The following is a 288,358-nucleotide window of genomic DNA, read 5'->3' as shown; positions in this document are numbered from 1 at the left end:
ATCTTTTGTACCAGTAATGATCACTGATTGATAGATAGCTAGATAGATAGCTAGATAGATAGATAGATAGATAGATAGATAGATAGATAGATAGATAGATAGATAGATAGATAGATAGATAGAAAAGTGTATATATTATACTTTTTCAAACTTTTACTAAAAGTTTAATAAAGGTTGAAATAGTTAATGTAAACATTTTCACTTGGTACATATTAAAGGTGCATTAGAGGTGCAACCCCAGTGAGAAGCAAATGTGAATTTTGGTACTATATTTTCTGATAGTGGTACTCTAGGTACTCTGCCTTATACAAAATTATGGCAAAAGGTAAGTATCAGACGCTGGTCAACTATTTAATTGAACTATTTATTTTTTACAAGCTATCAATAAATTATTAAATCAAACTAAATGCTTTTTAATTGTCACATATATATTTTAGCACAGAGAAACTGATTCTTTGCATGTCCCAATCATGATACAGCAACGCTGGAGTTGTTAAGGGTCTCACTCACAGGCCCAAGAGTGGCAGCTTGGCTACTGGAGTTAGATCCCCTGACCTTCTTTAATCAGTATCCTAGAGCCGTTACCACGGAGTTACACACACACACACACACACACACAGAGATAGAGAGAGAGAGAGAGAGAGAGAGAGAGAGAGAGACACAGACAGACAGACAGAGCTCGTATCAGTCACCGAATACACGTCACGAAACACACGCCGGTGATGACGAAAGCAGTCGACGCCTCACTTTGCGAGAACATACCCCCCTTCTCCCCTCACGCCCTTCTCCACCCCGCATCTCTTAACCATCCACACGCGCGACTTTGGACCACCAGGATGTTTACGATGGTAATGATGCTGATGCTGCTTTATGCAAAGATCTGAGCTTCACAAGAGAGAACACTCGTGCCGAAAAACAGGCACTTCTTTACAAAAAAATACTTCTGCAAATATTTGAGAAAAAAAAAAGATTTCGGGATACACACTTTTTTTTTTTTTTTTTTTTTACTAAACGACCGTCAATCCTTTTTGCAACACTTTGAAACATTTGTTTCCCCCCACTTATGTCCCGCAAATCCTCCGAGCATGACTACACCCTCCGCAGCATGACCAACCTGATGGGCGAGAGGAGGAAGAAAGCGGGAGGAGGCGACGACGACGACGGCGGAGAACGGAGCCTGATCGCCGCTCCATCCAGCGCGAGCCTCGCGAGCCTGGACGCCTCCGCCTCCCCGCCCGCCTCCTCCTCCGACGCCGCGCGCGCTGCCTCCTGCTCCTCCTCCGACGCCGCGGACTTAGAGCGCGCCGCCCGCAAGAACTTCCAGCGCGACGGCGCGCCGGCCTTCGTGCGCGCGCTAGCGCTGCTCGCGGCGCTCGGTGGCTTCCTAACCGGATACGACGCCGGGGTCGTGTCCGGGGCCGTCCTGCTCCTCAAGCGCGAGCACAACGTTACGCCGCCGTGGCACGAGCTGCTCGTCTCAGGCACCGTGGCCGCCGCGGCTCTCTCCGCTCTCGCCGGCGCCCTTCTGAACGACGTGTTCGGCAGAAGAGCGTGTGTGCTGCTGGCCAGCTTCGCCTTCTTTGTCGGCGGGGTCGTGATGGGCTCCGCGCCGAACAAGGAGACTGTTTTGGTCGGTCGGCTCGTTGTCGGAATCGGGATCGGTAAGGAGCGACCGTGTATTAATTTACCAGTCAGAAACAAGTTACAGTGAATTCATAAAGCAGAAATAAAGTGCCAGGTTAATATATAGACATAAAATATTACACATAATTTGTACATATAAAACATTTTAATTTACACCACAAACGCAGAGCGCACGCTCGAAAACTTTACTCCGAAACGCTCGCGCACATTTATTATCAGGAGGTATATTTCATTAGTTTTGTAAATAACAGTTTACAAGAGTAGTGTAACTGTTGCATTCGTTTAGAAAAGCACATGTGCTTCATGCACAATATTTCAACATAATGGAAACAAGTAAACAATAAACACATCGCTTATTTTTCAGAAAAGTGATGCACAGATCTACTGTGTTCCCCAAAGTATTAAAGACCCACTACATTTACACCCGTTCCTAAATGGTTTGTATCCAGGACCCCCTTCAAAAGAAAATAAATAAATGAAAAAAAAAATGTCCATGGATCACTTTAGGACAGATTTATTTCACTTTAATGATTAAAATACTATAATTTTTTTTTGTTTATTTGGTTTCCAGAGGTATAGTATAAATGTATAGCTATGGTACTGTAGAAAGAAACTGTTGCTCTTTTTTAAAATAAATAAATGAATAGAAGAAATTATTGTGAAATTATTTACTTACCATATAGAAATAAATCTCTAAAATGAAATAAAATTAATCTTTGAATAAGTATTTATTTGTTGTGTGGTGACGCAGTATATGATGATTAGGTAATTAATACAAAACACACACTGTAGTTCGTTGAGTCGTACCTACAGATATAGAATGCTTAGAACAGAAAGAGTGTAAATCTAATTGAAGATGTACACACCCATACAATATACAAATATAAACCATATAGCCATAAAATTGAAATCACTTTCAGAATATTGCATAGGTCCCTCTTGTACTAAAACAGCTCTGATTTAGAAAAGTATGGATTACACAAAACCTCAGAAGGTGTGCTTTGGTAGTTGTAGGTAGGTGGTTTATTGTCAAAGTAACATCCACATGAATGCCAAAGACCCAAGGTTTCTCAGCAGAACATTTCCCAGATCCTCACACGATCTCTTCCAGCTTGCCTTCACATAGTGCATCCTTGTGCCATATCTTTTGCAGGTAGGTCACACAAATTTACCTGTGTATGGGACGTAAAAGAAATTGCGATTTGTTTATTCAGGCCACCTACTTCCATGGCTCAGTTCTGATCACATGTCCATTGTACAGTGCTTTTGGCAGTTAACAGGGGCACTAAAACTGGTCTGTAGCTACACAGCCTGATACACTGTGTTCTGAAACATCTCTAACAAATCTAGCATTAACTTTTTTAGCAATTTTTGCTGCAATAGCTCTTCTGTAGGATGGGACCAGGTGGGCCCCTGTCACTTTCCACACGAATCAATGAGCCTTGGAGGCCAGTGATGCAGCTAACGGCTCCTTAGTTGTCTTTTCTTACTACTTTTGACTAGTACGAACCAAAGCATGCACTGAATACCTCACAAGACCTGTGGTATTGGAGATGCTCTGACCAAATCACCTAGCCATCAGAATTTCGTCCTTGTCAAAGTCCTTGCTTGCCCATTTTTCACACTTTCCACACATCAACTTTGAGCACTCACTGTTCACCTGCTGTGTTGAATATCCCACTAATTGACAGCTGCCATAAGAAAATCAGGTTACCTCACCTGTCAGTAGTTTTAAAATGATGACTGATAGATGTAAATCCATAATATGACTTTTCATTACAATTCACATTGTGAAGGAAAGACAGATGTTAGCATAGCATTGGTATAAATGTTACATTTAAACATAATAATCTAAGCATCATGAAAATGGATATGTCTTATAGTTCAACCAGAGAAACTCTAATAAAAGCCAGTTTTTTATTCTGAAAGAAGAATTTCATTTGGAACAATGTCTAGACCTAACATACAACATTATTGAACAATTGCATTTGATAAAAACGCCAATATTCTGCTGTAACCTGTGTTGTCTTATTTAATTAGAATGTACTGCCCTCTATATTGACATAATATCAAAGCTACATTAAGGGATCAGAAACTATATATTAATTATCACATGCATATTATGTGCAACGTTTATATAAAACATCGCAGAGAAAGTCTCAAGTATACATTTATGATATGAGATTTCTTATCTTCTGCTAATTAGGATCAAGTTAGTCACATAGCCTGACAACCGTTGACAGTATATCCTGCAGTGAATTTTCCATTTTTTTTCCATTCCTATTTTTAAGTTCTCTATTCAAGCACAATTTATGTCAAGATTCAGTGTAAAAATACATGACTAGAAGTTTGAGAGTTATAACAGACTAGTTTAAGCTGTTTAAACACCTTTGAACCTCCTGCTTCAGAAAAAAAGAATGAATTAATATTTTCAATGGACAATAATGCATGCTTTTGCAATATAAACTAGCATGGCACTAATGAAGTATAATGACTGAGTGACCCACTGCGCACTGACACCTAATCATCACCTTGATATCTATGTCAAATTAGCCAGATATTTTTGTAATGTTTCTCATTAATTATTTTGCACACATATTCTGCCAGTCTGTCTTAATCAACATATTGACACTCATTAACAATTTGCTTAGTATTTTCTGTTACCAAAAGGTCAAATCTGTCTGTTCGTCAAGCAAATAAATGTCATACCTTCCCGTGGACACCGCTGGCTTCCAATTTGAGAGGTTTAGTCCAATTATTTGTGAGTTGCCCTTTGTGCCAGCACACCAGTGAAGCGGTTCATGGTGAACCAGAGCCGCTTTAGCCATGAGAATAGATGACCTTTAGCCATTGTCATCGTTCAGCATGAAAATTTAAACCAAATAACGAATGGCAAAATACGAAGAGTTTGGTGTCTAGAGTTCATTTCACACACAAGTCGAGTTCTTAAAGTACATGTAATGGTTCTTGCTCCACCATTAATTATGAAAGGATAGGTTAGCTGTAATGTCTGAAAATCTGTTGCCATCAAAAGACCTTTATAACCTCGGAAAGGTCTTTGCTCAACAGTAGACGGCAGCAATAGGAGTTCTCTTTGGCATCTAAGTGGAGAGGTTTTTCCCTCTGTTTATATGTATCTGCAGGGAAAGGCAAATGTGACCTCTACTATTATGTTAGAGCATCTATTTCGATTTTACAGCAATCTCAGTCTAATCTTTTTTAGCCATTAAACCAAAGACAGTTCATTTTGGGCCTGAACAAAACATCATTATTAAGACTAGGTTCTGATAGCAAAGCTTTCATTCACTGTCAGTATTAATGAAAGGCAGAGTCATTGCTATCCTTCCTACTAACTCCTCACAGTTTACTCTCCCATTCACACAAGTAAAACTGCAGGAGATTATAAATTTGCCCTGAAAGTGTAATCGCTGTTGTGAAAGATTTTGTGATGACAGCACGATATGATAATTACCAAAAGCACAAAAGATGTAAAAATCATTAAATACTCACACACATACACATATACACAAATCATCTGGTTCTTATCAGGTCTTTAAGTAAATACAATCTCGAGGAAGATGAACAACACAACATTTCACTGTGCCATGATTTTTATTTTGCAAAATTAAAGCCAAAATGCAAAAAACATGTGAAAACAAAACCCTCACTGCTTTCAAAGGAATTAAGATGCTAATAGCAGTCAGGTGCAGCTAATCAAATGCCCTTTATTAACTGCTCATCAGCAAGTGTAAATACCTCTTAACAAAGCCAAAGTTTTAGCAGTTTGACAGACTGGAGCATTCTGGTGTGTGCACAATGGCAAGGAGGAATGATATCTGGGAAGGGTTATAAGGCCATTTCCGAACGATTCAAAACTCATTGTTCTGCTTTAGTCACAAGTTGAAAGCATTCGAGGCAGTTAAATGTTTTCCAGGAAGGAGTGGATGTCCCAGCAAATGCACCTCAAGGCCAGACCATGCAATGCTTAGAGAAATAGCAAAAATGTATGTTTGTTTTTTATGCCCAGAGATCTTTTCTAGAGTCAAATCTGAGTTCAACTGTTCAACAGGTAAAGCTTGGCCGAAATTAGATTATGCAACAGGACAATGATCCCAAGCACACTATCAAAAAAAGAACATCTAAAAAATAACAGAATCAAGGTGCTGCAATGATTCAGTCAGTCAACTCAAATAAACATTAGGAGAGCTGTGCATAAACAAAGGCCTGGAACATTCACTGAACTGAAGCAACACTGTATAGAAGAGTAAGTTGAAATTCCTCTACAGTGACGTGAGAGACAGAACATTATTACTTCGAGTGATTGCTGATAAAGGTGGTTCTACAAGCTATTGAATCATAAGGTGTTCTTAATTTTTTACACAAATGGATTTTCCATTTAGCTTGTCTTATACAGTTGTGTGAAAAAGTGTTTGCCCCCTTCCTGATTTCTTTTCTTTTTCTTTTCTTTTTCAGATCATCAAACTAATTTAAATAATACTGTAGTAAAAGATGACACATGAACACAACATGCAGTTTTTAAATGAAGGTTTTTATTTTTTGAGGTAAAACACAATCCAAAACTACATGACCCTGTGTGAAAAAGTTTAGCCCCCTAAACCTAATAACTGGTTGGGCCACCCTTAGCAGCAACAACTGCAATCTAGCATTCGTGATAATTTAAGTCCGTTACAGCGCTGTGGAGGAATTTTAGTCCAATCATTTAGCCAGAATTTTTCTAATTCAGCCACATTGGAGGGTTTATAAGCATGAACCGCCTTTTTAAGGTCATGCGACAGCATCTCAATAGGATACAGGTCAGGATTTTGACTAGGCCACTCCAAAGTCTTTATTTTGTTTTTCCTCAGCCTTTCAGAAATGGACTTGCTGGTGTGTTTTGGATCATTGTCCTGTTGCAGAACCCAAGTTCGCTTTAGCTTGAGGTCACGAACAGATTGCCGGGATTCTCCTTCAGGATTTTTTTGTTGAACAGCAGAATTTATAGTTCCATTTATCACAGCAAGTCTTCCAGGTCCTGCAGCAGACCATCACACCACCACCATAATTTACTGTTTGGTATTTTCTGAAATGCAGTGTTACTTTTACGGCAGACGTAATGGGACACACACCTTCCAAAAAGGTTAACTTCTGTTTCATCAGTCCACAGAGTATTTTCCCAAAAGTCTTGGGGAACATCAAGATGTTTTCTGGCAAAACTGAGACGAGCCTTTATATTCTTTTTGCTTATCAGCGTTTTTATCTTGGAACTCAGCCATGCAGACCATTTTTGCCCAGTTTCTTTCTTATGGTGGAGTCATGAACACTAACCTTAAGTGAGGCAAGTGAGGCCTGCAGTTCTTTGGATGATGATGTGGGTTCTTTTGTGACCTCTTGGATGAGTCGTCGCTGTGCTCTTGGGGTAATTTTAGTCGGCCGGCCACTCCTGGAAAGGTTCTCCACTGTTCCATGTTTTTGCCATTTGTAAATAATGGCTCTCACTATGGTTAGCTGGAGTCCCAAAGCTTTAGAAATGGTTTTATAACCTTTTTCAGACTGATAGATCTCAATACTCAATATTTTCTTTCTTATTTGTTTCTGAATTTCTTTGGATCTCAGCATGATGTCTAGCTTTTGGGTCTACTTCACTTTGTCAGGCAGGTCCTAATTAAAAGATTTCTGGATTGCGAACAGGTGTGGCAGTAATCAGGCCTGGGTGTGGCTAGAGAAATTGAATCAGGTGTGATAAACCACAGTTTTAACAGGGGGCGAAACACTTTTCACACAGGGCCATGTAGTTTTGGATTGTGTTTTCCCTCAATATTAAAAACATTTAAAAACTGCATGATGTGTTCACTTGTGTTACAAATATTTAAACTAGTTTGATGATATGAAACATTAACATGTGACAAACATGCAAAAAAATAAGAAATCTGAATCACTTTTTCACACCACTGTATAATGTAGGTTAAATGTTTTTTTTTTTTTCAGATATAACAAATAAAGTTTGTGATGTCTGACCTTTTTCCACTATCGATGTGACAATTACAACATGTGAAAATAAGTGAGAAGCATTTAGAAAATAGTTAAATAGAAGCATTACCTGGGTAGATAAGTGTGCACATCCCTACTCTAATACTCAGTCTTTTTGTGTAAGAAACTATCAGCGTGGCATCTTGTGACATCTTGGCTTTTTCACTCTATGTTGCAAAAACATTCGAAATCCATTCGCTTGTAAAGGCTTCTCCTGTACACAGCCTGCTTTAGGTCACCCCACAGTGTTTTAGTTAGATTCTAGTCCAGGATCTGGGTTTAATTGCCCCTAGACCATTTAAAAAATACATTGACTTTTTTCTGGTTAAGACTTTTTTTTGATGATTTCAATGCATGCTTTTCGGTCATTGTCCTACTCAAAGGTAAAATGTATTTTTTATTTTAAGCTTACTAGCAGATATCTTAAACTAAAATCGACTAGGATTTGTAGCTGTTCATGATTCTGTCCCCTTGATAAAAGCTCCAGGGTGATTCATTTGAGCTTGGATTTTTTTTGAGGAGAAAGGGCTTTCATCTCAGCTACTCTACCCCACAGCTTAGACATGTGAGAAATATGAGAGATTGCTGTCACATACAGAGAGTAATCAGTCTTGTCAGATATACCTGCAGCTTCTCGTTGTTAAGGTTTCTTGGGAGCTACCTTGGTAGAATTTTTGTCTTTAGAAAATTTTGGGAATTTTGAGCACCATTGGATGTCATTGTGGTGCGTAATTTTCTCTATTGGAACATATTGGCCTTTACCATGTTCCATGGTGTATATTAAGGTTTGGACATTTTTTATACCCCTCTTTTGATTGAGAACTTTTAAGAAGTAAGATACCATGCATGCTTTGTTTCTTTTGAATGTGAGATTGTATGTGTATGTTAATTCTTAAGACAACCACAGCCCCAATAATAAATAGGTGGGTATACTTATACACCTATGTTATTGTAACTTTCACTTTTATTTCACACAGAGAGTATAAAAATATAGTGTATATATATATATATATATATATATATATATATATATATATACATACACACACACATACACACACACACACACACACACACACACTTTAAGAACACCTGTCCACCTTCACAGCCAGGCAGTTATCTAACCAGCCAATCATTTAGCAGCAGCAGAGAGCATGAAACCAGAGCAAGATCAAGAACTTCTGTTAATGTTCACAGCAAACTTTAGAATAATGAAAAAAGTGTAATCTTTCGGCGACTTTGAACGTGGTTGTTGGTACCAGATGGGCTGGTTGCAGTATTTAAAAAATTGCCGATCTCCTGGTCTTTAGAGTTTACACAGAACGGTGTGCTAAATCACCAATATAAAAACATAATGTATATCACAGCTGTAAAGAATGCGTCACTGTGTCAAAGTGGAGCCCATGCAGTTTAAAAGACACAGAGTATTGATTAACCTTATGTGAGCAGGGAGCAAAGCGGTTCCCATGGCAACAGGTGCGTCGTCAAGCAAGCAATGGGAGCGTCAGGAAGCAGTGAGCAGCAGCTATTAATAGACTTTACAGCAAGCGATGATGCTGTGACCCTTGTCATAAGAATCTGCAAGCACACGTTGTTTGTGTTCCACTTAAATATCATGTAGACATTTGTTCTGCCCTCGGATTATATCTTTATCCCAGGATATTGGAAGCAAAAGGGTGTGTGTTTTTGTTCATATGCAAGCTCTTTTCTCAAATGTCTTTTGCACAATATGACACCTCAGTGCTGTAATTGGCTCAGGATGAGCATGACTGGCTGGCCTGTCACATCAAAGCTATCTCAAGAGCCTTCTGATTGACTGGAGGGTTGTAACCATACATGAGTATCTACTTTATGGATTTATTCTCCATCGATGTGTTTTGATGTGTTTTCGAGGCATGCTAAGTAATCTGATGAAAAAAAAACCATTTGCCGTCAATACCGTAATCACAGTACAAAATCATTAGTTCATTGTTTGAGTACCGTGTCATAAAACCAAAGGGCTTAACTCATAATTGCCACTTAAGGGGCAGCATTAAAGCATTTCCTCTTCCAGTCATACATTACTTGTACTGGTATCACAAAAACTCCTTCCTTGGAGCGAAGAGGCACACTTTCAAGTGCATGACACAATTTTAACGTTCCAAAGATTTATAGGCAGTTACATGGCTGATCTTAATTGAATCTGATTTATAAAAGTTGTGCTCTGTGTCATAAATGTTGTCTTAACCAATTCTCACCTTTTTAAATAAAGGACATGTTTCAGAAGTAGCCCCATGTAATGAGAGACAAAATTACACTTTGGCATTGTGCTTAAAGGGCTGGCTTTCATTTTGGGATAAATCACATTAATATTCCACCCGTGTCCTCATATTTTTTTGGGGTTTGCTTTTAAATAAAGCCTTTTATCACCTAGAAATAGAAACCTGGGATTTGGTAGACAGTTTACACACTATTTACAGATTAGATTTCGTTTTATTTCTGTTTAGTGATTGTCACAATAACTAACTTTCTTTTGGCTTCTCCCATTAGGGGTCGCCACAGCGGATCATCCGCATGTTTGATTTGGCACATGTTTTTATTCTGGATGCCCTTCCTAATGCAACCAATTTATTCGGGCTTTGGACCGGCACTAAGGCTTGTGCAACCCTAATGGCTGGGGTCGGTTCCCTGACCGGGCATCGAACCCGGCTGCAGCAGTGAGAGCGCCGCATCCCAACCACTAGACCACCAGGGAACCTGTGATTGTCAATATACAAATGTGAAATAGGTTGTACACAGCGTTGTTCAATATTCAATTCAAAATGTGTATCTCCATGGGTAAACCACCACCGCTTCAATATGCCTTGGCATTGATTCTACAAGACTCTGTAACTGTACTTGAGGGATGGACAACATTCTTTCAAACAATATTACTTCGGTTGGCAAGCAATATCTAACCTATCAGCCTCCCTCTCTTTCTTTCTCTCTTTCTCTGACCCATTGTTCCCATAGCAGTGAACACCTAGTTATGATCACCTGTTATGTGTTAGTATTCCATTATTTGTTAATGCAAACCCTTTTTTACGACTTTTAGCTGTACCACGGTTAGACCAACTCCTTACATAAATGATTAATCAATTTGACCAGTGTGCTTCATTGTGGAACAGCCAGTGGTGTCCAAAAATAAGCACATATGTTTAACATGTAAGTGACTGGGTGACACACAGTGGGTGCTTAAACACTGGGTGATTAGAAAGTGGGTGGTTATACACAGGGTAATTATAGAGAGGGAAAAACAGGAAAGTGAAAATTGTCTGGTGATTAAAAGTAACTGGGTTATTACAGAGGAAAACTGATTGCTGATTAGGAAATATGTGTGGCTCATTCTTAGCTGTAAGGGTAAACAACACCCAGGATTTCATGGATTTTTTTTATTTCCACTTCTATTATCATTATCATTAGTTCTATATCAACTATTATCAAATAGTTTTTTTCTTTCGGCTGCTCCCGTTAAGGGGTCACCACAGCGGATCATCCGTCTCCATACCACCCTGTCCTCTACATCTGCCTCTTTTAAGCCAATTTCCTGCATGTCTTCTCTCACCACATCTATAAACCTCCTCCTTGGCCTTCCTCTTTTCCTCCTTCCTGGTGGTTCCATCCTCAGCATTCTTCTACCAATATACCTCGTGTCCCTCCTCTGCACATGTCCAAACCATCTCAATCTCCTCCCTCACCTTGTCTCCATAAACGTCCGACATGCGCTGTCCCTCTAAAAAACTAATTTCTAAACCTGTCCATCCTCGTCAGTCCAAACGAAAACCTTAACATTTTCAACTCTGCTACCTTCAGCTCCACCTCCTGTCTTTTAGTCAATGCCACTGTCTCTAAAACCATACAACATTGCAGGTCTCACCACAGTCCTATAAATTTTCCCTTTCACTCTCGCACATACCCTTCTATCACAAATAACTTCTGCCACTCTTTTCGCCCAACCCACCCTGCCTGCACTATTTTCTTCAATTCTCTTACACACTCTCCAGGCTTTTCTCAACCTGCTCCCTACTCTCTCCACAAATCACAAGACATACACAAAACATAATAGTCCATGGAAACTCCTATCCCATCAATCTGTCCATCACCACTGCAAACAGGAAGCGGCTCAGAGCTTTTGATGCAGTCTCACCTCCACCTTAAACTAGTCTGTCCTTCCTACTGCACACTTCACTGCTGTCACACTGTCCTCATACATGTCCTGCACCACCCTCGCATACTTCTCTGCCACACCTGACTTCCTCATACAATACCACAACTCCTCTCTTCACCCTGTCGTACGCTTTCTCTAAATCCCAAACGCACAATGCAACTCCTTCTGACCGTCTCTATACTTCTCCATCAACATTCTCAAAGCAAATATTGCATCTGTGGTGCTCTTCCTCGGCATGAAACCATACTGTTGCTCACAGATGGTTACCTCTATTCTCTGCCTGGCTTCCACTACTCTTTCCCATATCTTCATGGTGTGACTGATCAGCGTTATTTCCCTGTAGTTACTGCAGGTCTGCACATCTCCTTTAAAAATCGATACCAACACACTCCTTCTCCATTCCTCAGGCATCCTCTCACCTTCCAGAATATTGTTAAACAACCTTGTTAAAAACTCCACTGCCATTTCTCCTAAACATCTCCATGCTTCATCTGGTCCAACTGACTTTCCATCCACTAAATAGCTGTTCTCACTCTGACCCTATGCACTTCCTGCTATAGCCATAACTTGCAGAACATATTTCCCAGCTCAGTCTCTCTGTCTAGCCAATCTGTACACATCCTTTTTTCCTTTCTTAATGTCCACCTGTTGCCGCATCTCCATTTACTCCTGCCTTTGTTTTTCATCTCTCTTCCAATCCTAATTCTGTTTTGCCAATCTCTTTTTCTGTATGCTTTCCTGCATTCCTCATTCCACCACCATGTCTCATGTCTCTCTCGCCAACTACCTTCCTAGCTGTCTCCTTTATCACTTCTGCAGAAGTTGCCCAATCATCCAGCACTTCTCACCACCACCTACAGTTCCCCTGATGTATAGTCATCAATTACAGAATTCCAATAAATCCTAGAGATTGCTGATACAAAAAAATACATAACAAAATGATCAAAACAAGCCTTAAAGTGTTATTAATAATCTAATTTATTCTTTACATACTGTATTTAATGTGTATTCTTTAATTAATCAGTATTCTTGTACTACTATTATTTACTCTTATTTAATACTATTATTAAATTAGCAGCATACATTGTGGCTTTAAAAACTTAGCCATTAGGTTTTGCACAATCCAGTGCACTCTTAGTGCCGGTCCCAGGCCCAGATAAATGGGATAGTTTCGTTACTATCGGTCTAACTGGATCGGTCGAGGGACGGGTAACAACGACCGCCACAGGTATTTCTTAGCCAACAGGGTAGCGGTGGAAATTGGGTTTTTGTTGGACAAAGGAGGAGAAGAAGAGGTGGAAGACTTCTACAGAGACAGCAGGCTAAGGAAAAGTATAGAAGAGTGGAGGTTAAAGTTGGTACTTTTAATGTTGTAAAGGAAGAGAGTTCAGGAGACCAAGTGGAAAGGGAGTAAGAGCAGGAACATTGGAAGTTATCATGGTGTGGATGGAAAGAAAAATTCCGAAGGAAGAGTACAGTAAGAGTGTAGTGGAGGTGAAGAGAGTTTCTGATAGAGTGATAAAGGTGAAGCTGGAATTTGAAGGGGTAATGATAAATGTCATCAGTGCCTATGCTCCACAAGTGGGTTGTGAGATGGAGGAGAAGGAAAAATTCTGGAGCGAGTTAGATAAAGTGGTAGAAGGTGTATCTAGGAATGAAGAATTGGTGATTGGGGTGGATTTCAATGGGCTTGTTGGTGAAGGGAACAGAGGTGATGAGAAGGTGATGGGTAGGTATGGCCTTAAGGAGAGAAATGTGGAAGTGCAGATGGTGGTATATTTTTCCGAAAAGGAAAGAAATGGCAGTGGTGAACACTTATTTTAAGAAGAAGGAGGAGCATAGGGTGACGTATAAGAGTGGAGGAAGGTGCACACAGGTTTACTATGTTCTATGAAGGAAATGCAACCTGAAAGAGATTGGTGACTGTAAGGTGTTGGCAGGGAATAGTGTATCTAAACAGCATCCGATAATGGTCTGTAGAATGGAGGTGAAGAAAAGAGAAGGAGAGTGAGGACTGAAAGAAGAAGAAGATGGTGGAAACTGAAGAAGGAAGACTGTAGTGTGAGGTTCAGGGAAGAGGTCAGACAGGGGCTCGGAGGTGATTAAGAGATGCTGTATGATTGCGCAAATACTGCAGAAGTGATAATGGACACAGCTAGGAAGTTACTCGAGGAGACATTTGACAAAGAAACGTGGTGGTGGAATGAGGAAGTGCAGGAAAGCATATGGAGAAAGAGGTTGTTGAAACAGAATTGGGATAGGCAGAGAGATAAAAAAAAAAAAGAAAGTTTAAGTTCGAGACAACATTTTCCAGTAATTTTTTATATTTTTGCTCTTTCAGGTATCGGCTCCATGACTGTTCCTGTATATATTGCTGAGTCTTCACCACCACAAATGAGAGGACAGCTGGTCACCATCAACACACTCTTCATCACGGCTGGCCAGTTTGTGGCCAGCCTCATTGACGGAGCATTCAGCTATGTGCAACATGGAGGATGGAGGTTCACAATATTCATGATATTGTTATTCACTGGAATTCACTGTACAAAAGCAAAATCAGTATCTTGTTAGCGCTGCACTTTCACCAAGGCAATTGTGTTAAATATGTTGGATTTGGTAGAGCATGATTATGGTGGCTAATGGGGGGCATTTAAAGTTCACTACAAACTATTGTGCTTTTTAGGCTCTCTGACTCACAGTTTGTTGCTCTTTGTCACATACACACCCTCTGTTTATTACTGTCTCTCTCAGGTGATTTATTATAGTGATTCAATTGAATCTACAGTAATATGTGGGAGCGAATATGAGTTATGAATTGAAAGAGACTGAGATTAACCACATCTGCTCGTGCTTTGAGCCTGGCACTCGGCTGGCTTTCCTGATAACGAAAATGAAGCTGTCATGGTTTGTGGTGAATGGATGAGTCATGCAATAAGAGATCTTTCTACAGCATAGGTTTGGGTAATGTGCAATATAGCCACACTGAAGTCTTCTGCAAGAGTGGAAATGTTGCTACGGCATTCTTCAAGTTTTTTTTAGCATATATTTCAAAAACACAGAGGGGCAAAAATAGTATGTTGCATAATGAATAATATTCTGACAATTAAAGGTAAAGAGGCAAATGATTTGTCACATTTACGTAACATAGTGAAAATCTTTCTTCGCATACCCCAGTGATGTAAGGAAGCTGGAATCAGAGCACACGGTCAGCACCCGTGGAGCAAAGAGGGTTAAGGGCCTTGGTCAAGGGCCAGAGTTTCAGCTCGGCAATACTCTGGCTTAACCCAGTGACAGATCCAAGCAGCCTACAGGACTTTTCCAAAATACAATGCAATTAAATGAATCCAATGGTTCAGTAAAGTACAGATATTATTACTAGTGCTGCATTGATTATTATCTATCAGTCGAGTATTCTACCGATTATTTTGTCGATTATTCAAGTAATCAGATAAGAAGTGCATTTTCTTTTTGTATACTTAATATAAAATCTCAAGATAAAAGATGTTTATTTTTAGAATTTTATCTTAAGATTGTATCTTAAGATAAAATAAGACGGGTCTCTTAAAATGAACAAGTAATTTGTTTCCTTATTAGTAAAGTTTAAATTTTTATTGCTGAAATTGCATACTTGTAAAAACTAAACATATTTAGTGCATTTAATTCATGCCATATCACATCAAAATACAAATAAATAAATAAAAACATAAAAATACATTTTAAATAACATATTTAAAATAGTAACCGCACTATATGGTGTTTTAGTTTGAAATGATTCCAAACTTGGGAAACTTTAACGTTTTCTCTGGCCTGAATCCTCTCCTTTTTTCCCCCGTTCCTACGTTTTTTTTTCTGCAGCCTCTTTTGTGTTCACCTGTCCAGAGCACTCCAGAGTTGAGCGGGTGGTGCGTCAATAATAATGGTCCATGGGGAAACACAGTGCATCGTGTGTAGGCCCAAAACGAAGCATGCTTTTTTTACTTTAATTACTTGAGTTACTGAAGGAATCGTTTTAGCCCTAATTCTAACCAGAAAATTAGTAGGTTAGGTTCTGAAAGATTGTGAGTATCACTGCCTGATAGTCACTAGTAGTCAATGTCCCCTGATCACTGTCCTTAACCCTCAATTGCTTATAATGTGGGTTTTGGAAAATAGACCTGTGTTTGTTTCTGTTGGCCTCTGATCTATTACCAAAGGTTCTAGTCATGTGGTTACTGGCCAAACTGCATATGGCACTATTCAGAGAATTCGTAAATAATTACCATCAGTTTTTTTGTTTGTTTTGTTCTTGATGTTGCACCTTAAGCTGCCTTTAGGCAAAGTCAGTATATGTGTGGCAATGCAATTGCAAATGATTAATTTGAGATACATAGGTAATAAAAGAGCACTATAGAATGCCTGAATTATCTATTATAACACTATAATATGTGTGATATAATTAAATAATGATGTTATTTGGTAATGGTTCTCTTTCATGTTTATTTATGGCTGTTCCTCTCTGCTGGTACAGATACATGTTTGGTCTGTCGACCTTGCCTGCTCTTGTGCAGTTCCTGGGTTTCCTCTTTTTGCCCGAGAGTCCTCGCTGGCTTATCCAAAAGGGTCTTACCCAGAAGGCTCGGCGCGTTCTCAGCCAGATCCGAGGTAACCAGAACATTGATGAGGAGTATGAGAGCATCAAGAGCAGCATTGAGGAAGAGGAGAAAGACAGTGCAGGAGGTGAGTCATACATCTGAGCCATACAACAAACACCTTTATTTATTTATTTTATTCTTTCAATTTATTTTATTTTCAACCTGAACAATGAAGTGTTGGCGTTACACTCGTCCAGCTAATTTCAGTACATATGTGCATGTTACAGAGACGGCATTGGTCAATATTGTGACTGACCTGAGGCATAGTGGCAAAATGTTTTTTTTTTTTTGGTTTCTAACTTGATCTCATTGTAGCAATTTACACTTAATCATAAGACGCTTATCTCTGTCTTGAACATTGAGCGAGTATCTTGGGAACGGAAAATAATTGATTTGAAATATTCTGTTAGCTGGGGAGTTCCTTAAAGTTCCATTTTTGGTCACTGCTAAGTGCACATGCTAAGTCTAGAAAAAACTTCAGTAAATATCAGATTATACTTTTTTACAGCTTAATTAATAATAAACTATTTTCCTAATCCATCTGAATATTAAAATACTTTTAATTCTGTTCTGATTTTTTTCCCTCATTGTGAAGTATTCGTGTTCAATCTATTATTATTACTATGATTGTTGTTGTTGTGTTGTCATGTTGTTGCTGCTGTTGTTTTTGATGTTGCTGTTGATCAGCCCTTCGGCTGAAAACCTTACAATCCTCTGTGTGAACTCAGACCTTAGCAAGTCATCATCATCAGCTGATTTCAGAAAAGCCACTCATTCTGACAGATTGATCCTATTTCCTAAGCAGAAGTGTTCTGAGCTTTGAGTGAGTAAAGCCAGTGCAAGGTCACACAGCGGGTCAAGTTGAGCTGTGGAAATTGGATGTGCTCTGTGAGTCATTAGGCTTGACACCGAGCTCTACAGCAGCAGTGATCCTCTGAAGACCTTGGCTCCAGTACCTGAACTGCTTGATATATCACATTAAAGGTGGAAAAAAAAATGTACATCTAACTTTTATTTTTTTCTGTTTCTCTTGTACATCACTAAAACCTGCAGGGTGTGTATACAATTTATAGATCTATTTTTATATAACTCCTGATAACATCTGGTTACACCAGAACTTATTTAAGTTTCCACAGCAACGGGAATGAATACTTATGCAATCATTTCTGGAATTTTTAATGTTTGTTTATTTGTAAATAATTGATCATTTATTGAATCTCCAGTTGGGTAACATGGGCTATACTGTGGGCTGAACTATCTTCTTAATTTCTTATTAATATAAAATGAGTACCTAATGAAGGAATATAAATGTCCATGATTTTAAACTGGTTTTGAGTCAAAGAGAGATTTAAACCTTAAAATGGGGCCTGATTGAGTAAGGATCTTTTTATGTATTATAGGCACTAATATGAACAGTCAGTAAATTGCTTTCCAATTTGGTCTATAAACCATCATGGCTCATAGAATATGTGACAGCTGTCAAATCGAGCCAAAGACTTTTTTTAAAAGTAACTCTGAAAAATAAAAGATCATCTAGGGTAGTGAAAGCTAAAGGTCTCTCACTCAGACCATGTAATTGAGAGGACTGCTATAAGCCGGAAGGCTTAGGGCCATCACCCACAACCGCCCACCCACACGCACACACACACACACATACACACACACACACACACACACACACACACACGCACATACACGCAATGTTCTAGCCCTCACCTTTCAGACATGTAATGTCACTGGCCATTTCCTTTAAACAAGAGAGTGGAGAAGAAAACACCATTCTTCTGAACACAATCTGGACATTTCAAACCCATTTCTATAGCAATTAGATTTTTTCCAGTTTTGTTTCCTTTTTCAAATTCAGGTTATACTTGACTTCACTTTAATTACATACAATTTTATGCTGATGATGTATATGCTCAGAGAAGCTGCAGTATAACTGAAACTGTTTAATTCTCTGGGTTTCTGCACTGTATATGTGACAAACAAAAGTGTACTTGCTTTCCTTTAGCATTATTAAGCAAGTACTGGAGCCAAGCAATTTTCTACAGTGGGGTTCTCACACTGGGCAGCGCAGTGGCACAGCAGGAAGCACTGCTGCCTCACAGCTTCAAGGTCCTGGTTTGATCCTTTGAGCTTATGTTGCTGTCTGAAAGGAGTTTCGCATATTCCCCATGTCAGCATTTGTGTCATCTTGATTATCCATTTTTCTCCCACATCCCAAAAACATCTCGGCAACACGAAATTGCCCGTGTGGATGCATAATGCCTCATAATGTTCTCGGATTTTCCGGGGTAGGCTATAATACTTAAGAGACCCTGACCAGGATGAACAGCACACCTCCATTTATTTTTGTTCAAAGTCCGCCCTAAAACACATACAAGTAATATGTCTAGGTTTAATAGAGATCAGCAGATCACACCTAGAAAAACAATTTTGTATGACATGGGTGCTCTATACATTACATTATATGTACATTAATATAAATCAAACAGTCTCTACAGATAAGAGCTGGGTGCGATTGTCTAAGACACGACTTGGGGGTGGAAGCTGTTGCTGTTTTTTTAGTTGTTTTAATTGCTCTGAATTGTTTCTCAGAAGAGAGGATGCAAAAGATTTTGTGTAAGTGTGTTGGTTCTGGAGGGTTGGCAGGCTACAGCTAATTATTTAGTGTGGTGTATTTAAAATGTTTATTTGAAGTATTTTTTTCATATATTTATTGTCACAGAATGATATGTTGTACTTGAAATAATTTTTTTTAATCTTGGATATAAATATATGCAATTCCTTATAACATGTTAAAGCCAAAATGTACAGATATTCTTACAAAGATATAGACAAATATGTATACAAATAATCAGTAAAGCTAAGAAATAACAACTAAATAACTGCAGAAAGGCCACACTGCAGACAGGATTTGCAATTCACGTTGGCAAATCATATTTAATGGTCCGAGCACGCTGTAACTTATTCAAAAAATTATTAATTAATTTACAAAAATAAATTTGAACAGAATTTACCTTTTATATTAAAATCCCTGAAACCAAGATGCTCCTGTGTCGGTCACAGATTATGGAAAGTAAAACAAAATTCTGTCACAGGGCAGGTTGGATTATTTCACCACATAAAAAATATTTATTAAATATATATTTTTTATATTTTTATATTTAAATATTTATTAAATATTTTTAGTAATTTGGAAACATTATTTGGAAATATAGCTTCTTAATGTATCCTTGGAAAGTTTTAATCTATTTATTCCAATTTTCATGTTTTCATCTGCTCTATGTATAATTGCTGTAATAAAAGAACTGTAAGAGAAAATAATCTTTAATATCACTTTGGGTTGTTTTAGGGGAAGGTTGTGCGAAATGCATATTGGTTTTTGGCCCATTTCTCACTTTTTTAGTTTAGCCCTTATTTGGAAATGTATCACCAGACCATCAGTGACCAGTGTAGATTGTACATTTTAATGGAATCAAAAGTTCAATCCTTTGCACATTTAACAGCATTGACTTTCGGGATCTGTATATACACCAACATCAAACATTTCAGTCTCATTTTTAAAGACAGAATCTAAGGGCTTCGAAATGTCAGAACTTTAGTTGAGATGCATACAAAGGAGAAACATATTTCAGTTTAGGACAGCCTGTAGTGTTCAGAATCCTAAATACATTGCATTGGAAAAGGGCATGCTCTAAACACAGCAAGTGTAAATGTAAAATGTGCTAGAAAATGTCAACTTCTTTTCTCTATGAAATTGTATGAAAGTGTTTTCACATGCCGGTAGACATATGATTAATTTACACTAATATATTTATACATAAAGACAATTCAATAATACTAAACACAAAAATATATCAATTTGACAATCATTTTACAAATTCATAACGTTAGTGTTAATACCGACGTCATTAATGCCCCTTAATTCTTCATACTAAATGTGATAGCAATATAGTTGAATATAAGTTTCTTGCTGTTTTGCAGGCATACAATTAAACATGAAATTGCTGGTTCATAGTGCAATGAAACCAGCATGCAATCATTGTCAAATTCTTGTGAGAACATAAAAGTAAATAGAATTTATTTTGTTAGTGCTTTGCTTAGCTTGTTTAATCTCAACTGAATTGTTATTCATGACTACTACTTCTTTCAACTGCTCCCATTAGGGTCGGCACAGCTGAATTTCTCTCTCATACTACCCTGTCCTCTGCATCTGCCTCTTTTAAATTAACTACCTGCATGTCTTCCCTCACCACATCCATAAACCTCCTCCTTGGTCTTCCTCTTTTCCTCCTGCCTGCCTCCATCATTCTCCTACCAATATACCCCATGTCCCTCTTCTGCACATGTCCAAACCATCTCAATCTCGCCTCTCTCACCTTGTCTCCAAAACGTCCTACATACCCGCTGCCTCTAATAAAGTCATTTCTAATCTTGTCCATCCTCGTGACTCCCAATGAAAATCTCATCATCTTTAACTCTGCCACCTTCAGCTCCACCTCCTGTCTTTTTGTTACTGTCACTGTCTCTAAACCAATTGTTATTCATGACTAAACATCTTTAATTGTTCATTTGCAAAATGCTTTTATATGTTCTCAAATTAGGTTGGTAAAAAAAACGGATAGCAAACTCCCATCACGGCCCCATTCTCTACGCCTTCTTTTAGCTGATATCATTTAAAAGCGATTTCCCAGGGTCATAAACCATGTTCATCTGATCGGTGATTCATTTCATGGGCATTTTGATCTCTTTGTGGTTTAATGAAGCTGTCTATTTTTATACGATGATAAACACATATCTAATTCAGGTCCTTGTATTTATGTGCCAGCTACGGGTCAGGCAGCTTCTTTGAAGCTTGCACAATGAAGCATGAACACAGGAGAAATGGAGGGTGTATTAATGGATTTGCCCAGGGAATAAATAATTCACAGTTTTGGTTTTTTTGTGAAATTCTTTCAGAGCCTAATGAAAACAGCTGACTGTTCCATTAGATATAAGTATGTAGGAATCATAGCTTTATATTGTGTGTGTGTGTGTGTGTGTGTGTGTGTGTGTGTGTGTGTGTGTGTGTGTGTGTTACTGTTTCACCTGTTTGCATTATTGCTTCATAAGCGCTCATTGTTTCTCAGAGAGTTACACATTTTTTAACACCCTGAACACTTCTGTATTCTTTGCTCGACACTATTAGTCTTTCCTCTCACAAGATTTGCAAGTTGTCCTCAATGCACTCTGTAATTGAATATTATGATGCAAGGAGCATTGTTGTCTAATTCATTTCAGTTTATCCAATTTCAGAAAGATCAGTTTCTCTGTCTCTCTCTCTCTCTCTCTCTCTCTCTCTCTCTCTCTCTCTCTCTCTCTCTTTACTGTCACTCTCTACCATGTCCCTCATAGATAAAATAGAACGACACAATTTTTGGACTGGCATCTCATCAGTTTTCTCTTGTGGTTTTTTTTGTACGTCTGTAAGTATTTCTTTTTCCATGTTCTTTTTCCAATTGTCCTTTTTAGCAGATTATATGAAAGAACATTAAACAACCATAATAAACCCGATTCACCATTTCCCTCATGTGCACTCATTAGTGGGGAATTAAATCGTGATTCAGAGGATCTTTCACTACGTAGATCAAAGCTTAAAGCAGGCAGATAGGAGTCTTTTCAGGCAGAGCGAGTTAGGTGGAGCCATTTGACGTCCATTCAGCGCCTGCCATCATTAAGCTTTTTGATGGACAGAGCTGGCTTGTATTTCTGCATTTTTTACCAATGCTTTCTGGACATTCGGCTTGTAATTCTCCAATTCAGCTTGCTAGTCTCCAGCAGAGGTCTAGAGAAGGATGCCAGATCGGCTGCTCCTTTTGAAATCTAATCAAAATCCACCCAGAGCCTCTATTCTGTAGTAATCACTTGCAGTGGCGAATGAGCAAAACCCAAATGAGCAATAGGCTGGATTAAAGGTGGAACAAACTGCTCTGTGCCTGAGAACAACTACACAAGTCAGCGATTAAACAACTCTAAAGTCATCAGCTTTAATAACACACATAACCAAGCAAACAACATCTGGCAGGATGGTAATGTTATTATAGACATACTTTCTGATTTACCCTAACCATCTATTAAAGTGTTGAAGTTTTTACGCAGATAAAGTTTTGAGATAAAATTCATGACATTCTCTTTCAGTAATTCTGTCAGCCTGGTTTAGACTTGAAAACAAAAGAACAGCTGTTATAACAACCTTTCAATTAAATTTTGTGATAATTTCTGTCAATTCAGCCATCTGACTTTGTTGGTGGCCTGGGTGCAGTCAGTGTTCCAATTCATCCCAAAGGTGTCTAGTGGGCTTAAAAAAGGCTTTGTGCAGAACACTTGAGTTTTTTTCATTCCAACTGAAATAATCCATGTCTTAGCTTTATTTTTTTGCACAAGGACATTGTTTTGTTGGGACATGTTTGGGCTAGACTTCTTATTTCCAGAAAATTGTAATTATACAGTGAACAAAACATCTTAAACCACTGTGTGCTTACCATTTGTGTTAACAGTTTGGATGGGAATGAGCACTTATGTGTGTGACGTCAGGATTTCACAAAACCTTGGCCTAGGGTGTATTTAAATATAGTTGTAGATGTGACCAACAGTACATAGGTGTCAGGGAGCTACCTGCTCCTTCTCCTGTGCGGGCCACGCCCACTCGTAGTTCATCCCCTACATACTAGGCATATACACCTGAACCTCGTTTATCACGCAATCACCTATCCCATATAAACCCCTCACCTCCACTCACACCTTGTCAGTTATTGTTCATGGTTCTGCTGCCCGTCACACGCTTTCCCGTGGACTGTTCAACGCCGCGCTTCTTCCTAGCGCACCGTGGATCATACACCGACTACTTGTTTGTTGTGTTTCATGCACCGTGGACCGCGCTGCCACTGCGCCCCCCCGGATTATTCACCCTTTACGGCGAGTGTGTTTGGTTATTGCCCTGTGTCTCAAATAAACTGTCATTTGCTTTCACTTCGGCTTTGCCTCCAGATTCCTCGCATAACAATAGGGTAGTGCCCCTTTTTTAATAAGATGATAATACTATAAGCAAATATACAATGCAGTATTCAAAATCAATAGTGGGTGTGATGTAGACAAGGTAGATAGATAGATAGATAGATAGATAGATAGATAGATAGATAGATAGATAGATAGATAGATGGATGGATGGATGGATGGATGGATGGATGGATGGATGGATGGATGGATGGATGGATGGATAGATAGATTGTCCATAGTGAATAATTATGGTGCTGTAATATGTAGTTTAGATGTAATTAATGCTGTGAGATGCTAAAATATGGATACTTTTTATTGCTCAAAGTTCCTCATTCACCTCACAAAAACGATGAATCTTTTATTGCATGCCGTAAGCTGACCTGAGGCAAGATATAATGAATTATTTTGACTGACAGAACAGCGTACCTTAATGGCATGGATAATTAAAATTGTACATTTATAATCAAATCATCATTTAAAATATGCTAGAATTATTATATTGTTCTCTGTAACTGTCTAGTGAGTTGATTTTCTTCAGCTAAGTATATTCAGAAAGAAATATCTTTGACCTTGATGCTTTCTATAAGTTTTTTAAGATATTACCTCTATTAGCTAATCTGTAATAACAATATATATTAATCCAAAGATTATACTTAATAGCTATATTGTATATTAATGTTGACTAATTTTCTAGCCTATTCTTTTGTACGTTTTTTTTTCTGATAATTTACGCAAAACTACAGTTTTTTTCTGCCTGTTTCCAATGATGACAGTCACTGGAAACGACCTTCGGGGGGAAACACAATTTCCCTATCAGAAATTGAGGTTTGTTATAAAATAGCTTATTAAGCATTTACCCCTTAAATGACATAGTTCAGGGCACAAAGCAATCGGTAATTGAAAACAACCTTTTTCTGTGTTCTAGTTTTGTACGCACTACGGTCTTCGTTGTTGTCTCTGTCCATGTCATTTATTGTTTGCAGCCTGAAGCCTTTTTCCAGCATGTTGTGTAACACTATGCTTTGTTTGCATGGAGACCTTGTAATCCAGTTTTTATATTCTATAATGCACCTGATGCTTCTCTGAGAATCCAAATGCCGAGCCACCACCATGTCTTTCACTGCTTACAAATGCAGCTATACTGTAGCTCAAAGCAAGACACAAGAGCAGATGGCTGCATTTTCAGTCTTGAGCTTCACAGATCAGATGATCAGATGATGATAGGTAGAGACATCTCTGAGTGCATAAGAGAGAGAAGATGACAGAGTGTGCATCTGCGCGCGTGTCTTCAAAAATGAAATCATTTCATATTCTTATGCTAAATAATAGAGCAGGGCAGAAGAGTGAGAGCTTTGCTTTCACCCTGCAGGTTTGTAATAAGGAATGAATATCATGGTGAAGCAGCACAATCCAGGCTGCTGCATTTCCAGATGAACCTTTAAAACATTTTCAGCAAATAAAGGGTCCTGGAGTATAATTTAAAAAGCCTGGCTTGCCCTAGAGCATGCTAAATGACTGAAATACTTTTGGGAGGAAAACATATATATGAATACTGTATGTTCTGTCTCTTATGAAGCTGTACAACAATACAGAAACAAAACTGAATTGGTAAAAGATTAATAAAGAGTTCCTGAGGCCAGTATGTTTAAAGGAGGCAATTTCTTTTTATTTTTAAAGGCTTTTTGTTGCCTACAATGTGGATTGCAACTGAAATTAAACCAATAACAAGGCTTCCATGTTCCTTCTTTGGAAGAAAATGGGCAGGGCTGAACAATTCTGTTGGAAACCAGTGTCAGAATTTATTACACAGAAAGCGTAAATGAATAAACCAGAAGAATAGCATGACAATATTTTACATACATTCACAAGATTTGGCAAGATCAAGATCATACCAGCGATAGGGTTAAGGGCTTTGCTCAGGGGCCCAAGAGTGGCAGTTTGGTGTGGCTGGGATTTGAACTCACAACCTTTAGATCCAAAGCCTTAACTACTAAGGTACCACCTTATCGTCTAGCACCTAATGCGTCTAGGCAATTGTTATTATTATTATGACAGGTGCAGCATTTTCTACATGTGAACCTGTATTAAATTATTACTATTAGAAAATTTTACATTTTGATAGAAAAAATTATCACAATTCATGGAAATATATAAACATTCCTCAGTCAGGACAGAATTGCATTTTCAGATAAGGATGTACAGTAGGATACACAGCTTTTATATTTGGCTAAATAAAGGATCAGATTTAGTACGAAACATTGAAAATCACTTTGCTGCCGCCTACCATATTATATCAAAGTGGGGTTTTTGTGTGTGTGTGTGTGTGTGTGTGTGTGTGTGTGTGTGTGTGTGTGTATGTTTGTGTCCCCAGCATGGGTAGTGTTTAACTGTATATTATAACTTAATATAACAGTATAACAATGCATAATTAGCATGTATTTACTTATCCTGTTTCTGCTTATTCTAACTGTACATTACCTTATTCAGTCTCCCCATGCCTTCATCCTTTCTATCCTCTTCCTCTTTAGTTGGCTTTCAGCATGGCCCCTTTATCCTATTTCCTTCTTTTGGACGTTTGAAGTGTTTCGTTGCAGGGGCAAAGACTGCCATCAAGCGACAATATGCTTTTGCTTTTTTGCTTTGTTGCCAGCCCACTATCTCTGCTCTACAGTGTTTCTGTCTATTCTGGAATGTATGACTCCCCTCATGACTGATGAAAAGGCTAATAATACTATTCGACACTGTGACTGTAGTTTTTTTCTTTCTCAGCTTTTGAAGTATTTCTCACATTACACAGTACATTACCTCGTCTAGATCTCAACAGCACACTGAGCATAAGCACACATGCTATGTTATGCATAAGTTCAATCAGTGATGAAAGAGAACCATAAAAACCTCAGTATGTTCATGTAAATTTCCACTTATGTGTTTCCATTTTATAAGCCTCAACAGGTGAAAAGAGATCCAGAAACCATATACTGTGATTAATTATACCGCATGACAGCAAGATAAAAGTAGGACATTATTTTCGACTACCATTTTTTCTGACAGCCTATAAGGACCAATGCTGCCAGACAAGAGATAGGAGCAAGTAAAAAAACATGAGAAAAAGACATAGTGCGTACCTCTCCTGGGTCCATCTGTCTGGACAGTGTTCGCTTTAGGATCCTAGCAACCAGCGGCCCTTGGTGCCCTTTGCATAACTATCCAGCTGCTCCGGCACATCTGTGGAGACCAGACCAGAAAACACAGAGCCAAGCTCCAAAAGTGTGAGCCAGACTCAGTAATGTGCAAACTGGCATGGGAGATGGTCCAGCTGGAGCTTCATCATCATATGAGAAATAATAGTCTAATTAATGCCATATTTATTTGATTTCATCTCTGTTTGTGCCACTGCCATGACTCTATATCCTGGTGCAATGCTGTGTATAATTAATGGATGTACAGTGCGTAGTGGTGGCATTTGCAGTCAGTTAGAGATAAAAATGTTTATATACTTAGTCACTATTCGTCCACACTACATAAAAACGCTCCGATGTGTAGATGAAAGTACAAAAGTTTATATCTATTGTCCTTGCATCCCATCCAGGTTCCAGTATACAAGTTCGGCATTCACTGCAACACTTACCAAGATAAAGTAGTGAATGAATGATTCTTTCTTGCCCAATACACATTGTCTTAAACCTAATAAAATAGAAATCTTCCTCTTTTTTAAAGACTCTTGTCATTTTACCTGGTTTCCTAGGTGTGAAAAAATGGTGTCAGACGATCCTGCAATATAATAGGATAAATGGATTTTACATTTGGGTGAAGGAGGGAAGTCTTTATTAGTAGCAGTTTTAAGCAGCGCCACACATTCACTGTGTTTTAAAACGATTACCTTTTGCTTTGACCGCTCACAAACAATGGGTAAAAAAACAGTTAAGTAAGCAAGAACGAAAATACTTTATGATTAAGGCAGCAATAATATAAAGAAAGAAGGCTGATGCAAACAGATTAATGTTGCGAGCAATGGTGTAATAGTCACAAGGTGTTACAGTGGTGATGCATTAAAACTTAAAATCTAAAATATGTAACATCAAAAGAAATTATAGTCAAGAAAAAAAATCTGGTTTGCTTTACATGTCTTAGATAGCTTTCTTCCACCCAAGAGGCCAGCTATGTATGGTTGAAATGACAATTGAAGCTTTTTTAGTTGACTTGAACTGTTATCTAATGCAGAAAACTGGTGGGCAGGAATTAATATATATATGTATAAAAAATAGGGAGGAAATAAAGGAGTGAGCATTTAGATAAAAACAAAAAAAAATGTGCAGTCTAATAGTGATCATTTGTCATCATGTATATATCATGCTCCTCTGGTCTGCTCTGATTGGATTAAGATAAGAGACAACACACATGCTTGAGCAGCTGTTAGGAAGTGGAGATCGTCCGTCCGAGAGAATGAAGTTAGCGCTTCATTATAAGAGTCGTTTCACTGGTAGCCTGGTTCGCAGCACTCCATGAATCAGTGATTTGGACTGAAATTGTGTTAAGGTCTGTAGCACTTGTCTCAAGGGACCAGGTAGTGATCATTCACAATGTGACATATGAGCAGCTTTCTCTGAAAACACACTGCACTGATGGAACATCATAGATTAAACATTTCCCTCTGAAGTAACCCTTGGCTTCTTGTCATCCCTGCCTCATTTTATGGATTAAGGAGGTGTGGATGGATGGATGGATGGATGGAGGAATGGATGGAGGAATGGATGGAGGAATGGATGGATCAGTGATATATATATATATATATATATATATATATATATATATATATATATATATATATATATAAAAATACAATTAAATAATTTAATGCAGATAAATGCAAAAATGAAATTAAATTAGAATTTGGTTAGACCCCATTTGGGTAATAGAGATGTGTATGTAAGTGTGTGTGTGTGTGTGTGTGTGTGTGTGTGTGTGTGTGTGTGTGTGTGTCTAAATATATAATCTACCTAACTGTTCTACAGTACTTATTTTAGCATACTTTAACAAATGTCTCCATTTTTTTCATCCTTAATTTATTTACTCCCTCGCTTTGTGGAATTGTCAAGATTTTCTCCTTTTAAGAAAATTTTTTTAAACTGGACATAAAACCCTAAAGAATCCATAGCGCTAGAATTAGCTGCTAGCCACTTCCTTGTTAGTGGGCTAACGCTAGCACTAGGGATTCTTCAGCGTTTACATGCAAGCGCAAAAAACATTTACATTTACATTTGCGGCATTTAGCAGACGCCCTTATCCAGAGCGACGTACAAAAGTACTTCGAGTCTCTAGTAATAAATAAATCTACACTGGTATGCAAGATTACAAACTTAATATAAATATAACCCTTGAATTCTACAAGCTTGGAAGTGCTAATTTAAGTATTTCAGGAAGAGGTAGGTCTTCAGTCGTCGCTTGAAGAAAAACAAACCGTATTTACGGTACGGAGTGAGTAGCCACATGCGCTCAAAGTGCGAGGCAGAGACTAAACAAACTTGCAGTCCGCCGCTTAACATGTTCCTAAAGAGGAACACAGATGTTCAGATTTTGATTTATTTGCCCAGTGCAGATTTAGTTGATCTGTGCTGTAATGCTTTTAGATAGAGATACATTTCAGTGAAAAATTAGACAGTACTGGGATATTTCCCAGCCAACTACAAATTAAATGATGTCATGTCTTAACTTTATTCATACGATTACATTGTAGTCCATTACTTTTTTATTGTATTGTATATTATTTATTTATCATTAAAAAAATTACTTGTTAAAGTTTTTTGTTTTGCATGTATCACATCATCTGTAACAAGCAGCACCAAGAACAGGCAACTGCTTTTTAAAGCGATGTTCTTTAACATGTATGGCAATTTGAGCACAGTAAGTCTGGCCATGCAAGAACACATCAATTTAGATAGTGTAAAGCTATCCAAAGACAAATTCCTTATACGTGCAAAAATATTTGGCCATTAATGCCTGACTCGTATTCTGATCAATGGCCATTGCATTTAGCTGTGCGTACACACACATCATGCCAATTTTCTTGTCCATACAGGCTACACACAGGTCTTATACACAAATTGAGTCCCTGTTTGTGCATGCTTTGATGAATGCAACCCCTGGTTCTTGCCTTTTTAGTCAGTTAGCCCTTTTATTCATGACCGAGATTTGGTCCTTTCTCATTCAGCAAATTAGATGAGTCCATATGCATTCATATGCGTAAGGATTATTCCCAAAATGTCATACGAGGGTCATTTGATGCTCCCCAAATCTTTTGAGATAGTGGTTCATGAACTGGTGAATTTTGAAAGATGTGTCCTGTAATGTGTTAATGTAAACCTAATATAGCATTCCACAATAATAATCATTTCAGCAGTCAAACATGGTGATGAAAGTGTGGTAGTGTGGTGATGATTTGCTGCTGTATACTTTTGGGCAAAATGCCATAATTGATTTAACCATGAATTCTGTACGGGATCAGAAAATCCTGTAGGAGAATATCAGTCAAAACCTCAAACAAAAATGTGTTATTAAGCAAGACAGCATCTAGTTTTGAATGGCTTAAAAAAAAACAAAATTAAGCTTTAGGAGTGGCCTGGTCAATTGGTCTTTGACAAGTCTGCAAAGAAGTGTAGGGCAATTACAGTGATGGAAATTTCCTAGTTATCAGATGCATGGAGTTGCCATTGTAGCAGTTTAGAAAGGAAGCTATTTTTTTCCACATGGGTTATATACTGTAAAAGTGGCATAACCTTTTTTTTTCAATAAAGGAAACAATTATTTTTAAATTGTTTTGTTTTTCATTTCCTCATTTAATTCTTGTCTTATATTTTGTATGAGAATCTTAAACCATTTAGTGTTACAATTATGCAAAAATAGAGGAAATACTCTGTAAGCTGTTTGTTGCATTAGTTGTTGGCATGATCAGGCTGCCCATCTGGGCAAATCATACAACTAAATTAACTGGTAAACAAATCAGAAAATGTCATTGAACTGAGCAGATTTAAATGACTAATTTTATTTAGCATGGGATTGTGCATGAGCAACAAACACATGGCCATATCTAGTTATCTAATGCATAAAGTCCTTATTTTTTTTGTCTTGCTTTTAGGTGCTTTTATTGAAATTGGGCGGCATGTGGTACAACCATAAAGTTTCAAGTCTTGCTAAAATATATATTTTTTCAATTTTTAACTCATAACCATCTACTAAATACTCATCCCTCCACCCATTGATCTACTTGTATCTTTCACTTGCAGCATTTGAGCTGTTGTAGGTTTACAGAAGTAAAATGCGGTAAAAAGGAATGATTAAAGATTTGAAATCTCAGATAGATTGGTAAATGAAAATGTTCGAGCAGCTTCATCAGAACAACAGAAAGGCAAAGATTTGAGAAAACATTCAAAAGGATAATAGATTCATAGATTCACAGTCATTCAAATGTTCCTATCTGATAATTAAGTCTGCCTTCATTCTGAAGCTGCACAGAAGAATTTTTGCACTGCTGAACTGCTGAACTTTGAATTTGTTTTAGAAGTTGAATTCAAAGCAGCACAATATGCAGCTAAAGCATAATGAGCTCTACACAAATACAGAAGAGAACAAACAAAGATTTCATATTGCTGGTTTAGACTGTAACAATTGTTTTCTCCTGGTCACATGCAAAGTAGACAAATGTAAATAGGTAAACAAGTACTTGTGAGGTACTTTATGCAACGGTGTGTTGTTTGTTATATTTCATGCATTTCATTTCATAACTTGTGGTTGTCCGTCAGGGCCAACGAGGCCTTCTCTGCTGGCCTAAACACTATAAGAAGCACTGACCTACATTTACAACCTAAATTCCTTGAAATTGTATTAATTTATTCCCAACAGTTTATTCTCTTAATTTTGTAGCGTTTCTCTTGGCTGCACTGCTTCCAGTACGTGTATGTGGATATTAGATTTTTTGTTTAATCAGATTTAAGCCTCTATGTGCTGCCATGTCAATCAAATCTGCCCAGGGCCTTCAGATTCAGTAGTGCTGCCCGATGTACCTTAAACTATATTAGCAATGGGACTGTTTCTTTAACAAATCAAATTTCAAATTCGCCTCACAGGGACAGCTAGCTGGCCAAAATAACGTCAGAATTTTTCTGTCCTCTAATTGGTTGGTTAAAGGGAAACTGTTACAGCCAAGTTCGACTGGCAAAACACGTCTGTAGCGATCTGCACACATTAATACATTTGAATTTGAATTTTTACTCCCACAATGGCTGACGGAGGAAGAGAAATTGATTTGGTCTCAGACTTACTTAAAAATACATTTTCAAGAAAAGCTAAACATCATGAGAAGAGGTCGGCCAACCCCGAAGCAAGCTAGCTTGTCTCAGCCCAGGAAAGGGTTTGTTCGCCACTTCCAGACTTTCAGTGCCTCAAACGGTACCACTGGCTTACAGCCTCTGAGGAGCGGTGCAAATTATATGAGTATGCATTATGAGTATGTATCTCTGGTGAGTATGATGTATTTTATTTAAATTTTTTATGTTTTTGTCACGTTATTAGACAAATATTGATTCTGAACTGCTCCAGATGATGTAGGTGGCACAGTTGCGGTTGTAGTGTAGAAACTGGGTTTCTAACTTTAGTAAAATGGTATTCACCCTCTATATGTGAAATGGTTCTCTCTCTGTAATGCCATGTGTTGTTATATTGCGTTTTTGTATAGAATTGATGGTTTCTATAATTGCGACATGATAGTGGTGGTATTAAGAGTTGGATTAAGTCGGTTAATTCCCCACTGAAGGCCCAGGTAACAAATGCATGGCCTGTCACTGATATTCACTATATGGACAAAAGTTTGTGGACAAGATTGGTTGTGATTTTTGAACATCCTTTTCCACATTTAGTACCCATTTGTTGTTCCACACTTCTGGGAAGATACCCTAGAATTTGGAGTGTGCTTGTGGAGATTTGTGCTGATTCAGCCACAAGGCTTATGGTGCAGTCAATGTTCCAATTCATCCCAAAGGTGTTCAATAGGGTTGAGGTAAGAGCTCTATAGCTGCAACTCAAGATCCTACAATACAACCCATAAACCATAACTTCATAGAGCTCGCTTTTTGCAAAGGGTTATTGTCGTGCTGGAACAAGATTGGGTCTCCTAGTTCAAGTGACGGGAACATTTTATGCTTCTTCACCCAAAAGCAGCGTACATATGTTTGCTTCAAACGTTGTGGTAACACTCTTGGAAGAAAAAACATATTCCTGGAAAAGTCAGATGTTCCAATACTTTGTCCATATGGTGTATGGAGAGAATGTCATATAAAGGTAATTTTGCATGATGTGTCCCTTTCAGATGGCCCAGTGCTGTGGCGGATGCTGACCTATCCTCCAACTCGGCGTGCTCTCATTGTGGGCTGTGGACTCCACATGTTCCAGCAGCTTGCTGGCATCAACACAGTAATGTAGGCATAATCTCTCTCTACCATGCACCTTCTTTTCACTGCTAATCATATTTTTTTCCCCTTTTGTATAGTAATTAACACAAATAAAAACACTTACTGAGAAGCATAAAAACAATAAATATCCAATTAGTATAGTGATTGAGAGAGACTGTTTTTTGTTCATGAAGTATCCTGTGAAATGTAACAAATGGGGGATAAATAGAGAAATAGTGTGCAAGCAAGAGGAGGATAGAGTAGGATAGTGAGAAAATAGCAGTTTGATAGATAGTTTGTAAGTACTGGTAGGGGAAGGTAAACAAATCAAGAGAATGGATGGACCGTTTTTAAATAGATTTTTGGAGAAGATGGGATGGAGGGATAAACAGTAAGTGGGCTAATAAAAAGGTGATCGATGTAGAAATAAACAGTAGAGATGGCTAGGCCATCAGACATTGTAGAATATATTGATACTGGGCAGAACTGTAGAGATGCATAATATTTTATAGTGAATTTGGTTGATGGCATGATCTGGCAGGAGGAGGAGGAGAATAGATGATGAGATGGCAACCAGGCTGGGAAAGGAGATTAAATATTGAGACGGTGACCAAGCTGAAAGTGCTGATTAGATGATAGGGTGGTTACCACGCCGGAAGAGGAGATTGGATGATTGTGTGATCGCCAGGCTGGAACAGTAGTTTGGGTGATGGAATGGTGACCAGGCTGTAAACGGAGTTTGGAGGGTGGGATAATAATCAGCCTTGTTGAAAATGTTAAACAGAGGATTAGTAGTCTGGACAACAATGGAACTCAATGGTGGATAGTGAGTAAGATGATATAGAAACACCTGAGGACAAGTGAGACATGAGAGTAAAGGACTGGCCAAGTGGACTGCTTACACATTTTAAATGCGAAGAAAAGTTTGGATGTGATTTCAGGTTAGTTGTCCTAATTCTAGTTAAAAAATTAAATTGGCTTGCAAGGCAGACTTCTGTTATTTATGAACCTGGTTCTTTTCATTGTAAACATGGCCAAAAACTGCCTGCCTTTGAAGCCATTTGATTGGCATTGCAAATAACGGAGCACAGACTAGATTGTTGGCAAACACACAAAGGTATCTTGTTTACTTGTCTTTAACAGCTTTAAATTAAATGCTCAAAAATGGCATTCTGTATGCCCTTTTTTCACTTCACTAATTAGTCGCTTATTCCAAAAGCTCATTATTTGATTGTGTTTAAAGCTTGTTTTGCTATTCAAAACCATTCCACAGTAGTACATCACGTTGCTGGCCCCAACCAGTAAACATGAGTGGAGACTTCTATAACACTATAAGCCTTTTTAACGCTGTAGGCCAAAGACATGTGGTGTTGTGTCTCCTTGTCATAAACTCTCTTCATTCCTGTCATGTCTTCCACTCCACCTTCTGAGAATGAACTACTCAACGAAAGCTGTACACAATACTGGGATGTGTGCCGTTGCTAGGCAACCACTGATGTCACTAGCAAAGGCGAAATGAACGTGTGCGTGTGCGTGTGCATGCGTACATGTGGGTTTATTTTGCCTCTGCTCTTATTTTGGAAAGTGAGAGGGCTTTGCAGACAGGTCTGAAAAAGAATCCATGGTTTATATCTTAACATTCTGAGCATCAGATAGTTCTAGTGGAACAAACTTACACAGACACGCATCCCTACTATGTGTTACACCTGTAACTCATACGCATCATTACAACATAATAGCACTGAAAAAATACAGCATCAGAGTATTTACAGTTTTGATCCAAGGGTCTTTGACTGCCTTGCTCTCTAAATGAGGTTTCATGTCAAACTTGCACACACACAAACAGCTCGACACCTCGTCATCTGTCAGGCTCAGCTGTCCAATAGATCCCTCCATCAGTCTGTGTCATGAAGCACAAATCTCAAGGGCTTTTGTGCATGTCAGTTGGAGACATTTAAGAGATGAAGCTGATCTAGACATAGACTGTTTTTATCCTCTGTGTGGAAGCCATAAATGTTATCTAAAGACAAACTCATTTCCTTCAGCATGAGACGGCACTCTCTAATTCTGTATGTATCTGCTCATCTTCACATAATTTTCTCTCTTTCTTACTGTACTTCCTTTCTCGTCCCATATTCAAAGACCCACACACACATACAAAGGGTTTTGTGCGGGGGAACCCATCACACCTTTGTGCATAAGACATCACAAAGAACGTCATTTAATCATTTCTCTCTCTCTCTCTCTCTCTCTCTCTCACACACACACACCTACACACACACACACTTTCACAATCATTTTTCTCACATTCTATCTCATCTCCTTTTCTGTGTCTTTGCTTTCTTCTTTTTTCCTTTCTTCTTTCTTTCTTTTTTCTTTCTTTCTTTCTTTCTTTAGTTGCTCTCTCTCTCTCTCTCTCTCTCTCTCTCTCTCTCTCTCTCTCTCTCGCTCTCTCTTTGAGAACTGGCTGCTATTTATTTTTAAACCCTTGCCATTCAGCAGGCCCCAATTAACTAAAGTTAAAATGTGAGCATTATAAATGACCTATAGCCACAGTAATAAAAAGTGTTTCTCTGCTGGGTCCACAAACAGGCTCAGTGGGCTTCCTTTATCCCTCTTTAGCTCATAGGTGAACACAAAGTACCAGTATAATTAGACTATGGTAATGTTCTCTCTAATCAGACTCTGACAAGCACGCTGCCGTCCCATAATCTCCTGCTGAACCTTAAGCCCTATGCCATGATTGCTTATTTATTTTCTTCGTCTGTATCAGCAGCACACGCTTATTGCCACCTCAGGCCATCATCAGCATATTTGCTCTACAGCCCTGTATGCTGATTGTTTGTAGTGCCATTCTTTGTATTTATCACTGCTATGAGACCCTAGCTGTGACTTACATCATTTACTTTGCAAAGGTCTTATGCAACTGGAATGGTCATACTAAAGGCATGTTCACTGGGATGTTTTAATATGTGGATGATGGATTGGAAATAAGGAATAATAAATTACTAACACTGGCAGTGGTGGTCCGTCAGGGCCAGCAAGGCCTTCTTTGCTGGCCTAAATTCTAATATTTGTTTCATGAAATTGTATTAATTTATTCCCAACAGTTTTTTCTCTTCATTTCATAGTGTTTCTCTTGGCTGCACTGCTTCTAGTACGTGTATGTGGATGTTAGATTTTTTGTTCAATCATATTCCAGCCTTTATGTGCTGCCATGTCAATCAAATCTGCCCAGGGCCTTCAGATTCAGTAGTGCTGCCTGATGCAATAAGACTGTTTCTTTAACCAATCAGATTTCAAATTCGCCTCACAGGGCCAGCAAGCTGGCCACAATAACGTCAACATTTTTTCATCCTCTGATTGGTTGGTCAGAGCGAAACTGTTACAGCCAAGTTTAAATTTTTTACTCCCACAATGGCTGATGGAGGAAGAGAAATTGATTTGGTCTTGGACATACTTAAAAATACATTTTCAAGGCAGACTTTTCCAGAAAAGTAAGACATCATGAGGAGAGGTTGGCCAACCCCAAAGCTAGCTAGCTTGTCTCAGCCCAGGAAAGGGTTTGTTTACCATTTCCAGACCAGTGCCTACGAGCGGTACCACTTGCTTACAGTTTCTGAGGAGCGGTGCAAATGATACTGGTGGAAATGCCTGCATTTATTATGTTTTTGTCATGTTATTAGACAAATATTGATTCTGAACTGCTCCAGTTTGGAGTTGTCTTAACTGAGTTTCTTGCTTTAGTGAAAATAGTATTCACCATCAATACGTGAAATGCCTCTCTCTGTAATGCCATGCGATGTTATATTGCGTTTTTGTATTGATGGTTTCTATAATTGCATCGTGATAGTGGTGGTATAAAGAGATGGATTCAATCAGGTAAGTCCCCACTGAAGGCCCAGGTACCAAATTCAAGCCCCGCCACTGAACACTGGACATTATTTATACTCAGTAGTCACAACTGCCCTTCATAGAAAAAGGGATAGAGCCATAATAGACTGTCGAAGTTTGGAAATAAAAGGTTTAAGACAATGCAAGCTGCTGTTCCGGTGGATGCCTTTATCTTACAGTTCCCAGATGAAGTATTCTGTCATTTACCATATTTGGTGCTCTATAATTGGGGCAGTGTTGGCTCAGTGCATATGTTTTAAGCCTACTGAGCAGAGTGATACCTAGTGCTAATACCATTTGTGATCTGTAAGCAAGGAAATGCATTTATGATAACTGGACCTTTATAAATATGAATTGAATACCTTTGGCCTATATAAACATGGTGTCTACATTTTAAGCATATACAATATATAGCCATATCAATATCTGATCATCACACAGACATGTGCACTGTAAACATTCTGTTAGTAAAGTAGTGCCACATATTGCTATTGTAATAACCTCCACTCTTCTTTGAAGGCTTTCCACTGCATTTTGGAGGATGGCTACGAGAATTTGTGCTCATTCAGCTACAAAAGCATTAATGAAGTCAGACATTAATGCTGGCAATCGTGTTTTTAATAAATGGTGTTCGGAAGGGGTTAAGGACAAGGCTCTGTGGAGACCAATTAAGTTCCAGTGCAACCTTCGCAAACCATGCCTTCATTAAGCTCACTTTGTGCACAGGGGCACTGTTATGCTGGAATATGTTTGAGCACCTCCAGTGAAAAGAAATTGTGGTGCTACACAATATGAAAATATTTAATAAACAGTTGTGCAACAGTTTAGAAAAGGTCTTCATGGTGGCCAGTTGTCTCCGAATGATGTAACATGTCAAACACACACACACATATACATTTACATTTACAGCATTTAGCAGATGCCTTTATTCAGAGCGACTTACAATTACCACACTTTATATGAGGGTTAAGGGCCTTGCTTAAGGGCCCAATTGTTTCAGCTCGTGAAAACACAAAAACCCATGCACTTAATTAATCTTGTAATTAAAAAGTCCCAGATGTGTATGAGTCTGTCAGCACAGATGTAAAAAGACAAGTTAAAGTAATAGCAGCGCTGTACATGCTGTGATTAAGCTTAAATCTGAATATAAAACCTGGGTGTATGGCATTCATTAACCCCTTAAAGTCTACTGAACCTTCTGTGTGTCTAGACATGCTTTCCTTACTTGTGTAACTTAATGAAACATTTATAGTGAATACTAAGTTTAAATAGTGAATAAATACTGAAATAAATAGAGGACACCATAGTGTAGTGGACTGTACAGTTTTGCACACCTACTTAAATGTATCTATTTTTCTGTGTGCAAACGATCAAATTTGTTTCTGTTTATATGTATAATTTTTTATTTTCTGATAGAATAAATAGATTTTATTAAATGTTTGTCTCTTTAATTTTTTTAAACTTTCCTTTGTGTCTTTATGTATCTCACAACATAATATTTTTACTGAGAGGTGGAAAAAAGGTTTTGTCGGTTTGTCTTTGTGTTTAGACTGCAAATGCTCATGACAGATTGGCTCTTGGACATTAGTGAGACTGATTGAAAGCGATATGTGACTAACACCCTCTCAGTTCAGCTCAGGTCTTGACACCAGATTGTGTTGTTTTTTACTTTCTGAAGGTTATTCTCTTCAGTTTTGCTTCTAGACTATCATTAATAACTACATGGTATTGACAATGATTTCCTGTTGTACCTTATTGTTGTATCATGTATGTTAAACATGGAGTGCACTTACTTTAGTGCATTTAAAACCCATGATTTTATACTGACTTTGTGTGTGTGTGTGTGTGTGTGTGTGTGTGTGTGTGTGTGTGTGTGTGTGTGTGTGTGTGTGTGTGTGTGTGCGTGTGTACTGTCTGTGGACACAGCAAAATAGGTGCAGATTAGAGACTGGGGGTCTCTGTGGTGGTGTGTAGCATCTGTGTGTGGTGCTGTGCTCATTCCCTTTCATTACAGAAATGGGTCAGATCCCAAGGGGGCAGTCTCTCTCTCTCTCTCTCTCTCTCTCTCTCTATCTATCTATCTATCTATCTATCTATCTATCTATCTATCTCTTTTGTTCTCTCAAACCTTAATAGTGACTGGAGTTACATGTCCGCGCACACACACACACACAATATATATATATATATATATATATATATATATATATATATATATATATATATATATATATATATGGTTGTAAAGGATAATAATGAGTTGCTATTGTCCTTCCATGCAGCTTAAACCAATCTGACCATTTTCTCTCTTTTATCAACAAGGTGTTTCCATCCACAGAACTGCCTCAGTCAATAGTCAATTTTCGTTTATCCGTGGAAACACTAAAAACTGTTGTATCTGTACATGTATATGAAATGGCACTATGATGCATTTTAAGGAAAAGGCAAGCCAGCAGTTGAGAGTGTGATGCTCTGAATATTGCTCTGCTAGGAAACCGCTGGTCATGGCATTCATGAGGATGTTACTTTAACACACATCACCTACCTACACATTGTTCCTTCATGACAACAGTATTCCCTAATGTCAGAGGTCTCTTTTAGCAGGATAATACACCCTGCCACACTGCAATGTATTGTTCAGGATGAGCTGAGGAACATGACAAATGTTATGGTTGAATGGTCAATACAAATTCTGTTCTTTCTCACAGTGACATACAAAGAAGTGAATAAAATATGGCATTCTTTTCAGATATGGCCCTTATCATTCCTGTTTTATGTTGTACAGTAGATAAGTGCAATACTGAACAGGCATATACAGGAGAAATGTATTTTTCTTAGACCTGGAATGTCACCTACCGGCATGATGATCATATATACAGGCTCACACACACCAGCATCGTGACATTTTATGCCAACAGATCAACCTCCTCCTCAGCCATATTGATTCACGGGAATTTTAGCAATTGTTATGCTAAGCTCGAGCTCTCCCAGTCTCCAATCTGTGAGAGAAATCCTGTCATGCTCTCGCCTCATGCTCAGCCTGCTCATCTAAAGTGAGCCTTGCAGAAAAGCATTAGTAGGCACCAACAAGGATCTTTCCTTTTGCCTGCTAGTGTTCACCCACTGAACATTTTGTCTTGAACAATGGCCAGGCTCATGACACTAGAACCGAGATGCACATGCTGTGGGACCGCATCTCATTTCATTATTGCACACAAGTTAAATGTGTACATTCATATAAAAGGTTCCTCAACGGTTCTTTTAATAGCTATACATTTCACGTTAGAATGTATACAGGACTCAAAACCATGACCTTCCAATTAATAACCCAGAGCCTTAATCATCGAGCTAACACCTCCCCTCAATATTAGCATAGTATTTTGAACGCATTAATACAAACCTTAAATTTCATTTGCGGTCACAGTTTGGTCAAAGGTGGGGTTGAAAAAAAATATATCAGCACCTTTTATCGGCATATTATAATTTATCAATTAATTTAACGGTGCTGTGTATCAATTGGTTATAAATTACAACTGAGTAAATGTAAAATTTCTGCACCGGCTGAATTTTCACACTGAAACACACTGTGTAAAATTAATATACCTAGCCAAATCCAATTTAAAGGTGGACAGGTGATAATTGTTTTTTCACCTTGGCCAGTTCATCACATAATCTGTCTAGCCTGTCATATTCACACTTTTACACAAGAGTGAGTTCATAAGGATGTGTTTTTTTTTTTTTTTTAAGTAATACATTTTCTTTCTTTTATGTATGTTCATTTACAATACAATACTATGCATTTGTTTGGTGCACTAGTAGCATGAATTTCCAAAGTACCTTCGGGCTAGATATGATATGTACATTGAAACGTAAGAATTGTGCTAATTAAGTAGATTATTACAATTACAAATACAGTGCTCATCCGTTAAAGAGTTCCCCCTCCACACATTTACAACCATAAAACAAATGATATGTAAAGGGGTTCTGTCGACTTTCGGTTTTCAAACAGCCCCCTATATCCACTGTCAAGCTGAAGGCTCTGCCCTAATGTATTCTTCTGTTACTCTTTTCACTTCTTTCTCAACCAGGTCCTTTTAATCATGTTCCTGTGGGCCTCTGGCTGAGACAGTGCCAATTAGTGAGTGAGAGGTGTTATATTTTTTTTTATCCAAAGAGATTTTACAAGGGTCACACCAGGTTCTTGGCACTCACTGCCTTCTGACCCTCAGGAACGAAGCCCAAGCCTTTTAAGCCTGCAGTGCAATTTTCCTTTTTTTCTATTTTTTCATTCTCTTCTACATTAGTCTCTTAAGAGCTGGAGTACCAACAATCTTTAATAGGTCTGGAAGCTGCAGCAAAATTTAGCACTATAAATCAACTCGCTCATGAAAAGAATTGCTCTTTCCCCATTTGTGCCTCTTTCAGTTCTATTTTTTTGAGTTTGACAAAGTTGCCATGCTTGTTTCAAAAGCAGCCAAAAAGTCTAATAGTTAAAATATGCCAAAAAAAACAATACAATAGCTGACACTGCAGCATCCAATATGGCTACAACTGCCTTGTAGCATTAAATAATGTTATCCTGTACATTTTAGTATGTCAACAGGTCATCAGTAATCCACATCAAAATCTGAAAAGAATATTAGTATTTGTATCAACCCACAACCCTTTCAATACAATTCAGCAGTCCCTAACAATACAGAATCTTCTAGAAAGACATAGAGCAAACAATTCAGTTCAATTCATTTTTATTTGAATAGTGCTTTTAACAATGGACATTGTCTTAAAGCAACTTTACACAGATAATGCGTAAATAAAGAATAAACACGATTGTTTTTTTATGATTTGTACATTTGTCCCTAATGAGTGAGCCGGTGGCGACCATGGCAAAAGGGAGAGAGAGAAAGAGAGAGAGAGAGAGAGAGAGAGAGAGAGAGAGAGAGTGTGTGACAGGGACAGAAAGATATAGATTATTACTGATCTTTATTGTTGTAAAAAAGTTAAGGACGCTGGGCAGTTGGGGACTCCAGCAAAACTCGCTCTGGTAACACAGACATGAGGGATCTCTGGGATAAAAGATGACCCGCCACACCCCCGACAACAAACCTGAGTACACGTGTGAGAGTGAGGGGATGACAGCATACAAATATCCCAGTTCACAGAACAGTCTTACAGATCTGCTCTTTACCTAAAAAAACCTACCAATAAAAGGTTTGCCTAAATAAATGTTTTCAGCCTCGACATGAACGCGTAGAATGTGTCTGAGTCACAAACACTGATTAGAAGGCTGTTACATAACTGTAGGGCTTTATAAGAGAAATCTGCCCCCTGCTGTAGTCTTTATTATTTAAGGTACCAACAAATAGCCTGCACCTTTTGATCTGAGAAGGCGTGGGGGATCATAATGCTACAGAAGTTTACTGCGGCACGAGACCGTTAAGTGCTTTATACTTCTGCAGTAGTATTTATTAGTAGTAGTAGAATCAATGCAAAGTTTAATTGATTAAACTGATTAAAATGATGTGGTCATATTTTCTAGATCTGGTAAGGACTCTTGCTGCTGCATTCTGGACTAACTGAAGTTTATTTATGCACTTTTTTAAACAACCAGACAGTTAAGCATTACAGTAGTCTAATTTAATCTGATCTAACAAAAGCACTATCCTTGTAAGGTACAATTTTCTTTATAGCCACAAACTCAAGTTTGGCAGAGATAATTGTAATTAAAATTTTCATGTACAAATTCTTCTTCTTTTTTTGGCTTCTCCCATTGGGGTCGCCTCAGCGGATAATCCGTCTTCATACCCCTTTGTCCTCTACATCTGCCTCTTTCAAACCAACTACCTGCATGTCTTCCCTCACCACATCCATAAACCTCCTCCTTGGTCTTCCTCTTTTCCTCATTCCTGGCGGTTCCATCCTCAGCATTTTTCTACTGATATAACCAATGTCCTATAAACTTTCCCTTTCACTCTTGCAGATATCCTTCTATTTCAAATCACTCCAGCCACTCTTCTCCACCCACTCCACCCTGCCTGCACTTTTTTCTTCACTTCTCTAACACACTCTCTATTACTTTGCACTGTTGACCACAGGTACCTTAACTCCTCCACCTTCATCACCTTTTCTCCCTCATTCACACACATGTACTCTGTCTTACTCCTACTGACTTTCATTCCCCTTCTCTTTAGTGCGTACCTCCAACTCTCCAGGCTCATCTTCCCCCGCTCCCTACTCTCACCACAAATAGTACACAGACATAGAAAACTGTCAATATGCCACTGAAAAGCTTCACATGCATATCACTGCACAGCAATTTAATTGAGTCACGTAACCCTACTGGCAACATGAAGGGTTTAGTAGTGATTGTATTGTAAGTAATTTTGAGTATTTAAAGATTAATTAAATTACTTACAATTAATTTAATTAATTAAAATTAGTATTAAACACAAACTGTGTCCCAGTTTATAGTAAGTCTATAATCTAATCTAACAGTTAGACAGCAATATTGTAAAAGTTTATTTTGGTGTAACTGGGTGAGGATTTATTTTGCATGATGTGCTTTTTATTTTTAATAAACCATTTTTTCCCTCAATGTCACTTTATATATGTACATTCTTCCCTTACATAATTATTGTAGTCCTCTAATATTAAAGTAGACAAAAGGTACTTTTAAATCCATGGACAGATTGGTGTTAATTAGTGTCTGACAAAAGAATGAAAAAACCTTCTCTTTTATGGTTTTTTGAGACACCTGCATATTTCTGTTGTTTATGTGCAAGAAACTAGCTAAGAAGCAAAAACTTTAAAAATTGGACCATGAATTACTAAAAGAAAGTTCTGTAGACAGATGAGTCCAAATGTGACATTTTTGTCTCTAACAGAAGAACCTATGTAAGATGGGGAACCAGAGAGAAGATGTTAGCAGACTGCCTCACACCCACAGTCAAACATGGAGGTGGAAGCTTAATGGTTTGGGGTTGTTTTGCAGCAGGGATTGTTGGAAACTTATTTGGGGTGAAAGGAATACTGAACTAACATGGCTACAATTCCATACTTCAACACAATGCAATTTCTTCACCGTACAACAAGACACATTAGTCCATAAGTCCAATTGCTGTTATGCTGCTATTTAGAGAGCAAAGAGTCAGCCAGAGTGTTTACAACAATGGAATTGCCTGCCCAGTCACTGCACTGATCTGGATTGAACTGCTCTTAACTAGTCAGATATCCGACTAGTGACGAGCACCTTTGCTATTTTTGTACCAACATCTCTACATTTGTTTGGATGAAGTAAAATTCAACAGAAGGAGCATGCACATGTGTCTATAAAAGATAACTATATAACTATAAAAGACTAGGTATTTTCCAAACTTTTGACAGGCACTCTATATATTTATTTAATGGGAATGTTACAGAAACTATATACATTTCATCTTTTAAAGATACACTTTAAAAGATGAAATCTATCTGTAACTTTATAAGTCCTTACAGTTACATCGCATCGTTTATTCAAAATCCTTGTAGACAAAATGAAGTACTGCAATTAGTTTGTTATACAAAGAATTAAACATAATGTGAAATGCTCTCATTTGAAAAAATAGCCAAAGGCTATAAATTGACACAGCACAAAGTGTTTCTTTTCCTTTCGTTCCACGATAAACTGCCAGCACTAAAAGCTTCCTATCATACTTGTTTTCTATTTGTAGTTAATGCTAGATCAAGTTTCTATATTCAGTTAAATTGTTAGATTAGGCAGTCTTGTTCACGCGCCTCTCTTTTTCTCTCGCTTGAATTATTGTAACTGAAAACCCACAAAGCCCTCTGTATTCAAAGTATTTAAAGCTCTGAATACTATCCCATGTCAAGTCATATAATTGAATAGTTTTGTAATATTAGTAACTGCACACTTGTCCAGTTTCTATTTACCTTGCTGCCATGGAATTGATAATATCTTGAAAGGAACTAAGCCTGTGTTTTGCTGGCAGCTGGACTACCATATAAGTTGCTATTATAGAAAATGTATTCACATCTGAACAACCAAAATAATGAATGGAATAACCAGGATTTCATTTGTGTAAAATTATTTCGCTTTCCTTTAAAACAGGGGTCCAACATCAGAAGAATAACATTTCCTTTTTTTTTGAGTCACCAATTTTGAATATAGATCTTTCGTGGAACAACTGGACATGAAGCCTACATGTTTTTTCTAACTGCAACAGATGTGTATGGAGAAGAGAACCAGGAGTTAAATTTTTTCTTTGGCAGGTTTAGTAATCTGAAACAAATATTAATTTTACTTGAGAATGCTTTTGAGAACCAGAATTATCTTACACTTACAAGAAATCTTTAGAGGAAGCAAAAATATACATGCGTGTGTGTGTGTGTGTGTGTGTGTGTGTGTGTGTGTGTGTGTGTGTGTGTGTGTGCTGCTTGTAAAGACCATAATAGTCACCAAACCAAATAGTCTTTCTGTCTGTCCCTGATAAATGTTAATATGCTGTTAGTTTTGAAGGGCAATCATTTTAGTGTGTGCTCAATATGAAGTAAGTACTTTAAATAATGAACATAGGGTAAGTGTCTATGATTGGCTAGAAAAATAGGGGCACACAACTGAGGACAAACATGGATTATAGAAAAGGTTTTGTGTCTCATTTACGTCACAGACATTTATGACAGTTTATGACATTTATGACTTTGCTTAATGATTTAGTTATAATTTTGTTACCTGAACCATTGAACAACTGGATGGCTGCTCATTCATATAATTATCTAATTAACCATTTGTATGACAGCAGGCCAGTGCATAAAGAACGAAAAAGAAATGAAGAGAATGAAGAGAGCTTCAGATAATGTTTACTTCAAACATTTGACCATGGCATCATTGTTGGCAACAAATGGGATAGTTGAAGTATTTCAGAAATTATTGTTTTCCTGGGATTTTCACATACAACAGCTGAGTTCACACAGAATGGTGTTAAAAGCAAAAAAATAAAGAAACCGAATCCAAATTTGCGGCTCTGTAGGCAGAAACTTCTTTTGAGTTTAGAGAGCATAATGCACTGAAGCTTGATGCAGGTGAGATACAACAGTGGATGAGCACACTTGGGCATTAGGGTCAACCAAGAACAGAAATCTGCAGCTTTAGTTAACACAGACCCACCAAAACTGCACAGTCAAAGACATTGCATGAGTTTTTGACCAATATTCATCAGTCCAGTTTCTGCTGTTACATGCATGAATGAGCAGGCATAAAGATTGACTCAGGACTACAGATTGCTTCTGATCACCATCACTGTACCATCACCATTGTATATCTGCAATAAATTGGTATTCGGTGCAACCCAGATGAGGATGGGTTCCCTCTTGAGTCTGATTCCTCTCAAGGTTTCTTCCTTATGCTATATCGGGGAGTTTCTCTCTGCCACAGTCACCACCGGCTCGTTTATCAGGGACAAACTTACACTTATAAAGAAAAATCTTCATTTTTTATCACCACATCATCTGTGTAAAGCTGCTTTGAGACAATGTTCATTGGTAAAAGCGCAATACAAATAAAAATGAATTGAATTGAAAGATATTCATAATAAAGTAGCCTGTTTTGCTTGAAATCATTCTTTATATACACGTTATTGTTTTAAATTGCTTTTACGTGATACGAAGCCTATAGTGCATCTGCAAGGATTTATAATGTGATCGAGTCAAATGCTAGTCGTACAGGTGGTAGACTGGTCTATGTAGTTACAAAAAGACAATTTCAACCTAAGTGCATCAACAATCAGTAATAGGAGGACAATTTCAAGCCAAAGTGCATGAATAATTCAAATAAATAATTGAAAAACCAGGAGAGAATGCAAAATATCATCGAGGTTGCTATTACTGTCTGCATTGATTAAAGATTTCCTAGGTGGTCTAACTCATAAAAATCATATTTACTCCTGATATATGATAAGAAGACGATTTATCTGGAGATAGCTTATAGAACTAAGGATTTTATGCATTTGCTTGGAATGTATTCATAATGCATTGCAATAATGTTAAATAAAGTTTTTAAATGTTCCTCAGGAAATATTGTATTCTATATTTCTATTCCAAAGTGTATTTCTGACATTTTCATTATTGGCTGTTGATTGCTCTTTAGTCTCATTTGGTCTCATTTATATTTGAGTTTGTGATGAAGAAATAACTTTGGAGTGTGTTTAATGTTAAATAACTACATGAAATATTAATGCACATAAATGTATCTAATCACTTAATATGTCAAAATGGTAATTAAATACACTATATATTTCCAAAAGTTTTCAGACACAAAAGTATGCCATGTGTTCTTTGAGCATTGCATTCCAAATTTAGTCCCAACTTGCTCTTAGATCTGTTGTGTAGGACTTGATGTAGATATCCCTTGATGCATACTTGAGGCACCGATGAGACTCTGTGGGATGGTCTATTCAGTGGTGGCACCCTCTGCCACACTACTCCTCAGTCCTTTCTTCTCCTGAGGTTGCTCCTTCTGAAACTCAGTATACTGAGGCACCGCTAAGACTCTGTGGGATGGTCCACTGAGTGATGGCACCCTTTGGGTTGTCAAGTGGGCACCCTCCTTCCTGGGTGTTTCGCTGATAGGCCCACGACACCTCCAGAGGGTTCAGCAGTGAATCCCAGCGTCCCAGGTTCACTCCCTAGATGCCATCAACTCACTTGAAGACCCAGGCGGAGTCTTTTCTTTTCACCCACAGCCACTGGCTTCCCTTTTCCGCAGCTGCAGAGAAGCCTTTGACCGCCTGCTGGTGGGCCTTTCCTCGTACTCCCATCTACCTAATTAGCCTGGATGTTGTGGTGACTACGAACCCTCCACTCTTCTGAAAAGATGTTCCACTAGATTTTTGGAGTGTGTCTGTGGACTTCTGTGTTCATCAGCCACAGGGGTGTTAATACAGGCGGGTACTGATGTAGGTGAGGTGAGGAGGCCTGGGGTCAGCGTTCTAATTCACCCAAAAGGTGTTCAGTAGGGTTGAGATCAGGGTCCTGTGTCCCAATACTTTTGCCCATATAGTATATATACAGTTTTGTCATGACATTGAAAATTTTACTTTTAAAATGATTTTTTACACTACACTAAAAGTTGTCAGCAAACAATAGAAAGACACTTGTGACTTTTCTTGAATATGAATTGTGCAAATGTGTATAAAACATGGCAATAATTATTATAACCTACACACCTTCACATTTAGGTGCATCATGTTTTTACCAAAACTATATATATATATATATATATATATATATATATATATATATATATATATATATATATATATATATATATATATACACAGTACAGACAAAGGTTTGGACACACCTGCTCATTCAAAGAGCTTTCTTTATTTTCATGACTATGAAAATTGTAGATTCACACTGAAGGCATCAAAACTATGAATTAACACATGTGGAATTATATACTTAACAAAAAAGTGTGAAACAACTGGAAATCTGTCATATTGTAGGTTCTTCAAAGTAGCCACCTTTTGCTTGGATTACTGCTTTGCACACTCTTGGCATTCTCTTGATGCCTACTTTGAAGAACCTACAATATGACATATTTTCAGTTCACTTTGTTATGTATATAATTCCACATGTGTTAATTCATAGTTTTGATGCCTTCAGTGTGACTCTACAATTTTCATAGTCATGAAAATAAAGAAAACTCTTTGAATGAGAAGGTGTGTCCAAACCGTTGGTCTGTACTGTATATATATATATATATATATATATATATATATATATATATATATATATATATATATATATCAAAAGTCTCAATGACATAAGTACTAAATTTGACACTTTCCATAGACGACCTCTGACACCAAGCTTTTTACAGTATACATTAAATTGTTAGTATTTTGCTCAGTATTCCAATTTTCCATTCTTGCAGGTACTACAGTGCCACTATTTTGCAGATGTCAGGAGTGCGGGATGACAAGCTGGCAATCTGGCTGTCCTCACTTACCGCCCTTACTAACTTTGTGTTCACGCTGCTGGGTGTGTGGATGGTGGAAAGGGTGGGCAGACGAAAATTGACTCTTGGCAGCATTGTTGGTGAGTACACGCAGCATGCCTCTCACCTCTGTTTTCCCCCCACTGTATAAATGGATTAGAAACGATGCAGTAGTTAAAAATGTGGATCATTGCCAAGCAACTGTGGTACAAAGTCCTTGGTGACTAGCTAGGAGACAAGGAGTGATAAAAAAGAATGACTGCTCTCAGAAAAGAAAATGTTCTGCAAATCATCTTGTATGTGATTTATGTTCCATTCAAAGTTGCAATAAATGTATTGTGACTGTTATGATCGATCTAAGACCAAAGGACATTTTTCATGAGCATGTATTCGACCATGACCCATGTATTCACCAGAGTTTTGATACGTAGGTATTGTCAGGTCATAAACATAACGTTATAAATAAGGTCATTTACAGAAGCATCTCGAAAAAAATCTATAATACCTGACTCATAGATGACACCGGTCAATTGCTATATAAACTAAATTAAATGACATATTGTGGCATGAGAAGAATTTCTGCACCAGAGATTACTCTCTATCTTTTCTTCTCTCTGCACAGGGACTTGTCTGAGTCTGTGCCTCCTGGCTGTTGGGTTCCTGCTCGCTGCTCAGCACTCTCCCCCTGTTACAATTCACCATGCTGACCCTGGCCTGACCAACACCAGCTGCTCTACATACATGTGAGTATAGTACAGGGCCAGATACGAACTATGAGGATTATTTCAGCAGACCGAACCATGTACTGCCCATACATAGTTCAGCAAATCTACTTTTCACACAAGACCCAGTGGCTGTTCATAGCAGATCATTTGTTGCTGAGTATCTGATCTCATGCCTTTATGTACAGTAAGTTATTTGGCTATAAGCAGTTCATTGGACCAGAGACAAGCTACAGGCTGAGACATTCAGCCAGAAAATGTGCTGAAGGGTATCTTCTCTGGACTAAAGGGCAAATAAATACATTTTGTTGAAGAAAAATGTGTTGGGCAAAGTAGCTGAGACCCAAAATCGTTGTGTCCAAAAATGTAAGTGTGACGCACCATTACAAAACAAAATACAACTACTTCTGTCTATATAGTTGAAAATAGCCTGAGACTTGAGAAGCAATTTTAGCTACTTTTCTGTGAATAATTTCAACCATTTTTTGTAACATTAGCTTCACAAAATTTAGCCAAACCACAATTTTCTGTTTTTTTTTTTACTTTGCTTTGTTCTCATAGTTCTTCATTTGTGATTTTAGAATTTGCCCTGGCATTGAGGTTGGATGATAACCTTTGCTAAGCTTCTGTCTGTTTGTTGGACCATGATTTTAAACATCGTTCTGAAATAGTTTGCCATTAGTTTGTTGTTAATACAATTTCAAACCTCCCTTTTATGACACATACATTTCACTTTCTCGTGAAATATAAAGGCCCGCTGCTTACGGTTTGCAAATGACCAATAAGAAGTCAATTTATTGCCTCTCAAAATTCAAACTGACTGAAAACCAATGTCCTTATTGCATGGATTTCTGTTAATCTCTTTACAACATAACTGAATAATCTAATCAAGGGCTGATTAGCTGACAAGCAGCATCAGGTGTGCTGGTGCTACACAGAGATTGCTGGCTGAAATGGGCTGGTCTGGTGCCCAATCATGACTTAGGATTTATTTATGACTCCAAAAATAAATAAAAATAAATAAATAAAATAGAAAAAGGAAAAGAAATGTGTGCAGGCTAATGAACTTTTCAATTTTCCAATTACAAATTTGTCTTTTGCTAAATGAGCCATTGATTTTAACCCTCAGAGCTGAACATTACAGGATTGTGCCCTTGAGTTTGTGATTAGTGTAAAGTGTTTTATAAATGGACTTCCCTCTGTGCAGTAAAGATCAAACATGGCCAGTGTGCTTCCTTTGGTCTCTTAATGCTATTGTAATAAGGCTTCTGTAGCATGTGACCCTGCAACCTAAAACCATGTCATCTCAGAGATAGAGAGAGAGAGAGAGAGAGAGAGAGAGAGAGAGAGACTGCTTTCTGTCCCAATTTACTCTCATACCACCCAGCTGCTAAAACAACACTAGTTCATTATGCCGTAATGGAGGCTGAATGGCTGTGTTGTCATCACAAAAACAAGCCAATCTGTCCAAGCATTCTTTCTCACTGATGTTCAGTTTACTCTTTGCTCTGTATTCCTTATGTATATAGTATTCTAAATGCAGGATGCTGTTTTTTTCCCTCACAAAACTTCACACCTACAGCTTTCTTCCGAATATTAGAAGTTCACTGGCCATGTAAGATTTATTTATAATTCTTTTGTAGTGGCCCTCCCGAAAACACAGTACAAAAACTGTGGAATAAGATATTAAATCAAAACTATAACACTACCTAGAAATAATGTACAATAACAGCAAATAAATAGTCAAATTTAGTCAAGTTCCCTAAATCAGACTTGCTTGTCTTCAATTTTCCTCCAGGTCCTGTGAATGGTGCATGCTGGATCCAGGCTGTGGTTTTTGCTACCAGCAGAACAGCACTGCTGTGTTTGCTTCCTCCTGTGTGCCAGTCAATCAGGCATCCACAGAAAGAGCAGCATGGGGCAGGTGAGTCATAATCGGCATCTGAGTGTGCGATCGTGATTTCGTCGTTGCATGTTGAGATTTTCAAATAAAGCTAAGCAGCACAGTCCACTGACATTAAACAATGCTGGATGTCATAAATCCTCTTTCCCATTTTCCATTTTCTGTCAGTCAGAGTGTCACAGTATCATATGTTTATCTTGAAGTGTGAAAGTTGATAATGTTTACTCTTGTGCTGCAGGTGCTCCAACTTAACACAGTCACCATTTAACAGTTTGTGGGCTTATAATTTCTGCCCAACTTCCTATTCTTGGCTGGTTCTCGTGGGTCTTATTCTTTACTTGGCTTTCTTTGCTCCAGGTAAGACGTCTGGAGACATAATCAGTTTATTTGAACTGCTAATGGCCCATATTGGATCTATTTCTAAGGAATAATATACAAATTCTTATTGGTATTATTTACTTTAGAGTTTTTCCAACAATGTGTCACTGTTTTCATTTTGGTTGTTTTTGGGTTCCTTCTTGAAAAAAATAAAAATGAAAACATGTTTTTCAGGACTTGGCCCAATGCCATGGACAGTTAACTCAGAGATTTATCCACTGTGGGCGAGAAGCACAGGCAATGCCTGCTCAGCTGGAGTAAATTGGACCTTCAACGTGCTGGTTTCCCTGACCTTTCTACACGTAGCCCAATACCTCACCTACTATGGTACAATTATAATTTTATAAATCCAGATAAAATGTAGAGCCTAGAACACCTAAAGCCCACACAATAATTGGCATGAAAACAAGTACTTTTTTAACCATTAATGCAATGTTAAATATTAAATAATATTAACATCCTGCAAATCAAATTTTTCATCAGCTATTCTATGATGTCCCAAAGTTGTTTGCATTTTTAAGGCTTGTTTCTCAGCTTGTCATGAGATTTTTTTTCTGATATATTTCAGGTGCATTCTTTCTGTACTCGAGCCTTGCTTTGCTGGGCTGCTTCTTCGTTTACGGATGCCTCCCTGAGACCAAAGGCCGCCGACTGGAGGAGATTGAGTCGCTGTTTGAAAGCCGTCTATGCTCGTGTGGTGCATCAGACTCAGATGAGGGCCGGCAGGTGGAGTACATCCGGGTTAAAGGATCGAATTACCACCTGTCGGACAATGATGGTTCAGACGTGGAATAAACCTCAGGTGAAAGATAAAAGAACGCTCAGTAGATTCTCTCTCAGCTCTGCCCATGGCTTGTGAAGAGAGTAGAAAAGGAATCGCTTTTCAGCTTCACCCCACCATGACACCTGGCCCATCTGTAGCAGTCAGGCTGCATCGTACATTTTAAAGGAAAATGGAACTGGCATATCTAAACATACAAACAATAACAGTGATAAAGCTATTTTTGTGAGATGTCACTTTAAAGTATTTGAGTTGTGGTACACTACAGTTTGATACCGCAGTACTCAAAGATACTGACAGCATGCTGACAGAAGTTACACAGAAGTTGTGCTCGCTCAGTAAAATGAGTTGTTTGCTATACAGAACAATAGTCAGTTGACTATGGTAGTTTTAGGTTTTTGTTAAGATTCTAGGCTCTGGCATTGGCAACATGTTCTCACCACAATGTTCAGTTTATCTCTATAAATTCAGTTTGATTTATTTCAAAGTTAAATAGTGTGCATTTTGCAGCATACCATGTGTGGGTTATAACCTTGATTCAGCCCTTTTATCCCAAAATTGCATTTGGAGCTGAGAGTGTTGGAATTGATTTGCTCAGAATTAGAGTTCTATTTTACATGAACTCAAAACTATTCTGCATTCCTTCATAGTATGTAATGATCTCTTGATCCTGTTTTTCACTGTATCTGTACTCAGACCCATGTTTACCTTTATTATTTGACTCGATTTAATTTAGTCTTCCTTCACAGCCTTGTGTACAAACGGCTTTGCATCTCATAGCTCTTGTCCATGTAACAGAGTGAAATATGTTTTGATGAGTAGTGTAATATCCAATGTTATGTTTATATTGTACTGCTGTGAGTATACACCTTGGTAGTTTGGTACACATAGAAAAGTGCCGAGCAGACTTATTGTGGCTATACGTGTAACAAAGCAGTTGATGGTATTGTAAACGCAACAATATCAAGCAAACTAAAACAAGCTTGTTTTAATGCTATTACTGTTGAGTGTGTAATATGTGTTTGTTCACTGTTAGCACAAACAGATAACATAATTGTGTTTTTATGTCTAACACTGAGGTATGCCGAGTTTCCTAAAGGGAGAAGCGCACTGCAGACGGCAGTCAGGTTTTAAATCAGGTATGCTCATATTAGCTCTGATTACTGCAATTAAAGAGAGAATATTTCAGGAAAGTATATTAATGTCAGTTTATTGGGACAGAGTTTTATTGACCAGATGTTAGGGTGTGCCATATGTTTTAGAATGCATTTAAAACTTGAGAATGCTTCAAAGTCAATAAGTCAGTGTGTTACTTTGAGGAAAGAGATCTAATCTATCTATTAAGTTTGGATGTGTGTTTTCTATGTTAAAATATAAAATTAGTACTTTTATTACTATTATTATTATGTGTTTTTACGATCAACGAGAAACTAGTGACTATAAATATGTGTATAATGTTAATTTAATTATTGTTGCTCTAAATGTTTTGCTAGATTTATATTCTATTAAATATTCATGACATTTGAATATTTAAAACAATAAAAAGTTGTCCACTGTTTGAAGTAAGCTTTTAGTTTGCAGTATTGATTTCAAAAATACTCAACAACCCAAAATGTGATACTACTGTATCAACCCTCTGATAAAAAATGTTAACAGATACAAAACAGATCTGAATCATCTCACATTTCCTTGGATGCCTATTTTTCTGCTTCAGCATGAGCAGAAGGTCTGGATTTCATTACGATTTCCCTTTCCCTCGGATCCTGTCTTCACCTGTTTCAGCAGTAAATGCATCGTTGTGTTCGCCTGTGCAGCTGGAGTTCACAGTGGGGTTTTAATTCACACTCTACTCCTCATGACCTTCACACCTTTCACTTCTTGACACCATCTTCTCTGATAGCTGCTCCTTTAGCTCTACAAAAGGAAAATATCTGTTATAGTCTACACAGCTTCGATATATATATATATATATATATATATATATATATATATATATATATATATATATGTGCTAAAAATCATACACTTTTACTGCAATTAACATGCATTTTAAATAGCTGGTTCCCACTAACCATAATAAAAGTTTGAGAAATCTGTAATACATTTGATGTTGATTTCAGTTATATATACCTGGGGCATTTGAGTGAGAGCAGTGTGGCAATGGATGTTTTATCATAAATGCCTGACTCTTCGATTTGCCCAAACTTTCATGTGCTTTGATTGATTCTGGACCCTGGTTTGTATTTTTCCTTTGCGACGTCATCCAGGATGTCTTCCACTTCATCTTATGGACTTCTGAGTGAGCAAACTGATTACCGCCACAATTTTCACTACTGTGACGAGTCTGCCTTCTAGTGGCAGCTTTGTTTGTTCTACTGTGGTGAATGTGAGCTGTAGGCTTGGTGAATATACTCATCCTAGCTGGTTTCAGAAGGCAACACTGCACTGAAGCATCCTTAGAAGTCAAACTGGAAAAATGTGCAGTTTGTGCTGCCTTGTCTTGTGTCCTGGGAGATGCTTTTCGATGCGTTTTATTGCTCTTTGTATTAGTCTGCAGACAAGAGGGAACAAACTGATCCTCCTCGCAATTCTGCTCACGAATAGGCCATCTTAAGGTTTTTAAATCCCCATGGGCTTTACTCTCTCTCTCATTATGTTCATGCTTACGCATCACCTTCTGGTTGAAGGTCATAACTCTTGTCGGAGCACTTATCCCTGATGGAGTTGCTTGATGGCTTGATGTCAGAATGTCCTTAGAGTGGAGCATGTAAGAATCACCATCCTGCTTTTTTCCCTCTTTCTGTGACAATATCAAGACGAAATTGGCAATATTCAAGATAAAGGAACCAAAGCAATAAAAAATAGAACCAATAAAACACAACTGATTAATCCAAGCTGATTTTAAAGGTGCATATACATTGTACACAACCAATTGTAGGTCATATATATGTGCATACCATTATGACCACCTGCCTAATATTGTGCTGGTCCCCTTTTTGCTGCCAAAACAGCCCTGACCCATCAACATTTATACATTTGGAATTAATGATTAAAAAGCAAAGGTCAGGTTTCCAAAGTCCTTTGTCCACATAGTGTATATTGCATTAAATATCATAAAACAACTTACCACGTATCTGAGAGATGGAACCGAGTTTGTTACATCTTCTGAAGTGACAAAGCCCTCTCCCTGATAAAACATTCTTGGTGATTGACAGGAATGCTCTGAGACAGTTCTGTGTACCTTGCCTGTGACAAGAAACTTACTTTAGAGTCTGTTCAAAGTCAGTTAGCCAATATAATTCAAAGAAAGTATAGAACTTACAGGGTCTACAGTCAACACATCCAGACATGTGCTTTAAAACAAGAAGGTAAAGAGAGAATATCAAGCATCAGCCTTCAAAGAAACCTTTCAACAAAAAATACAGTGCAGTACATAATAAGCTAGAAGCCCATGCTACTGAACTGAAGTGGGTCCATGAACAAAGATGCTCTGTTTTAGTGTACATTTAGAAATTGCACTAGCAATAACAAAGGTCTAAGTTTGTAACTAAGAGAATTAAAATAAAAAGAATGCTCCTTACTTTGTGAGCATTTCATCTAGTACAATGCGATAATTGCCAAGTAAAAGTCCAATATTTGAACCTACGATCAATACACCAATTTGCAGTATCTCACAAAAGTAAGTACACCCCTCACATTTCAGCAACCATTTTAGTATATCTTCTCAACACACAATACTATAGGAATGAAACTTTGATATATTTGAGAGTAGTCAATGTGCAGCTTGTATTGCAGTATAGATTTACTGTCCTCTGAAAATAACTCAGCAGGCAGCCATTATTTTCTAAATAAGTGGCAACAAAAGTGAGTCATAAGTGATCATGTCAAAACTGTGCACATGTTGTGGCTGGGATCCTCTTCCACTCTTTCATAATGACATCACAGAATTGCTGGGATGTTTGACACGTAGCGCTTCTCCACCTTCCGCTCGAGGATACCCCGCAGGTGCTCAATAGGGGGTTTATGGAGACATACCTGGCCACTGCATCACCTTTACCTTTAGCAAGGCAGTTGTCTCATCTTCGCGCTGTGTTTGGGGTCGTTTTCATGCTGGAAAACTGCCGTTCAGCCCAGTTTCAGAATGGACGGGATCATGTTCTGCTTCAGAAGGTCAGAGTACATGTTGAAATCCATTTCCCTCAATGAACAGCAGCTCCCCGGTACCAGCAGCACTTATGCAGCCCCAGACTATCATGCTTTCACAATGGTTGACTGTAGGCAAGAGACAATTTTTTTTTGGTACTCCTCCCAGGGTGTTGCTAAATATGCTGGACACCATCTAACCCAAACATGTTAATTTTAGCACAGAACATGGTTCCAGTAATTCATGCTCTTGGACCTGGTACGACGGCCATGCAAACAGACTTGTTGCAGTGTGCATCGTATAGTCTAAGCACTGACAAGCAGACTTTCCGCTTCTGCAACCTCTGAAGCAATGCTGCAGCATTCATGCGTCTGTGTTTTGAAGCAGCTTCTGCATCTGACGTGCAGCACAAGGCCTCAACTTCTATGATGGACTCTAGCGAGGCCACTGTACTGTAACTCAGTTTCAGGGTGTTAGCAAACTTATTATAGCCTCGGCATCTTTGTGGAGAACAACAATATACATTTTCAAATCCTCAGAGAGTCTTTATGAGGTGCCATGTTATACATCCAGTGGTCAGTATGAGAGAATTGTAGTTTAAGCTCCACATTTTAACTGTTTTAATAAAAGATACACAAATTTATATGGTCCTGTCAATCAGACAAAAACATGAACATGATGAATAGGAGTGTGGCTTTTTATTAATACAAGACGTACACCTGTTATCACTTAGGGTGTACTCACTTTTGTTGCCCGCTATTTAGACAATAATGGCTGTATGTTGAGTTATTTTCAGAGGACAGTAAATCTGTACTGCTATACAAGCTGCACACTGACTACTCTCAAATACAACCAAGTTTAATTTCTATAGTATTGTCCGTTGCTAAAATGTGAGGGGTGTACTCACTTTTGTGAAATACTGTATGAAACTTGTGAAAAAGTGGTGTATTACCTGAGAGTAGAAATGAATACTGTGGTCTGTGTTGTATGATTCACTGAAATCACTTTTGAGGATAAATAACACGTCATTACAAATATAGCATAAAACATATTTTACGATTATTTTATGTAATAAATATTTGCTGAATCAGGCTACTAACTGAGATCTTGTAGGGGGATATGGTGATTCCTTCTGAAGATGGTGCTTTATTTTCCTATATTCAGAAATTTCTATAATACACAGAAAAGAGAAGTTAAATTTGCATATTTGATGTATATAAAAAGCTTCAGTCAATGATATTTTGATGAAACAGTGGCTACAAAAGCAGATGACAAGTAAGTATGAGTAGGAATGACCAAGGTGTCCCTTGAGTCATCTGGCAAGGCAGCAGAGCCTTATTATGGGCTCTTAGAAGAGCATAGCTGACAACGGCTCCTTGCTCCTTTCAGACAGCTTGTAATAATATAATGAGCCTTCAGTATGATGCACTGCAGAGTTCTGTGGACCACCTTGGCCACCATATACACCCTTAATATACATAAGTTCTGCAAAAGCACCAGTCACAGACATAAAATGTTCCTCACAATCTTTGAAAACCCTTGAAATCCAATCAAATCTGACTCCGAATAGAGCAGGGGTGGCCAACCCGCGGCTCGCGAGCCGCATGCGGCTCTTACGTTCATATCGATTTTTGTGTGTTTGATTTTTAATGTGCGTGTTCGCTTTGCTTAAGTTCAATACGGTATTTTTAAGACTTGAATGAGCTTGCCCCTACTGGGAAACTTTGCGGTATATCAGACCTTGGCATGAGGCCAATCATAAATTACAGGGATGCACCGAGAATTTTCGGAAATACCTAAATCACCGAAACAACACGGCAGAAACACAATTGTAATGACGCAATAAAAAAGCGCAGCAGCACACGTTTAGCTGGATAAGAGCAACATATCTGCGGTGTGCGATTTGCAAAACATGCAATGCTGAAATTTCAAAAGGGGGTGTATCTGCAAAGAGTTTCTCCAAGTCGGGTTTAATTTATCACCTGAAATCCAAACATCCCGATTTCCATTCTAAATATGAGAAGAACGCGGCGCAGAAAAGTAAAGTCAATCCGAGCATGCGCACTCCGTCTGTAGAGGACGTTTGTGAAAAGGCAGGAAAGTTTTCCAGTGATGGTGCCGAGGCAAAAGGTATAACACAAAAAATTATGGATTTCAATGCCATTTGAATTGAATTTTCATTTCGGTGCATCCCTAAAATATTATCGTTGGTGTGGCCCTCTGACACAACTCAGGTTTCTCATGTGGCCCCTTGTAAAAATTAATTGCCCACCCCTGCGGTATAATTATCTCACGCACATGCGCATTTGACGAAAATACCGTACTGAACTCAAGCGAAGTGAACACGCACATAAAAAAACACAAAGTCTGTGTTTTCTACCCTGGAACACGTGAAATCAAAGCATCGATCTGGTCTGACTGACACACGTGAAAGAATTGCTTCGAGTGGCAACAACGGAATGGCAGATTTTAAGGGGATTGTTCAAGGCAAGGAATGCCAAAAGTCCCACTAAGTAACATGCATAGTAAAAGAAAAACGCTATTGTAAATTATTATATATTTTTTGGTGGATTTGGTTAAACAGAGTTTGTGTGTGTGAGACAGTGCACACAATGTTCATTGTTGAAAATGACTGGCCTGTGGTCTTAGAACTGTAGGAGTCAATTTCTGTCATTATGTTGGTGTGTGACATTTACAATAAATCTGGCTGAACAGAGGTGTGTGTGTGTGTGTGTGTGTGTGTGTGTGTAAGATGAAGGGATGGGTGATGTTCATGTGTGCCCATGTGTATGATGTGGCTCTTTGCGGTAACACAGTCAAAAATGTGGCTCTCGGTCTCTGACTGGTTGGCCACCCCTGGCCTAGAGGATACTGATCGCCAAATGTCAGTGACTATTTAAGGAGGGAGACAGTCAGATAAGCAACCTAGAAGCCAATGCTAATTCAGGACAAAACGTTCTTGGGGTGAGGAACAATGTGTTATATTTTTGATAGATAAACCCTGATTGATCTTTTTCCAGAACTTTGTCCTGGACTTGTTTTGATAACATGATCTTCACTGTGTTATTTGGTTAAACATGTTCTCTAACAACTCGTGGAGCGTTCTGGGGGTAGGTTTATTTATCCTCATATAATGGAACCAAGATTGTAAAACACTGCTTTAAAATTAAATATTTGTTATATTCTTTGGTAAACATAGCATTTTCAATTATCTTTAAACTCCAAATGTACCATAAAAATAATACAAGTAATTAAAAAATAAAGAATAAATGAACTATGGAATAAACAAATAAAAATAAATGGTAAATAAATGAAAATATACAAAAATAAATTAGAATTCATGTAATTGTACACTGTTGCTAAAGACAGCCTTTGGTTAATAAACAGATTACTGTCAATTATCTTTAAAAATAAGTTTTTTTTAATTATTAGTGATAAAAAATAAACTATTTTCAGCTAATATATATATGGCATGGCCAAATAAAATATGCTTGACAAACTTGACTAATATTTCATGTACCTTTACCTCCATTAAGTCCAATAAAGTGTTGCATTTCCTCTTGGTCATTCGTCTCTAAATGATTAAGTGGAATTTCAGCAGAGTGTATGGAAGGCCCACTGCTTTCTCTGTCATTTTAAAACAAGTCACATACAGATTTATCCCTACAAGTTCACCTTTGAAATGTGTTCAATGTGTTCATGTGTTTGTTATTTGTCCAGATGCACAACCTCCTGATCCTATACAATAGGAACTACTTATTTTTAGTCTGAGGAGTTCATGTTTAAGGTTAATCTCACCTATGTAAGGTGCTTCCAAACTGGACTCCACCTGCAAAACTGATCTCGGAGGCCTCTGTTTGATAAGACACTGCCCAAGGATTATTCTCGCACAACCCCACTGGCTGGAAAACAAGCAATTTTTAAATGAGTGTTTAACATCTGTTCGGAGTATAAAATCTGTAGGTTACCTCTATGCTAAGAAGCAGAACCAGAACATTTCAAAAATGAAAACAGGTCACTGGTGTTGCTCGTGTAAAGCAGCATACAATAGCACTATAAATATATTTTTTATATTTTTTCCTGTGCTGAAATATGCAGCTGTGATCTGAATAGATTATACCTTCTGTGCAGTTTGTTCCCCAATGTTCCCCAAAAATAACATGCAAGTAGGTGGATTGACAAGAATGCATCTAAAATATGAAAATCTCTCATGGCCTTAGGCAGTTGGTTGAAGACTGAACTGAATGTGGGGTGTCACTTGGTGTTCAAAATGTGTATTTTCACCCTATTTTCAGATCACACATTTGAACAACAAAAATACAGCAGACATCAACAGCTAGGGGAAAGGGAACTAATTTGGCCATGCTCTCTGGGTGTGAGGGGTGGCAAACATGCTCTCTCTCACAGATGACAATCATGAGTGTTTACCTTCAGCATGAGCAGAAGTTTAAAAATATGTAGCTGGATGCAGAGTTATCATAGTTTTTAAAATACTACTAATTTTTCATTTTTATTTCATTTTTAATTTCAGATTTTTTATTTCAGTTTCATGTCGGTTAGTTTTGATTATGCATAAATTGTAATGATTTTTTGTCTTAAAAAATATTACTTTTAGTTTCTAACATCTTATATATAGTAAAAGCCTTTGTAAATGCATGGAATAAATGACCAAAAGATGAAATCTAATATCTTAAAAGCTAAAAATTTACAGTGTTGAATTGAGCTGTTCTGACTTAACTTACTGTAGCTCACAAATACTTTTAAGCATGCAGCATTAAACATGTACTCCTAATAGGTGATTACAACAAAATACTGCCTGGAACTGAAAAAATTACAGATTATTTTTACATCATATATATTTAAAAGCTTTCACAATTATCAAGCACAAATCTATTATGCTGAAAGACACCTTTGGTTCGCTGTAAGCTTAAGTAAACGTTCATATTCACTGGTTAATTCCTCTTTAATAAAGCACTACAACTTAATTTTATTGGAAACAGAAGCATACTCCGAAGTCCAAACTCGGCTCTGTCATTTTCTTATTATTACCTCGGCCATTAGTGTTAAAATTTGGAGGCATGAAAATTTTACAGTTATTGATTTTAAGTTATTAGTGTGTAAATAATTTAATAGGTATTGCTTAAAACACAATTTGACTCATTTTACTGCCGGTGAAGAGTTAATCAATATGACTTCAAATAAACAAATTTGGCTCAATTTCAAAACTTGTATAATACATACAATAATACATGTATTAATACATATACAAAACATACATTGTACGCACTTAAAACGACTAATTGAATAGGAATGACACTTTTTCCAAAAAAAAATAAAAGTAAATTCAAGTCCTTTAAAATAAAAATAACAGTTGAGTCCATCTGTGTGATTATCAATTCACAATGCATCTGTGAGTTCATATGCACGTGACTTCCATCAAATCTAACTACAGTAAAAAAAAAAAAAAAAGTACATCGTGGATCTTCACTAATATGTGCTACAGATACATATGTGCAGTAACAACACACTACTAGAACATTACTTCCAACTCGCTGCTGTACTATGGAGCTCTATTCCTTGTTACTCTGCCACATATTGGTCATTTATGATTCTGCAACATTAAAAGATTCACTCTGTTCATCCTTCTTCTTAAATCAGATCATATAACAAATGATATACAACCATGTAGCCTTCATTTTGGAATGGTGTTTGCTGCTTTTCACATCTATGCACACAATTGTAAACGCATGCATGCATTTATCTCATCCTGATTGTACTGATACCTACCAGTTTTCTTCCTTTCAAAAAGAACACAAAGATTATTGGAGTAATTGCCCCCTCTTGTGGAGAGTCTACTCTCTGTTAAATGTATATGAATACCTGAATGTTTTGTGTTGACACTGTTAGTTGTGCTTCTTTGTATGTACATTTAACTGGCAGCCTGTTATATCAAGATTTACCTGAAGATTTATTGTGCTGTATGATTCTGTTGTTGGATGAGGAGAGATGTGTATAGTGGGCCTTGGTTGGAGGTGGAAGGCTTCTGCTAAGGATGGTGAAGCTGAAGAAAAGGAACTGACACCGCCATCAATTTGACGCTGACATGCAGAAGCACTGTTGTCAGACAGGTTGCTTTCCACCAGTGGTGACAGCTTAGGCCAAATAATACATTATATTTCTTATAATCATTATACAAGATATACAGTATATACCATTCAGAAGAAGTGTCATACAAGGTCTCACCGTCTTGAACTTGAATTCGTCTAGAAGATGTTTTCTCTTATTCAAACCCAGTGTTTGGTCACTACAACACATACAAGTAGCAATACATACCAAATTTTATAGGTGCCTGATCATCACACCTAATAAATAATAATAATCCGTATGGTACATATTCAATGAATAAAAGATTAATCCAGTTATAATAACCTTCAATCTTCATAAAATGTATTGGCAAAATTTTAGAGCATGGCTTTGGGAATTTGTGCCACAATTAATAAGATCATGCAAAAAAAAAGGTGCATTCCACGTCATCCCAAAAGTGTTCAATGGGGTCGAGGTCCATGCTTTAAGCAAGACGCTAAAGTTTTTCCACTCTGATTTTTTACATGGTGGAACAGGTTTGGGTCTCTTAGACTCTTTCACTGAAGTGAAAGCATATAACGCATTCAACATTAACATAATTATGTGCTCCCAAGTTTGTGACAAGTTTGGGGAAGAACAACACATGTGTTTATTTAGCAGGTGTATACAAAAATAATATAGTGTACTTTGTAGAATCTGTACCTGCAGTGGGATTCGCTTTCTGTCAGGTTTAAGCATGAAGGAGAACACGGACTCATTGGCAGCTCTAAAGGCTTTCCACTCTCCGATTTCTGAACTCTTTTTGATTTAGGCAAATGTGTAAATCTGGGGTTAACTTCAAGAAAGAAAAAATGAGCGCACATCATTATTATTTTAAACAGTCAGCAAAATGGGGTGTAAAATGTTTCCTTTTTTATTAAGTGATGTTTGTAAAATGCAGTGTGTTTACCGGTGTGTTCTTTCTTTAATGCGATTTGGTTCACAATGAACATTGTGAGCAAATCCATGTTGCCAACATTGTCTTTCTTATGTGATGCTGATGGAGATACCAAGAGATTGTGTCTGTTCTGCATTCTTTTCTTTTCAAAAAACTCCTGGAATAAACATAAGCCATAAAGGCATTATAAAGTAGAATACAGGCAGATGTACAGACCTTCAGCATATTTTGATTCAGTCAGCAGAAGAAACCGTACAATCTAGTGTTAATATATACACAGGTAAATATTATACTTTGGTAAACAAATCTGAAGTTTGAATTAAATCTATATAAAGAGAAATGTTATGCTGTTGTATAACGTATTTATTAGTTACCCTCTGTTTTCTTGTGTCGCTGCCTTTCATAGTGTGGTTTCTGTAGGAAAGAACAGTAAATTACAGATTTATATCTCACTTATTTCTTCTTAAGACTTCAGTAACGAAAAGGGAAAAGTATATACACAAAATGAACTTTTAAAACATATGTACACATACCGCCAACCCCCTACCCAGTTCATGTTGAGAAACTCGTCAGCTAGCTATTATATATTATATATATTATATATCTTCTATTCATAAATTTATTCATAAAACGGTCACTTTTCGTTGTTTTTAATGTTTTGTAACTGGCAAATAACGAGTAAATTAGTAACTATAGTTATATGTTAATGTAACATACAAAGACCCAGGTTCACATGCTAACCAATTAGCCGAACATTATAAGCGCGAGCAAAGCGCACGAGCTCCAGACAGGAAGTGACCTATGAACCTTTATCATAATTTTAATGTCGCGGTTATTAAAGGTTAATACATGTAAATACATGTAATAATAAATGCTAATGTGCAATAAATTTTTACTGAATATGGTTGGATTAGCGAAAATGTAATTTATAAAAACAAATTCAAAAAATTTTTTTAAGCTTTCAACAAACTATAGACATATGTAATTAAGTTGCAAAATTATTTGTAATTGTGATGTACTGTAAAGTCACTGATTTGCAGCCTTATTTCGAGGCAATTATCCCAAAAAAATGTTTTATAATTAGCAATCTGGACCGGGTTATCATGTATACAGGAGGATTTTGATGTGTCGATTCTTAAGTGAAGATTGGTGAGTCGACTCGCACGAGTCGTTTTCTCGGCGAGGACTGCACACTCTTACAATGGAATTAAATGGATACGTTTCCATGGAAACCTCCAACCTCCTTCCTGCTACTGAGCTGGTGTTGTGTGTGAATAATAATGTTGAGGTGTTGAGGTGTGTATTTGACTCCCAGCTGTTTGAATGAGGCAAAAATGGCAGGGAGAACTGGGTGTATTTTGTGTTTACCTACGCAATATGTTTTTCATTAAGGAAACATGGGATCAGGTAAAAAATAAAATAAAACACACACACACACAACAAACAGAGGCAAATTCCTGTGGAATAGATAGATAGTGATCTTGTCGGAATTGTTACATCTTTAATGCAATATTCCAACACAGAAATCCAAAGAAAACAAGAAATATTTATTTAATAGGAACATTTTCAATGCAAAAAAAAACCTTCCACAGGTTCACTACATGAGTCTTGGCTTTCTCTGCTGGCCTAAATCAGAAATGTTTTGATATATTTTTGCCCATGAATGTGCATTAAATGATTCTAAATAGTCTATTCTCTTCATTCCATAGTTTTTCTCTCTGATGCTCTGCTTAAAGGTGCACACCCGAGAGTAAATTTAGGTTAGGGTTTCTGTCAAATCAGATTTGCAGTAAAATGAGACTTGTTAAATTGTGATAATTGGGTTTCTGTTAATTACTGTTTAGTAAAGGCATTCACTCTTACTATATGAGACACCTGTCTGTGCTGCAGCACTTTGTTATACTGTGTTTGTGTATCAGATTGATGGTTTCTTTAGTGATGGCGCATTAATGCTGCTATTAAAATGTGGTTTGATGCAGGTATATATACCACATTTTAATATACATTATATATATATATATATATATATATATATATATATATATATATATATATATATATATATATATCCTAATGATGTGAATGTATAATCATATAATCCTAATATCATCAAATATTATATTAGGATTTATTATATTATTTAGGATTATATTAGGATTAAATATAAAATAAAATATAAAATAAAAAAAATATAAAATATTATATTAGGATTAAATATAATCCTAATTATGGAAATATATATATTAGTGATGGGAATTCCGTCTCAGACAAAAGATCAGAGAGTTGGATCATTAGGATTATATTCCCATAATTAGGATTATATTTATAGGGATATATATCCTAATGATCCGACTCTCTGATCTTTTGTCTCAGACGGAATTCCCATCATCAGCATCTAAGAACACAATACGCGCACAGTCATGTCACCCAAGTGACCAATCGCATGTCTCGGGGGCGTGGCCAAGAAGAAACGCCGCATCGTTAACCGAAACGCCGGAAAGAAGCGAATAACGGCGCTGCAGGAACCCGGCTCCCGGTGCGGGGTGGACAGGGATTTATATAACCCAATGGATGCGGATTGCAGAGCGCTCCGGCGGTGAATCTACATCAGGGAGGTAATAATGACCAGCATATTACATGCAGCGTCGGAGGTGAAGTGGAATAAGAGCGCAGCGGCCAGACGAGCCGTGATCCTCGCCGCTGCGGCGTACGGGATAAAAGCCATTTCCCCGGTGATCTACAGACGGATCATCAGTAAGCGCACGGAGCCCGAAAGCACCGCGAACGGACTGGTGCCGACGCACAGATCCACATTAGAACCCGTTTCCGTTACCGATGACAATCACAGGTCTCCTGGCGTGGACGCGCGGTTCTTCAGACAGATCCTGGATCTCATCGGGATCGTCTTTCCGAAGCTTGCGACCCGAGAACTGGCCTTGCTCGGCTTACACTCGGCGGCCCTGGTCTCGCGGACCTTTCTGTCCATCTACGTGGCCGGTCTGGATGGCAAGATCGTGAAGAGCATCGTGGAGAAGCGGCCGCGCATCTTCGTCGCCAAGCTGATGAAGTGGCTGCTCGTGGCCGTGCCCGCCACGTTCGTGAACAGCGCGATCCGCTACCTGGAGGGGAAGCTGGCGCTGGCCGTGCGCACGCGCCTCGTAGCGCGCGCCTACGAGACCTACTTCGACGGGCAGACGTACTACCGCGTGGCAAACATGGACGCGCGGCTGGCGAACCCCGACCACTCGCTCACGGAGGACGTCGCGATGTTTGCGCAATCGGTCGCGCGCCTCTACTCCAACCTCACCAAGCCGGTCCTTGACGTGATCCTCACCTCGTACACGCTTATTCAGACCGCGAGGTCACGCGGCGCAGGGGCCGAGGGGCCCACGCTGCTAGCCGGCCTGGTGGTGTTCATCACCGCGAAAGTACTGCGCTGGTGCTCCCCGACGTTCGGCCAGCTGGTGGCTGAGGAGGCGCGCAGAAAGGGACATCTGCGCCACGCCCACTCGAGGATCATCGCTCACGCGGAGGAGATCGCCTTTTACGGAGGGCACAAGGTACCACTGTGAACCTGAGGACCCTTCTGTATTTGCTCTGCCCTGAGGATCTTTTTTGATATTATTGTTGATTTCATGTTCATTGCCTGTCTCATCCTGCTCAGCTTGCAGTAGATCTGGGTCTGAAGAAGGGATGCAAACAATCCATCACATGGCACCATCAATAAATATATTGACATGAAGGGCAATTTAGCACAACCTGACCTCATAGTGGCCTGTTCTTGGTAGGTGGATGGAAATTAAAGTAAGGCAGCACAAACTTAGGTAGAAAAACTGCACACAGGCTGGAACCCAAACTCAGAAGTGAACCAGGAAACCTTCAGGCTGTGAGAAGGCCATATTAAATGTGAACTAATTTAGACCCCGAGAAGAGATCACTAATTGTAAAACTTAATTCGAACCCAGTAAATAGTAGTTCCAGCACACTTTTAAGTGTTAATTTCACAATCCATGTATTAGTTCCAGAGTCACGAATGAATTCCTGCTTCACTGAGAAAATGTAAAATTCCACACTTTTCACCACAAACATTTTCTTTCCTGTCGGACAGGTGGAGATGCTGCAGCTGCAGAAGTGCTACAAGGCTCTGGCTGAGCAGATGAATCTGATCCTTTCCAAGCGTCTGTGGTACATCATGATCGAGCAGTTCCTCATGAAGTACGTTTGGAGTGGATGTGGTCTTGTCATGGTGGCAGTGCCCATCATCACTGCTACCGGCTATGCTGACAACGGTAACGCAAATTTCACTTACGCTTATTGTTTCAGTTATGTTCAGGCTTTCTATAGACACTCTGAAGCTTTACTGTAATAATAAAAAGCATTTGGTTGGGGAAATGCCTTTACTAGCATTTTTAATAAAAGGAATCCATTTAAAGAAGACACAAAGGGGTTATACAGTATGGTGAAATTCAGTGAGCAGAATGATAATATTGCTGGTGCTGGTAAACAAACATATGGATCCCTAGTCACCTTCTCCTGATTATAATTTCAGAATAACAGCAGCACTGTAATAGTGTGTACTTTTGTGAAAATTGCTTTGTGTTTTTAAACTTGCTGTTGCATCCATCCACCCTTATAGAACTTGCAGACGGCCAAACACAAGTGTTAGTGAGTGAGCGGACAGAAGCCTTCACAACTGCACGCAATCTTCTCGCTTCAGGGGCAGATGCCATTGAGAGGATCATGTCGTCCTATAAAGAGGTAAGACGAGTATGAGTTCCTGTCATTTTTTTCCTGATGCAGATACTGAAATTAGATGCACACTGAAATGAGACAGAGATGCACAATAGCCTTCCTTGAGTTTGATAGGCACGGTGGCCACAACTCTTTTTCTGGAACTGACAGTACCAAGGACCACGGTTGTGCCCTAATTCGCCCCCCACTATCTGTCCCAAATATACAGGATTCTAATTTTTGTGTCACAAATGGTAGTATGTTGAAATTAATATCCGAAATGTAACAAGCTGGGCTTCTATTTTTAGTAGATTTTTATAGACAATTTTTCAGGGAGTATTTCCCGTAATGTCTTGCATGAGGGAGAAGAGTTTTGTGGCAAACACAAGTGTAATGCAAAACATAGAATTGCTTAAAAGTTTATTAATTATTCACATTTGTGATCATTAACATTTGAACAGTTTACTTTTTTTATTTTTTTATAAAATGCCTGTTTGGTTAAATAATATATAAAATAATATTTGATCCTATTTAATAAAAAATCAAATAGATTAAATCCAATTAATGCAATACACTTTTTTAATTATATTGATTAAATTGGGTAATCAAATAAATTGGCACAAATTTAATTTAACCCCATTGGGGTAATACAGATGTGTATGTAAGTGTGTGTTGTGTTTTACATTAATATAAAATTTTCTAAGATTGTATCTACTTCACTGTTCTACTTATTTCAGCATACTTTTACAAATGTCTTTATTTCTTCCATCCTTCATTCATTCACTCCATCCATATGTGGAAATCCTCATAGCTAGATATAAAGCGCTAAAGAATCCATAGTGCTAGCATCTTTAGCATTTTCATGTATGCACAAAACAAATCGTATTCCTAGTGTGGAGTGAGTAATCACAGTGACACTGTGCTAACTCTAGTTTTTTTTTTATACCCCTGGCATTGGTGTGTGTTTTTATGTTGTTTAATAATAATAATAATTAGATAAATGCACTTAAAGTGGAGACTAAACAAACCTGCAGTCTTCCACTGTAGTCCGCCATGTGTACCGAACTGAAAACCCTGTATGTACCGTTACACCCTATTTATCAAAGATTAATTTTTTAAACATTATAAGATAAAGAAAAAAAGATGAATAAAAACTAAAATGCAACAAAAAGCTTGCTTACAGCGACACTGTATGTCCAGGAAATGGAGTTAATTACATGATGTGTAAATATGTCCAAGTGCTTTTATCCTCTTTTGCTAAACACTCAAAAGTATGTATGTTTTCATCATAATGCATAGCATAAGTAGGGGAATTTGGGATTTAGCACATGTCTCCTTAAATGAAACTGACATAAAATCTGAATCTACATCCAGATTCCACTGAATCTGTATAGTTAAATTGTTAAACTTATAAAACTATACAAATAACAAGTAATTGTACATAATTTAATTCACTGTTGCCTCCTGATATTAATATCAGTCACATAATCTTGACACACACAGCTAATAGTAGTGTTTGTTGAAAGTACAAATTTGGCTACAAAGTGCAAAGCGATACACAGGGTTGTTACTAGTAAGTTTAGCTCTGAGACTTTTAGAGCCATCTGGTGTCTGCAGAATCCATTGCTGTGAGAGTTATGCATTAAGACAGATACAGCATGTAAAAAGGGCTAAATGGCTAAATATAACTAACACTGCAGGTAGAGACACAGCAGCATAGCCTCACAAACTATCTGATATGTTTCTGCATTCATTTTGAGCTTTTCTGCCTTGGGTAGTCTGCATGTTTTGCTAGATCCCTTTCTTGAACCAGAATTCCAATTCCATTTCCTGGAAAGTTGCATGTACACAGTAAATAAGAAAAAAAACTTGATTTCAAAAGAATCAGAAACTCTGATTGACCCCACTTTTGAAGTTCTACAAGGAATCTATTCTAAGATAATATTATTGACAAATATCCAAACACTTGCAACTGAAGCTTCACACAGGACAGTGTCCTCACTGATGTGAGAAAAGGTTTCAGCATGTCTGGAAAGTGTACGCTAATTTGGAAAGCATGCTGTCGGTTCAAAGAAATCAAGCACAGATGGGTCAGTGATGCGTGCTTGCAGGCCACAGATGGAGCCTTAAACTAGGGTTAGGGTTAGACTCACTAACAGTCTCACTACAGACTGTTAGCATGGCATCCTTTGCATAGACATGTATTGTGTTCTCTGAGATGGCACAAGGTCAGTAAAGGAACTTTTAGAAATTTGTACTGATCAATGCATTAGACATTCAAGCATTATTACAATAAAGGATATGATATTGTAAGTCCTCGGTCACACTTTCTTCTGTTCACATATAGATTTGGCATCTGGATAATTTGCTTTAGCCGTGTGTTTTGGATGTAGAATACCAGTGGCATAGCTTAGCCTTTCTGACTGATTAAATCTACCATCTGTTGATTAGCAGCAGCCAATTCTACATCACAATTGTTCGGCAGATACATCCTGCTGTTTTAAATGCCAAAGCGGAGAGGCTTTCTGACTCAGACATTTTCCACCAAAGCATTTGATTAATCTCATGGGTAGTGCTTATCACTATAGCAGCAGCATCCAGGTTTGGCAGTTGATGTTGTTGCTGAAGATGGCAAAGCACTCCTCCTGTGTGGGTCTGAGAAAGGCAGTATATCTCTGCCTGCTTTTATATATATATATATATATATATATATATATATATATATATATATATATATATATATATATATATATATATATATATATATAAAATTGCAACTTAATCGCATATATTTATCTGTTCCCAATGTACCTAAAATTAATACTTTACAAGTTTTTAATACTCTAATCAACAAATATGGATGCTTTATGCAAATGTATGTTTATCATTAGTGAAACATTACTCAAGATAAAGCAAAAATATTCCTGTAAATGTTTTAAAGTAATTTTGGCGTTTTAAATTTTAAACAAAACTTTTGCTTATCTTTCCACACAGACAGTTTTAATTGCCAGATGTGTGCATCTTGGTGGATTTTGGTGCTTTGGTGCTCGTGGTGCATCAGTAAAAACAAAAGTTTGGTGATTTAAATAATTTTCGGTGGAGTTTAGTATTTAATTTTATATATCTGAGTAAAGAAAGGACGTTGTGAATAAATGTGTGTTGCGTTGAAGATTTAAATTTCGCCTCTTTTATACTTAATTTATATTTTTAATAAAAAATATGAACGGACAATACGTGCTGCGTTAATCGCGCGTTAATAAAATTAGTGTAATTAAAATGAATTTGTGTTAAGCCCTCTATATATATGTAGTATCTGAGTCAGCACTGCTGATCTTTCTGACGTCTTCTGAAAACTCCCCATGGTTTAGCAAGGGTTGGAAACAGTACCAGAAAAAAATACGGTTGGTGTTTCTGATTTAACACGTCACCAGTCTAAGTCTATTCTTAAGTTTTTAGGAAAACAAGTTGAATCAGCCTTAAGGATGCTTTGACCTACTGTAATACAAATGACTGGACCCTTCCTACGTTCTGCAGGTCACTGAGCTGGCTGGATACACAGCCCGTGTCCACAACATGTTCCGGGTGTTTGAGGAGGTGCAGAGGGGTGTGTATAAACGTGCATTGGTTTCTGCCAATGCAGCAGCTGGAGAGAAGGATGGCGGGAAGCCTGAGCTGCACATTGATGGTCCACTAGAGATCAAAGGTACAGCATTAACACAGGGGTATATGAGGCATGGAGCTACAAGCTTGGTTGGCTAAAACTAAACCTAATTCAAAACTATTTTCCAGTGTAGAAGGTGTTGGGATACAAAGTTAAGTAGCAAGGTGCATGAAGAAATATTTGTGCTCATTAGATCTTATGTAATTAAACTAATATAGCAACGACAGTAATACAGAGATAATTTTTCTAGGTGATGTAGAGGAGTAATAAAACACTGGTGTGTGTCACATCAGCAGGATAAAACCACAGAGCAGTTCAGACAAAAACTTTATGCAATTAGAGAATTAGCATCTCTTACGTTATACTGTATGGTAGACTGATAGACAGCACAATAAAAGAAACAAGCACCAATTTGCTATGATGAAAAAAGCACACATATTCTGGTTGTGTCCTGGTTTCTGAAACATTAGATTCTCTCGCCTATTTTACTACTAGTCATGGCCTACATATACAACAGGAACTATGACATGCCTCCACGATGACTAAAGTTATAAATGTTAATATCCTATTTCTTACAGCGATCTTTGGTGTACTTAGATGTATGGTTTATACAGTTCAGCAGTGTTTTATAGTAGGGTTTAATAATTAATTTCTCTAAAAGCATTCTGTTGTGACAAAGCCAGTGGTGGACAATGTACACAAAACATGTACTTGAGTAAAAGTTCAATAAAATTCAGTACTCCAGTAAAAGTAAAAGTGTTTAAGTACTTAAGTATTCAAATACTCTTACTGTATATATATTATGGCTGTAATGTGTTATTATCATTTTCTTCATTAACTCTTTGCTTAATCAACTCTGTTTATGTGAAAAGACTCTAATGGTACTCTTAGCACACAATGATATTAATGAGTCAAACAATCATTGATATAAGAAATGATCATAAGCCCACAACCCTTCTTTTCAACACCTTGAATGATGCCCTGGGGGAACCTCGCCATGACCTAACCTCCTCCCTCATTTATTAGTTTCTGCTTTAAAAAGCTTCTCTCTGTTTCAGCTATGATCACTGGATAAGTAAGACATTCTTAGAGCAGTCCACAAATTTGGATACATTTCTGAGAGCATTATGTATATATAAATATCACCCTAAATGATTTTTATTGCACAATTAAATAAACACGTCATTGTGCACAATTTATAGAACTCTCCGAACCAAGAACTATAAAACTCCTTGGCTAATTGTAGCCATAAGATACATACAACATCTATATCCTTATAATATATGTCTTTCAAATTAACCTTAAAATCAAACAAACCTGGAGATTCTCCTTACAAGGACCTGTTCAGTACAATCACAGAAAACCTTTATGACATCACCTCAATTAAAGGTAACCAAATCAATAAGTGCTGTTTAATCACAATCCAACTAGACTTGTTTGGTTGTAATTGTTTTGTTGCTACACAAATTATGATAAACTACATACTATAAATTATAATGTTATGTAAGCTAATGGAAATATATGTTGATTTATGCGTAAAAGCCCAGCAGGAAACAGCATAAAGCTAATATGATCTGTCAAGTGATATACAGGTTTTAGTTTATTTCATTAAATGCATAATATAATATAAATGCAAAAATAATATAAAGTTTTATATATATATATATATATATATATATATATATATATATATATATATATATATATATATATATAAAACTTTATATTATTTTGCATTTATATTATATTATGCATATATATATGCAATAATATAAAGTTATATATATATATAACTTTATATTATTTTTTCCTGAAGGTTTAGACCTTTTTTGTCATCGATAATTTTAATTTGGGTTCAGCTCTCTGACATCACCTAGCCCCCACCTATACTTTCTAACTGTATGAATGAGGTAACTTTACTGCTCATTTTATGATAAAATGCAACCTGAGGATTTTTTTCTTTTACGTGGGCCCCGTGCTGTCCCTGGCAAATTGCCAGGCTGGGCGGCTGCCCATGTCACCTAAATCACCTAAAAAAAGTTTAAAACAGAGCACGTGGTGGATTGCTGCATGTTTAACCAGTTAAGTTTTTGTCCACTCATAAATAAAAAGGACAACTGATTTCCCAAAAGGTAAAAAAGTATAAAAGACTACAAAAGTAAAATATTTGACTTTGAAATGTAGTGAAGTCAATGTAAAAGTCTCCCCAAACGGAAATACTTTAATAAAGTACAGATATGTGAAAAAACTACTTAAGTACAGTAACAAATTACATTTACTTTGTTTTTGTCCACCACTGGACAAAGATAACAGTTCAAGCAACAAATGTGAGCCCAGATGCAGTTTAGATTAGCATCCAGGGGCAATTCACTTTACAGCTTTGCACTTCATTGTTTTTTTTTAACGATAACCAAACTAAACAAAAAATATAAACAAAATATACCTGACGGCAAATGATTTTCCAAAATATTATATATTTTTCTGTTGTTCGGTTTAAAAATAAATGTTATTCTTTCCTATCAGGAAAAGTGATTGATGTGGATAAGGGGATAATCTGTGAGAATGTTCCCATCATCACTCCAAATGGGGATGTGGTTGTATCCAGCCTGCACTTCAAGGTAAGGTGTTCCTTGTTTTGCACAACACAACATTTTCAGATTGTGGTTTACTTTAAAGCTTGAGTCAAATTTTTAAGTCTAACTGTATGTTACTGTATGTATTGTTAACCGTTAAACAATGTTAATTAAATCAGTGAAAAATCCTGATGTCAAGACTAGGAACAAGTTTAAATTACATATATGAACATTCACTTTGTTGCAGGAGTGTGTTTAGTATGTTCCAGGAGTAAAAAGTAAAAAAGAAAAAGATGAATTAAATAATCCATGTGTATGTTGTGCAGGTGGAGGAGGGTATGCACCTGCTGATCACAGGACCGAATGGCTGTGGGAAAAGCTCTCTCTTCCGCATCCTTAGTGGTCTCTGGCCAGTGTACTGTGGCATGTTATGCAAACCTGCTCCCCAACACATGTTCTACATCCCACAAAGGTTATCTCTCTTTCTGTCACACACACACACACACACACACACACACACACACACACACACACACACACACTTAGAAATGCACAACTTGTCATTTACACATATTGTTCAGATACTTCCACAGACACAAAACACACCTGTCCATTCACAAAGTCATCAACACCCGCTTACTGCAATGCATAATATACCTACACACACACACACACACACACACACACACACACACAGAGTGACAGATACTCCACCATGCCACTGGCATAGTACATGCAGTGTAACGGGACCGTACGGTAACTGAAGCTAGAAGATGCTGCTGAAAACAGGAAACCTGAGCTCTTACCACTTAAATATTTAGCAGGCTCACACATAGCAGTCTAGAGTACAGTGATCAAAGAGGAAGTGAAGGAAGCATTTTTATTATCATTATTAGAATTATTATTTTAATATTCACAGTCTCATCATCCTTCTCCTCCCCATTTTATTCATATTATTATTATATATTTGTTTTTGTTGTTTTTTTTTTATTATTATTATTATTATCATTATTATTATTATTAGATATTGGATTTTATTAGAAATAGTACAAAACACACTCATAACACATAACAACGTCATCTTTACAGGCCTTACATGTCTATTGGGACACTGCGAGATCAGGTGACATACCCCGACTCTGTGGAGGACATGTATGAGAAGGGCTATAGAGACAAAGACCTGGAAGACATTCTGGATATTGTCAACCTCAAGCACATCGTCACCCGAGAAGGAGGTACAACTGAATAACTTTTACTCAACTTCACTTTAAAGGCCTCTCGGACTCACAAAAGGCCTTTTGTAATGACACGGGAAATTAATGAGGTCTCTCAGGGTCTGTGAATGGGATGCGGATATGTCAGTGTGTGTGTAAGAATGGCTGCTATATAATTAATTATTAGAGGTAATAATAGAGGTAATAAAACTTATAATAAAGCTTTTCACAATTTTGTCATTTTAAATGCCTAATGCAAATTTCCCAACAATTTGCTTGTAAGAAAGAAATTACTTTACAGGGATGAAGGTGATAGCAATAATGTCTGTGTTGAATTTCTGAATTTCTTGGTGAAGTAAAAAAAAAAAGCCTGTAGTTAATTATCTAAAAAAATACAAGCCTCATTGCTACACCACAAAATTAAAATAGCGAACATCATCCACAAAGTACTGCAAATGTGAACAACTAGAGATGGCAAAAGTACACATAACCTTCTCTCTGAGTAAAAAGCTGAACTCTGGTAAAAGCTGAATTACTGACTACACCTTTTCACTCAAGTTACAGTAAATTAAGAAATTTGGGCTCTAACATGTACTTAAGTAAAAAGTAGCCATTACTACTACCTAATTTTGTGTCAAGCTTGTAACTGGATGTCATTATAATATATTGATATAAAAGAATTTCAAATGTTGTTATCTAATGAATGTATCCAGGCTGAACAACCACCATATAGAATACAAGCTGAAAAAAGATGATGACGATGATCATGTGATCAAGTTTACATCACTGACTTTCTCTGTCTCATCCACGTTAACCCCATACTTGTTTGTCATGTTTCTTCTTGTCTGCCTCGCTCATTGTTAGCTTCATAGGCTAGCCTACGTTTGTGGTGTGTGAGAGAGAGGAAATGATACATCAGTGGAAGGTTGAAAAAAGCCACACAATGACAAGAAATAGGTTGATGGTCTGAAAACAATGAACAATGAAAAAAAAAATATCATGTTACCAAATAGATTCAAACTAAAGTAACGAGCCTGCGAAAATGTAATAAGTAGAAAGTACAGATATTTGTGTAAAAAATGTAGAGTGAAAGTAAAAATTTGTAAGAAAAATAAATGAAGTAAATCTAATTAAGTGAAATAATGAAGTATTTGTACTTGATAATACAAATTAATACAATTAATACAAATCCCATCTCTATGACATTGCAACTTATACTTTATACTGTATGGCTTTTTGAGTCTTAGAATGTTCTCAGAATAAAACTACAAGAGCAAATAGTTCTGCAATATATACAATTGTTCATGTATGCAGGCTGGGAAGCAGAGGTGGACTGGAAAGATGTACTGTCAGGAGGAGAGAAGCAGCGGATGGGAATGGCTCGGATGTTCTACCACAAGTAAGTAGCCGGTTATGTGGACAAGATCGTTATGTCACTACTGTGTCCATAAATTTGTTTAAATATCTGACCCTGTCGCTTCAGACCCAAATATGCCCTGCTGGATGAGTGCACAAGTGCTGTCAGTATTGATGTGGAGGGTAAAATATTCCAGGCTGCAAAGGATGCTGGGATCTCTTTGCTGTCGATTACTCACAGGCCGTCACTATGGTAAGGCGTAGGCGCATCACATTAAGTGAAAGTTCTTGAACAATGAATGATCTTGAAGAATAATCATGCATTCTTTCTATATTAAAGATCACATATACAACATAATGTAATGTACAGTGGATATAAAGTCTCCACGTCCTTATGAAACTGCAGGTTTTAAAAATATAAATACAGAACATATCACATCAAAATCAACAGAGACATGGTTTTAGAAATGGATAATCAAAGTCCTGGAATGACCCAACCAGAGCCCAGACCTCGATCTCATCGAAAAATCTATGATATGGCATAAAAAGGGCAATACACAGGAGATCGAGTTGGATAAAATTGCAACGTCTAGATGTGTAAAGATAAAAAGAGACTTATTCACAAAGACATGATGCTCCTAGAATCCCACAAGTAGAATCCCACAAAGTATTATTTGAGAGGGGTGTGTAGACTTATGCAGTTAGGTGTTCCCAGTTATAAATATACATTTTTGGGGGGATTTTTGTTTGTTGCAAGATCACATGTAGCTGACATTTTTGCAAAGATTTTACCTATGTCATATGTGACTAATGGTTCTAACCTGCAACCTGCATGCCAGGATTCACTTAATGTCTCTAAAAGATGCTATTGCTTGCCATGTTTCAGTGAAGTAAATCATATTCAGTGAGTGGAATAAGCTCCAAAGCTTTGACCTCGGATCATAAAAAAAACACAGTCAATTGGGATTGACTTCCAGCACATTTGATGTTAAAAAAAAATGGATCATTATTATTTTACACACTTTATACCAAAATATTAATGTTTGTACATAAACCAATTACATTTTGTAACACCCTAATATATATATATATATATATATATATATATATATATATATATATATATATATATATATATATATATATTTGGGTTGTTGTGTTGTGTTAAATTTTTTGTGTTGTGTTAAATGTTAAATTTTTTGTCACATGATACAGGAAGTACCATACACACCTGCTGCAGTTTGACGGTGAGGGAGGTTGGCGGTTCGAGGAGTTGGATACAGCCACTCGGGTCTCTCTCACTGAAGAGAAGCAGCGTCTGGAGGCTCAGCTTGCCGGCATTCCCAAGATGCAACAGAGACTAAATGAACTGTGTAAGATCCTAGGTGAGGACTCTGTGCTGAAGACGACTGAGCACAGTGCGGAGGAATGAGAGACAGACAGATCGAGTTACTGCACACATATCCCGCACGCCAGACAACAGCAACTTTGCCCACCAGGTCTTGACTGGTCAGCGCTTTGAGGCTGCCGTCAACATTATCGATTACAGAGTGAGTTGGGTTCTTGCCACTAACAATCCCACAATTCCTTGCACATTTATCCATTACTTGATATTAAAAATGAATGGGAGGGAAAAATTCAGTGCGCACGTATCCTTATACCATCCTCAAAACAACTGAGTTCCTGCAGTGTTAAGCCGTGAATTTTAAATGTTTGTCAGGCTTTTCTAAAAAAAATGCCATTTTCTAGTCCTATGGGGATTTTAACAGTGCCTCAGCTATGTTTTATCTTCGAGTTCAGAGATCATTTTAGCTGTGTTTTTTCATTATTGCAGTATAATTTGCTGCTACAAAAAAACAAACAAAAAAACGGGATTGATTGCAACATATTTGTGACTTTTATGGTTTTTATTAATGTAATTTCATACTGTGGTAATGACAGCCCATGTTTCTTTGAGGAAAAAATCTTTACCTGCTGTGATGCTGCGTATCGCTTTGTTTGTTTTAGGCTCACTAGAAAGTATTCGGTTCGAGCTTGTTTACGCGAACGCATCCTTAATTGTTACCAGGTGATTTGTCTAGTTTGTTTAGTAGCAGCTATTTCAGTGATTACTTGGTGCTATCATTTATATTCTGCTTGTGTAAGTGATTGGTTTTATTAGAAAGCATTGCTTTTAGCATTAGACTTTGAGCTTTTCTGGGCTCTGGTTTGAATAGTTAAAAAGAAATTGATCAAATATTCATTATTTTTTATCTTTACCTTATGGTTGTGGTATGACTTGAGAAAAAACTATAGGATGCCTCCCTATTGTATGGCACCATACACACACACACACACACACACACACACACACACACAAATGATATTCAGTGTGGAAATAGACAAAGACACTGATCAATCCTGAGTCATCTTAGCTCAAGATCAAACCAGAGAAGCTAGATCTGTGAGGCAACACTACCCAATGATGTACTGTGCTGCACAATCATGTTATTAGGTATGATCATAATACATAATACACATATGATTTACTACCCTGTAAGATATTTTCATTGTGTTGCTTTTTGGAATCTGGAGTCCAGCATGGAAGGGATACAAAGTAATTTTTCGCCAAGGTCATGGTGTGACACTGAACACTTTGGTTCAGACCAAAAGCACTTTGGCAATAACAGAAAATGGATCCTGCCAAATGATTGGTTTGATATATACATTGATGTAGTGTTGCAGGATTAACTAGAAGACAGAAAAGTGTCTTCATCTGGATAATATGATAAGTACTGTACTAGACTGCAGGACCTATCGACACCCCATTCATCTTTAACCCAGACAGAGCCTTAGATTTTAATAAGGTCACAGTTTATGTTTATGATTATGAATTGCTCAAACATGTCTATCTTCTGATGGACTGATATACTGTGAATTTTGTCTTTGTTGACTTAATGATGTCACTGACATGAGCAAATACAACTCTCAAGTTAGACATTATCACGTTGGACTGCATATACTGTAGTTTAGGGACATTTAGATTAGAAAATATTTTCTGCTTTGCATTAGAAACTCACAAATTTAGAAATTTTACGTGCCCTTTTATTTACTGAATAATTGTTTCTGGATGCCAGAAGCATTACCATACCATCAGATAGCATCTTCATTTCTGGTTTCAGTATCTGTATGAAGGCCAATCTATTCAGTAAATTGTGATATTTACATACCATTCATTTCAATTATGTAATTCTGGAATTGTAAATAGACAAAATTTTGATATGTTGGAAATTTATTTGATATCCTACAGTATCTTCAGACTCACTTATTTTTTTGCCCAAACAGGAGTATCAGAGACGTTTTTGAATACAGTCAGCATGCTTTTGCGAAGCCTTTTTCAGGCACTTTCTGCATTTTTATCCCGCAGAATATGTATATCTTCTTTATAATATAACCGGGAATGGATGGAGCCGTCATTACGCATGTCATGATACTCCTATATTTGGTCTACCAGAAATTTTTCACAATATGTGAATATGTTTAAGATTTGCCTGTTTAGTATATAAAGAATGAGCTGAAATGTTCAGTATCCAGTAATCAAGCAATTAAGCATCTACATGTGTACAGATGGTCTTAGTTATTAAAAGCCTGTACTTCATATTGAAACTGGTTGTTATTTTATTTTATTGTATTGTGTTTGTTTATTTATTTAATAATGCAATTATTTTACTGTACTAGTTTCGCATGTAGCTGCAGTGTGACTTATTATTCACCTGGAATAAAGTGTTAACTGAATCACTGCAACATAAGACAGAAATGGAAAGTGAGCCGGAAAACAATGAAATGTGTAGTGCACAGGGATTGTAAGAGCAGCAGCAAACTGTACTCAGGAGTTTTTATGCGCTATTCAGCGACATACTGAATGCATGATGTTTAATGTTGTATGAGTAAAGGATATTTAATGTAAAATCATTGTACAGGAAGAATTCTGCTTTCATCCTATCACAAGTATACAACCTTTATTCTTTTAATCTTCTGTTTTCACATTACAAAAGGTAATAGTCAGGCTCGTGGTTGCAAAAAAATGCACGTTATTTGTGGAAATATTTGTGGTAAAGTCATCTATGCTGAGAAATCTAAACAAACTTTCATGCACTCTTCTGGAAAGTCTGATCACAGCTGTGTGCATAAGGCAGGTTCATTAAAAAATCATTAAAGAAAGGCATATAATATTCTTAATGAAGCACTGATTGAACTATTCACACTGTTTTATAGGACTACAGGATTTGTTTCACATAAGGGAAAGACTTCAAACTGTTATGTCGAGGGTGGACCTCGTTTGCGCGTGCCTGTGCTCCTGATTTTGATTTTCAGAAGAGCGCTCCAGTCTCCGGCCACGCGCAACTCGCGTGCACAGACAGGAAAAGCCTTCGAGCGCCTATAAAAAAAAGACTGCAGCTGACGGGTGCAGTATTAAATGATGGCCAGCAGGTGACGGTGTTGTTCTCCCAAAGCACTTCAGTGAATTTGTGCCATTGTCTGTGTTTTTTTTTGTTTTGTTTTTTTCCTCTTCTTAGGATGCTGCTACTCATTAGTATTGCTTTGGATTATTATTATTATTATTATTATTATTATTAATAATAATATTATTTTATTATTACTGTCTATTATTATTATTATTTATATTATTATTATTTATTAAAAAATAGATCTAATAATTAAATATTTTCAGAAGTTCTTAAAAAAAAACAAATTAAAATTAAGTAATATTCCATATACACAAATCGACAGAATGTTCCTAAGGGTTTATTAGAAATAATCCTCATTAAATATGACCCTCTATTGTGCTTCTCCAAATGGTATACAATCAGAAATTGACACAAAAAAGCGGCCGAGTCTCAAATGCCTCTACGTTCCCTAAACACGCGACCTACACTGAGTATAAAACAACCTACACTGAGTATAAAACAAGGTGTTTTTGTGCCCTAAGAAGCGAACATTGTGTTCTTTCGAGCAAGACCGGAAGGTGGGATCTTATGACGTGAAGCCACGCCCACCAGGCCAAATGAGTCCGCCCGCTGGAGCGCAGTTTCAAGGTTCAGCTGGAGCTGAGTAGAGACGCGGCGTTGGGAATGCACTACAAATAAAGCTAAAAAGAAAAAAACATTTGGACTACATAAGGGGCGACCATGAATTATTATTTATTTGTTTTAGAAATATAAATTGAGCAGCCTCATGAGAAAGAGGAGCAGCATTGGGAGAATAAGAGGAGCGCCGCTGTAGGTACCTGCTTAAGCCGATCAGGACGCACAAGACCAATACATGTGCTCTGATTCTGCTCCTTTTGGATCATGACGAACGGACAGGATGAAAGTTCTGTACGAGTGGCTTTGAGGTAAGGCCTGTAGTCCCTGATTGTCCCCCTCAATGTCCCAATGATGCTGATTTAGGCACCGCCTCTTCTCCATGTACCTGTTATTTGGACACAAAGCATGGCGTGGAGGCTTGGACTCGGGCTGCATCCCCAATCTCATTTAATTCGGTTCTTTGTGCACTATTAAGGGAATAAATCATAATGTGTGCTGGATGTATTGCACTTATATATGTAGTATATAGGATCCATCCTAATTCTTTATTTTATTCCATTTATGCCTTTATTGTTATCCTTTGCATAGGTCTAATGTGCATTGTGTTCTCTAGTATAAACCTGTAGATCACACCCTGGTCTACTTGTCTGACCAAATGTCCTGGAGCACTGCATGTCCCTTTGTTTACATATTTACAATACAGAAAAGATCTTAATAAGGTTCATTTTATTACTTCAGTGTCAGTACTAGTATTTAATCTCACCATCTTCTGTACAAAGAAAATCACATCATTTGTTCTGTTCTGCAGGTATTGTGGTGTTTAGTAATCTCGCTGAAGCTGATTGACGGAAATATGTTTGTATTAAACTATATATGATGTGCTAAATATTTGTTTTGGTGTCAGTTTGGAGGTTGATCCTGGGTGTAAAAAGATAGTGGTTGTCTGGTGCTTTAATATAACAGTGGGACATCATTATAATGGTGGTTATCATTATAGTGGTGTTTATCAGGAGGAAAATCAATCAAATAAGAAATGACACAAGATGGTATTTACATGTGTGTGTGTGTATATATATATAATATATATTATATAGTGTGTGTGTGTGTGTGTGTGTGTGTGTGTGTGTGTGTGTGTCATTCACTTGTTAAATCAATAATAACACTGACTATACTGTTCAGGATTATAAAAAATATATATAAATTAGAGGCAAAAGTGAAATGATGCCAACCTGTCAATTACCTTTATTCAAATGACATTGTGTGTAAAGTCAACCAAAGAAGACATACAAAGCATGTTCCTGAAAAAAAAAATCTAATAATATTTTCAAAACAAATCCTGTATGAGATTAATCCTTAATATGGTTAATAAGTTGTGGAGGATGAAAAAAATGGTCACAATGCCACTTTTGAAAACACCTGTGATGTATAGGGAAAATGACATTCTTTAAAAGCAGCTTAGTATTGCAGGGAGTTAAACAGGAAGCAGGCAGGGTTGTATATTGTGTGCTTCTGTCAATGAAAAAGGTGCTGTTAAGGACAAAAGCTGCATAATGTGGCTCGGGTTACTTTATTCTAGCGCAGCAGTTCAGCTCCAGTTACCGGTCAGACTTTGACCCAGCATGCAGTTTGCTGACTGTTTTTTAGTTTGGGCCTAATGTCACCTAGTTCACTCTGTGTTGAGTAAACGCTTGTGGATTTGTATGGAAACATCCAATTTGCATAGCAAACACCAGGAAAAGAGGGAGTAAAAATGAAAAGAGAAAGGACAGAGGGCGTAGTCAGGTGCATACAGTTTAAAAAAAAAAAAAGAGCATGTCATTGACTTTGCTTGGGATTCTTGTACTCTTTTATTAATATAAAATGTAGCCTATAATCCGTGGTAGCACGTTTACATTTTTGATTTGCATGTGGTAGCTTTAGTGCTTTTTTTTTTTTAATAGATGGAAAAAATGCAAGACACAAATTGTATTTTGACATGGCACAGCGTTTGCTTTGATCAAACAGTAGGTGCAAATCATGTAATAGTTGAATCATCTATAGCCTGTGTGATCCCGAATTACGTTTTCAAGTGGGTAAGTGGCAGGCTACAGGTCATGTGAGGGGTAAATTGTAGCTCAGTGGTTAACATGTTGGTGTTCTGATCAGAATGTCATGAGTTCCAACCACTGCTGGTTACTTGAGCAAGGCCCTTAACCCTGAATGAGATAATTGTAAGTCTCTCTGAACAAGGTCGTCTGCTAAATTCTGTAAATCAGCGGTCCCCAACCTCTTTTGCCTCAGGGACCGATTTAATGTCGGACAATATTTTCACGGATAAATGCAACAAAATAAAATGATACGACCGCAAAAAACTGGTATTTCCTAAACATAATAATAAACGTGAATCCACTGTAATGATTTTTGTTCATTTTGCTCGCTTGGGGGTTTGAATTTAGCGGTAATGTATTTGTATGTGTTAGCGGCCGGAGCAGCCACTTTAAGAAGGTAGCAGATGTTGGTAAGACATGTTACCGAGGCATCTTGACATGCATCAAGAGTGAGTCATAGACAGATGTGGCGGAGAGAGAATCTGGTAGTTTTACAAAATAAAACATTGTTCAGAATCAGATTATAAATAAAACGGAAATAATGTAAGTTATGTATTCTTTCTGTGCGGCCCGGTACAAATTGACCCATGGACCAGTGTCGGTTCGCGGCCCGGGGGTCGGGGACCACTGCTGTAAATGACTTCTATGTCGAACCTAGTCCATATTGTCTTTTAACCAATACAATTTCGAGCACCACTTAAAGGTGCGGTAGTATTTTTTTCATTACATGTACAAATAACATTGAGCATATGTAAAACACCAACAGATTAAGCAAAAGTGTTCTTTTTCTGAGAAAACTAAAAATGAATTATTTAATTCTGGTCCTAAATGCTTTCATGTGTTTGGATGAATTTCCTGTCTGGCATTTTATACAGTCCAGGCCAGAGGTGCTCCTACTGGGGCAGTTGATACATGGGCAGGAATGGGCAAGTAGACCCATGGAGAAAACAACATTAAATTATTAACTCCATCTAACAGTTAGAAATGTCTTCTTGTAATATAAGTGCTAATTTTGCTGAATGCACCAATAACACAGCAAGCCATCATACTACCTGAAGGTTATCACTGAAAGCACAATATAATTTGATTTTAATGCGTGGAGCTCAATCTGTATGTCTTTGAGTTATTTGGGTGTTTGTCTGTTTACTTTTAGTAAATTAACATGAGTCATTTGAAGAAATATTTTCTGGAGTGCGTTCCTCGTAATTCAGTTTTGTTCATCTGATCAAAATCTATTATACATAGCTCATAATGTCATAGTCAACAAGTCCAGCCATAGAAAGCTCTCCAAACCTGTTCATTAGTGGTGCTGACTGATAAATCAACCTGCCAGGGAATTTGAACTGCTTTGTAACATGTGTTTTGGGCTTGTTCTGATAATTCATGCTTCATTCAAACACCTGTCTGTTCTAGCTGGAGCTAGGCCATGTGTTTACATTCATAATTCATTCATCTTGGATTAAATGACAGATGTTGAAATGTATAATTGTATTATGTCCCTAGTGCAGGAAATACATTTCGAAGCTCTCTTCCTGTCTTTGAGGATCAGGTAGTGTGGTCAGGGTTTTTCTCAAGCTTAGTGAAATACAAGACTCCATTTAAGTTGCACAAATGCACCTGTACAGCAGGATGAAAAGCTTTCTTTTTATAATACATGGTGGAAAGGTGGAGTCAGGAATAGGGTCAAGAATGTGCAGGTGGAGCAGGTTAACGGCTCACATCAGCATTTTCGACTTGATTTTAAATCCATTGCACCTGTGGCAAGAAATGAAAAATGAATGCATTCTGACTGAAAAAACAAAGTGTTTTTAATTGTTTTAAGAATTGATGAAAAATATTAATCTTCCTTTATTAGAGAGGTCAATTTATAGTGTCTGAAACTAATTACTGGCATTTTTTTTATTCTTGCTCAAGGCTGCAACAGTCTTCTCTTGCAGTTCTGGGGATTTGAACTCCCAGTTGTACAGAACTTTATCCGTTGAAATTTGTGCAAGAAGCCTGAATGCAGCATCTCCATATTTTCTTCTCATCACGACTGCATATCAACAGTTTCCTAACGTTTGCATGCTTTAGCAATCGGCAGTGAAACGGACCCACCGGTTACACAAGCTTCATTCAGTGATTGACACATAGTGAGTGCAAGCATCTCTGTAAGTGTGCTGTATTAAGGGCTCATCTGAAACACTCCACTGTGTCTTCCTTGGTCTCTGCTGCTGGTCCTTTGAGTGCCACTGTACTCCTGCAAGCTTAAACCAAGCCATTAATAATGAAAAGCCTTTGGGAAAACAATAGTGTTCTGTCCTGTTTAGCTCTCAGTCAATGGAATTGCATACAATGGTGTGTTTATTTCTCTTGCAGTGTTAGTCTTGTTTGGATAAATGCATTTACTTTAGTTTGAAAGGAAAATGAACCAAAAGTCAGAAAGGCAGCCTATTGAGCAAGCTGAACCCTGGTGGATTGCTAACCTTTATAACACTCATATTTATGAGCATATGTAAGAGTGGCTGAGGGTTGTGTGTTTTTTTTTATATCCAAGGTCCTAATAATATTTGGGCTCATTGGTAAACGTGTTACGTTTTTTTATCCCCCCCCCTTAGTCAGCCAGGCTAGCCCAAAACATCCACCTGCTGTGTTGTCTTGTATCTAATTGGGTGAACCTTCTTATCACTATTTATGAGCCAGAGCTGAAAGAGGGCCGTGTCTCTATGAGCCATCTGTCATCTGGACTTACAAGAAAGCGCTGACTCATTTCAGATGAGGTCATCGAGAAAATCCACTCCTTGTATTTTGAAAATGCTGAATATCTGTCAGCCTTTATCAAAGTTCTTGGCAATCGGACCAAAAAGCTTGACTTCCGCAACCTCTTCAGGTTTATCTTATCGTCTTTTCCGCTCTACCTAAATGCATGCCAGGGAGTTCTTTGGTCATGTTGTCAGTGTTTTGTGTTTATATGTGGTGTTGTGAAGTGTGCACAGTACACAGAAGTCTGAGCAAGTAGAAATAATCTGCATGTCCCTGGTATATGCTGTATGATTTAGAACAGGGGTGTCCAATCTTTTTTTGGCCAGACAGTCATTGAAAATAAAAAACATTCGATTTAAACAGGTAGCATTTGGCTTGATTGGGATGAAAACCTGCACCGACTCCAGCCCTTTGTTGAAAAGATTAGACACTCCCGATTTTCTGGCCTCTGTGGGTCAAGTCTAAGTTGGTAACTTGGAAATGTCTTTATAATTTCAGCAGATTACTGAAATATTAAAAGGGATAAAAAAATCTAATTATATAAAATCATATTGAAGTAATAGTAATAATCGCATGCATAAGGATGAAGAGATTAAGAAGAGAGGAAAATAAAAGTCTAAAGACTGAAATGAAACAGAAACAAAAGTAAGATCAAATAGGTTGGATATGTTTAAACGTAAAGATTTTTTTTCTGTTTAGTCAGTGCAATCTGTGATGCTGGACTGAAGCTAGATGTGGCTTTTGTTGTTAAATATTGTAAAGAAAATTATTGAAATACATAAATGCAATAGTAAATTCTTTGAGTCTTTAGTGTATAAATTGCATTTTGAGTAAAAACGTGTAAGGTCATAGATAAGGTTGCAAACTTGTAATGGTTTATATGATGTTTTTATGATCAATTGTTTAACATAACACAAGCCAAAATTGTGCCATATCTTCAACTTTGATCCTTCTAGAATGTGGATCTTTGATCCTCTGGGTGTTTTTTGTTTGACTATATAATTGCCATTTGGCCTCAACTGAGCTACATTAATGTGCGTCTCTTACTTTTACTTTTAAAACTTCCAATTTATTTTCTAAAATACTGGCTTTTTAAAAAATCTTTTTGAAACTAAAATCACATTTATTTTAGTTCAGCAAACAGCCCCCATTCAGCTCCCTGTAATTGCAGGCTGACAACAGGATTCCATTTTTCCTTATCTTTCGTTGTCAGCATTTCCCCTATGTACTGTCAGCCAATGTCAGATCACACTGAAATCATCAGCTACTTTCCATTAATATCTGCACTGCTCTGGGAGGGGAGCTGGCCAGCTGTTTTGTGTTCTACTGTTTGCTGGCTTTATACCCATTGACCAGAGCATGATGCAATCAGACAGCTCCTCATTTGCCCTCTGCCCTTTTTTTTTTCTGCAGTCGCTCATGTGTGCATCCTGACCTTTGACCGAGGAAGCTGTCAGGAGCTGATCAGTGATACATTCAGGGTGCTTTGAGACCACTAAACCTCACTTAGTAACTTAACTTGCATTCTTTTGAGTGAGCAAATGCAGCTTTCAGGGAGACTGACTTCTAAAGTTCTCATGTGCCAGTATAGGAGATAAAAAACCGAGAGCAATCACCCTGTCAGCATTTTAAAGTCATGTGAGTCAGAATTAAAAACTCTTTTTCACTCTAACACTGGGTAGTAGGTTTTACGCGTAGAAGGACGTGGCAGCTTGGTGGTTAAGTCATTGGACTTTAGATCCAAAGGTTGTGAGTTCAAATCCCAGCTACACCAAGCTACCGCCCCTGACCAAAGCCCTTAACCCCATAGCTGCTCAGATGCATGAATGCTTGCAAGTCATTTTAGATAAAATCGTATGTTAAATGCTATAAATGTAATATCTGGGCTGATTTCTAAAATGCTGGATTGCCATATATTTTTACATTTAATTTACATTTATGATCTGTTCCATGATCCGTTGCCTTGTTTTCTTATCTGTTTAATGATACGTTGACATTAAAGGCAGTTTGAAAGTATGGTGTCCTATAGAAAACATATGTTAGACTTTATCCATCTCAATTGGTAGACATATGATTTTATAGTATGAAGTGTTTTAATAGAGTAGAGCTGACTAGTGTGTGGACCCAGTATATGAGTACTTTCATCACTTATTGTCAGTATAGGATCAATTTATTATTCGGATTATTACAATGGAAACTAAGATCAGTGCAGACTTGGGCTGTTGCTATTGATTATTTTAGTAATCGAGTATTCTACAGATTATTCCAAAAATAAGTGGAGTAATCAATGAGAAGTACTTTTCTTTATTATGGAGCAATACAAAATATATAAGAGAAAATAAGACCCGTCTCTTAATATGAACAAGTGATTTTTTATCTTTTTAGAATAATTGACATTTTTATTGCTGAAATTCATACATGAATATCTGTGAAAACTACACCCATGTAGTGCTTTTAATTGCTACATTACATCAAAATGTTAATGCAAATATGTTCATTCAAAATCATAAATCAAAAATTTTTTAATTGCTCAAAAAAAAAAGTATTTTAAATATTTTAAATTAAAATGTTCCCAAACTTTGGAAACTTTGTTTTTTTTATTGGCTTGAATCCTATGGAAGCCCATTTTCACCACAAGTTTAATTTATATAGTATTTTCCTTTGAGAAGACATGTGAGGGGTGTATTCCCGTTTGTGAAAAACTGTACATGCCAATGTTGAATGTTCTTATGAAATCTAGGCTCAAGCATTCACACTACATTGTGTGAATATGTACCTTGTAAAGGGATTACGGAAAGTTTAGTGTAATATGTCCTCTGAGCATTTAGTGCTGAAAGAGGCTTGTTTGTACCTGTTCCTGGATGTCATCGTGCCAGACGTTACCTTTGTGTCTTAACAATAGTAGGCCTTGAACTAAAAACTGTCCAGAGTACTAACCACCGAACATGTCGACAGGAGCTTAACCTCAACTCAAAACACCAAACGTTTTGAGAGGGCTTTTGTCTGGGGCATGTGATGTCGCACAGGTAAGTAGGGCTTTTTATTTTGTAATCATAGCAGGAATGACAAATCGACCCTGACGTTCCGACAAGGGGAAAATCCTCAAATTAAGTTTTTTTTTTTCTTTTTGTTCACCAGAGCAGGTTAGACAAGACACCACTGTAGGTGCGTTTGCTAATGTTACACAGAATGAAATGTGACACTGTAGTTGAGCTGGAGGTGAAGGAAAGGAAAGCGAAGCGACACTATATGTTACAGGCCTGAGAACCATGATCATGTTTCCTTCACTTTTGGGAGCATCCAGAGATTATATATTCTTCCAGCTTCACCCTTTCATATGTTAAAAGAAATTCAAGGAATTCAGGATATTATAAAATGCTGTATGTTAATGTTAAAAATAAAAAGCTGTATGCCAATTCTTTTTTTTTTTTTTTTTTTTTTTTTTTTTGCCATTTAGTCCCCATTTACTGTTATAGTAATTTCCACTTTTCTGGGAAGATGTTCTATTAGATTGTGGAGTGTGTTTGTGGAGATTTGTGCTCCACACACAAGGGTGTTAAAAGTCATGGACTTGCATTCCAATTTATCCCAAAGGTGTTCAGTACGGTTGAGGTCAGAGCTCTATAGCAGACCACTCAAGATCTTCTACTCCAACCCATTTAAACCATATCCTCATGAAATTCGTTACTTACACAAAGTAAGAACGAAGCTAAGCGGCATTGTACATGTAAACAACGGGTAATATTTATTATTAAGGGTTACTACAGGTCATCAGAATTCTGCTTTTCTTATTGTTTTACGGTAATGAGTTAGCAGTAGGTATAAGTCAGCTATAAATCAAATGATAATGTGTTGAAATTCAGAATTAGTACTGTTTGTAAAAGAACCATCACTGAATGAGTTATTCCTTTATGAAAATCTTTAATGAAAAATCAAGATCTAGCTTCTATATGTGATAACAGGAACCTGTTTTATTAATTGTAGCAATAAATAGATAAAATGTATGACCAGCAAAAATCCCTTAAATAAAAAAATAACATTTATTAACATTGACAAATAAAACTCACTTGATCTAACAGGAAGACACCTTTTGATTTCCCTAAAACAGCAAACCCCTTTTTAGTTTTTTAGGGAATATGTGATATTCAGCTACAAAGCAATTGCAGCATCTGTTTATTAGAAATAATGCAAGATGATGTCAGCTGCAGAAGAGCTCTCATCTCTGGGACAGACAGTGAGTCAGCTGCTAACAAGAACAGGAAATCAAATCTCCCATAATGTTCCTGTGCTCTCTAAAGACCCATTTCAGATCAATAGCATCATTGTGATCGATTACCGTACCTGACTCAGAGGCCATGACACAGCTTCTCCTACTGCAGATTTGTCTCTACCTTACTTTTTACACATTGTTTTCCATATTGGCCTCTCTGACATGTGACTCCTAAAGCCCTGGTGCTAGATAAGCTTCCATTAGGTCTGAGATTAGCAAAGGTCAAGATAGCCAGCAGCAGTGGGAGGTATAGTTATTTTAATCTTTTCAGAGCTGAGGAGTGGATTTAAAGGAACAGTTTGAGCAAACTAAAATTTGTGAATATAGTTGATTGTTAAATCAGTTCATTTTTTATTATTATTTTAACCCATAACAGATAATAGATTAGCCAAATGATATGACATTGCAGGACAGATTCTTGGACTGAAATGACTTTCATAATTTGTTGTTATGGTGTAAGTTACTGTATTTTTATGACATACCCCAGGTTACTATAGTGTGAAGTTACCATTGTACTAAAAACCAAGAAGTTATGAAGTTGTATGGATAATGTTTGGATACTGCAGTGTATCTGTGTTGTAGCTTCAAGGCAATGATTTAAATGTGTATTTCAATATGTAAATGTGTGTTTATGGAAATTATTTTGCATGAGACATCCTGTGGTAGGGCAACATGCTGGGCACGTGTGGATTATACCGGCGGTCCGAAGCTAAAGACACAGTCGTATTTCAGACTCGCGTTCATTTCCACGCATACTGAGGTTAGCCATCATTGCTGTTATAAGGCGTGTAGCTTTGCCTTCAATATTCACCTCTTTCCCTCAATATTCAACTCTTTCCTTTAGTATTCACTAATTTTCCCTTAAATAGGTTTATCTAAACCAGCAGAATGCTGATAGTGTTTTTTCTGCTTCATGAAAAGCAAATGGTTATTGCTCATTCTGGGTGAAAGTTATCATAAAATGTTAGTTAAAAATTATATGATGACTGAAATACATGAGAAGGACTGTACGTTTTTTTTTTGCTGGAAAATTCCTCACTCAATCCAGCTTTGTCAGCTCAGGTTAAGTATAGAAAGACTCATGAAGGCAGGCCTTATTCTAGCCCTGGCAGTGTAAATTTGAAACCTGCGTGAGCCCCAGAGCTGCCCCATGACCACCATGTGGAGAGTCAGGCCAAGAAATTACTGTATTTTATTAGTAAAAATTATTTAAATTTTTTTTTATGCCACACATGAAGGCCAGGTTTCAGAGCCAGATCAGGGGATGGTATTAGGCTTTCAAAGACTGATAGGTTGACTGTTAAACACGACCCTGGATGAGATGCCACTCCATCCCTAGAAATTATAAACACACACACACACACACACACACACACACACACACACACACACACACCTCCAGGTAATTTAAAGTATCCAATCTACCTACTGTCATGTCTTTGGAAAGCGGGAGGAAACAGGGTCTCCAGTTTCTGTACAACCTCAGAAAACATTCAAACCTACACAAACATGCAGAGAATGTGAATGTTAATGTGAAACGCTGCACAAACAGAAACCCTAGATCAGGTTTGAAATGAAGGGACCCTTGAGCTGTGAGGTAGCAACAGCGCCAACATGCTGTCCTTACATGGTATGTATGTGAACATTTAAACATCACAGTCATATGTGCTTGTTGAACATTACATTTTAGACTTTGAAGACTTTTGTAGGAGCAAACGTGTGGACAGTCTTCTTAGAAGGCTTTACACTATAGTTCGGAGAGTGTTTGTGGGGATTTTTTTTGTCCATTGAGGAGTGTATTTGTGAGATTTTGCGTTAAAGTCTGATGAGGAGGTCTGGCGTTTAGTCTATTTTTCAGTTTATCCCAAAGGTTTTTAGTGAGTTTAAGGCCAGGGCTTCATCCTTAACAAACTATGTCTTCATCGAGATCGCTGTGTTAAGAGAAACCTTGTGAATAGAAATCATAATGATTTAGACATTTATGACAATCATGTGCATCATTGAGGCAGTAGTTTGAGAAATGTTGGCAGTGATGTTCAGGTATCCACTTACCATATATTGTCTTTTGATAATGCAAGGGTATTGATGCCTTAAACCCAAACAAAACAAACTTGTGGCTCTGAGAAAACGATGAGGCTGAGATATTTACTGTCCCTCAGAACACTATGGCATGATACAATAAAATGTGTCGCATTAAATAAAATAAAAAAATAATAATAATTGTTTTTGTACCCATGTGGAAGTCACAAGTTAATGCTGTATGCTCTATAAATGCAGGTGTGGCCTCAAAGTATTTAAGGAACCAGAGCTAAAAGATGAATGTCGAGTAAGTCTTGTGCATACTATACAATTTTAGACTGATAATCCAGCCACCAAGCCCATGTTTCTTTAGGGAGCGGTGTCAAATAAATACCACGCATGACTTCACTTACTCATCTTCATTACATCACAGTTTACTGTAGGTACAAGTAGTGCTATAAATAAACTCATTAAATTGTGCTAATCCAAGAAGGACATTTGAACTCGGTTATTGGGTGGAATGTAAATGCTCTAGGGTTCACTTATAAGTTCAATTAGTGTCAGTAGGCGATTTTCTTTCAGTAGGCGATATATTCCGTCTTCGCTCCTCCTATTCACGTCCTTGGAGAAGGATCCTCCGAACGAGTATGCTAAATAACTAGGATCTGATGTCATTGGCACACAATAAGAGCTCTGTGGCAATGAACCGTTACTACTGTAGGTTGTGCCCAACAGTGCCAGGACCTGAAACACTAACCTGCTATCCAGTTAGCGCCTAGCATCAAGCTATCATGACTGACATGTTACTGATACGGTGTTATAAATAATACAGCACTATTCGTAAATAAAATCTTTTCACACAGAGACTATAGTGCATGCTGGTGTTCTTGTTCACTGCTTATTGATTAATAAGTACTGTGAGTAGTAATGACAGGCTTGTGTTTATAGTACCGCTTTTGCACACAGTGAATGAAACAGATCTTCCATTTTCAAGCTGGAGTGAATAAGGTTGGGGGATGCCGGGAGGCATAGTTCGCCACAACCATGGACGCTTGGGGTGGTTTGGTTGGAAAAAGGATGAATAAAAATAAACAGGAAAAAATGAGTTAATGAAAGGCAGGGCAGAGTGCACACTTAACGGATTTGCCCAGTTTTCTTCTCTCTGTCAGAACAGTGTATGCTCTGTTCATATAAACTGTACACCTACATGATGATGTCCTTTTCACTGCTATGTAGCGAGTAAGTCATCCAAATGAACAGTGTATCCAAGTATCCAAATTAACAGTGGTGGCGGTTGTGGCGGCTATGTTGACTGGAGGTTAATTTGCATTAATAGTACATCAAGAGAAAATAAAAAAATAAAGAAATCAACTGGAAAAAGGAAATTTTATGCTTCAGGTGAATTTTTTTAGTATAGGGCGTGGTGTCGGCTCCAGAAAATAGAGTTTGATCCTGAGCTCAGATTACTATCCTGAGTCACCACCTTACCTCTGACCAGGACTTAAAATGTTATTGAAGACCTGTGAGTGAGTGAATGAATTAATAAATAAATGTTTACTCCTGTCACATTAGCAGTAAGATTGGGATCGGATGACAGCGTTAAAAAAAAAAATCTCAGTAATGTTAGAGCCTCTGGTCAGGGTGTAGTAAAAGGTGCAGTAATGTGCTTAGTAGGCTTTTGGCACTTAAACCACTGCAAGCCAGGCCTTGCCAGGGCATCTCCCAGCCCCATACCTTCTAACAGCTGCATACCTGCAGTCAAGCTGTCAGCACATTAAATATGCCTAATAAGATTAAATGAGAGACCAGCGTGTGATTACGGCCCTCATAATAACTGTGAAAAATCGTTTTATTTTTAAAGCTCTTATTCATATTCATATTTAAGCCTTCATGTATCCCTGTTGTCTCTGGGTTTCTACCTCTCTACTTTGCCCCTCTCTGTTAGTCTTTGTCTCAATTAGTCTTTATCTGTCTCTTATTCTCTCACTCTCACATGTGCACTTTCTTTTCTTTCTGTCTATCTCTCACACACACACTCTCTCTGTATCATTGCCTGTCAGTCTTTATCTCCCTCTGTCTTTTTTAGTCTGTCTCTGTTTGTTTTTTCATGTCTGTTTATCACTATTTTAACTCTGTTTTGTCTCTGTTTATTGGTGTTTCTTTCTTTTAGTCTCTGATACTTTGTCTAATTCTGGGTCTATCCCTGTTTCACTGTATCATGCGATATCCATCACTGCTTCTTTAGGATCCGTCCTCAGCTGGCAAAAGAGAAGATTGAAGGATGTCACATTTGCACATTTGTGACGCCTGGAGAGCCCCAGGTGATCCTGGGAAAGGACAAAGCCTTCACTTACGATTATGTGTTCGACATGGACTCCCAGCAGGATGCCATCTACAGCAACTGCACTGAGAAGCTCATTGAAGGCTGCTTTGAGGGCTATAATGCCACTATCTTCGCATACGGACAGGTAACGCATGCCAAACATTTAGTACCGGTAATCCTCACAATACTGCAGGTGAGATTAAAATACTTAGACGAAGGATCAGTTACATAAATGTTGCAGCTTTTTCATATGCTACGTTACCATTGAGATGACAATCTTAGATAATTTTTATTTCTCTTTTGCCTTGTCTGTTCCATGTCTAGCAGCGTTTTAGAATAAAAGGTGCGTCCAGCTGCTCTTGTTTTCAGTTCATTTCATATCAGCCACGGAGAAAAGCAAACAAGCCGTGAAACCTTTGTCAACAGTACAACATCAGACATGTTTCAACAGTGAGCCTGCGGTGTGTGTGTGTGTGTGTGTGTGTGTGTGTGTGTGTGTGTGTGTGTGTGTGTGTGTGTGTGTGTGTGTGTGTGTGTGTGTGTGTGTGTGTGTAAAGGCCTGATAAATTAACCAAATGGGCTGTTCCTTAGAAGTCGCATGTGTGTCAGATAGACTTTGCCACTTTCTCTTTCATATAGAGCTCTTTAAATCACAATTACAAAAGCACCCAGGACATCCACAATAAAGCAACCCTGATGCTATTCCATCTTTCCCCAAATCTCATCCTCTCTCATCACACTATTTCAAGGGCTGCTATGAGAAGCTGGAGGGACTCATGTGTGAATTTGGATGCACCATCACATTCCTCTCTTTGTGGCCATGACAACATCGACTCCCGAGCCCCTTTTGTCTGTTCGGTTATCCCAGCGCTTCACTCCTAGACAAAGAAAACACTCCTACTCATGGCTTTTTATATGTCAAACAAATGGTAGTGGACAATCAATCACTTTCTGACCTGGCAGAGGTGTCCAAGCTCACAGCAGGACAGAACATGGACAGAATCGTGTGTTTTTTTGGGTTTTGGGCAGCTCACACTTTAAGGGCACCCATTTAAACAGCCGAAAGCCAATTTGCATCATCTGAAAGATCAGCAGGAAATGTATTGTTGTAAGCTTGTATATTTGTTTGTGTTCTGAGATTGGGTTACTGTTTGCTCAAAAAAAAAAAAAAACATGCTAGTAGGTGAATTGACTATGCGTAATTGCCCCTAGATGTCAACGCGTGTATGAGGCACACAATTTGGGGTGGATTTCCCCCCTTTTTCTCCATAGGTCTGTTTCTTAAATAGAGTTCACGACATTCAGAATAAGTCACTTACAGGAGATTATATTAGATATTTTCATTATTATTTTATTTAGTTTATTTTGCTTATTTTATGCAACTGCAGTGATTTTAAAAAGTGTTGATTTTTAATATATAGTAGTTTACAATAAACTTTAAATAATAAATTGTAAACTTTTATGAGAACCTTTCAAAATTAGTAAAATAGATTAATAATTCAGCACAATAGCCACATCTACCATTCAGCCATTCCACTTGTTTTTGTGTGAGATACATCATTTTTTATGTAATCATCAGTCACTTTTTTTATGTTTATTTTTTTGTTCCTGGTCCAGACTGGCTCAGGGAAGACGTACACCATGGGCACAGGTTTCGATGTGAACAACACCGAAGATGAGCTTGGAATTATCCCACGTGCAGTAAAACACCTCTTCAGAGGCATTGAGGAAAGGAAGCAAGCTGCAATGGATCAGGGTTGCCCTGTGCCTGAATTCAAAATCAATGCCCAGTTCTTAGAAGTGAGCATGGTCCTTTTTTCATTATCCTTTTCTGGTTAAGTCATTAACAATTAACTTTTAAGTTCTTGGAAGTCCTTCGGCGACCAGTGATATCTTTGATTTTTTTTTATTGGTTATAAAATTCAGTAAATTGTTTAGTTATGTTTTTATTAGTTTCACTCAAAAAATAGGAAAAAAGTGGAAAAATCTAAAATATTTTACCACACTGTACGCAGAACATTACATTTACTTAATGTAGTTCTGAGAAGTATTTTTTTTTTTTTAACATTACTGTGGTGCTATGAAGCATTAGAAAGCTGGTCATAATATTATTTCAGTATTTGTTTAAAATAAACATGTCTGAGTAATGAGTATCCCCACTTCAAATCAAAATTAACTCCCAGATAACGGTAAGCAGCAGCTGCTGATCCAACACGTGGAGAACCGTGTTGACACTGAGTTATAGATTACACGGTTATCTTGTAGACACCGAGTCGTTCCTTTATTGCAGAGCAGACTGTTCTTCTGAGTTATCACCGTATGTCTGCATGTCTAAATACCTCCAAGTGAGCCTGGTATGAAAGCCCTGAGGTTAGATAAAAGCTGTTTGACAATTTATAAAAGCATTATAACCGTATTTTTCGGACTATAAGCCGCTACTTTTTTCCCCACGTTTTGAACCCCGCGGCTTAAACAACAAAGCGGCTTATTTATGAATTTTTCCTGGGTTTTTCCCGGTTTCACAAACTTCAAGCCAAAAAACTGAACCCCATAACATTAGACCAATGAAATTTACGAACGGAAACGAAAAAACTTATTTTTTTTAATTGCACAACGATGCCAAAAGATAAACTCCCGAGAGAAATAGTTGTGAAAGGAAGGAGGAAGACAGTGAACAATGACTTTCTTGGTAGGCTACTGTTTAGATACAAGCCGCTGTAACACGTTGAGTCTGGGTGAAGGGAGAGCTCGCTAACTCCATTTGCAACAGAAATCATATAAGCACAGACAGGTTTACAAAACTCGTGCTTTTTTATTATTCTTGGCAACAGCATTACGGGTTAGTCAAAGAAACTTAGGAATGAGCATCAGAAAATAATAAGGACATATTCCTTCTCTTGCACACACGCAGTAATAGCGGAAAAAATGCAGTGGCATGCTATTCCCAAAATACCGCTCTGCTCCTAAAGGAAGCGCAACATATTTCACCCGTTACACCATGTGTAACGTGTCTTTCGTTAAAGCCTGTGTAAAGTTCATTAGTGTCAGTGTAGACACTGTAGGCTTATAGACAGGTGCGGCTTATTTATGTTCAAAATAAAAATATTTGTAAAATTCAGTGGGTGCGGCTTATATATGGGTGCGCTTTGTAGTCCGGAAATTACAGTACACGTTTCTTTGTTTTTCTAGCTGTATAATGAAGAAGTTCTGGACTTGTTTGACACTACACGGGATGTGGAAACCAGGAAGCAGAAATCTAACATTAAGATCCACGAGGACGCCAATGGAGGGATCTACACTGTGGGAGTAACCACACGTACAGTCTCCTCTGAATCTGAGGTTAGTTTCACAGTGTGTGTATAGGACTGCAGAGCGTGTGTATTCTTGTTATATACTTCTACACTACCCCCTAGATTAAACCGCCCCCCCCCCCCACCCCTTATAAGAACAACAGATCTTGCACAGTCTCAGTGAAAATAAATCAACAAAAAAGTTTTATTTGTCCTATTTGATATAATTAGTGTCTTTTTCTCTCTTTTCTCTGAGCTCAGATGATGCAGTGTTTGAAGCTGGGCGCTCTTTCCCGCAGCACTGCCAGCACTCAGATGAACGTCCAGAGCTCACGCTCCCATGCCATCTTCACTATTCACCTGTGCCAAGTCCGTGTCTGTGCCTCCAGCAATGTAGGTGGCGCCGCTAACACACCAGCAACAGTCCTGCTATTTATATTGCCTGGGTTGCAGCTACATCCTACATTCATCCTCTTCTTCCTCAGACTCCTCTCTCTTCACCTCTTCTTCCTCAGACTTATTATTCACCCTTTTCTTTTTTAGACTCTTTACTATTCACTTTCTTCTCTCCCTTACTCATTATTTCTGCACCTCTGCCTCAGACTTCTCACTATTCTTGCTGTTCTTCCTTTGACTCTTCATTATTCACCCCATTCACCCTCAAGACTACTCATTATTCCATGTTTTCTCTGACTCTTTACTCCCCTTTTCTCCATCTGACTTCTCAATATTTACCTTCTTCTCACTCCACATTACTCCCCCTCTTTCCCCTCAGACTCCTCATTATTTATCCTCTTCTCCTTCAGATTCCTCAATATTCACTCTCTTCTTATTCAGACTATTCAATACTCCCCCTCTTCTCCCTCTCATTTCTTATTATTCATCGTCTACTCCTTCAGTCTCCTCATTATTCATCATCTTTTCCTTCATACTCCTCAATATTCACTTTCTTCTTCCTCAGTCACCTCATTATTCATCCTCTTCTCCTTCAGACTCCTGTATATTCACCCTCTTCTTATTAAGACTATTCATTACCCCCCCTCTTCTCCCGCTCATCCCTTATTATTCAATTCAATTTAATGAATTTTTTTTTGTATAGCGCTTTAAACAATGAACATTGTCTCAGCAGTTTTACACAGATAATGCAGTGATAAAGAATGAATAAGAATGTTCTTTATAAGTGTAAGTTTTCCCCTAATGAACAAGCTGAAGGCAACTGTGGCAAGGAAAAACTCCCTGAGATTATTCATACTCTTCTCCTTCAGACTCCCTATTATTCACCCTCTCTCCCTTTATTGCCTCATTACTCCTCCTCTTTTCCTTCAGACTCCTTATTTTTCACCCTCTTCTCTCTTTGACTCCTCATTACTCCTCCTCTTCTCTTTCACACTCCTGATTTTTTACTCTCCTCAGCTTCAGACTTCTCAGTACTCCCCCTCTTCTCCTTCAGACTTCATTATTCACCCACAATTCACCCTCAGACTACTCATTACACCCCTATTCCTCTCTCACTCCTCATTACTCCCACTCTTCTCCTCAACTTCTCATTACTTTCACTCTTCTCCCTCAACCCCTCACTACTCTCCCTTTTTTCCCTCATGTCTGATTACTCCGCTGTTCTTGCTCACTCCTCATTACTCCTCCTCTTCTCTCTGACATCAAATTTTTTTCACCATCTTTTTAAGACATCTAATTATTCACCATCTTCTTCCTCAGTCTCCTCATTATTCACACTCTTCTCATTCAGATGTCTGATTACTCCCTTGTTCTTCCTCAGTCTCCTCATTTTTCACCTTCTTCTTACTAGTCAGTATGCATTACTAGGTACTCTTTTGCAACATATTTGGATTGTGTTGTTCTTTTTGATTCAGTATTTTTTTTTATTGGATACCATTTTAATCTCATTTAATCTTTGTTTATTGGGTTCTTCTTTAGAACAGCGAGACAGACAACAGGCTGGCCAATGGCTCCTCAGAGATGAACGAGTTTGAAACCCTCACAGCCAAGTTTCACTTTGTAGACTTGGCTGGATCAGAACGACTGAAGAGAACAGGAGCAACCGGGGACAGAGCTAAAGAGGGCATCTCAATCAATTGTGGACTGGTATACTTCAGAGTGGCATGGCATTATTTGATAGGAAAGATTATTTAACTTGTTATGAAAAGTGATTGGATAATGAGCCATTATATCCATAACTTTTTAGCTTGCCTATAGGGGCGCTCATTCCTGATAAGAATCTCTTTTCAGGCGCTGAATATTTTATTCAGTCACTTTCTTGCTGTGGTCAATATCGCCATCTAGTGGTGTTTTGCACAAACGGCACCAGTTTACTTCTTAATTTTTTTATAATTATTTTGTTTTGGGTTTTGTATGTTGGTTTTTATGTTTTTGTTGTTGGTATGTCTTGTATAGCTCGCTTTGGGGAATGTAATTAGTGCCCTGGGAGACAAGTGTAAACGATCCACACATGTGCCGTATCGTGACTCGAAGCTCACCCGGCTCCTTCAGGACTCTTTGGGAGGGAACAGGTCTGCATCTCGAAATTGTTTTACCATGACATATGTGTTATAAATTAAGTGTAAATGCTTTTGTGAAGTGAAATTTCCCTCCTGCATATTGAAGAGTTTAATTGTATTTCATAGAGCTTAAATTTATGCCATTTAAATCTAAGATTAAATGTAAACCAAAGATTTTTCTTTGAAATGGAGTGGCTTTGACGCCCTCATCTATGAAATGTATTTATCCCAAATATTTGAAAAGAGAATGCTGTTTCATTCATTTTATTTATTTAAATTATGTTGCGTCATGGATTCTTTTTTTATGTTTTTTTATGTCTTTTTTTGATGATTTATTTATTTTTTTTATCCTTGACATTTTTTGGACAAAATTTTAAAAGCTGAATGAGTTGACTATAATCTTTCTTTATTTATCTCTCCATCTGTCTGTTTGTGTCTTCCACCTGCCCCTCCAGTCAGACAGTGATGATAGCCTGTATCAGCCCCTCAGACCGGGACTTCATGGAAACCCTGAACGCTCTGAAGTATGCTAACCGGGCACGTAACATCAAGAACAAGGTGGTGGTGAATCAGGACCGAGCCAGCCAACAGATCAGCGCCCTTAGAACCGAGATTGCACGGCTGCAGATGGAGCTCATGGAGTACAAGACGGTAAGAGGGAAGGGAGGAAAAACCCAGGACAATATAAATATAAGTAATATAAAGTAATATAAAGGGTTTGGGCTGTCACAGTGTAAATATGAATATAGCATATTTAATAGTGTCTTTAATACCCCATTTTATGTATAATTAAAGAAACCTGAATTCATTGGTGCAGTTAGTGAAGAAATATCTCTGTTGGTCTGCATGCTTGGACACAGGGTAAGCGCATGGTAGGTGAGGACGGCCTGGAAAGCGTTAACGACATGGTCCATGAGAACACCATGCTGCAGACGGAGAACAAGAACCTGCGTATCCGTGTCAAGGCCATGCAGGAGACCATCGATGCTCAGAGAGCTCGACTAACACAGCTGCTCACTGAACAGGCCAACCAGGTCCTTGCTAAAACAGGTATACTGAGACAAAACCATATTCCATATCACCTCACATCACACCTCATACAACCGCTGAATTTAAAGAAGGTCAAAATGTTTTTAAAACGCTTGAACATTTTATCATTTATTTTGAACAAGATTTATAAAGTTAATGAAATGTACACTTTTGGCTTTTGTATTGTCATTAGTTCTTTAAATAATGTAAGGAAATTAGGCATGATGAATCATGAAGTGTTTCCTTTTTTTTTTAACCACAGCAACCCTTATGGTCTGTGTACACTGAGTTCAATTATTATTGAACAATTATTATAATGTGAATTATGATGCCTTCATTCTTATTTTTAATTGAATATTAAAAGAGTTGTGTGGGGCAGGAACGGGTTGTTCTACAAGGAAAAGGGGTTGTGTGCAAAGGTTTTGGGTGCGAATCTCCTGTTGCTTTTAAAATACACAAAATAATCCGTATGAAACTCTCAGAGCGAAGCCAAAATGTTGGATGAAGCCACTGATGAATTTGAATCGATTTTTTTTTTAAGAGTCCAACAGAACCAATTAACTAGTCAAAAAAAGGGTCAAGAATCTATAAATGAGGTGTATTTTAAATATTTTACATAGTTTTTTCATTGTATATGAAAACACAAAACAAACACAGAACAAAAAAACAAATGAATGCAATGTGCACAGACCACTTTTTCTTTAAGTAGAAAAAAAAGAGCTTTATAAAGCACTGGGAACTTTTTTGACAACATCTTGAATAATTGTCTTTTTGACTTTTGTATAAGCCATAAGCTCTACTAGAAATTTTTTTCCCAGTTTATTTTTAGGTTAGGATTAACTTCTGGTGCCCCTGTGAATAAGCTGCTTATATAGAATATAGAATAACGCATTAGAATGAGTTTATGAGACTATATGCCTGAAAATCAAAGACCTTCTACTCAATCAGATCAAAGAACTCAACAGGGCTAAACTATTGGTTTGGATGGTAGACTATGGTTTTAACTATTGCTTTTTAATAATGTGTTCTTGAACCCATGTTCTATTATGCCTAATTCTTATGCCTAGTGCCTAACTGTTAGTTATTGCATCATGGTATGAATGGTGTTTATTAAAATTGAGATTAAGATTCCAGTAAGTTTTCTAATAACAGCATTCGGGTTTTCTTCTGTGGCTTTGCAGGTGAAGGAAATGAGGAAATAAGCAACATGATTCAGAATTACATTAAAGAAATTGAGGAACTCAGGTAAAGTACCTTGTATGCTTTAATCACTCTGTGTATTTTATCTCAAGCTTTGTGTGTGTGTGTGTGTGTGTGTGTGTGTGTGTGTGTGTGTGTGTGTGTGTGTGTGTCTAAATCTTAGTCTGTCAGTCTCTATGTCCATGTGTTTTATTTCCCTTTGTGTATTCAACTTAAACTGTTATGTGTTGAAGTGTTGACATTTTTATGGTCTCCAGGGCCAAGCTGTTAGAGAGCGAGGCAGTCAGCGAGAGCCTGCGTAAGAACCTATCCCGGGCTGAGACACGCTCCTCTCTGTACGGAGGAAGCACTCAGTTTCCACAAGGCCCAGAGAAGGAGGCATCTGACATCATTGAGATCGCCAAGAAAAATCTGGAGAAACTCAAAAAGAAAGAAAAGAGAAAAAAAAAGAGGTGAGCCTCCTCACACACCTGTGGGTTATCAGGATTTCAGTGTCTTTTCAGGATTTTCGGGAGAATTATTTATTGGCTGTGAGGCCTGCCTCTCCATGCTCCCCATGAGTTCTGTGCACACCTGCTGGAGCCTCTTTTATAATACCTTATTACAGTGAATGACAACTGTAATTATAACACCAGACAGTGATTATTCTTTCCATGGAATTCATTTGATAAGCCCTACTGCGCTGTTATGTGTATTCAAGGTTGTCATTGTGGTCTTTGCAATGTTTAGACAGAATAAATGTAGCTAATGTCCCGAATATCTCCTACACCACAAGACAAAACTAATATTTTGTTTTTATGTATTTATTTCACAGACATTATAGTGACCATATTGAATCCAAAATATTGTTGACGTGAGCAATTCGGGTCTTGTTCAGTTGCCCCTGGTTCACAGAAACAAGACACAAATATTCTTACGGCATATGACTGAGAACTCAATAATGCATACACCTCAGAAACAGTCTATCTAGCAAAGGCTTTTTTTATAATATAATTACTGTTGTTTTTCGGTTTACTCTCTCACCTCCACTCACTCTCTTCATCTGAAGACTACAGCAGATGGTAAAATGTTCCTGCGACGACCATGACAGCGACAGGTTTGAGCTCATTACTACACCACTAACCCTTTAACATCACTTTATATATAATTATAAATATGTATACTTTATATTGCACATGGAAGTGGATGGCATCGTGGGAGAAACAAGACACCCTTACACTCTACTTTACCCATAACCTCTTACCTCTTTGCTTTTCATCCATACTTTTACAACAAGTGCTCCTGATCTATTGCTAATTATCTCAATTTCAGAACAACGTTCAGTTATTTGTGTAACTTCCTGGGTTACACAGAAGCGTAAATTCCTGGGTTTTTACACTGTAATCACTGAATGAGCTTTGCTTTCCTAGATTCTGTGATTTTATGACAGAATTGCAGACCAACAGCAAATCAAACAAAAACCCCAACAAAAAAATGCTACTGACATTAAAAAATATTTTGTAAGTAATGTGTGTAATTAACAGTAAACAGTGTTGTTGCCTAATCAACTTACCAATAGAGCTACCAAAAGGAGCATCAATTTCAGTTGTTTGGGGGTAAAACGTACATTAATACCTCAGCACTCATTGTTAATTCTGGTCTGTAATACTCAAGACTAGTGCTGGAACTGATGAGTATCGAACAAGTAGGTGGTAGCATTTTAAGCTTAAATCATGGGTCCTAAAATGTTAAAAATAGAATGCTATGGCACTGTTCATGAGCTAACATGAGACTCTTCGTGCATCTGTTTTACTACGAGTCTGAAGGGCTCACAAGTTTCATCATGAGAGTCGGTGTCAAGCTCCGAAAATGTGACACGTGCGGAAACATGTTACAGTTGTCATAACGTGACGAGTACTGAATTTGACGAGTTTCGTAGCCGTTGAGTACCGAGGTATTACTGTATGTTTATTTAATTATTCATTAAGTTATTCAATTGTTGAATATGTTTCTTACAGTGTCATTAAAGAGGAGGGGCCTGACAATGACCAGGACAAAGAGCCATCAGACAGAACCAGTGAGGAGCCAGAGGCAGTGCGTTTGGTTTCCATTATTTGAAGAAAATAATGTGTTTTCTAATAATATAATAATAATGCAGTCTGGATGTAGACAAAACCACTTTGCTATTAATAACTTCTGTTCATCCATACTGTACATTGTATTTAGTTTGTGAAGCAGCATTATGGCAATACTTTACTTTTAAGCATCATATGCATTGCAAGGTAAGATGATTTGAGTCCGTTTGTAACTGATTATATAGGAAGGAAGCGATCATGAAGAGGGAGATGAGTGTGAGGGAGAGGAAGAGGAAGATGAGATGGAGGCAGACGAGACCTCGGATGAGTCAGACTCCGAGCTGGATGAGAAAGGTAAAGACAGTCAATTTCCTATACCTATAACTTTAAAAGCGAGTCTCACATGTTGTTATCAACATCATATGTTGTTGCAAATGTTGCTATCAAGCATGCTTCCTTAACAGTTGAATAAAAGTTGAATAGTTGAATCTTTGAAGTAAAAATCTTTTTTTTTTTTTATTCAACTTCTCATACTTTATAGTCAGATTATATTTTAAATATAATTTCACTCTGTTTTTTTTTTTTACGTTAATTTACTCCTTTTATTTTTTTTCTCTATTTTGTCTTTATTTTTATGTTTACAAGTTGAACAGCATTTCACTATGTCATGAGAAATAAAATTTTTATTTGAATACTGTATACTGTGTGTGTGTGTGTGTGTGTGTGTGTGTGTGTGTGTGTGTGTGTGTGTGTGTGTGTATATATATATATATATATATATATATATATATATATATATATATATATATATATAATCAGTTCACCTTCATTATGCACACAATAGTTAGAGAACATGTATTGATCATAGATGTGCCTGATTTGCTCACAGACAACTTCCAAGAAGATCTGGCGAACATTACTTGTGAGATTGCGATTAAACAGAAGCTGATTGATGAACTGGAGAACAGTCAGCGGCGTCTCCACACGCTGAAACAGCAGTACGAGCAGAAACTTATGATGCTGCAGAACAAGATCCGAGACACGCAACTGGAGAGAGATCGTGTGCTGCACAACATGGGTACGACACTTTGTCTTCCTTCCGATTTGATTCTCTTTACAATGAAATTACAAACTGGAGAACTGTGGAATGGCCTGACAATCTAGGCAACGTTATCATAGTTGCTATTTTTATTTTTAGACAGGCAGAGCTACAGAATGCTTTACAGGCACAGAGTTTTTTTATCTGTCTTCTCATTTGGGAACATGGGGCTTGTTATTACATGCCAGATACAAATACAAAGTCGGTCCTTTTCTTCTGCTAAATCAGATAATGTGCCATGGGGTAATTCAATTTCATCTTGCTGTGTGCAACTGTGCACAATAAAATCTCTTTATTGAAATCAGACTTGCATATTTATCCACATTTACATATTCACCCATAGTTACACATTCATCTATATTTATTGGAGTGCTTTTATAATTGACAACCTACACAATAAACCAATACAGAGTAAACAGAAAACAGTCACATTTTACTTAAAAATGATGCATCAGTTGGTAATTATTTCCAACCTACTAATTACCTGCTAATTACTATCTGTTCTACATTTTCTGTTTGCTGTTATTAATCCATAACTCCATTAGAATCTGTGAATATGCCATTGTTTAAGTGGTATTATTAAAGGTGGCATGTTTTTGCAGGCTCGGTGGAGTCGGGCACAGAAGAGAAGGCGAAGAAGATCAAGGCCGAGTACGAGAAAAAGTTGAGCTCCATGAACAAGGAGCTGCAAAAACTTCATTCGGCTCAAAAGGAGCATGCACGTCTGCTAAAGAACCAGTCCCAGTACGAGAAACAGCTCAAGAAGCTCCAACAGGAGGTCTCTGAGATGAAGAAGACCAAGGTATGCATCCATTTAACTGTACTGGATGCTCTTTCTTTCAAGTGTGGTCACTCACAGCTAGGTTTGTTATCTAGACATGTCTAGCATCAATCAACGTGTATGTCTAAACTATGCTGAATCACATTGTTTGACTCATTTTAGCAACATGTTAATAATATTTGATTAAGGTTGGGTTAATGAAGCAAATGAAGGAGCAGCAGGAAAGGAGCTTTGCTTCAGAAACCCGTCGCAACCGTGAGATCGCCACACTCAAGAAGGACCAGCGTAGACAGGAGGTATAGAGAGTCGGTTTTCACTTCATACAAATGCAGAGCTGTATGGATTTTTCATGCATACAGTCTGACATTTGTTTCACCTTCATTTCTGTTTTCTTGTACAGCACCTGGTACGGCAGCTGGAGGCTCAGAAAAGACAACAGGAACTCATCCTGCGCAGGAGAACAGAAGAGGTGAAGGAAACAATTAAAAGAAAAAAAAGTTTGGGGTTTTTTCAGGGTCAATTGATAATGAAATGATAATGTATTGGGATAAGCACATGCTCTAATCCTGGGAGTGGCTTTGTAACCAGAGCTACTTTCAAAGCTTTCCTGTAATAGAAAATTAATTAGCAGGTTATGACCAATCAAGTGCAAGATTTCAACACTATATGATGTTGAAAGGGGTTTACCCCACATTTTTATCTGTGTATTATTTTGCTGTGTGCTCTATAGGTGACTGCTCTGAGGAGGCAGGTTCGACCGACCTCAGGAAAGGTGAATCGGAAGATCAGCTTGCCTGAGCCTTTACAAGAGCCTCCTGCACGCCCCGGGTACACTCGCGCACATACTGCTGGGAGTAGTGCACCTAACGGAACCAGGTACTATCTGCCAGGGTGCAGGATGTATTGCTTTTAGCTTTAAATGTTTTTGTGTTTTGATTATAATTTAAGTCTCATTACAAAAGTGTTTATTCCAAATGTCCTTGGCCCAATTAATTTCTTTTAGCACATTTATTTTAAAATACCAAATAAATCTATTTATTATCGGTTTCTAAATTAAATGGTGTCTGTACCAATTTGCTTTAGTGGTTTGGGTACACTAGTCTGAAAATCACCTTTACATCGTGATGGAACTTTTCTACCTTGATAGAAGTGGTTTCTTTTAGAACGACTATGCGCCAATTCACAGAGCATAAGTGATTATTGAATGTAAAATCGTCTAAATCGTTCATCACTTGCTTGAAATTTAAAAGCAACCGAACACATACAGGAGATTTTTGAAGTGATCTGTTATCACCATCTTTCTCACCGTCATTAAAACACAGATTGAGGGAATAATATTGTATAGATAATTTACATGCAATTGCATTGCAGCCAAATAAAGTTCTAAAAATGTGTTAATTCTATTTCAGGGTTCACTTAAGTGGTTCTGGCACCATGTGGTGACCCAGCACCTTATTTAGACACATTTTGTTACTTAATAATTTATATATATATATATATATATATATATTCTTTTAAATGCTTTGGGCCACTCTTAATAGAAAGTACACGTGTGTACAGAGGAGAGTAAATAAGATAAAGGGGATTTTTTGGTTATGTTTACAGACCCAATGTTATTTCTGCTTTTTTTTTTTCTTCATTGTGTTTCTCTAAAGTTAAAATAACTGGCGCATACAGTTACATAATTTCAAATGTATATATTAGTGGGTATAAATTAGCTAATTCAGTATGAACTTCATAACAGGAAATATCAAATGCGGTCAGGGGGCGTGTTCTCAACCAGAACAGCACGGGCCAAATGGCAGGCACTGGAGAGGCGTGTCAGTGACCTCATCATGCAGAGAATGACCATCTCCAACATGGAGGCAGATATGAACCGTCTCCTCAAGGTAAGTGATGCAACAAAGTGGTCAGTTTTAGTGCTTTTGTCAAATACCCTATATGGACAGAAGTATAGGGACACCTGCCCAGGTCCAGCCATGTGTAGCTCTTCCCCAAACTGTTACCACAAAGTTGTCACACAAATGTATAGGACCGTCTGTTTCCCCAGTGCCCCTGTATACAAAGACAACTTCATGAAGATTGGAGTTGGATTAGAAGATCTTGAGTGGCCTGCTATGGCCTTAATCCTATTTAACACCTTTGGAATGAATTTAGATTGCTGACTGCACTCCAGACCTCTTCACCCTACATCAGCTACTAATGCCCTTCTGGCTGAATGAACACAAATTTCACCTTCCAACCTCCAGAATCTAGTGAAACATCTTTCCAGAAGATTAGAGAGTATTAAAACAGCAAATTGAGAGTAAATTGGGAATGGGATGTTCAAAAAGAATCTTCATTTAAATCCTATGATCAGGTCTTCACAAAACTTACCCATATAATGTAATACTCATATGACAAACGTAACTTCAGCTATTTTTGCTGTTTGTGTGTGTTCTAGCAACGGGAAGAACTGACCAAGCGCAGAGAGAAGCTGGTAAAGAAAAGGGACAAGACTGTAACAGAGGGCAGTGACACAGACAGGACCGTCCAGTCTCTCAACGAGGAGATGGAGTCTCTCTCAGCCAACATTGACTACATCAATGACAGCATTGCCGAATGCCAAGCCAACATCATGCAAATGGAAGAAGCTAAGGTACTCATGGCTATAATCGTGTTATAAATACGGCTATGTGCAATTAGCTGTCGTAGTGTCTAACATCTGTGTAATCGTGTTTATGGACTTTACAGATACAGAACAGCTTTGGACTAAATTAGACGGACTTTGCATCAACATTTTAGTCTAAGACTAGGCTACCAAAATATTCCTAAAGCTTCAATGCATGTATATGTCATATATATCTTAGGAGGAGGGTGACACAGTGGACGTCTCTGCAGTGATCAGCTCCTGCACTCTATCAGAGGCACGCTTCCTACTTGACCACTTTATCTCTTTGGCCATCAATAAGGTACAGAAGACATGTAAACATATTAATCCAAAAACACACAGTCATGTTTGTCAATTTGGATTTTGTGATGCTAATGTGCCCCCAAGACCTTTTAATTACTTTGAACTTGAACAATATTTGAAAGATTTAACATTAAGAAGCTTAAGACCGTATGTATGAATATGCTAGTAAATCAATATCAAGTAAATAAATAAAAAAGTCACTATGGTTTAGATACATTTTGTTTATAAGGATTTATAAGGTTGCCAACATTTTTCCTAACCGTTTTAAGCTCATCTGTCATAAGGGTGCCAATATTTGTGGAAATGTTAATGTTTTATGACCGAAATGTGTCCTAAAAGTGATATTGAATTCACACCGTGAAAAGATTTTGAACTGATGTTAGACAGTACTCTACACCAGCGGTCCCCAAAAGTTTTTGTGCCACGGACCGGTTTAATGTCAGACAATATTTTCACAGACCGGCCTTCAAGGTGTGGCGGATAAATACAACAAAATAAAATGATACGACCATAAAAAAAATATATATAATAATATTAACCACTGTGTTGTTTTTTTGTTAATTTTGCTCGCTTAGGGGTTTGAATTGAGCACTAATGTATTATGTGTTAGCGGCTGGAGCAGCCCCTTTAAGAAGGTTGCGAATGGAGGTAAGAGATATGACAGAGGCATCATGACATGAATCAAAGAGTGAGTCATAGACAGATGTGGCGGAGAGAGAATCCGGTCATTTTCCAAAATAAAACATTGTTCAGAATCAGATAATAAATAAAACGGAATTAATGTAAATTATGTATTCTTTCTGTGCGGCCCGGTACCGGCAGCTCGGGGGTTGGGGACCACTGCTCGACACCATCAGTAGCAGACACAAACTGAGGAAAATTTCTCCAGTGCAGTACCACATTTAGCATCTACTGGCATCGTGTATTTACACTGAATGGAATGAAAAATTTCAATTACATTTTTGAAAAACTTGTAAATTAGAAATTACTAAAGACCAAATGTCATGTTTACATATATGTACTGAATGTGGATTTTCCTCCTCTAGGGTCTGCAGGCAGCACAGAAAGAGTCTCAGATTAAAGTAATGGAGGGCCGGCTGAAGCAGACAGAGATTAACAGTGCCACACAGAACCAACTTCTCTTCCACATGCTGAAGGAGAAAGCCGAGCTCAACCCAGAGCTGGACGCTTTATTAGGGAACGCTCTGCAAGGTGCAGACACACACACACACACACACACTCATGCATGTACTTCACCTAGCATCCAGCATGGCTCTCATTTTCTATACTCCAGCCTCACCTTTTTGAGTTTGATCTTGATTTACTTTTTTTCTTTTTGTCACCCAAACCCTAACAGAGCTAGGTAATGCAGCAACTGGTAAGTCCCCAAAACTGTATGTGAGCACAAGAATCTCGGTCAGAATCTGTAATAGTAGTAATGTGCATGGGGTCTAGCTTTTTTTCAAAATCCTCCTATTCTGACTTTTTAACAGTCCCATGTTTAAACCAGCTAAACCCACTAAAGAACTAGTGCATTTCTCGCCTTTAGGATGCTAACAGTTGGGATTCAGTGGGTGTTTGAGTGCTATAGTTTTCTGCCTTGTGTTTGCAACTGAGCTCTTTTCAGTAGTTAGAATGCTTGACCTCAGAGACACACTACAGTTTGTAGTGTAATTGACATTTTAATGACTTACTAACATCTTTCTGGTAACTGGATTCTCTTGAATGACCGCCTGTATCCACACCCTTCTGTTGTGTTGAGCCCCTATGTTGTGAACTGACACTGATTTTGAATTCGGATTGACTGTTCACAATGGCTCGGTGTTATGTTTATACATAAACACAACACCTTTTGCACGTTTCCTTTCTTTTCAACTTAACAAGCAGCTAACCTCATTCAAGTTAGAAATTCAGCTAATTCCAACCCCCCCAAACCATAAATAACGCTAGTGGTGGAATTTATTTTTGAAAATATACACACTTTTTTTCGTTATACCAAATGTAGCCGACCAGTCAAGATATGTTACCATGTTTGCTGCTTTTACTTTTACACTGGGGTAAAATAAAAGGTAAAAAGTTACTTCAATCATATGTTCATTTGAGGTAAGTGTAAAAAGAGTTCACTGTGAATTTGAGTCTTTAATAGTGTATGCCACAGCTATCCATGGACAGTTGTCTCATAGAATATAACCAACCTGGTCCTCAAAAACCCATCTTTCTTCCAGTTCATGTATTTAGTCATTACTCCTTGGTCATTAGTGAGACCGAGCTATTGGCTGGTAATTAGATATTTTCAAAACGCACTAGTTAATGCTATGTTCGACAATGTGTGCACACACCTGAATGTAATTGTGTCAAGGCCTGTATATTCTGTGCTCATTTAGAGAATGGCGAGGAGAGCAGCAGTGATGAATCGGACCGGAGTCCAGCTACTGAGGGGAGGTAACTCGCCATAATTACAAACCAACACAATATATCATTTAATATCTATAAACAAATGCTCTAAATGATATATTGGTTCCAAACACACTACCATTCAACCATAATAACCATTTTATCATCTGCTTATTCACTGAAAAACCGTCATTATCTGCACACTTTAATAATAATAATAACAATAACAATAGCTGGGATTAGCTTCCAGTCGATCTGCTCACTGTACCTTATGTCTTACTGGGGATTTGATTTGTCTGTTCCAGTTCTTTGGCCTCAGACTTGATGAAGTTGTGTGCAGAGCCCAAACCCAGAAGTAAGGTATGTCATCATAAGGTACACCAAACATATATTTAATATTGGAAAAGACGTTTACAAGAGAAGTTCACACGTATGTCTTACATTTTGTGTATACTCAAGAAATAGCAATGATTTTATGTAAAACCTTAATATTAGAAGGTTTCTAAATCAGAGAAATATTACTTAAACACTGGGTTTCACCAAACCGCTTTGTAGTGTTTTCTCAGTTGTCAGAAGACAAATCGCATTTATTTAATAGTACAATACATCATTACCTATTAGGGGTGGAACAGTACTCAAGATTATGAGTTCGGTACCTCCCTAAGTTTTTAAACTTAAAAGTACAGTCCGGAGGAAGAAATGCAAAAGGTAAAATTGCTTGTCGTTTTTTTATTAACGTAGTTTAATATTAACAATTGATGTTAAACATCAACAGTTTTTATTTTTAAAAAACAAATTCAATTTTTATTTAATTCAATTTAATAAATTAATAAATAAATTAGGTATTAATTCATTTCTGAATAAATAAACTGAATGAATGAATAAATAACTATAATATATATATATATATATATATATATATATATATATATATATATATATATATATATATATATATATATATATATATATATATATATACACACATATATCATATATAATATATAGTTTATTTTAGTATTATACCCCTAGCATTGTTTATGTTTTCCAGTTTAATAAAACACAAACTAAAAAAAGGGCAGTAAATTGTTTTAACATATTTAGGACAGTAAGTAGACATGTTGCATGGATGCTCAGTGCAAATCGTGTTTCCCGTATGGGTCACATGGTGACATCAAAAAACAATTTGCAGTCCACCACTTAATCTGAAAGAACTCAGGTTTGAACTATACCACCCATAAAGCAGGAATTGCATTTGGTACACATGTGAACTGTACCTAAGGTCCTGTACAGTTCTGTATGAATACGTGTATTGTTACACCCCCATTCCCTGTAAGAATTTTTTATTTTATTACAATAAAAGAACATTTCAGGAAGCTGGAAAGATACTACTATTTAATTATGATAGAACACATCGTGCCTGAAAATATATTACATGTTTATATTGTAATAGTATTGTATGAATTACATTAAATATGTTCTGTACTAAGTTTTGACTGTTCCTCAGGCTCGAAGAAGAACCACCACACAGATGGAGCTGCTGTATGCCAACAGCACTGACCCTGATGCCCCTCTGGATGATTTCTCAGCTCCTCTTCTATCTATTTCCGAAAGTTCAGAGGGAATTATAAGCTTACTGTCTTCTTCAGTGGACAAAGACCTGCCGACAAATTTCCCACCCAGAACAAGTGTTTCGTACGTCTTGGTGTTGTATGAAGTCTTGAGTAAAGCAAGTAAACTCTGTTCAGGCCTAGTATTAAAGCTTCTGCTATGCTGGTGTGTTAACATAAACACTATTTACACCACACAGATCTGGCATCAGATCTCCAACAGCGACGGAGAAGAGATCAGTGGAACGCTCACCTCTGACACGCAGGACGAATCAGGAAAGGAGTCAGACGTCCACAGACAAGCCCAAGAGTCAAGACACAAAACAGTGAGTTTGAGGAGTTCAAGAAAAACAACAGATAGCAAAACATTTTTACATACTAATTAAGCATTTCATCCTTAATTAAGTCATTAATAATTTTTATAAGTGCATGTTCTGTAATGACTTAATTAAGGATGTTTGATGCTTAATTTAAAATAATTTAAAGGTACATCATACATCATTTGTGCCTACTCAGTGTGTGCTTAACAACCTTCTTGTATACGTTACTACAATATGATCCTTAATCTGACATTGAAGTCATCAGTGTTGGCATGTATGTTTCTGTTCTCTTACAGATTTAATGATCCTGTTATCTTCGAGGGTCAGAGGTATCTGTTCTTGACCCGCTTCCGGCACATTTCAGTTTTGCCAGCTTTCCACATTGTCTCTGTATTAATCTTGTAGCTGATTATTTTGGTCTGTAAGCTGCGTGCTGCCTTTAAGAATGACCTTTTTCTGCTGATTGCAGCTAATTGTCTCATTTGTCACTTAATGTGATATAACCATAATTTATTTTGTTATTCATTATTGGCTGTGTGTGTGTATATATGCGTATCCTTTTTTTTTTTTTTTAGAGGAGTGATCAATACTGTGCCGTGTCCTAAGGGCAGTCAAGCAGCCAAGATTCAGTGTGTGTATGCAGCAGAGGGACACACAAAAGCCGTGATGTGTGTGGATTCCACTGATGATCTTTTATTTACCGGATCAAAAGGTAAACGTTCTACTTCGAGTTTTGGAAAAAATAAACCACACACTGGTAATTTCCCCATTTTTATTTTATGTGGGTGCACAATAGAGGGTTTGCTCAAAGAAAAAAACAATTAGTTAGTCAAGAAATGGGTTCCCTGGTGGTCTAGTGGTTAGGATGCGGCGCTCTCACCGCTGCGGCCCGCGTTCAAACGCCGGTCAGGGAACCAACCCCCGCCACTCTTAGTGCCGGTCCCAAGCCTGGATAAATGGGGAGGGTTGCGTTAGGAAGGGCATCCAGCGTAAAAACGTGCCAAATCAAACATGAGAATGATCCGCTGTGGAGACCCCTAATGGTAGAAGCGAAAGAAAGTTTTAGTCAAGAAATGACAATGTGCACTGGCCTGATGGTGGAGCTATAGCACAGAATTGAGCATTTTAGCTTATATTTCCTGAACCATGAGCTATACAGACTGTTTATTTTGTTCATTAAAAACTCCTTGATTTAAGCCACACAGGAATGCCATTTGTTTAATTTGTTGCACAATTTGGCACCAAGATGTAGATTAAATTGCAGAAATGACGACCCTAAATAAGGAAAAAAAGGAGTTGGTCATTTCAAAAATAAAAGCAAATATATAATTTTATGTTTACTCGAAGATAGGAAAATGCATTCTCATTATGCAGTTGTGTGAGTCTGACAGTTGTAAATAGTGCTTTTGTTATGAATAATTTGTATTTTCTCACATTTTGAGCTCATCCATTTGTTTTAAATCACTTGTTTTTAAAAAGTAGATTTTATTACACATTTTGATTATAAAATGTCATAAGGTACAGATTGGGTTTTGTCTCTATAATGTAACAGTTTGCAAGTGTAGATCAGTGTACATACATATATATATATATATATATATATATATATATATATATATATATATATATATATATATATATATATATATAATTAATATTGCAAATTGGGGATTAGCTACAAATTAGTGCTTGAACCCAAATGATCATCACATGTGTGTTTGGTGGCAGACCGGACATGTAAGGTGTGGAACCTGGTGACTGGACAGGAGATCATGTCTCTTGGTGATCACCCGAGCAGTGTGCTGTCTGTTCGATACTGCTCCAGCCTCGTCTTCACTGTCTCAACCACCTATATTAAAGTGTGGGACATCAGGGATTCAGCCAAGTGCATCCGTACACTCACGTGAGTTACACTTCGCTCTTTTAATACTTGATTGGTTCAATGTTAAATGAGCATCTAACTTTAGCAAGACTCTTTTTAATATTTTTTTATTTAATGCTTCTATATTGTTAAAAAAAAAAAAGATGGCTTAAATGTACTTTGTCTCAGGTCCTCTGGTCAGGTGTCTCATGGTGATAGCTGTGCTAATCTGGGCAGTCGAGCTGCTACTATTCCTCCTGGTGAGAATCAGATCAACCAGATTGCCCTGAATCCTACTGGAACATTCCTATATGCTGCAGCAGGCAACTCCGTCAGGATGTGGGATCTGAGAAGGTATAGATAACTAGTTCTTTATTCCTATAGTTTATCAGATATTGCCTTGTCAACTGGATCTAATAACCTGTATTAGCTTCTATGGTCTAATTCAGAACAAAAAGAACAGAGTGTATAGAGACTGGTGTATAAGAGAGTGTATAAGTACCAGGCTAGCCTCGGTCATATAAATCATTTTGGCAAAAGTTTTCACTTTGATTTTAGTACTATTATCTGACACAACTTTTTTTTTTTTTTCTCAAGTGACATTTCAGTCCCTATGTGGTTTATTAAAGTAGTTATTTTCCCAGTGATTATTTTGTTTTGGTGTGGCACTTAAAGCATCATAAAAATGGTTTATTTCTTTTCTGAATTTTATATTATAGTTCATGAGAGGAATTTGAAAATAAATTATGCCTGTCAGCCAGTCTGTGTTTGTAGCATAAAATATTTCTATTTCTCTATCAGTCATATGGCATATGCTAAATTAATTCCAAATCGTTTCTTATAAGTCTATCTATCGATCGATCGATCGACCTACCTACTTACCTACCTTGCATTGCATTACATTAGCAATAGATTAAACCTATCTTCAACACAATTCAGATGTTTTTAGAGTCAGAGAAATGCTTCACCACATTTAACCTAATATTCACTCCCCCCTGCGTCTCTATTCTTTGTGCAATTACCATTACAATAATATCGATATTTCCCTGTACACAGAGAAATGGAAAACTCGCTTATAATGGAGGCTGAAGGGCAGCTGCTGCATTCCATCAATAAACATTTGTGTGAAATGTATTTGATGGAAGCTTTCATGATTCTTTTTTTTTTTTCTTCATTCCAGGGTCAAGCTTTAAAACTCTTTAAAGTGTTCTTTTCAGAAATGGGGACTGTTTACATTTCAGTTGAAATTGCCTCTACCTAATGGTGTGTGGATACAAAAAAAGGTGCCTCTGAGAGATTAAAAGCAAATAAAACTACAAAGATAAAAACTATATTACAACATCATTGTAAGGTTATTTTTTTTTCTTATGACTTTTAAGCCTGAAGGTTCAGGTATAACATTGTTTTGAATTTATGTATGTTCATTTTTTGACATAACGTAACAGAATTATTACACCTTTATAAAGAAAATTCAATGTCAGAGCTTCACAACATGGTAGTGGTAGGCAATTGTGACTGTAATGGACAAGGGAGAGAAAGTTTACCATCCTTCCCCCAAATAAAATATTCAGAGATACTCCCAGCTACAAATGGCTGTGGTATTGTCAGATATCTCAGAATATCCTCACAATAGTCAACACTTTTTCTTGAACACTTCTTACGCCACCTCTTGTGTCGACAGTTTTTATTTTAATATTACAGATGCACTAGACTAGAGTAACAGCTGAAACTTAAGATACTACCCTAGCTATCTATAAATGAACAGATAGAAATCAAGAAGGTGGATTAGTGTTCATTCGTTATCTTGGTCATTCGATGTCTGAGTATTGGGAGGTTTCTAGAATATTCATTCACGCTGTTTCCTTTCATCACTTCTTAGAGATGCTAACTTTAGAATATGAGGGTGTTTTGGGTTTGGCATACCAATCAGTCCATATCAAACTGTATTTACTCCAAAACTCTACAGCACAACCTTTTCCATCTTTTTCTCTGTCCTCCTACAGGTTTGTTTCTACTGGGAAATTGACAGGTCATCTGGGGCCAGTAATGTGTCTAGCTGTGGATCAGCTGGGAAACGGTCAAGATGTGGTCATTACAGGCTCCAAAGACCACAGCCTAAAGGTACACACACACACACACACACACACACACACACACACACACACGCACAAGCTCTGAATATATTATACTTAAGTACATATTTTATACTTCGTGTGCCAGTCCTTCTTGGGTGTCTAGTGTGTAGGCTATACTTAATCATTACCTTTCAAACTCTGCGCACTCACAGCACCACATGTGCCACTGCAGCAAATTCAAAGCCTACCATACCTCAAAATGCAACTTTACAATATTAATCAAGCTCTCAAGGTTCCACAAAATTACAGAGTGGTTTTCTAGTATGTACTTCTGAACCACTTTATTATCAGCTATGCCCAATTACGGCTTCCTAGCAGTGTGTGAACGTGAAGTGTGTGTGCGTGTGTGTGACTGCCTGCCTATGTGTTTGTGTGCACTTTTTGTGTTTTCAGATGTTTGACATCTTGGAAGGAGTTCAAGGAAGCATCCCATCTACTCATAACTTTGAACCCACTCATCAGGATGGCCTGGAAGCTGTAAGCATTCTGGGAAACTCAGTGTACAGTGCAGCCAGAGACCATTGCATCAGGAGATGGGACCTGTCTAGCAAGCAGCTCAAACAGGTATGAAAGGGAAAGAAAGAAGATACAGTTAAGGCCATGTACTGCCCTGCCAGACTAGACATGACATGAGAGATGTTTATATTAACTTGCCTGTTCTAAAGCTTAATCTTATATTGGAAATCTGAAATAGGCAATTCTGTCTAATATCTATCTATCTATCTATCTATCTATCTATCTCTCTCTCTCTCTCTCTCTCTCTCTCTCTCTCTCTCTCTCTCTCTCTCTCTCTCTCTCTCTCTCTAACATACATACATACATACATACATACATACATACATGTCTCAACATATTATTCGGAAGTATATCAATTTAGGGCTGTAACGATTCCTTGAGTAATTAGAATAAAAAAAGAAATCATGGAGCACTGCGTTTCCCACGGACCAATTATTACACACACCACCCGCTAAACTCTGGAGCGGTCTGGACAGGGAACACAAAAGATGCTGCACAATGAAAAATTAAGGAACATAAAAATACAGCGAGGGGCGAGAAGAAGATTCATATGGAAGTCCGTTTCCACCGCATATAATTAAAAAGTTTTGCCTAATTCTGTTTGTTTTTTTTGTTTTTTTCCTCGCATTTTCGGTTTTTTTTCTTTTTTTTTTTGCCAATCCGACAGCACCACCCCCTCTGTAGTGCCAGAAAGCTTTACACATTGAAAATGAAATGGGCTACAATTAATAGGTTCGCATGGTATTCAATCCTATGGTTCTTTCCTAATTTGTGACAAGAATAAACAAAGTTTTTCTCTGCAAGTGAAGTGCTCGCTGGCAGAGAAAATCTGTTACCTATTAACTTGTAATGAGATGTACGAACTGACTTTAATAGGGAATTTAAAAGTGCATGGTTTGCTTTGAAAAAATGTCAATGTGTGTGTGTGTGTGTGTGTGTGTGTGTGTGTGTGTGTGTGTGTGTGTGTGTGTGTGTGTGTGTGTGTGTGTGTGTGTGTGTGTGTGTCTGTGTGTGTTTTGCCCTGAGCAGCAGGTTGACAGGGCACACTCTGATTGGGTGAGTGCACTGGCAGTTGTGCCGGATTCCAGGATTTTACTGAGTGTGTGCAGAGGAGGTCTCCTGAAGCTGTGGCACTCGGATACACTCAGACCCCTGGGGGAACTAAGAGGACATGACTGTGCGATCAACAGCATCTCTACTAACAGCACTCATCTTTTCACAGCCTCAGAGTGAGTCCTCTACTTACTCACACACATACAAACTTGTTCTGTATAGTATGTAACATACATGTGTCCACTGAAATCTGACCATGACCAATAAATGTGTACATAAACATACAAATGTTAGGTTAAAGCTCCAATTTAAGATCTGTCTAGATAATCTAAACATTAGATTAAATTATTTGGATTTAAAGCAATTACTGGCTTTGATGAAAATACTCATTACCATGTTCATCTTCATGTTGTCTAATAAAATGGGCCAATGACATATTGTACCTTTATTAATCTGAATGCTATTACCTTATTCCCCTTAAAGCATATTAAATTATCTTTTAAAATCTGCTATAAATCTAAAGAACAATGCTAATGGCTTTGATTCAGACTTGTTAGTGATTCCACAGATGAAACAAAATACCAAACGAGGTTTTTTACCAATTAAATAGATAAATATCAGTGACAAGAATTTGATTCTGATTTGTCCATAGTTGAATTTGTAATGAAATTACAGAATCCCATGTATAAATTGCTCCAGTGCAAAGTTCCAGCAGATAATGCTGTGATTTTGTATAGCTTTTCAGCATCTTTTTTTCTTTGCATGACTGTGGTTGCTTGGAAATGGTGTTAAAGGGCAGTACTGTAGGAACTAAGCTCGTTTAAAGGATCGATCGATCTATCCATCTATCTATCCATCTATCTATCCATCCATCCATCCATCTAATGAGCAATGAAAGACCAATGAAATTTCCGAACGGAAAGGAAAAACGCACCTCACCTGTGTTCTGAGCTGCACGGCATCGGGAGAAAAAACTTTTTTTTTAAACGCACGACGATGCCAAAAGATAAACTCCCGAGAGAAATAGTTGTGAAAGGAAGGAGGAAGACAGTGAACAATGACTTTCTTGGTCGGCTACTGTTTAGATACAAGCCGTTGTAGCATGTTGAGTCTGGGTGAAGGGAGAGCTCGCTAACTCCAATTGCAACAGAAATCATATAAGCACAGACAGGTTTCCAAAACTTGTGCTTTTTTATTTTTTCTTGGCAACAGCGTTACGGGTTAGTACATAATCCTCGTCTTGAACACACGCAGTAATACCGGAAAAATGCTGTGCCAGGCTATTCCCAAAATACCGCTATGCTCCTAAAGGAAGCGTAACATATTTCACCCGTTACACCGTGTGTAATGTGTCTTTCGTTAAAGCCTGTGTAAAGTACATTGATGTAGGATGTAAGACTGCGGCTTATAGACAGGTGCGGCTTAATAATGTTAAAAATAAAAATATTTGTATATAAATATAAAGGTGCGGCTTTTATATGGGTGCGCTTTATAGTCCGGAAATTACGGTAATCAGCTTCGACACTAAATTCAATGCTGTAATTCAAGCTGATCACACAACATGCCCTGTATGTACATAGTGTAGCGCTACATCATTCTCTGTGTAAATGTATAAAATAATAGACAACAATAATGCATTTTTATATATATTTTTTCATCATTTATATTATAATATTTTATAAATGCAGTGTACTAAAACAGCAGATACACTAAATTTTATTTCTGATTTTGTGTTCCTGCAGAGATCGGACAGTGAGAATCTGGCAAATTAAAGGCTCTCTGGATGATGGGCTTTACTGACTCAAACACATGATGTGACTATAAACTGAGTGTATTATTTGCACAGCAAAAGAAACCTGGCACTCTTTGCTGGCTGTTTTGTTTCCTGGAAGTTTGGTAGCGTCCTCACTTGGTCGAGTGAGTGTTTGTTTGTGTGTGTCTATGCTGGCTGTGTATTTTCCTCAGCATACAGCATCCCATGTGTGCATCTTTAACTGGCAGAAAACAAAGCTTAACAGTGTACATCTAAAAGTGCCCTGTGCCTGAGCACTGCTACCAATCCTCATATGAATTTAGGTCACATGCACATCGCTAGCTTGTGCAAAACCCGAAGCTGGGCTTTGGTGCTGTATGCTGAAAATATGTGAACGTTTTCATGTTGACTGAATGGGACCAACATGCTCTTAAATGAAACCTTTTTTGAAAACCTCGATGTCAGTGCTGTTTAATGGTAAGTAAACGTTGTTGCCTTTCATCTCAGCATTGGGAGTTTGAGCAGCATAAACACAAAAACAGCAACTTTACGCTCAACTGTATTACTACTGGTACAAATACTTGTGCACCCAGATGTTTTAGTGGAACACACTGTCATATCTACTGTATTTGTGATGTATGTTAGTGTGTTTGATTCATAAAGTGCTGATCTTTAAATGTACATTTGTGCAGATAGGGTTTTTATGTACTGTATGTGGGATCACTGACTGTAAATTAATCACTGTCTTAACCAAGGCTGTTCTGTCTAAAATCCCAGGTCAATACAAATCATGTCTGAAAAAAAATCATTTGGTGTCTGTCTTTTCTATTATATAATTGCAGTACAACTTAAAATGGGATCAAGTCATGTTAGAGACATCGAAAGGCATCATAATATACTGTAATGTAATGTTTTTTTTCATTTATTAAACCTAGAAAAGATAGAAGTGAGGCAGACTTGTTTTATGCACAATCGTAACGGCATTAAAAATGAGTTTTAAGTAATGTGCTTGTTCGAATATTTTCACGCTGCATTGATCTCTCATTTTAAAAACCATCACATGCTATTTTTTTCTTCTTCCGCTTATAAAGAGTTTTTTTTTACATTTTCCTTACTTTTACTGCCATATTTTGATTACAATATTTGTATCTTTAATAAATGCTTTAATAGCCTTTTTTTCTATAGCTATATATTTATTAAATAAATATTATTTGCCTGTTTTATTTTATTACTTGGCTTTTATTTTGGTTTCATTTAAACTCTCAAGTCCTTTAGCTGCAATGTATGTATATGATTACTATTATGATTATTCTTAATAACTAATACTCTCTATAGTAATGAACAATGCCACAGATGTCGCCATCGGCATGCTGACTGCAGGAATGTCCACCAGAGCTGTTGCCCGTGAAATGAATGTTAATTTCTCTACCATAAGCCGTCTACAAAGGCGTTTTAGAGAATTTGGCAGTACGCCCAACTGGCCTCACAACCGCAGACCACATGTAACCACACCAGCCCAGGACCTCCACATCCAGCATCTTCATCTCCAAGATTGTCTGACATTTACATTTACATTTGGTGCATTTAGCAAACGCCCTTATCCAGAGCGACGTACAAAAGTGCTGCTTTGAGTCTCTCGCGATGAATAAATCTACACTGGTACACAAGATTACAAACTTAAATTCTGCAAAGCAAACTTGGTAAGTGCTTATTTAAGTGTTTCAGGAAGAGGTAGGTCTTCAATCAGCGCTTGAAGATACTCAGGGCTCCGCTGTACAGACATCTAGGGGAAGTTCGGTTCCAGAACAGAGTCTGAGACCAGCCATCCAGACAGCTGCAGTAACAATCGGTTTGACACAAACAAAGAATTTCTGCTCAAACTGTCAGAAAGCATCTCAGGGAAGCTCATCTGCATGCTCGTCATCCCCATGTTTCTCGTGTTCCAGTTCCTGCCAATATCCAGCAACTTAGCACATCCATTGAAGAAGAGTGGACCAACATTCCACAGGCCACAATCAACCTGATCAACTCTATGTGAAGGAGATGTGTTGCACTGTGTGAGGCAAATGGTGGTCACACCAAATACTGACTGGTTTTTGGACCCCCCTAATACAGTAAAACTGCACATTTTAGAGTGGCCTTTTATTGCAGCCAGCCTGAGGCACATCTGTGCAATAATCATACTGTCTGATCAGGATCTTGATATGCCACACCTGTGAGGCGGATGGATTATCTTGGCAAAGGAGAAGTGCACACACAGATTTAAATTTATTCGTGAACAATATTTGAGAGAAATAGGCCTTTTGTGTAAATAGAAAACGTCTTAGATCTTTGAGTTCAGCTCATGAAAAAATTGGGGCATTTTGTTCAGTGTAAAAGTAGTAGGAGCATAAGAACATCGTAACTGCACTGCAGTATGTCATCAGTAGGGGGCAGTATATAAATGCAATTCACGTAAGGCTGTCTCTTAACTGCTTTCCTACAGATTTGAGTGGGTTTTCCACACATACTTGTCAAAGATAAGGGCCTGTAAGAACAAATTCCGTAGATGGGAACGTTTACAATCTCTGATAAGTTTGTTGTTAAGAAAAGCAAGTTTTGAAGTAAAAAAAATAAAGAAATAGAGCTGTTATGAGGGTGACGAGGGAAAGTTGAACGACTTTTCGAACGAGATTCGGATATAAGAAATTCAGATTTTTTTTCTACTCTCTGAGAAATAAATGTTTTATAGATTTTATTTTAATGTTTAGATGAGTTGCAGTATGGCAACAGTGTGGTGAAGTGGGCTAATTGAATCTGTTTGTATAAATTCTTACACCTCATCTTCATACCATCCTTAAACCCAAATAAATTCCTTTCTTGTTTATTGTAAGGTTTATGCAAACAAGACCTGTTTTATACCTGGATTTTTTCAATATGAAAAGTATTTGCTGGTTTGACCACAAAGGCGCTGCATTATTGTCATGCACAAGGATTGTATTATCATATGAAAGTAATATTTTCCAGGTTGGCTGATGCTTCTTGGACTCGCCTTCTGAACGTCCTCCAAACCTTGCTTGCATTATGACTGTTGCTGGATATTTAATTAATAGTTGAGTCTAACCCCTTTAAATAACTTGACCTCGTTTTTAATAGCACTTGTGTTTGGATATGATTAGGAAATACAGAACCTTTTCAGCTCTGCGGGGGAACAGCGATTCCGAGTGAAGAGTGAAGAGCCCCCCTGTGCCTGTCTTTCTCTCTCTTTGTCTCTCAATGGTGAAGAGTGGATTGCTTAATCAGGCATAGCTTTTAAATCAGTCAGAATGTCTCACCAGGAAGAACAAAGAGCTTTGATTGGTTAGCTCGACTCTCATTAAGAGTGAGATTGCTGAAACTTTGCTCATCGCCAATAGATTAGCTAGTGTGGCTTTCAGGGAGCATGTGCTATACGTACTGCGTACACGTGTGCCGTCAAACTGGTTTTACGCTCATAACACACACACGTATCAACTGTGAACTGAAAGCGAAGGTGGAATTGATTAAATAGAACATTTGGCAACAGGTATTCAGTCAAAGCACCACCTGCATTCTGGATCAGGAACATTCCTAGCTGTATCATCTTACTGTCTAAGTGGATCATAGAGAATAATGCAATTTGTCATTATTTCTGACAGCTCAGCTGTGACCGTTTGGCTTCCTCGAAAAGGTTCTGTGCTCAGGGTTCTTCCTGAAGGAGGAAATCTCTCTGACATGGAAATCTGTTATACCTCTCTATGTAGACCCTTTTAATGGTCCTTTAAGAGGGGACGTACCATGTATTCCAATCACGCTAAGAATCAGGGACACAAGTAGTACTTGACTGATTCTATATTCACCCTTGGCAGGCAGCACCGCAATAAGAAACATGGCAGTGCCCACCTAAGCAATCCCATTCTGGCACTCCATACACAATGACTCACCTAAAAATATGAGGCCTTAAGGTAACAGAGGACCTTTGGTGGAAAAGAAGGTTTAACCAATATTAAGGTGACAACTCAGCTACCAGGAAGGTCATGATACTAATAGTTCTGGGATGAACCAAATCAAGAACAAGCAACATGCTCGCTCTGGAAACATCTGGGCTTCTTTAAATGTGAGAGGTATGTTTTATCCAAAACAATAGTAGCACAAAAGAAGAAGCTGGCAAGAGGCAGTGAACAAGTATCAGAGTTGAGAATGAATGAAATTGTTTAAAAAGAAGGTGGTAAAATAAGATGGTGTTTGGACGTCATGGTGATACCATCGTGTGGCAAGCAGCCTGCCACCAAAGGGGATTATGGTTAGCTGAGGTTAGCAAAAATACAACATTGTACAGTAGATGTTGGAGCCTAGAGGCTGGGGATAGGGAAATTACACTTGCTCTTCTACAATACTATTTAAAGTTGTCTTCCACAGGTCCTGACATGTACCTTAGATGCAGTAAAGATACAATAGTTAAAAAAACATGATCGAGTACAAAAGTCACCTATTTTGGTACCTGAAGGTTAAATAAAGGCTCATATTTTATCAGGAAGACCAATCAAATCTGTTCAAATCTGTTGTCATGCTAGTAAATCCACTGTTTATTTGTGGTTCATGATTGCTGTTGATTTGTGTTGCTGTTATTAGTGTTAACGATAATGACTACTGTTATTACTGTTATACAACAGAGCTTGTTATTGTCAGGACTTGTCTTGTAAATATAACTTCTAAATATACTCGTTATTATAATAAGCATTGTTTGAATATATTATTATTTTGTTAGTAAAGTCGATGCTGTCGTGGTGCATACAAGCACAAACGTCTGAAATCCTGTTGGATTTGTAAAGCTTCTTGTCCTTCTTTTTTCAGTTTTTTTTCTGCTAGTTTGTAAGTAGTTTGTTATAGCTCAATTGATTGAATATATGACCATTATCTGCAGGTATTTCACAGGATTATCAATAGCTGATTGAAACTGAAGGTATGTCCATTTGGCCTTCTGGTTACTGTCTTTGTTGAAGTTGCACATGGTTTCTTTTCATTCCTGGAAGTTTCCTTTGGATTCTCCGGTTTCCTCCAAGAAACATTTACGTTTTACATTTGCGGCATTTAGCAGACGCCCTTATCCAGAGCGACGTACAAAAGTGCTTTGAGTCGCAATGAATAAATCTACACTGGTACACTAGATTACAAACTTAATATAAATATAACTCTTGAATTCTACAAAGCAAACTTGGAAAGTGCTTATTTAAGTGTTTCAGGAAGAGGTAGGTCTTCAATCGTCGCTTGAAGATACTCAGGGACTCTGCTGTACGGACATCTAGGGGAAGTTCATTCCACCACCTCGGTGCCAGAACAGAGAAGAGCCTTAAAGTATACACCAACACTCTAAAATCAACTGAGTTAAGTAGATATACAAAGTTAGAATCCTACTTTACCAGAAGAGAGTAGATTAGAGAGTACATTAGCTACTCTTATTTGCATGATTAAATTTATGAGTAAGCGTGCGAAATTCTTGCATGCATGACTTGTATGTTCAATGCCCATCCAGGTTGCACAATCTATGCAATTTATCCTGCACAGGGTCGCAGATGGAGCATAGGGCCGACCCATGGCTCAGGGTGCAAGATACACCCTTCATCCACTACGCACAAAACTGTGGTACCAGGAGGAAACCCCCAAAACGCTGGGTGAAACAGGATTCGAAACCTCATCCATGGAGAGGCAAACAAACCACCTTACCAAATCATCATCATCATCATCATAATCATCATCACTGTTCTTATTCTTTCCTTAGAAAAGTGTTAATGATGATGATGAGGAGGAAGAGGAGGAGGAGTCTGTTCCTCCCTCCCACGGTGTTTGCTCTGTTTGGCGCGCGCACGGCTCTCTCAGCTCTCCAGGCACTTTTCTGAGCAGGAATTTTCCCGGCGTGGCACCGTGATTCCTCTATTCAACACACACACACACACACACACACACACCGCTGCTGCCTCTGCTAGGGTGTGTGTGTGACATCACCTCTTGGAACGAACCGACACACACACACACACACACGCGCACGCACCCGGCAGTGTCGCAGCTCTTCGTCTCTTCACGGAAAGGGGTTGGACAGTGGTATAAGCGCGCGCGGGCGCGCGCGTGTGTGTATATGTGTGTGTCAGTGTGTGTTTTCCTGCCACGATGAGCAGCAGCAGCTTCGTGAACATGGCGACTATAGGAGACTTCGACCCGCTCAACACCGCCGTCCCCGCCACCAAAGTTGAAATCACAGTCTCGTGCAGGTGAGTGCGCTTCTCTCTGCGGATCCTCAGTTCAGCGTGTTCCTCTAAAACCCGAGCCTCCAGTTATATCACTGAAACTTCTCACACTTTCACACTCGTGCCCGAGCAACAGTGTTTTTCTCCAACCTTCTAAAGCAAAGGGGTTTCACTTCCCAGGTGTGGAACTTCAGCTCAACTTTACCTGCTGCTCTTTATTTGTTTTAAACCAGACAGAGCACGTGATCTTTGATTTGTAAACAGCATTTCATGTCGAGCCCAATTAAAAGTCAGCGTTTTGCTATTGTGGTGTGGAGAAACTATTTACAGGAATAGAGAAAGCTGGAGGAAGAAACATGACAGTATTGATGTTACAGGACCTTCTGTCACAAGAAGCTTTTCAGGTTGTAGATATGAGTGGAAAATGATGGGGATCAGAGAGGAATCTCCAGGGAATCTCTGAATCATGGAGTCTGTGGATTATTTTTTATTTTTGTTATAAAATAAAAACAAATTGTTACAAGCTAAATATCATTATTAACACAGTTATTCCATCGATTACATTGTCATTTATTTACATAAAGACGATGAAAATAGTTCTGAATTTATTTATGGACTAAAACAAGGTTTTTATTTTCCCTTTTTTTTTTCCTGGTTGAACCATTTGCATAGAGTGTAAAAATACCAGAAACCCAAAGTAGATTAATAATCATTCGTCACATTTTTTCAATCCTTTATTGATTATTGATACTGATGAGTTTCAGTGAGGGCATGCAATAATTTCAAATCTCGATTTTTTACATAAAATATAAGCCATTTTGGAGCCACATATATATGGAAGGATAGTTTTACATTGTCTATATATCTCCCTATTTGTCATGACTAGAAGTGTTATATTAGTTATTGTTATGGAGGTGACAGCGTTATTAATATTTCATTTCATTTTCATTATTGTAAGTCTTTCAGCTGATTAATGTAATGTGAGGTCATAGAAAGTGGTTTTGGTGTGTGTGATATTACCAGGGAATTTCCATGAGTTGGAAAAGAAGTAATGTCCAGAAGGGTGCCAGTCACTTGTAATGAATGTGGTTTATTGTCCAGTAGACACATCCCCCCCTCATGAGTTCCTTTTCCACGTGATGGCCCAATGTCTTTCCAATGATTAACTCAAACTTTCAACGTATATGCTAAGAAAGGGCATTTGTATGTGTAGGAATTAGTTTTAGGCCATCTTTGGGTATTTACTTTGCCCATAGTGTTGTGGTCCAGTGGATCATGTAAAGCACAAGACTGGGGGACAGTGACAAACACAATAACATCTTCAAAATGAAGTGGGTGGCAAGGCAGATGGATGCTCGGTGAATTGTTCTGCTCCACGTCCCCTTGGGCGAATTTGCCGGACTCTGTTTTCTCCGCACGGCTGCATGTCTGACAAGGAGTGCCTGCTCCGGTGCCATGGTTACCATCAGGTACATGCCTTTACTGTACATGAGGGGTACTCTGTCACCATGGTTATTATTTAACACCATGGAGATTGGGAGGAGGAACGGAAAATAACCAGGGAGAGAGATTTCGTTTCTGCATCGTTTTTTTTTTTACATTCACACAATGTCATAGTTCCAAAGTCTGGACTCGTTTTGGAATAAGGAGATGGTCATTAGTTATTAAGAAGTACACAAATATTTTTTTCTTTTTGTTTTGTCATCATAAAACTGTCACCAATTACACCGACAATGCTGTCGAAGTGGCCGAAAGGGTGTTTCATTTTCTCTGACAGCTCTGACAGTAGAACCCCAGCTCTAAAGAAAATCACATAATTATATTTGTGCTTTTTTTTTAATGCGTTATTGTTTCTATAGTAACAGTGCCACATAGGGCCAATGTTTCTCGGCTAATAATAAACTGATTAAGGAATAAGATGATGAAGTTTTGCTGTTTAACTTTTATTTTGTATTTAGTTCCCTATGTGAGGGTCAGTGTGCTGCTGTGGGAAAGTCTTCAAGAAACTGTCAGCTTTCTGATATCTCCCTTACTTGACAAGCTGTATTTATTCTTCTTATTATCTTAATAAAAAGGCAGGTGAAGGAAAGTCTGTTTAGAGCTGCTATGAGTTGCAACATTAATAAATTTATGTCACGGATTTTCCACAGCATTAAATATAAAACTAATCAAACAACATCTCTTTCATGAATACATTAAAATTAAAATCATTGGAATATTGATGCAGCATATGGTGAAATGTGCTGTATTAGAAAAGAATTAACTTTGGAGTCATAACAGAAATCACCACGCCACCATCAGATCAACATTATCATAGCTGATTATCTTTCAAGGTTTCATCAAGTTTTACTGGTTGGCATTTGAAATCTGCAAGTATTTTAGTGTAAAATTTAAAGCATTTTTAGCAAATGCATGTTGTGCACATATCCATTGTTTTTTTTAATATTTTATTGGTCCCACAAGGAAATCTTTATTCCTTTACATATTCGCAGGGTCAGCCATGTTACAGCACCCCTGGAGCAGAGAAGATTAAGAGTCTTGCTCAAGGGCTCCAAGAGTGGCAGCTCTATTTCTTCACCCTTTTCCTTCTTAGTGTACTTATGTATTTTGTTAAAAAGAAAAAGCATCATTGAGTCACAAGTGTATTTTGTCTGCACTATTAATACATTGTAATACGTATATGTGTAGAAAAGAATTTCCCAGAACACCCCACCCTGTCCTCACCAGGTTTATTTTAGGCCTTACACATGTTCCTTTGCCCCCGGATTCTAGAGTTCAATTTTCAGCATGAGCAGTTTCTTGTTCATGTACTTATCATAAGCACTCTTGCTAGAGGGGGTACACGACAACTCAGAATAGAGAAATGTCCTGAAGTGGTCCGGAGTGGCTTTGCACTGGGTCAAATTAGGTCTGACTGCAAGGAAATAGCTTGTTTGTCCGGGTCTTCTGAAAGGCTTTTATTAAAAATGAAATGAGATACGGTGCCAAAATGTAATCATTTAACATTATGTCTGTAAATAAGGTAATTTTAAATGAAAGTTTTGTGCAAAGGGCACATGAGTGAATTTCCTCACACTGTGCAGAGCACTCTATACAAATCAATTCAGCAGGACTGTCCAAGCTCAGGGTGGAAGAAATCCATAAATGTCAGAAATAGCAGATTTTTTTTTCTTTCCTTTTGTATGTGGATCAAAACTTATTTTGAAGCTTTGGAAGCTCCACTGTCTGACGAGGTTAAGAGTGTCCTTTGGACATGTGATTGATTGGAAATGCTGTCTGTTGGCCTTAATCAATTTTGCGCTCAAACACAGATTCCCGCACTTTTGCTCTTTTCCCTATAGTTCTTACACCCGATACCCGTACAGAAAGTGTAATAAAGCATTGATGCTTATTAAAAGAGGAGCAACGTCAGTGTTTTTTAGCACCTGTTTAGTAAAATATCAAGTGCCCTTCTTTTAATGAGAGAGATTTTGTGATATTTGAGAACTTCAAAAAAGAAGATAAAGCAATTTATGAGAGTAAATATTAAAGTAGTAATTATTAAATATTTTTAAATAAATAAAAATAATGAGTATTCAAAATATCTCATACTATTTCACTTATCAGGCAGATATATGAAAATAAAAGCATTCTAATTGCACAAATATACCCTTACAAAACACATTTAGTGTGAACAAACATGAAATGTTCATAAGGTGCAGACTAAAAAGCATTGGGTTTACCTAGCATGCTAAAGCTAATTTATACATTTAAATGGTATGCAATTTTTTATACACTATGTTGTGTTTATTTAAACATGTGATAGTTGTACTAGTTATATAGATATTATATAACAGTGAACATTGTCATAAAGCTGCTTTACAGAAATTGAATTGAACATTCTTACGACTAAACAGCATCAGTTATTTCATTAATATATGCAGAATAATGCAGACTAAATATAAATGGTGTTAATTTGCATGCAGATGTAGCTAAGATGTTACAGTTTTAAACTATCATTAATGTAAAGCCATCTTAATAGTATGATTTATGTCTGTACTTTGACTAACAGCTGGAACCAAATTCCTTGTGTTTGTCAACACATTTGGCCAATAAACCTGATTCTGATTCTGATTAAGAACCTGTTTTTTTTTCTTTTCTTTAATTTTTCTTTATTTTTTATTAAAGAGGGAAAACAGACTGAATACAAACATTTTTGTAATTCTGTAATGTTGTGTAAGATTTACCAATTAAACAGGAAGGCCACAATGTCAGACTTTTTACAATGTTACCAAAAAGATGAGGAGGGCAGTAGGACCTAATATAGTATTAATATTTTGATAACTGTGGTTGAGGCCAGCATAATTTTTCATTCAGAATTCAAGTCCTGTTCAGAGAACTGTCTAGCAGTTATACCTTTTAGTAATCAGGCTTTTTAACTTTAGAAGGAATCACATGACCAGTGTCCTCTAAGGAAACTCTACAATTGCAAAATCACATCCTATGTGATTATGTTTTTGGCTTAGATGCAAAGTTTTACTTTATTGTAGACGCCAACAAGAAGGTTTTTTTTTCCTGTTTTTCGCTTTATTTTTTATAATCAATTATTTATGTAAAAAAAAAAAAAACAGAAAAGCGTGTTAGAATGATTTTATTATGTCTGGCTTTATGCTTCTAAGAATTTAAGTTTTAAAAGCTTCAAAAGTGCCTGTTCTCTCACTCAGGAAAGGGCGTGGAATGCGAATGTGTGGGTGTAAATGTTGGACATCAGCCCAGGCAAAAGGGAAGTCTGTGTGTTTACACTTGTTTAGAGGGTGAACCCTTTCTCAACTGCTTCAGTTCTGGCTTGATGGCTTTGTTTAATTCTGTCCCACATAAAAAAGTGCTATGTCCCTGGTAGAAGTGAAAAAACTACTAATCATGAAAGCACTAAACATCGTTCTGCAGTTTTTATATGTATCTGTACAGTAGTTGTGGGCTGTCAGGACCAGCAAGGCCTTCTCTGGAATCACGTACCTATGAATATGTATTAAATGGTTTCCAACATACTATTCTCTAATTTATAACTAACTTTCATAACTATAAGTAGTGTCTGTTAACGTTTAGAGTTTCTATCCAATCAGATTTCAGCCATCACATCATATCACATGTTGCCAGGGTTAAAGGAATCTGCCATACTTTTGCTTGAAGCTGTTGCTTTATCCAATCAGATTTTGAGTTGACGACCCTGAGGCCATCTAGCAGGCATACAGTAATGTCGGCATGTTTGCTTGTCTCAGCCATGCTTATCCAGAGATTATACAGCTCTTCAAGCCTGACTCAGGTGTTTTAGTGTTTGGGGTCTCTTGGCTCTATGACTGAGTGAGATACCGGAGCGGGAAGGAGGTCGGAGCACCAGCTGGGTCCATAATCTCCAGAGAAATCGCTGCCTCATTCTTAGGATCTGCAGGTTGCCTAAAATGTAGAAATTAGGCTCGAAATATCTGCACATCAGGCAGTGCATGACTGAATCACTGTGGCTCCCGGCAGCTCCCTGTTAACACTTTTTTTTTTCTACAGCTGGAAATCAGCATGGTGCTCTGAGCATACAGGTGCTCCGGTGTATTCATAAATGTGTGTGTAATTTGCATGCTGTCTGATAGAGAAGGGGAGCTTAATTTCTCATGATAGATCTATTTTAGCCTTGCGTCTAAAAGCTGTGTGCTGCTCGCTGTTCGAAAAGACGACAGCTTAGCAGGCATGCTGTGGTGTGAGCACTTCAGAGTTTTTCTGGAATGTTCCTCCCACCTGTTGCTTGAGCAGGAAAAGGGGAAGACAGGGTTGGCTTACAGGCTTGAAGTGATGTCAGGCCTGGAACAGAAACAAAAGTGCAGAAGGAAACTTGTTTTTCCAAAATTTCAAGTTTAAGTTCAACAATTAGGATCTTCAGAGTTTTGATATTCTGCAGTAATTCAGCAACGTAAAGCCACATTAGCTGCCAAACTGAGCCTCCCTTTATGCATTGTAATATTAACTGCTGGTGATGGACAAGATGTAAACATCCATTCATTCATCTCCACTAAGTGCTTCATCCTGGTCAAGGTGGTTTAGCAGACTATTGCCTTTTACAGGAGCACTTACTCTGAACATGAGACGAGAATACACCCTGTTTGGGATGCAAGACTGTTTCTAAGGTTGAAGTGAACTCATGGCATTTCAAAAAGTACTAATATTTCTAAAAATAAAATACTGATGTAACAAAAAAGTGCAAGTATTTTGTCAAATTATTTTGAAAAGTTTGTTATCTACCACAATTTTCTCTTGTCAATTTCATAGTACAAATTCAGAGACAATATAATTGTGTTTTTGTTTCGTCCAAAAAACAAAGTAAACAGCAAATAAGTTAAATGAAATCATAAGGTATAAATATTTAAGATAATTCTGTACAGGTAACGGTAAACAGTATAATGCATAACAGCATGCCAATTACTTGACAGTTACAATAACTACATGCTAGTTAAGTTAAATGAAATATAAAAAAATTGTGGAACAGTAAGTTAGTTTGATAAATTAGATTCTTTGTCTGAACTTTAAATTGAGATTATAATCTCACTGATCATGTTTAATACTAGTAATACCATATTACTATAAGCCGCTACTTTTTTCCCACGTTTTGAACCCTGCGGCTCAAACAACGAAGCGGCTAATTTATGGATTTTCCTGGGTTTTTCCCGGTTTCACAAACTTCAAGCCAAAAAACTGAGCGACATAACATTAGACCAATGAAATTTCCGAATGTTCTGAGCTGCACGACATCGGGAGAAAAAACTTCCACCGGTAAATAGTTGTGAAATGAAGGAGGAAGACAGTGAACAATGACTTACATGGTAGGCTACTGTTTAGATACAAGCCGTTATAACGCGTTAAGTCTGGGTCAAGGGAGAGCTCGCTAACTCCAGTTGCAACAGAAATCATATAAGCACAGACAGGTTTCCAAAACTTGTGCTTTTTTATTTTTTTCTTGGCAACAGCGTTACGGGTTAGTCAAAGAAACTTAGAAATGAGCATCAGAAAATAATAAGGACATAATCCTCAGTCTTGCACACATGCAGTAATACCGGATAAATGCGGCGGGAGGCTATTCCCAAAATGCCGCTCTGCTCTTAAAGTAGCCACAACATATTTCAGACACTGTCTTTCGTTAAAGCCGGTGTAAAGTTCATTAGTTCAGTGTTTATTTATGTTCAAAATAAAAATCTTTGTCAAATTCAGTGGGTGCGGCTTATATATGGGTGCGCTTATCAGTCAGGAAATTACGGTAGCTATATTGTGTTCTAGGTTATGGATACTAAGATCAATATTATATATACTTTATAAAGTTGGTCAATGTATTGGACCATATGACAGTGAAAGTCAGGAATTAGGCACCATTAGACGGGTAGTCTCTGCAGCTTGCTCACTTTAGCCTACCTGAAGCCTACCTAAGTCTGAAACATACATATTCACATTTTGAAAAGAGTGGGAAAATCATTTCAGATTGCCACATTTTCCAGCCAGTCAAACTGTATTATTTTAACAAACACCAGACTTAAACTAGGCTTAGATTTTGCTTCCTGTCTGGACTGCACAACTTTGTCATTAATATCTGATAGCACAAACAGTAATAGAAATGACATAATTTAAATCTATTGTTTTTCAAGGTTTTTCTTTTACTTAAATGACACCCTGAAAAGAAATACTGATATTTGTTTGTCCACCATTAAATACCAAGGGGAACTGTGGGTTCATTAGGTTCTTGCCATGTAGGAGCCAGGAGACATTTTCTTTTATAGGAATGTCGTCATTTAAAGTAGTACGAATTTTCCATAAGTTTATGTTGGCTGTACAGCAGAAGGATGGTTTGAATGAAGAACGTTATTCAGGGTCAGACTGCTGGAAAGGTTCAGGTGTCGGCAGGATTAATGACTAAACATGTCTTGCAAATGTCAGCAGACTGAACTGCCTTTTTCATATATTATTTGTCACGGTGTATTGGAAAGTCACTTCAACTAAATTACTTTAAACAAAAGCATGTAATCAATTATGTTGTATAAACTGAGTGAATGTCAGGCTTCTCTCAAAAAGGACATCATTTCGTGTTTGTGTGTTTATCCATGATGTCTCATCCTTATCCACCCAGATCAGGATAGAGTTAACAACAAAAATAATTATAGCATGTACATGATTCATTTTCTAAGAAGCACAGTAACATACTGCTGAACATACATCTTCTGATTGACTCGATCTGATTGACTCAAGCACACAGTCCTAGCTGTAAATTCCAGTTGCTACGTGACTCACGGTGGTGGCAGTGAACCTCTTTTGGCCATCATGCGAGGTTTATACTATGCCACTTAGTGCCAGTGAGAAAAGCGATACATGATCAGAGCTCAGATGAAAGGCAGAGACAGAGCAGGACACAGCAGGGGTCTATAGCCTCTACTCAATCTAATGATCTTGGCAATACTGCTCTTTCAAAGTGAACTGGTTATCATTATGTTAAACTGAACATTTAAGGGTAGATTAGATTTACTGATTTTCAGATTCGTCGTGTCAGAGAAATAGAACCAGCGCTACAGTAGAATTCAGATGTTTAGAGGAGCAAGGCTGCATTGAAATAGGCCTGGTGTGATATTTTTGGCAGTGTAATGCGTCACGATGAGAGAAAGCCTTCGTATTGACCTTTAGGCCCATAAAGATCACATAATGGTGGGTATTGAGGAAAATGACAAGTGGGTCTGAATGTATTGAGCAATGACATGCTGCCTGCTGGGCCCCTGCTTAATGGCTCCATGAGGAAGACAAAAGCAACAAAGAGAGCAGAACATTGCAAGCCAAAAAACTGACAAAACTGAATCAATGTACAGTTGCCTCCTGGGATGAAGCCAAAATGCCAGGCATGGGTTTGAAAAAAGTGCACGTTGCAGATTATAAATGGAGATTAGCATCTCGTACAACAACCTTTTGGAATACCACTTTACTGCATTGCAGCTCAAACACATAGAGCTTTTTTGTGGTTTGTTAAAAAAAAAACTGTATATTTAATGTTATTGTAGCTGGTGAGCACAAATAACAGTTGGTCAATAGATTTGCGAATGAAAAGGTCTGGCAAGTGCTTATTTGGAAATGATGTGAATTATTGTTTTTCTTTGAACTCTTGACGTCACATCAGTCACCAGCTGGTAATTAGGCTTTTTGAGAGATGGGGCTTGCTGAACTGTGGCTTTCCAATCACACAGAGAGCTTACCACATGCCAGGTTAATTTTTATTTGATGACGTTGTATAGATGTAAAGTAAAGGTTTGCTTTTTAGTTTTATTTGAGTTCTATTTTAATGATGAAAACAGTGATTTGATAGATATAGATATGAGCTTAGATCTCAAGAGAGCCTATGGCATGACTAATAGAGTCATTGGTGGGTTGAAAGCCCAGAATTCAGAATCAGCCTTGTCCAAAGAGCTCCAAATTTGGAATATTTGACATTATCCCTATGACTAAGGGAAAAGATGTCCAACAACTAAAAAGGGTATAAGATGACCCAAGCCCCACACATACACACACTTACACACATGGGGAGAGAAAGAGATATAGAGAGAAAGAGAGAGAGAGAGAGAGAGAGAGAGAGAGAGAGAGAGAGAGAGAGTTAGTTTAAGTCTTCTTAACAAAGAAAACGGCTTATTACTGTAGTAACATTTAATATTTGCATTCAACTTTTACATTCAAAATTCACATTCAACATATTTGCACACAATTAATTAAATACATATTTAATTGTTTTGATGACATTTTGGCTTCGTTATTAAACTTGAAGACTTAAATAGCAACATAAATAAAAACTTAAATAGCAACATTAATTTGAAAATAAATGTGAAAATAAATGTACACGCTCTTTGAAATTTGCTTATCAGGTCTTAAAATTAGGTAAATATCACGCCAGATGCACGTCAACACTTGACATATTACAAAGTGTGTGAAAAATAGTAAGTAGCAGCCAGGTGCTGCTAATTAAATGCCTTTATTAATTAATAATCAGTAAGTGTGACCACTTCTATAAATGCCCATGTTTTATTAGTCTGCTGGTTTGGAGCATTCAGGAGTGTGTTAACAGGATGCCAAGGTGGAAAGATCTTAGAGAATCAATTGTTGCTGCATGTCAGTATTTTTTAAATAATTCAAATAATAAGATTATTCACAAATGGAAAACATTCAAGACAGTTGACAATCTTTGATGGAGTGGACGTCCAAGCAAATTCTTAGAGAAAAAAAATGCTCAGATAAATTGTAAACAGAGTTACATCTCAAACTCTATATGACTTAAAACATTTGTGGCAATACTCTTAAGAAGACTGAACAAGCATGGTGCATAAGGAAGAGTTGCCAGGAGAAAGCCTTGTCTATCTGAAAAGAGCATAGGAGCATGTCTTGAAAAGTTGCAACAAACCATATATAAAGAGAAATATTTTATACTGTAACTGGTAACTGCTTTCCCAAAACAAGTATTTGTTTTTTTGAAAGAGAGAAAGAGAGACTATGTGCTGGTATGTCCAAACATTTGACAATTGAAAGTATATATTTATATCTACAGTGAGGAAAATAAGTATTTGAACACCCTGCTATTTTGCAAGTTCTTCCACTTAGAAATCATGGAGGGGTCTGAAATTGTCATCGTAGGTGCATGTCCACTGTGAGAGACATAATCTAAAAAAAAATCCAGAAATCACAATATATGATTTTTAAACTATTTATTTGTATGATACAGCTGCAAATAAGTATTTGAACACCTGTCCATCAGCTAAAAATCTGACCCTCAAAGACCTGTTAGTCTGCCTTTAAAATGTTCACCTCCACTACATTTATTATCCTAAATTAGATGCACCTGTTTGAGGTCGTTAGCTGCATAAAGACACCTGTACACCCCATACAATCAGTTAGAATCCAACTACTAACATGGCCAAGACCAAAGAGCTGTCCAAAGACACTAGAGACAAAATTGTACACCTCCACAAGGCTGGAAAGGGCTACGGGGAAATTGCCAAGCAGCTTGGTGAAAAAAGGTCCACTGTTGGAGCAATGATTAGAAAATGGAAGAAGCTAAACATGACTGTCAATCTCCCTCGGACTGGGGCTCCATGCAAGATCTCACCTCGTGGGGTCTCAATGATCCTAAGGAAGGTGAGAAATCAGCCCAGAACTACACGGGAGAAGCTGGTTAATGACCTGAAAAGAGCTGGGACCACCATTTCCAAGGTTACTGTTGGTAATGCACTAAGACGTCATGGTTTGAAATCATGCATGGCACGGAAGGGTCCCCTGCTTAAACCAGCACATGTCCAGGCACGTCTTAAGTTTGCCAATGACCATTTGGATGATCCAGAGGAGTCATGGGAGAAAGTCATGTGGTCAGATGAGACCAAAATAGAACTTTTGGGTCATAGTTCCACTAAACGTGTTTGGAGGAAGAAGAATGATGAGTACCATCCCAAGAACACCATCCCTACTGTGAAGCATGGGGGTGGTAGCATCATGCTTTGGGGGTGTTTTTCTGCACATGGGACAGGGCGACTGCACTGTATTAAGGAGAGGATGACTGGGGCCATGTATTGCGAGATTTTGGCGAACAACCTCCTTCCCTCAGTTAGAGCATTGAAGATGGGTCGATGCTGGGTCTTCCAACATGACAATGTCCTGAAGCACACAGCCAGGATAACCAAGGAGTGGCTCTGTAAGAAACATATCAAGGTTCTGGCGTGGCCTAGCCAGTCTCCAGACCTAAACCCAATAGAGAATCTTTGGAGGGAGCTCAAACTCCGTGTTTCTCAGCAACAGGCCAGAAACCTGACTGATCTAGAGAAGATCTGTGTGGAGGAGTGGGCCAAAATCCCTCCTGCAGTGTGTGCAGACCTGGTGAAAAACTACAGGAAACGTTTGACCTCTGTAATTGCAAAAAAAGGCTACTGTACCAAATATTAACATTGACTTTCTCAGGTGTTCAAATACTTATTTGCAGCTGTAACATACAAATAAATAGTTAAAAAATCATACATTGTGATTTCTGGATTTTTTTTTAGATTATGTCTCTCACAGTGGACATGCACCTGCGATGACAATTTCAGACCACTCCATGATTTCTAAGTGGGAGAACTTGCAAAATAGCAGGGTGTTCAAATACTTATTTTCCTCACTGTATATAGCTACAGCGTTGGCCTACAATAAATGGCTCTAGGGCTTCAGGCTCTGATTGTGGGATTTTTTTTGATGTAGATTAGTGTCACTCGAAGTGTGTTACACCAAGGCTAATGGGTATTGACTTAGCATGCATAATTATAAATGGGGATTATGCAAATGTTATTAAAATATCTGTAAAGCAGTAAATGCTGTCATTTGTTGATATCTTGTCTGTTATTTAAGAGTCAGTTTGGATATTAATAAGGATAATAACCATATGAGGTAGCATTTAAATATTTTCAGGTTAATCTAAAGATATCTGACACTTTGGTTTGTGTAGTCTCGATCTTCTTTTCAGTGACAAATCAGCGAATCAGATTCCTGTTCGGATTTTTGAATAGAGATCACAGTTCAGTAAATGGAAAGCTTTATGTTTTGTAGTTTGGCACCAGGTTATGCCTGTGTGAACTGCATTGAATGTAGTGTGGTGAAAAGGCAGACAACTTACTCAGTGGGTTAGAGTAAATCAAATCTTTTATTGTAATTCTGCAGAATGACCCATCTCAAACTGAAAGAGGCTTGCAACATAGAGAAAGGGACTTCCTTTTCTGTGCTACTGCATTTATACCTGTGCCTTTTGACTACATGACTACAATCTGTACGCGTTTTTTTCCTCCCCATACAAGGTAACAATTCATTTCATTCATACTATAATTTCTGCCGAGCCAATTATTTGCATGGGGAGCCATTGAAAAACATGAAAACGAGATGTTGACCCCTTTTTTTTTCTAATCAACAGGCACACACACCTTGTTTAACCTCGTCTGTTACACATCCTGTTCTGATAGCTCATTAACAGACCAGATGTCTTTAACATCATTCCTTGAAATTTCCATTAAAGTAGTTGCCTAAAGCCTCAACACATTCATTCAAAGCGAAATATGGTCATTTGACCTGCATATACACTAGCAGCACATACACAAACCCTGTTTTTTTGCACTTTACAGATATTCAACAGCTACAAACTTGATAAACAGCTTCTCAAAATGCACATGAAAGAACTACATTCCTCGCGGCCACTCTTTGTAATAGAAAGCTAGACAAAGCGACTTTGCCAGGGTCATGCCAGCGTGATACCTCTCTCTTAGTGATTGCCTCAGCTATTGATTTCCTCCTGTTCTTCACTGTTCTTCATTCTCACCCCAGAGACAGGGTCCCACTCATATTAGCACCCACTCCTCTCTTTGCACAATGTCTGCCATACGGTTCCTGTTGTTTTTTAAGCTGGGAAAATGCCATTTGGAAGTGGGTGGAATTCAGCTGTCTCCATGAATAGAATATGGTGAATGCCAATAGCAATTTGTCCTAACATTTATAACCAGAGAATAAAAATACTTCGTTGCTGTACTTAAGTAGATTTTTTTTTGTGGTATCAGTACTTACTTCACTATTTATTTTTTTGGACAACTTTTTACTTTCACTCATTAATTTTTTTACACAAATATCTGTACTTTCTACTTTTACTTTAGTGTAGTCGGTGAAATGTGAATATATTTTCTTCTCATTGCAGGCCGGTTTCAGCTCATCAATCTATTTCTTTTAATTGTGTGTTTTTTTAAATCTACCACTGGTGTATAATTTCCTATCGCACACCACAGACGTAGGCTAGTTTACAAAGCTAAAGATAAGCAATGCAGAAGGCAACAAGACGTATGATGCTAACATGGATGAGACGGAGGGAGTCAGCGATGTAAACTTGACTGAAAACAGAGACATTCCTGATCACCTGATCATCATCTTTTCTCTGCTTGTGTTCTATATAGTGGTTATTCAGCCTGGTCACATTTATTAGGTAACAAAATGTAAAATTCGTTTTGTATTAATATGAGGGCTGTCAAAAATGTACGTGTTAATAATGTGTTAACACAAATTAAATAAATGTAAAAGAGACTAAATTAAAACATTAAACACAACACACATTTATTCACAACGTTCTTTTTTTATTCAGATATAAAGAGTAAATAAATAAAAAATAATAATTGTTTTAATCAGTAAACATGTGTTTTACTGATGAACCAAGTCTCAAATCAGCACCAAAATCCGCCATGATACGACAATTATCCTTGGTAATGCTTTTCTCGAAACGAACTAAAATTACTTTTACTTCTTTTATGATCATACAGATAAAATCAATACATTATTTGATTCTGTATACACAACACAACATAACAACAACAAAACAGTGTACTTCTGTGAAATACAAAACAGACAGGGTGCGCTCTCTGCCGTCTCTGTTTTCTCTCTTCACAGACACATAAATAAAGCAGTAACCTGAATCTAAGTGCCTCAGAGACATAATAAATAAATCTAAAGAAAGGTTAAAATGTCTACTTTTACATAAACCACATCGTAAACAAAACTTCTCTGATTATGTAATCCGTATGAAAGTTAAAAAAGGTACCAGTTTCTCAGGTATCACCTCATTAGCCGTCCGTGTGGAAACAGCAAAAGTTCTGATTGTTGTCCGGATGATTTACGTAATTTAAAACACCATAATTACTTTAACCCATTTACAAGAATATTTTGTCTTAATGCTCTATGTTGAGTTTGGTTTCATGAATAATAAACATACATTAGCATAAAACATCCATATTTCTCCATGGCCATGTTGATGAGAGTATTAAAAACTTGAAAAGTATTAATTCAAGGTAAATTCAGAACAGATAAAAAATGTGTGATTAAGTTGCGATTAATCGTGTTAACTCGTTACAATCATGTGATTAATCATTATTAATTGCGATTAAATATTTGAATTGATTGACAGCTCTAATTAATATACTAATATGACATGAGATCCAGTTACCAGCATGACATTTAAACAGGTAGTTGTAAAGGCTACTTTTTATTGTGTGTCTGAGCAAATACTTCTTTACTTAAAATTTAGTAAAAAAAAGTATAGTCAGTATTTTTTACCAAAATCTTTTAAAACATATGTAGAGTATCTGTACTTCTACTTAAGTGAAGGATGTGTGTACTTTTTCCACCTCTGTTTATAATTAAGTTAAGATATGCTGATGTAGATATTTTTCTACTTCCACTTTTATTAAATCTTTTTCTTTCATTTGCCTGAATTTTTTAGCTGGACCATTGGTGGTGATGGCTTCTTTCACAAATGACAAAAAAATCTTTTCCATGGAATTTGTTTTACACAGGGGGCTAGTGTGAGTCCACCCTTAAATGGTGTTACTCAGTGATTTTATTTACATCAGAAATCGAAATTTGTTGGCTCTCACTAGAAAGAAGAAAAGAAGACAAGAAAATGTCCTGTCCATTATATCTAATCATTGTTTCTGGCAAAAAGAAAGTCTGATCATTTTAGTTGTCCCTTGTCTACTTTTTCTTTTGGAAAAGATTCTGAGCTTGTTTATGCCTAATTGTTTTTTTCATGCATTGAGAATCCACTTGATAGTTCTGGGAGAGCTTTTTTGGTTATCAGAAATGACAAGATGACTGTATTTACACATGTATAATGCACCTTATACCTCCCAAAGTGGAGGATTGAATTTAAATTTTTCTGTTTTGGGCACTTTTACAATTTACAGTTTAACCTATCATTATATAAACCTGAAGCACTCTGGTGCATCACAAACTGCTGCTCCACATGTATTTATGTGTACATAAACAACACTTCCAGCACTCAAAAAATGTTGAATGATTTATGAGTCTCTAATAAAATGTTTTGGTATGAGTCATATCTCCACATTTGAATGTACATAGTATGAAAAAATCATGAAAATAAATAAAGTACATTTTAGTGAAAATGTAATTGTCATATAAATTCTGACTTTAATTACTTATAAGACATCCAGATATTTTATAACAGCCATTACCCTGATAATGAATACTGTCTGAATAGGATTTAGTTGCAGGTCTTGGTGTGTAAACCGTAAACAGCTGGAATAAAGGATTTAAAACTGAATGTCAGAGAGAGGAATCTGTATCTGTCAGTGTCCATCACTGTCAGCACAGCGACATGCTAACTGACAGGCTGCTTGGGAGGCAAACGACTTTGTCCACATCTGTTTATCATCACCTCATGACTCCTGCTAGAGGAGCCCTGATGTCTTTCCATGCTTCCTAATTCCTGTTATCCCAAAATAAAAGGCTAAAGATTTTTTGAAGGCTGTAGATAACAGATGTGTGGACTAATGAGGCAGAGGGTTCACAAAAGGATTTATGTGATTTTGGTAAACATCCCTTAATGAAATGAGCATCTTGGGAAACATGTTGCTCCTTATTTGAAAATAAGTATTAGTGAACCAAATCGAATCTCTTCTGGAGAATGGATCAGACATATTTATTATGGCTATAAACTTGTTATTTCCCAATTTTAAAGATTCTTGTACAGTCCATTTTGCCAGTTGGCCCATAGTGATTGCTAGGTAAATAACACTGCTAGCTACAAGCTGAAATCTATCCTGCAGCAAGTTACTAAGGGATGTTTTGACAGCAGATTTTGTTTCATTATTTCTGAAATCCATTTCCTACACTCAAGATATTTGGTAAAGATGAGATTTAAAGAAAATCACTCATTTTATCCCTTGGTGCTTCTTACTTAAAGGACTGTTTAGCAGGTTTTTTTATTTTTTATAATTTATAATAATAATTTTATTATTTTAATAATAATTTTATCCTGCCTCTATGGTGAACTGCATTTGCAATAAAAACATTGACAAGAAAACCCTTCTTTCCAACCAAACCAGCTTTTCTTGTAAAATATAAAAATTCTAAGAAAATGTCTTATAGAAAAAGTCTGATAAAACTGTGTGTCCATGTTTGTTTGTTTCTCCTATGATATGGGGCAGCTGGAAAACCAAACAAAAATAAAGATAAACTGAAAAGTCTCCAGTAGAGGTTACTTTCACGTTGTATGGTTTATCTAGATGAACTTTGTTCTGCAAATCCACAGACCTTGTTATGAACCAGTAGGAAATAAGAAGAGTGGAATGCAGGCCTGTGAATGGAGAAGCTGTTCAATATATGTTATTTCTACACCCCATCATAAATCACATGCCTTCAGACATGCTTGTAATCACCTGGTGAATTAGATTTATATAACTGGGAATTTTGTCTGTACCATATGATCAATCTACATGTTATCAAAAACATGGACCTGAGTGAATTATGTGTATGCCAAAAGCTTAAATTAAGTTTTTAATTTTGTTATCATTAGACCTAGGGAAGATTGTGCTGGGAGTAGGCAGATTTTGATCAGTTAAACTGCTAGCAATATATGCTAAGAATTTTGTGGCGATTATTTTTCATTCTGCTATTTTTTTGTAATTTTTTTTGGTAATTAAATTTTTTGTAAGTTATAGGTACTCTTGCTCATAAGTTTTATTAGGGAAAAGAGGCAGAAGAAGAGCAAAGAAGCCTAAATTAAAAAAAATAAGAAATAGACAGGTCAACAATTTGGCAATTCGTTGATATACAGGGCTGCAGTGGTATGATCAGTCAAGTCACAGTGAAACTGAGAAGGTAGCTGATGAATTCATTTCCAGCCAGGTCACATAGCAGAGCACTTCATTCTTCCAGTGTGGCACGGCTGTGTAAAAACACAGGGGTCTCCTGCCCTCAGCCTGCATTCCTCCCCATGGCTTTCCCACTGCTCTGTCTAAAACACTCTACCAGCTGCACAGACAAAAGCTTCTCAAAGAGCCAAGCCAAGCATCGGGGCAGTGTGCGTTCATGTGCGGGTGCCAGCTTGTGTATGATTCGAGTGTTTGAGCTCATCCCACCAAGATCCAATTCATTTCTTCGAGTCACATATTTCTATAAATTATTCATACTCTATTTAGAAATTCCAGGCCCACTGTAAGACACTGTCTTATTTAATCGAACACTGATGTAAAATAGCACATGACAAATTACACAATAGGATGAATTAACTGTGAAGTGCAAGAAAATGCATTAATCCATAGTGCACTTCTAAAATATAATAGTTAGAAATGGCTTGTGTGTTTTCGAATTGTAAAATAGTACTGCTATTGAAAAGCCAGTTTAAGGCTAAAAATAGGCACCTTGCCAAATCATGGTCAAGAGGTGGATGAAGTTAATTTTATTTGATTCCTGACTGTGTCTTGCTTATAAAAATGTGAATTGAGGATAAATGATTTTCGGTTATAGAAGGAAAATCAGGCATCCATGGCTGACAAGATGAAGTGTGAAGTGCTTTTTTTTTCTTTTTTGTTCCTATCCATCTATCAGCTCTTTTCTAAGTCGTTGACAGCCCTGACGAGCAATTGGGCTATTCGTTTCAAATCCATTCAAGTTATGCCTTCCTCCCCTGAATATTGAATGCCTTGGATCTGCCAATCTGCCACATTTGAGATAAAGAATGACATTGGATGCTTCTGGAATTTCTCATTCACATGACCGGTGCTAGTGTTAGTGCAGGCATTAGCACACTTGCTTCATTGTACTGGTTTGATTGAGCTTTTAAAAGTGCGATTTCGCAGGTTTTGTTTTGTTCCTCGTGCACATTACACGGCCTGTTTTTATTCTGTAGATTTAAAGATAGCAGCAAATGGAAAGTTTCCCATGTGGCATGGAGGCGTTAAGACAATCTGGTATTGTTTGTCATATTTTGGTTTAATTGATCTCAAACAGCTGCAGTAAAAATATAGAGATAAATACATGTCAGCCAGCAGATGCACACAGTGATTACAATCCATTTTTCCTGACCTCCTAATAGTAAAAAAAAAGAAAAATCAGTATAAATTGAAAAATGTTATTTCAGCTGCTTTCCTTCTTTTTTTCTAAATGAAATGTCATTTTTTTTCAGAGGGAGAAATCGATATAACTTTGTAAGCGTACAGTTTTCTAATGTAGGCTGCACATCAATGAGTTCGATTTAAATGCTGAGACTGGACAGGTTTGTATCTTATGCAAAATAATATGTTTGTAAATATGTGCATAATGCATACATACAGTGGTAACACTGCAGGATATGTGCAGAACGGGGTGTGTGTGTGTCTGTTTGTGTGTGTGTGTGTTTGTGTGTGTGTGTGTGTGTGTGTGTGTGTGTAATCGTTTGTTTGCAATATTTAGAAGAGTACAATATGACAAAAATGATAGTGGTTATTATACTGAGTGATTGGAATGGGTTTGGAGAGTTATTAATGGGGAATCCAATTTTTCGAGTGAATAGCCTAATAAATCTCTCTACTGGTTCATCAGGACACTCACAAAACACTCAACAGGAACATGTCAGGATAACCAGCATGCTCAAGGCAGAAATTGCCTTGTTTTCTTTACTTGGCAGGAGAGGCCAAGCAACTAGTCAATGCTTCATTTAAACAAAAAAATGCAAACCGTTTTCCTTTGGTTGTTTATTCAGAAAATGTTTCATTCAAATTTTTTTTTTTTTTTACATGGTAGCTGCTTGTTCGGGCCTGATGCTAGAATAAAATGTTAAAATTACATCCATTATACCATTAATTTGATCATTAAGATCTCTTGACACATAGCGCGTGTCTCCCAGCCCCACCACTCCCCTAAAAATAAAAAAAACATTTTCATAGCCAGGTAGCATTTAAAGCAGTCACAGCACACAACTCTGTGAGTGTATTATATAAAATTGCATCAATGCAAAGAATTGAGAAAAAAAACCTAAAAGAATTGAACATACTAACCTACACAAGCTGAATGCCAAAGGCAGAGGTGGTTATAGAATATGGACATTGCTTTAAGGTGAGAAAAAAGTATTGCCAGTGTTAACAATTGAAGAATGTCTGTGGTCAATAAAACTGTAAAAATAATTTACAGTTGGTGTAGCAGATAGTCATGTTATCTCATAGCTCCAGGGTTCATGGTTCAGTCCTGAGCTCCAGCTAGTGTTTGTGAGAGAGAAAATAAGAGAGAGTGAGAGTTAGTGAGTGATTTTAAACAGTGGTTTTTGGTGTCCTACAGTGGCTAAAATTGGTTATACAAGAATTAAAGGAATGCTGCTTTAAAAATACATTAGGCAATGTTGTATTATGCTAGATTAATTTAATTGTGGCCTGATTCATGTTGGGTTTTCCAGCATAGTGATATTTTGGGCCTTCTTTTGATTGTATTCTTTCTATTAATTTGTTTAACAAGTTGGGATCCCTTTTAAAGAAAATGGCCTGTCAGCCTTTGGTTATTGTGACCAAAATCATCGCAAAAATTACATTGTGTATAATAGTGTGGCAGGGTTCTGACCCGAACATAATGGTGTGTGTGTGTGTGTGTGGTGTGATGTCTCTGTTCAGCTCACATTTTCTTGTCAAGAAAAATTAGGGCAGGGCACAGAAGCACTGAGAATGTTCCAACCATCTTGCTGTTGACTGTGAGATTGTGTGTGTGTGTGTGTGTGTGTGTGTGTGTGTGTGTGTGTGTGTGTGCAAGCATGCTTATTTGTGTAAAAGCACATTGATGTCTACATGCATGACGCATTCCTGTGCATTCACTGGCTAGTAAATTTCACATGCACCATGTTGCAAAATATTTTTTTTTAAAGTATTGTAGTTTTTGGTGCTTCTTGTTTTAAAACACTTATGTATTGGATCAGTATCAGTGCCTGTCTTCTGGCGCCTCCCACCCTGACAGGCTCTTGTATTCTAGATGGTAGAAGGGAGAGTGTTTTTGAGAGGGAGTTTGAGGTGGCCTCAGAATCTAGTTCAGTGAGTTGTTGTATTCTCTGTGGAGGCATTATGTGGGTCATGTGGCAAGGAGAGAGATAGAAAGAATCAAGTGATAGAAAGGAAGAGAAAGGGTTGTTGTCATATCAAACAGGGCAGAGGGAGACACAGGAAACATTGAGCTTCATCCACACTATTTATTTTTGCATTTGTGTTGCTGAATATAATTTTTTTCAACTTATAATATAGAATGCTTTTATGTCTGAAAGTGTTCAAACTGTTGGCAAATTGTTGGTTTTATTTGTAATAAGTCTTATGGACATATATATATATATATTTTTTTTTACCACAAAATATAAATTTTAAAAAATGTTTAAAAAATGTGAGTTGTGTTCTCTACGCTGGTAAAATGCAATCTATGCAATTAATACAACTCAGATTCGGGCTGAAGAAAATGCTGCGTAAACCTACTTTTCCTCCTGATTCAGACCTGATCATCTACAAAATCAGATAAGCTTCAAATTTAACACCAAAATAGATTTCCTGCTCCTTGAGCTAATGCTCATTAGCTGGAGAATGCCTTTAGACACAGAGATGTAATCCTACTGGCATGTATTCTGCTTCATTAAAAAGAAAACAGATGTGTCAGAAGTGTTTTGGGAAAAAACTAATCTTTTAACCCCTAAACAAACAAGTTTGTATATGATAATTATGGCAAACAGCTGTAATTAGTACTTATATTTAAGGAACCATAAGTCTTTCATTATATTGATTAAAAAAAGAAAACAGAGAGAATTTCGCATATAATGCATTTTTGAATCAAAATCTTAATTTTGATTTCCATTATAAAACCATAACTACATCAAACCAGATCATATTAAACAGCAAAATGACAGGTGTGATTATGCAGTGTTGTCTTTCCTTCTTTTAACCAAGTGAATATACATTTTGTTGGGTTTCCTTCTGGCTGTTATAATAAACTTCACTCTTCTGGGAAGATTTTCCATTAGAATTTGGAGTGTGCCTGTGGAGATTTGTGCTCATTCAGCCACAAGGGGTGTTAATAAAATCATGTACTGATGTATGGTGACAGTGACAGGCATGGGGGCAGTCAGCATTCCAGTTCATCTGAAAGGTGTGCAATATGGATGAGGTCAGAGCTCTTTGGCAGGCCACTCAAGATCTTCCATTATAACCCATGTAAACCCTATCTTCATGGAGCTCACTTTGTGCAGTGGGGCACAAAGGGTCTCCTAGTTCCTCTTAGTTCCTCTTAGAATTCTAATCAATCCAAAAACATCTTGTACAATTTGGTGTGTCCAACTTTGAGGTAGTTACAGTTTGGGAAGAGCCACATATGGCTAGAAAAGTAAATATGTCCCAATACCTCTGTCCATATAGTGTATGTCAAAAAAATTGCAAAGAAAACTGTTCTCTCTGCTTCTGTGTGGCAACATTTAACAATGTTAAACCACATATTCTAATCTACTACATAACCCACATATGCAGATGCTGGATGCTGTGATGTATAAACAAACAGAAAAGCATGACATAGTTTCTAGGAAAAGTAATATCGGAATAGAACAATGGATTTTTTTTTTTTTTATAGTATAGGGACAAATTATTGCAAACTGTTAATATACTCTAAAGTTTACAATCTCCAAAAAATCTCTCTAAAGTCTCCAAATTTCCTGCAAGTACATCTTTAAATGTGAAATCTGTTGTTATGTTTTAATTGAGTTCAATGCATTGTGTGAAATCATAGAGTCCATCAATCCTTAATAGAAAAGCAGCTAGTTTTTTCCCTTCTCCCTCCATTTCCTTGTCACAGAGACTCACCAGGGGCCATCACAAGCTCTGCGGGTCGCCAAGATAATGCTGTCAAAAGTAGGCAGCCATGAGCCACCTTTGCCAGCAAACCAGAGTGGGAGATTTGCATGCTTAATTAAAGTCATATGTGGGTAGATATGGGGCTAATTGGACTAAAGATGAAAGGAGAGAGACAAAAGAGAGGTAGATGGGGGAAGATAGAGAGATATAGAGAGATTCCTCCAGACATACTGCTGAACGATAGTCTGTCCATGGCATGTGTTTCAGCTCTGGTTCATCATCCTCTATTGAGCTGCTTATCTCTTAGAGAAGAAAAAGAGCAAGTGTCAGTCAGAGAGCAAACACGCTTCATTGGCTGACCGTTACCATGGCAATGGTTGCCGGCCCACCGGGCCGAGATCCCATCGGGAGCAACAAGGAGAGACACCAGCCAAGCTGATGGATCTCCACGTCTCTGTCTCAGTTTTTTTAGTGCTATGTTTTAGCACCACACATAACAACACATTTTTAGTGTCAAAGTCTTACTTACAAAGTGGATCAATAAAGAAAAGCAAAATAGGACATTGCCTATAACAAAATCTTCTGAACGAAAAACCGAAAGAATGCAGATTTTTCACTTGTGAATGCTTTTAATTGGTGAACTAAATGTAATTCCAGGATTGGGATGGCTACTACTCTTTTATTTAAGCAATACTCTATGTTTTGCACTGAATCAATATTCTATATTTATATAGAATATTGATGTAGTGGGCACTACATCATCCAACACTGGGGATATCCAACACTGTAGTGGGCCCTACAGTGTTGGATATCACAAATACAGTGGTACCTCGACATACGAGTGCCCTAACATACGAGTTTTTTGAGATACGAGCGGTCACTCGGTCGATTTTTTGCTTTGATACGCGAGCAAAAACTTGAGATACGAGCTCAAGACGCCGCTGCTAGATGGCGAATCGAAGCCAGAAAGCGATGATTGTGACGAAAATTAAGATAAGCAAAGAAGAAAAAGTAAAAATTTTAAAGTTTAGGGATACGTAGTGTGCAGGAGTGATAGTAAAAAAACGAGTTGGGTAGAAAAGCTGAGACAGCATGCTTGGTTGACTCATCACCAAGTTGTAATACCTGTCTGAGTTGCACTCACCTGACGTTTGCAATGCGCAATTGGTGATCACCTTTGATTCCAAATACCCAATTTACCATTGTTCTAAATGATAGACCATTGTTTATCCAGACTTTGTGTCAAACTATCTGGTAGTGGGAGCTGGTATTTAATTGGTTAAGACTTTGGGTTACTGATCAGAAGGTTGGGTTTCAAGCCCCAGTATTGCCAAGCTGGCACTATTGTCTTCTTAGCCCTCTGTGCTCCTGGGTTGCTCTATCATGGCTGCCCCTGTGCTCTGACTCCGGCTTCCTAGCATTGCAGGGATATGCAAAGAAAGAATTTCAATGTGCTGTAATGTAGATGTAACAAGCTCCGTTACCTTTTACCCATTGTAAAGTAATAAATAAGAGTTTTATATATGAATTTTTCTTTCATTTTGTATATATTTCTCAAAAATACTCATTATCACTGCTTAATTGTGCTTAGATTCTTGATAGAGAATTCTTAACTGAATTCTTAATAGAAATTAATGCATTTCAAATATGGAGCTATTTAAATTTTTAGCATCATGAGTTAAGATGGAAGAAGAAATACAAGCATAAGCAAGATCAAGTAATGCTCTCTAAAGGAAAGCACTGGCTTGTCAATTGGAAATACTGTACCTTTAATAAAGTAAAATACCTATACATAAAGACTTGTCTGAGCTCAAAGCATTAACATTATACTGAGTGCAAGATTTCTATATCTTATAATATATACCATATACATATATAAAATGTATACAGTATCTTATTACTCACAAAAGTATTCAGTATATTTCAGCAACCATATTATTATATGTTTTGAAGGCACACTACTATAGAAATGAAAATTGGATATATTTTGGACTAATCAATGTACAGCTTGTATAGCAGTATAGATTTAAAAATAACTAAACATACTAATATCTAACTACTAAAGATATTTCAGCATGCAGCCCATATTGTCTAAATAACTGGCAACAAAAGTTAGTACACCCAGAGGGAAGCACCATTGTTATCCAGCACTGCCTTAATCCTCCTGGGCATGGAATTCACCAGAGCTGCACAGGTTGTTGCTGGCATCCTCTTTCACTCCTCCACAATGGTGGATGAAGTACACAAAGCAGGCATTTGAGTAAAAGTAGAGATACTAGAAAATATACTAGAAATGTGCTCCCTTTAAACTTTCACTTGAGTAAAAATACAAAAGTATTTGCCTTCAAATGTACCTAAGTGTCCAAGTAGCAGGATTTATTATGACTATAATGACTTATTAGCTGCTTTGAAACATTTCTCGAATCATCCTAAATATTTGCAACCTAGTTAAGTGCATTCTCAAAACAGTTTGTACAAATAGCCCAAACATTGGATTTCTTGCAAAAGCCTGTACTTTTCTTAAAATCCTTAGTTCATCTCTCAAAAGTATGAATTTGTGTCAATGAACAAGTCATTCCCATCAGAATAAAAAGTCCTTTTGTCATTGTACACAAACAAAATCACCATGTTCTGACAACATGACTAAACATGTTGGCGCACAGTTTCATGATTTCTGGATATAAACTATGGTTTGGATCACATTGACTGAAAATGCACAAAATTTGAATTCCTTCTGTACGTGATGACGTGATGATTATCTCAGATTCCACCAAGCAATTGATTTTATTGGAGCTCACTGTGCCCTGGGAAGAGCGCATGGAAGAGGCCAACGAGAGGAAGCAGGCTAAGTACCAAGAGTTAGTTGAAGAATGTAGAAGGGAGGGCTGGAAAACTAGTTGTGAGCCATTTAAGGTGGGCTGTAGAGGTTTTGCAGGGCGTTCACTCTGCAAAGTGCTCACTCAACTAGGAATTACTGGGGAGGCAAAGAGGAAGGCAATTAGAACTGCAACTGAAGCCACAGAGAAAGCCACTAGATGGCTTTGGATTAAGAGGGCATTACCGTGGGCAATTCCTACTGGGACACAGGCCGGAGTCTGATCAACCCCGGCTGGGTTGTCTGATGTTGAAAGACCCGAAACATCCAATGACCCCAGGATACATCACTGATGATGTGTCCCAGTGCATCTGCATGATGTATTTTGTATTATCAAGAGACCGTACAGGATTCACACTTTTATTGTAATACAAGTGTTTGTTTCTTAGTTGTTTTATCCATTTTTAGAATGTATAATTCTGTTTTTTGCTCTGTCTGTATACACTCTTCAATTTAAGGTTCACAAGATTCACTTTTGACCTGTTTTAGAGAACTAGTTAATTATTGGTTGATCTGATGCCGTTCACTCGCCTTTATTAGTGACATTCAAGATTCATCTGCACAATTCATTGATTCAACACATTTACAAAAAAAAAGGTTGAATAGAAATTTAAGATCACAGATGATGACGACTGGTTTAACCATTTTGCATTTAATGACTTCTACAATGAACTGATGCTGAGATCTTTTGGGGTTAAGACTATTCAGGTGAAACCAGTATAATATATTTTGATCAACTTCTTCTTTTTCTTCTTTCGGCTGCTCCCATTAGGGGTCGCCACAGCGGATCATCCGTCTCCATACCACCCTGTCCTCTACATCTGCCTCTTTCACACCAACTACCTGCATGTCTTCCCTCACCACATCCATTAACCTCCTCCTTGGCCTTCTTTTTTTCCTACTACCTGGTGGCTCCATTCCCAGCATTCTTCTACCAATATAATTCATGTCCCTCCTTTGCACATGTCCAAACCATCTCAATCTCGCCTCCCTCACCTTGTCACCAAAACATCCTACATGCGCTGTCCCTCTAATAAACTCATTTCTAATCTTGTCCATCCTCGTCACTCCCAACGAAAACCTTAACATCTTCAGCTCTGCTACCTCCAGCTCCATCTCCTGTCTTTTACTCAATGCCACTGTTTCTAATCCATACAACATCGCAGGTCTCACCACAGTCCTATAAACTTTCCCTTTCATTCTTGCAGATACCCTACTATCACAAATCACTCCTGTCACTCTTCCCCACCCACTCCACCCTGCCTGCACTCTTTTCTTTACTTCTCTAACACACTCTCCATTATTTTGCACTGTTGACCCCAGGTACCTGAACTCCTCCACCTTTTCCAGCTCCTCTCTCTGCAACCGCATCACTCCACTGCCCTCCCTCTCATTCACACATATGTACTCTGTCTTTCTCCTTCTGACTCTCATTCCCCTTCTCTCCAGCGCATATCTCCACCTCTCCAGGCTCTTCTCAACCTGCTCCCTACTCTCACCACAAATCACAATATCATCCGCAAACATCATAGTCCAGGGAGACTCCTGTCTGACCTCGTCCGTCAACCTGTCCATCACCACTGCAAACAGGAAAGGGCTCAGGGCTGATCCTTGATGCAGTCCAACCTTCACCCTGAACGAGTCTGTCGTACCTACTGCACACTTCACTGCCGTCACACTGTCCTCATACATGTCCTGCACCACCCTCACATACTTCTCTGACACACCTGACTTCCTCATACAATACCACAACTCCTCTCTTGGCACTCTGTCGTACGCTTTCTCTAAATCCACAAATACACAATGCAATTCCTTCTGTCCTTCTCTATACTTCTCCATCAACATCCTCAAAGCAAATAAGGCATCTGTGGTGCTCTTCCTCGGCATGAAACCATACTGTTGCTCACAGATGGTCACCTCTTCTCTCAGCCTGGCTTCCACTACTCTTTCCCATAACTTCATGGTGTGACTGATCAACTTAATTCCCCTGTAGTTACTGCAAGACTGCACATCTCCTTTATGCTTAAAGATCGGTACCAGCACACTTCTTCTCCATTCCTCAGGCATCTTCTCACCTTCCAAAATCCTGTTAAACAATCTGGTCAAAAACTCCACTGCCATCTCTCCTAAACATCTCCACGCTTCTACCGGTATGTCATCTGGTCCAACCGACTTTCCACTCTTCATCCTCTTAATCGCTGCTCTCACTTCCTCCTTACTAATCCTATCTACATCCTGCTTCACCAACTCCACATCATCCAACCTTCTCTCTCTCTGATTTTCCTCATTCATCAGCTGCTCAAAATACTCCCTCCACCTTCTCAACACACTCTCCTCACTAGTCAACACATTTCCTCTCCATCCTTTACTGCTCTAACTTGCAGTACATCCTTCCCAGCTCGGTCCCTCTGCCTGGCCAATCGGTATAAATCCTTTTCTCCTTCCTTAGTGTCCAACCTCTCATACAGCTCCTCATATGCCTTTTCCTTGGCTTTCGCCACATCCTCTTAACCTGCTGCCGCATCCCTTGTACTCCTGCCTACTTTTCTCATCACTCTGTCTATCCCACTTCTGTTTTGCCAACCTCTTTCTCCTTATGCTCTCCTGCACTTCCTCATTCCACCACCACATCTCCTTGTCTTGCTTTCTATTTCCAGATGTCACACCAAGTACTTTTCTAGCTGCCTCCTCATCACTCCTGCAGTAGTTGCCCAATCATCCAACACCTCTTCAACACCACCAAGCCTCTGTCTGACCTCTTCCCTGAACCTCACACTACACTCTTCCTCCTTCAGTTTCCACCATCTTATTCTTCTTTCAGTCCTCACTCTCCTCCTCCTCTTCTTCGCCTCCAAAACCATCCTACAGACCACCATCCGATGCTGTCTAGCTACACTGTCCCCTGCCAACACCTTACAGTCTCCAATCTCCTTCAGGTGCATCTCCTGCATAGCACATAGTCCACCTGTGTGCACCTTCCTCCACTCTTATACGTCACCCTATGATCCTCCTTCTTCTTAAAATAAGTGTTCACCACTGCCATTTCCATCCTTTTAGCAAAATCTACCACCATCTGCCCTTCCACATTCCTCTCCTTAAAACCATACCTACCCATCACCTCCTCATCACCTCTGTTCCCTTTACCTACATGCCCATTAAAGTCTGCCCCAATCACCAATCGTTCTTTCCTAGGTACACCATCTACCACTTCATCTAATTCACTCCAGAATTTTTCCTTCTCCTCCATCTCACAGCCAACTTGTGGAGCATAGGCACTGATGACATTTATCATCATCACTCTTACTGTACTCTTCCTTCAGAATCACTCCTACACCATTTCTCTTTGCATCCACATCATGATAAAACAGTTTAAATCCACCTCCAATGTTCCTGGCCTTACTTCCTTTCCACTTGGTCTCCTGAACACACAGCATATCTACCTTTCTCCTCTCCATCATATCAGCTATGTCTCTCCCTTTACCCCTCATAGTACCAACATTTAAAGTATCAACCCGAACCTCCATTCTCCTACACTGCTACTTTCCCTGCCGTCTCTGTAGACGTCTTCCTCCTCTCCTTCTCCTCCTTCGGCCAACAGTAGCCCAATTTCCACCGGTACCCTGTCGGCTAACGATACCTGTGGCGGTCGTTGTTAACCCGGGCCTCGACCGATCTGGTATGAAATTCTCATTTGTGATCCGCATATTTGATTTGGCACATGTTTTTACGCTGGATGCCCTTCCTAACGCAACCCTCCCCATTTACCCGGGCTTGGGACCGGCACTAAGAGTGCACTGGCTTGTGCATCCATAATGGCTGGGTTAATATATTTTGATCAACATGAATCAATATTTTACTTTGAAATGTAGTGAACTTAAAGTAAAGGTCTCCCCAAACAGAAATACTTGAGCATTTACATCATTTACATTCACGAACATTTATCATAATTTCCGGACTATTAAGCGCACCCAAATATAAGATGCACCCACTGAATTTTACAAAGATTTAAAATTTGAACATAAATACGCCACACCTGTCTATAAGCCGCAGATGTCTACATTGAAACTAATTAACTTTACACAGGCTTTAACAAAAGACAGTGTCTGTTACACGGCTTGTATCTAAACAGTAGCCTACCAAGAAAGTCATTGTTCACTGTCTTCCTCCTTCCTTTACAACAATTTCTCTCGGGAGTTTATCTTTTGGCATCATCGTGCGTTTAAAAATCACTATCGGTGGAAGCTTTTCTTCCGATGTCGTGCAGCTCAAAACACAGGTGAAGTGCTTTTTTTGATGCCCGGTTGTTTTCAGCATGACGAATGATTCGCCTTTCCTGTTGACAGAGTGGGACTGAGTGAGAGGCAGGTAAAACGTCAAAGGAACCTCATCCATATTTATGACTTGGTGCGGGCTGATTCACTGGGAGTGCACCCGATTTGATATTAAGAATTTAATTGGTTCACCTTAACCCATTCGACAATTTCATTGGTCTAATGGTATGGGGCTCAGTTTTTTGGCTTGAAGCTTGTGAAACCGGGAAAAACCCAGGAAAAATCCATTAATTAACCGCTTCGTTGTTTAAACCGAGGGGTTCAAATAGTGGGGCAAAAGTAGCAGCTTATAGTCCGGAAAATACGGTACATTTACTTCGTTACTGTTCACCAGTGGTCTTCCATAATGACATCACGGAGCAGGATGTTAGACACATGGCGCTGGTATACCTTCCGCTTGAGGATGATCCACAGGTGCTCAATAGGGTTCAGGTCTGGAGACATAGTACTTGGCCACTCCATCACCATCATTGGAAAACTGCTGTATAGCCTAGTTTTTGAAGGGAGGGCGTCATGTTCTGATTTAGAATGTTAAAGTACATGTTGGAATCCATGTTTCCCTCAATTAACTGCAGCTCCCCAGTACCAGCAGCACTCTCGCAGCCCCAGACCATCATGCTACAACCACCATGCTTGACTGTAGGTAAAACACAATTTTCTTGGTACTCTTCACCAGGGCATCAGAACACATGCTGGACACCATCTGAACCAAACAAGTTTATCTTAGTCTCAGACCACAGGACATGGTTCTAGTAAGTCATGCTCTTGGACAGGTTGTCTTCAGCAAACTGTTTGCGGGCTTTCTTGTAAGCCAGCTTAAGAAGAGACTTCCTTCTGGGACAGTGTGAGGCATATGGTCTGAGTACTGACAAGCGGACATTCCACTTCTGCAACTTCTAAGGCAATGCTGGCAGCACTCATGCTCATGTTTTTTAAAGCCAGCTTCTGCATAGGAAGCACAGCATGAGGACTTGACTTCTTTGATCGACCCTTGCGGGGCCTGTTCCGAGTGGAACCCGTATGCATATGACCTTGGCCACTGTTATCGATCTTCTTATGTAGCCTAGGCCATCTTTGTGGAGGGCAACAATTCTAATTCTCCAATCCTCAGATAGTTCTTTGCCATGAGGTGGTCAATATGAGAGAATTGTACCCAAAGCACCAAATTAAAAAATGCTGTAATACAAAGTACACAAATTTGTTTTGTTGAGCTGTTATCATTTAGGGTGTACTCCCTTTTTTTTTGGCAGCACTTTTGAAAATAATGGCTGTATGTTGAGTTATTTTCAGAGGCACAGTAAATTTGTACTGCTATATAAGCGGCACATTCACTACTCTAAAATAGTTTAATTTCTATAATATTGTCCCTGGCTGAAATGTGTACTCACTTTTGCGAGATACATTCTGTCTATATATATATATATATATATATATATATATATATATATATATATATATATATATATATATATATACATATAACACATTTTTTAGAGCAGTTATGTGGAAGGACATTGAGCACACGACTGACGAGATTCTTTGTTAAAGAGTTTTTCTGTGTTTAGCATACACTGCCTTTTGCAAATCATTTTTAATTTCCCAATTACACACACGCCTACACCACTGACTGTACCACTTTAAATAACAAGGTGTCTCAGCAGTAGCCTTCTCGTTTGTTCTGCTACTCGTCTGTCTTCTGTCTCTGGGTTTTCATGCTGCGGCCCAACAGGAGCCTGATGGCTGCTGGGTGTCTGGGCTTTAATTAAACAAACTGCTCTTCCTTTGCCATAAGGGCTCCTGAAGCTGTCTTACTCTCCCTGTTTCTCTCTTCTGATTTGTCCCCTTTATCCTGTACCTGTCTCTATCTTCTGTAACTATATCTCACCTTCAGAAGCCAGACAAGTGTTAAAAAAAAAAAGAAAAAAGATGCTTCCAGGGGTGGAGCATCCAAATCTGAGAATAGTGGGGTTTTTTTTCTGTTTTTTTTTTTTTTAATATATACTAGATATTCCCTTCTGTCTTTCTTTTCAGTTGCTGTCTCTTATAATATACATCTCTATCATGTTCTCAAGGAGTAGCTTGTTCAGACAAATTATAAGTAGATTATTCAAATTGAAACAATATTTGCAGTCATAAGCCTTAGCAAAAATGTTACTTTAAAGAGTGCACTCATCTCCCAGCATTCACCAGGAATGACAAATTAGGGGTGATGGTGAGACAGGAAAAATGGAGAATGGGTGAATTATCTTTGTACAGTTCCAGAAGAGTGTCTTGCAGTAAAAGACCACTTGTCCTGCTCATTCATTTAGGGAAAGAGAGCAACAGAGATGGTCTGTTAGGTTTGTTTACCAAGGGTGTGTGTTTGTGTGTGTGTGGGTAGGAGAGTGGTTGGGTGGATGAGTGGATGTATCCAGCAGATGGTATGTTATAGTCTTATACAAGAAAGTTGGAAAGTGTACTGTATATATCTCTCTTGAGTGTGTTTCAGTCATTAAAGGACAATAATTATTTCTGTTTGTGTGTGTGTGTGTGTGTGTGTGTGTGTGTGTGTGTGTGTGTGTGTGTGTGTGTGTGTGTGTTTAAGAAAGAGATGAAGGGTGAGAAAGTCACAAGTGAGATTGATAGTAAGTGTGAATTGTCTGGAGTATCTACTGCTTTGTTCATATGCTACTAGGAGAGGATTTTTCAGGTGCAGCGTCCCACAGCCACTTTCAGTTTTAGATTTGAAACCTTTTTTAAACCTGTGCCAAATGACACATTGGGCCAAACGATGCTGTGTTGTGAGAAAAAAACTACTCGACATGGAGATTAAAAAACACAATGGAGGACAGAAGAGCAGTCTGTTTCTTTTTATCTGCTTTTGTCACTCGTGTAGTGCTCAGGTTTAAGTTTGCTACCGTGTCACTCTCAGGGGTTAAGTACGCTGTATGAGGTGTCACAGCAGCACAAAGAGTTCCTTCTTCTCACTGCTCATACACACAGTGTGCTTTTCCACAGTCTCACACTCGGGATGCTGTAATGATTCCAAAGGCGAGGTTCGCTCCCACACCTACTGCCACAGGCATCGTTCTGCTTATGGATTAAAGTCACCACAGGATATTTCTGTCATGATGATTTTCAGAGAGATTTAATGATCTCCTCAGTTTAATATTCACCTCAACCCTCATTTTTAAAGCAGTTTTAAATAACAACATTTGACCAAAGTAAAAAAAAAAAAAAAAAAAAAAGATCTGTAAAATATCATATAAACATAGATAAGTATTTAATTTTATCAAACAGGTATACAGAAACAATTGACCACCAAAACCAAAGCATTGATAAAAAATAAAATACATGACACAACCACATCCTGGAAAAATATTAATCTAACATTTTAATTTAAAAACTGTGGCACACATGATTTCCCATGAGAGACTGTTCTATACCCTCGGCATAGTTACTACTAAGTTACAGTCATTACTAAGTGAGTCACTACTAAGTTGCAGTCATTATTAAGGCACAGTGTGCTTCAGTGGCACTGTATAATGGCTGACTCTGACCCCAGCTTCCTCACATCACTGGGATATGTGAAGAAAGTATTTCACAGTGTTGTAATGTACATGTGACAAGTAAAAGCCCCCCTTTACCTTCACTACTAAGTCTTTGTGCTATCACAATCACAACTAGTCAAGTTTTTTTCTATAGCGCTTTTCACAACAGACATTGTCTCAAAGCAGCTTTACAGAAATCAAAAGTCAAGGTAAATGGTGTGCATTTATCCCTGATGAGCAAGCTGTGGCGACTACATCATAGTCATTTTTAAATGTCATGATCGTAGAACATGGAACATGGAACAGTTACTGGTCTAAAGGTCTCAGATACACGCAAGCACTCTGTAAATATATAAGGGTGCAAGATTACGTGCAAACACGATAAAGCCGAAGTAATAAAGACTCCATTCTTAGTGGCAGGGAACAATCTCATAGTTGCGTTGCTGTAATCTAACTACAGAAGCTTGGATGATGCCAAAATTTTGCTGCTCATTTTTGAAGTCACAGTTAAATACGATCTTTACCTGTTGTCTAAGCTCCTACTCTCAGTTGAAATGTAAAATAGTGCTGAATTTTTCGTTCCCTGATTTTTTTTTTCTGACACAAAAAAAAAAGTGGTTTGGTGAGACATCTTGACAGTACTGTAATAATAATAGTCAGTGAGCACTGTCAGGGGTGTCAAATCAGAATTTGAAGGAAATTTGTATGCATGCATCATGTGCCAGCTCAGATTTGTCAAACATTATCACGCCCCAACTTTTCACATGAAATTCATCGTTCTACACTGTGATCAGCAGCCATTCTGGAGAAAGAGAGTGAGAAAGAGCACAAGCAAGTAAGAGCCATGTATAAGCCAGAATAGGACAAAAAGTATTCAGGCATGATGGGCTGTTATATTTTTTCTTGATGGACTGGTTAGATATTTATTAGATTTTCTATTTTGTTGGGAGGCTTTTGAATGATCGTTGTTCGTTTTATGCTGTTGTGGAATTTGTATCATTACGCCGCTGTGAAGTTAATTTAGCTTTAGAGATAATGATAGGATGAGTTAAGGAATGAAGTGCTTTGTGTTTGGTATGCTTTTGTGGATTTTTGTCCTTCAAAATTTGTTACACGTTTCAGACATGAATTTGGTGGTGGTTTTACTCTCTTTAAATAAGGTGAGGATTGATGGCCTAGCATGATAATGAAAACTTTTGTAAAAAAGTATGGTGTGAAGTCAGAGCTTGTAGTTTCTCTAGTTAACATTACTAGAGGACTAGATATTGACTACAATTTATTTAGTTTATAAGCTGCAGAATGAGCACAATTAGACTGTGGTATGTTGGGTCATCACAATAAGTGTTAACCAGCTGACAGAAGAATTAGTTTTTTTTAACCCACTTCTCACAAAGATCACTAATTACAACTGTTATGTATAAATAGCACTTTTTAAATGCTCGGTTTATTTAGCTGATTATCCCAAATATCTCCCAAATACTAGCCTGTCAGTAAACCTTTGGTGTTTTTACATTTACAATATAGTCAGAACATCATTGTTTGGAGCACATCCATGAATTCCCCTTGAATGCACTATACTTAACATTGGCAGCTCTCGTGGCTTTTTAAAATTAAGATAAATCAAAAGTGCTGCTGGAAATAATTCTTGGAACATCATTGTGGTTCCAAGATACCAAGGTACCATTGTGGTACCTTGATGAAATTTATGCAAATGTCCTTATTTGGAAAACATTATGAATGTTTTATTTTATTAATATTAACATATTAGATGCTTTGTTATATTAATATTGCTGTCTAGTGTTCAGTCTACTGTAATTTGAGATATTGTTTTAATACTTACACATTTCTGTATATGCAACTCTCTGTGTCTCTCACGCTCTTTCACTTCTCTTTTTTCTCTTATAAAAGAAATATACCATGCCCTAATGCTCGATTCACTTCTGTCTTTCTAGTTCACTGAAACTCATAAGACAGCGTAAGGAAAGGGGTCGTGCATTATTAGTTCTTTTTTTCTTTTTTACTTTGTAATACTCAGTGAAGTGTTTGAGATTCAGATTAGCACATCAGGTGGAAGTCCTCTAGCCTCCAGGCTCCTGTAGCCATTAGAAACAGTAATGTAGCCCAGACAGCTGATGACATTATATGTTGTATTATGATAGTAAAGACATGATATGGGGATTTCACTTACAGACAGCATGTCTTTTATATGTGGTACCATCAATGTACTGCAATGTACTGCCTTAATCAAGTCTCAGTATCTGCATTGGATATTAGTGGGTACTGTCCTGACTATTGGTTACCCACAATAGTTTTTGGTCAGTCACCCCTGCACAAAATCTTTTTTGAATATCCGGTCACTATCAACAAAAAAAAGTGTTAGCCCTATTGTCTGGGAGATTGAGATTTTGAATCACAACAATGTCAAAGTCATCATTTTTTTTAAAGATAATGAGGACATTTAACATATTTGGACCTGTGCTAGCCATGCATCTAGTATATACTACAAAAAATTAATTTAGGCAATTGGAGTTATTATATTATTATATATTATATTTAATATTATAATATTATTTTATATTATATCGAAGCTATTATAAGATTACAAGAAGCTAAATACAACATAATTAAACATGTTATTACTCATACAAGGCTTATATAAATAAATGCTTTAAATCAAATTCTAGAACAAATGCTTTAAAAACATTTAATAATATTGTTTGGTCTTGTAATTTTTGTAATCTTGTATTCAATAATAGAAAATACTAGATCAATTGGACAACATTTTAGGACATTTCCATTAAGTTTTTCCATGGGTAAATGGTTGTGCAGAAATTTGCTGTTAAACAATAAACTTAGATATTAGAAATGTTATCCTTTATATTATTTACTGTACTGCCCAGAATAATGTTCTTACAGCTTTTAAAATTTTGTCTAGTGCTGCTAAACTCCAAAATGACTGATTCCACTATTAAAAGTCTGTTGTGTAATGCATTTTATGTATATTGCAAATCAAGTTTAATTAAACACATACACATCTGCAGCTTCGACCCAACTGACTCTATCTCATATGTTGAAATGACGTCCCTGGTGATTTGTAAGCATTGCAAATCACAGGTTTAGCTCGGGTACTTTTAAAATATGCAGGGTTTAATCCATTGGAACTGAGCTCTGTTGAATTTTCCGCTTTTTAATGATAGTGGTGAGCCTTAACATTTACATATGGACCGAAACTAATGGTCAAGTTTCAAATAATCAACTAAACTTTTGTGGATTTTAAGTTGCAGGCTAATAAACTGAGCATTGCACTGTATCTCAGAATGAGGCAAATGATAAGCTGCAGATGTTGATGGAATGATGAGAAAAAAAAAGAATAAATGTAGTATATAATTAATAAAATGCTTATAAATAATGTAAAATAGCTTATGTAGTGCAAAATATTGGTTTTCTGTGGTGATTTTTAATTTTTATGCACACTTGGCAATGATTTGTTTCCTTTCATCCCTGTTTTGTACCTTTTCCAGCCCTGTATTGCTGAGCCAATATTTTAATTGCCAGTGTATTTTGCTTGTCATTTTGTTCAGTTGCATTTAGCTTGTGAAACAAAACCAAACTAAATAGCGAAGCAAATCAAAAGTATCAATTTCATTCTGATTCAGACTTGGTAAATAGATAATTAGGTGTGAAAGCACCTTAATACATCTTTAGCAGCATTAGAAATTACAGCCTGCAAGTCTATTTCTCCTGTCAGGCAGAAGGCACTGTGATAATCCAAAGCTGAATAATCCACCTGCGACTTTTACACAATCCAACTGGCTGAGGTCTACCAGAGATAAAAATATTAAAAAATGCCACTTTATATATCTCCAAAAATGTATTTGTAAACAAAATGATGAGGCAGGCAATGTGACTGTGACCCATTAATTAATGTTCATAGGGAACGAATGGGAATGATGCAAATACTGTGTAAATATTGAATTTTTTTTTCGTCCCATCAGCAGTACAAGTCTGACAGGGTACAATTGATGCATGGCGCATTGCAGCTCGGGCCTGTTTCTACTTTAGTGACGATTGCTAGAAATCAAGTGAAAATGGCTTTTAAATTTAGTGTGTCTCCGACATCATCTCTGTTGGTGGTGTATGGAGTAAATGTAGGTCCTTATGGTTTTCCTCATAAAATATCAAATAACAAAATGGTCTGTAAAGTGTTTCTGCTGCGTGCATTCGACATCATTAAGCTCATTTGGTGTTTCCAGTATGCTGAGTAAATGTAGATGTTCGTAATGGATGTCCTCACCTGGCTGAGGCCCAAATCAGGACCAAACGGAGAACTCTGTCTCCTCATTTAGTCACCTCCTCTGCTCCCGCAGTGCCAGAAGCCTGTTAGCACGAATGCCTCATGTACTAACCCACAGGGTGGGAAGACATCACACACTCACACATACTCACACATACACACACATTACAGTATCCCAGACTAGGGTTGTGTTTAAGAGGGAACTTGACGTCTTTTTGTGTTTCGGACAAAACAGATGTATTTGCAACACTATAAGTATTTTCAATGGCAAGTATTGGAAATGTGAAACTCTGTGTCAAATGTACTTTGTTTTCATATTTTATGTGTGTGTGTATGTGTGTGCACATGTTAACAATGCTAACAATAGTTTTTATTTGTGTCTGTGTGTCTTTGAGCGTGTGTGTGGGTGACTGTGGGTATATCTGTGCGTGGGTGTGTGTGTGTGTGTGGGAGTGTGCGCAGGTTTGGAATGTTGTCAGTATGGTTTTAAGTGTCTTTGCGTGCGTGCGTGCGTGTGTGTCACAGTTCACCCCTGATACTGTCATGTCATGTTTTACGGCTGCTCCCTCCTGTCCTAATCACAGGTAATTAGATTGTGAAGGCCAAGAGATGAGTATAGTTGATGCTTATAAACTCTTGCCTTTATCTGGCATAACGTTGTCTTGTTACACCCATACCCCCTAAATGTGGATTGTGATGCTCAAAAAGCACATACCGTACGAATGACCAGGTGTCTGCGATCTTTTGGCAATTTAGTGTATTAATTATAAGTTAAATATTGTGTAATTAAAAAGGTGTCCTTTTCTCTTTCTACAGAAATCTGCTCGACATGGACACTTTCTCCAAATCAGATCCAAGTAAGATTATATTCTATTATGCTCTTTCTGTATCTTCTTGTCCTTCTTCTTCTTTTAAAAACTTTGTTCACTTCTTTAGTTTTGTGCTGGAGATATGAGACAAATGAACTGTATAGTTAATAAAGCCTATTTCAGCCTGAAACCTCTTTTTTTATTCCTCAAAGTGTCTACTTCAGACCTAATTCAGTCCTTTCATCATGTTTTTAATTTGCTGAGGGTTAACACTGTTACTCAATGATTCAACCTTCTGATCACAGCTTACTGAGCCACCAATATGTGGCAGCCATCTTGGGCACTGAAGAGTTTTTTTGTAAACCCCATGCTTCCAATGTTTGATGGTGTAATTATACAGGACAGGTGCAAGTTATGTGGATGATGTTGCAGTTTGAAAATGATTGAAAGCACTACACACTTCTGTGTTGATTAGTCTTGCAGGTGGAAACACTGGCTCCTGCATAACTCTTTTGAAGTATAAAGTTTGCAGACATTGTTCCCAGTTCAGTTCAGTTACCAGTTCAGTTGGTTCACTTAATAGAACATATTTAATATGTTTCAGCTTTACGTCTTCATCAGTATTCCTTTTTTATTTTATTAGATTTATAAGAATGAATAATGTGTGCAGACTTCACTTGCCAATAGAATAATGCTGTAATTTTTATTGTAGTTTGTAGTGTAGGTGTTTATGGTCATTTTAATTTAAAAATCAAGATTCCTGTAGCTTAATGTTGTTTGTTGTTACAAGAAAGATATTTGGGTGGGATAGATTTTCTCGTTAGCTTTAATAAAGTAATGCCTCAAGTGCAAAACCAGACGCCAGTTTACCTTGTGAAAATAACATTACAATGGGTAAGTAGGGAATTGCGTACATTTTTATTAAATTACACTCTGTTTTTATTGGTGCTTTATTTCAGCACATTTTTTATGTTTTTCTGCTCTGCACTACTCACCTGGCTCAGATGTTGCTGGAGATGCATGCACACAGAAACTCTCTTACGCAGACAGATCCAGCAACCAGCCATTATCTCATGTTATCCAAGGCAGCAACCCCCCATATAAAGTAAGGATTCCATCATAAACAAAATTCTTACACACTTCCTTAGTGCGTCACTGAACTTTTTTGTTCGTGCAGTGATTGTGTGAAGTGTGCTTTGAGCTCCAGTGACTAATCTTGATGTGCATGTGGTGAGGGCTGCAGATATAGAAACAAGGTGGGCGGCCAACTTATGGCAACATTTGCCTTGAACAGGAATATAACGAATCATGCAAGCCTGGCATTAAATATCAGATGAGGGCTATACTGGAATAGGCATAAAGAGGTATTTTTCTTAAATACATTAAATTGTTTATTCTGCCACTTCAGGCAATCGGAATTATTTTAATCCAATTTCAGATTCCAAAAAAACTGTTTATATTCAGTGTAAACATTGCAATCCAATTTGAACATTTATTTGTATTACATTATATTATCATATTATGTACATTGCCAGGCCAAAATAAAGTCCCCACCTACTTGAACTAACCAAACAGATAAGAGGCTTCCATTGAATAATTACAGCAGTTTCAGCTGACAACAGGTTATTTAACCCTACTTGATGCAGTGAGTGGCTTCTAATTTTCCTTGATCAAATTATTGACCTGCATCAAGCAAAGAACACAAGTAATGGGAAACTACAACAATTGGGCTGAGACTGTCCAACATATTATTAAAACCTGGAAAGATAGTGGTGAAGCTTCATCCTTCAGAAAGTAATGTGGGTGGAAAAATATTGAATGATCTTGTGGTGAAATCAAATAGTAAAAACACAGTAGTAGTATAGTAGGCTTTCATTATTATTGAAAATAAGAGCATTTCCACATGAAATTGAGACTATTTGAAAAAAATAAAGAGAGAAAAAAAAGATTTCAGTTTGTTCAGGAGCATGAAGACTAGACTCTGAAGCAATAAAAACAAAACGTCATGTGGTCTGATGAGTCCAGATTTATCCTGTTCCGGAGTGATGGGCAAATCAGGGTAAAAAGTGAGGCTGAAGTGTTTGTATCCTGGACAGCCTTGGGGAACTCCAATCACTGCTTGGTTCCAACATACATACAGAAAAATCTGCATAAGATCTAAAATCTGCTAAGCCTGTAGTCAAAACAGTGACGAGATGGACCAGTGAGGCAAAGCAGGAACTATACGACTCTGAAAAGCAGGTTTTCAGCTAACGAGCCTGCACCTGTGTGGAAAGGCCTGCAAGATATCACAAAATACAGGAGACCACCCCTCCCCATTAAAGCAAATAAAGTCCTGGCTGATGACCTCAACACCTACTGCAGGTTTAAGAACAATATCTTCATACCTTTCATCCAACCCAGCCCACTGACTGACCCCATCACACCCCTGGGAACTCCTCTAACAACTCCTCCCAGCACAAGTTACGCTCATGATATGTGAAGAGGATGTGTCTCTTTCAGACCAACTGGCTCAGATCACAGATCACTGGAACTGTGTGAGGTCCACTCCTGCTTTAAACTCATCCGGGTCCCCAAGAAAACCTCCATCACTAGACTGATTGACTACAGGCCTGTCGCTCTGACATCTGTCGTCATGAAGACCTTTGAGCAGCTGGTATTGGCCCACCTAAAGAATGTAACAGAACAGCTGCTGGATCCACTACAGTTTGCCTACCGAGCAAACAGATCGCTAAATGACGCAGTCAACACGGGGCTACACTACATTCTGCAACACCTTGACTGCCCAGGGACATATGCCTGGATTCTGTTTGTCGACTTCAGTTTAGCTTTTAATACAATAATCCAGGAAATTCTCTACTCCAACTCCTAAAGTTTACTATACCCCCTGCCACCTGTCAGTGGATCACCAGCTTCCTGACAGGAAGGAAAGAACAGGTGAAACTTTTCCCATGGTCCCGAGCCGTCCGATTTTGGATGCTGGTCAGCATGCTGCTAGCTGAGAGCCAGTCTCGCACTTCTCACACCCATCTGCCTCCCTCTCGCAGCCACGTAAACAGAGGTTAAAAGCTTCAAGAAAGCACGAATGATATTGTAGGGGTCGACCTTACAAAGTAAAGGTGGGGTCGGAGCCTGATCTCAGGTCAACCTGTCTGTCAAGACAGACATGGTGTCATAGGAGCTTCTGTAGTTGGTCACGCCCAAAGCGATTCCTGAGCGACACCGAGCGAAGTTAGAAAAAGAACAGCTTTTATCTGCCTTTCTTTCAGTCAAGTTTTGAGTAATTTAACTGCCATTTAACTTATTTTGAATGTCAGGTTACAAATATGATCAAAAGTTAGTCAAAAGATGTTGAAGCTGATTGCTGGCTTTTGCTGTTTGTCCATGTTTAAAGCCAAAAGTAATTTTAGAGAAAATCTTACCTTTAAACTGCTCTAGTTCTTAATAACTAGAAAACTATGGGCACCAAAACCGAAAATACATATACAGTGAGGAAAATAAGTATTTGAACACCCTGCTATTTTGCAAGTTCTCCCACTTAGAAATCATGGAGGGGTCTGAAATTGTCATCGTAGGTGCATGTCCACTGTGAGAGACATAATCTAAAAAAAAAAAAAAATCCAGAAATCACAATATATGATTTTTAAACTATTTATTTGTATGATAGCGCTGCAAATAAGTATTTGAACACCTGTCTATCAACTAGAATTCTGACCCTCAAAGACCTGTTAGTCTGCCTTTAAAATGTCCACCTCCACTACATTTATTATCCTAAATTAGATGCACCTGTTTGAGGTCGTTAGCTGCATAAAGACACCTGTCCACCCCATACAATCAGTAAGAATCCAACTACTAACATGGCCAAGACCAAAGAGCTGTCCAAAGACACTAAAGACAAAATTGTACACCTCCACAAGGCTGGAAAGGGCTACGGAGAAATTGCCAAGCAGCTTGGTGAAAAAGCGTCCACTGTTGGAGCAATCATTAGAAAATGGAAGAAGCTAAACATGACTGTCAATCTCCTCGGACTGGGGCTCCATGCAAGATCTCACCGTGGGGTCTCAATGATCCTAAGGAAGGTGAGAAATCAGCCCAGAACTACACGGGAGGAGCTGGTCAATGACCTGAAAAGAGCTGGGACCACCGCTTCCAAGGTTACTGTTGGTAATACACTAAGACGCCATGGTTTGAAATCATGCATGGCATGGAAGGTTCCCCTGCTTAAACCAGCACATGTCCAGGCACGCCTTAAGTTTGCCAATGACCATTTGGATGATCCAGAGGAGTCATGGGAGAAAGTCATGTGGTCAGATGAGACCAAAATAGAACTTTTGGGTCATAATTCCACTAAACGTGTTTGGAGGAAGAAGAATGATGAGTACCATCCCAAGAACACCATCCCTACTGTGAAGCATGGGGTGGTAGCATCATGCTTTGGGGTGTTTTTCTGCACATGGGACAGGGCGACTGCACTGTATTAAGGAGAGGATGACCGGGCCATGTATTGCGAGATTTTGGGGAACAACCTCCTTCTCTCAGTTAGAGCATTGAAGATGGGTCGAGGCTGGGTCTTCCAACATGACAATGACCCGAAGCACACAGCCAGGATAACCAAGGAGTGGCTCTGTAAGAAGCATATCAAGGTTCTGGCGTGGCCTAGCCAGTCTCCAGACCTAAACCCAATAGAAAATCTTTGGAGGGAGCTCAAACTCCGTGTTTCTCAGCGACAGGCCAGAAACCTGACTGATCTAGAGATCTGTGTGGAGGAGTGGGCCAAAATTCCTCCTGCAGTGTGTGCAAACCTGGTGAAAAACTACAGGAAACGTTTGACCTCTAAAATTGCAAACAAAGGCTGCTGTACCAAATATTAACATTGACTTTCTCAGGTGTTTAAATACTTATTTGCAGCTATATCATACAAATAAATAGTTAAAAAATCATACATTGTGATTTCTGGATTTTTTTTTTAGATTATGTCACTCAGAGTGGACATGCACCTACGATGACAATTTCAGACCCCTCGATGATTTCTAAGTGGGAGAACTTGCAAAATAGCAGGGTGTTCAAATACTTATTTTTCTCACTGTATATAGTTATATAGTACACAAAATGCCAAAACTCCATCCATGTTAGCTTGCTCAGTGGTTGCTAGTTTGTTCCTTTAAATTGTTTGCAACATTTCCAAAATTTATGTGTAGACATTTTTGTGTCAATAATATACTTATATACTTTTTTCTTGAGTTGTGCAAGTCAGCCACAGAGGCTCAGATCATATGATTACATTAATCAGACTAGGAAAAGGACAAAGAGCACAGATGTGAATCGTAGGAGAAGCAAGAACAAAACAAAAGACTATCATCCTTCAAGGAGAGCATGGATATTTAAAAAGATGTTTCATAAGCCTATTAACCATAAGCACGAGTTTTATGGATGTACATTCATCAGAGTGGGCATTTGTGCTGAGCTTCAGCCTTGTTAATGCTGACTGCTGGTACTTCAATCTCTCAGTATTAACAAAACTATCCATGGCCGGCCATGGGGTCACAGATGAGACGGCTGGATGTTAAAAACACCAATGCTTTCATTCCAGCATGCCCAAGTTTGGTTTTTCACAATTTGAGTTTTTTTTTTTTTTAGCTTCAATTCCATGTATAAAACCACTCAGTCCTTCCTGCTGATTGTCCCTTTATGCTTTTCTTTTCATTCAAACACACACACACGCACACGCACACAAACACACACACACACACACACACACACACACACACATATGCACAATGTTCCCCTTATAAACTGGACAAAGCTCCTCAGGTAAAGGGAAATATTAGCACTCTCAAACACTTCAGACGCAACGAGTGGAAAGCTATATATTGTTCATAGCTAACGGTTGATCTCTGTTGTTTTTTTTTATTTATTTTTTTATTTTATTTATCCTATTCCCTCATTATACTTCCATTACATCAAGCTGAATTAGACAAAATTTTGACATTTCAGTGTCATTCATGTTTGACTCCTTATTTAGTTATTGTTTATTGTTTATTGTTTATTCAATGGATTAGTGTTTATAGTAAATTCACATATTAAGCGAGCTAATGTTTTAATAAAAAATGCTTATTTACAATATGAATATTCAATTAATCTAAGATAAATACATATATCTTTTCTATCTGAAAGATCTCAAAGCTTTCTTTCTTTCTTTCTTTCTTTCTTTCTTTCTTTCTTTCTTTCTTTCTTTCTTTCGTGCTTGTTTTCTTGATTTTGTTCTGTCTGTCTGTCTGTCTTTGTCTTACTTTCAGTTGCCATCTGGAATAAAACTCTGCTTTACATTTCACCACTTTCAGTTATTTGGAAGCACATTTATTTATTTCAGGGAATTCAAATGCAGTTGATAGTAATTATTTTAATTGGCATCTGGTAAAACAATGTACGGCTGCAGGATACCAGTTGCAGCTCATGACTTGCTTTAATTCCATAGTGTACAGTATTAATATGTAAAGAAAGGAATGAATGTAAAGGAAGGAATGCACAATCTTCGGCATGTAGCTTTTTAATAGTTATTCTCTGTCTGTTTCCTTTTTTTTAAAACATTAATTCTGTTTCTCCTGCAGTCTGTGTGCTGTACACCCAAGGGATCGGCAACAAGGAGTGGAGAGAGGTCAGTTTTATATCATGGGCACCACATGGATGCATGTAAATGGTTGAATATTTTGCTAAATAAAAGTCTAAATACTCTTTTAATATTCTTTTTTTAAATAAAAGAAGCATTAGCTTTTCTACAGAACTGTTAATGCCAGTAAATGAAAAAACCTCAATCAGTTACTCAAAGGAGATGAGCTTTAATATTAAGCTGAGTATGGCCCAAATGACTCAGATCATCTGCTATTTTACAGTCTTCTGTGCCAGTACAGCCAGTGTCATGATATATTACATGGGGAATAAAATGATTAAGCTGGAATATTATAGGTCCTTGTAATGGATAACATGCACTGGAAGTCGCACAGCCTTGGGCAAAACAGACATTTCAGTGTAGCCAAATTCTGCTGTTTAACACTGGCAATACATGATGTTGTATTTTTCTACCTTAACTGATTCATACAAATTTGTTAAGCAATAATTACCTATTACCTAATTAGGAATGAAAGCAGGTCAGCAAATAAGAAAGCTACAATTTTGTCTAATAGAATGGAAGAATTATAATTTAGCAATACAGGAATGTCTGTGTATTTCTATAGTTACTTGTATTTACACCAATAATTTTTTTTACTTTGAATATTTTTTACTTTAAAAAACATTGCTTCTATAAAAAAGAAATTAACGAAAGATGTGTTTGGTGTGAAATAATGACAATAGGATTAAAGTGTAGAATGAATTAAAGGTGCATTTTAAATGATGCATTGTGGCTTATTTATCAAGTCACATGACTACATAAAATGAGGAAGGCCACACCTTTCCAGGGGCCTGAAAGGGAGGAGTACAGAATGCCTGGAGCACAACGGGTCGTGGGGCAACTGAGGGCACCTTGGGAACATACCCCGGCCTGGGAAAGAGAAAGTCACTGGCCATGCCTGGGGTAAACTCCAAGAGAGAAGGGGCCATGGAGAGGGCCTGAAGGTCCCCCTGTCTCCAGGGAGCGATGGCCAGCAGAAAAAATCTTAACTGTCAGTAATTTTAAGAGCACCTCAGGCAAGGGTTAGAAGGGCTTCGGCCAGGTGCCACGCCGGCACTCTAGGTTGCACCTGAGTCCTCAGCCTCCGGGTACCATCATGGAAACGTGTTACCAACGGGTTCCTGCCCAGCGACTTCTCAGCAAGTGGACCACATAAAGCTGCAATAGTGGACACATAACTTTAAGGGTGGAAGAACTGTTTATAAAGAAATTCCAGCACTGAACCGACTGGGCAGTTAACTGTATCCGATTGGTGGCGTTTGCACCACATATTAAACAGGTGCCATTTCGCGGCATAGGACCTCCTCATAGAGAAAGCTCTGGATTGGAGAATGGTCTCTGCTGCGAGGGTAAAAAAAGGTGCCCCCTGCATGAGAGAGAATATGCCTCCTGGGAGGAATCTTTCAGGGAGGGTGCTTGAGAACGGCTACCAGGTCCACAAACCATAGCCTGCCTAGCTACCAAGGGACCAACCAAAGCCTCGGCCCTTGCCTTAAAAGAGTGTCCGCTCCCTGGTTCAGGCGCCCCTATGATGTGTACTGCCATCACCGAGAGTAGCTTTCCTTGGGCACACAGGAGGATCTGACGTGCCAGCTTGTATAGGAGGCTAGATCGCAGACCCTCCCTGATGGTTGATGTAGGAGACCACAGATGTGTTGTCCCTAAGGATCAACACATGATGGCCTCTCAGGTCTGAGAGAAAATGCCCCAGAGGCATAAGCATGGCCAGTATCTCTAGCCAATTGATGTGTCACAGAAGATAGGGCTCTGACCTTGGTTACTCATTAACACCGCCCCCACCCAGTAAGGGACGCATATGTCGTTGACGTTACGTGACAACAAGGAGCCCCCAACACAGGGAACCCAGGTTCTCACCACAGGGTCAGAGGACCGTAAGGCTCGCAGCATGACCTCAATTGTGTGGAGTGGATTGCTCTTTTGGGAGAATCCTCTGTCCCTGAGCCACCACTGGAGCATAATGGTTGCATCCCACACTATGCCTAGATAGGTGGTTCTCTGTACGGGAGAAAGTACACTTTTCTTGGCGTTCAGACTTAACCCTAATTCCTTTATGTGGCGAGAACGACATCTCGATGCCGGACCGCTGAAATCTCTAATTGAGCTAATATCAACAAGTCATCGATATAGTTCAGTATACAGATGCCCCGAAATCTTTGTGAAGGGTGAACCTCCTCAGACCTTATTTGGGACACAAACTGTTTCAAGGTAAGCATCCTGAACGTGTGCCTCATTAGTGACAGATTCAGCTGACACCGATCCAGAATAGGACACAATCCTTTTTGGAAATTACAAAGTACCGCCTGTAGAACTCGGACTTTGTCTAGCGGAGGGAGCACCTCAAAGGCCTCCTTTCTTAAGAGAGTGTTCACTTCTTGTTCCATAACCAGAGCCTGCTCGGTTCCCACCAAAGTGGGACATACCCCGTTGAACCCAGTGTGCGGGACTTGAACTGAATCGTGTAGTCTTTCTCTACAGTGTGCAGGACCCATTGAGACACGTCTGGCAGGCATTTCCAGGCTAACAGGTTCTCTTAATGGAATCAGTCTCTTGAGACTGACCTCTGGTGTGCCTAGAGTTGCTGGGGCAGTCCTGAAACACCATATGTGGCAGGGTTAAGAGGCAACCTCCTGAGTGTGCCGAGGAGGAATGGGCACCGTATAGAGAGGTCGTACAGCGAAATTCCCAGAGTCCTGAAGATCAGGATTGCTTGGCCGCCCAGGATCCCTGACTGGGGGAAAGTGAGTGGTGAGTGGCTGTCTCTGGGCCTCATGCTGCCCACTTGTGCTGGGCCTGTGCCAGCCGAGCAGCCCCATGAGAGGGACATGGGAGGAAAAGCTACCTTTTTGCCTCCTGAAACCTGTCGACGACCGTTGCCAAAAAGGCAAATCGGCACCACGACGGCGTCCCACAGAATGGCTCTGTCTCTGTCAGAAAGATCTGACAGGGTGAGACACAGGTTCCTTTCAGTGGCCACCAGGACTTTTTTTTATTTTTACCGCTTACCAGTAGTTACCTGTCCTCTTATAGCAGACACACACAGTGCACTTCCTGAAAAAACAGAGGCTAGTGCCGTCTCCACCGCACGTGCTTTTTATAGCTTCGTGGTCACCCCTTTTCGTTGGATGGATTACACATGTGGTTAACACAGAGGCCTTCCCAAAACGTTGTTGATGCAGCTCAACTTCCTGAAGGGGAACTGTGTCATCAGCATACATTCAAATACTAACAGATGGACAGACTAGTGGCAAGTATATAATTTATATACAGACTAAACAGGATAGGGCCCAGAATTGATCCTCGAGGAACTCCAATATGAAAATTTTGTTACATTGATTGACCAAGATGCACACTTTGCCTCCTATTCGCTAAGTAAGAAGTCACCCATTTAATAGCTTCAACAGAAAAAAAGTTAAAAAGAGTGAGCTTTAATAGGAGTACTTCATGGTTAACAAGATGACAACAATTTGCAGGGTCAGTTGAATGATTAAATCGAAATCCAAATTGCATTGAACGCAAAGGGGTTTGACCGTTATTCAAGTAAGTAATCAGCTGTTTTGTTACCCATTTCTCAGCCACTTTAGGTAATAAAATACCTACTCAGCAATTGTAGGTAATATACTAATCAGTCTACATCCAGCCTACATCCACACTATAGCGTCTTCCAATAAATACATTGTGCATCTAATCCATATGCATGCTTCTGAGGCTCTACATAAACTTTGAATATTTATATCTTTAAATTCAGATATTTCATATATTCCAAAAGTTGGTTTATTATGATTAATTGGACTACACACAATATTTTTAGATGAAAGACTTTGACAGTTTCTCAACTGAATTTCTAAAAATAACATAAAAAATGTTTGCTAACCTTTCCTGATCCTGAATTAAAATTCCATTCATTTTTTTATTTTATTTCACTTCGACTACTGTTAAATATTTCTTCCAGTCAGTTTATTAAGATTTTTCCAAATAATCTTCCCATTACCTCTTGCATCATCAATTATTTTGATAAAAATAAGCTTTAGCCTTTCTTATATCTCATTACTTTATTTGTTAAGGACATAAAAATGTGCCTATTGTTACTATGTCCTGATTTAAGTGCCCTTTTCAATGCAAAGTCTCGCTCCTTTATTTGTTGCCAAAGGGCATCCTTGAGCCAGGGTAATGTCATCTTTTGTCTAGATTTATTTTTAACCTTCCTCGTAAAAGAAAATATTTAATTAATAGTTGTTAGAAACATATAATTACAAATCCTAATATTCTCACAATGCAGAAGACTTGACCAGTTAATCTGCTGAAGGGCAAAATTATTCATTACATTTTTTTTGAGTCCTCTCAAAATTATGATCAGATATTCCCATCGAAAGATTTTATGTTCTTTGTCTGCTCGCATTCTTTAAGGGTTTTATAAAAAAATGTAATAAAAAATATTATCGGCTGATGGTGGTCTATACAGACAATTGATATTAAGGGAGGTAATTACACTGATGTAATTACCATTACTATACTACACATCAAAACAGAAAATATGGGTTGAGCTTAGACAAGACCAGCAGAGCTGTATGCAGGTTGAAAGTTACAGTATTAAGTATTAAGAAAAATTACATATTGGAAACAGAGAATAAAGGAAATTCTAAATTCCAGGCAAAACATTAAGCACTGGTCTCATCAAAAAAAATGGCTAAAACCATTTATAGTGATAGACCAGTATAAACAGTAATTTTATGTGATTTAAAAAAATAACAATTATAACAGCCCATATATTGGGATTTTATTGGGTATGATATACTGTATATTCTTTTCCAGTTCTTGTACTTACTTTATTTATTTTTTGATTGAATGTACCACTTCTTAGAAACTAAACATTTTGATCATCAATATTCTGCTTAGTTCAGTGCTTCTCAAAGGCATTTTTGCACATTGTTCCAGCATACATACAAGTGTGTCTCTTTATATTATGTTTAATTTTGAACATCTGCTGCTGTAACCTGCTGTACCTTTGAAAATTTTCACCTGGAATACGCTGACCTGTTATGTTTAATTTCAAACAAATCTTGGTGGATTGTGCTTACATCGATCGCTGACTATGTCGCTCTGTTTTTATCTTTCAGTTTGGGAGGACGGAAATCATAGATAACACACTAAACCCAGACTTTGTGCGCAAGTTCATTCTGGACTATTTCTTTGAAGAGAGACAGAATCTTCGTTTTGATCTGTGAGTACCATTTGTGTGTGTGTGCGTTTGTGTGTGTTCACGCACCAATGTTTTTGTATTTATGAGCCTGTTTTGGGAACTAGCAGTTCATACATTGGCATTTATGGAATAACTGGAAAACAGAACTTCACCTTGCTGCAGTACATACAGTAATCCCCGTTTATCCCAGTGGTTACGTTCCAAAACCGCCCGCGATAAACGGAAGCCACCCCAAAAATGCGATTTTATGTGTACAGTACTCTACTGTGTTAACATTTTACTTCATTTTATAATTATTAATAATTTTTTTATTAATAAATTTCATTATTTAAACATAAAACTCCATTAAAACAATTATAAGTTTTTTGGTCTATCGCACTATCCGCGATAAACCTGGGTCACGAGATTCGAACTGCGGTAAAACAGGGGATTACTGTATATGCAGAGGTAGCCAAAGTCTACACATCCTTCACTTAAGTAGAAGCAAAGATAATCATGTTTTAAAATACTCAGGTAGAAGTTGAAGTACTGACTATATTTTTTTACTCAAGTTAAAGTAAAGAAGTTTGGGCTCTGACATGTACTTAAGTAAAAAGTAGCCTTTACTACTACCTGTTTTAGCGTGACGCTGGTAACTGGATGTCACTTCATATTAATATTAGGGCTGTCAATCGATTAAAAATATTTTTTTCCGATTGCCAGAGGGTTAATTGTGTGCATCATGGCGGATTATGGGGATTTTAGACTTCGCACATCAGTAAACAAATGTTTACTGATTATAAAAACATTTCGGTGGAGTTTTTTTTTTTCCATATATATACAGTATGTATAGCTGATTAAAGAAAGGACGTCATAAACAAACTTGTGCCCGCGCTGAAGATTTTAATTTAGCCTCCTTTATATGTATTCATATTTTTTAATAAAAATGGTCAAATAAAATGGGCGCATTAATACAATTAATGCCATTTAAATGAATTTAACTAAAGTAACGGGCCTGTTTTGAAAATGTAAGAAGTAGAAAGTACAGATATTTGTGTAAAAATGTGAAAGTAAAATGTTGTCTAAAAAATAAATAGTGAAGAAAATTGTCACACACTGTATTTATAATCACACTCTTGGTGTCACCCAAATGAGGATGGTTCCTCAGAGTTTCTTCCTCATACCATCCTAAGTCAGTTTTTCCTTGCCACAATCACAGGCACAGGCACAGGCTTGCTCAAAAAACAAAAACACAAAAGTAAACTTACACAGTACATTGTACTTTCTCCATCTGACTGGAAAATGTGAATCATTGCATGTTTATTGTATACAGTAATTTCACCTGAAAGGTGTTGACTGTAATTCTTAGTCTCCCCTTCCTTGTGACACAACAGAAATGGTGATTCATGATGCCTGTACTTTAATAGCCAGGATTTTGTACAGTAAATGTCAGAGAAACATCAGCTCCAAGGAATTGCACTCAGATATTAGAAACACTTTTCTAAATGGCAGCAGTATTTCCTTTTTCCGAATACATTTAGAATGGGACCCCACACCTGTTGCACTTAATCAGTCGTACTGCACAACAGATCCAAAGCAACAGTGATTCACCTGCTAAAGCAAACTTTTAAAGTAGTACAGGGTGTTAAATGTTCACTTGTGATGTAATTTGTCAAAGATTCAGCGGTTTGGTCCGCACGGATGCAGAAGTAACTGAGTCACAAGAGCACTGGACTATAAATAGCCAAGAGGAAAAGAAATTATATGGCCTAGTCAGACTTGGAGTGTAAATGGGGAGCTGTTAGTTTGGGTATGTGAGAGTGTGTGTGGGTGGGTGTCTTTCCCTGGAGGCTCGGGCGAGCATGTGGGTGCACAGCACACTCCAATCTGCTGTGATTAGTGCACTGGTTATATGATCCGACAGATTTTCACTTTCTCTGTCTCTCTTTCTCCCTCTCTCTCTATGTATGTGCCTTTATGTCTCTCAAGTCATGTATTACATCTACATGCTTGTATCACTAGACATAAATCTGTGTGTGCATGTGTGTGTTCACACTTGTGAACATGTGTGTATAGTTACAAGTTACTGTACAAAAAAGGTGCAGCTTGATTGATAATGCCATAATATAATCTACATAGCTGAAAAGGTATAACTATATTACTCTATGCACTTGAATGAGAGCACTGACTCTGAATTAATTAACCTATTGAGTGCATTTTTCCACTGCTGCGTCAGGCATTTTATTCTCACTACACATAACCTGGATGGAATTGAATCTGTTTCAGTAGCCATCGACAGGAACTTTTGACCTTTTGTCCCTTTGATTTTGAGGTTAACAGAATGTTTGCAGTTTAGCTGTTGTTTTGATTAATTGACAGCATGTCTGTAGCTCTATTTGGCCCTAGATTTCTAGATGGTAGTTTTGCCTGCTGCATCACTTAATCAGCCTTTTCCATTGTGTTTTCCAAAGCTTTTGTTTCAAATTAACGGTGTAGATTTCCATTTAAATGTTTTAAGGATATATATATTTGGGGTGACACCAAATAGTCGAAGATTTGTTTTACAAAAGACAATACATCCATATTGCCTTTCATTTGAATGTCAAATAGATAAAAATGCATTGTCAGTTTCTACCACTTGACAGGCAGTTTTGGTTGCTTTAGCAGTAAGTTGTTACTGTGTGCAATGTGTGGGAAAAAGCCCACTTGTTGCCTGGCAAGATTTTACTTTTCTGATTCGTCTATATACAGTTGTGTTCAAAATTATTCAACCCCCAATGCTGTAAATGGTTTTAGGGAATTTAGTGTACATTTGTAATTGTATTCAGAATGAAATCCTACAAGGACTTCTTAAAGAACCATATGCAACTAAAATGACATCAATTAGTTTTGTAATACAGTAGTAAATGTTTCTTTTGTGAATTCTTCATTGACATAATTATTCAACCCCTTAAAGACTACCACTCTGAAGAACAGAGGTTCAATGAAGTGTTTTCAATCAGGTATTGAAAACACCTGTGGATATCAGGGAGCAGCAATAAAGCCTAATAAGCACCAATTAGGCAGCTTTAAAATGACTGTGATACTCAGCTCCTTCTAGACATTTACTGGTGTGGTTACAAACATGGTGAGGTCAAGAGAATGGTCCAGGAAGACAAGAGAACAGGTGATTACTCTTCACAGGAAGGGCAATGGCTATAAGAAGATTGCAAAGATGTTAAACATACCAAGAGACACCATAGGAAGCATCATTCGCAAATTCAAGGCAAAGGGCACTGTTGAAACGCTACCTGGTCGTGGCAGAAAGAAGATGCTGACTTCGACTGCTGTGCGCTACCTGAAGCGTAGAGTGGAGAAAAGTCCCCGTGTGACTGCTGAGGAACTGAGAAAAGATTTGTCAGATGTGGGTACTGAAGTTTCTGCTCAGACAATACGGCGCACCCTGCGTAATGAAGGCCTCCATGCCAGAACTCCCAGGCGCACCCCCTTGCTGTCCCCAAAGAATAAGAAGAGTCGACTGCAGTATGCCAAAAGTCATGTGGACAAACCACAGAAGTTTTGGGATAGTGTTCTGTGGACTGATGAAACAAAATTAGAACTGTTTGGGCCCATGGATCAACGCTATGTTTGGAGGAGGAAGAACAAGGCCTATGAAGAAAAGAACACCTTGCCTACTGTGAAGCATGGCGGGGGGTCAATCATGCTTTGGGGCTGTTTTGCTTCTGCAGGTACTGGGAAGCTTCAGCGTGTGCAAGGTACCATGAATTCTCTTCAGTACCAGGAGATATTGGATGACAATGTGATGCAGTCCGTCACAAACCTGAGGCTTGGAAGGCGTTGGACCTTTCAACAGGACAATGATCCCAAGCATACCTCCAAGTCCACTAGAGCATGGTTGCAGATTAAAGGCTGGAACATTTTGAAGTGGCCATCGCAGTCACCAGACTTAAATCCGATTGAGAACCTCTGGTGGGACTTAAAGAAAGCAGTTGCAGTGCGCAAGCCTAAGAATGTGACTGAACTGGAGGCTTTTGCCCATGATGAATGGGCGAAGATACCCGTAGATCGCTGCAAGACACTTGTGTCAAGCTATGCTTCACGTTTAAAAGCTGTTATAACTGTAAAAGGATGTTGTACTAAGTACTAAGATTGAATGTCACTTGGGGGTTGAATAAAACTGATAATGATGTGAGCTCAGAAAAGACATTTGTGGTTATTTCATTATAAATGTTATGTTATATTTGTCTGACCTACACGTGCCTCTTTGATTTAATTGTAAGCAGGATGACTGAATGATCATAATCAATGTCAAACCGACCAAAACAATCAATTTCAGGGGGGGTTGAATAATTTTGAACACAATTGTAAATCCTTATTTGGGTACACCCCTTAGACTTTTTTTTTTTTAAGTTTATCTATGAAATTCTTAACAAGTGAGACATATATTTTTGTGTTTTTTTGTATATCCTCTTTTGAAAGACACCTCTATACTTCTCCTTATTGATAAACAGTGTGTATCACATACATGAGTCACACAAGTGACCATGTTGACCAAAAATATAATATTGTGTAGTGCAAAGTGGATTTTCCAGTAGAAACCACTGTAAATAGTTGAAGTGATTTCTTTGGCCATGTGGATGAGATGTGCATTGAGTCATAACAGCTTAGCAACAAAGAGAAATAGAATTCAGAAGAAAACTGAACTAATCATGAAGTGCAGCCAGTGATCAGTTGAGTCAAGAGCAACAGTGAGGCTTTATTTAATCAAAAGCCGTGACTGAAGTTTAACTCAAGTTATAAGGCCAGAGAGACGGATGTGGATGGTGCTTTTCATATAAACAATTTGAGTCTACTATGGAAAATTAGTAAGATGATAAATGTTCGAATATTTAAAAAAAAAATAGACGTATAGTCGGAGATTCTTTGTAGTCGGTTTTCTTTCAGGATAATAAAAAAGTTTAAGACCCTGGATCCTGATTAGGCTGATGAAGAATGGAGAATGCATAGTCAGTTAGTCTGTAGTCTTTGACCAAAAGAGTAGATGATAGATAGATAGATGGATAGATAGATAGATGGATGGATGGATGGATGGATGGATGGATGGATGGATGGATAGATAGATAGATAGATAGATAGATAGATAGATAGATAGATAGATAGATAGATAGATAGATAGATAGATAGATAGATAGATCGTTTCTAGGTTAAGTATGTAACCCTAGTTCCCTGAGGAAACAAGAGCTGGGTTGAATGCCTGCAAAACGACAGGTCGGTACCTTAGGCACATACCCCGTATTATAGGATAGCACTGGCCATGCCAGGGGCAAACTCTAGGAGGGACGGTGCCACGGAAAGAGCCTGTAGGTCGGCCTGGTATGCCTGCAACACACCCATCATGTGCACGCGTCACGCGTCACTAACTCCAGGAGCTTCTCGAACAGCACAGGCTGTGAGGAGTTCGTTGGCTCGCCAGCATCCCAAAATTCCTCCTCAGAGGAAGAAATCCGGAGCTCTGTATCACACGCGCCGGAAGACGGGACCGCCGAAGCGACTGCTTTCCCTTGGGAACGGGAGCTCAGCCCAACAGGAGAGGCTGAAGAGGACTCATCCATCTTCATGCCTTCTGCTAGGTCGGCCTGCGAGCCCCGCGACCTTCGGCGCTGATTCGCCTCAGCGAGAGTGGGGTCTGAGCAGCGAGGGAGATCACTCTCTTTGAAGAGTGATCTTCGGGAGTGGAGAATGCGGATAGCTGTAGCGGCTACAGCACTTACAATTGTCTCTCTGGAGAGCCGATTGAGCATGCTCTACTCCCAAGCAAACAACACAAAGCTCGTGTTTCCCCCCGTAATGAAACAGGGGCAGGGAGGGACACAAATGCGAAAGTTTGTTTGCTTCTTAGCCATTGCTGCACAGACTCACAAAGCGCGAAGCGCTCACAAAGCACAAAGCGCTTACCCGAACAACAGAAGCTGATGTCGCTCCCATCGCACTCCCATTTTGTAGCTTCCTGGATTGCACGACGTCGCCCGCCAATGACGTCACAACTGCCTTTCGGCCGGATTTTACACATGATTCAGAGCGTGAACAACGCAAGGCGTTCCCAAAGCTTTTTCGACGCAGCTCGAGTTCCTGAAAGGGAAATACAGTTCTACAAACTCTAAATGGTCTATCTGGTTGAGGTGCACACAAAAGAGAAACACATTTTAGTTTTAACAAAAGTTTGTCGTTTTTGTGAACCAATTTAATGAAAAAAAAAAGTAAAAAGTGACGTTTCTGCTTTTTATTTACTTTTTCTATTAACAGCTCTCTATATGTAAGAGTATCACTGTCTAAACCTTCAAGGCATAAGATCTTGTCATAATGCTCATTCAACAGGACAGTACAGGCCATTTATAGTTATTTTTTTAATAGTCTGTAAATAAACAAAACCAATTCAACAAAAAACCCTTTGCTACATTTAATAAAGTGATATGAACCTGATATTATTGAATTAGTTTTAAACCATTTACAGTTAATCGTAATTTTCTTCATCTAGTCTGATGTATTTCCAAACTAACAAAATACAGTAATCTCCTCAGTAGCACTGAATGTGTTACTTGACTAGTCTATGCAGCCTCTAATGGCTGGTTGGGTAAAGTGTGCCGTTTTTATCTGTGTCTGTGCAAATGAGTGCCATACTGTGAGCATTCAATAATGTAATATTTATAAATCAGAATGTGTGTGCAGGGAAGGAACATAAGAAATGTGTTTGCTCACCCTGGCCTCTAAACTACTACTTTTTTTTTTTTTTTTTGCCTCATTACCACAAAGCACTCAGAAATGTATTCAAGCAGCTGGTGATCTGCACTGACATTTAGCCTCACTACTGGATGTGTTATACAGTCCACAACTAGTCTTAAGACATGTGTGTTCTTTAAATGTATAAGTTAGAATGTAAAAGAAATATCAAGATGTATTTATAGTTTGCACATATTGTCAGTCGAGGCAATAATTACCAAAAATCTTAAACACTTCTATTTCCATTTAAATCATTTTAACCATCTAACACAACAATAGATCTGACAATAGAAAAATATACTTTATTTCTTCACTGAAAGGGTCAAAGTACTATCCAAGACCCTAATTTTAGTCAATTCCCATTTTACTAGAAATCCGATCCACGACTACATGACAGGTTCTAAAAATTTCCTGGTAAAATGTTTCCTAAAAAAAGCGAATATGTGAAAAAGGGAAACTATATTACACATAGCAGACATGAACAATTAAATGGTTTATTTGCAAATAATTTCTAATTACTTGAATGGTAACAATTCACTGATCCAATTACGTTATACAATATTGTGTTATGGCATGTTGGTTCAGATACGAAGACAAACTGTAATATTCGTATTAACTTGAGTAGGATAGTGACAGCAGGAAATGTCATTGTATCACAGCACCAGCGTAATGGGTTTGCTCCTCAGCAGGGCTTTGAATTGACTTGATCAAATAAAGTTGGAATGGACAAAAACTAATCATGTGAATGGAACTAAATTCAGTCACGTAGAACCGATATACGTATTTGAATTAAGTTCATTAAATGAGGCCAAATGACACAGGATGTGCAGAGATAGACCTCAGAAAAGACTAGTGCCACCTTTTTACTGTTACATTGTATGCAAGTGCTCTTTTGGATTTACATCGTTGGTGCAAGGTAAAATTGGCATATTGTGTGCTTATATCACCAACTACAGATTGAAACAAGTGACAAACAATACCGGATAATATCTTTTATACCACAGGCTGCAAGCCAAGGCACAGGTTTAATTTAATGCTCTAATAGGTTGTTGTTTCTATAGTAACAGGGACTTTTATAGCTGAAGTTCTATGTACTGTAACTGAGGCCTAATAATAAGTGGATCAGAATATGTGTTGCTTTTTAATGAAGGAAAATGAGCGGCAGTTGTGCGGGCGGAAATGCCTTGTTGGTGAAAGAGGTCAGAGAAGTATAACCTGTCTGCTTTTTGCTGGCAGAAAGGCTCCAGTAGCACAAATAACCTCTCTTTTCTGGATAGCTGAAGATTGGGGAAAAAAGACCAGATTATGTGTTTCCAGTCGTCATCTTTCCGGTTTCAGTGATCTTTTGCCCTCAGAATCCTCAGATTCCTGTGGAGTAGGAATAGAAGTAAATGTGTTGAACCTGTTTCATTTAAGTAGCTGTACACTTTATCCGTTTCTATCACTTTAGAAAACCCCTTTACGTCTCTCTCAGCAACAAGGTATTTCCACCTGTAGAACTACCAGGTAGTTGATGCATGGGTTTATGCATATCTCTTGAGACTATTGTGTTGGCAAATCACATGAGATCAGCAGATTCGAAGATTATCAAAACAGCTTGTTTGCTATTAGCAAACACGCCACGGTCTAAATCTCTAGAATCACATTTTCCACCAGGCTGGTATTTGTTGTGAACCTTTGTGCTTTGACCTCTATCTGCATGATTTTATGCATTGCATATCTGCTATATGGTTGGATAACTGCATGAACGATAGTGGTAGGGATTTTGTTGTTCCTGGTGAGTGTGTACTTGCATTTGATATCTATATCTTCTGAAGAAACATGATCTATGTAATGAATGGACTAGTCTTAAAAACGGGATGCTTTTTTGTCTACCTATAGACCTGCACGATGCCAAACATACACACACACACACACACACACACACACACACACACCTCTGTGGCTAAGGATCTCTATTACAAATTGGATAGCAGTGAGTTTAAATCCAAGTACTGTCAACCTGCCACTGTGCCACTTCCAACCTTACCCTTATGAAAAAAAAAAATTAATAAATGTAAATGTAGATCACAGACAGGGCACAAAGTTAACCATCTACTATTACTACTGTAGTGGCACTCCTACTTTAAAAACACTGTGTTATTATGATAATTAGGGCAGTGCAAAAAAATCTAACATGTCATTTTGTGGTATGAGATGATGTACTTTATTTCCACATAACTATGTGTGTAACACACTTGTGCACACTCGGGAATGCAAGCAAACAAAAAAATAAATAAAGAGGCAAAAATGCCTGAAAAACAAATGAAAATCACTGTGTATAAGAGTCTGTGCAGATGAAAGCGAACAGCAGGCTTTTATCTCAAAATGTGATGTGGAGCATCTAAATAATGACAATAAGCTTCTATTTCATAGTTTACAAACCTAGCATATCATCTAAACCCAATTTTTTACAGCCTTTAATCTTGCTGTATTGTATTTTCTTGCGTGCATGATCATTGCAAAACCAGATTTTATTTATTTTTTTTACTTGTAAGATTAGTTTTTAATTTGTATCCACATTAAATCAGTCTGAAAACAGAATGCCTTTTCCATGTTCTCAAGTGTGAAATTACTTGCCATAGTTTTCCAACTAAATCATGATTTTCGGCGAGGTCAGCCGAGTGTGTCTTAAGATGATGAGGCGTGACATAAAGAGATTGTCTCTTCAGATCTTAATTGTGTATGAATCATCATCTGGTTAATGATCTGCCCAAAAAAGACAAAGTGTTCAACCTCTGTCTTTTTTCCTTTTTTTACACTTTCTTTTGTCTATATAAACACTAAAGATTAATTATCTAATATCAGTGGTTCAGACTTCATTATTCAAGCTGAAATGCATAAATTTAAGGATTTTAGAGAGAGAAATACTTCTGTATTTTCATTATCATTATATGATATGAAAGATTTAGTGGTGACTAAAATTATTTTTCTTCTCCACTCTGCAGGTACGATGTGGACTCAAAGAGCACCAATCTTTCCAAACATGTGAGTATACCATTGAATATCAGAGCTAAATTTGAATCTTCATTGATCTGTATATAAGGTGGGATAAATAAACTACACACATTCACGTTCTTGGAGCATTGGGGACATTTGACCTTTCCAGCCAAAAAGTGGTTCCCCATGAACAATCTGAAGATCTTTCAGTTTCTGTGGACGGTTATACTCAAGAACAATAAAGATTGATTTGGACTGTAATTAATCTAAACAGTCTACTACAATGTCTTAGAATTACAGTTGCCATGAGCAGTTTTTGCATTCAAGTGTCAGTGAACAACTAATAACCACAACAATGATGGAACTATGAAGAATGGATATTGGGTTTGACCCAGATCAGTATGGGTTCCGTTTTGAGTGTGGTTCCTCTAAAGGGTTCCTCCTCTTAACATCTCAGGGACTTTTTCCTTGTCTACTGTGTCGCCACTGGCTCGCTCATGAAGGATAAACTTATAAGGGCTAAACTTATATAGACTGATTCATAAATGTAAAGTTATTTAAAGTAATTTTTATAATTTATTTTATTGTAAATTATCTATTTTATTCTGTAGAAAAATTACTTTGGGACAATGTCCATTCTTAATAGCGCTGTACAACCGTAACACAACACAACACAACACAACACAACATAACATAACATAACATGAATTTAATAGAATTGAATTGAAAACTGGTACTTATATTACACATTGGGTAATGGCTTTATTTTGCCCACTCTACTCCACTCCACTCCACTCTAATCCAATCCAATCCAATCCAATCCAATACATTCATGTTATCCATCTTTATTTTTTTTTATTTTTTTTACAACTATGGAGTAATGCACAGGATTATTACCCAACCAGAAGACCCAGGCTTTAAGATGTCTTAAGATGTTGCTTCAGAATCTTTTGAGAATCTCCTTGATTCCATCGGTTTTTAACTGCACCCATCTCTTTATCAGCAAACCCTAAACAACTGCCCCATGATAATGCTATTTCTATGCATCAGAGGTGGAATGATGTTCTTTGAATTAAATATATTCTTTTGTACATAGCACTAATCATTATGGCCAGTTCAATGTTTGTTTTATCCAGCAAATTGCTCATTTATCCCCTGCTCCAGTTGTCACTAAAAATGTATTTGTTCTTGATGTGAAAAAAAAAACAAAAAACAATAACATGATTTATTTTGTGGCATGCAAATAGCATCAAGAGTTGCTCTTAATCATAAGTGCTTTCCATCAGATTTAATACTGCTGCATATTCACCAACAAAAGCAATAAGTGACCTTGTGTTACAAATATCTGCTATGGATGTGGATGATTTAGTTTCTCCACAGGAGGTTTTGACTGAATCTGTGCTTACTAAACAATGATACAGCCAGGGCTGTATCATCTGTATGTCATCATCTTATAGTTTCCAAAGCATGACACAACAAAGAAAACACAGACCCACAGGCCATAGGATGCTCTCAAAATACCAGACAAACCCGGGTCATGACTGCAAAAGATCACCATGTAAAACAATGTCAGTAACATGAGAAATCGTGTTGTTTAAATGAAGCCATTCTTGCAAGGAATTAGGATTATATCTACCACAATACCAGAAACAGATAAATAGATATTTGTAAGTATGCACAACAGAGGTGGCAGAAGTACACAAATCCTTTACTTAAGTAGAAGTACAGATACTCATGTTTTAAAATACTCGGGTAAATGTTGAAATTCTGACTATACTTTTTTACTCAAGTTAAAGTAAAGAAGTTTGGGCTCTGACATTAACTTAAGTAAAAAGTATTCATTACTACTACCTGTTTTAGTACCCCCCTGGTAATTAGATGTCACGTCATATTAATATAACGTTGTCAATCGACTAAAAAATTTAATCGTGATTAATCGTACAATCGGCACGAGTTCTCAATTAATCGCAACTTATTCGCACATTTTTATCTGTTCTAATGTTCCTTAAATTAATACTTTCTGATTTTTATATACTCTAATCAACATGGACATGGACAAACATTGATGCTTTATGCAAATGTATGTTTATTATTCGTGAAACCAAACTCAACATAGAGCATGAAGACAAAATATTCTTGTAAACGTCTGTCTGTTTGCAGCACAGAATTTTGTTGTTATTTAAGTGTGTACAAATAAAAATATACCCTTTACAGATTCGAATGATGTGTTGTTCTTATCTGTACAATCAAATAAGACAGTAATTTAAGTTTGTTTCAATGTATGGGGTGAATTGTCGATTGTGTGCATCACGGCAGATTTTGGTGCTGATTTGAGACTTGGCGCATCATTAAAATAAATGTTTACTGATTTAAAATAATTTTTCGGTGTTTATTTATTTATTTATTTTATATCTGAGTAAATAAAAAGGACGGTGTGAATAATCGTCTTGCAGGTTTTACTTTCGCCTCTTTTATATTTATTTATTTGTATTATTTTATTATAAAGGGTCAAACAAAAATGTGCTCTGCATAATCGCACGTTTAATAAATCAGTGCCTTTAAAATTAATTAGCATTTTGACAGCCTTAATTAATATATTAATACAAAACGAATTAAAAATTGAATGTATCCAGGCTGAACATCCACTATATAGAGCACAAGCAAAGAAATGATGATGATGATTATGATGGTCAGGTGATTAGGAATGTCTCTGTTCTCAGTCATGTTACCCCTATACTTCTTGTTACCTTCTGCCATGCTCATTGTTTGCTTCATAAACTAGCCTACATCTGTGGTAAATGAGAGCCATGAAACGATAAACCAGTGGTAGATTGAAAAAGCTATGCAAAGACAGGAAATCGGTTGATGGCTGAAAACAGCACGCAGTCAGGAAGAAGGAATATTGACATTTCAGCAAATAAATTAAAGCTAAAGTAACGAGCCTCGTTTAAAAATGTAAGAAGTAGAAAGTACAGATATTTGTGTAAAAATGTAATGAGTGAAAGTAAAAAGTTGTCCAAAAAATAAATAGAGAAGTAAAGTACTGATACAAAATCAACTTAAATACAGTACAAAGTATTTGTACTTCGTTACCTCCCACCTCTGATGCACATACTTTCAGACACCTGAAGGGACGACAGGATAACAAAAGTCTGTACACTGCTAACAATTCTTGGAATGGTCTCAAATTGTATTATTCCAGTGAGGCAAAAACTGCAAAGTTGGCTTAAAATGCTCTTGTTATAGTTAACTCGATTTAGGAACATGTGAATTAAATGATATCAGTGTATAATGCAAGCACACATGTCCTACGGGAGTTCGGATGGGAGCTAATAAATGTCTTTGTCAGTATAACCTAGTCAGTGGTAATCAAGGCATGTTCATTTTTAAGCCAATCTCAAATGCCACACTATACTCTGGCCTTTCACAATGTACAGTAAGTAAGACGATGCAACTAACAGCAGGTCATGGCTGCTAATCTTGTGTTAAGATGGTGATCTGAAATCCATGTGGATTTTCTTAACATTTAGCGCAGAATTGAATCTATTATTTTAAGAAAAGTAATGCTCAAATATTTGTTATAAAGTTATAGCAAATTTAGTTTAATATTGGCAATTCACGGCTGGGGCCATGCAGCAGATAAAGTGGCTAAACTGACCAACTGCTAGCTACTTGAAGGCAACACACAGGATTTGCCTGATGAGACAGTATCTGTTCCCTGAGTAAGACAAAAACAGAAAAGAAAGCTCACACAATGCATAATGCTCACACTCAGAAATCCGACTCTAAATGGTGTCAGACAAAGCTGGTAGTCTTCCAAACTGTCTGGAAGAAAAGTGTGCTCAACAGTTATTGCTGCTAAATCTAATACAAAAAGAACAATTCCTTTTAGTACGGTAGCAAAGCTAACTTTAAATAAAACAGCAATAGAAGCACAGACAATAACAGTATTATTTTAAAGTACAATACAGTTTATAAAATTCAGAATATTAATGTATCTTCAGACAATCTGATACTTAAGCTTACAGAGTCCACAGATATGAACATTAACAATCACTGGCACAAATAGTATCTTTAAATTCAATTAAACATATTGAATTAACCTCAAAATCGTCAACATTTTTACATCATCTTTATGCAAATGTATGCATAATTAAGTGGTGTTTGTAAATGGATGTGGGCACTGATTTAATGAATGTTCACCTGTGTGTAATTGATGATGCACTATTTTTACTCTTTGTTTTCAGCGAGTATGAGAATGCCAACCAGACAAAAGCACTGGCAGAGAAAAGCATTCTGCAGTGTGCATGAGTGTAGAGGGTTTTTTGTTTTGGTTTAAAGAACATATTTCAGTTTTAAAAAGGCCATGCTTAAAAGACAAGTCGGAAATAACCCCAAATAAATCAAATCGCACTCCAGCACCTGCCTCCTGAGTCCTTATTTTTCCCAGCCTTACTGAAGGTGTTACAATGATACGTATACATGGTTTTTTTTTTAAGAAGAAGAAGAAAATACAAGCAGAGGCTACCAGGCCTTTTTTTTTATGATGAACTCCCTCTATTTGATGTACCTAAATCTGTCATCAGTTGTGTTTATCAATCCATTGTTTAAAAAAACTGGCCTGGAATGTTTGCTTGCTCCGTATTTTCCCCTTCATTTTCAAAACTCTACAAAAGATCAGCAGTTAAGTCATGATTTGGATCTTATAACAGCTTTAAATCAGTACTGGTTAATGTACTAAATAATCCATTAATTGGCATCTGATCAGGTTTGTGTTTTTTTGCTAATACCTCTTAATCTCAATATATCATTTGGTATACACATTCTTATAAATAGACTGGAACCTTTTCTTGGACATAAGAGCCAAAGGCAGAAATTAACTACACAATAGAGTATGTTTTGAACAGTAGTATTGTACAATGATTTGAACAGTTAATATAATAAATTATTCTGGTAAGAGATCTTAATGTAAAGGTGCTGCAACTATGTTTTGATTTACTGTTGAGTCACTTAAATGTATACAGAAAGATATTGTTTCCTTCATCCTAATGGAGCTGCCTTTGCACACATGGAAACTGTCATGCTGAAATAGGTTTGGGTCTTCTAATTCAAGTGAAAGAAAAATGTCATTCATCCAAAAACATCCTAAATCAAACACTTAAGGTATTCTTTCACACGGTTTTCACAATTCTTTTTTGCCTTTTCCATCACAAAGTTGGAGGCACAGGCAAAAAAAAAAAAGGATTGTGAAAACCGTGTGAAAGAATACCTTAAGTGTTTGGTTTCAGCACTTAAAAGGCAAGGGCACAAATTACTAAGAATCCGCCTCTTAGCGTCTTGATAGCAAATTAAATAAAAGATGATTCAGTATGGGTGCTCATGGCAGACACTCTTTCACGCAATATATTATAATAGATTAATTCCAGTTTCGTACTATAATACATCATTTCCTAGAGAAATGATTCTGTTAAACATATTGTAATTCATCCACTTTAGAGAAAGTTTAGCATATTACAATTCATCCACTTTACAAGAGGAACTGTCACCCCATCCACCCCATCTATACAACTGAGTACATGTTGTGTCAGCCTGACTTAATTCCTGTCTTCTCTTGCACTGATCTAAATCATTATCCATTTCTCAAGCTCTGATTCTGAAACATCGCTCCTGTGCATCTGTGCTGGTAGTGTTTACCCCAGGAGGGACACACACACAGATAGCACTGAGGAGTAATTGAAAACATTCACAGACACTCTACTTGCTCGCTCAAGTCCCATGACTGCAAACAGCTTTCCCCAAATGATCCCACAAATCAGATATACGCTTTTCCTATTGCTTCTCCTACTTTGTCATCCTCTGCAATAAACACACACACACACACACACACACAAGCACGCAAAAAAATCAATAGCATAATCGCAAGTCCAACTAGTAGAGATAAACCCCCTACATCCAGTCACTAACCTCCCAGGGATTTCACTCCATGCTGAACTCATTACCGGGATGTGTTAAAATGTGAGTTACTGTGCTCCCGGAAGCAGGTGAAAATTAAAGGAAGAAGGCTATAGGGATAGAGGAACAAAGTATGTATTTATTCCTCTGTTTACAAGAGAGATGCCTCCATTCCTTTTTTTCTTATTGGATCTGTCGGACGGAGACTAGACCAGTAATTGGTAGTGCTCATGGGAATGGAGGAGTGTCAGCATTAACAGAGTTTTATAAATAGCTGTAAACAGCTCAGCAACGGGAGTGAAGTCTATCCTCTTCAACAAGCTCTATCCTTTCAGATGTACACAATGCCTGTAGCACTTCTTCTGAGGAAAACTTCATTAATGCATTGCTCTTATCATAGAATAGTTCAAGCTGCTCACTCATCTGTGTAAAAGTGTTATTTCACTTCTATTTACTGCATATGTTTTGACATAATAAGTCGTGCATGTGCAGCCTGCATGGCAAAACTGTGCATCAAAAAGTCTGTTTCGATAAACAGTACATTACATTTGGAAAAGTAATATGTTCTAGGTCTCTACTATTCTCAATAACCCCCTTTTTTATACTTTCCACATGTACTTTACAGCAAAGTGAAATTCTTTGTTTGCATATCCCAGTGATGTTAGGAAACTGGGGTCAGAGCGGATGGTCATCCATATTATGCCACCTCTTGAGCACAGAGAGTTAAGTGCCTTGCTCAAGGAGCCAAGAATGTCAACTTGGGGATACTGTGGCTTGAATTTCCAACCTTCTGATCAAAGCCAGAAGCTTAACCATTGATTTCACACAATGTAAAATTAAATACAAAAGTTCTCATTTGACTCAAACTCCTACAGAATACTCATTCAGATATGTTTGTTACAAATTTACCATCTAACAATGGAAAGCATAATACCAAGTAATATCACACTGACAAAAATTCAAAAATGTAACTTATTTTTTGTGTGTTGGTATTCAAGCATGAAAGGTTTAAGCTCAGTGGTTAAGGCTGTGGGTTACTGATCAGGAGCTCAGGGATTCAAGCCCTGGTGTTGTCAAGCTGTCATTCTTGGGCCCTTGAGCAAGGCCCTTAACCCTCACCTTCCCCAGCTTCTCTATCGCATTGTATGCAAAGAAACAATTTCACTTGTCTCTATAGTGCATATGAAAAGTAGAAAGCACCTTTTTTTCTTTCTTTAATGCATCACACAGATTACCAAGTTTTTATCTCACATGTAACTAATAAAAACAAAGCAAAGTGGAATTGCTAAATTCTTCAAAAAGGTTAGGGTTAGGGTTAGGGATATGTCGCCTAGGATATTTTTTAAATATTGGTTTAAAAATAAACCAGTATAATTTCTGAGCCATTAAAGGGCAGTGTAGCATGAAAGTGGGGTTGAAGCTGCTTTTATTCTCAGCAGTTTGTTTGCCGTATTAGAAAAGCTCCTAGCTCATAGCTCAGCATCCTGAATATGATGAAATGTGCTTTTTATCGCTCATGGGAGAAGGAATTTCTTAGATTTTTTTCCCTTCTGTTTACTTGTAAGATGGCGCAATTAAGAACACAGTGTATGGTATGAACAGACACAGAAACATTTCCAGCTGTTTGATTTCATTCAGGTTACATTGTTAGTTACAAGTTAGTACATTGGATTGTTAGCTTACTATTTTATTTGTATTTTTTATTACAAGATGTAACTTTGAGACACACAAAATATACAGGATACAATTGCTTACTTAGTAAATAATGAAAAAATTATCTTGCATTAAGCCAAATACATGTGGAAAGTGTAAAGGCACATGTGTCTGGTACAAGGTGTATAATGTGAGAAGCAATGTGAGGTGTAAGGGACACATTCAGTGCCATTATTTTTTTTATAACAGCTATTACATCCCTATGTGACATCAAAGAAAATTCGCCAAATAAGGCACATAACATGTTCAAGACACATGCAAATGGCACCTATAATGTTTATCCATCTCACGTGTCCTCCTGTGACCCGCTCACTTGAGATGGATTTTCACCTAGTCATTACTAGGTGTTTTAGTGTTTTAGGCATTCGTCTCTGGAGTCTGCTACTGTTCTTTCTTTAGACCAGGCTTAAAAACCTGACATAAGGTTGGAAAAACAGGATGAGTCGGTCTAAAATAAAATGTGCTACATAGACAAAAATGGCAGTGTTTTGTGGAAAACGGCTGCAATGAAGCCATACTCTCCATGACCTTTTTCTATCTGTGCATCTCAACATTGTCATGATGTTTAATATCTGTCCATCCTTAGAGACCAAATTTGTAGGAATTCTAGATCTTGAAGAATGTATACCAAATCAGGAGAAGAAATAAAACTAAATTTACAGGACCCCCTAACCCTTTGGCTAATCTGAAAAACAAAGAGGGAGTGCTTAGACGTTTAAGTTTAGAGTTTAGTTTAGAGCTTTATTTATCCCCATGGGGCAATTGATGTAAGCTGTCATGGTGCTTCACACAATCAGCACACACATACAAATGTTAATACCTAAAAAAAATAAAATAAATAAAAAAAATACCTTAAAAAAAAAAAAAAAAAAAAATATATATATATATATATATATATATATATATATATATATATATATATATATATAAATAAAATAAAATAAAATAAAAATAATTCATCTAATTCAACTGGATTTGTTACATAGCCGAATTTACATTTCAGATCCACGACAAAATCAAATCAAATAATACTGCTAATTATTTATATGTTTATTTAATTATACAATCAAATACTATAGTGGTTAGGTTAGTTATGAGTCAGAGATTTTTTTTTGTAATATCTATGATTTGGTGTGGGACTATGAGATCTAGCCCGCAATTATATATTTTATTGAATGAGACGTCTGGAAATCCCAGCAGTGCTTCAAAATCTGACAACTTCATTTTTTCAACAAACTATTTGTAAACAAATTTCATGTCTAAATACATTACTACTGGCTGTGCTACAGTGGCACACTTCATTAAATGTTAGTTAAACTTTCATCACTTGATTCCATTTCCATTAGCTCATGCAGAAACAAAATCGTTGCCCCGTTTCCTCATAACCCTTTCAGCTCGCTTAGCCAACAGCCGCATATTGCCTTTGCCACTCGCACAGTTGCAGTCAGCCGCAGCTCATTACGGGCATGCTGGGAAAGCTGTGCGCCTGTCCTGTTGATCTCCACCTATGGTTTGCATCAAAGCTTCAGCTGTTAGAGGAGAGGTGAGGGCTGAATGTGTCCCCTTGCATTTCAGATCGGATCAAGGGAAGTAAAGAAAGCTACAGCACCCTTAATGAACAGCGAGGCCAAAGGTTTCATGACATGCTGCTGTGTACCTCTCTCATCCAGCGCTCTTTTGAACTTCACTGTGCAGTTAATACACTGCAGCATCTTCCATGTTTATAGTGTTTTTAGAACACGTAACATGTTTTCTTTTTTTTCCTTTCTGTCTTTTTTTCTTACTTTCCTTCTGTCTGTCTTTCCGTCTCTTCCATTCTTTCACTCTGCAGGATTTCCTGGGACAGGCGTACTGTACTCTGGGGGAAATAGTGGGCTCCCTGGGGAGTCGACTAGAGAAGCCTCTTGGGTAAGAACCAGCATGCCATGTTATCCTCTCCTAACACATCCACCTGTGAGTATTTGACCGCACCAACTACTTCTAAATTAGCTGAGGTCTCTTTGTGTGACAATGGATAGTTAGGGAATGCGTTGTTCCTTTGTCAGTGGTGGCAAGTTTTGAATTTTATTCAAGGGAAAGGATGAACTCAGAGAATAATCCTACTTGTACTAGAGGAATTTGTAGATCACAGTGTTAATCAATCGACCATTTCGTATACAGTATGTCAATCTTAGATTCCCTTCATGACCTGGTAGATCCAACAGGAAATAGCTAACAATTGTGTCATTAGGTGTGTTATGTGCTAACAGTCTACAATGTCTGTGCAGGAGGATTTGTTTATTGCTGGAATTGCTTTCAGCAGCTTATTATCACATATTGGATTTATTTTCATTCATTCCGTGTCAGTAAGTGCTTCATTGTAGTCAGGGTTGCTGTTAGTCTGGAGCAGGGAACAATTGATACAAAGCAGAAGTACCTCCTGAATAGGCAAAATCCCATCACAGGGCACCAAGCACACACGCATTTACACATTCATTTACACCTAGTAGTCCACCATGGTCACCTACCAATTATTGTGTGTGTGTGAGAGAGAGGTAGAGACCAGTGAATCAGACGAAATGCTAACACCAGGAGAATTGGAAACTCTGCTGTGAAATACTGCATTTTTATTAAAAATTGTTTAAAAAAAAAAGGGACTTGTTACATGGTCCTGTCTATTTTTGCAGTATTTTAAGGATATAAGGAAGGTAATAGAGAAAGAGTACAAACTGTATTTGTTTTTATTTTAGAATTCGATGTAGCATAACATTAATTAGCTGCATTAATGATGTCAGCAGAAGATGTTCTCGAAAGTGTAAGTGTTTGTATGTTTGTGTGCACCAGAGCATGGATACAGAAGGCCAGAGTTCAAACTCACTAATGAGCTTTTGTCTCGCTGTTAATGCTCTTATTCGGTTTCCCTTTTTGTTAATTTATTATTCTTGTTACCTTATGATTCTTATGCAATTCAAAATATTTGTTTCTATCGAACTTGTTAAAATGATATTCTCAATATATATGCATTTGTATACCAGTAAAATTGCTTAATGAAGTAATGAAAATGAACTTGAATTAGGATTTCTGAGTACTGTGGGAGCTCAGTGGCTAAAGTTTTCTGTTTAATGAGTTCTGTTCTGTTCTGACAAATAAATTTACATTAAATTATAAAAACCACATGGCAGACTGTGCAGTTTGCATGTTGGGGTGATGTTTTAAGGCCAGGCACAAAGCAAAAAAGCCAAAGAGTACAAATAATGACATCATGCACATTCACATTGTTTATATCGGGCATCATCAAATGGCGGGCCACGGTCCGGGTCCGGACCGAGTGACGAGTCTGCCCGGACCCGTTAAAATCTTTGATATTAATAAAAATATAAATCATTTGTTCATGCGCAGCTAATCTAGTAATTATGACAGAAGCGTCATCAATAGCCAAGCCAATCAAATCGATTGTTTACCTTTCAGCAACAGCGAGTGTGAGAGAGAGATAGAGAGGAGATGAGAGAAAATGGCTTGCTCAAAAATGAGAAAAGTAGATGCTGAAAACCGAACTTTTAAAGATGAATGGACGGACAAATACATGTTTATTCTGCCTGCAGCCAGTTCTAAACCTTTGTGTCTCATATGCTGTGAAAATGTGGCGTTAAATAAAAGTGGCAACGTTAAGCGTCACTATGAAACCAAACTCGGGTCGTTTGAGGAAATGTACCCGCAGAAGTCCGCAGTGAGGGCAAGTAAAATTATCGAATTGAAAGCACAGTATGACAGGTCTACTCGTGTCATCACGCATGCATTTACAGGGCAGCAACGTGCAAATGAGTGTTCGTTAACTTTGCTGCTCAAAGTTCTGAACTTCTCTTTTATTCAGTAAATTCTGCCCTGTTCTATTTTACTTGAAATGTAGGCATTCGCCTAAGTTTCCTGTGTTATTTTATTTAAAATGTAGTTCATGTTTTAAAAAGGTGGCAGCTCAAATGTCTTTTGTTTATTTTTTTTCTTAAAGATTAAAAGCACTTTTATTTTATTCAAAAGATTCTGAATGTTTTACATTACTTGAAATAGGCCCTAAGTTCAGGCTGCTCAAAGCTGTGTTTGCACTTTTTATTTATTTTATTCAGAATAATTTCAGTGTCTGTTACTTGACATGTAGTAAAGACAACTACAGTATTGTTTTCCATTCAAGTGCCATACAAGTTCAGACGTTTCGGTATGTTAAAATTAGGGATGCACCGAATATTCGGCCACTGAAAATTTTCGGCCGAAAATGGCCCAAAAGTGCATTTTCGGTTGTCGGCCGAAACACTTTGATCACAGAAAAAACATGGCCGAAACAGTTTGTTGTGATGACGCAAACAGAAACTGCTGCCTGCACGTGCCTGTCTAAAACAACATGTCTGCGGTGTGGACGTATTTCAGTATATCTTGGAAAGACCCACGAATAGCGATTTGCAAACATGTAATCCAGAAATTTCATCTGTGAAAACTTTCTCCACGTTGGGTTTAATTTGAAATCCAAACATCCCGATCGGTATGCTGAATATGAGAGGAACGCAAACGCACAGAAAAGCAAAACTCCTCCGAGCATGCGCACTCCGTCTGTGGCGGACGGTTTTGAAAAGGCAAGAAGTTTCCCAGTGATAGTGTTGTATTGTATCTTTAAGCAGTTGCACTTGATCGGAATGCACTTTGTTTTTATGAAAGAACATATTTAATTTAACAACATTTCAGCAGGCCAGAGGGCCTGTACATAATTATTCAATGTACACATGAGTGCATTTAAGTTAAACATTTAAGACTAAATTTTAATTTATTTTATCCTGTGCATTGTTGCAATGTGCTATAAATAAATATTTTCATAATGTGTAATTGATTAAATCTTTGAAACTTTAATAATAATTTATGCAATTGAAATGCCTTGATTTTAGTAAGTTTAGTACACAGTCATAGCCATAAATGCAATGGTAATAATAATTGCCATAATTTCTTTCGGTGTTTTGGTTTTTCCGGTTTTCGGCCTTGCTTTTCTCTTTTTTCGGTTTTCGGTTTCGGCCAAGAATTTTTATTTCGGTGCATCCCTAGTTAAAAGCATAATACTTTGAAAACACTTGAAATTTAGCAATAAATTATATAGAAATGTATGTGCGTTATTAATTTTATTAACATGAGGGTACACTATTTTAAGTGACAACATAAGATCCGGACCTTTGCTGGGAGAAAATTTTAGTAACTGGACCTCTTTGAATTTTAATTGAATACCCCTGGTTTATATTTAAAATGTGATGATGTGGAAGATTGTGGGACAATAGTTTGATAGTTTGATATAAATTTTGTATTATTACTGGAATTATAGTGATGAAGGACAGTAATTTCCTGTAAGCAAACTTCAGAAACTGACACATGAGACTGACACATGAGACTCTTTCTATAGCTAAATTTATCCTACCAGAAAACTTGAAGCAGCACATTTTAAAAGTATATATTTAATATAAACATTCACTATACATGTATCTGATTATGGGCTGTTATAATAGACACCATAATGTATGAGATTGTGCATAAAAATAAATTCTTGTTCTTCTGACCTGATCAGATGTGAGAATTCATATGCGCTGTGATATGAATTAAATTTATGTTGTTTGACATTAGACTGAACAGCTTCCTTTTAGAGCATCGAGCAAAATAATGTTTAATATCAACAATGAAAAAATAAACAACCCAGCTTGTAAATAGATAGATCATTAGATTTTCAGCTTCTCTTCTTGTTGTTCATTTTACATTAATTGGTTAGCAAACACATGCGTCATCAAATCTGTTATGAGGGACAAAGAACAGCTGCTGTGTCATGAATGAAATGAATACTGGAATCCCTCTTAGCTAGTAGTGCTTACTGTACTTACTTTTTTGTATTAAGTATTCAACTAATACAAATAATACAAAAAAAATAATAAATATATATATATATATATATATATATATATATATATATATATATATATATATATATAAATAAATGCACATATTACAAACTTGAATTTAATGTCGGTCTCAGGTTCACATATTTATCAGTTCTCTAAATAGATTTCTTTTGTTGATAAGTGACACTCACGTTCCTGCAGGTTTATGTATATTGATTTACTGGATCCAGCAATGAAAGCAAAACTAAAACAAAAAATGCCATGCTAATATTTACTTAATTATAGTAAGCAAAGTACAGGATATTCAGGCATGAAAGGTATGCAGAATGAGTTCTGAAAATATAGATTATTAAAGTACTGAACTCTATTATATATTTTAGGGCTGCGGCTATCAATTATTTTAGTAATCAAGTATTCTACCGATTATTCCATCGATTAATTGAGTAATCGGATAAGAAATACTTTTTCTTTATAAAAGAGCAATGCTAAATATGCAAGAGAAAATAAGACAAGTCTTTTAAAATGAACAAGTTATTTGTTTCCTTTTTAGAAAAATTTTTATTTATATTGCTGAAATTACATACAAGAATATTCGTGCAAAAATAACCCCAATTAGTGCATTTAATTTCCGTTCCACATCGAAATGTAAATACAAATATATAAATAAAAAATACAATAAAAAATTATAATAAAAATATGAAAATCTATTTTTAAATTACTTTAAAAATGGTAAAGAAAACTTTGGAAACTTTTCTTTGGCCGGAATTTTCTCCTCGCTGTTTTCTCACCGTTCCTCCATTTTTCATTCTTCAGCGTCTTGTGTTTACCTGTCCAGAGCGTTTCAGCAATTAGTGGGTCAGTAATTATGGTCCGTGGGGAAACACAGTGCTCAATGAGTAGTTAAATGAACTAAACGATGTATTGAGGTAAATAATTTGTTAAATAATTGCAATTTTGTATTTGAATTACTCAAGTTACTCGGGGAATCGTTTCAGCCTTAATATATTAACTGTATTAGATTTAGCATTTTATAGCCATCATACAAATTAGTCTACAGTATGATTTTCTTCAGTGAACAGGTGTGATCATTTCAGATAACAAAAGAGAATATTATAGGAAATGTTGGAAGGTGTGTCCCTGTCACATTGGCAATGTTTTGCATAAAAGAAACTGAATAGAGTACAAGCTTGATTATTCAGAAAATTTAGGTGTTGCTTATCAAAATGCAGAAGGTAAGAAGCACAAGAACTTCCAAGAAGTTAGACCATTCACATAACTGTTAACTGGAGTGAATTCAGACATCATTTTAGTTGCTTTGTGTTCAACTTTTTTATCAAATAAATAAAGGTTTTCTGATATTATTTGCAAAGTTATTCCAGAATGGATGCTGTACAAAAAATATGCTCTTGCACTAACAGAGTTTTCAGGAATTTAAGGGTTCAGCACTAAGCCCGCATCAGCCAAGTAAAGTGGTCGGGATGGGCCGTGATGATTCAATAGATCGACATGATATGCTGCGGCTAGCCCATTAAAAAGGCTTTTAACTTTATAGTCAATACGAAACCTGATAGGAAGCCAATGTTAATTGAATAAGACTGGTGTAATATGCTCTTTCTTTTCCTGGTAAGAATGTTTGCTGCTGTGCTCTGAGCAGTGTGAAGTTAGCTTAAAGGAACAGCAGGGCTGTTGGCCTTAAAAACTATGTAGATATGTAACTCTAAAGGTTTGAATGTAGGCTCATGCAGGGTCAGGATACCTGTAATTCATAATAAGCATGAAAGGGACATTTTCCCTTTTTTATTCATTTTAGCCACGTGTATTTTCATACAATATAGTTTTGTTAGTCTCATGCAAATGTAATTTTTAAACAATTAAGCCATTAATTTTAAATGATATATTCCCTCATTTACTTATCATTATGACATTTATCAAACACCAAATACAATTTAAATGGTCTTGAATATATACTGAAAATGTTTATTCTCTATTTGTAAAAACTCAAATATATGTTTGTTTTTTCATAGTGATTTTTGGTCATTTGTCCCATTCGTTTGACATTTTACCTTATACAACCTTGCAGCTTGTTGTTTCCATAAATTATGATCAAAGTCCATAGTAGGGTTCATGACACATGCAGGCAAAACAAACAGAGATCATCCATGATCAAAACCAAAACACAAGCTAACACTAAAATCAAAATGAGCTCAAAACAACTAAGGAGCTAGAAACACACCTCTGACTTTAAGAGAAAAATCCACAAAAACACACAGAGCAAATGGTGACAAAAGTACACACATCCTTCACTTAAGTATAGACACTCATGTTTTAAAAGACTCGGGTAAAAGTTGAAGTACGGACTATACTTTTTACTTAAGTTAAAATAAAGAAGTTTGGGCTCTACTACCTGTTTTAGTGTCATGTTGGAAACTGTTTTTTATTACTGAAACCAACCAACTCAACATAGAGCATAAAAAACAAAATATACTTGTAAATGTATTAAAATAATTGTTGTGTTTTAAAGTATGTAAATCATGACACTGATAAGTAAATCAGACGGAACATTTGCCAGGTTTCCACACGGACGGTTAAATGAGGTGAAACCAGAGAAACTGTACCTCTTCTAACTTTCATACGGATAAAATCATCAGAGAATATTTATTTTGTTGAATTGGTTTGATCCAAGCTTTCTATTCATATATTTATTATGTCTGTGAGGTAAGTATTTACTGAGATTCAGGTTGTTGTATTTGTGTGTCTGTGAAAAGAGGAGACAGAGATGGCAGAAAGCGCACCCTTTATTTTACAAAAGCACAGCGTTTTGTTGTTAATTTGAGTGTATATAAATAAAAGTAGACCCTTTACAGATTCGAATAATGTTGGTCTTATCTGTACAATCAAAAAAGACAGGGTAATTTAAGTTATGATAAGTTATAGCATATGAGGAGGTTAATTGTTGGATGTGCGCATCATGGCGGATTTTTGGTGCATCAATAAACAAATATTTACTGATGGAAAAAAAAATTTCGGCAGAGATTTTATATATATATACCCGATTCCAAAAAAGTTGGGACACTGTACAAATTGTGAATAAAAACAGAATGCAATGATGTTTCAAATTTTAATATTTGATTCAGACTACAACATCGATGACACATCAAATGTTTAATTCATTTAATAAGTTGATTTTTAAATTTCATGGCATCAACACATCTCAAAAAAGTTGGGACAAGGCCATGTTTACTACTGTGTGGCATACGCTCTTCTTTTAATAACAGTCTGCAAACATCTCGGGGACTGAGGAGACAAGTTGCTCAAGTTTAGGAATAGGAATGTTGTCCCATTTTTGTCTAATACAGGCTTCAAGTTGTTCAACTGTCTTAGGTCTTCCTTGTCGCATCTTCCTCTTTGTGATGCGCCAAATGTTTTAATGGTTGAAAGATCTGGACTGCAGGCTGGCCATTTTAGTACCCAGATCCTTCATCTACTCAGCCATAATGTAATCGATGCAGTATGTAGTCTGGCATTGTCATGTTGGAAACTGCAAGTTCTTCCCTGAAAGAGACAACGTCTGGATGATAGCATATGTTGTTCTAGAACTTGGATATACCTTTCAGCATTGATGGTGCCTTTCCAGATGTGTAAGCTGCCCATGTCACACTCACTCATGCAACCCTATACCATCAGAGATGCAGGCTTCTAAACTGAGCTCTAATAACAATTTGGGTTGTCCTTATCCTCTTTAGTCTGGATGACATGGCGTCCCAGTTTTCCAAAAAGAACTTCAAATTTTGATTCGTCTGACCACAGAACAGTTTTCCACTTTGCCACAGTCCATTTTAAATGAGCCTTGGCTCTGCGCTTCTGGCTCATGTTTAGATATGGCTTCTTTTTTGACCTTTAGAGTTTTAGCCGGCAACGGCGAATGGCACGGTGGATTGTGCTCACCAACAATGTTTTCTGGAAGTATTCCTGAGCCCATGTTGTGATTTCCATTACAGTAGCATTCCTGTATGTGATGCAGTGCCGTCTAAGGGCCCAAAGATCACGGGCATCCAGTATGGTTTTTCTGCCTTGACCCTTATGCACAGAGATTTCAGATTCTCTAAATCTTTGGATGATATTATGCACTGTAGATGATGATAACTTCAAACTCTTTGCAATCTTTCTCTGAGAAACTCCTTTTTGATATTGCTCCACTATTTTTTGCCTCAGCATTGGGGAAATTCGTGATCTTTTGCCCAGCTTGACTTCTGAGAGACACTGCCACTCTGAGAGGCTCTTTTTTATACCCAATCATGTTGCCAATTTAAATAATAAGTTGCAAATTGGTCCTCCATCTGTTCTTTATATGTACATTTAACTTTTCCAGGCTCTTATTGCTACCTGTCCCAACTCTAATATTTGGCATGACAGTTAAAAATGTCTCGCTTTCAACATTTGATATGTTATCTATATTCTATTGTGAATAAAATATAAGTTTATGAGATTTGTAAATTATTGCATTCCATTTTTATTCAAATTTGTACAGTGTCCCAACATTTTTAGAATCGGGTTTGTACAAAAGAATTTCAAATGTTGTTACCTAATGAATGTGTCCAGGTTAAACAGCCACCATATATAACACAAGCAGAGAAAAGCTCATGATAATCAGGTGATAAGGAATGTCTCTGTTCTCAGTCATGTTTACATCACTGACTCCCTCTGTCTCATCCATGTTAACCCCATACTTCTTGTTACCTTCTGTCTTGCTCATTGTTAGCTTTGTAAACTAGTTTACGTCTGTGATGTGTAAGAGCCAGGTAATGATACACCAGTGTTTTGATTGAAAAAGCGGCACAATGACAGGAGACAGGTCGATGGGATGAAAATGTTGCACAATAAGAAGAAAGAATATTGACATTTCACTAAATAGAGTAAAACTAAAGTAATGAGTCTGGTTTGAAAATGTAAGAAGTAGAACGTACAGTTATTTGTGTAAAAATTTAATGAGTGAAAGAAAAAAGTTGGCGGAAAGATAAATAGTGCAGTAAAGTATTGATACCAGAAGAATCTCCGTAAGTACAATAACAAAGTATTTTTCTAATTTTAGTAAAGGGGGAGAAACGATAAATAAAAAGATAACGTATATATGTACATGCACTGTCACTAGACATAAACAAAACCATATGATGTGAACTCAAATGCAATATGAGAACAGCACTTTCTGTGTGATTTGCAAATACAAATCCATGACAAATACATTACCTTTTAGAGATGCAAAGCACATATTTACATGTCAATTTAATTTTATCTAATGTTGGTCTCAGATTCACCTTTCTCAGTTTTCTAAATAGATTTATGTTATTGTTACACAAAGTGATAATCATTGTTGCAAGTTTATGTGTGTTTATCTAGATCCAGTACTGGAAGCAAAACTAAGACACAAAATACCTTTTCTGATAATTACTTACTTATTTATAGTTGAAGGAATTTCCGGCATTAAAAGCGTGAAACCAGGAAAAAAAAGCAGAAACCGTGCTTGTATGTTTACTTGCAGAATTACTTTTAATCGTTATTTTAAAGCCGTCATACAAATCTTGTTGATACATTTTTTTAATAACACTGTCTAATGCACTAACAAATATTACACTGTGAACATGTGAACATGCTCACAGAGAGTAACCATTAGGTAAAATATTCTCCATGAAAACAAGAATTACTGCATATAGAACTGTAACTAAACATAGAATATATTCGATATAACTTGGCCGGCTCATGAGCAGAAAATGCTTTTATCTAGTAAATTAAATGAGCGTTTCTGACACCCGTGCCACAACCTCCGCATAGGGGTTTTTCCTTTTTTCCCAACCTGCACATCGAGGTGTCCAGGTCATGGGTTAAGCCTTATTCTGCTTGGCCTTTCACCCCCAGTTCTACTGTGTATTCCCAAATTATGGAGTGGAAAGAACATGGCTATAAGGCGAAGCCACAGGTTGAAGAGACACTTGCCACCTATCTCTCTCCCGGAATCGCCTCCTCCCTTCAGACACCTACATTACCCATGAAGCCCCTGCACAATACATCAGCGCTCATGGGTAAAGCCTGTGCTTCGGCAGGTCAAGGCGCTGCGTCAGTAGCTCGCAGCGGCCTCTCCGGATCCAAAAATGGTGCTTTCACCATATTTAGCACGACCCTTCACAATACATGGACACCAGAGTTGGCTGTGTTCATGTGTATGACCACCAGACACTGCTACGGTACAGGCATCATGCAACCAACAATCTGCATGATGATCTTATCAACAACATTCGCGACCTCGGCTTGCTGCGACCTCGGCCACAAAGACCAGGCCCCCAGACCTCGGTGTTACCTGATGGCGGTGGCCGGGAGAGGGGACGTCGAAAGCGCTGTTTGAGGAAGCGAAGCGCGGCAAGCGGGCGGGTGTCCGTGCTAGGCTAAATGCTAACCCTAGCCGGCCGGCTCTCCCATCCATTTTTCTTTAAAAAAAAAAGTCTGCTCCCTGGACAATAAACTGAATTATATCCGACTCCAGCGAACCACACGGCGAGAGTTAAGAGACTGTTGCGTCTTTGTTTTCACGGAGACGTGGCTCAGCGACAGAGTTCCGGAAGCCGCCATCCAGCTAGACGGGCTAACCTTGTTTCGAGCCGACAGAAACGCAGCTCTGTGCGGTAAGACTCGCCGTGGTGGCGTGTGTGTTTATATCAACACGGAATGGTGTAAGTGCTTGTTTCATGCTACTGCTTATCGCTAGTGGAGTTTGTGACTGTTAGATGCAGACCATTTTATTTACCACAGGAATTCACCACTGTTTACATTGTCGGAGTGTACATTCCACCCAGCGCTAATGCTAAGGAGGCACTGTGTGAACTCTACGGCGCTATTAGCGACCTGCAGAATGCTCACCCCGACGGATTGTTTATTATCGCCGGAGATTTCAACTCCATCAGCATGTGGACTTTGCGAGGAGAGGAGCGAACACGCTGGATCTTGTTTACACAAACATCCCCGGCGCGTATCGTGCGGAGCCCAGCCCCATCTCGGATACTCAGACCACTGCTCTGTTATGTTAATTCCAGCATACAGACCGCTCATCAGACGCTCTAAACCAGTTCTGAAACAGGTGAAAACCTGGCCAGAAGGAGCCACTTCTGCTCTTCAGGACTGTTTTGAGTGCACTGGCTGGGACATGTTAAGAGAGGCTGCAACCAACGGTGATTACATCAACTTGGAGGAGTACACATCATCAGTGATCAGCTACATCAGCAAGTGCTTTGATGATGTGACCATCTCCAAGACCATCACTACATGCTCCAACCAGAAACCGTGGATGACTGCAAATGTGCATGCGTGCTGAAACAGAGACTCTGCCTTCAGATCAGGGGACAAGGTGGCTTTAAAAACAGCAAGGGCCAAACTGTCTCGTGCAATCAGAGAGACGAAGCGCGCACACGCAAAGAAAATCCAAAACCACTTCCAGGACAGCGAAGACACCCGGCACATGTGGCAGGGCATCCAGGCGATCACGAATTACAAGACCACATCACCTGCTTGTGACCGTGACCCCTCCCTCCCAGATGCGCTGAACGACTTCCAAACAGTGTTTAACGGACGATGCTATCTCCACAACCCTCCATCTGGCCCTCACCCACCTGGATAACAAGGACTCATATGTATGAATGCTGTTCATTGACTTCAGCTCAGCATTCAACACAATCATTCCTCAGCACCTGATCGAGAAGTTGAACCTTCTGGGCCTGAACACCTCCCTCTGTAACTGGATCCTGGACTGCCTGACTGGGAGACCTCAGTCAGTCAGGATCGGGAACAGCATCTTCAGCACCACCACACTGAGCACTGGGGCCCCCCAGGGCTGTGTGCTCAGCCCACTGCTGTTCACTTTGCTGACTCACGACTGTGTAGCAATGCACAGCTCGAACCACATCATCAAGTTTGCTGATGACACGACCGTGGTGGGTCTAATCAGCAAGAACGATGAGTCAGCATATAAAGAGGAGGTACAACGGTTAACTGCCTGGTGTGGAGCAAACAACCTGTCTCTGAACGTGGACAAAACGAAAGAGATGGTTGTGGACTTCAGGAGAGCACAGAGCGACCAATCTCCACTGATTATTGATGGATCCTCAGTGGAGATCGTCAAGAGCACCAAATTCCTTGGTGTTCATCTAGCAGACAACCTCACCTGGTCACTCAACACCAGCTCCATCACAAAGAAAGCCCAGCAGCGTCTCTACTTCCTGAGAAGGCTGAGGAAAAACCCACCTCCCTCCCCTTATCCTGACCATGTTCTACAGAGGGACCATTGAGAGCATCTTAAGCAGCTGCATCACTGCCTGGTTTGGGAACTGCACCATCTCGAACCGCAAGACCCTACAGAGGATAGTGAGGACAGCTGAGAAGATCATCTGAGTCTCTCTCCCCTCTATCATGGACATTTACACCACACGCTGCATCCGCAAAGCACACAGCAATGTGGACGACCACACACACCCGTCACACACACTTTTTACCCTCCTGCCATCAGGAAAACGGTTCCGAAGCATTCGGGCCGCCACAACAAGACTGTGCAACAGTTTCTTTCCACAAGCCATCAGGCTTCTCAATACACAGAAATGAAACGGAACTCTCACACACACACTCACTCACACACACACTCACTCAAATGTGTGTTACCGAACTGTAATTTTTTCCTGGACTTAACACTTAACACACACTCATCACTCATCTCAATCCATTCCACCACCATTCATTTATTTATTATTTATTATTCTCGACCACACTCTTAACTGCTGTTTTTTTGCACATTTATCATTTATCACTGTATTATACTGTTTACATGCTGTTTTTTGCACCTTTGACTGCTGCTGTATTTTTGCACTACATTGTTCTGTTTATAATACCTTCTGGGGTATAGTTTTTAGTTTGTATAGTTTTTACAGTCTTCTCGTACAGTACTGTATAATCAAGTATACAGTAGGTTTACTGGTCGGCGCTATATTGGGTTTTGTGTCTTGTCTTGTGTCGTCTGTCTGCACTGTCTGTCTGCACTGTTTGCACTAGGTTGCACTCGATGCACTTTATGTAGCTTGTGTTGTAGCTCTGTGTTGTTTTGTTTGTTGTTGTTTAGTGTACCAGGGTTCCGGAGGAACATTGTCTCGTTTTTACTGTGTACTGTGTACCACTGTGTATAGTAGAAATGACAATAAAAGCCTCTTGACTTGACTTGACTTGAGTTGGTTGTGGGAGGTGCCTCCGGCAGCCATTTTGATGAGCTTCGCCGTATGGCGGATCTGGCTCTCAGAGCCACTAAAGAGACCACTAGGACCATTAGCTGGTCTATGGCTGCCCTGGTGTCTACAGAAATGCACCTGTGGCTCACTCTGTCAGAGATGTCTGATAGAGACAGGGCAGTACTGCTGGACACCCTGCTAACCCCTTCTGGCCTCTTTGGCGACTCCATAAGCTCGGTGGTTTCAGAAGAATAAGAAACAGGTGGCAGCATTCCAGCAGTACCTCACATGGGGCTGCTCGGCGGGCACAGCCCTGAACCCTCCACCTCCCACCAGGAGGTGCAGAAACGAAGTGTCGCAACTCGCTCTCCCCTGTGAGGGGTTCTGCATGGCACTCGGCATCGAAGCCTCGTGAGGTGACAGATCTGACGACTGTCATCTTCAACAGGAAGGCTTTGACAAAAAGGTCCTTACACGGGACTTTCTGGGGATCCGGTCGTGAAGGGGCGCACTGCACCGCTCTATCCGGTGGCCACCCTGTCCCGGCCCTCTCAGAGACTTGGTCCGTTAACCCTGCCACCCTCGGTGCCTCAGGGCATGGCCAGCTCCAGCGAGCTCTCTTCTTGTTCTCCACCCAGCATTGTTGTGGTCCAGGAGATCTTGCCACCCCTAGAGCCGTCTCAGGGTGCTGCCCCGGCTCTAGGCACACTGGAGGTTGGTCTCGAGAGACTGATACCCCTAAGGCACTTTCTGGCAGCTTGAAAAGCTCTTCTAGATGTGTCTCAGTGTCTCCTGCACACTGTAGAGCGAGGCTACTCGATTCAGTTCAGGTCTCCTCCGCCCCGTTTTCACGGGGTTCTTCACACCCTGGTGGGAAGTCAGCAGGCTCTGGTCATGGAACAGGAAGCAAACACTCTACTGAGGAAGGAGGCCATCGAGGTGGTCCCTCCATCAGAACGAGAGTCCGGGTTCTACAGCCAGTACTTCATAGGACGGAGGGTTGCTTCATATCTTAGATCTTATATCCCTATCCAAACAGATCCCGGATGAGCTCCCTTTACAAAATGTGTGGATGCGGCTCTGGTTCCCCTGAGACCCAGGGCATCCCCATTCTCAACTACATCGACGATTGGTTGATCCTTGCTCAATCAAAGCAGTTGGCAGTCCGGCATCGAGATGTCGTTCTCGCCCACATGAAGGCTTTGGGGTTTTGTGCATTTTCCATTTCTCCACCTATCTCTGTTTCATATGGGATTCGACTACTTTGTGCACACAGCTTCCCCCTGCCCACATTGTGGCCATCCTTACGGCCGTCAGGAAGGTCATAGAAGGGCAGTCTCTCACTGTCAAGCAGTTTCAGAAACTGCTAGGGCTTATGGCAGCTGCGTCCAGTGTGAATGCACATGGCACATTAACTGCCTAGAGATGCTGGGCGTGCTTTTAGCACTGAAGCATTTCCTCTCAGACCTTAGAGGTCACCACGTGTTGGTTCGTACAAACAATACTGTGGTGGTCTCCTATATCAAAAGGAGGTCTGCGTTTGCACGCACCGGATTTCCCTTTAGGCCCAGGGATAACTCCTCTCTTTGAGAGCAGTTTACATCCCGGGCCAGTTGAACAAGGCAGAAGACACCCTGTCGAGGCCAGCTGGATCCAGTTCACTGCCCGGTTGGTCCAGTGCTGGATTTCCTCCAGAGACAGTTCACCAAGTGGTTGGCTCTTTTACCAATAAATGACGTTGATTTTAACGTGTTTTCTCCATGGCATCCGGAGGCTGAGGCCTCTGGTATGACCTAAAGTGCCTGGGTGGGACCTGGCCATCGTTTTGGGGCTCTGTCTGAGCCCCTCTTCAAACCTTTAGCCGAGGCATCTTGAAGGCACCTTTCAATCAAGACTGTGTTCTTGTTGGCCATCTGCTCTATCAAGAGAGTCGGGGACCTGCAGGCCCTTTCCGTGGCCCCCTTCTTCCTGGAGTTTACGGCGGGTATTTCTAGTGCCTTTCTGTATTTCCGTACGAGTTACATACCCAAGGTGCCCTCGGTCGTCCCACGACCTGTATGATTACAGGCATTCTTTCCTCCTCCGTTCCAGGCCCCAGACCAGGAGAAACTAAACCGGCTCTGTCTGGTGCATGCACAGGACACGTACGTCCACAGGACGGGTCCTTGGAGAAGAGCGTTTTGATGCAGCGTTTCCTTCCCTCAGGGAACTAGGGTTACATACATACCTAGAGGCATTTTTTTTTTTCTTGTTAACAATCTGTAGATGTTCAGGTACATGAACAAAATAGAGCTTAACTCAATTAAAAGTGAGTAAAAAAATCTATTTGACTGAAAAACAGAATTTACATTTTATACATAGTTTAGCATTTAAGATAGTATTAAGACAAATATCAACTATGAACAATCCAATAATTAAGCTTCACTTTCAAGAAAGACACTGACATTGAGCATGACTCTGTAGTCAAATTTCAGCGTTTTTATCTCAATAGCAGAGCATCTGCAGAAACACCTTAAAGAAAGCTGGTAAGGAATGTGTTTACTGGGCATGTGTGAGAGGTGTTCAAGAGAGAGAAAGTGACGGTGGCGATAATGTTGGTGTGGTAACGAATTTGCTGCAAGGTTAGCGTAAATTATTTTACCCAGTTTTAATTTGTTTATTTATTTTTGTGAATATCACCTAGTAGCACAGTTATGCTATCTTAATTTGACATTGGTGTAAATTTGATTGAATGCCTTCAAACAAACAAACAAACAAACAAAACACAACACAAAGCTTTTTAATTAGCTGATTGGCTTAAACTGGGCAAGAGACAAATAGTTAAAAAAAAAAACCCTCAAGGCATGTAAGGTTTTTATAGGGTTTTTTTTAATTCTACCTATCTATTATCTATCTATCTATCTATCTATCTATCTATCTATCTATCTATCTATCTATCTATCTATCTATCTATCTATCTTTCTTTCTTTCTTTCTTTCTTTCTTTCTTTCTTTCTTTCTTTCTTAGAGATAACAACTTTGCCATTTCCAACCAAGAGGTTGTGACTGATCACTGCTACTGGCCTAGCTTCACAAAATCAATAAGCACTTTGTACTGATCCACACACCTCAGAATGTAGTATATGCCGAGGCTATTTGCTAGGTGATCCATCGCCTGCCCTGATGCACTCTATTGTAGCTGACTGTGGTAGAATCGGAATAAAGAAAGCACTTCTATAGCTGAGCCTCTTAAAGGCCATTTTGAACTTTTCATTCCCTATATTTAGCAGAAGTTGGCAGAGTTAAAAAGCTGTAAACCGTTTTGTATATATGAAAAGTTTCCAAAATTCCAAATTCTAAATGATTGTGCTTTTCTTCCTTCCTGTGTAATATTTTTAAGTTTACTTGTTTCATCAAACAATTTATGCTTATTCAAAAATTATTAATTAAAAAAATAGATTGTCACATGTATACGCTTCTATAGCTTATGCAAGTAGTATGTGCAAATATGAATCTTTAGAATGTTGCAGTAGTTATGGGGAATGTTTCTGAGAATGGCAAAACAGTGCCAAAGTGATGCACCTGCACCTCCACCCTGATGGGGGGCACCTTTAACAACCCTAATGACTGTTAATTACAGATAATTATACAGTTTAATCAGCACACCAGCCTGCATACGGGAGTCTCTGCATAGGGAGGGAAAAACAACGAGAAGTCTCTCACCATGTCTCCATGGTGCTATTTTAAGCCCTGTCAGTGGATGGCAGGAGAGAGAGAAAGAGAGACAGAGGAATATAATTGTGTGTGTGTGTGTGTGTGTGTGTGTGTGTGTGTGTGTGTGTGTGTGTGTGTGTGTGTGTGTGTGTGGTATAATTCCTGAGCATTTGCATGTATGTGTTTGAAAGCTTTTAGGAAAAATCGGAGCATAGCTGTTTTTGTAGTGGTAAATTATGGTAAATTTTCTTTGTGTGCAGAACACACCATTGTGTGTATATTTAGTTTGTCATTTCTCTGTAGGTAAAATGTATTTATAAAATATTTTTACATTTGCTTTGATTCAGCTGATTTTGGGGAAAAAAAGAGAAAAAAGTACAAAAAAAAAGTTTTGAAAAAAGTAAAGCCTAATAAAGTCTTCCAGGCTGCTCACTGTTCAATATGCGCTTCCTGTGTGTAAACCTCAGAAGGGTTTATTTTATCACACCCATGCAACATGACTCTACTTTTAAAAGCAGGGAGTTAAGCACTTCGTCTAGAATGCACGGGCTCTAATTTATTCTTTAGAGGTCTTATCTGCATTTTCTGTTTCGTGAATCCACTCTTGCTGGTTAAGAGGTTGCACAGGTTCACTACTCTGTGTGACTGAATGGCAGCTCTGCTGTGGCACAATAAATCTCAGTGAGGAAAAAACCTTGCAAGCTTAATTAGTTAGGCATACACTGCAATGAGCTGTCTGGTAAAGGTAAAGGTCACCTATTGACCAGCAGTGAAGAAGGAAGAAGGACTTGAGCACATAGATCGCTTTTAATGATAATTGCTATTTCATTCAAATCTGTACTGATAGGTGGGTGGTGGAAGTGGTGGAGATATAATTTGTACGTGAGACGATGGGAAAAACAGCTGTTCTGCCGCAGTGTAGCCGACACTTAATTAACTTGTTCTGTCAGGATGCTGATTGTAAATTCGAGTGTCTTGATTAGGACTTTCAGGATGGTAGTTTCACAGTGTAGAGAGGAATTCGAGGGGATGTGTGAATGTGTCTAGGTGTGTGCGTTTCCACTCAACGAGTATCACTGTGTGAGCGGATAGTGATGTAATAAGGGTGATGGCGTTTTTTTGAAGACCTTAATTCTTGCATATAAGTGAGTTCAAAGGTTTTATGACGGTCTTAGCTTCACTAAGAAACTCAATTATAGCTTGTGCATAATAAAAATCTACAAATGAATAGCGAATAGATTGTGAACGCAGATTGCTTATTTATTTCAAAAGGATTCCTTCGAGAAGGCATCTTTTTTTACTCCTGAAGCCAATAATAATAATAAAAACACCTGAAAAAAGGTCTATTTCATCCGAAAACCTTTCACTAGTATCTGCCCTATTAAATATTTTTTTTAAAACTTGAAATAAGATTGTAGAAATGGCTGACCATAAAACAATTTTATTACATATAATCATAATGTGTGCATGTACGTACGTACAGTATAATAGAAAGGACTGTCAACGATAATTCCTCTCATTTTTTCACAGCTATGATTTACACTCTTGGTGTGTAACTGGCAATATAGTATTAAAATAAGTTATTACAATTTGTTCAAACATATGGTCCTCCAAAAGCAATCTTTGCTTTGAGTGCTACCTTTTTTTCGGGGACTGAGTTATCTCAGTGAAATATGGATGAACCCATGTCCAGGAGGCACCGGTGCAGAAATATATTCATGCAGAAATACATTCATTATCTCTGCTGGGGTCCTTTGCCCAGTTTAATGGTTGGGGTTGTCATGGAGACCTGAGCTTTTCCCTCTCACTGTCTTCCTCTTGTTTTCCAGGTCAGGTTATGAACGGTTGAACGCTCTGCAGATCTTCTTGATGAATCAGGTGTAACAGTGTAGTCTGCCACCTGTTGGCTTGCTTTTCACTGCCATGAAACACACTGACACTGAGCACGACTCTGTTTTATTGTAGTCAAACTTCAGCGATTTTATCTCGATAGCTGAGCATCTGCAGAAACATCAAGCTAAAAAAGGAATGTGTTCGCTGGGCATGTGCGAGAGGTGTTCAAGAAAGAGTGGGAGAGTTGTCGCTGTGAGGAAATATGCTAGTGTTTCATGCTTTTTTTTCTTTGCTATCTGCAATATTGTGCACTGCGGTTTAAAGGAATAAGAGAGATTCCAGTAAATTGGCTTGATTTTAATTAAATATGTCGTAACTCATTCGAAATTCTTTTCTCAACAAACCCCTGAAATCTGACCAAAAATAGCACGCTGTGACATCTGTGATTCATCGTCTGGACATGAGATTTTGCACGATTACACAGTTTATTCTAACGTATGTACTTTTTTGTAGGTGATGAAATGCATACTGAAGTAATTAGGATGTACCATTGCGAGTTCTGTTACAGACTGTAGCTTCTATATGAAAGATCTTAGTAGAGCGTAAAGAGGTCAAAGCAGATCGGAATTGCCAGATGATAATTTAAATATTTATGCACTCAGTCATGATTAGTGATGCACATCTAGCATAAAATGTAATGAAGAAAGAAATGCTTAAATCTGCTACATTTCCTAAAGACGTCATAAAAAGTCATAATAAATGGTATCATGAGTCCACTTGATTGGTTATCATGAAAATTGCACACAGATTAGTGATAATGCTGAAATTTGTAAACTGTAAAGGGTTTTCAAAAATGAATATTTTTTTACAAAATGAAATAACATTTGCATTAATGTAAACATTTTTTCTTCAAGGAACAGCATCATTAAATAAAACAATAAATAAAACCATATATATTTTCACACAAAAAAAGATATTTGAAATATTTTATCGAAACAACCAGCATACAGCAAACACCATTTAAATTATTGACCTGTTTTTCTGTTAAAGTTTAAGATACAGTATATGTTTACATACTTGAATTCAGGCAATACTGCAATCGTTATTATTGAATATGTTTAACTTTTTAATGGCATCTTGCCTTTTGTTCTTAAAGGCTAGAAATGGCCCTGTTTACATAGGATGTAACAGACAACGAGGGAGGGAAAGAGAGTGAGAGAGAGAGATGAGATCACAGACAGACAAGATAGATAGACAGACAAGATAGACAGATAGATAGACAGATAGATAGACAGATAGATAGATAGATAGATAGATAGATAGATAGATAGATAGATAGATAGATAGATAGATAGACAGACAGACAGAAGGACAGACAGACAGAAGGACAGACAGACAGACAGACAGACAGACAGACAGACAGACAGACAGACAGACAGACAGATGTGTAGATAGATAGATCCCAGGCAGAGCAGACGGCGTGTATGGGGAATTGTGTGGGGAAAGCGGAGGTTGCCAGGTGAATTCACGCTAATCCAGAAGTTTGTGCGTGACACGCGTTGGTGTCGAGGAGAGATGTGCGTTACTGCGAGTGGGTGTGTGTCCCGGCTTAAGTACGAGTGAGAGAAAGCGGTGGGGAAAATGTGAATAAAAAATAAAAGAAAGCTCTGTCTGTAGAACCATCGCCTGTTGTCTAGAACCAGTGAGATCTGTTAAAGATTTGTACAGTTCTTGTACAGTTCCTCTTTATGCTCAGTGTTGGTAATCCTAAAGCTCAAATATCGCCATATAATAGAGGTAGCGTTTATTTTTATTTTTTTCGCTACCAGTTCAGTGTTGGTCTGCTCTTCATTTTTACCTGGTCTCTGCGCCGCTTAAAAAATGCCATAATTGAAAATATAAATGATACATGTATATTACATGTATTCAGGGTCCATATATTTACATTTTGCATGCTGTATCACTTATTGTAGCATACTAAAAGTAAAATGTTTCAAATATGTATTCAATTACATAAATATCATGGTAATTTGCATATTACATTCCTTTTGAAGTCATATCCTTGCATAACATTTTATTTCCATGACACTTATTATTATTGTTGCTAAATCACATTTTGGAGGGTGGAGTATTGCAGTTGATGTCAAAGCCATAAAAAATAAAGTTCAAATGCATTCATTTTTCACTTTAGCAACTTCTAGCCATTATGGTTATACTGCACTACAAAGTCAAAGGCATCTGAAAAACTATAATACTCCTGTATTTAATTTTCTTCAATAAAGATAATAATTTTAATAATTATAATAACAATATCATGTCAAAACAAAAATGACATTAAAAGCCTGTTGTCTGATGAGCCTTACTCCCTATTAAGTCAGTGTACTCAAATCTGCTGTAGGAGCCTAAAGCTTCACTGGAGTTCTGTAGCCGCATTAAAGCTACCCGGTTAACCACAAACAGTTTGCATGACTTGAGTTGCTCGGAAATATTGTATTTCATCAAAAGTGAGAAATAATATACACAATTCCATAATTCATATAGAAAAATTTTAACATACCTGTAAATCTGGGAAAAATCCAGGATTTGATTTCATCATCATCCAGTGAATATCAGGCTCAGGATACACCCTAAGCGGGATTGTTGTTGCATTGATAGATTGTGGCATTGCATCCACAAATACACATCCGGATATGTGTTCATTATTTTCCTCTTAATGGCTGTTTGTGTCAGTACAGCATCCTGGCACTGACTGCAGACTGGTCAAATGGCAGATTTGGAGTTCAATGCAAGCTTTCGTATAGACAGTGACTGATTTTCCATTGAAAAAAAGTATCTCCAACATTTTATAAAATAGTCAACAGATCAGCATCAAAGCATCTTGTGCTGCTGCATACTAATTTAAGTCAGTAAACCTAAAAAAGTGAACGTGAACTTGACAGAATGACATTCAAGATGTTTATTATTCTGAAAATGCCTATTATTTTATCAGCGTTCTACTGAACTAGCTTTATTATAAAGTGTTAATAGAAAGCTTAACTTTTTTTTTTTTTTTTTTTGGAAACTGCTTGCTCATGGTACTTGTTTAGCTTGAAAGTGTGAACAGTCTCAATAGAAATTATCTTTATTTTACTGGGACTTCATCCCAGTCGTGCCTCTGTCACCGTTTCTTCACTTGAGAATAATAACTAGCAAGCAGCATAAGTAACTAGAGTTTAATAAAGTTTATATTTGTGTCTGCACAGGCTGCTCAGATATGGAGCCCTAAGGAGTAAAGCTCAAGGGAACTGCTCTGGATCTTAGCCTAGTGTTTGCTTTCTCAGGAATAATATGCAAAAATACACATTTCAGTCACAGCAGGGGGTTTGTAAGGGCTATTTAATGCCTCAGCTAATGAAAAAATCCCAGGTTTCATTAAAATCTGTAAGTGTTGTGTTACGGACTGAGACTGACTGGCATGTGGGTATGTATAGGAAGGTATATTTGAGTTTTTCTCGACTGATTTCACACATCTTTCCAAACATATGTCTTTCTTTTAAAACAATTACCGCATCCAATTCAACAAATGCATATCTTGACCAAACAATTTATTTGTACATACTATATTCTGGTGGTTTGCGTGTATGTATATGCATATGTAAAAAGTGTGTGAACATCAGACTAAAATGTTCTTTTTAAAAATGCCACCCCACATTTGCTGTTGTAATCACCTCCACTCTTCTGGGAAGGTACTGATATAGTGAGTAGGCCTGGGGTGCAGTCAGCATTCTAATTAATTTAGAAATTATACAATACGGTTGTAGTCAGTTCTCTATAACAGGCCAATTAAGATCTTCTACACCATGTTAAACATACCTTCATGGAGCTCACTTTGTCCACAGGGGCATTGTCATTATGTAACAGGTTTGGGGCTTCTAGTTCAAATGAAGAGAAAAATGTAATGCCACCACATCCAAAGACATTCTATACAATTGCGTATCAAAATTATTTGTAATAGTTTGGTGAAAAACCCAGGGATGAAAAAGTGTTCTTTTTTGTATTTCCCCTCACATTTTTTTTTTTATAGATTTCTTATCGTTGTGTACAATTGGGAAAGTTGCATTTCATGTGTTGTGTGTATTAGTAACTCAGCAGATATGATTTATGGTTAATTGAGAACATACCATGTGAAACTGTGAATTTAGCAAATACTTTCGTTTGGAAAGTGGTACATCTGATTTATGTTAAACTGATCAATTATAAAATGTATATTATGAAAACAATGTTAAATTTTGTCTGGTGTTTTTAGAACTTTTGGAACATGAAATTTGTTCTTTATATAAAATTGACAAAAACGTACATTTTATTTATTACAATTACACAGTGTTTAGATGCGATAATTGTTTTGAGAGCATTGACCTGACTTTGTTAAACTGATCGAAAAAGATGAATACTGAAGCAAAGGCAGAGTATAGAAGCAAAAGAAAAAGTTTTATACACATAGCAGGATCCAAACTACACTACTGGCATATGTTTTAATTTCTGTAACTATTTGGAATAGAATAGTTAAGACATCCCTATAGTATTAGAATTGAAATCTTTTCAGTAGTACATGCGCAAATGAAATACAAAAAAATCTAAAGATCCGATCTGGGAGATAAAAAACACAACTGAAATCATTTATAAAACTGGAACTAGAACAAAGAACTGAACTCGAGATGTGAGAAAACACCAGCATCAGGGTCTCCATTAAATAATTGCAGTCTATTGAGGAGAGTTTAAAGGGTCACAGCAGCTATTTGTAGAATTGCTCCCAACTGAATTACTTTGATTGGCCTTTTTGAACAATCTTCTCAACAGATTGACAATCAGCTCTCAAGATGTTTGTGGTGAATTTAATCTGACTTGAATGATAGCAACAGTAGCACATTTCGATAAATATGCTGTAAGCCAGGTTCAAGTATGAATTAATTTAACATTAAATTGAGTCATTTATATTTAGTGAATTATCAGGTAGGCTGTGTGGAGCAGTGCACGTCCTCCCCATGTCCTCTTAGGATGATTATGGATTCTCTGGTTTCAAAAGTGCAAAAAACAACAACATAGGAATAGGATGATGGCTATGCTGAATTGAACAAGTTATCAAGTGTGACTTGCAAAAGAATAGGAGTAAATTTTGTATGTGTGGTGCTCTACAATAGACTATAGTTAAATCGACAGCACCCAGTGTTTCCAGCATAGACACTAGATCCACCATGACCCTCACCATGATAAAGCAGATGAGGATAAAGATGATGCATAAACAAATTTTGCTTGTGTGTATTTCTATTCTTTCTAAAGAAGACTTTGTTCTGAATTCTGAAAATTTGGGGAAAAAAATCTTTGTAAAATCATTAATTTAAAATCCTCAATTTAGAATTTCTGAGGGAATCTAAACCTATTTAATGATTGTATTTGTTAAAAGGTTAAAAAATACCTTAACTTGTATACACACACACACACACACACACACACACACACACACACACACACACAGACAGACAGACAGACAGATAGATAGTATATACATAACTTGTAACACACACACACACACACGTATATATATATATATATATATATATATATATATATATATATATATATATATATATATATATATATATATATTTATTTATATATGTATATATGTATATTATATATCTTTTATTATTATTATTATTATTTTATTTTATTTTTTGGTGGGGGGCTGTAATGGTACACAGATTCGTACCAAAATTTTTCAGTACAAGGCTTTCGGTTCGGTTCACATGTGTACCGAATGCAATCCAAACGTGCAGACCGCAAGTGTCAGGGAACCACCTGCCACGCCCCCCTCCGCCGCTATCTCTATCGCTCCCGGCTTTGATTCCAAACACCTGGTCCTCGTTATCTACTCACCTATTTAAACGCCTGTTCCAGAGTCACCGGTCATTGGTTCTTGAACATCATGCTACCAATCTCGGTGATCCTCGACCGCCAGCATTCCCTGTTGGTTCATGCTTCATGCTTGGTTTCTCTCCGCTCTGCTCCGTGGATTACCTCTGTTCCGTGGATCATCTCCGTTCCATGGATTACCCCTCCGTGACAGATCCTACCCGCATTACGAACCACACTCACATGACAGTCCGTAACGCTCCATAACCTGTGTTTGTGTGCGTGTTAACTCAATAAACGATGATTGAGTTACTTCCGCATCCGACTCATGGTCAAGAAGAACCAACCTTAACAAGAAAAGAAGAGATCGCTAAACCACGGTGGATCGGCAACCCGTTTGGACGTCTACCGCTCCTCGCGGATCATGCTTGCCGGCTCCATGCACCTCAGAGAGCTCAATGGAATTCCTGGCTCGCTTCTCCGGCGAAATGGCTGAGTGGGGCAGATTCCTATGGAGCATCGGCATGTATGTGGCTATGCATTCATCCCAATTCCCCTCTGAACATGCCAAAATCGCGTTCTGCATCTCTCTCCTGTCTGGGGATGCTCTTTCTTTGGCCTGAAGAGTGTGGAGCATGAACGAGGGCAACTTTGGTTCATTTTCCAGTTTCACCCAGAAAAATCACTGGAATGTACGGGAGGGTAACAGCGGACCTCCACTACAACCCCCGTCAGCTCTGGGAAGGCTCCACTCCAGTGTTCCACCGTTCCGCTCCAGTGTCCCGCCAAACGAAACAAGTTTCTCTGAGCGCGTCTCTCAGCTCCAGTGCACCTCTGAGCGTGTCTCTCAGCTCCAGTGCACCTCCGAGCACGTCTCTCAGCTCCAGTGCACCTCCGAGCATGTCTCTCAGCTCCAGTGCACCTCTGTGCACGTCGCTCCGCTTCAGTGCACCTCCAAGGGTGCCGCTCCGCTCCGTCTGGCCTCTGTCTGTGCCGCTCCGCTCCGTCTGGCCACCAAGAGTGTACCTGAGTGTACCGCAGCCAGACCGCGACAAGAACAGAACATCGTCGCCAAACCCCTCCGGAAGTGCCGTCACGCCTCCAAGCTCCTCTGAAGGGGACGTCACGCCTTCAAGTCCCTCTGAAGGCGACATAACGCCTCCAAGTTCCCCTGAAGGCGACGTCACGCCTCCAAGTTCCCCAGAAGGCGACATTAAGCCTCCAAGTTCCCCAGAAGGCGCCGTCACGCCTCCAAGTTCCCCAGAAGGTGATGTCACGCCTCCAAGCTCCTCAGAAGGCAACGTCTTGCCCCCAGGCTTCTCAGAAGGTGGCGTCTCGCCTCCAAGCCCCTTTGAAGACGACGTCTCCCCTCCAAGTCCCTCAGAAGGCGACGTCTCGCCTCCAAGCCCCTCTGAAGACGATGTCTCACCTCCAAGTCCCTCTGAAGGGGACGTCTCGCCTCCAAGCCCCTCTGAAGACGATGTCTCACCTCCAAGTCCCTCTGAAGGGGACGTCTCACCTCTGAGCCCCTCTAAAAAAGACGTTTTACCTCCAAGTCCCTCTGAAGGGGACGTCTCACCTCTGAGCCCCTCTAAAAAAGACGTTTTACCTCCAAGTCCCTCTGAAGGTGATGTCTCACCTCCAAGTCCCTCTGAAGGCGACATCTCGCCTCCCAGCCTTTCCAGAAGCCCCATCGCTCTCCCAGGTCTCTTCGAATGCGAGTCCGCGCTCCAAGACCCTTCCGGAAGCCCCGTCACAGCCCAAGGTCCCTCTGAAGGCGATGTGGCACTTCCATGCTCCTCTAAAAGTGATGTCGCCGTCCCAAGTTCCTCTAAGGACGACTCTACAGTCCCACAGTCATTGGTTCTTGAACGTCACGCTACCGATCTCGGTGATCCTCGACCGCTGATTCATGCTTGGTTATTATTATTATTATTATAAAACTTGAAAACATACACAGAAATGCCATGGGTACAAAAGAGAAGCTAGAGTTATTTGCAGTGTCACTGTGGCTGCACTGAAATACGATTTGTAGTTTGTTGTTTTGTGCACACGCAAGACAGTCTAGCGATAGGGATTATTTAGCATTTGCTTCAAGAATTTCTCTTAAAAGGAGAAAATCCTGACAATTCCACATATGGAGGGAGTGAATGCATAAAGGATGAAAGGAATTAAGACATTTGTTAGTATGCTGAAATAATATCTTTAGAAAAGCAAATATTAAATGTAAAACACAAACACACACATCTGTATTACCCAAATGGGGTCTAACAAATTAGATTACCTATTCTATACTGTATGTATTATGATGTCTGAGTATTGAAAGGTTTCTCTTGCCACCAACAGGGGCATTTCTGGGAAGAAGTGTGGCACCATTATTGTGAAGGCTGAGGAACTAAACAACTGCAGAGTAAGTCATCCTTAGTGTTGTTTTATTGTGGATCACAAGATTTTCCTTTGCATTATCTCTGGAAAATGGCATCTTAATGGACAAAGGTGGATATATTAGAGATGTATTAGAATGTGAGAGGTTCATGCCCCAGTACTGCCTTGGCCCTAAGCAAAGCAAAAACAGGCTGACAAAACATCCAGCTAGACTTTTATGGGCCAAAAATCTCATCTCCGCCAAAAACATACACACGTAGATAAAATATTGTTATACATTTACTATATGTAATTTACCATTAACAGATGACAACCAGACTGTAAAGAAGGTGTTTGCACATGCTAGTTGGTGTCCACACGTGTGTGCTTGTCAAAAGGATTTCTCATTTGTCTCCTTTGTTTTGCCACCTGGCATCAGTTAAGCAAATCGAAAAGACTGTGCCAAACCATTTTGTAGTCACACAAAATCATCTGCTCTGAAGAATCTGGTTGCCAAATGCTTAATTATTGGGTACTAGTGCTTCAATGGTTGTATCTTTGTCTCGCAGGAATCTGTAATGATGCAGTTTTGTGGCAACAAGCTGGACAAGAAGGATTTCTTTGGCAAGTCTGACCCTTTCCTTGTATTTTACCGCAGCAACGAGGACGGAACGTGAGTAGGATACACCACTTAAATGATATAGTTGTTTAGGTTCCTTTCAACATTGGAATTAAAATAACATGTTTAGTGTATAAGGGAATAAACATATAAACATAAGGATACTGTTGCAAGGCAACTGGGATTTATGAATGCAGAGTTTAAGCTAATTGATAAATTAGTGTAATATTGTAGCTAGCCATATAGCTTTTTATGTCTCATATTGACAGTGTAAACGCGATAGGGATATTAAAAGTATTAATAATATTCTTATGAATATGGATTTATTCCATAAAGCAATCTAGCTCTAAGTGAAATTCTTTTGTCATTGTATAAACTTAGTTGTTTTGAATGGCCCTACAGACTCCCTATATAACAAATATACCACATAAGGATTAAATCTGCAAACAGCAAATGTAAAACGAATTAATAAACTATTTCATTTATTCTTATTTATTATTTACTTTGTCTGGTATAGTAAGGTAGCCAATCCACCAACCTAGTCTTAGTCTAGCTTTAGTCTAGCTTGGTCTAATCAGCTACTAGCTGTTAAAATCCAGAAAGTGTTGGTCAATCATGTAGCTCATATTTACAAATTGGTTAGCTGTTTTTGCTTTCTTGTAACTTGCTGGAACTAATGAAAATGTATACTTGCTCTACTGTTCTGTTATTTTCTTTAAAATAATGATCTCCGGTTAGTTTCTTTTACAAAAAGGGACTGTTTTGTGAGGTAAAGAAACGCATCATTACCAGATTGTCTGCATCCAAAATGAAAAATACAAACTAATACATAAAGAAATGAATATCTCATTATAGCGAGGATATCTGTTAAAAGACATATAAAAAAAATTGTCTGTCTATCAAGAGTTCATTTTTTTCTCAGTTTTACTGTCACTAATTGGAAATGAGGAACATTTTGTCCCTAATTGCACAACTCTTGTATTTTAATTAGTGCACTGGCAGGTCATTGTCACTGTGCCCTATTAATGCACTCTGAGCTGTGAAAAATCCATATCAGTTGATTGCTAGTACAAAGCAAACTGATTTCTAATGAGGTGACTGAATTTATGACTAATGATTACGGCCTTTTCTAAGTCTAAGAGCAGCAGAATATTGACCTGAGCTGCTGTTTTTTGCTGTAGCCATGTATTCAGATGATAAGAGGTTTATTTTGATGTGTGTGGGTTAGTTGGATAAAAAAAGAGTTTTGTTTGCAGCGGAACAGCAGACAAATCTACAGAAGCAGCATGTAAAATCTATAAGTAAATCCTTCATTACACTCCTGGACAGTTGTGTGGAAGAGAGGAAGGTCTTAGAAGAAAACCTGTTTCTGCAGGACAAACTGCTCATAAAGCTATGCCAAGTAACATAGTCTATAAAAAAAATAAAATAAGACTGGCAATACATGCTTTATACAATCACTGCCAACTTTATTAGGAACACCATACTAATGCTGGGTAAGACCCAACTTTGCTGTCAGAGCAGCCTTAGCTACAGCATAGATTCTACCTGTGTTGGAAACTCCTTTTAGACTGTGGTCTATGTTGATGTGAATGTGGATAAACTCCAGGTTTGTCAGCTGCAAATTCATACTGCAGTGATGATCCTGAGTTCGGTTTATGTCAATGTGTTTCCTGTATGCTTGATTGCTCTTCTTTTTCAGTTTCATTTTGACAGATATTGCTTTTCTTCGGTCGGGCTTAAGCCAGTTTGAAATATTGTTATTTTTCTAGCCAGAAATTCACATACCTTATTTCAACAAGCCTGTCTGCTTATTGTCTTATTTTAGTTTAATGAAATAGGTAGCTAATTCTAAGCCCTTCTTAGTTACTACGGCAACTAACCCGAAGTAACTGTATCACTACATGCTGCTTTGCTATTGGTACCATCCTTTATATGTTACTAAGGCAATGGAGTAATGATAAATTTGTTGCTAAAACATGCAATACTGTTGGTTTCTGCATTTTAGTAATATGTTCCTTCAGCCAGCTACTGAATACACCTGGTGTTTTTAAAATTTTATATTAAAAAAAAGGACAGAAAAGAGAAACTATATCGAGGAATATATTAGAGGAATATATACAGAGGAAGAGGAATATATTAGAATAAAAAATGATATAATAAGAATTTAGTTAATGTCAACATCAATGGTATCCTTTTTATATTTTTATTCTTGCACACTGGACATGGTGATTATTTTTTAGGTTAAGCACAATTTACACTTTGAGAAGAGACTTGCGTTGTTCACCTTTGCCTTCATTCTGGTACTTTAAAATAAACTGTCAAGCTTTTAGGCCTGTGTACATGTTAAGTGCCAAGGCTATGTATATGATTGTGGAAATTCAACAATACTTTATGCATGTGTGTGTGTGACTAAGGTGTCTCTGCTTGTTATAGATTCACCATTTGCCATAAGACAGAGGTGGTAAAGAACACCCTGAACCCTGTATGGCAAGCCTTCAAGATTCCAGTCAGAGCCTTGTGCAATGGAGACTATGACAGGTAGGCCCTCAGAAGCCATGTCTTTCATTTTTATGGTAAACGTAATAACTTACTTAGTCGTCAAAAAATAGGCAGATACAATATTAGAAACCTTCTGAACCTCATTCTCCATTCGAATAAAAAATTAGCCTGAAAATGTTGCATCTGTTTCTCACTCTATCTTATGTTACTTTATGTTGTGTGGCAAGCAAATTGCTTAAAATTATTACAGAATCATATGACATTCATTCATTTTTCACCTCCAATATCAAATTCAGATTCTTGTCTAATATGGATATTGGAAGCAACTGTCTAATAATTCAGATCAGAGGCGCAATGAAATAACATTTTAAAATATTTGAATTTATTTCACCAAGTCCTACAGCTTCATGTATTCTATCTCTGATAAAAGTTTTGACTAGCAGCTAAAATATGATTTTTTTAATTTATTTTATATTTTTTTGCAAACCTGTACACTATTCTGACATCTGTAATGGAAATGCATAAGTGTATAGTGTTTTTCATGATGGATTCTATTATATTAAATATGAAGTGTTTAATAAAACATTCTCACACCCATCACTTTAAGTGTACACCAGTAGTAGTCAAAGTGCTAAGCCCTCTCACTCACCCTTTATAAGAACTAAAGCTTTGGCTGATTGACTGAATAGAGCACTGATTATTGCCACCTGCTTCTGCTTTATCTGTGATTGAAAGTGTTTGAATTTCGGGAACTGCAGGTGTATGTTTATGGAGATAAGACCCTGCAGTACGTCCGTGTACAGAAGTGCTGAGCATCTTGCTACTGTGTTAGCTCTGGTGACAGCATATTGTTAGAATGCAGCCAACATACTGTTTATTTTCTTGTTGTGCCACTACTAACAGTGGCATTGCTGATAGCTGAAACTGATTATGGAACAAAGTTTGCCACCCAAGAAATGAAAACTGAAATCAGTAAATAGAAATTGAGCCTCTCAGCCCTGAACAATGGGTGCAAAACCTTTTCTCAAACTCCTACTGCCTGGCACTGGTTCATGTCTCCTACAGTTTTACAGATAATTCAGGTAAAATGAAGGTTAAGCCATACAAAGGAAATCCAACCCTACTTAGTACACAAGATCCCAAGCTTTTTAAATGGCTCTGTGCAGCACTTAAAACCACACCGCTCTCTGCAGGTTCCAAGGAAACCAATTCACTGCTCATGCTGTAATGTAACACTAATGACTAGCTTTTGTGGCATAGTAGTCTATGATTCATATCTCTTTCTCTGTATCTCTCGCTTACTTGCCCCGTTTGCCCATGCGATGAATAGTAAAATGCAAAATTGCTGTCAGAGATGCTGGCCACAGTCGATGGAAAACTGTTCACTTGCTATTGAAAGAATGATACTTCATCTTCAGATACTTCAGCTACTGAATGAGGTGAAATTTAAAAAAATGGCTGGTGTGAAACAAGATTACAGTACAGTTGTCAAGCTGACATTCTACTATCTCTCTCTCTCTCTCTCTCTCTCTCTCTCTCTCTCTCTCTCTCTCTCTCTCTCTATCTCTGTCTAGAACAATCAAGATTGAGGTGTATGACTGGGACAGAGATGGCAGGTAAAGTGTTGTAGCTATTCAATAAAACACAAACAGCAACTACTCAAAAGTAGCTTCAAATGCTTTAAAAAATATTCTCTTCATTAGATTTGGGATTTAGGGATATGCAGCAAGAGTATACAGCCTAATGGGTCAATTAATATATCATATACACTACACTGGCAAAAGTATTGGGACACCTGACCTTTCCTGATATATGTGGTTCTTCTCCAAACTGTTACCACAAAGCTGGAGGCACTCAGTTGTACAGGATGTCTTTAGATGCGCTCTAATAAAATTTTGCATTCACTCGAACTTCGAAACCCAAACCTGTTCCAGCATGGCAATGCTCCTGTGCACAAAGTGAGCTCCTTGAAGATCTGGTTTACATGCTTCGGACAGGAAGATGGCCTGCTATAGAGCTCTGATATCATCCCTACTGAACACCTTTGGGATAAACCTCAGCTGCACCCCAGGCCTCCTCACCTACATCAGTACCTGCCTTTCGTAATACCCATGTGACTGATGAACACAAGTGTCCATAGGCACACTCCAATATCTAGTGGAACATCTTCCCAGAAATGTGGGGGGAATTTTAAGAGCAAATTGAGACTAAAAGTGGAATGCAATACTCAAAAATCACATACCATACTTATGACCAGGTGACCCAATACTTTTGGCAATATAGTGTATATCAGTCATCCATAAGGGTTGCACAAGCTAGTGTACTATTAATGCTGGTCCCAAGCCAGGTTAAATGGGGATGGTTAGGTTGGAAGGGCATCCAACATAAAACATGTGCCAAATCAAATATGCGGATCACGAGCCAGAATTTCATACCGGATCGGTCGAGGTCCAGGTTACCAATGACTGCCACAGGTATTGTTAGCCAACAGGGTACAGGTGGAAATTGGCTACTGGTGGCCGAAGGAGGAGAAGGAGAGGAGGAAGATGTACTATGACTGGTAAAGGGAGAGAGGTGAAAGGTAGACATGTTGTGTGTTCAGGAGACCAAGTGGAAAGGGAGTAAGGGAAGGAACATTGGAGGTGGGTTTAAACTGTTCTATCATGGTGTGGATGGAGAGAGAAATGGTGTAGGGGTGATCCTGAAGGAAGAGTACAGTAAGAGTGTAATGGAGGTGAAGAGTGTTTCTGGTAGATTGATGAATGTGAAGCTGGAGGTTGAAGGGGTGATGATAAATGCCATCAGTGCTTTTGCTCCACAAATGGGCTATGAGATGGAGAAGAAAGAAAAATTCCGAAGTGAGTTAGATGAAGTGGTGGAGAGTGAATCTAGGAAAAAAAGACAAGTGATTGAGGCAGACTTTAATGGGCATGTTGGTGAAGGGACCAGAGGTGATGAGTAGCTGATGGGTAGGCATGGCCTTAAGGAAAGGAATTTGAAAGGGCAGATGGTGGTGGATTTTGCTAAAAGTATGGAAAGGGCAGTGGTAAATTCATATTTTTTAGAAAAAGGAGAAGCATAGGGTGACATATAAGAGTGGAGGAAGGTGCACACAGGTGGACTATGTTCTATGTAGGAGATGCAACCTGAAGGAGATTGGAGACTAAGGTGTTGGCAGGGGATAGTGCAGATAGACAGCATCGGATGGTGGTCTGTAGGATGGTTTTAATGATTGTGAAGAGTGGAAAGTCGGTTGGACCAGATGACATACCAGTAGAAGCATGGAGATGTTTATGAGAGATGGCGGTGGAGTTTTTAACCAGATTGTTTAAAAAGATTTTGGAAGGTAAGAGGATGCCTTAAAAATAAAGGAGACGTGCAGACCTGCAATAACTACAGGGGAATAAAGTTATGGTATTGTATGAGAAAGTAAGGTGTGGCAGAGAAATGTGTGAGGGTGGTGCAGGACATGTTTGAGGACAGTGTGACAGCAGTGAAGTGTGCAGTAGGAACGACAGACTGGTTCAAGGTGGAGGTTGGACTGCATCAAGGATCAGCTCTGAGCCCTTTCCTGTTTGCAGTGGTAATGGACAGCTTGACAGACGAGGTCAGACAGGAGTCTCCATGGACTATGATGTTTGCAGATGAAATTGTTATTTGTGTTGAGAGGAGGGAGCAGGTAAAGAAGAGCCTGGAGGGGTGTAGGTACCCACTGGAGAGAAGGGGAATGAAAGTCAGTAGAAGTAAGACAGAGTAAATGTGTGTGAATGAGAGGGAGGGCAGTGGACTGGTGGGGTTGCACGGAGAAAAGAAGGTGGAGGTGGATGAGTTTGGGTATTTGGGGGTCAACTGTGCAAAGTAATGTAGAGTGTGTTAGAGAAGTAAAAAAAAGAGTGCAGGCAGGGTGGAGTGGGTGGAGAAGAGTGGCAGAAGTGATTTGTGATAGAAGAGTATCTGCAAGAGGGAAAGTTATAGGACTGTGGTGAGATCTGTGATGTTGTATGGTTTAGAGACAGTGGCATTGAGTAAAAGACAGGAGGTGGAGCTGAAGATGAGTTTCATTGGCAGTGATGACAATAGACAGTATTAGAAATACGTTTATTATAGTGACTGCGCAAGTAATATGTTTTGGAGACAAGGTGAGGGAGGCGCGATTGAGATGGCATGTGCAGAAGAGGAACGTGGGGTATATTGGTAGGAGGATGCTGAGGATGGAGCTGCCAGAAGGGAGGAAAAGAGGAATGCTAAATAGAAGTTTTATGGATGTGGTGAGGGAAGACATGCTGTTGGTTTGAAAGAGGAAGATGTAGAGAAAACGGGAGTATGAAGACGGATGATTCGCGGTGGAGACCCCTAATGGGAGCAGCTGAAAGAAAGAAGAAGAAGTCATTTTAATTTGGTCTGATATTTTGCCAAATATATATATTTTTACGACAAACTTGAATAGGAGTAGGAGTAAGAGTCTGCCTTATTTTGTAAATTAGCTCCGTATCTAGCCATGTACACAGTTTTGTGCAATGGAAAGTATTGCGTGTAATTATACACAGAATATGGACATATCAACATAAACAGAATGTCAAGAGCTAATTAACTACAATAACTTTCAGCAGCATTTTGAGAAGTATAATGTAGATCAATTAGCCAATTATGCTGTGTATATGGAAATGAAACAAAGAAGCATTGGTGCATTAGTATAGAGTTGAATGTCACACTCTTGGAATAGGATTGATTTGCCATTTGGGGGCAAAATAAAATAAAATAGCGATATTATCAGACTAGTGTCTGCAAATGAGAGAACGAAGTTTATTCTAAATGTAAATACATTTAATACATTCAACATTGACTTCGCCATTTCCTTTATTATTATTATTTTAATTTGCTTGATGGCTGTTGTAGCATAAAAGGATCAATTAATTCTGTTCATACTAGACAGTTACTTATTCTTTATCCATAGAATTTATGTGTATGGGCAAACGATTGGGTTTTTCCATATTGTGTTTTCACAATCACCAAAGAGTGAAAAAAGTAAACAAGATGTGATAAAAATATAATATGATCACAACCCTGGATAATTCAAATAAATGTTATTTTTCTTTCTGTGTGCTGTTTGTAAATGTATGTTTGAATGCTTATGTGAACATACAGCCACGATTTCATTGGAGAGTTTTGCACAAGCTACAGAGAGTTATCCAGAGGCCAGTCCCAGTTTAACGTATATGAGGTGGGTCACAGTTTTCCTTTTATATACACGCCTAATTTGGTGCCCAAACCTTTTCTTATAAATTCCAAAAAAACTTGATTGAGTGCCATGGGCCAAAAGTGAATCTAAAATTAAAATAAATGTTCTCGTTACCATGCTTATTCAAAGCTTAAAGAATGTTTGGTTTCATAATGAAGACAAATATTATATTCTTTCAAAATAGCAGAAAATTTTCTCTTGTCTGTGTGCCTCCATCTCTTCATAATTAGCTGTTCGTTGAGCGTCATAAAGCATACTGTAGATGCACATCGAAGTTTGCATGTACATTAAACTAAAAAAGGTCAAATCCAATTATATTTTTTATAATAAATTTTGCTTTACAATTTTTCCATCTTAAAAATAAAACACAATTTTTTATATTACAATAGAAATGAATACTGTGTCAATAGCATTTTGTTTCTCTTTTTATTCATCAGGCCCTAATTTGGGCATCTTTGTCCTAAAGGAACAACTGACTCAAATGCAGCATTTCATTATTATTCCAGCCCATCACAGCCCATCAGTGATAAACATTGCATTTAATTAAAATAAAATCTTTATAAAGGTGTCTTTATTGACACACATGATAGAAAAAAATATGAAAATATGCATTCTTATATTTTACATTATACAGGTTAAATTAGTAAAATTAATATAATGCTTTAATAATGTTTGTTATTAACTTATTCCGGTTTATAAACAAGGAAATTGGAGGCAATTTTTTGCAATTTATTTTTGCTTCACACTGTTACTCACACAACTTAAACAGGATATTTCTTATAAAATAAATGTAAGAGAACAATTATCTATATTAGTATAGTGTAATGTAAGATGTATACTATTAGATTAGATTCTTTTGTAAAAGACTTTAAATGTTAATTCAAGCTACCATAATTTGTTTGAAAAAGTTTCCGCTTGGAAAGCACAGGAGTGGATTGATGATTAGATTTTTTTGCTTAGGATAGAAAGTAATCGAATTATCCATTAAAAAGAAAGTTGACCTCAATATATGATTTAACACACTACAGTTCAAAGCAACCTCCTTCATGCTGGAGTGGCTAGTGTGTGTATTCTGACTAGGGGCGATGGGCGTTTTAATTGTCATTACTGATACATTTATGCACTTGCATGAACATTTTGCTGTCAAACACTCTCTCCTACTCTTCTTGCTTTTGTTTCTCTCTTGCTCTCACTCATACACACTGTTTATTTTAAGTTAGACCCACTTCAGAGTGGTTAAGGAATGCTTCTCATCAAGGACTTCCTGCTTTCACTGTGGTGTGTGTTTTCCTGCATTCTGATCAAATATGCTTTGCTGATGTTTAGGAATGCACATTTTGGCATAAATATTGTACCAAGTTTCTCTTCATTTACAGAACCAGATTAGTTAACATTTACCAGCATACTGTTTATGTGCTGCATCTAAAGAGTCTGAGTTACCACTAATATGAACTTTAAAATATTTCCTGTAATTAGAAAATACTGCAAAACTCTGTAAGGATGGCCTTCATAAAACACGGCTGGTAATTTGGTTTACAAGATTATGCAGTTGTAGCTCTATGGTTAAACCCTGGAATGCTCATGAGACAGGTTATTAGTTCAAAACCTAATACAACCATTGCTACAGAATGCCTTTGAGCATTATCCTCAAATCTTAACTGCTCAGTTGTTTAAAGGACAAGGGTATAACAAATGGCATAAATGTAAACAGGTAAATATTATATGGGGCAGAAAACAAAAAACAACAAGCATTTGGTTACAATATTACCCAGAGACATTAGCCACCAACACATGCAAAGTGAACTTGAACTGAATTACCAAAGCATGGATTTCTCACTAATAAGGTTTTTAGAGACATTATACAAAGGGGAAGTACTACTCCAGGATCCTTGGGAATCTTGACATAATTCTCCCCTTACAAAATGGTAATGACCTCCAGAGAGATGCAGTGAATGATGTTTTGCATACAGCACTAGTATTGAGATAATCTGCTGTTCTCCAGTAGTCTCAAACCGATTGATAATGGGCACAGAACTGGTTTAAAATACTGTCAGTTAAAATCATGCAAGACTGACTTCTATAGGGTTTTTTACACATTTGGGATCAGATCTACTGAGCAAATATGTCAGAATATATGTTTGAAAATGCTGAAGTGCATATTTTTCAAGTGACTATTTTTGACTCTCTCACAAATGGATTAAAAAAAATGTCTGTCCCAACAGGTCATTAATCCAAAGAAAAAAGACAAGAAGAAAAAATACCTCAATTCTGGAACGGTACGTACAATATGGGTAATGTTTATCCTCTTGTGTGCATGGCGTAGGAGTAATCTGTGCAGTGGAATATCGTATCATAAAAAAAATTTCCACTGCCATATTAGTGCAGCCCTGATTGGATTTTATAGTAAATGGATGCTGTGTACTGTAAAATTAATGAGGTGTAAGAATTTGCCGGAGGCAGTCAGTATGCTCTGTTCGAACTGTCTTCTTGCTCTCTTTCCACTGTTAGGTAACACTTCTGTCATTCCTCGTGGATATTGAAGTCACCTTCCTAGACTACATTAAGGGCGGGTGAGTGGCCATTTCTACGCACCACTTGCAAGCACCAAAATATAGGCCAGATCAAAGTAAGTGTGACTCATAGGTAGCAATTTTTTTATTTTCTTTGCTTTCAGTGAATACACTGCATTCAGTGAGGATTTTTTTTTGTGTAGCATTTTTAAACACAATGTTGCTGTTCTCTAGTGCAAAGCTGCAGGACTTTTGAATGTCACCTATATCCTGCTGAGAGATTGGAGTGGAATGAATACGTTCAGGCAAAAAAACGTGGGTGAATAAGTCCATTCAGAGTGGTGGGGATAGATTTGGTCAGTGCTAATCCTTGCCCAGGTGTGTGTGTGTGTGTGTGTGTGTGTGTGTGTGTGTGTGTGTGTGTGTGAGGGCTGAATGAAAGTCATTATGGTTACCTGTCGCTCTAAGAAAGGTGAAAAAAGGTTTGTTCATGTGTGCTAGACGTCATGCCCACGTCAAGCGATGCTTTTTAGGAGGAAGGCCAGATGCTGCTTCTTCTCAGGCGGCCATTTTAATGGCTATACTCTCCTTTTAGCCTCACATGCTGCTCTAAAGGTCAGTGCACCGTGGATGGATTCAACTCTTTATGGTCAATGCAGGCTGTTTTTCTATCCCGGTTTCTCTCTCCAGTTTTACTATTGATTCATTCATTCATAAAGACTGTTATATCGGAGTTGTTTTCACATGATAGCATTTAAAAACAAGCTTTTATGAAAAAACTAGCCACATCTCCCAGTTCTTTCTCTCTCACACTCACTTACTGTGTAATAGCTGTGTCAGACTGATTAGGGCCATGGTTTATCCAGAGTCTATGTTGTAAACATTGGGCGTGAGGCAGGAATACATCCTGGATAGGACATCAGTCAATTGCAGGACATTCTTCACACATACCTGGGGGCAGTTTCTTAAATGGAAAGCCCAAAAAAAAGCCCTTGAAAGTCTGCACAGACAATAACCCAAGCTATGGTTTGAACTGGGAACCCAGGAGATGTACCACTGTAGGACCCACTGTTTCCAAAAGCAATGCATATTGTTGTGCACTCTTTTTAGTGGAACTTGGTATAAAAATGAATGTTGGCAACATTTTGATGTTGCCTTTTGTGCTTCATGTCCCTGTCAACTGGCTGGCCTCTGGTAAATCGTGTGAAGCCACTTGACCTAACTACCTGCAAGATAAAGAATGGTATGCAGGTGCACTGTCAGTCAATATTAGCCAGAATAGAATTTTGCACTGGGATCTGGTTTTGGGAACTACCTAATATCTAAATTTATATCCACCCAGAGACTCATTCAGTCATATAGTATATATTGTGGGGGTTTTTTCTGGTTTTTTTCTGGTCCTTTTCCTGCTTCATTCCTTTGCATTCACCCAGCTGAGTGGAGTGATTGGCACTCCATATGAAGTGCACCTCATTATCCGATAATTACTGGATAAGTGTTATTCAGGCATCTGCTAAATTGCAGTGTGTTTGATTTTTTATTTACAAATAATTGCCATTTCTGCCATTTCCAAACAAAGAAAATCATTGGATTGTAATCCTTGTATATTTTTACTATTTAGTCAGAGTGTGCTTATAAGTGTCTTGTATTTGTCGTCCATTGTCAAAATATCAGTGGTTTATTCTCAGCGCTCCCTTGTGGTTCAGTCTGTTTAGTCTGATTACAGTTCAGATTTTTTAGTTCTTTAATCAGGATAAATCTTTCTCATTAGTCCCTGTAATCTTAATTCACATTATAATAGTTATTTTATTTTTTTACAAGAGCTCATTAACCTAGACCCCAAATTTAACCTTAAATATCTGGGTTGGTTGTAATTACTTAAAAGAAAAGAAGTATCTCTACTAAATATGCCACTAACCACAATTAAATTGGTATCATGAAGCAAGTGGAGCAGCATTTATTTCATGACAACAATAGAGATGTTCAGTATATTTAATAATATACAGTGAGAAAAATAAGTATTTGAACACCCTGCAAGTATTTTGCAAGTTCTCCCACTTAGAAATCATGGAGGAGTCTGAAATTGTCACCGTAGGTGCATGTCCACTGTGAGAGACATAATCTAAAAAAAAAAATCCAGAAATCACAATATATGATTTTTTAACTATTTATTTGTATGATACAGCTGCAAATAAGTATTTGAACACCTGAGAAAGTCAATGTTAATATTTGGTACAGTAGCCTTTGTTTGCAATTACAGAGGTCAAACGTTTCCTGTAGTTTTTCACCAGGTTTGCACACACTGCAGGAGGGATTTTGGCCCACTCCTCCACACAGATCTAGATCAGTCAGGTTTCTGGCCTGTCGCTGAGAAACACGGAGTTTGAGCTCCCTCCAAAGATTCTCTATTGGGTTTAGGTCTGAGACTGGCTAGGCCACGCCAGAACCTTGATATGCTTCTTACAGAGCCACTCCTTGGTTATCCTGGCTGTGTGCTTCGGGTCATTGTCATGTTGGAAGACCCAGCCTCGACCCATCTTCAATGCTCTAACTGAGGGAAGGAGGTTGTTCCCCAAAATCTCGCAATACATGGCCCCGGTCATCCTCTCCTTAATACAGTGCAGTCGCCTGTCCCATGTGCAGAAAAACACCCCAAAGATGATGCTACCACCCCATGCTTCACAGTAGGGATGGTGTTCTTGGATGGTACTCATCATTCTTCTTCCTCCAAACACGTTTAGTGGAATTATGACCCAAAAGTTCTATTTTGGTCTCATCTGACCACATGACTTTCTCCTATGACTCCTCTGGATCATCCAAATGGTCATTGGCAAACTTAAGACGTGCCTGGACATGTGCTGGTTTAAGCAGGGGAACCTTCCGTGCCATGCATGATTTCAAACCATGATGTCTTAGTGTATTACCAACAGTAACCTTGGAAACGGTGGTCCCAGCTTTTTTCAGGTCATTGACCAGCTCCTCCCGTGTAGTTCTGGGCTGATTTCTTACCTTCCTTAGGATCACTGAGACCCCATGAGGTGAGATCTTGCATGGAGCCCCAGTCCGAGGGAGATTGACAGTCATGTTTAGCTTCTTCTATTTTCTAATGATTGCTCCAACAGTGGACCTTTTTTCACCAAGCTGCTTGGCAATTTCCCCGTAGCCCTTTCCAGCCTTGTGGAGGTGTACAACTTTGTCTCTAGTGTCTTTGGACAGCTCTTTGGTCTTGGCCATGTTAGTATTTGGATTCTTACTGATTGTATGGGGTGGACAGATGTCTTTATGCAGCTAACGACCTCAAACAGGTGCATTTAATTTAGGATAATAAATGTAGTGGAGGTGGACATTTTAAAGGCAGAATAACAGGTCTTTGAGGGTCAGAATTCTAGCTGATAGACAGGTTTTCAAATACTTATTTGCAGCTGTATCATACAAATAAACAGTTTAAAAATCATATATTGTGATTTCCGGATTTTTTTTTTTTAGATTATGTCTGTCACAGTGGACATGCACCTACGATGACAATTTCAGACCCCTCCATGATTTCTAAGTGGGAGAACTTGCAAAATAGCAGGGTGTTCAAATACTTATTTTCCTCAATGTAGTTGTTATGCAATGTATGCACAATAACAGAAACACATGTATGTACGTGGTAAGCACATTTATGATAATAAGCATGCAAACAAATCCAAAACAGCAGGCAAAACTAAGAAAGGTAAAAGAGACTATGGTTGGGCAATCAGCAAACAACAATTCAAGGGCATAAACAAGAACATGAAAAATAACCATGATCAGGATACCGAAAACCATGAAACAAAAACAGCTCAGTATTTGCAACTAAACTAAGAAGTTACATTGCAAAGACAAGATGGAAACTAAGGAGTATTTGCACATCATTAAGACAAGGCAGTGAGACCATATCTAATGTTGATGCAATAGAAGTTTAATTTAAAGATGTCATTCATTTAAAGTTATATTTCTAGTTTGTTCATTTTTTAAACAAAATGGCAAATGTATTCAATTATATATCAAATATCCAATTATTTCATATTATGCTACTAGTATAGAGTGCTAATGCTCAGTTTTACTCAGTGTTCACAAAACCAAACATCTAGTTTAGACCACTACAACAAGTATCAAAGATCAGTTCAATAAACTTGGGAAATGCATGAATTTATTAAAGCATTTTGAGGGATTTAAATGTGTAAAACTTTTATTGGAAATAAGATAAGGAAATCTATTCTATTTTTAGGTCTATGGTAAGATCTGTAGATCCCAGATGGTTTTCTGTATATATTTACAGATGTTGTAATTAAGCTGTCAGCTGTGAAACATAATAGGAACCAGCAGATGGTAGGCGGTTATACATCAGGGATATGGCGATTATGACAGGGAATGACATGATATTGAAGAGGATAAACAGGATGAGTGAAGAATGTCTCATGACACATCACACCAGTTTTTACCAGCATAGACAATGCGGTAAAATTTCTATTAAAATGGTGTATGAATAATGTATAAGTGTTTGGCTGTATGTATTGTGTATAAGTGCTATAGGTAGGTACGGTTGAGGTGGAAAACATTTAATATGAGATGCAATTATGTCATGTACCTGGGGAAAAAAGTTTTAAAACAAATGTTTAGAATGTATGTAGAAAGAATTAGATATATATGTGTATCAACAGACTGGTGGAGCTATTCTTCTTTTGCATGGAAATGCTGCACTTTATTACTTTCCCATGATATAGAGGGTAATAGTAAATAATCCCAAATGCTGCTTTTAAGACGCTCATACAAAACAAACTCATAACACTTAGTACTGGATGGCTGGGTATTATTCTCCAAGGGAGTTTTTCCTCACCACTGTTGCTTGTCAAGAATAAATCAGAAAATTTGGGCATCTGTAAAATTGCGTTATGACTTGATTGTTTAAACTGCTATACAAAATGAAATTTTAAATTGAAAATGTAGCTGAATTGTAAGTACATGATATGTAGTTCTTATGGTCCAATTACATACTCTACATTGACTTCCTGGTATAAACAACAAATTGAATAAACATAAGAACCAAACATCCCCCTCCAACCTCACCACCACCCCCCACGGGTGACTCCGTTCACAAGCGTTTATACCCTTAAAGGTAAAGTGCATCACTAATAGTGTAGCAGTGTAGCACTATGCTGTAATGTTACAGAGTTTGCAAACTGACTGATTAGACCATAGGCAATTTTAGCTTCACTTCTGTGGCAATTCTACTGCTTCCTGATCAGTCACCCTTATAAGCACCCCCCCCCAAATCCCCACTTACATCATCCCCTGGCATAGAATGTGTGTTATGAGGCATCTCACTTGCGCAACCAAAATCCTTTCTGCACTTTCCAGACAGAAGAAGCATATATTCTAATAATTGTTGCTTTATCTCCAAAAGGCTTCTAGGGGGATTTAGGGTTCTCGTCTGAACAGATCTTTTGCTGTTTGATGCAATAATGATTCTCACTATGCCTATTCCACAGATGTTTTTTCCTCTTTTTATTTTTTTTATTTTTACTAAAGGTTTGAGAAGCACATATCAAGTATGACAGATTTTACTCTACTCAGTCTCTATTCACTCAAAATACGATTGCAGGGTTGGACAGATTGAGAAATAGCTCTCGGAGTGTTGGTCAGATTCAGTGCGTTTGGATATATTTTTAAAAGGTGTCACAAAACAGCAATAGTTCAGGCGTTTGTCAATTTCGACACACTGATACGGCGACTTTAATTCCACTGTTTCTTTTTTCCCATTTTATGCAGTTGAGACATTGGAAAGGTCAGCTCCATAAGCAGCCTCATTTTGCAAGACATCACACTTAGCTACACTAATAATGGAAATGAGTTAGATGGAAGTTGATGCAATGGGTTGCAATGTCACACCATCTTTAACAGGTTTTTTTGCACCATGATTAGTTCTGTGTTGCTAATGCAGTTGCTCGGCAGTGTAAGTGTTCTCATAGACGAAGCTTGTCAAGCATCCTTTATAATCTACTTCACAGAGATGTTAAAGTCTTCATTTTCCTATAGTACATTTGCAGCTTTATAAAAACATACAATGTAAAGTTGTAAAAGAAAAAGAAACTTTTATCTCAGAGAGGTGTCACCGGGGATTCGTATGAGTTTTTCATCTGCAATATGTGGCTCTATCTTCCCATCTTATTACCTGGATTTGCGTTCAGATATAATGGTCTCTATTTTACACCCCGAATTGCAGAGAGCTCCAGCAAGCAGCTGCTGCTGCTAAGCCTCTGTTTATTGAACTGTCATCTTCTATTGAAAGGTACTGATGTGCCATTATGGGGAGGGGAGAAAATCTTGCTCTTTTTCTTCCTTTGTGCCCTCGCAGATGGTGGTGTTTCCCTGTGGGGTCTTGGCTCGGCTTTCAACTGACATATGTACTGCTAATAATTGTTTTCTGTCTGGGCACTGGAGGCAAAAGGATTTTAACTCTTTTATCATTGGGGAAAGAATGCACTTCTGAAAGAAGTATTGCATTTTTTTTATTATTATTATTATATGCAATCACTGCTTGTTTGAGCATTTAAAAGTCAAAATGAAATCCCTTTCTAATCTGTGCCTTAATTAACAGGCCATGGTGTCAGATTAATGAAGAGTGCCTGAGTTTGTGTAATGCTGGGGCACTCTAAACTTTGGAAGAGCCATTAGTTCCTCGTCACTAGTGTGGACTGGCAGGACTGAGGACTCCCAAGTGAATGTGTTCTACACCAACACAAAATGCACATCCTTTTTTCCTTCCTGTTGCCTTCTATCTTGCACGCTTGCTACTTATGACATGTTGCACATTCTGAAATTTTACTCGTGAGATTTCTGGAAATGTCAACATACCATTCTTAAGAAAAAAAATCTGTTGTATTTTCTAACTCTGAAGGCAGGATGCGGTTCAAGTACATTGTGGCAGTCAGTGAGTGTATATGTAGAGTCTGCAGGCTCAAGCATCTTCAGCTCAGGTTATTCCATCAGTGTTCATTTATATTCTGCAGTTTATTTGGTCCTTGTATAAACACTTATTGGCTATTTTATCAGGTAAAACTTCCATATTAGCTATTTAACCAGGTAAAACTGCTATATTTGCTATACTCCTAGGTAGCTGAATAATACGAACAATAATGACCTTCTGCTATTCCATGCGTTTCTCTGCTACAAGTCTATATCAGGTGTAGTGTTGTTGCTGACCGCCATATGTCTCTGCTGGTTTGTTGATAGTCTGCTAACTGCAAACAGCAGTCCTGTGGTAACTGATAAAGAGCTGAAGGATGATGAACGCAAATTGTGTTAGCTCAAATAATGCCCAGTGTAGAACACCACTATAAATATACATGACAATAAATGTAATACTTAAGACATCTTTATTCTTTCTGTTACCATGGCTACAGTTTTATTGTGAGCATCTTTACCCTCAGCTTGCCACCCCCAGCTTGATAGACTGGCCATTCCTAAACTCAAGCATTTGTTTAAAACAAAAAAAAAAAGAAAACCTACTCGTGCACATAGCAAATTGTTCTGCCAACTTAGTCAGTGTGCAATAAATTGTATTTGAAATTAAGAAGAATTCATATATACAGTGGTGTTAAAAAATTGTCCTTATTTCTTTTTTTTTGCATGTTTGTCACAATTTAATGTTTTAGATCATCAAACTAATATAAATATTAGTAAAAAGATAACATGTGAACACAACATGCAGTTTTTAAATTAAGGTTTTTATTATTGAGGGAAAACACAATCCAAAATGACATGGCCCTGTGTAAAAATGTGTTTGCCCCTAAACCTAATAACTGGTTGGGCCACCCTTAGCACCAACAACTGCAATCAAGCATTTGTGATAAATTGCAATGAGTCTGTTACAGGGTTGTGGAGGAATTTTGGTCCACTCATCTATGTAAAATTGTTGTAATTCAGCTACATTGAAGGGATTTCGAGTATGAACTGCCTTTTTAAGGTCATGCCACAGCACCTCAATAGGATTCAGGTCAGGATTTTGACTAGGCCACACAAACAAATGGCCGGACATTCTCCTGCAGGATTTTTTTGGTAAACAGCAGAATTCCTGGTTCCACTGATCACAGCAAGTCTTCCAGGTCCTGAAGCAGCAAAACAGCCCCAGACCATCACACTACCACCACCATATTTTAATGTTGGTATGATGTTCTTTTTTCTGAAATGCGGTGTTACTTTTACACCAGACGTAATAGGACACACACCTTCCAAAAAGTAAAATTTTTGTCTCGTCAGTCCCCAGAGTATTTTCCCAAAAGTCTTGGGGATCATCAAGATGTTTTCTGGCAAAACTGAGATGAGCCTTTATGTTCTTTTTGCTCAGCAGCGGTTTTGGTTTTGGAACACTGCCATGCAGACCATTTTCGCCCAGTCTCTTTCTTATGGTGGAGTCATGAACACTAAACTTAACTGAGGCAAGTGAGGCCTGCAGTTCTTTAAATGTTGTTGTGGGGTCTTTTGTGACCTCTTGGATGAGCCGTCGCTGTGCTCTTAGGGTAATTTTGGTCGGCCGGCCACTCCTGGGAAGGTTCTCCACTGTTCCATGTTTTTGCCATTTGTGAATAATGGCTCTCACTGTGGTTCACTGGAGTCCCAAAGCTTTAGAAATGGCTTTATAACCTTTTCCAGACTAATAGATCTAAATTACTTTCTTTCTCATTTGTTTCTGAATTTCTTTGGATCTCAGCATGCCGTATAGCTTTTGAGGATCTACTTCACTTTGTCAGGCAGGTCCTATTTAAGAGATTTCTTGATTGCAAACAGGTGTGGCAGTAATCAGGCCTGGGTGTGGCTAAAGAAATTTAACTCAGGTGTGATAAACCACAGTTTTAACAGGGGGGCAAGCACTTTTTCAGACAGGGCCATGTAGTTTTGGATTTTGTTTTCCCTCAATAATACAAACCTTCATTTACAAACTGCATGCTGTGTTCACTTGTGTTATCTTTTACTAATATTTTAAGTAATTTTATGATCTGAAACATTAAAGTGTGACAAACATGCAAAAAAAAAGTTCTTAGAATCATTTTTTTACACTACTATAGAAGAATTCTGTGAAAAAAGTGATTTTTTAACTTTAACATTCAATTATCTATCTTTTTAAATGTATTACATTTTAAAATAGAAAATACTGGTTCCAAAATAATTGGAATGTTTTATAATGAATATTTTGTGTAACCTGCCCTAGAGAGACAATGATACTTATTCTCTTTTACATAAAGAACATTTGTTGTTACTTTATATTATTAGGTTTGTGTTTTTGAGTACAGACCATGGGTTTTGAATAGTGTTTATCCCAAGACTGAAAGAGTAATTGCACAGTTTCTGTGTTGATTTGAAGTGGTGTTTGGTACTGTACAGCATCTTGCAAATTTTTGTCTTGAATCTGCTGGCAGAGGCATCCAATTTTGGGCTGATATATTCTGAAATCTTACCAAAATACAAGTGATCTACCACCATTTATCAAGGCCTTGTTTTAAACACTGTTCTCTTTTGTATTTTGGTCTAAAAAATAAAACAAAATAGACAGGGCCACAGTTCCAGCTGTGCAGTCTTTTAGGAAGGCTGTTAAAGTGTTCTACATTCTGTGACAGATGTGCAGTGAGCTAAATCACCTAGCTGAAGGTGATTTTGGTCTGTGTTGAGAACAGGGAGAAGACTGATCACTGCTGCTCCCCCCATCAGCTGGATGCTGCACTCAGAGCAGATGGCCGAGAGATGAACTGGGCATCATCTACACATTAGTGCATGTTCACCCAGACCTTTCTTGCTCTCTTCTATTTTCTATTACCAAGCATCTGTTAATCGAGCTAGGCCAGCAGGGTTGTATTCCTCATAGAATACCTTTACTCAATAAGCACCAAAGAATTCCATCAATGTCCTTTTTTTTTGAGCTGCCACGGCACTTTAAATTGCTATGAAATAGTGATTATATCGATTTACAGTTTTCTAAAAGACATTTTAATGCAGTTTAGGGGAAAATCTTGTGAACTTACTGGGGTTGACGTCAATTAAATAACTATTGAATAAGCCAATAAGAAGTAAGGAATGAAACATGATTGTGTGCACTTTAGGAGGAAAATGAAGCATAGAAGCAGATCTGCTATAAAACCACTCCTCAAAAGTGTTTTATCGCACAGCAATTTGCCAACAATATTTTATTTTATTAAATAACATGCCATAGAGTTGACCCTATAACACTTCTGTTTAATGTTGTGGAATGATCGTGAAACCAGTTCATTCCTATTATAGCAGCAATAAACAGCTGTTCTCTTCTCAGCATCTCTTTTTTTATCACTTGAAATTAATAAAACAGAAAATTGCAGTTTTCATCATATCTAACCACAAATTCTGCGATCTTCAAGATTTTCTTTACCAGTGCAAGAAAGAAACAGCTTTTCCTTGGTACTGTTAAAATGTAACACAAGAGACTTCTTTCAAAATTACTAAAATATTTTTATACATATGGTAATACGATTTCGAAACGACTCACTTTTTCATTCAATTTGTAATGGAAAAATTGTGACTATGATGATGCACCTGGCATAAAATCACGGTAAGCTAATAAAAATAATGCATTAGAATGAGTGCATTAATATAATAATATAATATAATTTCTGTTTTTATAGCTGGTGAATAACTTCTGACCTTTTGCAAATGAGTTATAATTGAAATTATAACTCACAGGCATCCTGTTTATTTATGCATGTGATAACCACAAGTTTACTGATAGCTAAATAACAGTGCCAAAATCACCTACAGTAAAAGTGTCCAAATGTTTTTAGGCCAGAAGCTTTTTTGGCAATAAAACTATTCAACTGTTATTCAACATAGAATTTTCTGTTATGTAATGTAATTTAGATGCTGTTCTTCCTCCACCTCCCTCCTGCTGTAGTTCTCTTTTTCCTTTTCTCCTCTTGTTACTGCCTTCATTATATAGCCTCTGAGTGTCATCAACTCAGTTGCTGACTTCAAATGTCTCACATAATGAGCTATCTTAGGTATGGATAACATGTTAATAAGCTCCAGCAGTAAGACTGGAGGAATGTCTGTTGGGGCTTTGTTTTAGTTTTTACTCTGTGCCACTGAATTAATATCTCCCCATTGAGAAGTAATCACAGTTCGCATCCAGGAGAATAATTAAACTGATGTTTTAATGGCAAACAGTTTGTTTGTTTTCCAGTGTTTATAATTGTTTGAGGGATTACTAGTCTGCATGTGCGTATGGGGATGCTTGTGAGGGGATGCACGTGTGTGGTTGCATATGTAACTGCACTTGTAAAATTGGTAATTAGGATGATTTATCTAGAGAAGACAGGCCTGTACTTAAAGCACTAGGCTGGTCTGCTCTGTCCTAGCAAAACATAACTACACACACAAACACAAATCTAGCCACTTAATGTTCTCCATTCATTCTTATTGATATTTACAATTCAAAGGAATAAGTATCTTCCCTTATAGATGGCAACACAGTTGCTATGTTTTTTTTCTTATGCTAGATACCTTAATTTAAAATTATTGAAAATAAAGCAGCATACAACATACAGATATTTGAGTGACCACTTGCTCAAGGGTCTGGCAATAATGGCTTGGCAGGGCCTTGCTGAAAAATGGGATCAATTCCAAATTTTTGTTTTATTACTGCATTTTTATGAATGCAGAAGATTGATAAGGCAATTTCTAATTTATATCAATTTATATAACAAAACCACTGTCACAACATTGCATTGTTCATGCACTCATTTTATCACGTTTGTACCTAAGTCATTTAAATTGAATAGTTTGGACTCCTTTATTTATTCGATTGTCAGGATTTTAACTTTCAAGCTCTTGATAACAACACCAGACACATTCAAAAGCCTCCAATAATTAATTTTAGCTTGTTTTTGCTTCATTGTTCACAATGCAGATCACTAATTCTAACTTGTAAATATCAGTAGGAATTTCAAATGATATTAAATTATGTTAATTTATATTTTATTGTGTATAGCCACTATAATTGGTCACTGAATTCGCTGTTTCATTTGGTTTTGATCCTCCATCAAGGAACTGAACATACTAAGCACTTTAAAGTTCTACCATCATCATACATTGGTCATTACTAAGAGAAATGTAATGTTGTACATTTTATTAATGGTTGCGTATTTCATTAATGCCTATATATTTCACTTACAGTGTGTCTAAAAGGCCAATTAAGTTCTATTAACTACCTTTATTCTAAAATACAAAGGTTTGTTCTCACACGTTGCAGCTTAAATATGTTTCAAGGTTACAGCTGATATTAATTCACTTGAGCCCACTGACTCTTGCCAGACATTATTACACATGTTAAGTTGAAGCCTGACAAATAAATGCTCCTTTTTCTCCTTTTTTGTTCTGCAGGACTCAGATTAATTTCACCGTGGCAATTGATTTCACCGCCTCAAACGGTGAGTGCAACGGTCACCATTGGGCTGTTTGGAATTATCGAAATGCATGCAATTCAGGCCCAAATAGCAGCCATTGATAGCTCACCAGCAGCATAATGAGCGAGGTGGTATGTATTAAAGAGTTTTGATCAGCGTGATGAGGAGCAAAGACCTGCATTTTAGATCCATTTACAGAAGCACGGCACAGAGCGAAGAGGTCAAAGCCTGACCAAATTAAAGGTCCGATTCCATTTCATCTAGTTTTAGAGGACTGATGAAGAGGCATTAAGCATTCAATGACCTCTGGATTTAAATGCTTACCTGTTTGAGTGGGAGCAGGAGGGCTTTAAGCATGAGAACTTAAAGTCTAATAGGAAAATTTCAGAGGCTGTTTTTACATCAAACATATTCGACCAATCTTTAATTATAATTACATGATAAACTTTATTAAAGCACATTAAGTGGGCGCTATGAGGCCATGTGATATGTTGAATTTAAGTGTAATATTCACCTGCTGCTGTAGATGGACTGTAGTTAATGTCAATAGTCTACTACAGTGGCTCAGGATCGCAGGTTGCATTTAATCACTGCACACCTTAACAATGATGAACGGTTAATTAACGAACATTCGGTGCCACCCAGATGACGATGGGTTCCCTTTTGAGTTTGGTTCCTTTCAAGGTTTCTTCCACATTCTATCTCAGGGAGTTTTTCCTTGCCACAGTCTCACAGGCTCTTTCATTAGGGGCAAACTTACAACTATAAGGAATTAAATTAAAGCTTGGGAAAGTGAATTTAAACAGTCTTAACAATAGCATACACTAGTTATTGTGATTAATTTCACACAAGCTTGCTTATGTTGAGCTTAAATGAAGTTCAGTGTTCATGTAAACATTCTATAAAGAATGGCCTGCTGCTCTGCTAGTCACTATTTCAGAACTATTACTCTGATAACTCCTAATTCATGAGTTCTGGCTCAGTGGTGATATTTCCATTGCAGAACCCATGGAGGTTCAGTGAGTTACTAATGCAAGTGTAATTGCAGTGTGGTTTCTTAGTAATTAAGCAACTAATTTGCAGGGAATTGTTCATTTCCCTCACAGGTTTGTTTTTACTTTTTTTATTTGCAAGTACAGCGTGCTAGCTAGCCATGTACCTGTCATGTTCAACTCAATATTTCCTAGTTGCCTAGTAACAATCTTTTTTACGATGTTTATATCGCAATACTGCACGTGAGAATTTTTTATGGTCGGAACATAGTCTGTATATCATGTCATCTTTTTTTTTTTCTTTGCAATCTGTATTTAGGTGAAGCAAAATATTGACCTATGAAATTCTGGTTCCTAGGCAACCCTGCCCAGCCAACTTCCCTGCACTACATGAGCCCATACCAGCTGAATGCCTACGGCATGGCTCTCAAAGCCGTGGGAGAGATCATTCAGGACTACGACAGTGACAAGATGTTCCCAGCACTGGGCTTTGGTGCCAAGCTGCCCCCTGATGGGCGTGTCTCCCACGAATTCGCACTGGTAAGTGACACCTATGTAACATTCAGAAACATTAGAGCCCTCACATTTCTGTTTTTTTCTTTATGGCTGGTGAGCATTTAAATTTTTTTTCTTTTGTGCTGTCTTTACATTAAGCCCTAATCTAAAACTTTAATCTAAAACTTTCCTAAAACAGCTCCTCCAATATTTGTTTTCTTATTAATATGAATCTATCTATATGAATATTTAGTCGCTGCATACAGCCTACAAAATGACGATAAATTTGAATAGTAAATGACAAATGATGAACATGATTTTCTGAAAATAATATTCACATAAGTCCTAGCTCCATTGGGTTAGTTTTCATCTGTAGAATTATACTGCAAAACAATTTAAAAACAGTACTTTTCAAATGTTATTTGAAGGGTCAATTGCCATTTTTTGGATTTTATGACATGGTAAATGCATTAGATGTAATGTGATATATTTTCAGTGTAATCGGAGAAGCATTTATCTTCAGGTTTCACTTTTTCGGCCGTTAAAAGCACGTAGTGCAGCTGTGGTGTTGGAATAATGTTGTTGGACAGTCAGTATTGATTTCATTGTTGTCCCCTTTTGTAATTTCACTACTGACAGCTGATAGTTTCTGATAGCTTCATCTATTGGTGATGGATCTACAGTAGGATTGAATTTTCTAGCCTGGCTAAAGTCTTTATTTCACACAAGAAAATAATTCACAGTATATACAGTAATATGCTATACAGTATATAACAGTAATATGCTGTTTCTTTCGAGTTTATATATAGTGTGGTGCTGCTGCTTTCATTTATTTGCCGCTCACATCTTTTAATAAATTATACATTCTTTTGAATCAAAATAGAAAAAATAAAAAAAATATATTACAAAGGTAGAACTGCTCTCTTTTTAGCATTGTGAAAAGGTGCATTATTAAGAATAGATGTATGTTAATGAGGAACTCTGTCTTGTGCTTCTGTTCTGTCTGGCCTAAATAAATGTGCTATAGCATGTATTTCATTTTAAGCCTAAAATAACACGTTCTTTTGAGCACAGATGCAATGATGTAGCTCAAATCGTCCTCCACAGATGAATATTTACAGAGTAAAAATGCAATTAATTTGTCTTCTATTCCATTTTATGAACCCCATATCCCAGTGCTTCACATTACTTGAGATATTCCATTTTGGCATGAACCCATGTTCAGTGGGATTTGTTGCACCCTGTCATGTGCTTACATGTTTGTTGAACAGGCTGCACAAGCTGCAATGGCCAGTAAAGACTGTGCTTTATCCTTAATGACAGACAGATGCTTCACCATCTGGGCTCTATATCTTCTGCATGCATCTCATATAGAAGGAATAAATGAGGGGAAGGTTTCAGCCACCTGAGCATTACCATGTGTGCTACATATGAAATTTAAAATTAAGCCTGAACTGGAACAAAACTATCAGAGCTGTTTAAATATAAAACAGATTTGACTGATCATTGAAGAAATCACATGATGTAATTTACTGAAGCGCAAAAATTGAAGGCTATGGGGACTGGGCATTAAATTTAGGCATTGCATCCACCTGTTGCTGGCAGGAAGCTCAGGATAGTGAAGTGAAACGTCTTAACATTAATAAACACACACGATCATGATTCATTCCACACAGGCTTGCTAATTTAAATTGAGTTATATGTTTATGAAAATATTTTGTATCTGACAGCGTGGGAAGATGAATTTTTTTAGGTGAGGTTTCTTAATGTGAAAATGACCTGGTTATTTTGAATGGGTGGGCTAGACTTTTGCCACAGATGACATGTCAGCTTTACAGCTTCAAAAGCTTAATTCCACTGATGCCATTCAGAATTTACAGAGATCAACAATGCTCCACAAAGATCCAATCCGTCAATGTCTGGATTAGTGTCTTTTGTTTGTTTGCTATGCAGAATGGAAACCCACAGAACCCATATTGTAATGGAATAGATGGTGTGATGGAGGCGTACTACCAGAGCCTTAAGTCTGTGCAGCTTTACGGACCCACCAACTTCTCACCTGTCATTAATCACGTAGCGAGGTATGTATAAAAGAGTAGGTGGGGAAAAAATGTCTTTGTACCTGATAAACTTATAAAAAATGTTTTATTAAATAAATCATATTATAAGAACAATTTAATTATTTAAAAAATTGTGTAATCTTTTTATCAAAAACCTAATTGATTTGTTTATTTATTTGTTTTAAACCAATTATAGCAATCTTTAAAACTGGACAAAAATGTTACCAAATATTTACTTCTGTCACAAATGTTTAGAATCAAAAATTAATCTAAAATTTTCTTTAAGTGTGTTTAATATGTAAAGAAATTAATAATAATGGGGTATGTTGCTAGTGGAAAATAATCAAGCCCACCTACTTTTGTTTCCATATATTTATTCGGTTTAGATTATGTGCATTGTCCATCAAGTCTCTTACCTGCTCTTACAGCCAGAAACAACTGTTATTAATGTTATATCAATATACACTTTATAGAAAAAAGTACTGTGCATGTGGGTCAATGCATGTGTGTGGTTCCTCCCTAAACAGTTACTTTAAAGTCTGAGGTACAGAGTTGTGTAGGATCTCTTTGGAGGTGGTAGCATTAAAGTTTACCCTCACTTGAACTAGGAGGCCCAAACCTGTTAAATGATAAGTTTCCCACACTCGAAAATCTAGTGACAAAAGAGTGTTGGTTACAATAATTAGGAATAAATGTGGATTGGAATTTTTAAAAAGCACTTAAAGACATCTTTAAAATAAAAAAGCACTTAAAGACTTACAGAAATCTTATGGTCAGGTGTCCACAAACTTTTGTCCATTTAGTGTATCTTAAGATTAGTAAAGACACTCAGAAAAACATGCCATTTACCACATCATCACAATATGAAAAATTATAAATCTAATGTTGTTTTAGTCCAAAATATCAGATAATAGATATGTTTGTTGTTTTATCTTTGATAAAATTTTTATATTCACATTTTTTTCCCAAAAAAGTGGTTCTCTGTTGTGCTGCTTTCTGTAACTTTGTGTCTTCATGTGAAAACTTTTTTTCATGACTTCTATACAACTCAGTTCATGGCAGAAAAATAAATTTTGAAATAAATGTAGTGACTCTAAAGTAGAGAGTTATAGGAAGTTCAGTAAATTTAGTAATGTAAGGTTTGTACTTTTATGTGATAAGTTATTTAAGGTGATAAAGGGAATCTGGCAAATGCTTTACTCTTCTGTGTGTGTGTGTGTGTTTGTGTGTGTTTGTGTGTGTGTGTGTGTGTGTGTGTGTGTGTGTGTGTGTGTGTGTGTGTGTGTGTGCACGATAATATCAAATCATCTCCGGATCAATACGACCCAGCGGCTATGTGGTTTTTTTGTTCTTTGTGCATGATGTAATAAGTTTACACTCTGATCAATACGTAACCATGTGTGAGTTAATAAGGTGTGTGAATGCGTGTGAAAAGGTGGAATGATTCAGGTTCACATGATTTATAGAGTAAGCACTGCACTGTGACGCTTCTGGCACAGCATACAAAGAAAGTCTATATTCAGGAATAAACAATGTCGCACTGTCATGTCAATATATTCTGTATTTAATATTATTATGTAAAACTGTTGTTCACTTATGATCCTCAGGTCAAATGTTTTTGTGTAACAGCACTAATTTATCCTTGTTAATTAATGCTTGATCTAATACATTATAATTTATATAATAATTAATAAACAGGGTATTAATTTATATGGTATTAATATCAAATTTTCATACTCTATTTTGCTGCAAGGACACTAAAAAGACATAAACACACAAAACAAAAATGATTTGGAAACTATTTTTCAAATCTTTAAGACTATTTTTAAACTAATGGTGTCATTAAAAACTTGATACGGTTCAATAATAATCTATAAGTAGTTAATCCATAGTTCAATCATTGAAGATCATTTTATTAATCACAATCATTGTATAAATACATTTAATTCAATGTCATTTGAATAACACTTTCAACAATGGACATTGTCCCAAAGCAGCTTTACAGAAATAAATTGATTACAAATAGACTTTTTTTTTTTTTTTGCCATCATCTATCAGTCCCTCTAAGTTTATCTATAAACTATATGTGATAATATATATTATATTGTAATCCCCCTCTTATCGGTTTCATTCTGTATTAACATTTTACTTAATTTGATAATTAATAATTATAGTTTTATTAATACATTTTAATATTCCAACATAAAACTTCATAAAAACAATTCCCTATAAGTGTTTTGGTCTATCGTGCTATCCTCGAGAGACCGGGAAATTCAGCCAAACAAATTAGTAATGTAGCAAATGCAATTCCGCGATAAACCAGGGGCATGAGATTTTAAGCGGGGATTAATGTATTTTATAAATTATTTATTACCTAATGTTAATGTTCACATCCATATCAGTTCCCATTACATAATTATTATAGAATATTACAGTCCGCCATTGCTAACAATATACCACTTGCTTGTTTTTTTGTTGTTTTTTTACTCAGCCTTTAAGTGTTAACAAGAATGTCAAGTGGTATAATTATTTAGTTGATTGCTTTAGTAGCATGTACACACTAGAGTAAAGAACCTTAATTAATGGTGTTCATAATAAAACAGTGTACAAACAAACCATTAAGTCTTCATAAAGAACTGAGGCTTGCTCAAAGAAATGATTTTTCAATATTATTTGGAGAGAAAAAAAATCGATATCCAAATCAAACATGAATTGATAAAACCCCCGTCTTGCAGCACTCTTTAATAAATAAAAACACTTTTAATTTTCAAAAAGCAATTGTGATATTTGCTCTTAAGAAAATTAATCAATGAAGACGTTCACATACTTTGTGTAGAAATTATACTGGCTGCTCATAATTAAAGAAACGCTAATATTTTGTGTCCATCATATCGAGCAGGAAATGACACCATGTCAGAAGGATGACATGTAGAGCTGCCCAGCTTAACAGACTCATTGCCAGTGATTCTCTTGTCACACACATGAGCGCACGTATTGACATCAGTGCTGAGGGCTGAGCTGTCAGTGCATGCTGCTGTCATCTCTCAGTGTTTTATCTTGACGTTCGTGGCACAGCTCACGCCTACGCGCTTTAATGATATACAACTAAGCTGTTACAATAAACTCTGTGTATAGCTCGTAGGCTCACTATTTATAAATAAGCATGGAGAAATAGCAAGAAAATGCAAAAAAATGGTTGTGAAACTTTTAAGTAAAAAAGAAGAAGCTGGCCACTTGGCCCCTAGATATCTTTAAGTCTTTCGAGGGAGTGGGAGTGCAAAGGTAACACACATCCTGATAAAGAAAAATGTTTTTCTAAAAAGATGCTAATTAAGAGATGATTAGACCTGTTAAAGAGTGCTTGTTTTGTTCACTTCATTTCCTTTCATTAAGGTGAATGTTTTATTTTTATCATGTTCTTTGTGACAGAACTGCTGCAAGGTTGTTTGCATTGCCTACGACACGAGCGTGTTTAATTGCTACGGCTGGAAAATATGTAAAATATACACTTTTTCCCTGCGTTATTTTATTCTACTTAGATGTATATTACACATTTAGCAGTCATGGCTGCAAATAGGCTTTTACTGATAATCCATGAGGAAGGCAAAGGGGACAGAGACAAAAAATTGAGAACATTTCGGAAAGGAACTGCGAGGGATATCAATTCCTCTTTTCCAACAAAAAGATATAGGACAATTTCAACCATAAGATACTACAATGGTATTACGCGTCAATCAGAAACCTGTCTTGATGCAGATGATTAATGTCTTGTGTGTATGTGTCGTCTTCAGGTACGCTGCCTCTGTGAAGGACGGGTCACAGTATTTCATCCTCCTCATCATCACAGACGGAGTTATCTCAGACATGGCCCAGACCAAAGAGTCCATCGTCAATGTGAGCATCAAATTTATACAACAATATGAAATGATGAAGTGATACGCTAATCATTACTCCAATAACACGTTCAATCAAAATTTTGTAATAGACTGAGAATAAAGACTGGTTGATCAAAGACACATTGCTCCACAGGGAAAAATACTAAGCCTAATCTTCTCCCACCAACATTATGATCTCACTTGACATGAATATATAGCTTTATATAGAAATCAGCTAAGCAAACGTTAATCATCAGCCTTAAATGGCTTCATTGTTCATTGTTAAATTAAGTCTCACTTTGGAAATGCAAAACCTAAAGGGATCTTGAATAGTTTTAATTTGCCTTAAAGCCATTACATTTCAATTCTGTTCCAGGTTAAATAATAATAAGCTGCAAAGCTATGTAATTTTATAGATTATTGTCTCTATTATGCTTTTTCAATCACTTTTTTAGCTTTGTCTTCTTCTTTATCCGGCTGCTCCTGTTAGGGGGTCACCACAGCGGATCATCTTTCTCCATACCCCCTGTCCTCTACATCTGCCTCTTTCAAACCAACTACCTGCATGTCTTTTCTCACCACATCCATAAACCTCCTCCTTGGCCTTCCACTTTTCCTCCTGCCTGGCTGCTACATCCTTAGCATTCTCCTACAAGTTTACCCCATGACCCTCCTCTCCAAATACCCAAACCTTCTCTCTAACCTTGTCACCAAAACAACCTACAAGGGCTGTCCCTCTAATAATCTCATCTCTAATCTTATTCATCCACGTCACTCCCAATGAAAATCTTCAGCTCTGCTACCTCCAGCTCCACCTCCTGTCTTTCTGTCAGTGCCACTGTCTCTAAACCATACAGCATCACAGGTCTCACCCCAGTCATAAAAACTTTCCCTTTCACTCTTGCAAATACCCTTCTATCACAAATCATTCCTGCCACTCTTCTCCACCCACTCCACCCTGCCTGCACTCTTTTCTTCACTTCTCTAACACACTCTCTATTACTTTGCACTGTTGATCTTTGATACTTTGCACCAGGTACCTGAACTCCTTCACCTTCTCCACCTCTTCTCCCTGCAACTGCACCACTCCACTGCCCTCCCTCTCATTCACACACATGTACTCTGTCTTACTCCTACTGACTTCAATTTCCCTTCTCTCCAGCGTGTACCTCCACCTCTCCAGGCTCTTCTTAACCGGCTCCCTACCCTCACCTAAAATCACAATATCATCTGCAAACATCATAGTCCACCAAGATTCCTGTCTGACCTTGTCCATCAACGTGTTCATCACCACTGCAAACAGGAAGGGGCTCAGAGCCGATTCTTGATGCAGTCCCACCTCCACCTTAAACCAGTCTGTCGTTCCTACTGCACACTTCACTGCTGTCACACTGTCCTCAAACATGTCCTGCACCACCCTTTACATACTTCTCTGACACACCTGATTTTCTCATACAATACCACAACTCCTCTCTGGGCACCCTGTCGTATGCTTTACGATCATACTGCAGGTCTGCACATCTCCCTTATTCTTAAAAATCGATACCAGCACACTCTATTTATTTTTCACAATCTTGTTATAAACTCCACTGCCATCACTCTTAAACATCTCCATGCTTCTACTGGTATGTCATCTGGTCCAACCTCTTAATAGCTGCTCTCTCTTCCTCCGCACTAATCCTGTGTCCTTCCTGCTTTACTATCTCTAATTTATCCAACCATCTTTCGCTCTCCTTTTATTCCTCATTCATAAGATTTTTGAAATACTCACTCCACCTTCTAAACACATTCTCCTCACTAGTTAACACACTTCCATGTGCATCCTTTATGAGCAAATTCTTCCTTGCTCGGTCCCTCTGCCTGGCCAATCGGTACAAATCCTTTTCTCCTTGCTTAGTGTCTCATACAGCTTCTCATAATGCCTTTTTCTTTGCTTTTGCCACATCCATCTTCACATGATGCCGCATCTCCTTGTATTCCTGCATGCGTTTTTGCATTTCTCTGCCGATCCAAATTCTGTTTTGCCAACCTCTTTCTCCTTATGCTTTCCTGCACTTCCTCATTCCACCACTACATCTCTTTGTCTTCCTTTCTCTTTCCAGATGTCTCACCAAGTATCTTCCTAGCTGTCTCCCTTATCGCTTCTGCAGTAGTTGCCTGATTATCCAGCACTTCACCACCTCCTTCACCACCCCTAAGCCCCTGTCTGACCTCCTGCCTGAAACTCACACTACATCTTCCTCCTTCAGTTTCCAAAATCTAATCTTTTTTTTCATCTCCACGACCATCCTACAGACCACCATCCGATGCTGTCTAGTGACACTGTCCCCTGCCAACATCTTACAGTCTACAATCTCTTTCAGGTTGCATCTCCTGCATAAAATATAGTCCACCTGTGTGCACCTTCCTCCACTCTTATATGTCACCCTATGATCCTCCTTCTTCTTAAAATAAGTATTTTCCACTGGTATTTCCATCCTCTTCACAAAATCTACCACCATCTGCCCTTCCACATTCCCCTCGTTAAGACCATACCTACCCATCACCTCCTCATCACCTCTGTTCCCTTCACCAACATGCCCATTGAAGTCTGCACCAATCACCAGTCTTTCATTCCTAAGTACACCTTCTACCACTTCATCTAACTCACACCTGGATTTTTCTCACAACCCAATTGTGGAGCATAACCACTGATGAAATTTATCATAACCCTATTAACTTCCAATCACCCTATTATAAACTCTCTTTACCTCCACTACACTTTTACTGTACTCTTCCTTCAGGATCACCCCTACACCATTTCTCTTTCTATCCACACCATGATATAGCAGTTTAAACCCACCTCCAGTGTTCCTGCTCTTACTCCCTTTCCATTTGGTCTCCTGAACACACATATCTACATGTTCCTTTGCTTTGTAAACATTGAAATAAAAATTACCAGAAGCAAAATTATTCGTTTAAAGTTAATATGAATAAAACAATGGACAGTAAACCATTTTGGTATTTGAGTAAAACTATGATGAACATTGTTTAATATTTCTCCAGTGAAAGTTAAACAAAAATACTCCATTTCTTTCTACATACTGTAAGTAAAACTAGAAAAGTGCCTGCTTTTGAGTTTAAGTATCAAAGTCCTGAAAGATAACTATATTTTAATAATGTGTGCTATTCTTATTTATCCTCTATTCTTTTGAACATCATACCTTTTTTGAGATACGTTACAGACACAGACTGAGAGTGCCCTTAGGTAACTCTTGCTGAGACCAGTGAGGTTACGCTTGTGGTCTCATGACAAATTCTCATTTAACACAATGTATGTATTCACTTTAAAGTAGCATGGACCATGTTACGACATGATTTAAGACATAAGATGGAAAAATGAAGTGACATTTACAAAAATAGTCCTAGAAATAGTTTCCTAGTTCCCTAAAAAATAGTCTGATATTGTACAGAGTTAAAAAATTTACATAAGTATGGTAACAAAATGAAAATACTTAGATATTGTCCACCATTTAAAACTTATACAGACAATTAACAGTGCTGGTTAAAACAGCTTTAAAAATGCCAGTGGTTAATGATATAAGGCACATGATTTCTCCAAAGTAATGAAATCCTGTCCTGTTAGCTCATAATACTGACTAACACAATCTCTTATTCAGAATATATAAAAAAAAAACATAGTATAGTATTCTTGCATTCTGTCCTGTTTGTAATAGCATGAGGGTGTGGAATTATAATTTTACTTTTGTGGAAATTACAAAGTGCTTCTCAAAACAAGGCTGAGTGCCAAATGCTTTAAATTTAAATGTTAATATATGGACTTCCAGGCACGGCCCAGTCTTAGCCACTCTCATTTCCATATATAAACTCAATGAAAATCCTTTTGCCAGCTGAGCTTTACAGTCAAGCCATATTTGCATGAACGGAATAGAAGATTCAAGGTATTACAAAGTTTTTTTTTAAAAGGAGAGATGAGGTTTTATGAACAGAGAGAACAGAGGATTTCAGTATGAAAGACAATAACTGAGGGACTCTGTGGGTATCCAGACTTCCCTCAGATTAGTCATGCCTTATGACACATACAAAATCTCTGTCACTTTCTTTCTTTCTGTCATTTCAATAGCGCTCACACTCTCTCCCCATTCCCTTCTCTATGGACACCTGTCATACGAATCGTCATTGAATCTCCTCTCTGAGGACTCTATTACTTTTTTATGCCCAATCCATGGAGGTCTGCAGACTGTGTTCACATCCAACTCTCATTCATATGGATGACCTGTCAAGCCAGCACTACACTAGCACCTAGCATAGAGCTGCTTATTCTCTATTAGATTTGTTACCAAACATTTGTTTTTTTTACAGTGTTTCTTTTTAACCTGAATTATTACATTTGAATGTTTGGGGTTTTCTATGTCATGTGTTAATTGGTTTGTCATTTGTTTCCACTTAAGGCTTCATGTCTTCCCATGTCAATTATCATTGTTGGTGTTGGACCAGCAGAGTTTGATGGTAGGAACCCATTTTTTTTTTATTCTTACTTAGATACTTCATCTGCAACTTAAACACCATACTATAAACTGTGGTTTTACATTTTACACTACAAATAATAATGGATTGTAATAAATGAAAATGACATGTTAATGTGCACTACAGGAGTACCTGTCAATTTATATCTTCAAGTGTTTGATTTAAAATTTCACTTTTTTTGGCGTATCAATGTGCATCATGTTGACTTTTCATTGTTAACATACCATGTGTGCAAAATGTATACAAATATGGGATTTAAACAGAACTTTCTTCTTCTAGATATTTCTTGCATTCATTGTATTGTTTTGAATTGCATAGCTACTAGCCTTTCCTCTGTTTCATTCCATCACATTTGGAGCTGCTGTCTACACCTTTCTATCTCTCTCTCTCTCTCTCTCTCTCTCTCTCTCTCTCTCTCTCTCTCTCTCTCTCTCTCGCCCTCCCGCTGACTCACTGAGGCGTCTCAGTGCATGACTGAATGTAATTTGCCGGCTGCCTCCTGCTTTATTGTGGCGCTCAACGTGGAGTCTCTGTACGAGCTCCGTATAGGCGCTAGCTGTGAGAAAGTCCATGTAATGTGACAATGGCATATCTCTCCAGCTCAAATTCACACGCACACACACACACATACACACACACACACACACACACACACACACATACCTCGAGTAGCTTGGCATCACATTGCCGCCCTCACATACTGATGTTAATGGAGATTTTGAAAGGAAGAAGACATTGAAGGCCCTTTCATGCACTCTTCTAGTTTCTCTTATTCTGCCTATTTTCTATATGCTGTATTTTCCATCTGCCCTCTTTTATGAATGTCAGTCATTCAGTTCTCTCTTTGTCTCTTTCCCTCTGTCTCTCTCACACACACACACACACGAAAACACAGACAAATACAGTTTCCATGCCACTGATCAAGCGTGTGTTAGTGAGCAGATTTTTTTTTTTTTTTTGGTGCAGCCATGATCGAGTTGGATGGGGATGAAGTCAGGATCTCATCCAGAGGCAGATATGCAGAAAGGGACATTGTGCAGGTATGATGTGTTCATCAGTGCATTTATGTACACATGCTCAAACAGCATGTAAAAAAAGTATGAATATTTTGTGAATAATTCAAGTGTAAATATTTTTCAGAAATGCAAAAAAAAAAAATTGTTCTACTTTAGAATTGGGATTGAACCAATATTGAACTGTACTTCTTTACATATTTTCCTTGGAGGATCTGACAGATTTAATGGTTTCAAAGAATCTTAATCTTGATTCACTTACAGATTTATATACAATATACAATATTATAAAAATATTATATATGATTAAATATAATAACCCTAAAATAACCCTAAACCTGGTCCCTGAGTTATGATGGTTCACATACATATATACTGTATGGCACTGTAAATTGCTCTGTTTTCTAAATGATGTATTGTCAATTGCTAAATTCTTAACAATTAACAGTATACAACTCTATACTACCTATACATATATCACCATTCTTTAAGACTTCTTGGTAGGCTAATCTAATCTCGACTTGTGTTATTTTCAAGCATCTCCATCGTAAGTCAGGGACTACCTGTATATATTTTCCACAATGTCCAGATATGAGTGTGTTTTAGTTTCATTGGACACAGCCTGATATATCACAGATGTTAATCGGGTCTCCTAAACTAGTATTAAACAGCAGTCTATGTCCATATTGTCCCTATTACGGACCTTCAGATCTGTTAGTTTACTTGGTAAATCCAACATAAACCTGAGCGTGAGCAATAATATAATCTTTGTCAGCTAATAAAACGTGTATCGTTATTGTGTTTGTTACGATGACATCTTTTTATTATGTTTTCTGTTAAGGTTAATGGTAACTGGTTTCTCAGGTGAAGTGTGTGAATACTGAAATGGTTCAAATAGAACGGCATCTGTTCCCTAAGGAACTGCATAAACATGACTATTATAATTTAGAATCCCATCTAGAGAGCAGTGGCAGCTTTTAAAGCCTTTGGTAATGTTAATTTCAATACAAGCAAGACACTTTAATGAAAGAAATAAAGCATTTGCTTTATAAAAGTGTTATTTTTGTATTATGACCTCATATTTTAGCTTTACTGTTATAAATGCATGTCATTGGATTGGTTTCCATTGGGTAAGAAAAAGAAATCTCACAAACTTTTGATACTTGTTAGCATGTAATATTCCAGCCTAGGAGAAAGCCCTGTTTCTCATATTCCAATATTTTATAAGATTGTACCAGAGGATGCTGTTATTGCACCTTTAATAATGCATGTTTTAGTGTGTTAGAAGGCATTAGAGGTACAAGGCTTCAATTGTAGTTTCTGTGTTTCACTTCAGCCCCCTCAAACTCATTAGAGCAGATGGAGGGAGACTCCTACAGCCGTCTGTCTCTCTCTTTTCCTATTCCCACCTCTCCCCAATCGTCTCTCTTTCTTCATCTGTTCTTTCTTTCTATCTTTCTTTCTCTAACAACTGTGTGAAAGCTAGAGCCAACTACCCCTCCTCCTAACTTCCCCCCAAACACTAACATCATTTCTGATCTGGTTTCTCATCATAGTGAGCCTAAAAGGCATTTCTGACTGAGCAAATATTCACACTAATATACCAGTGCATCTGACCCACGCCCTTCTGTCAATCACATTGCAGCTTATTTCTTCAGCCTTCAGTGCAAGCAATAATTCTTAAGTTGATTTGGCTCTCGTTTCAATATGCTTTTAACCTGACTACCTTTGTGTGGCTGATGCCTCAGCAGTACTATTATGCAGATGCCGACTATTCTGTTTGCTTAAACGCCATGTATGCTGGATAGTTGCTGTTTATAAATCAATGCAAATGTCTTGCCAAAATCTGCACGAATTGTCAGGTTCACTTCATCAGAGCCGTTTACATTGTCTATCCACCTCTGACGACTTTGTGATGTTAAGAAATAGAATCATCAGTCACCATAGTTGGAGGATAACTTTTTGACCAAAAGTGCTCTTGCTCTGTAATAAAAAAAGGCTTTTAAATGAAATGTTTTATTTATTTTAATGTACATTTTGTGATATGTTATATGGAATATGGATGCTTTTTACAAATGTATGATTATAATTAGTGAAACCAAACTCAACATAGCGCATGAAGACTAAATATTCTTGTACATGTTTTAAAATAATTATGGTGTTTTAAATTACATAAATAAATCATCAGGACACCAAACAGAACTTTTGCTATGTTTCCACATGGACAGTTTTCATTGCTGGATGTGTGCATCATGGTGGATTTTGGTGCTTGACTTGAGACTTGTAAAAAAATGTTCAGAGAATAAAAAGATTTTTCAATGAATTATTTTTAATTTTTTTATATTCAAGTAAAGAAAGGATCGTCAATAAATGTGTGTTGCATCGAAGGTTTTAATTTGACCTCTTTTATATTCATTTATTTGTATTATTTATTTATTTATATTAGGAATGCATTTAATATTAAATGTAACATTATATATATAATAATGCGTTCACACAAATCACTTTAATAGCACCAATTTTTTAATATGTAATTAATGCAGAGCATTTCTGTGTGATTATTTTTATAAAAAAAATTAAAAATAAATAAATAAACATTATTTATGTTTAAGGAGGCTAAATTAAAACATTTAACACAACACACTTATTAACAATGTCCTTTCTTTACTCAGATAGTAAGAAAAGCATTAAACATTTCATTTACTGAAGTATTAAGTCTCAAATCAAGCACAAAGATCCATCTTAATGCATTAATGATAATTTACATAATTTAAAACACCATAATTACTTTCAAACATTTACAAGAATATTTTTAATTCATGCTCTATTTTCAGTTTAGGTAAGGTTGGATTGACCTAATTTTAAGACCTGCTAAGGACCAGATGATTATTGTTATATCCTGATACATAAATTATAAAAAATAATAATTACATGTGCAGCTTGTATAGCAGTATAAATTTACTGTCCTCTAAAAATAACTTAACATTCAGCCATTATTTTTTAAATAACTGGCAACAAGCATGATAAGTGATAACAGCTGTACGTCGTGCAAACATGCAAAGCCACATGTCCTATTCATCATGTTCATGTTTTTGTCTGCTTTACAGAACCATACACATTTATATCTTGTATTTGAGCAGTTAAAATTTGGTACTTTGAGTACAATTCTTTCATACTGACCACTGAGGTGACATATTCACCATGTCACCTCATGGCAAAGAACTCTCTGAGGATTCGAAAATTCGAATTGTTGCTCTCCGAGGCTATAATAATATCAGTAACACCCTGAAACTGAGTTACAGTACAGTGGTCAGGGTCATACACAGGTTTTCCAAAGGTTCCATTCGGAACAGCCCTGGCAAGGGTCGATGGTCAAGGAAGGTGAGTCCTCTTGCTGTGCGTCAGGTGCAGAAGCTGCTTTAAAAAAACAGCCACATGAGTGTGGTCAAAATTGCTTTAGAGGTTGCAGAAGCGAATGGTCTGCTTGTCAGTGCTCAGACAATATGGCCAACACTGCAACAAGTCAGTATGCATGGCCGTCATTCCAGCAGGAGCTGGCTCACAAGAAAGCCTGCAAACAGATTGCTAAAGACAACCTGTCCAAGAGCATGAATTATTGGAACAATGTCCTGTGGTCTAATGAGACTAAGATAAGCTTGTTTGGCTCAGATGGTGTCCAGCATGTGTGGCAACGCCCTTGTGAGGAGAACTAAGAAAATTGTATCTTGCCTGCCATCAAGCATGGTGGTGGTAGGATAATGGTCTGGGGTTGCATTAGTGCGCTGGTACTGGGGAGCTGCAGTTCATTAAGGAAAACATGGAATCCAAATTGTACTGTGATATTCTGAAGCAGAACATGATGCCCTTCCTTAAGAAACTAAGCTGAACAGCAGTTTTCCAACATAGTAATGACACCAAGCACACTGCCAAGATGACAACTGCCTTGCTGAGGAAGCTCAGGTTGAAGTTGATAGAGTGGCCAAGTACGTCTCCAGACCTGAACCCTATTGATAACCTGTGGGACTTCCTCAAGAGGAAGGTGGAGAAGCACTATGTGTCTAACATCCAGCAGCTCCATGATGTCATTATGGAGGAGTAAAAGAGGATCCCAGCAACATCCTGTGCAGCTCTGGTGAATTCCATGCGCAGAAGGATTGAGGCAGTGATAGATTACATTGGCGCTCACATAAAATATTGACATTTTGGGCACAGTTTTGACATGATCACTTAGGGTGTACTCCCTTTTTTTGACAATATTCACTGTATATTGAGTTATTTTCTTATAGGACAGTAGCTCTATACTGCCATACAAGCTGCACATTGACTCCTCTAAAATATATCCACATTTCATTTTTATAGTATTGTCTCTTGAGAAGATATACTAAAATGGTTGTTGATATGTGAGGGGTGTACTTACTCTTTTCTAAGATACTGTATATTATAGAGACAAAAACATTAAATCTCCTTGTAGTATCCTTCAATCTGTTGCCTTTGCAGTTAAAAGTAATATATATATATATATATATATATATATATATATATATATATATATATATATATATATATATATTGGCTTTGAATGCTGCATTACAGTCTTTCCTTCACTAGAACAAAGAGGCCCAAACTTAGTCCATCATGACAATGACACTGTGCAGAAATGAATTGTCATGGTTAGAGAGGAAGAATTGAAGTAGCCTTGACAAGGCCCTGACCTTATTCCTAGTGTATACCTTTTTTGATTAACTGTAATGTCACTAATACACCACGCCTTTTCACCTGAAATCAATACCCCACCTCAGTAATGCTCTTCTGACAAATTACATTAACATTTATGGCATTTGGCAGATGTCATTATCCAGAGTGACTTACATTTATCCTATACAAACAAGTGAGCAGCTATGGGGTTTAGGGCTTTGTTTAGGGCCCAGAGGTGGCTGCTTGGTGTGGCTGGGATTTGAACTCACAATCCTTATATCCAAAGTCCAATGCCTTAACCACTAAAGTACCACCTTCAAATCCCCAAATTCTTGCAGTCACATGCTAAAAAGCCTTGTAAGAGCAATTTAGGGGTTAAATATGGAATGGGATAGTCACCAAAGCATATACTGGTGTGATTTTCAGTTGTTAACAAGCTTTTATAGCCATATAGGGTATAATAATGGTTGCAAATAATTGGCATTGATAATGGTGGGTTGTAATCTCCAGCATTGTAACTAAAAATAAATCACAGCCCCAATGGCTAGCTATGCTTCAGACCATACTTAGAGAGATATTTTTTAATCTGTCTTCTGTTTTATTTTTTTATTCCTAAAAAACTGGCATATTTTTATCTTATCCTTGTTTAACCCTAACATCTTTTTTTCTCTCTTCACTGACAGTTTGTCCCATTTCGGGATTACATTGACCGAACAGGGAACCACATCCTTAGCATGGCACGGCTGGCAAAGGATGTCCTGGCTGAGATTCCGGACCAGTTCCTGTCCTACATGAGGACCAGAGGCATCAAACCTTTACCCGCACCGCCACCTTACACGCCACCAGGACAGCCGATACAGACCCAAATCTGACCCGCTCTCAATCTTTTTCTCTTAATTATGTAAAGGGGCACTTCACCCCCTTCCCTATCTGTCTCTTTCTCTCACGTTGCACTATAGGCACTGGAAGGATGAAGACACCGTGGCCAAACAGGGCCAGTGAGGCCTAATTTACTTCCATTACAAGCATTCTTCTGTCAGGGTCTTTCTCTCTCTCCTTCTCTCTCTGTCAGAGCCTGGCTTATCTCTTGTAGCCTCACTAAAATGGACTGAGCTTGATCTTTGTTCAGACTTACTGTTGGACTGAAGAAGAAAAAAGGGATCAGTTGGCATTGTTCCTTAGAGCTGCATGCTTTTCCAGGAGAAGGCCTGAGGTTCAACTTCTTCTGGCCGCAAATCACTTGACTGTTGTAAATAACTTTGGAAACTTACAATTTCCGATTACTTATGTATATCTCTCTCTCTCTCTCTCTCTCTCTCTCTCTCTCTCTCTCTCTCTCTCTCAAATCTCTCACTCAGTGTTTACATGTTGATTTTCTTACTGTTGGATACTTTTATATAAGCGTAACCTTTCAGTATGAACTTTGAAATACGACTTCTATCTGCGTGTTGTCTTTGCCACGCATGCCAGGCACTTATTGTCACATAATTGCATTGCATGGCATGGAGTAACAGCCAGCTCCGCTTTGTGATGCATGAAGGCCATGTTCGACTTCATACATATTTGTTTCCTCCTTCTTTCCTCTTTGCTTTATTCTTTCTTTCCTTTTCTCTCACATCACCCTGGCACAAGCGTGGTGCTTACCTGCGTGCGGTGCATCGTGTGTGTGTGCGTGCGTGCGTGCGTGTGGTGTGTGCGTGCGTGTGTGTGCGTGCGTGTGTGCGTGTGTGTGTGTGTGTGTTTTTAAAAAATGTTTTCTCTTGTGTCAAAACTTTAGCAGCTGCTCTCAAATAAGATTTGAGACTATGAGCCCAGTGGTCAAAAACACAGATTTTTTTTTTTACTCTTTCATTTCTGTCCTGTTCATATTTAGTAAAACACAGTACATGTGTTTAATTGGTTTGTAAAATCATACGTGGTTGGGTTTTTAGTGTTGTAATTTATCTTCATTCGAGATGCCCAAAGATGTGGATAAAAAGCACAGTCCATTGTATTTTTTTTTTTCCTTATACAGTACCTGCAAGGTTTGAGTGTTCATATAACAGTACTTCTGCAGAGGAGCATCTGTATTAATTAAGATTCATAAGGTATTCCCCCCAGACACCAAGCTATTATTAAAGTATAATTAAAAATACAATACAGCAAGTAATAGGTATTTATTTCTATGTTTTAGCCAGTTAAATCTTCCTTCTGTACTTCACAGCCTTAAACCACACTGGATCTAAACAGATTTAAATAATTTATACTTCAAAAAAAGATATTTTAGTAACCAGTCAGGCCTTACTGTATGAAAACACATTTAAACATAATTTTTCAGAACTTTGGGCCTGATTTTTGGCCAATGTGTGTAAGTGTATGTGAAATTGTTTTCAAAACAATTTCTAATCTGTTCTAAAGTTTCAAATCTATTTCCCTGTAGTGAGAGTTTTCACTAAAATCACTGTAAGGATATAAAAGTATGTGTATTTTCAGCCATCTTTGACTGAATTTGCAAAAAAAAAAAAAAAATAATAATAATAATAATAATTTATATTTTTATATATATATATATATATATATATATATATATATATATATATATATATATATATATATACACACACACACCGTAATTTCCGGACTATTAAACGCACCAAAATATAAGCCGCACCCACTGAATTTAACAAAGATTTTGATTTTGAACATAAATAAGCCGCACCTCTGTCTGTAAGCCGCAGGTGTCTACACTGAAACTAATGAACTTTACACAGGCTTTAATGAAAGACAGTGTCTGTTACACGGCTTGTATCTAAACAGTAGCCTACCAAGAAAGTCATTGTTCACTGTCTTCCTCCTTCCTTTCACAACAATTTCTCTCGAGAGTTTTTCTTTTGGCATCGTTGTGCGTTTAAAAATCACCATCGGTGAATCTTTTCTCCCAATGCCGTGCAGCTCAGAACACAGGTGAAGTGCAGTTTTTCATGCCCGGTTGTTTTCAGCGTGACGAATGATTCGCATTTCCTGTTGACAGTCCGAGTGAGCGGCAGGTCAAACGTCAGAGGAACATCATCCATATTTATGATGTGGTGCGGCCCGATTTAGTGGGAGCGCATCTGATTTAATATAGAAAGTTTTATTGGTTCACCTGAACCCGTTTGGCAATTTCATTGGTCTAATGTTATGGGGCTCAGTTTTTTGGCTTGAAGTTTGTGAAACCGGGAAAACCCCCGGAAAAATCCATAAATTAGCCGCTTCGTTGTTTAAGTCACGGGGTTCAAAACGTGGGAAAAAAGTAGCGGCTTATAGTCCGGAAAATACGGTGTGTATATATAAATATATATACACACAGCAACTGATCACCTAAACAAGGTTTTAAAACATTTTTTACATTACACTAAAATACTATAGATACAGTAGATGCAGCTTTTAAAATTCTGGAGTATTTCTTTAAATAAATCAAAGCTCAGTATTTGAAATAACTCAAAGAAACAAACTCCATCTTCTTTATTTATGTATTTGGTTTGTAATAAAATAGTACTTTTTTATTAGTCAGCTGTACACATGACCATTCTGCCCTACCAAAAGTCCAGTGAAAAGCCCTATATGGATGCCCTGATCTGGCCATTCTTTATCACAAATGTTAGTATTTCTCGAGCTGACTGTAAATAAATTACTAACGATATACAATTTCTGGCTGTAGCTCAATTTATCAGCCTTCTCTATCTTGAATATCAATGAAAAGAGATATTGGACATGAAGGGTCTATGTAATGCTTAATCAGTAAGTGTAAAGTCTATGTATCTAATTAACTGGAAATATATTATATAATAAACTATATTAATCAGACCTGTGAATCTCTGCATTATCTCCCAGGCTCAGTCTCTGACTGGCTTTCTTATTTATATGGGGGTTTATAAAAAAGAAATAAAAAAAACCTATTTGTTAGTTTAAATAAGTGCAGGTCATAAGATTATGTTTAAAGTAGCACAAAGGCATCGTATTTATTTGCCTTTAAGCATTAAATTCTAATTAATGATTAATATTTGTCAAAATTACATTCTTCTTAGACTTTTTTTCCCCCCACTCAAAAAAGAAAGAAGTAAGCCAGACAGTTCAGGCCCTTTTGCTATTCATTAAGTAATGTGAAAGGCACAATATGTAGCAAATGAAATTTAAAGACAAAAATGAACACCTCGCCAAAATTTAGCTGCTTTTTTTTTTCTTTCTGTTCAGTAGTCATAGACAAGCATCGCAAGTGTAGCTGAGTGTTTTGAGTGACACCCACTTGACGTCTGGTTCTACGATCCTTTATGTAGCTCACTGCCTCTGTGAAAGAGATTGTGGATCGTGAGTTACTTTTTTCTCTTCGCAATCAGGAATTTATACAATGAAAAACCAATTTCCAGTCTTACTTAAAGCTTTTTAAATACAATTTGAAATAAGTACAAATCTAATATGAAATACTGGCCATTGGAGTTCAGAGGAATAGTGTATGTGTGTTTGTGGGTGTGTGTGCACGTTGCAAACGTTAACATCAGGAGTACCAGCTGAGATTTTTGCTTCTTGGCAGCTCCTTTTCTGTGCTCCTAGGTCCAACTATGGTTCGCAACGCCACAGCTTTGCTAAGCTCTACCACATTACAGCGTGTATGTGTATATGGTGTATACAGTGTGTGTGGTGTGCATGAGTGGTGGTGGTGAAGGACTAATCTGGCAGGATTCATCAGAGGTGTGATTCTATTCACATGAACTCTTGTTTACTGAAAATATCCAAATATATTGTATGCTTGTCATATCTTATTATATAATGTGCACTATGTTTGCATGTACAGTTTTACAGGAGATGCACTAGTTCTTTTTGTTATTATTAGAGTGTTTTTTGGGGGAAAAATGTTTTAAAATGTCAGAATATCTGTACAAAATGGCCTTAATCTCTCACTGAATTCTTGGAATTGTGCAATGCCTTCAGATATGAATTGTTCTATATTTTGTGTCAGTGTAGAATTGCTTTCGAGTGTATATTCTCTTTGCACAGATTCATGTATGGGGAAAAAAATATATTGTACTTTTTGCTAATCGGTGATTAATCAGAGAAAGCATGATTGCAGTACTGATTGTTTAGTAAATCCATATAATTAAATGACTATTTCTGTATCAAAGTATCGAATTTTGGAATAAACATTCTTACTAAACAATTAAAGGCTTCAGTTAAGTGCTTCATCGACAGTCCACTCTGTCCAAAAACAGTATTATACAAAGAAGTTGCCTTCAAAATATAAAGAAATCAGATGTACAACAGTGCAGCAAAAGTACCAAACAGGGACATATGAATGGAGAACACTGATTGACAAAAAACCAAAAACAGCCGTCAGTCAGATTTGTCTTAAGTATAATAGTACACTATTAGTAATGTGGTAATGTATGTAGTGTTATTTCAACCAGACTGTTTTAGAATGTAACTCGATAGTTAGAATGACATTTCTACCATTAAATATGGAAAGGAAAAAAAAAGCTTATCAAAACCCAGCATTTCTCCAAACATATCCAGTAATTTATTTTATATTTTTCTTGTTAATTTGGTCATATTTGGCCGAATAGAGTGTAATAGGCTGATAGAAAGCTAGTGTAAGAAGCAGGGCTTTTCTAGTTCACCTTGGATGGGCACATTTTAATCAAAGCACATTTAATACAAATATCACATAGTAAATTGTCACCCCAATACCTTTATCAGTGTTTTATATTGAGATTTGTAACCATAGCCAGTCTTGTAGAAAACTGGCATAAGGGCACCACATTAGTAGCATTTTAAAGCTGTCTATTCGATATGCAGTAAAGTGCTTTACCCAATTAAGCTTTCTAATTTATGGTAACTACATATTAAGCAATGTAAGAATAATGAGAGCAAATTAAAATACTTGCCACTATGTAGTACCAATATGGCATTGTTTTACTAAGTGTAGCTGCTAATTTAAATCCAAATGCTCAATGTAGGTAGTGCCTATACCAAATTAAATATGCAAATGAAAATAATGTTTGTAGTCAATACACATAAAAGCCTCAAAAAGACTCGCATGGAAACTGAGGATCATGAGTAAAAACATAGACAAATGAATATAAGGCCATTAGGAATGAGCCCTAAGAAAGATATATGGAAAATAAAACAATGGCAAGACAGCAAGGAAACAAGACCAATACAGGGGTACATGTCTAACTCATAGCCACGTGTTACATGCTGTAGGTATTTGTACAAATATAAAAAATAAAGAAATAAAAAGGAAAAGAAAAGAAAATAGTAGATAGCAGTGTTTAGTAATTAAGCATATTCCCCTTGTATATGCCTACATTGTGCATTGAAATGTATAAGCCTGTATCGGATAAAATGTACAATACACAGAAGGCAAATACAGGGATGGATTAATTATAGTTTGTACGCTGCTATGCTACTATACCCTGAAATGGCTACACATTTAGTCTCTCTCTTTGTCTCTCTTTTTCTTTTTCCTATGCAATAGAAACCCACTACGAATAATTACTGTTTTTCCATGATGGCGTGACGAGCTAATTGCATAAAGAAAGCACTGACTCGCTGCCAGGCTCCAATTACATGCATACACCGAGTGACCCATCCCACCATAGGGACACAAAGTGTCACTGGGATCTTTCCCCCTGTGCTCAAATCAGTGCATGGGCTTGAAGAAAAGTTTGGCTTCAATTTATAGTTTCTGTCGACCATTCCAAAACACGCTGTAATTTGACATCTTTCCACACACCCACATTTACACTAATTGCGTTTCTATACGCATTGCTGAGCATCAAGCATGTATAAAACTGCTGAAACATGATCCATTCTTTTTAAATTAATGTGATACAATCTGGCAACCCCTTGTTCCACCTTTGCTATAGATCTAGTCCAGAGTTAGTCAGTTAGTTCAACATGAAACTATGAGTGATACTTGCATGGACTGTTAATGGCCCCTGTTCATTTCTGTAGAGACGTGCCGTATCAGTGGTGCCTTCATTTTAATTAGATGCTTTATATTACTTCCACTAGCAGCAAAGATAAATAGGATAAGCGCTGCAATTTGCATTTTAACATGAAGTATGTTTGGGCTTTATGCTAGACCTATTATAGCTGTGCTATGTCCAGTTATTTTTATAGCTTATCACACACTGGTTATTTGTTTTTTCAAATTAAGTAGCTAGTCAGCATTCAGCCAAAACATCACTACACTAAGTATAACTGTATCTTACATTTTTAGACCATTTAATTGCTTGATCTCAAGCACAAACCAGAAGGAAAAGTGCCTACAGGATTCAACGGGATTTCGCTGCACTTTGCGGGACAAATACGGCAAGTCGCAGGAAGAAACGTGCATTCTTATTGACCACATGTGTATGTCATTATTCTCTGAGCATTAGTCAGCACAGATGCAAGCACACAATTCTACAGACTGCCTTTCATATTTATAGAATTACGATTTCAATTCACTAGTTCCAGCATGCGGCCACTGTGTGTGAAGTGGGATCCATGAAGACATGGTTTCAAGGTTGGTATGGAAGTATTCGAACAGCCTTCACTGAGCCTTGACCTCATCCCCAATGAACACCTTTAAGATAAATTGCAATGCCTCACTCCACATCACCACCTGACTGCACTAATGCTCTTGTGGCTGAATGAACACAAATCCCCACCGCGACACTGCCAGAGGAGTGAATTAGCAGAAGAGTTATTAGTACCACAAAGTGAGGACTAAATCTGGAAAGCAGTGTTCAATAAGCACATAGAGGTGTGATTGGTTGGGTCTTCACAACGATTTTGCTATAAAGTGTACACTGGTCAAAGTAAATTGATAAAAATGTGCATGATCTATAAGCCATACATACTTCCCTTTACTTACTATATATAAAGTGTAAAATATTTCTTTTATAAAAAGCACAAAAGGTATCATGGTTCAAGATTGCATAAAAATACCTTACAGTCATGTGCTAATTTTTGCTTACATTTGCTAGGGGTATTCTGAATGCATCAATTGTAAAGCTAGCAACATAATACAGTATATTTAACTTTTAGGTTTGTGTGTTTTACCTGGTTTTACCAGGACAATGATATTATCTAAAAAAAAATCAGATTCTTATGTGGTTTTGATGATCAGGCTATAACCTGTTAAACTGAAATCTGTTTACTCTTCAGACTGTAGTCACCTCTTTTTGCTTGCTGATCAGAGCTAAACATAGAAACCGTGAAAAGAAAAGAAAGCTAATCAAAATACAGAGCAACCAGCATGGCAACCTGAGATTTAATCATATCCTTCCAGTGAACAGAAACAAGCCCACTGATTACCGAAATGCCTTTTCTAATCCCTTAGCTGCAATAGCAGGGAAAAATCTTAGTCAATGCGGTCAGGTTGAGTTCTCTCAGCAAACAAAACCCAATATAACAAGCCGTGGCATTATCTTACAGCCATGCCACAAATGCCACATATGATTATGGCAGATTTATAGAAGAAATGCTAGTTTTATTTCTCTGTTAATCAACATGGTAGACACTCCTGAACATCTCACTAGTTTCATATTGTTACACTTATCTATTTAATATAGCTTCATTTCATCTTAGGAATGGATGGTCCCTTTTCACACATACGGGGTTTCAGTGCTGGAATTTTACTTCTGTTAGTAAATAACAGAAATTAAGGAAGAGATTTAAATGGGATCATACACAATACTTTATATGAGATTATGGTACTGAAACCATGTTGAAACAACAAGAAACAAACTGAAATATTATCTTTTGTCACACTTCCTTCTTCTTCAACCAAGTGCTTAGCATTTTTCGACTACCTTTGCTAAACACACTTTAAATTTTTTATTGGTAACAAGGAATTCAGCAAACATTAGCAAAAGGAATCTGTCAGTGATCAAAGTTTGAACAATTGAACAATTATTACATTTTGTTAAAGGATTCATGAAAAGGAACTGTGATCTATATGAAACCATATACACACAGTGTTACCTGATGACATATCTAGCTACTTATTATCAGTGGTGACTTCAGAGTATTCTCCAACTATTCTAGAAAATTGTTTAGTCTTAGCAATGTTAACAAAGATAAGGTAAAAAAAAATATTTTCACTCTTCATGAAGGTGATAATAAGGCGGGTGTTCCTTGGTGAACAATCTACTAAAATCATATCACCCTATGTGTCTAGGCACATTTAGTTTTTGTGAAAAGGGCTCCGTTGGATTTATACACTTTGATTGTGCCAAAGGTTTTCAAATGACAAGCCAAGATTCACTACAGAAAGAATGACTTAAAGTGAAGTACTGTATGTATTGAACAAAGACTAAATGAACTGGCCCCATGTCACTCTTCAGCAGCGTTGCTCAGACCTACCATCTGTCTGCTAGGTGAACCTCTGTAGCTAAATTGGAAGATGACTTTTATGGCTATACTCCAGACATTAATGTAACATTAAGTGTCCATTTGCACCCAGCTGAAAATAGAATTGGTCAGCACCAAAAACAAAAGTGCACAACTGGCAGTTACAGTTCGCGAAATTAACTATGCTAGCCAGAAACCTAAGCAGCACTTCACTAATGTTGACACTCAAGTAGTCAGCTTAGCTAATGTTTCCATGTTTGCTACCCAACTAGACCACTTTGTGCTAAGTATTATACAATTTAGTGTTCTAGCAAGCTTCATTATTGGTTTACACAATTGCAATATTACACTGTGGTGTAGAGTAGTCAAAATCACTAAAAAACATTTCTCTATTTTTACCATGCCTTATTTTTCGGGGAAAAAATACGTTTGATTGAAAATTCGTTCGTAAGTATCTCAAACCTCCAAAGTAACCAAACAGACAAACACACCACAATGAATTAAAACTTGTTACCTTAATCTCAGTAAACACTCTCAGAAAACCCATGGACCACCATGATCTAATCAATAAGCACACAATAAGGCATTTCCACTTCCCTGTCGGTCATGTCTGTTAATTCCTTCTTAAAACAGCATGCAGATACACTAGACATTTAGGTGTACATGTGTGTTGGGCTAGTTGTTTTGGTATAGTAATTTTGACAGGAATTAGCTTAATTTCAGTAGAATGAGAAAACATACCAAATAAACTCATTGTATGTTCTATATAATTATGTTGATAAGTGCTGCATCACATTCATTCACTTAGGTCAATCAGAGACTGTAATGGCGTAACTTAATTTAACAGCTTAACTTAAATTGTTTTTAAGCTTATTTTCAGTACAGCACATCATTAGATGTTATCTCAAGCTTCAGATCTTTCGAAGTTACCGCAATATCCCAACGCTCACAGTGTGGCTACTGTAACTGGCTTGCCGTTTTAAAACAGAAGAAGGAAGAATGTATTATCACAATTGGTTAGTCGAGTTTTTCATTATCACTATATGCTTTTAAGCTTTCACTATAGCTGATAACTAATAAAATGTGTTTGAAGAAACTAAATATTCGAAAATATATAGTAATCTAGAAAATACAGAAGACTGTGTGCAAACCGGACATTATGAGATGTTAATGTGAGACACTATAAAAAACTCTAATTGGTTAATGTTTGCACTCAACAATAGTCTGAAATAGTATGTATTTCAAGATATAACACTAGTAAGCAAGTAAGCACAGAAATATGGTCAAGGAAATTCATCCTATTTTATTGCATTTCTATTGGTACACTTGTAGAGCTTGTCAGGATAGTGATAGACATCACATATTAAACACAGCATGTCTAAAAGTGCATTTAAATTTAGTGTAGTAACATTTTAAACTATCAGCACACAGAATAGGGGACATTTCTAAATAAAGTCTAACATTAATTGTCAAATTAATTAATGAAACCAAAGAGAAGTTTGTGATTTTTCTTAGCCACCTCTAGTTGAGGACCTCCAAAGCTATGTAAATGTGAAAATACGGCAAGCTGGAATGACATGTGATCTTAGTTCTCCAAAAATATAAATGCACACATTTTTATTTGTGTCAAAATAATAAAAAATAATCAATATAGATAATATACTGTATAGGTAATATATAAAATATTAACTGACAATTTAAGTGTAAACATTTTTGTATGTGTGTGTGTGTGTGTGTGTGTGTGTGTGTGTGTGTGTGTGTGTGTGTGTGTGTGTGTGTTGATAGTTTGTGTCAGACAGTGCAGGTCATTTTTGCCCATTACACTGACATCAATCTGGATGACCCACATATTTCACTCTGTGCTACTGTCACATTGTGCTGCTACATGATATTACCTTTTAGAAGCCTGAGGACACAAATCCTACTCACACACACTCACACACATTGCACACAAAAGTCAAATCTAGGGAAACACTACAGTTTGTAAAATGTGTAGGTTTGCTATAAAGCTGCAGTGTCCAGGAGGATGCCAGTGAAACAGAGACAGAGAGTCTCAACTGCACTGCATAAATGAGAATTAAACAACAAAAAAAACTCCAACAAATGCAAAGAGGTCAAGACAGCACTGCTTGTGAACTTCCCCTAGATGTCTGAACAGCTGAGTCACTGCCTATCTTCAAACGATCGGTAAAAACCTACCTCTTTTTGAAACACTGGAACTAGCACTTCCTTTCCCTGTTTGTTTTATGTCTTCATGTAAAGAAAGTGCGCTATTATTATAATATAAACAACAGTTTTTTAAGCTGATGGTGTCCTAAATATTCAACCTAGTAAAGTATTGTTGATTTATTCATTGATAGAGTCTTTAAAGTGGTGATGGGAATTTATAAGTTTAGTGACTCAAAAAAAATAAAATAAAATAAAATAAAATAAAATAAAATAAAATAAAATAAAATAAAATAAAATAAAATAAAATAAAATAAAATATTACATTTTCAGTAAGCAAATCCCCCAACATAACTGCATACACAAACTTTGACTATTAAATTTATATTGCAATAAATCCAAAAACAATCACTTTTGTTGCCAGTTATTCGGACTCTAATGGCTGTATGTTAAGTTATTTTTAAAGGGCAGTAAATCTATACTTCTATACAAGCTGCACATTGACTACTCTCAAATATATCCAAGTTTCATTTCTATAGAATTGTTCCTTGAGCAGATGCTAAAATGGTGGCTGAAATGTGATTGGTGTACTCACTTTTGTGAGATACTGTATGCACATATATATCTGCATAGCAGGAACCATATGACAAAAAGATTGAACGACACGAACTAGAAGAGTCGAGAGGTAAACTGCTTAATTCTGTTTCCTGTACAAAACAACAGATTTTGCAATGCTTTGCTTATGCGGGTCCAGTAGAAAATGAACTAATAGCTCATTGAGACTACTCGTTCTTCTGAGTCACATTAAAGACTCATTCATAATGAACGAATCATTCATCAATCATTCATAAATCACCCATCACTACTTCAAAGCACTTTTGTACATCGCTCTGGATAAGGGTGTATGCTAATGCTGTGAATGTCAATGTAAATGTAAAACACAACTGTATGTTAGTGAGCTAAGAGTAATTCACACAAACACACACAATGCTTCCTGCTTGTATGATTTTTATGTTTTATATTGATGTATCATTTGACATGAAGACAAAAATAAGAAAAAGGGGAAAAGGAATTGTACAGTGTCTTTTTCTCTGGTTTTGGCATGACTCAATATATTTTTTTAACCAAATCCTACAGGTTTTTCTTTATGTCTACAATATGGTGTACAGCTGTGCTCTCACTTAATCGGTGCAGTGTGAAAAGCAGGGTCTGTTTTAAAAAGTCTGTGTGTGTGCCTGTGGTATTCTGATGTGAATATTTTGAGGGGAGTGTGAATGGATTTGTGAGGCAGTGTTTTCTATGCTTTACAATAGATGCCAATTAGCAAAATTTGTGAATAATTTGATGAAATGTGGTGGTGTTTTAAAGTAGCAGCAAGTATAGCCAGTTTGCAAGAATCGAATTGTGTACTGTTAATGCTATTATGTAAATCTTACTGTACATAAAACACAGTAAGATTTGTCTTAAATGTTTTGCATGTTTTTCTAATTTTCTTTAGGTTTTTCTCTTCCTTTTTAATTTTCATTACTACTGTATCTATGACATTTGCATCTCATTACAAGTTAAACACTTTATTTCCTCTTTTAATTCCATATCTTTGCATGCTCATAACTATTATTTGGTATCTTGCTGTAATGTTTCTGTGTAAATACAGTTTAGTGGTGTTTTCAGTGGTATTTACTTTCATTAAATCCCTTTTGCATCCAGTGTTTCATTTACGTACTGTTTCAGCTTTGCCATAAATATTTATCTTAGAATTTGAAAGAATATAAATAAAATTAAACTAAATGCAGACAGAATGCTTACAATTTTCTGCAACTAAAAGAGGCAAATCTGAAAGAGAAATGTCATGCTTCTACCTTTAAGAGAACATTTTTAACCCAATTTCTTCCAATTTGGTCTTTTTGCATTTGCCATTTCCCACAGACTAGCTATATCTCCCAGCTATCTGCCCTCTTAAACATACATGAACTTATGGAAGGGCACAATTGGTTAATGTTGCTCTGGTTGACAGGTGAGTAATACCATCAGAGAAAGCTCTCTTGGACTCCTGGTTATAAAATAAATTTTTCATAAGGAATTATCATAATATTCAGCCAGCAGATCAAAACATTGAAAACCATTTGATTTATATGTTATAGCATATCAATTAACGCCAGTGTACCTGTTTCTCAGAATACCTACATGATATTGCTTGAAAAAGAAGCTGTACATCTTTCATTGTATGTCTTTGCAGGATTAAGCATGTAGTGTGAATTTGTCAAGATCTCTACTGAACCGTACACTCATCCTACACTTATCGGCCACTTTAATAGGAACGGGTGTGCTCCTTCTCATTCAGCCAATCAAAGTCCCTGAAATCAATTTATTTTCTGATTCTGATGTTTGGTGTGAACTTTATCTGAATCTTGTCCTGCATTAGTGTAATTTTATGCATCATGCTTGTTTGAAGTAATTCGCTGAAAATAAAATTGTATGAATGAGCAGGGGAATTGTACGGTGGCCGAGAAGTGCAAAACACATGACACAAATCTGAAAACCTGAAAACAAAATAAGAAATCCAAAAACAAAACAAAAATCCAAAAAGGAATTAACAAATTCAAAAACAAAACAACAAATCCGAAAACAAATTAACAAATCCGAAAACACAATAACAAATCCGAAAACACAATAACAAATCCGAAAACACAACAAAATTCAGACAAACTGGAAAAGGTAGGTACAGTTGATTAATGGAAACTCACCGATCATTGGACGAGACACCTGTCATTCACCTGTATATCTTGAATGACAGGTGTCTTGTCCAATGATCGAGAAGTTTCTATTCTGAATTTTGTTGTTGTGTTTTCCGATTTGTTAATTTGTTTTTGCATTTGTTATTTTGTTTTCAGATTTATTAATGTGTTTTGCACTTCTCGGCCACCGTAGGTAGATCTGCTATTAAAGTGTCTGATGAATGTATGCAAGACTACTGGAAACTTTTGTTTTTGGGAAAAAATAAATAAAACAAAGTTTTTTGATTTATTGCAGTTTGACTTCATGCTGATTGCAAATGCAGAAAACAGAATAGTTTACATGAAGATACAACATTTGTGGATGATTTATGTTTATAGAACATGCCAATATAGCCCATATACTGATTTACATCAGGTAAAATGGCTCAACAGAATTCATCCATATTGCTTGGAGATATAGGACTGATTTCAAATGGTCTTTTAGCGTCTTTTTTATTACTTATCATCATCATCATCATCATGCAGAATGATCTGCTGGCATTTCAACATCGATATGTAGCAGGAATTATGAGTATAATTTAATGAATACTTACTGAGAAAAGATGAGGAGCTTCTACACACCATCAGCTCCCATAACCTTCCCTATACTATCATGCTGATCAGATTAAGAGCCTAAAGAAATTGTTGCACATCAGGAAATACATCATTCTGATAATAAGAATAAAATTGAGTTAAAGGGAAAAGAAATGGCTTTAAACTCCATTAGGATAAGTGCTAAACTGCAAATGTGTCTTTTGTAGTTAGTTTGTTCTCACAAATGGAATGCATCAGACAAGTACAAGCAGTTTAAAATACTGGACACTTTTACGCATAGATAGTTATGATATATCATTGTGCCTATGTTTGTTACTCTATTTTTCACATCATTAGAAGAAATAACAAAATTCGTACAAGAAAACTTACCAAAAATAAAATAATAATTATTAATTAATAAAACCCATATTGAATACATGAATACAAACAAATCATGCAGATTATGAAGTGGTTAATATGGAGGTGGTAGTTTAGGGGTTAAGGCTCTGTATTTCCTATTTGGAAGGTGGCCAAGCTGCCACTGTTGGGCCCTTGAGAAAGGCCCTTAACTTTATGTGCTCCAGGGGAGCTATATCATCAATTACAGAGGTTAAACGTTTCCTGTAGTTTTTCACCAGGTTTGCACACACTGCAGGAAGGATTTTGGCCCACTCCTCCACACAGATCTTTTCTAGATCAGTCAGGTTTCTGGCCTGTCGCTGAGAAGTACGGAGTTTGAGCTCCATCCAAAGATTCTCTACTGGGTTTAGGTCTGGAGACTGGCTAGGCCACGCCAGAACCTTGATATGCTTCTTACAGAGCCACTCCTTGGTTATCCGGGCTGTGTGCTTCGGATCATTGTCATGTTCAAGACCCAGCCTCGACCCATCTTCAATGCTCTAACTGAGGGAGGTTGTTCCCCCAAATCTCGTAATACATGGCCCCAGTCATCCTCTCCTTAATACAGTGCAGTCACCCTGTCCCATGTGCAGAAAAACACCCCCAAAGCATGATGCTACCACCCCCATGCTTCACAGTAGGGATGGTGTTCTTGGGTTGGTACTTATCATTCTTCTTCCTCCAAACACGTTTAGTGGAATTATGACCCAAAAGTTCTTTTTTGGTCTCATTTGACCACATGACTTTCTCCCATGACTCCTCTGGATCATCCAAATGGTCATTGGCAAACCTAAGACGTGCCTGGACATGTGCTGGTTTAAGCAGGGGAACCTTCCGTGCCATGCATGATTTCAAACCATGACGTCTTAGTGTATTACCAACAGTTACCTTGGAAATGGTGGTCCCAGCTCTTTTCAGGGCCCTTTACCTCTACATCTGCCACATGCTGTGCCACTTTAAAAAATGTTTTCCATTTTCATGTGTTACTGAATTTCTTCTTATACATGTAGTTTATCTTCAATCCTGTTTTCCCTTTCTAAGTAGGTGTGTTAACAATTGTTTAAATAAATAACATGCTTGATATAGTGTTTAAACCATGGCAGTGGTATACTGGTGTTTTGTATAGTGCTTGGTAATGTATAGTTCATTGGGGAAATGAGTTTGCAGTGTTTTGTTTCAGGTGAATTTTGGTGAAGCAGTTTCCTGGTTTAAGGTAGTGTGTTAATGATGACAATCTGCAATGAAAATCTGGTAATAACTACTAGCTTTGTGAAAATGCACAATGAAATGTGTGTTAGCAACTGAAAAAACAATACTTCAAATTCTTTCTCAATCCTAAATGATGTGAAATGTGTCCAGTCTGACAGCAGGGTGGCAGGAACAACTAAAAGAATTGTAAATTATTGCATGCTGGTAGACATGATGACCAGATACCACATTGTGTACTGTATGTGCACTTAGTCTATCTTGGTGGTATCCTAAAACACACAACAGATCTAAAACCCAAATAGACAAAATGTTCATGAAGCAGACTCAGCAGCTAACCACCAACCCCTGGGTCATTGCAACCACAAACAAAACTGGCAAAGTCCAAGGGAGCCACAGGAATAGAGTCTGGTCTAAAGAATTGATTGTATAGGCTTTGAGAAAAAAGTCTCAGATGAGATTTAGCTAAAAAACAACTGAAACAAACTGGCTATTAAAACATATTACTTTTAATCTTAATGCAAGACAAATCATCCCTGAACAACAAAGAACAGAACAGAAGATTGAACAGAAGATTGCAAAAAAAAAAAACTACACGATTTCTGGAACTAAGGGAATGGTGTTATTTGTAAGCTTAAATAGCCATGCACTGTTCTTATTGTCCCTACTTTGAGGAATGTTTCAGCGTTTTTCAGTTTTCATCTGCACTGCCTGTGTGATTGCCGCAGACAAGATTTACGACGTGCTGAAAACCATCTACCCGAAACTCAGTTGTAATGAAAGCCTCATCAATAAACACTTGTGAAAAACATATATATTTTAAATGTTTCTATTAATTCTTCAGTAAAATGTTTTTGTAAATTGAACTGTAAATTTGCATAATTCAATTCTTCAGACATGCGACTATGTTGAAGAATTTATGGTTAAATTGTTGTCTACACAAATGTACATCAGTAATATTTTAGTCTCACAAGCAAGACCAGCTTTTGCTAGAGAAAGGTTTGTCCATAAATATGTCCAAAAAAATTTTTTTTTAACTTTAGCAAATGTCTATTTAAGCAACAAACTCTTACTCTGAAAAGCTTAAACTAGTTCATGCTTTTGTTACATCTAAATTAGACTACTGTAATGATTTACTGTCTGCGTGTTCGTGTAAGTACATAAATAAGCTTCAGTTAGTCCAGAATGCAGCAGCAAGAGTCCTCACTAGATCTAGAAAATATGACCACATTATTTTCATCAGTCTACACTGGCTCCCAATTAAATCTCACATTGATTATAAAATACTACTACTGACTACGGTCTCGTGCCGCAGTATCTGAGTGAACTTCTGTACTATTATGATCCCCCACGCCTACTTAGATCAAAAGGTTGTTTATTTGTTGGTACCTCAAATAATGAAGACCACAGCAGGGTGCAGGTCTTTCTCTTATAAAGTCCCACAGTTATGTAACAGTCTTCCAATCAGTGTTCGGGATTTAGACACAGTGTCAGTGTTCAAGTCAAGGCTGAAAACATATCTATTTAGTCAAGCCTTTGAATCTGTAGATTTTTCTTAGGTAAAGGAGCAGATCTGGAGGGATCGTGGATATAGAGTGTTCGGTGAACCGGGAGTCTTGCATGCTGTCGTCCTCTCACTTTCACTCAGGTGAATTAACCAAGAGATCCCTTATGTCTGTGTTACCTTCTGGCTCTCCCTTTTAGTTATTTTGCCATAGCAAGTCTTGCTTCAGTCCCCAGCTGCACAGTGTCCTAAACTTTTATTCAACATTAAGGATACTTAATAATCCATATATTTCTCTCTCAGTCACCCTCTCTCTCTCTCTCTCTCTCTCTCTCTCTCTCTCTCTCTCTCTCTCTCTCTCCTCTCTTTCGGTAGTTACACATGCTCCTGAGGTATTAGTAACCACTGTTCCTGCCGCTCTACTCAGATCTGTTTGCTTCGTCCTGGCCTGCCTCTGGATAGTGTGCGCTTCGATTGGGAGCCACTCTGTGTAGCTGCAGATAGTTTCTAAATAAATGGACATTCGGTGGCACCCAGATGTGGATGGGTTCCCTCTTGAGTCTGAGAACTTACACTGATAAATAACATTCTTATTCATTCTTCATCACTGCATTATGTGTGTAAAGCTGCTTTGAAAAAAATTTCATTGTTAAAAGTGCTATACAAATAAAATTGAATTGAATTGATACATCATGACTTTGAACTTTTGTTTTAACTTTGAATAGTGATAAATATATAGCCTTTAGTGCAGCAAGCCAAACCATACTGAAAGCCATTAGATTCTGAATGATGTAGCCAGAAAAGTGTTCCACAGGTATGAATATTATTTTTAACCTGACTGCTCAATCTTTGATCTGCTTCAGTTTTTTTTATTATTGATTAACAGGATACATCAACTACACAGACTTCCATTGAACAACAATTTCAAGTAATTCTTTCTATTCAAATTACAGATTGTTTTTATTTTGGTGTTCAAATATACCCTACAAAAGCCTTATATTGAAAATACAAAATAGCGATTAGATCTAAAAACAACTATTTCTTGAATATGCCACTAAATGTAGATTATAAGCATACATTCTCTGGTCACATATATAGTTCTAATCCATTATATCTAGAGTGTGCATTATTACTGCACACTCATTTGAAAGGGCACTTGTTTGTTCATGTGTGCTCTTGGCAAGGCTACACTAAACACTTCCCAAAAAAAGCCCTTCCAATCAGAACTTGGGCTAAAGATAGCACCTTGAATATTTAACACTCATCTATAGGTCCAGGCCTCTGTGGCACACATGCCACATGCTGTCCAACAGCTCATACACCTAGCAGGAAAGTTACATTTAGTCTCAAATGATATTAATAGCATCAGTACAGCTGCTACTCCAACCTACACACATTGAGAAGTATATACGTGCACACACACACACACACACACACACACACACACACACACACACACACACACTGTGTCGGGGGATGCTCTGCCCTTGGTAGGGGACTTTGGAAAAGAAGAGTTGTCCTTTTGTCCCTGATTGGAAGGCTGTTAGAGGCACAGCATCACAGCTCCAATTTCTGCCAGGACTCTGTTTCTAATTAGCCAGTTTGCTTTCTTTTTAGCTAGTTATCCTTCCAGCTGAGATTATTACCATTAGCTTACATAGACACACATAAACACGTTCACTGCTGGGTGTTTATGAAGTGACAGACAGCATGAGGTTTAAACTATTCTTTTTTTTTCTTGAAATTAAACAAGTCAAGTCAAAGCCTAATGTCAACACCACTGCAAATGTGTTTTGATAATTAGCTGGGATATTTGATATACATGACTGCAAGGGTACATTTACTTGTGTGATTATGACAGCTGTGTTCTTACACTTTACTTTTGATTGAGGATTTGGCTAATCTAGGTGGTTTATATATTAATAATAAAGCTTAAATCATCAAAAAGGAAAAGGCCTGCAGATTTTTAAATGATATGGTACATTCTGTGCATCACTCATGGCTAATAGGGGAGGGGAGACATAATATTTTAGACAAGCTGCAAGACAAGTTAGGTCTTGTTATCACATTATTATAGCAGCTGCATATAGTTTTTGCCTCACTAGACTAGTCTCTTGAAATAAATTGTATACTTTGTCATATTAACAAGAAAAAAAAAGAGTAAATTCCTCTGTCTGGAAAATAAGCTCCACAGACTCTTAAAATGTCCTATATTTAAATCAAATACCTCCATCTAGTTGTTCTATCAATCCTACACACCTGTAACACCAAGATGAGATTTAAATTTTGATAATATGTGTGTGTACAGTACGGTGCTTGGAACAATTGAACCACATCACATTGCGTCTGTGTGTTTTCAGAGTCAGTTCTTCAAAATGGCAGCATGCAACTGCTTTAGAAAACGGTGTGTGGTTAGCAACTGTTTCACAGAAAGATGAGTGGGTGGAAATACCAGATGGCAAACAGAGATCTTTTTGTATGGACGGCATTTAAAGTGTTGTTTTATGAGATATGTTAGGCGTGTCCGCTGTATACCTATGGCGTAATTTTTAATTTTTTTGGACCAGATCTAGAATAATGCTTTAATTGGGTATGATTGGTTTTTCAGGTTCAGTCAAAATTTAAAAAAAGAAAAAAAGAAAGTTCATAAAAACATTACAAGAAATTAGTAATCAGCATGTCTTGAATTGTGTTCAATAATAATCTTTTTTTTTTTTTATTCTGAATTTATACAACAATTAAACAGTCTCAGACCTTTTCATATGGCATAAGTGCTATATTTTATGCCCTATAATATGTCTTATTGTGACTTATAGTTTGTAACTGAACATTATGATCAAGAAATCTATAAGAAGCAAATGAAATTGTTTGAGTTTCAGGAGGTGGAATAATATTTTAGTGTACAAAAAATACCACTAATTAACCATATGTGCTTGGTGATATTCCAGTATTTTTAATAGTCACTCCAGCCATATAAATATGCTATATGACAGGTACTAATGAGTTTCTCGATTTAGCCACTTCATTAAATAATAATGTATTGCTTGGTGACGGCGCATGTGGGAAGATAACAGATATAAGAAAATGAGAGATTGCTATTAAATGCTATTAAACATCGAAAGGCGCAACCACACAGAGTCAAAATCACGATCGTGATCTCTGACATGACTGTTAGCTGCTTCTGTAAATTCTGTACGATTCCATGTCTTTAGGCTTTGTACAAATTGTGGGTTTCTGGATGCTGGTGTGGAATGAGGACTTTTGCAGTGTGTGAGATATAGGACTAAAGGTGTTCAATCGGTGTCTCTCACACACCCACACAATATGGTTTCCATTTTATCTATACACACTTACTATTCACTTCAGCTTCTAATCTAAAAACTCAATAGCCCTAGTGCATTGGTGTTTCTATGCCTAAAAAACACTTTTACATACATTACAATCAATACATTACAGACTGCATGGTAAATTACAGTGGAAATTTGTATGCCATTCAGAAGCAAATAAATAAATAGCCCTTGTAGTGCTAATGTACATAGTGTTTATGCTCCATAACAAATCTCTCAAAATACGTCATTAAATGTTTTATGGGTTACACAGATATTTGCCAAAAAGAAATTGCAGTGTGGACGGTATTAATCAGGATTATTAACACTGTTAAATGTTTGTCACCCACCCTTCCTGTTTAACAGAAGTTTCTAGAAGCTGTATCTAGGACATGGGGAAAGCACCAGAGAGCTGGGATTCAACCATGTGATCATGGCTCAGAAGAGGCCCGTAGGCACACCAAGCCTGGGTCAAAACAGGCTTTTACAAAGTCACAATATTTCAGTGGAAACAGTGTGGTGCAGGATAGAGTCAAGAACAAGCCCCCTGATGTGTATTGCTCATTTCTGCAAAAAATATTGTGCCAATTTGATATTTTACGTACACTAGTTTTTACAACCAGCTTATAATACGCTCATATAAAATTAATAAGCAATATACAGTCAGCATTCTGGCTTATTAATGCTGTGTAAAAAACTAAAAAAAAAAAAAACAAGAATCTCATCACCTTTTGGCACACACGCAAAATTATCCATAAACGA

At 37.7% G+C, this 288,358-nt stretch overlaps 5 protein-coding genes across 11 annotated transcripts; 4 read left to right on the top strand and 1 right to left on the bottom strand.

The window, feature by feature from the left end:
* The first annotated feature begins 779 nt into the window (after window positions 1-779).
* Window positions 780-54,190, top strand: LOC124401493 (proton myo-inositol cotransporter-like). Its single transcript, XM_046873855.1, has 10 exons — window positions 780-1,661; window positions 14,199-14,358; window positions 16,365-16,573; window positions 32,885-32,993; window positions 48,790-48,953; window positions 49,475-49,595; window positions 51,373-51,498; window positions 51,716-51,834; window positions 52,030-52,182; window positions 52,424-54,190. Exons 1-10 carry the CDS (start codon window positions 1,064-1,066, stop codon window positions 52,648-52,650), a joined length of 1,986 nt encoding a protein of 661 aa, XP_046729811.1. The 5' UTR covers window positions 780-1,063; the 3' UTR covers window positions 52,651-54,190.
* On the bottom strand, window positions 53,826-64,571 carry LOC124401494. 5 transcript variants are annotated; one of them, XM_046873858.1, is made up of 15 exons: window positions 64,335-64,571; window positions 64,176-64,215; window positions 63,814-63,958; window positions 63,567-63,699; window positions 63,024-63,084; window positions 62,741-62,932; window positions 60,579-60,682; window positions 60,301-60,407; window positions 57,881-57,950; window positions 57,733-57,784; window positions 55,959-55,989; window positions 55,764-55,882; window positions 55,311-55,436; window positions 54,767-55,187; window positions 53,826-54,550 (listed from the first exon to the last, which is right to left on the bottom strand). In XM_046873858.1, the coding sequence occupies exons 1-15, from the start codon at window positions 64,355-64,357 to the stop codon at window positions 54,483-54,485; spliced, it is 1,692 nt and encodes a 563-aa protein (XP_046729814.1). In that variant the 5' UTR covers window positions 64,358-64,571; the 3' UTR covers window positions 53,826-54,482. The 5 variants fall into 5 exon arrangements, with proteins under 5 accessions (XP_046729814.1, XP_046729812.1, XP_046729813.1 ...); XM_046873856.1 differs by having other exon boundaries at window positions 54,767-55,436; XM_046873857.1 differs by having other exon boundaries at window positions 54,767-55,436; window positions 60,307-60,407.
* Window positions 64,572-66,182: 1,611 nt separating this feature from the next.
* On the top strand, window positions 66,183-80,973 carry LOC124400755 (ATP-binding cassette sub-family D member 2). Its single transcript, XM_046872491.1, has 10 exons — window positions 66,183-67,361; window positions 67,910-68,090; window positions 68,438-68,559; window positions 72,067-72,235; window positions 74,717-74,811; window positions 75,093-75,238; window positions 75,856-76,001; window positions 77,295-77,379; window positions 77,464-77,589; window positions 78,552-80,973. Exons 1-10 carry the CDS (start codon window positions 66,423-66,425, stop codon window positions 78,766-78,768), a joined length of 2,226 nt encoding a protein of 741 aa, XP_046728447.1. The 5' UTR covers window positions 66,183-66,422; the 3' UTR covers window positions 78,769-80,973.
* Window positions 80,974-82,418: 1,445 nt separating this feature from the next.
* On the top strand, window positions 82,419-123,480 carry LOC124401173 (kinesin-like protein KIF21A). 3 transcript variants are annotated; one of them, XM_046873219.1, is made up of 36 exons: window positions 82,419-82,710; window positions 95,766-95,988; window positions 97,461-97,643; window positions 99,033-99,182; window positions 99,395-99,526; window positions 101,069-101,236; window positions 101,546-101,661; window positions 102,105-102,300; window positions 102,510-102,699; window positions 103,860-103,923; window positions 104,136-104,330; window positions 104,927-104,974; window positions 105,876-105,951; window positions 106,178-106,286; window positions 106,822-107,010; window positions 107,634-107,833; window positions 108,001-108,108; window positions 108,213-108,281; window positions 108,543-108,688; window positions 109,557-109,701; window positions 110,256-110,450; window positions 110,662-110,763; window positions 111,812-111,977; window positions 112,123-112,143; window positions 113,150-113,207; window positions 113,465-113,519; window positions 114,667-114,854; window positions 114,970-115,095; window positions 115,386-115,418; window positions 115,665-115,801; window positions 116,818-116,992; window positions 117,140-117,304; window positions 118,954-119,071; window positions 119,479-119,649; window positions 120,631-120,830; window positions 122,397-123,480. In XM_046873219.1, exons 1-36 carry the CDS (start codon window positions 82,667-82,669, stop codon window positions 122,452-122,454), a joined length of 4,719 nt encoding a protein of 1,572 aa, XP_046729175.1. In that variant the 5' UTR covers window positions 82,419-82,666; the 3' UTR covers window positions 122,455-123,480. The 3 variants fall into 3 exon arrangements, with proteins under 3 accessions (XP_046729175.1, XP_046729177.1, XP_046729176.1); XM_046873221.1 differs by lacking the exon at window positions 104,927-104,974 and having other exon boundaries at window positions 82,420-82,710; XM_046873220.1 differs by lacking the exon at window positions 112,123-112,143 and having other exon boundaries at window positions 82,420-82,710.
* A 4,787-nt stretch (window positions 123,481-128,267) lies between these two features.
* On the top strand, window positions 128,268-268,831 carry LOC124401014 (copine-8). The gene is made up of 20 exons (XM_046872901.1): window positions 128,268-128,670; window positions 167,151-167,191; window positions 173,752-173,798; window positions 178,946-179,049; window positions 188,772-188,811; window positions 198,260-198,336; window positions 225,337-225,400; window positions 225,924-226,027; window positions 228,410-228,514; window positions 230,050-230,091; window positions 233,621-233,696; window positions 235,937-235,990; window positions 236,223-236,284; window positions 248,651-248,697; window positions 250,024-250,205; window positions 252,114-252,241; window positions 256,012-256,114; window positions 260,547-260,604; window positions 261,589-261,662; window positions 267,014-268,831. Exons 1-20 carry the CDS (start codon window positions 128,570-128,572, stop codon window positions 267,200-267,202), a joined length of 1,698 nt encoding a protein of 565 aa, XP_046728857.1. The 5' UTR covers window positions 128,268-128,569; the 3' UTR covers window positions 267,203-268,831.
* Window positions 268,832-288,358: the final 19,527 nt, after the last annotated feature.

Source organism: Silurus meridionalis, chromosome 18 (genome assembly GCF_014805685.1).
Source record: "Silurus meridionalis isolate SWU-2019-XX chromosome 18, ASM1480568v1, whole genome shotgun sequence".
NCBI lineage: Eukaryota > Metazoa > Chordata > Actinopteri > Siluriformes > Siluridae > Silurus > Silurus meridionalis.
This window is presented reverse-complemented; position numbering and strand designations above follow the sequence as displayed.

Coding starts and splice junctions, on each gene's coding strand:
- LOC124401494 (XM_046873856.1), bottom strand. CDS start 64,357: ATGAACTGGGTAGGGGGTTGGCG. Junction 63,700..63,813: donor ATTAAAGAAAGAACACACCG/GTAAACACACTG, acceptor TCTTTCTTGAAG/TTAACCCCAGATTTACACAT. Junction 62,933..63,023: donor ACGAATTCAAGTTCAAGACG/GTGAGACCTTGT, acceptor ATTTGGCCTAAG/CTGTCACCACTGGTGGAAAG.
- LOC124400755 (XM_046872491.1), top strand. CDS start 66,423: ATGACCAGCATATTACATGCAGCGTCGGAGGTGAAGTGGAATAAGAGC. Junction 68,560..72,066: donor TCATGTCGTCCTATAAAGAG/GTAAGACGAGTA, acceptor TACGTTCTGCAG/GTCACTGAGCTGGCTGGATA. Junction 75,239..75,855: donor ATGTTCTACATCCCACAAAG/GTTATCTCTCTT, acceptor TCATCTTTACAG/GCCTTACATGTCTATTGGGA.
- LOC124401014 (XM_046872901.1), top strand. CDS start 128,570: ATGAGCAGCAGCAGCTTCGTGAACATGGCGACTATAGGAGACTTCGAC. Junction 198,337..225,336: donor CGACTAGAGAAGCCTCTTGG/GTAAGAACCAGC, acceptor TGCCACCAACAG/GGGCATTTCTGGGAAGAAGT. Junction 233,697..235,936: donor CCCAGTTTAACGTATATGAG/GTGGGTCACAGT, acceptor CTGTCCCAACAG/GTCATTAATCCAAAGAAAAA.
- LOC124401173 (XM_046873219.1), top strand. CDS start 82,667: ATGACGAACGGACAGGATGAAAGTTCTGTACGAGTGGCTTTGAG. Junction 108,109..108,212: donor AGGACCAGCGTAGACAGGAG/GTATAGAGAGTC, acceptor TTTCTTGTACAG/CACCTGGTACGGCAGCTGGA. Junction 112,144..113,149: donor GCTAGGTAATGCAGCAACTG/GTAAGTCCCCAA, acceptor GTGCTCATTTAG/AGAATGGCGAGGAGAGCAGC.
- LOC124401493 (XM_046873855.1), top strand. CDS start 1,064: ATGTCCCGCAAATCCTCCGAGCATGACTACACCCTCCGCAGCATGACC. Junction 1,662..14,198: donor CGTTGTCGGAATCGGGATCG/GTAAGGAGCGAC, acceptor TTGCTCTTTCAG/GTATCGGCTCCATGACTGTT. Junction 49,596..51,372: donor ACCAGCTGCTCTACATACAT/GTGAGTATAGTA, acceptor ATTTTCCTCCAG/GTCCTGTGAATGGTGCATGC.